We start from the raw sequence: 288,358 nt of genomic DNA, 5'->3' as shown, positions 1-288,358 counted from the left end.
GTTTATTGTTTTTACATAAAATGATAACCTAAAAGTATTTTCTTTTTACCTGGAATATGAAATACAACTCCCCTACTCTGCTTACATCTCTTTTTCCAAGAAGACGTTCTTTCCTCCCTCTCTCCTTCCTTGCTTCCCTCTAAACTTGAGGGAGTGATGCAGAGAGATGGGCCTTGCAGTAATGTTGGTCATCCTAAGGATGATTCGCTCATGATCATGAGCTTCACAGAAAAAAACAGCATTCCTGGCCCTGCTACCTTCATTGAAAAAGCGATTGTCACTTGCTGGGTGGGAATGAACAAGTCCTACAATAGCTGCGGTATTTATTAGTGACTGACTAGGCTCAGCTGTGAGGCAAAGGCTGCCTTCTAAGACATTCTTAGCAGGTTACTATTACAAAAGCAACTGACCACACCTTCCATATGGCTCTGTGACATCATTTTATTAGGTTGAAAACAGTTTCAACATGAAGACAAAGTGTTAGAAACTGCCAAAATCATTTCAAAGCTGGCCTTGAAATTGTTTAAGTATTGCCTTGTATACTCCTACTGTAGACTTTCCAAAAAGGAGAGATTCAGATCATTATGCTATTTTGGGGTAAGCATAAATTTTAGTGTAGCTGAATTTATTATTTTTTTCTTTATGATTTTTTCTTCTTAGGAAATCTTCGCCACATTATGTCATTGAACATAAAAACAAAGAGATGTTAATGGAAATTTTCAAAAGAAAGAAATGCTCCCTGACTCCAAGTCATTAAGACATCCTTCTCTATTGCTGCTAATAGTTTCACAATGTTGCCTTTCATATATAAATATTATCGCACCTAGAATCTGTTTTTATCATGTATGGGAGTAATCTTTTCCCCAGCATCATTTATTTAAACATCCATTCCTTCTTCACTTAAGTGGACAAAGTGGCTTCAGTTTTCACATATGTGCATGGTTTTCTTAGCTTTGCAAAGGTAGCATTATAAATCTTGATATCCAGTATTTTAGTAGAGTAAGTCCCAAAATTGGTGCTAGGTTAGGAATGGCTTCTCCATTCTTTTTTTTTATTTTTTATTTTTTGAGAGTGACAGACAGAGAGAAAGACAGATAGAGGGAGAGAGAGAGAATGGGAGAGCCAGGGCTTCCAGCCACTGCAAACGAACTCCAGACACGTGCGCCCCCTTGTGCAGCTGGCTACGTGGGACCTGGGGAACCGAGCCTCGAACCGGGGTCCTTAGGCTTCACAGGCAAGCGCTTAACCACTAAACCATCTCTCCAGCCCAGGAATGGCTTCTCCATTCTTGATCCTTTAGTTTTGACATGAATGTGAAATTGGGTCCTCGGGTTTAAACACGCAGTGGAGATTCTGACTAGAATTGCAATCTGAAGATCAGCTGGGATAAGTGAAGTCTTTATAATAATGTCTTCTAATCAATAATATGTCACATAGCTCTGTGTTAAGGATTGAGCTACTCATTCATTCACTCACTTATTTGTATGCACATGTATGCATGGTGTGCATGCACATATGTTTGTGTGTGTATGTGTGTGTGCATGCATGTGGGTACACATGCATATGTGTGTGCAGTCAGGGGGAAGGTAGAGGACAACCTTGGGTGTCAACCTCAGGTACATTTGTCCATTTCTTTTTGTTTTGTTTTGTTTTTTGAGGTAGGGTCTCACTCTAGCCCAGGCTGACCTAGAATTCATTATGTAGTCTGAGGCTGGCCTGGAACTCACAGCATTCCTCCTACCTCTGCCTTCCAAGTGCTGGGTTGCCCACTTCTTTTTGAGAATGGAACTCTCCAATAGGTTTGACTGGTTGGCCAACAAGCTCCCGAGATGCACCTTTCTGCTTTCTCAGTGCTGAGATTACAAGCATGTGCCTGATGCCTGGCATTTAAATGGGTACAAGGAGTCAACCTCAAGCCCTCATGCTTATGAGACAAGCACTTGAACATACTGAGCTATATATCCAGCCCTACTCATGTTTTCTTTAATTCTCTCAATAAGGTTTTGTAGGTTCTGCCATAGAATGCTTGGATAGTGCTTGCTAAGTTCCTCATTATTCAATATTTCTTCATGCCACTGTAAAGTTTATTACATCTTCTGTGCATATATGATCATATTTTATAGAAACACAATGACTTTCACTATATGAGTGCTACCTTCAATACTCTTGATAACCTTAAAGCTTTCTTGTTAATTCTCATAATTTGTCTGTTGACTAATTTCCCAGGTTTTATACTTTCCTTTTACTTGCCATACTGTAGTGGCTGGGACTGTCATAAGCATGCCAAAAGAAACAGTGACAACAATTTGTCTTCCTTCATTTCTGATCTTAAAGGAAACGCCCTCAACACTGTAGCATTGGGTTATGCTAATGCCTGAAGTGAACACTATAGAGAACTAAACTAGTTGTTCAAGATCAAAAGTTATCTAAATAGTAGACCTAGAATGAATGTTGATCGAAGACCTATGATGTGTTTTTGTTTTTTCTTAATATTTGTACTTATTTATTTGTGTGTGTGAGAGAGAGAAAGAGAGAACGATGTATACTCCAGGGCCTCTTGCCTCTGCAAACAAACTCCAGATACATTTACCACTTGGAGCACCTGGCTTTATGTGGGGACCGAGGAATGGGACCTGGGTCCAGCAGGCTGGACAGGCAAGTACCTTTAGCTGCTGGGCCATCTCTCCAGCCCCCACTCATGATTTAAAAAAAAATCAATTTGTGTGGCTGGGGAGATGGCTCAAAAGCTAGGAATGCTTCCCATTTAAGCATGAGGGCCTCTTTGACTGGAGATCACCAAATTTGACTCCTCAGAACCCACATTGTCAAAAAAAAAAAAAAAGGGTTGAGCATAGTCAGGCATGTATGTAACCCCAGTCCTTGGAGGGGGGCAGAGGCAGGAGAACAGCTGGGTTTAGTGACAGACTGCAGCTCTAGATTGAGGGAAAAACTCCTTTCTCAGTTAAATACACGGTGAGCAATAAAAGAAGGACACCTAGTGTTCTCCTCTGGTCATGGATATACATATCTGCAGGCACACATGTATATACCACACAGCACAGACATAATCTACATACACACAAAACAAATTGTATCAGCATACAGAAATAGCTAAATTAAGATGATATAGGACTGGAGAGATGACTCAGTGGTTGAGATGCTTGCAAAGCCGGACAGCCTGGGTTTGATTCCCCTGTACCCAAATAAAACCAGATGTGCAAAGTGGCACGTGCATCTGTGTTTGCAAGGACAGGAGGTCCTGGCATGCCTATGCTCATTCTCATTCTCTCTCTCTCTCTCTGTGTGTCTCTCTTTCTCCTTGCAAATAAATAAATACATATATTTTTAAATGATACATGATGTATATAGGCAGAGACAAGAGAATAAAATTAGATTTAAAATAATCTGACTCATAACAAATAAACGCCTTGGGCTATGGAGATGGCTAAAGGCACTTGCTTGCAAAGCCTGCCATCTTGGGTTCAATTCCCTAGTCCCCACATAGAGTCAGATGCACAAGATGGGAAATGCATGTGGAGTTTGCTTGCAGCAGCATGATGTACCAGCAAGGCAATCTATTCTCATTTTCTCTCTCTCTCATCTTTCTCCTTGGAAGTAAATAAATAAAAAATATTTAAAAATAAATACAAGCCTTGTGTTCTATTGCGTTCTATTCATAAAATCCTGGCACTCATTACAAAGAATGACATATAGATCTTACCATCATAGACAGGGAAAGGACTCCACAGGCCTTCCTTCTCCCTGAAAAGCTACTGGTAAGTTAATGGATGCTGAGGAAGTGGAAGTCGTTTTCTTCCGAGGTGTAGTCACTGGTAAGCTGCCTAACAACTGCCGGCTCTTGTAAGCAGCCCTAGACTCAGTGGATCCAAACAAATAAATAATAAATAAAATAATAAATAAAAATTAAAAAGACATGAAAGCAGAAGGGAGTCTTGGGAAGAAAGGGTCTGGTGGGAGCAGAAGAAGAACATGAGCGGGTAATAGGGAAGTACATAGTCAAAACATATTGTGCACGTATACGAAATTGTCAAAGAATAAAGAGAAGGAAATATAATACGTATTATAATGTATTAAAAGAGTTCACAAGGTGGCAAGCACTGAAGATACAATGGTGCAGGAAACAAAAAGTCCCTGCATTTGTCTAGGCTTTAGAGAAGAGGCAGACCTGCGAGAGCAAGGGATGGAGGGGAAAATAGTAGCATTATAATTGCCTTTCCATTTGCTTCAACTCGGTTTTTCATTCATAAAATGAGTTCATCATTTCAAAGTTCCCTATCTTACCTGTTCTTTTATTCGCTGGATGAGTCAGGGTTCTCCAGAGAAACAAAACCAATAGGATACAGAAAGGAAGAGGCTGGGAAAGGGAAAAGCGAGAGCAAGCTCACAGTACATGAACAGATCATGCTGCCAGCTTTACTGCAGCTAAGAAAAATGTCATAAAGCAAGAATTTCTTAGATGATAAACATGAACTTATTGGATCTTTAAAAAATTTATTTAAAGTACCTACATAGACTTTCTAAGCTAAAAGAATTTGGGTTTTAATTTAGGAGAATAGTAGGAAATTATTATTAAGTCCTATAAAATAAGAATCCATAAAAATATATTGAGTAAAAAATAAACAAGCACTTCTGGGGATAATGGAAGAAAATATGTGGAAGAGGAACACACAATTGAAAAAAAGATAAAACAAAAAACTGTAGCCTGCCTATAAAATCATATAAAAGTTTTATCAGGATGGACATAATTCTCAATAAGTACCCACAAAGAAATAACAATTGAAATGTTTACATCTTAGTTCAGCTAAATATTCCACTCTCCCAAGAGTTTACACTACCATCTAGTGGTTTGTTCAGGGAAAAGATATTTGTGCTCTTCAAAATGTTTCAACTAGACAAGCAATCCAGAAGACCCCTTTGTCCTGAGAGAAAACTGGCTAAGATCTATAAAACATGCTATACAGTAAGGCCATAGTGGGCATTCTATTGTATTAAACATTTGAGTTCTAGCTTTGATGTCTACAATTCATAGTTACATAGTTTCAGCTGAGCCAATTTCTCTCTCTAAGCTTTTTTGCCCATTTGTAGAGTGAAGTGATGGCACTAGATTAGTGCTGAAGCATCAACTCATATCTCAGAAGACACGGGCACACACACACTCACATAGACACACACTCACATACACACACACACACACCATGAGCCAGTGTACTTGGTTATAACATCCAGATTATTTGAAAATTTTAAATATAATAAAAAGCACTTTTACAAATTCTTACAAAGCTTTGGTTTCAGTAATATGTGTTTGTTTAATGAACATGTCTGTTCATATATGTGTTTGCTGGGGCACGATGTTAAAATGCATGTTTCTATGGGTTATATAGCAGAAAACCTCTAAAACTACTGCTGTCGGCTTTAAAATGTCAGGTTCCTGTAAATTGTGGCTGTCTGCCCTGCCTCAGTGTACTGACACAGAATTTATTCCTGCTTAACTGTGGGTACATGTGTGCTAGAACTGTGCTGATGACAGAAATGTCTTTTATTTCTCTCTTAGAATAACTCAAAAAGGCTTCAATCAAAACAAGTGGAAATATTTGCCTGTTTTCTTTCTGCAGAATCTACTGCCAGTCTTAAAAAAGCAAAGTTTCTCAAAACAGGGCCTAGCAACCAACTGCCTCATAATCTCCTGGGGTGCGTTGTAATCGTGGGCTACAAGATGGCCTACGCCTATTAAATTCTCTCTGAAATAATAATATGGTTATCCCATTTTACTGGTGCTGATTTCACTCTCCACTGGAGAAGTTGCTTCTCTTTTTCAGATGGACACAGATCCTGAGGAGAGAATTAGCCCATCGCACCTCACCAGGGCCCCAGCTGAAACCATAGAGGCATTGGGGAAATGAGCAAGAGTGCTGCTTTCTTGGTGAACCTGGTATCAGCACATGGGTGAAGGAGATAGACACAGAGAACACTCAACTCCTACCAAATCAGAGATCCAGAGTCTCCCAAGACCTCATCACTGAAGTAGACCTAAAACGAACCCATCATGGATCAGGGAAATTCATGGGAGAAGGGGCAGAAATATCGTTAGAGCCACAAATTGGGACATTATGCACAGAGACATTGCCTCTTCCCCATAACTGATGGCTACCCCCACAATGCACGACCCATATTCCCCAATGAGGAGGGTCCCTTCTGAAGGGCAAGGGCAGGGAGGAGGATAACGATGGTACCCGCATGGCTATATACATGCATAACTAATAAAAAAAATTGTGAAGGGAGGAGGGTACTTAATAGGTTGATATTGTATATATGTAAATACAGTGATTGAGATGGGGAGGTAATATGATGGAGAATGGAATTTCAAAGGGGAAAGTGTGGGGGTGGGAAGGAAGGGAATTACCATGGGATATTTTTTATAATCATGGAAAACGCTAATAAAATTTTTTTTTAAATTGTGAAAAAAAATCTTTTTAAGAGGTGGGAAGGGAAACTAAAATTTTGTTTGAAAATATCATAAAGAAACTTAATATCATAATCAAAGATAATCATTTTTAAAATATCATAAATAATACATTAATTTGCCTCCCTGATCCTACTCCCAGAATCCCCAAATCAGAATACAGTTCAGTGATCTGTACTGTCCTCAGGTACCTTTGGTAATCCCTATGAACCTTGTAGCTTGACAAATATTAAGCTGATATCCATTTAATGTTCAGTAAAACTTCTTTTGATAGCCTAGGATGGTCTCAAACTCACAATGTAGCCAACAATGACTTTGAATTCCTTTATCTTCCTACTTTCACCTCCCAAGTGCTCTGATTACAGTCACGCACCACCACACCTGGTGCATTTTTGAGAAAACGTTATAGTTGATCCATGACAACCTTACATCCTCTGTACAACCCCTGTCCTTGCCTTTTAGCTTGTAGCTCTTTCCAAAAGAGCATATCCCTACTCTTTCCCATCTCAGAGGAATAGATCTCTAATATCTGAAGAACATCGGGCCAACAGAAGTACCAGTAATGTCCAGGTCTAAGATGTCTAATATCTGAAACCAAATATGATTTTAATATAGTAAGCTGTGGTAAACAGACAATACACAGCATTGTTCTTTTGGACATAATCAGAGCTGGGTACTTGTAAACAAGGCCCTAATCCCTTTTTGTCTACTTTTTCAAATCAATGCTTCCAATTAGTTGTAGTCTATATCCTTGTGATTTATAATTTCAGTAACAACAGCATGAGCACTGGGTGGGAAGATGTTAGAAACAGATTCTTCCTAGGAACTAATGTAGGTAGTCAGTGGTTGCTGGGTTGGGGAACCATTCTCTTCAGTGGCATATTCATGGTAAGCGGTGGAGTGGTAAGAAGTAGAAAAGGTTCAGGGAGAGAGGAAGGGGGATAAGAAGGTAACAGGGGAGTCTAGATGATCAAGATTCTGTGTGTGTGTGTAACTGTCAAAGAACAAAGAAAAAATTAAAAAATCGATTTCTTGCCAGGTGTGGTGGAGTACTGTAATTCCAGTACTTGGATAGCGGAGTCATGGAAACTGGAGAATCATGAGTTTGAGGTCAGCTTGGGCTGCACAGCAAATTCTAGGCCTGAGATACACAGCAAGACCCTGCTTAAAAGATCAAGTGCTTGAGCCTGGCGTGGTGGTGCATACCTTTAATCTCAGCACTTGGGGGGACAGAGGCAGAAGGATCACCATGAGTTCAAGGCCACTCTGCGTCTACATAATGAATTACAAGTCAGCCTAAGACAGAGTGAGATCCTACCTCAAAAAAAAAAAAAAAAAAGATCAAGTGCTGATAATGCATCTTAGTGGCAAAGTGCTTGTAAGGCCCAGTGTTTGATTCTTACCACCATGAGAAGGATAAAGGGAAGAAAGGAAAGAGAAGAAGAAGAAGTGAGGGAAAGAGGAAGGGAAGGAGGGATTTCAAACTTTAAGAATCTGAATGATATACTGAAGACTATAAGATCAATTCTGCCAGTTTAACTGCATGAACTTAAAAGTTTAAGACACACTGTTCTGGGCTGAACAGATGGCTTAGAGATTAAGGTGCTTATGGACAAAGCCTAAGGACCCATGTTCAACTCTCCAGATCCCACATAAGCCAGATACACAAAGGTGAGGCAAGTGCAAGGTCTCACATACCCACTAGGTGGTGCAAACGTCTGGAGTTCAATTACAGTGGCTGAGGCCCTGACATGCCAATTCTCTCTCTCTCTCCCTCTGTTTCTCTGTATCTCTCTCTCAAATAAAAAAAATAAATAAAAATTTTTTCAAGAGAAGCACTGCTCTATAAGTTGTGGGAATGAAATAGTCAATCAGTGGCAAATGACTGCAGCCAAGATTTCCAATGGGTGTTGGGATGTAGACACCGAATGCCTTGTGTATCTTCCCAAAATTCATATACTGAAATCCTACCTGACAGTGTGATTGTTTTCAGAGGTAAATCCTTTAGGGAGTAAACCTGATGGCTTACATGAGGTGTTAAGGTCTGAATATGAAATGTCGCCAGCTGGTGGCACAATTTTAGGAGGTAGTAGGAACTTTAGGAGGTGGGGCACAGCTGGGGGAAGTGAGTTGCAAGCGGCATGCCTTTGAAGTGCACAGTTGGCCCTGACCCCTTCCTATTACTCCCCTCCTGTCTGTCTGGTGGTAAGCCACCTCCTCTTCCACCAGAGTTCCTACGGCCCTGCTGTTCTGCCTCGGGCAAAACACAAAGGATCTGAACACATGAGCCAAAATAAATCTTTCTTCCTTTTAATGTTTCTTCTCCTTGGCAGGGAATAGCCCTCCTAAAGTGACATCTCCTCCCCTGTTCCTACCAGCCCCTAAGACCTTAGCTCTCTGGCCTGTTTCGCTTCCCTACTTTGACCAAGCCTTTCTGTCAATGATCCAAATGTCAATAACACACTGATATTTATTAGATTTTCTACAGTTTTGTAAACCTAAAAAAAAAGGAAAGAAAAACCTCTTCGAGAATTTTCTGAAATGCACCAGGCTGAATCAGCTTTCCTCAGTGCTTAAGTGTGTCCACCCTCCCAGGATCTTTCTCCATTATCAGTCCTGGGAAATCCTCAGCCTCCTCTGTGTCACCTGCTTCATAGACCCTGTGTCTTCTGCTTCCTTGTTTTGCGTATCCTATGGTAAGTTCCTGAATCTGAAAGAATGCATAGTAGATAAATAGGAAACCTTGTGTGTTTTAAAATAGCTCTAGCCTAATTTTACATTATTTAATAATTTAGCTGTGTATAAAATTCTAGGTTAAATTTTGAAAATGGTGGTCCATTGTCTTCTAGATACAATATAAGTTTTGAAAACTCTTAAGACAAGTCTGATTCCAAGCCTTTTTATTTAAAATTTAACTTTGTCTTTCCCTCTCCAACCCTCCTTCCCTTTTTCCTCCCCTTCCTCTGTTTTTCATTTCCTTTCTTCATATCTCTCTTTCAACTTATTTTCTCAATGATGTATCTTATGAAATTAGATTTTATTCTGTCGGAATTAGGAAACTTCCTTTTTTCAGAGAAATAGTATCTTTCACTGAGGTTTTTATTTACCTTTTCTTTTGCCTTTTTAAAAAATGTATTTTATTTATTTATTTTAAAGAGAAAGGGAGAGAGAGAGAGAATGGGCACACCAGGGCCTCCATCCACTGCAAACAAACTTCAGAAGCATGTGCCCCCTTGTGCATCTGGCTTACATGGGTCCTAGAGAATTGAACCAGGATCTTTTGGCTTTGCAGGCAAATGCCCTAAATGCTAAGCCATCTCAGCCCCAGTTTTAACTTTTTATTGACAGCTTCCATAAGTATAGACAGTAAACTATGATAATTCCCTTCCATTGAATCTACTCTCCTTTCCAATTAGTCTTTCTTCTATATTGCATCATCTTTTCCTCCTATTGTGGAGGGCTTGTGTAGGTAGTGTCAGGCACTGTGGGGTCATGGATATCAAGGTCAGATTGTGTCTGGAAGATTGCAGTATAAGTAATTCTACCCTTATTTTGGTTCTTACATTCTTTCCATCACCTCTTCTACAATGGACCCTGAGCCTTGAAGGGTGTAATAGAGATGTCTCAGTACTGAACATGCCACTATCACTTCTTCTCAGCACTTTAGTGATTTTTGAAGTCATACCAGTGGTCACTTCCATCTTAAAAGAGAAGCTTCTGTAACCAAAAGTGAGGGCAGCATTAATATATGGGTATAAACATTTTTTAAAAATTGCCTAGAGGTCAGTTTGGTGGCCATAATGTTTGCATTTAGCCAAGCAACAGCAAGTGTTGGGCTCATCACCTACCCAGTCATAGGCTTTTGACTAAGTTTTCAGTACCAGGCATGTATTTCCTCCCATGGAGCAGGCCTTCAGTCCAATTAGAGAGCCATTGATTTCCCCCATATCAGACATGCCACTACTGCACCAGATGGCACATTTGGTGTGGCTGGCCAATCTTAAGGCTTGCAGAGTCCACTGATGTTTACCACTGTTGATGACTTCTTTATCCTAAAAGTCTGCATGCAGCATAGCTCTTTTCAGCTTTCTGACAGCTAGTCAACAGGGAAAAGGTTTCCAGCTTGATTTCTCAGTGATCTGAAACCTAATCATGTGGAGTATTCAGCAATAAGGTCTTATTGATCTGTTGGGCAACTAAGACCCTTGGCAATGGCCTATAATGTTTTGGGGGCATTAGCGACCTCCCTGGCCAACAATTCACTGGAATGGATCCCACCCCTGGCACTGATTTTTTTTCCAATAACAATCTATCCCTCCTGGATGCACCATTATCCATGTCCATCAGATACTTCTGCCCATATTCTCTCTCTCCCTCTCTGTGTGTTTTTTAAACATATGCATAATGGGCTAGCAAAGAGGCAGGTTTCCATATAGTTTATTAATAGTATCTTTAATTTTTTAAATATTTTATTTATTTATTTGAGAGAGAGAGAGAGAGAGAATGGGCATGCTAGGACCTATAGCCATTGCACACTCCAGATGCATGCACCACCTTGTGCATCTGGCCTAAGTGGGTACTGGGAAATCAAACCTGGGTCCTTAGGGTTTAGAGCCAAGTGCCTTAACTTCTTAATCACTACTCCAGCCCAAGATCTTTAATTTTGATTAACCCTCCCCCTACCCTTTCTTTACTCAATCCCTTCCCTTGATTCTCCTTAAGCCATTCCACCCCAAGTAATCTATTTACATGTCTACAATACTCTCCTTAGGACCTCCCCTTTCTTTCCCATCCTTACAGCTCCTTTCTAGCTTTCTGGCCTCTACTACTGACTTTTACTTCTATTTGCATACAAATCTTAATGTTTTTAACTAGGGTCCACATATGAGAGACAGCATTTGACTTTCTGGGCCTGGGTTACCTCACTTAGCATAATCCTTTCTAGATCAATTCATTTCCCTGTAATTTTCATTTTTCTTTACAGCTGAATAGAACTGCATTGTATAAATGCACCACATCTTCATTATTCATTCATTAGCAGAGGGATATCCAGCCTGGTTTTGTTTCCTAGCTATTGTATATAGAGCAGCAATAAACATGAATAACTAGAGAGGAATCTGCTTTGCAAGGTTATGATTTATTTCTTCCCTGAATTAAAAATATGGCTGATTTATCTCTTTGCTATATTCACAGTGTCGTTTGCTATACAAAAGCTTTTATTTTTAATTTTTATTTATTTGAGAGAGGGAGAAAGAGGGAGATAGGGAGGCAGAGAGAGAAAGAATGGGAATGCCAGGGTCTCTAGCCAGTGTAAACAAACTACAGATGCCTGTGCCACCTTGTGCATGTGGCTTATGTGGGTACTGGAGAACCAAACTGGGGTTTTTAGGCTTTACAGGTAAGTGCCTCAACCACTAAGCAATCTCTCCAGCCCTCCAAAAGTTAAAAAGTCTTTTGAAGTCCCAGTGGTTGATTAGTCATTTTACTTCCTGAGCAACTGGAGTTATATTTGGAAAGTCATTGCCTATGCCAGTATGTTGAAGTGTTTCCCTACTTTTTCTTCTTGCAGTTTCAGAGTTTTGGGTTTGATACTAAGGTTTTTGATTCATTTGGACTTGATTCTTGTGCATGCAGAGCGATAAGGATCTACTTTCTTCCTTCTACACATAGATATTCAGTTTTCCTACCCAATTTGCTTAAAAGCCTGTTTTTAATCCAGTGAATATTTTTGGCATCTTTGTCAAAAAACAGATGGTTGTAGCTGTCTGGGTTTACATCAAGATCTTCTATTCTCTTCTACTGATCTATATGTCTATTTTTGTGCCAGTACCATACTGTTTTTGTTACTATGGCTCTGTAATATATCCTTTAAAAAAAAATCAGGTATGGTGAGACTGCCAGCCTTATTTTTGTTGCTCAGAATTGCTTTGGCTATTTGAGGATTTTTTGTGCTTCCAAATGAATTATAAGATATTTTTTTCTACTTCCATGAAGAATACCACAAGAATTCTGATGGGGATGGCATTCAATGTATAAATAGCTTTAGTATGATTGACATTTTCACAATATTGATTCTTTTAATCCATAACATGGGATGTCTTTCCACTTCCTCGTGTCTTCTGCAATTTTTATCATCAATGTTTTAAATTTTTCATTAGAGTTCTTTCACTTCCTTGGTTAGGTTTATTCCAAGGTACTTTTTTTTTTTTTTTTTTGAGGCAATCATACATAGGAGTATGGTAGTTTGAATAGATAACCCCCAATGTATTCAGTGTTTTATTACAGTTTGTAATTTAGATCTGCAGCCACCTGAGCAGAGGTGGTGTCACTGGGCAGATTTAGGGCCCAGCCCTAAAAGTGCCTAGTTCCTGAAGTGTGTGTTTGGATCTGTGAAATAAGGGCCAGCTTCTTCTGCCATTATAAAACTTCCCCTGGATCTGTAAGCTTCAATAAAGCCCTTCCTCCATAACTGTGCCAGGTCTGGAAGTTCATCTTAGTGACCTGACGCTGTCTGCTACAGAAATTAGTACCAGGAGTGTGGTAGCACAATGAGATGAATCTGACCATGTGAATTTTAGTCTTTGGGAACTTTTCTTTTGGAGGAATGGGCATGGACTTGGTACTTACAACTGAAGACACATTCTGGAGCAGTAAGCCAAGTATTATAGACTATACTGCTGAGAGTTTAAGAATGCTAACTGCAGAGAGAATTGAACTTGTAGGCTTTGCTTATGAACTTTATAAGGGGAAGGAAAGACTGCAGAGGACTTTGTTGGAACTGGGCTACTGACACAAGGGCTTTCTGCATTCTGCTGCCCAGGCCCAGCGAGTTTGATCAAGGTTAAATTTGTAATGAACTGATATGCTTGGCTAAAAATATTGGGCTGAGATTTAAGAGTTTAAGTTGAAAAATATGAAGCAAATTAAAATTATAGACCTGTTAGTGAAGCTGCTACCTTCAAACACATTTGCAATCCTAAGGAACATGGCTCAACTGCTTTATATTAAAATGATGGGGAGGATGCCTGAGGAAAGACTGATAGAAATGCAAACTCTTTTGGAAAACAGTTGACTGGAAAAGAAGCTGCTTTCCAAGGTGATGATTTATTTTGTCCCTGAATTAAGAATATGGCTGTGTCCTGCACTGCACAGCTGGTATTGGTTTCTGAAGCATGAAAAATGCATGGAGTGGTCATGAATGCACACAGTTCCAGGAGCCACTGCTGAGATGTGGCATGAGGCAGAGCGTAATGACACTGATTGGGAAAGACTGTGGGGACCTTAGAAATCAGACTGAATACAATTTACAATATGAGAAAATTATGAATCTATTGGGAGCCAGAGGCGGAATGTAGTAGTTTGAATAGATAGCCACCAATATATTCAGTGTTTTATTATTATAGTTAATAATTTAGTTCTGAAGCCACCTAAATGGAGGTGGTGTCACTGGGCAGATTTTAGGCTCCATCCCTAAGGTGTGGTGGTGGACTTGAAATTCCAATCTAAAGCTATGCAAAGTGAATAGTTCCTCCTGGAGTTCCTGAAGTGTATACTTGGACCTGAAAGCAGGGACAGCTTCTTCTGCCATTATAGAACTTCCTCTGGATCTGTAAGCTTCAATAAATCCCTTCCTCCATTACTGTGCCTGGTCTAAAAGGTCATTTCAATGACCTGAAGCTATCTGCTACAGGGAGTGATTCCCTGATTTCATCCTCAGCATGTTTGTTGTTAGTATGTAGAGAGGTTACTGATTTCTGTGTGTCTATTTTGCATCCTGCTTCTTAGCTAAAAGTGTTTATCAACTCTAATAGTTTGCTGGTATTTAGGCTTCTTTATGTATAAAATCATATCATCTGCAAATAATGATAATATAACCTCTTCTTTTACAATTTGCATCCCTTTTACTTTTATCTCTTATCTTACTGCAAAAGCTAAGAGTTCCATTACTACAGTAAATAAAAGTGACAAAAGTGGGGCTGGAGAGATGGCTTAGTGGTTAAGCGCTTGCCTGTGAAGCCTAAGGACCCCGGTTCGAGGCTCGGTTCCCCAGGTCCCACGTTAGCCAGATGCACAAGGGGGCGCACGCGTCTGGAGTTCGTTTGCAGAGGCTGGAAGCCCTGGCGCACCCACTCTCTCTCTCTCCCTCTATCTGTCTTTCTCTCTGTGTCTGTCGCTCTCAAATAAATAAATAAATAAATAAATAAATAATTTTTAAAAAATCTGAAAAAGTGACAAAAGTGAACACCCTTGACTTGTTCCTGATTTTAGTGGAAATTCTTCATCTTTTTCTCCATTTAGTATAATGTTGGCTATAGATTTATTGTAAATAGCCTTTATTATGTTGAGATATGTTCCTTACATTTCCGGTTTCTTCAGAACTTTTATCATGAAGGTATGTTTGATTTTGCCATATGCCTTTTTTGCATCTGTTGAAATGATTATGTGATTTTTGTTTTACAGTCCATTTATACAATGTATGACATTTATTGATTTGCATATGCTAAATCATCCCTGAATCTCTAGTATACCTGGTCAGGATGAATGATCTTTTTAATATACAAATTATAGCCATTTTCCCCTTGCCAGTGTTTGGCACACTCTCCTATTGCTGTTAGCAATGCGAACCTGACTGCAACAGGTGCCTGCTTCACAATGATCTGAAGCAACTTGGTGACTCTTAGTTTGAAGTAGCTATCCATGTATCCCATTTTCTATGGGATATTTATATTTATTAATATTTATATGTATTATATTATATTTATTATATATTACACAATATATATTATATTTATTATATATTGTGTAATATATAATAAATATATGTTTATTATATTATTATAAATATAAATTATACTTATCCACCTAAGACAACCCAGTAAAATAATATTAATTCAGGACTTCCTATTAATAGATGGAAGGAAGACTAGTGTGATGGCATATGCCTTTAATCCCAGCACTCGGGATGCAGAGGTAGAAGGATTGCAGTGAGTTCAAGGCCACCCTAAGACTACATAGTGAATTCCAGGTCAGCCTGGGCTAGACCCTACCTCATGGGGAAAAATATAAGAAGATGGAAGGGTGAGCCTGATACATTTGTACTTTAGAGGCTGAGCTTCTCTAAAAACAACAACAAAAATGAGATGTTTAAGCATAAAAATTTAGCACATCTTCTAGTAAGATCACTAAAATGACAGTAAAATAACTTGCAGACTTTTAAAGCAAAAACTATAAGGACAAGAAATCAGGATAGAAGACAACCATCATGAAAAAGAGGAAGCTGGAAACAGATAGAAGACTAGTAACTTGAAGACCGAGAGATTTGAAACTTTAACTATGGATGGAGATTCAAGAGCCAAAGCAAACCACAGTGCACAATCATCACACCGCTGAGGAACTAGAAGTACGGGGTGACTGTCAAAGCAGACAATGTGAAGGTCAGTCTTATAACATGGACTGAGAATTTAAGTAACGAGTTAAAACACTCCTTCAACTGTCCCTCCATTGTAGTGAAGTAACCGCAGCAAAGATTATTGCAAAACATTAAGACAATCTTCTCAGAGGAGGAATTACAAAGGCTCTTCTATTAACTGAAGGAGGCAAGGAACAAACGAAAGCAGAAAGTTTATATGAAAATTTTGGGTTAATATAACACAACCAAATGAAAGATCTTTTATTTTTAAGTTCAATTAAAAGTCAAAAAACTGACGCTTGAGAGATGGCTTAGTAGTTAAGGTGTTTGCCTGTAAAGCCTAAGGACCCCAGTTTGATTCCCCAGGACAAGGTTTTGCAGGCATCTGGAGATCATTTGCAGTGGCTGGAGGCCCTGGCATGCCTGTTCTCTCTCTCTCTCTCTCTCTCTCTCTCTGGCTTTTTCTCTCTCAAATAAATAAATAACTGAAAAATTTTAAACAGTCAAAGAAATTTACAATAAAATAGCAAGATAGAGTTTTCTATTAAGTTGACAAAGACTGATGATAATCATTTTTAACTTTTACTTAGTTATTTATTTTATTCATTTATTTATTTGTTTATTCAAGAGGAGAGAGAGGGAGAGAGAGAATGGACACACCATGGCCTCCAGTCACTCAACTCCAAATACAATAGCCACTTTGTGCATCTGGTTTTATATGGGTAGTGGAGAATCAACTGTCAGGCTTTGTAACTGCTGAGCCATCTCTCCAGCTTGACAATAACTAGTTTTAATGAAGAAACAAGAAAACAGCTCTCCCCATTTGGCCGGTACATTGGGCGTTTTGTTTGCCTCTGCACCTTTAATCCGTGCTGCCCTTTGCTTTCTCCACTGCAGAACTTCATTACAGACCCCATCAAACATGTTCCCTTGCCTTGTAGTTTCAGGTTGGGTTTGATAGATGGACAGCATCAACAAAAGACGCATGACATGGTTAACCGTGGGAACTTAATTCTGCTCAGATATTTCCAGCATCCTTGCTGGGTGGATCTGGGGATCATCACATCCCTCAGGGCATTTCTCTAACCATTATTCCATGCACAGTCAGGCTATGGTTATAATGGTTTCCTTGTTCCTAGCCCTAGCTGCTGCGCCATTCCTTAAATCTTTGCAAAGTCCTTTTAATCACTTATTTTAAGTAAATCATTTATTTCCAGCTAGGCTCCTGACTATGTTGCCACTGGTTTCCAGGTTTCATTGCTATACTATGAAACACTGTGTGGATTTATCATGAATTAGTCAATACCCTGTTGAAGAATATTTAAATTGTTTCTAATCTTAGCACGAAGTTTTGACTTCAGGCCAAAAACCTGTGTGTGATCGTTCAGGTCTGACCCCAGACCATTACAGAACGCATGGGAAAAATCTTCCCTCCCACCCCGCACTAGGTGCGCGGCCAGCGCGCTGCATGGGCACGCCGGAGGTGTGGTCAAGGAGGGTCGCTGGGCTGTTAGGCTCTTGTGCACAAGGCCTTCGTCACCCAGCCCGTTGCCAGGGCTCCTCCACCAGCACAGACCTTTCCCAGCTACTTCTGCTGCTTGCGAGGGGCCGGACAAGGGGCTTGATGACGCCTCTCAACTCGGACCCCGCACCCAGGACTTCTCCAGTCTGAGTGCTTTCCTTTTGCCCTCTTTGGATCCAAAAAATTTAAGAAACTGTTGTTCAGGGTTCCACTGGTAGTTAGACAACTTGTCATCTGTGCCTACCCACTTGTCTCTCACCTGGTACTGCTAAGGGAAGATGGCAACAGCTGGGTGCCTGAGCTTTCTCTCGGTTAGTATCTCGTGTGTGTGTGTGTGTGTGTGTGTGTGTGTGTGTGTGTACTCAGCACTCTTCAGATCAATTTCACTCTTGACATTCTTTTGTTTGTTTATGTCAAATGCTGATGCAACACAAAATCCCGTCAAGAGCAGCTTCACGACATGGAAATAACAATGTTAAGGAAACTTATTTCAGTTGTGTGTAACTATGCAGTGGTAAGGCAGCAGGTGCCAGAGTAGAGACAGAGTCATGTGCTAAATTACATGGACTGGATTATTTAGTAACATTACCTTATTGTGGAGGAAGGGTTATAAAATAAAATTACTTTGAGACAGTTTCTTAGCTTTTTAATTAATGTTTCTTTCCCATGGTCTTTTAAATAATGTAGAAGCATTCCTTCTCTGATAATGTTAACTATTTAAATTTTAGGTGTCATGTGAAGCTTTTTAGAATGATTTTTCTCCAAATTTGAAGAGCTACTATCCAGGATTATATAGTGTAATAAGACATAGCATTTTTTTCTTTAAAGTGTGTGTATAGAGATTTTTTTTTTTTAAATCCTCTGGGGCTGGAGAGGTGGCTTAGCGGTTAAGGTGTTTGCCTGCGAAGCCAAAGAACCGAGGTTTGATTCCCCAGGACCCACATAAGCCAGATGCACAAAGGTTACATTCATCTAGAGTTCATATCAGTGGCTAGAGGCCCTGACATGCCCATTCTCTTTCTGTCTCTCTTCTCCCCCCACCCCTTGCCAATAAATTAAATTTAAAAAAAACCCTGAGGGCTAGGGAGATTAGGGAGGAGGTTCAGTGGGCAAAGTGCTTGTCACTCACAGGGACCTGATGGCAGATCCATAGAACCCAGATAAAATGCCAGGTACTGTGGCACCTGTGATCCCAGTGAGGACGAGCTGAGCAGGAGGTAGCACTTGGGGCTTTGGGGCTCTTTGGCTACTGTTCTAACCAAATCAGTATGCGCTAGGTTCAAGATACCCTGTCCCGGGCTGGAGAGATAGCTTAGCGGTTAAGCGCTTGCCTGTGAAGCCTAAGGACCCCGGTTGAGGCTCGGTTCCCCAGGACCCACATTAGCCAGATGCACAAGGGGGCGCATGCGTCTGGAGTTCGTTTGCAGAGGCTGGAAGCCCTGGCGCGCCCATTCTCTCTCTCTCCCTCTATCTGTCTTTCTCTCTGTGTCTGTCTCTCTCAAATAAATAAACAAATAATTAAAAAAAAAGATACCCTGTCCCAAAAACACAAATGGAAAGAGCTTGAGGAAGACACCCAAAGTCAACCTCTAGCCTCCATAAGCATATGCACACATGTGCACATACACCTGCACACACGTGCAACCACATACACATGAACATACACGAGCATGTTCATTGTACATGTAAAAGATCCAGAAACTGCTGTACAATTACTATTTAATATCTCTAACGGAAAGAAAAGACTGTATGTACATACTCTTATGTGTTGGAATATATGGTAAAATAAGTTCTAGAAGTATAATTATTCAACAAAGAATATGTGTGTGGTTTTAATAAGAATTACCTCATTTCTCTCCACAGTTTAGAGCAGTCTCCTCTCCTTCAGCATTGTATGAAGACTACCAGTGACAAGATAGAATGCCATTTCATTTTTCCAATTATATGAAAAAATGTTTTCTAGGTATAGCTATCATTTGTATCCACCTAATGGATGGAAAACAGGTATTTAATCACATATTTTTTTAAAAAACAAGGAAGCTCTTTAATGTGGATACAGAACAATCTCCAAGAAACTCTAAAAAAAGCAGAGGACAACAATTTTATGAAGCATGATAATATTTGTGCAGAACAAAGGGAAAATAACACATACCTTTTTACTTATATGTGCACAAAATAGCTTTTAAAGAACATACTGGACAGGGAAAGGTCTGGATATCTGGAGGGTTGGGTCCTATCACAGGAATAACTTTGTCATCTTGAGTTTTGTGTCTTATAGATGCTTTATCACTTCCTCACCACCAACATAAAAAGAGGACCTTTGTTCTTATTACATTAGTTTTGTTATTTAACAGAGTTTTGTTTGTTTGTTTGTTTATTGAGGTAGAATCTCACTCTAGTCCAGGCTGACCTGGAATTCACTATGTAGACTCAGGGCGCCCTCCAACTCATGGTGATCCTCCTACCTTGACCTCCCAAGTGTTGGGATTAAAGGCGTGCATCACTACACCTGGAAATTTAGCAGATATTTAATAAAAGCCCATTCTTTATCACCTTTTCTCTTAGATTGGAAAGAACAAAGATTCATTATAAATACCAGTAGAAGAATCAAGCAAGGCTATTAACATTTGTAGCTTACTGAAATACAACTATATTTCTTCAATTTTAAGATATACATTTTGTGGTATCTTAATGATCCTAAAATTAAGATTGCACCTGAAAATCAATGCGCAATGTAATATAGTTGGTTTTTCTTCTTTGAAAGCTCTTATTAAAATGAAGATGTGCCTTAAAATTGGTTTGCCTCAGAATTGAGGAAATCAGCAGGCATGACAGTCTTAAGACAAGAATAGTTAAGTTCTGAGGGGATATAGTCCAGGTCACAGGGTTTTGTTGTTGGTTTATTTACTTATTTATTTTTGTATTACACTGCAGTAAATCCATTACAATACTCATAACCTTTCAAGGGTTCTATTAATAACCTGGCTGATCTCTAGCCTCTCTAGCTTGTAGCTACACAAAGACATACTACCCCAGTTTGTTACCTCTACCCTTAATGCTGAGCCTGAGGACTTCAGCATACATGCACAGTAAGTGTTCCCACTCTTTTCTTCTTGAAGTCACCTATGATCTGGGTTAGCCCTTCCATGTTTCTTTGTGGATGCACACTCTGTGGCCTCTTGAGGGAAGGGCTCCTGCTCACACTCTTAACTGCCCTGTCAGAATCCTGCCTCCTGCAAATTTTCTTAGTTAAGAGTCATGCATACAGAAAAATGCCAAGAGTCCATTTAAGTAAGTTGAGTCTGCTGCAGACATTTCCTCAATATGGTCTATGCCTTGTTGGAAATGCATATAGTTCAGGATAAGTGTATGTTGGAGGTGGTAATGAGAAGCCACTAGCGACCTTAAATCATTTCACACCCTCCTTTTGCCTTTTAAGGCATCCTCCAAATGTCTAGATCATGACTAGAGAAACTGCATCAGGTTTATGGAGTTCAAGAAGAATCCTTAAATTACAAATATTTAGTTCATGTCTGTTTTTACCCAAAAAGGGGGGGGGTACACAAGGCTGAGAAAAATAATTTGTAAGCCATTACATTTTTATTCAGAAATATCAGGGAGACAAAGGAAAGGGAGGGTTCAAGAACTGAGGAAGGGAAAATGGGTACTCTCACGTGGTCTGAGAGCCTATGTGGAAAAAGACATGAAAAAAGGGGCTTTTCTAAAAAGGTGAGCACTTCTAAAGAAATCAAAAGGCCATAAAAATAGTAACAAAGAAATTTGGCACTGGGACTCAGGCATGGAGATGTCAACAGCCAAGAAGCCAGAAAGGAATTCCCTTCTGTGAGCCCAACTAAGACTATTTATTTGGATCAGGGAATTGTCTGTGGAAGAGGTTGGGACACCTGTGTAAGGTATGAATGCCAATTGGCCTGAGCTCAGAGATGGGGTCCATCCACATCTGGGTGGGGTGCACCCTTGAAAGAAAGATCTGATTGGGTGAAAGGAACAGAATTTGAATTCCATTCTGCCACCGAGGTAGGCAGGCAGGCAGCCTGACATAAGTTCCTCTTTTGTGAACCTTTCTTCGCTACCTGCTGGTACCAAAGCTACCTGACTAGTCCCTCTGAGAACATGTAATGCTCTTGGCTCTTTGGCATGGTGCAGATGACCTAAATCCTCCTGTGTGTAACTGACCAAATCTTTTCTCATTCATGAGCCAGTTTTGTCCACTTTCTTCTCTCTGTTGCCCTAAGACTGACTTATTTTCCAGGATGTTTTCTTTTCCAACATGTAAAGTAAAAATCATGGTCAAAACATCTGGAGAGAAAAGATGGGTTCCTCCTACTTCCCTATTCACATGGAAACAAAGCAAAACAAAGAATTTCTTTCGCTGTGCATCTCCTTCCTGGTGTGTGCTCATGGTCCCATGCCAAAGCTCCCAGGCTTCTTTGCTTTACATCGTATAAAGGGAAGTTTCTGGTTCAGAGTCTTGGGAAATCCCTGGCTTTAGAAGGTATTTCTGAAAGCAATGGAACAAAAGTCCATTTGTTGGAACCAAATGGCATTTAGGAAACTCTTGCTATCCTATGTAGGCCTCCATGTTTCCGATAAAAAGAATCCGCATATCATAATCCAACAACACCCTTTAATTATTTTCCTTTCCCTTGTATCCATCCATACCCCCATCATTGCTCTTCTAGTAACTTTAAGATCTGAGAGGAAACAATCCTCTTTGAAAGCCCCTTCCTCCCTTCCATACCAATTCATAAAAGTAAGCACTTTGAGTGAGGAGATACAGTTGGTTCTTCAGACATAAATGGACTCCAGAACTCGATATGATTCCCCCTGCAGCCTGTGCCAAAGCTGTACTATATGCCACCAAAAAAGAAAGTATAACATAGTAATAAACTCTAATGCTAACTTAATATACTAATAGTTATATGTGGATTTCAGAGAGAAAAATTCTATCTGTAATATTCTCAACAAGTTAATTAGGGACTGGAGGTATTGCTTAGTGATTAAGGCATTTGTCTGCAGAGCCAAAGGATCCCAGTTTGATTCTCCAGGACCCACATAAGCCAGATGCACAAGGAGGCACATGCATCTGGAGTTCATTTGCAGTGGATGGAAGCCCTGGCATGCCCATTCTCTCTCTCTCTCTCTCTAGTAAATAAATGAAATATATATATACATATATACATATATATATATGCTAATTAGTTCAAGTAAGAAAGCCACTAAAAGGAAATATCAACCTGGCTCTACAGGAAGATCAACTGACCACTGAGCTGTGAAGACTGGCAGTAGTAACTCTTGCAACAGTGAACTGCAGATAGCTTTCCTGTTCATGAGGAAGAATATCTGTGGGGAGGTAACTCACTGCATTCATTATTGATGGTATGAGGCTAAGCTGCAATACAGCAATAAAAATAGGTTGCAAGCTGAAATCAAACATAGTATTTTGGCTTTCCACCAAAAACGTACCCAATTACTTAATTTTGTCCCTTGGTCTTGAAACATTTTGGCTGGGTTAGGATTTCAACTACGTGCCTCATTTTCAAGTGTAATTAAATATTTCAACATTTTTCCTGTTATTCAGTTAAAATTAACAAAATGTTCATAGTAATACTTTTATAACATAAAACCTTAGAGAAATCATTATAGTTAAATCCAGCAAGGCAAATGACCAGGCTGCAGAGTGAGCTGACAGCTCTTTCGAAGCAATCTGAATTACCAATAAGATTACTGAATAAGTCAATGCAATCAGAAAGCTCCACATTTATCATTTATAATGAAAGAAATCAAATAGTTAGATCTGTTGGCCCTGGTGTAAGTACCTAATAATTTTAAACTTTTATTAGTCATGATAATCTCACATCTTTCATTTCCAAACAACCCAGACCTGGTGGAGGATATACAATGGATACAGGCATCTACACCTAAGAAGGCAAAACATCAGTAAAAAGTACCATTTATGGGGCAGGAGAGATTGCCCAGTGGTTAAAGGCACTTGATTGCAATTTCAGATGGCCTAGGTTCAGTTCCCTAGTACCCTCATAAAGCCAGATGCACAAAATGGCACATGCATCTGGAGTTCATTTGTAGTGACAAGAGGTCCAGGCATGCCTATTCTCTCCTCCCCTCTTCCTGTCAAATAAATAATTTAAAAAAATTTTAAATACCATTTATGGGGAACAATAGGAGAGGGTCAGAGAATGCTTGTGAGAGAAGATTATGATCAGATGATCAGTGATACACACATACCCATACCCACACACATATATATATATACCTATACCTATACCTATACCTATACCTATACCTATACCTATACATATACATATACATACACAGAGATTGTCAATAGAACTGTTTTTAAAACACTTCTTAATATGAGAGGAGAAAAAGAAGAGCTGGAGGCAGCAGGCCAATAGAACACATGTGACATGGAAGTGGAAGTGAGGAGGACTTCTGAGTAAGATGGCTGCATAGGAGACACACCAAACCAGCCTAGGGAGGGACTTAAGCAAAATGACAGAAAAATACACTTTTCTTCTGAACAGTGAAGGACCACAGTGGAGAAGCAGGAGAAATCACGATCTACCAGAAAGGAGAATCCAGAATCATACGGAGGCACTTGGAGCCTGCACAGATCTGTGCACCCACCCAACCCGGGGCCCATCTGCAGAAGCAAAGAACAAACAAGGGGATTTTCCAACCTCATCAAACCTGAAGGGGAGACAGCAGACATCAGCTAAGGAGCTGCTGAAAGGAATACAGGTGGGATCAGCTGAGCAGTTCCAGTACAATTCCAGGCTTCCTGCACTCTCCTATCCTCTAACCATCAGAGCCGTGAACCTCCAGAGAACATATTCAGCCCCCAGTGGCAGGGCATCCAGTACAGCTGATCAGAGCACCAGTTCCATAGCACAACATGGAGGGATTGAGGTGGGCACTCGGTATTGTTGAGATTGGAAGCCACCCCAAAAGGTAACGAGGCCACCTGACCAAAAAGCAGGTACATAGATCTGCACTGGAAGTACTAATGTCTCTTTCCATGTCAGGGCAGATTATGGGTTACATATTCGTGGTTGGCTTTACCATTTTCAGTTTGGGGGTTGACTACTGTTGCCTTTGATGCTTTCAGATTCATACAGCCTTTGTCTTTTTCTCCCATCATTACTGGGGGCAGGATCTGATTCAGACCCAGGCTGACCTGGAACCCATTTCAGAAAAAAATCTCAACCTCCCAACAGACAGAGTTAAGAGTACAGAGCAACATATAACCTTAGGGAATTTGGCTTTATAAGGTTATCCTTTTGTTTCAATCCCCACATTTGCATAAACTGTGCTTGTTTTTACTGAATGTGTATATTTATCAGTTCAATTTTAGAATTTTACCAGCAAATTGCTCCACCTAGCCTGCTAGAATACTTTAATAGCAGGCAATCTCAACACCTAGGATTACTTCTGTGGTTGTATTGCAGTACAAGAGCTACACTTGGCACCTTAAACTCCTACTCTTTGAAAGTACATAAAGTTGGATTTCCAAGTCTAAGAGTACTGCAGATAATTAGAAAACCCAAGCATCAAATCAATTCAGGATGCAAAAATTGCTACATTATACTACAAGAAACACAAGCAATCAAAGCAATACAACCCCACCAAAAATTATTAATCCATTAGAAATAACCCCCAATGAGTCTCTTCAACAAGTGGTGCTGGGAAAACTGGATGTCTATATGTAGAAAAATGAAAATCGATCCTTGTCTTTCTCCATGTACAATAATCAAGTTCAGATGGATCAGGGACCATAATACCAGACCTGAAATTCTGAAACTGATAGAGGAAAAAGTAGGGGAAAGCCTTCAATATATTGGCACAGGCAATGACTTTCTGAATATAACCCCAATTGCTCAGGAAGTAAAACCACTATTCAACCACTGGGATCTCATGAAATTACAGAGCTTTTGTACAGCAAAGGGCACTGTGTATAGAGCAAAGAGACACCCTACAGAATGGGAGAAAATCTGACAGAGGATTAATATCCAGAATATACAAAGAACTCAAAAAACAAAACAATAAGAAATCAAACAACCCAATTAAAAAAATGGGCTGTGGAACTAAATAGAGCATCCTCAAAAGAAGAAATACAGGTGGTATGTAAACATCTGAAAAAAGTGTTTTACAACCTTAGTCATTCAGGGAAATGCAAAGTAAAATGACTTTGTAGCCAGGCTTGGTGGCACATGCTTTTAATCCCAGCATTTGGGAGGCAGAGGTAGGAGGATTGCCATGAGTTCAAGGCCACCCTGAGACTACAAAGTGAATTCCAGGCCAGCCTGAGCTAGAGTGAGACCCTACCTCAAAAAACCAAAAAACAAAAAACAAAAAAAAAAAAAAAAGAGAGAGAGATGATAAATGTTGGCAAGGATGCAGAGAAAGGGAAGCCCTTCTACACTGTTGGTGGGAATGTAGTCTGGAACAGCCATTGTGGAAATCAGTGTAGAGGTTCTTGAGACAGCTAAAACTAGATTTACCATATGATCCAGATATAGCACTCCTAGGCATATATCCTAAGGACTCTTCTCACTACCTTAGAGATACTTGCACAACCATGTTTATTGCTGCTTTGTTCACAGTAGCTAGGAAATGGAACAAGCCTAGATGTCTCTCCACAGATGAATAGATAATAAAGATGTAGTACATTTACACAATGGAGTTCTACCCAGTGGTAAAGAAAAGTGAAATTATGAAATTTGCAGGGATGGACTAAGTGAGGTAACCCAGGCCCAGAAAGCCAAATGTTGCATGTTCTCTCTCATATGTGGATCCTAGCTACAAATGTGTAGACTTATGTGTGAGCTAGAACCAAAAATCGGTAGCAGGGGACAGTAAGCTAGAAAAAGGCTATAAGGGAGGGAGGCGAGGGAACGACTTAATGGGATGGTATTGTATATATGTAAGTAGAAGAACAGATTACAGGGAGTGGAATGGCCTAAGCAAAGCCAATGAAAGATATTGAGTAAAAGAAGAGTGGGGGAAGGGTCAATCAAAATTCAAGATATTCTGAATAAAACATATTAAAACCTACATTTTTGGATAATGGCACATTCAGAAGCCATAGATTGGTACTAGAAAATTTTCAGTGACAGGGATGGCATACCTTCCAGTGAGTTGCTGGCTATTTCCAAGGTCCTTAGTTTCCCATCAGAAACAGATAGTAAGACCCTATTACTGAAGACTTCACATGCCTAGGCAGAGTAAGGTCACTGAGAAATCAAGTGAGGCTGAGCTGAAAACCTCCTCCCTATAGACCAGCCAACTGAAAGCTGGAAAAGGCTGCATGTAATGCAGCCCTATGGGAGACAGAAGTCATCAGAGGTGAAGGCAGTGGACACTGGAAGCCTCAAGTTTGGCTAGACAGGCCAAATGACTGAATGGGTGCAATAGTGGCACGTCTGCTCAAGGGAAAACCAATTGCTCTCTAATTGGACTGGAGACCTGCTCTATGGGAAGGAATACATGCCTGATACTGAAAACCTATTCAAAAGCCTATGGCAGGGGAGGTCACGAGCCTTAGTGGTCTAAAGCCTGCTCTCATCTAGCTAAATGCATATATTATGCTCACCAAACAGCCCAGTAAGCACTACACTTAATGTTCATATTCACATATCAATGCTGCTCTCTTTTGGTTAGAGAAGCTTCTCTTTTCAGATGGTAGTGACCACTGGGATGACCCAAAAAGCAACATAGTACTAAGAAGAAGTGACAGAGGAATGTCCATCACTGAAACATCTCTATCACACCCTCCAAGGCTAAGGGTTCATTGCAGAAGAGGTGGCAGAAAGAATGTAAGATCCAAAGGAAGGGTATGACTCCTTACAATGCAACTGTCCAGAGAGAAATTGGCTTTGATATCCATGAACTCATAGTGCCTAGCAATACCTTCACAAGACCCTCATAATAGGAAAAAAAGACAATGACATCAAAATAAAAGAGAGGCTAACAGAGAAAGGGAGGGGATATAACGGACAGTGTAGTTATGAAGGGGAAAGCGGGGGAGGGGAGGAAATTATCATGGTTTATTGTCTGCAAGGGTAGAAGTTCTCAATAATAAAATTATACATTAAAAAAAGAAAGTGGAAATGAAGCTATTAGAGGTAGCGAGCATATGGGTTGTGGAACAGAGAGAAAAAAGGCAGAAGAATCAACATCAAAAATTTTGTTTGAGGCCTGGAGAGATGACTTTGCAGTTAAGGCATTTGCCTGCAAAGCCAAAGGACCTTGGTTCGATTCCCCAGGACCTACGTAAGCCAGATACACAAGGTAGCACATGTATCTGGAGTTCGTTTGCAGTGGCTGGAGGCCCTGGTGTGTCCATTCTCTCTCTCTTTCTCTCTCTCCCTCTCTCTCTCTCTGTCTCTCCCTCTCTCTGAAATAAATAATAAATAATTTTTAAAAAATTTGTTTGAAAATGCCATCATGTGGGCATGGGTGGTGGCTCACAGCTTTGATCCAAGCACTCACAATACTGAGGAGGGAGAATTGCTGTAAGTTTTAGGTCAGACTGGACTACAGAGTGTGTTCCAAGGTCAGCCTGGGCTAAAGTGCAAACCTGCCTCAAAAACACAAACAAAAATAATGAGTATGCCATGATGAAGCTGAACACTTCTTATGCTAACCAAAAGTTTAAAAATACAGATTATTTTTACTTTACAAAGTTTAAGTATAAATCCATCACCTTTACAAAAGTTTTTTCTTCACTTTGTTCTTCAAAACAGTAAACCACTATAAGATTACAAATAATTCTCAAGCTTTTTCTTCATAGGTTTCTGAATTGAATTTTTTTGGCTTGTTTTTAGTGGCCAAATAGCCTCAAAAAGCTTTCTGTTTCAGCTGAACAATTCTGTGTATTTTCATATCATATAGAATATTTCACTGTCTGATCTAGAGATGGGAAATTATAAAACTATGGAGTACATTTATGTTTTTTATTTGATGTTGGTTGTATACAATAATGGGATTATGACATTTTCATACATGTACATAATATATTTTGATCCTATCCACCTGTTACCCTCTAATCATTTGATTTTTTAAGAAATTTTATTTATTTATTTGACAGCAACAAACAGAGAAAGAGGCAGATAGAGAGAAATAGAGAGAATGAGTGTGCCAGGGCCTCCAGCTACTGCAAACAAACTCCAGACACATGTGCCCCCTTGTGCATCTGGCTAACGTGAGTCCTGAGGAAATGAGCCTGGATCCGGGGTCCTTAGGCTTCACAGACAAGCGCTTAATTGCTAAGCCATTTCTGCAGCCCTCAATTGATATTTTTATACTTTAAAAGGATAGCTTATAAAAACAATAAAAGTAAAAAAGTTTCATTTGACAGATCGGTATTTTCAAAATACAAATGTTTGAGGCATGGCTAAACATATGCCCAGTAATATATTTTGTTCCATTGTGCTACTCATTTACCTAGGTTTATTCAGGAAGTTTACAATGTCAACTAAAAGCCCTCTTTGAGACATCATGTCTTGATCTGGGATCTGGAAACCAAGTCTCTAAAATAGGCCCCACAGTTTTGCTATGAGAAAAGAACATTATCAAAAGGAATCAAAGTTTAACAAATTATTACTATTTTTCATTGAAGAGTAACAGAAAGGGAGATGGCCAAAACAACCCAGAGAAGGAAAATCATGTGCAACTACAGATTCAGTAATTTGGATTATCAATGTTGAATGAACAATGTATGTTCCATGTTATCTAACCTCATTCAGGGACTGTTCTTTTTAACCTTCTCAATTATGGAAGAAGAGTTTGGGGTCAGAGTCTGAAGATATTCCTGAAATGTGAGAAAAGCCTACTCCAGAATAAATTGGCTTCTAGAGAGGCCTTGCTGCTCATTTCAGGTCTTTAAGTACACACAACCAAATCCCCCACTGGGCTTCATATTTCCTGTAAGAATGCTTCTCATTTTTAAATCTAGGGATACACACCTTTAGGGTAAGACAATAAACACTAGTAGGCTGTGTGAAAGGATTGTTGAATATAAACTCAAGGGAGGGCTCAAGTTGGTTTGGATGTAGCCTGAGTCCAATAAACTGCTGAAATGTGTGAAGGACTTTATTATGTCCCACAAGGTTATGTTTGCAAAGATGACCAGAATAAACAACAAAATCACTAGGATCTAAATCTTACTCAAGGGTGTTCCCTGAGAATAGGCAAGCAGACACTGAGCTAAATGGTACCTGACATGCTTCTCAATCTAATTTCAAAGTCTGGATAAACTGGCGGAGACAATGGGTGGGTTGACACTCTGACAGACTCCATCCACCTTGTTCAACTTTACTGGGTAATCTACCCCCTACAATTGGTAACCATGAATGTGGGAAAACATACTTTTAGAAATATGAGTGCTGAGAGTTTCTCTGGGCACCTTCCAAAACTTGGGAAGGGAAGATGGAGAAGGGGGCAGGGCTAGGAGTTTTGAGCTGCCTGTCGTCTCATGAGGTACTTGTTTATTTTATGCACTGGGCTTTCTTTCAAATTTCTTGTCAACACCATGGCTCGATTGGTTTTCACGTGTTTGGAAACCCTGGTGTGGTTAAAAAGAAGCGCAAGATGATTTGGTCTGAACATGAGACTACATAGTGAAATTCCAGGTCAGCCTGGCCTACAGCAAGACAACTTCCTCAAAACACACACACAGGGCTGGAGAGGTGGCTTAGCGGTTAAGCGCTTGCCTGTGAAGCCTAAGGACCCCGGTTCGAGGCTCAATTCCCCAGGACCCACGTTATCCAGATGCACAAGGGGGCGCACGCGTCTGGAGTTCGTTTGCAGTGGCTGGAGGCCCTGGCGCGCCCATTCCCTCTCTCTCTCTCTCCCTCTCTGCCTCTTTCTCTCTGTCTGTCGCTCTAAAATAAATAAATAAAAATAAACAAAAAAAAATTTTAAACACACACACCTTTTTGTAACCTAGGCCCTGCCTTCTTCACAAGGTCCTGGCGATGCCCAGAGAGGCACAGCGCCCAGCCCTTCGTACCGGAAGTTCCGCCTCCCCTCCTCCGCCTCCTCCGCCTCTGCCCCAGCGCCCGGAAGTGGGCCGCTGCCCAGGCGTCCTCTCCTCTCGCTTGCTCGCAGACTCCCCGCCGGCTGAGGCATGAGTGCTGCTGGCCCAGATATGGCCCTGTCCGGCCCTGAGTCCCATCCCCCTGGCCAGGAGTCTGAGCCCGCGCCTCTAGATTTCTACTCTGCCGGCCATAGTTACTTCTCCGCAGGCCAAGAACTGGACTCTCCCTACCAAGAACTGGACCTGGACTCCCTAGATGAGGATCTTTACGCGGCCACGCCCGATGCTGTGATGGAGACCTCCTTGTGCATGCTGGAATCTTCGGAGCCACAAGATCCCACAGCGGCCGAGCAGGTGGAGCTCAGGTCGGAGCTCACTAAGTTGGAGGCAGAGATCTTAACTCTACGGGGTGTGCTGGCGGCCAAAGAGAGGCGCTGCGGGGAGCTCAAGAAGAAGCTGGGCCAGGTGGCCTCGGTGGGGCTGAGGCAGAATCTGTCCAAAAGCTGGCACGATGTTCAGGTCTCCAATGCCTACATGAAGCAGAAGACTTCAACTGCCCTGTCCACCGTGGGCACTGCCATCTGCAGGAAGTTCGAAGATATGAGGAAGTCGTCCACCTTCAGATCTTTTGAAGGTCTGATGGGGACGATCAAGTCAAGAGTTGGAGGTGGCAGAGAGTTCGACAGTGACTGCCTTCCTTCCCCGGGAAGGGGCAGTGACCCGTTCTCGGTTCCAGGCAGTGGGGACCATCCTGCACCACAGCTTGGAGACCAGCAGCTCTCTGTCCTGGAGCCATAGTAAGCCCTTTGCAAACCTTGCTTGGCCGCCAAACCAGCCCAGAAACCCCCTTCCTTTGGGACACTTGTAACTCTGCCCTACAAAAACAAGCAACCAAGCCACGATGTTAAAGCTGGTTCCAGAAATGGACATAGTCTATTTTTAAGAAAAATAATGCCCAGTTGTGTGTAGATATTTGCTGCTCTCAGATGAGAGAGAACCCAAAGTTTTGTACCTAGTTACTTTATACTAAAGTTAGTGCTTGAAATGGGTCTCTGTGCTAGCTTTTCTGAGGTTGTTTTTGATGGACAGGAGGGAAATGGTTCCAGAAGGGTCTTAGGCCAATGCTCAAACTCTTTTTGGAAAAGTACTCTGTTAAAAGGCCAAAGTAGATTTCAGGGTTAGGGAAAGGTATGAAACAATCCGGTTTTAAATTCTCTTCATTTGCTTGCTTTCCCAAATCTTAAAGGAAAATCACCTTGAAAGCCCTACATAAACTATAGATATTTTATTTTACTGCTTGAGAAGAAACTCAGAAACTCACATGTACTGTGCCAATCCTTTACTCCCAAGCTACATACCTGGCCCTATATATTTTGTTTTAAAAAGATGATTCAAGAAAACTTCCCATATTCTTTGAGCTTCCCAGGAAGGGGGAAAAATATTAGCAGTGACTGAATCTTGTTCTAATACTGTAAATTTTATAAAAATTTAGGTTATATTTTTTAGTGGCCAACTCGGCAAAGCAACTTAGCTTTAGTTTGGGAGATTACTCCTATTATGGACTCTAGTAGAAATTGCTAGTTGACATTATCTGTACTCTTAATCTCTTTATATTTTAAAGTAAAAGGTTAATAGCTTTAACTCGTGGCAGCATGTCTCTGCCACAGAACCATGCATCCTAAAGGGAAGAAAATTGCATCTGGTTCTGTAGCAATTTCCAGTTAGCAGTTACCTCCAGCTAAGGGGTAGGATGGAAACAGTGTAGCAAGGTTTCATAAAGATAAGTTTAGCATTTTAAAATGAATACCAGCCCCCTGTAATGATTATGCCTTTGCATGGACCTAACTGAATATTCATCACTACTGTGCTTGACACTACACCTGCCTTTGTTTTTAACTAACTCCAACTGAGAAGGAAGCAGAACCTAACCATCCTGAGGTATAAAGTCAGTGGGAACCTGTAAGAACTTGGTGTGAGTTTTTTCAAACTTCCATGGTGTTTTCGTTTTGGTTTTTTGTTTTTTTGTGGGGTTTATTTTTGTCTCTTGTTTCTTTGATTTTTCCATTTTCAAAATATCAGTACCTGGAAGCTTCTTTCTTTCCTCCAGTCACACTACCTGAGATAGATACTTGTGTGTCATTGGCTCTCAGCAGTCCCCTATTTACCTGGGTACATTTCAATAACCTCATAAGTATCCCCACTAGCCCCAACCATATGATCCTGTTTTACCTATTCTTGAATGCTCCTCTTTAAAACATCCCTTTGATTTTTCTACAAATGAAACTAAATACTGCTATCAATGCAAATGTACTCGGTAAACTATAAAGCAACTGATATATACCACCCCTCCACAGATTCCTGAAGACAAAAGTTTTACTTGGATTAAAACAAGATGAACAACTTTTTTGAATGTTTCTCTCTCTCTCTCTCTTTTTTTTGAGGCAAGCCCAACAGACTAGCCTTTTCTTTATGAGAGGCAGATAGAGAGGGAGGGAGAGAATTGGCACACCAAGGATTCCAGACACTGCAATTAAACTACAGACATGTGTGCCACCTTGTGTGTCTGGTTTACATGGGACCTAGAGAGTCAGACATGGATCTTTAGACTTCACAGGTAAGCACCTTAACCACTGTTGCACTCAGGTTTACATTGCTGGAAGAAATCACCCAACCAAGAGCACTTTGTGGGGGAAAAAAAAAGAATTTATTTTGGCTCACAGACTCAAGGGGAAGCTCCATGATGGCAGGGTAAAGCAATGGCATGAGCATAGGGTGGACATCACCCCCTGGCCAACATAAGGTGGACAATAGCAACAGGAGAGTATGCCAAACACTAACAAGAGAAAACTGGCTATAATATCCATAATCCCACCCCCAATAATACACTGCTTCCAGGAAACATTAATTCACAAATCTCCATCAGCTGGGAACCTAACATTCAAACCACCACATTCCACCCCTGGCCCCAATAAACTGATAACCATCCATGATGTAAAATAGAATGCATTTAGTCCAACTTTAAAAGTCCCCATGTTGGGGCTGGAGAGATGGCTTAGCGGTTAAGCGCTTGCCTGTGAAGCCTAAGGACCCTGGTTCGAGGCTCGGTTCCCCACGTCCCACGTTAGCCATATACACAAGGGGGCGCACGCGTCTGGAGTTTGTTTGCAGAGGCTGGAAGCCCTGGCATGCCCATTCTCTCTCCCTCTATCTGTCTTTCTCTCTGTGTCTGTCACTCTCAAATAAATAAATAAAAAATTTAAAAAAAAAAAAAAAAAAAAAAAAAAAAAAGTCCCCATGTTGCCGGGCGTGGTGGTACACGCCTTTAATCCCAGCACTTGGGAGGCAGAGGTAGGAGGATCACCGTGAGTTTGAGGCCAACCTGAGACTACATAGTGAATTCCAGGTCAGCCTGAGCCAGAGTGAGACCCTACCTCGAAAAACCAAAAAAAAAAAAAAAAAAAAGTCCCCATGTTTGTTTTTTTTTTTTAAATATTTTTATTTATTTATTTATTTGAGAGCGACAGACAGAGAGAGAAAGACAGGTAGAGGGAGAGAGAGAGAATGGGCGCGCCAGGGCTTCCAGCCACTGCAACCGAACTCCAGACGCGTGCGCCCCCTTGTGCATCTGGCTAACATGGGACCTGGGGAACCGAGCCTCGAACCGCGGTCCTTAGGCTTCACAGGCAAGCGCTTAACCGCTAAGCCATCTCTCCAGCCCAAGTCCCCATGTTTTTATCAATCCTAATGATGTTCAAATATTTCCATAGTCTAAGATCTTTCAACTGAGCCATAATACCAAAAGGTACACCAAAAAAAAAAAAAAACCAAGGCTGGAGAGATGGCTTAGCAGTTAAGCACTTGCCTGTCAAGCCTAAGGACCCCGATTCGAGGTTTGATTACCCAGGACCCACGTTAGCCAGACGCACAAGGGGCCCACATGTCTGGAGGTCCTTTGCAGTGGCTAGAGGTCCTGGCATGCCCATTCTCTTATCTATCTATTGGCCTCTTTCTCTCTCTGTCTGTCGCTCTCAAATAAATAAAATTTTAAAAAACCATAATGGCACAGAATAAACATTCACACTGCAAAAGATGGCGTTGGGCATAGCAAAGAAATATGCAACCAATACAAGATTTAAAACCAGGGCAAACACCAAACTCTAGCTCCAAGTCCAACAACTCTAGTCAGTGACAAATCTCCAAGTCTGAAATTCTAACCAGCAACACATCTCTGGAGTTCCAATTACACCCTTCCAGCTAGGCTGGAAAAGTTCATCTGGAGCTGGCAGCTTTCCTTAGCAGCCATCTCGTGGTCCCAGCATCTCCACTGTGTCTCCACTGCAAGCCACAGTTCATCCTCAGGGATCCATCAGGTTTCCAGTCAGGCATCTAGCAAACCTGCTTCACACTACCCGTGGCTATTTCCAAAGCACAAGATCATGTTGCAAATTCAATGACCCTCTTCTGCATTTCTTATACCTCATAATACCAGGTAGGGAGCTAATTTTTTAATCCAGAGGAGAATAAAGCAGACTCTGAGGAACAGGACACTCCTTGAGCATTCAGGCCTCTTCAGAAGAGTCTACATTCTTCCTGTTGTCCCAGTGCAGGTCAGCTGGCCCAATCTCAGTCGTTGTAATCTCTCAATTGCAGCTAAATGGGCAGTAGTTTCACCCAAAGATTTCATTTTTTTCTATGATTTATCCCTCTGTACACACCAGTCTGTTTCCATACAATGCAGCCCTGCACAACTTTTCAGGACACAGCCATAACAGCAAGCCTGTCACACAAACTTCTTCTAGCCCAGTCCAGGCAAAACTCTCACCCTCAAAAACCAGACCTCACAGTCTATACATTTTATTGCATTCAGGTCGTTCAATTCTGACCAGAATAGTCCATTAAGCTGTACTTAGAGCACTGCAAGGTGTCTCTTAGGTCAAAGTTTCAAATCCCTCCACATTCCTCTTGAAAATCAGCTCCAAAAAGCCAAATTTACGCAGTCATGTATCTAGCAGCAATGCCACTCTCAGTACCAACTTTACTGTTGCAGTCAGGTTCACATTTCTGGCAGAAATCAAGAGAATTGAGATCTAGAGAAGCTTGTGGGACAAAAAGGTTTATTTTGGCTTATAGACTCGAGAGGAAGCTCCATGATGACAGGGGGGAAATGATGGCATGAGCAGAAGGTAGACATCAACTCCTGGCCAACATCAGGTGGACAACAGCAACAGGATAGTGTGCCAAATACTGGTAAGGGGAAACTGGCTATAACACCAATAAGCCCACCCCCAACAATACACTGCCTCCAGGAGGCATTAATTCCCAAATCTCCATCAGCTGAGAACCTAGCATTCAGAACAACTAAGTTTGTGGGGGACACCTGAATCAAACCACCACAGCCACTAAGCCATCTTCCAGTCCTATTTCTCCTTTTAAAAATTTATGTATTTATTTATTTGAGAGAGGTGAAAAAGTGTGTGTGTGTGTATGTGTGTATGCACCAAGACCTGTTGCCACTGCAAACAACTGCAGAAACATGTACCCTTAGTGTGTCTGGCTTTGTGAGGGTACTAGGGAGTCAAACTTGGGCTGGCAAGTTTTGCAAGCAAGCACCCAAGCTAACATATTTATTTATTTATTTATTCTTTTGTCAACTAAAATGATATTCTGTGTTGGAGAATTGGCAAATCAGAAGCAAGTGAAAAGAGAAGGTAGCCCAAAGGACAAAGGCTTATATTTTAGAAAGGCTTGTGTTATAGATAATTTTACATTGATATAATGGACCAAACCTATAGTCTATTTTAATAACTCATAAAATATTATAATCCTTTTTTTTTATTTTTTGGGTTTTTGAGGTAAGGTTTCTCTCTAGCTCAGGCTGACCTTGATTTCACTGTGTAGTCTCATGCTGGCCTCAAACTCATGGTGATCATCCTACCTCTGCCTCCTGAGTGCTGGGATTAAAAGCATGTGTCACCATGCCCAGTTTATAATCATTTTCTTAATAAAAACTTTAAATGGGGGTGGGGGTCTCACTGTATAGTCCAACTGGTCTCAAAATCACCATCTACTTTCCTCACCTCCTAAGTACTGGGATTATTAGGAGTGCTCCACTGCATATGACATCTTCAATAAATTCTAAACCCCATGAGAGGAGTTAAGTATATTTCCAGCTTTGTTGATCAGTTATTATACTGCCATTCCTGGTTTAGAGTAAGTATTCAGTAAATTCTTGTTAAATCAGTGAAAGAATATCACGTACTTGAGCTGCTAAACCTTAGGTCCAAGATAATTATATTAACATGAATTCAAAACTCAAGACCTACTGAAATCCTATTATATGTCCTGAGTTATGCCAGACCACAAGAGCACAAGTTAAATAGACTGGATCCATGTTCTTTATAAACACTCAGATTTTCAAATCACTGTAAGTAAATTGTAATAGGTGCCAAAATAAGGCTGTGTGCCTCAAAGGAAGCCCTGAGGAACAGACCAACAGATCAACTCTACCTTAGAAGTTCAGTAAAGACTTCATAGAGGCAGCCAGTCATGGCAGCATCCACTTATAACCCAGTACTCAGCGGGGGATGGGGGGACTAGAGAGATGGCCCAGTGGATAAAGTACCTGTCCTCAGGCATGAGTACCTGAGTTCAGATCCCCAGCTCCCATGAAAAGCCATATACTATAGTACTAGAGTCTATAATCCCAGTGTAAGTCTAAGTAGAGTATGAAGGGAGACAGGAGAATCTTCCAGAAGCTCATGGGCCAGCTAGCCTGGGTAAACCAGCAGTGAACATAAGACACTGCCTCAAACGTGGAAAGTGAGGACCATTACCCAAAGTTGTCCTCTGACCTCCACGCCTGCCATGACACACACCCACACACACCAAAAAAGGAGTATAAGGTAGAAAAATTTAAGAGCTCAAGGCCAATCTTGAGCTATATAGTAAGATTTTTGTCTAATGAGAAAAAGTACTTAAATAAAGGCAGAAAGTCTTGGAGGACTAGTTTTCCAGGCAGCAGCCCAAAGAGCTGAACCATGAGGGAATGCATTACAAAGGCATATTCTAAAACACATTGGTCAATCATTGAAGGTAGAAAAAGAAGGGATGGTGGGGGATGAGTATGGTAAAAATAAGCAGGGGTAAAATTATCAGTAAATAGCCTTATTGCTGCCTTGGACATTTGTATTTAATCTTGTAGGAAGTGAGGAGGTTGAAGCACTTAAAAAAGTACTGTCATAGTTGTATTTTAAATAGATTACTCTGGTCACCATAGAAATAGCTGGAGAAATATTTAAGAGATAGAATCTCTCAGACTGAGGAACCAGAGACATGGAAGAACAGATGGGTAAATTTGCAAGACTGTAAGAATGTTTAACTAGGAAATAAGCCACACATTCATTTTCCTTTGGCTTTTCTATTAGATTTCAGCATATCTGATCATGGTGCCATTTAAAATGCCTTCACAAACATGGGTTTGGTCTGAAGGTTTCCTCTCACTTTTCTTTTTCCACCTGCTTCTCCACTTCCCATGTATTTGCTCTCAGTTTTCTACCCTATGGACCTTCATAGTTTGATCACTTTCTCTCAACAGGGCTTACTTGGATTTTGTAGCCTATCTTCAATCTATTTGGCCTGAACTTGATAACTTTAAGATGCAGTTTCCAATAGATCCTGGAATACGTGTTCACCCAAAGATGTTCTTTGCTAACTTGGCTCAAACTCTGGGAATTTGTACTGGTTGCAGATATCAAACAAAACTCCCCAAAGCGTTCAGTTTTTTTTTTGTTTTGTTTTGTTTTGTTTTTTTGGCAGGCTGCGGGGGGGGGGTAGCTTCTATCACAGAAGTGAGTGGAATGATTAGAATAGAAAGTAGAGACATGGATATGGCCTAAACAGTCATGTTCCCCAAGTGCATGTGTTGAGATCCCAACTGCCAAGTTGATGGTACTGGGAGATTGTGGCCTTTAGGGAGGAGCTGCCATGAATGGGATTAGCACCTCTATAAATAGGCCTAGGCTTGGTTATCCTTTCCACTGTGGAAAAACAAAGAAAAGGTACCACCTAAAAGTCAAGAAACAGGCCTTCATCGGACAGTGAATATTTTCATACCTTGATCTTAGACTTCTCAGTCTCCAAAATTCCTATTGTTTATAAGATATCCAGTTCATGGTATTTTACTATGTCAATTTAAACAGACTAAGATGTAAGGATTCTATTAGACATAGATAACACTCTCCATGGTGCTGGCAAGGATGGAAAATCATTACCAACCCTCATTTTAACATACATGCCACAGCATCACTTTCAGAAAAAATGCACCAAAAACTTATGTATGCCACTCTGCTTCTGCTTCTAGATTCATTAAAAATGCTAAATGCCACATTTGAGAGAAATGACAATTACAATGTACCAAGTTATCATAACTTCTGTGGACCACAGAGAAGTATGCAGTGACCACTGGACCAGAACTGTGCAGATTCCTGTTAGGTCATGTGTTTGATGGCTCACCCATCAAGGAGACAAGGATGCCATGTGTTGTTGCTGCTAATAAATGAGACCAACTACATGGAATTTTAAGATATTAATTATTATTAATCATTAATTTATTGAACTCAAATATAAGAAAACAGAGTGAGCATTATCAAAATGACTATGGAGAGAAAAACTGGAATAATGAAGTTGGAGAAAAGTATGGTCATGAAAAGCACAATGTATCTACTGACTTAAACAAATGATTTCACTGGAAGAATCAATCTAATATAACTATTTTGGAACTCTTAAAGTCTATCCAAAGGCTAGAGAGATTATCCAGTGGTTATGTGCTTGTCTGCAAAGCCTAACGACCCAGATTTGATTCCCAGTACCCACATAAAGCCAGATGCACAGGGTGACACATGCACCTGGAGTGCATTTGCAGTGGCTAGAGAACCTGGCATGCGCCCGCTCTCCCTCTCTCTCTCTCTCTCTCTCTCTCTCTCTCTCTCTCTCTCTCTCTCAAGTAAATAAATAAATAATAAAATATTTAAGACTTGCAACTTTTAGGGTAAGGCTTATACTATCAATTGTGGTTCACTTAAGTCATAATTCCTTGCACAGTAGTAGCTACCCAAACTAATGTATACATCCCTAATGTAATGGCTTATAGGATCCAGTGTTGGCAAAAAGAACCCTGTCCTCCAAATATCAGACATCTATACTTCAGGCACTGATTACTGCTTCTGGTCACAGGGCGCACTCTTAAGAGGTGGGCAGTGAATGTTGTTGGACTTTCTCTCATTGTTGCAAGGATCTTTTACTCTGGCAAAAGGATAGTAATTGCTGTTGCAGACATATTCTCAGGGCATCAAGCCTGATTCCTTGAACAACAGTCTAACAGAGGAAATGACACTCCACCCCTACATCACTCTATACCCTCTTGAACATTGCAGACATTTCTACTGAAAGAATAAAAGTGACTTAACCATTTTCAACCAATCACCAATGCTCAAATGTTCATGTCTCATCTCAGAAATGTAAGAAACTTGAAAAAGCAAGGCAGTATACCTCTTCCAAAAACTATTAATTTCACAGTTATGGACTCCAATGAGAATGAGTTGGAAGAAATTACAAAGAATTTTACAAACTGATTACATGTTGTTCAAAGAAATTAAAGAGGAGACAAACTCATGAATGAATTCCTAAAGGAAACCTTATAAAAATCCTAGTAAACTGATTCCTTGGTAAGTTTTCTTAGCTTCACATCTGTTCCTTTTTATTTTATTGCATTTTTACTTGACAGTATGATTTCAGATATCCTAATATTGATAGACTATGTTATACCTTAATCCAATCACTCACACTTCCTACCAGTGAGCCGCATTCCACAATGCCTTCAAGTTACACAATCTATTAGAACTAATGAAACTCAGGAAAGCACTATGGCTTCATAAGGGTTATAAATCAAGGCCAGTCAAATGGAGAGGCACATACAATGAGGTCTTCAAGAGTCCTAAACATAAATGTTTTCATGGTCTAAAATATGCATCACTATCTTAGAACATTAGTGTGTGATGACCAATGAGAAAATTTTCCCAAGCTTTAAGTATCCTGAGTTAACAAAGGAATTTCAGTATATGGGCATAATTGATTGAAGCATGGGCCACATGAACAGATTCATGCTCTACCACCACCATCCTATATGTTGGGATATATGATTGGTCTTTCCAGCAGGGACAACCTATTGTGAAACTACCTCTGTATCTACTACAAAATCACCTCAATATAAATCCATATGTGGCCCAAGGAGCCCACCATGAGTAAAAAAAAAAAAAAAAAAAAAACCACTCTTGCCGGGTGTGGTGGCATACACCTTTAATCCCAGCACTCAGGAGGCAGAGGTAGGAGAATCATTGTGGAATTCCAGGTCAGCCTGGGCTAGAGTGAGACACTCCCTTGAAAAACAACAACAACAACAACAACCCCCCCAAAAAAAACCCTTCTATCATTTGGATAACTCCAAAGATTTCTAAACTTCCTTCAAGGAATTAAGAATTTAAAAGGGCCAAGCATGGTGACTGTTGCAGTCAGATTCACATTGCTGGCAGAAATCACCTGACCAAGAGCAGCTTATGGGGGAAAAAAAGTTTATTTCAGACTTGAGAGGAAGCTCCACAATGGCAGGGGGAAAATGATGGCATGAGCAGAAGGTGGACATCACCCCCTGGCCAATATAAGGTAGACAATAGCAACAGGAGAGTGTGCCAAACACTGGCAAGGGGAAGCTGGCTATAGTACCTATAAGTCTACCCCCAACACTACACTGCCTCCAGAAGGCATTAATTCACAAATCTCCATCAGCTGGGAACCAAGCATTCAGAACACCTAAGTTTATGGGGGAACCCCTGAATCAAACTACCACAGTGACACATACCTTTAATACCAGCACACGGGATGCAGATGTAAGGAGGATCTCGGTGAGTTTGAGACCAGCCTGGGGCTACAGAGTGAATTCCAGATCAGCCTGGGCTAGAGTGACATCCTACCTTTAAAATAAATAAATTTTTTAAAAGATGGAGATATTGCTCAGTGGTTAAGGTGCTTGTCTGCAAAGCTTAACGATTGGGTTCAATTCCCCAGTACCACCCATGTAATGCCAGATGCACAAAGTGGCACATGCATCTGGAATTTGTAGTGGCGGTAAGCCCTGACATGCCCATTCTTTCTCTTTCTCTTTCTCTTTCTCTTTCTCTTTCTCTTTCTCTTTCTCTTTCTCTTTCTCTTTCTCTTTCTCTTTCTCTTTCTCTGTTTCTCTTTCTCTTTCTCTTTCCCTTTCCCTTTCCCTTTCTCCCTCCCTCCCTCCCTCCCTCCCTCCCTCCCTCTCTCTCTCTCTCTATCTATCTATCTCTCTCTCTCTCTCTCTCTCCAAATAAATAAATAAAATATTTTTTAAAGAATTTTTTAAAAACTAAATTCTTTCTCTGACAGTACCTGTTGTGGAATAGTGTCTTTCCCAAAATTGATATGTTGAAGCTTTATTGACTGGTATTCAAAGCAGTGTCTGCCATTAAGTGAGTGCTGAATAAACAAATAACCAAAAGGACAAAAAGTCCAGGCGCTGACTCCCTCCTAGGGCTTGAGAGTCCTAGAAAAAAAAAGCTGAGCCCCACCCCCACTCTCTGGATAGCAGTTGAAGGAATCTCTTCAGGGTGTGCTGGGCATCTTCTTTGGCTGAGCTTCCCCCACTGTCTATCTCCTTGCTTGGCACTTGAATTTCACCAATCTCCCTGATACCTTCCAATGGTGTCTTAGATGCTCTCACTCCTGGATGCTGACTCCTTGATGCTGTCTCTTGAATTACCTTGAGCACTTTCTAAGCAGCTAGACCCAGCATCTTGAATTCCTGCAGGAGGGTATTTAGGGCAAGTGATAGCCAGAAAGTCTATAGGTCCTTCCTTCTCCCAGCTACTGCCACAACTCACCTTCCTCACACAGGGGAGGCTATGGCACACAAACCTCATGGTCAAACTCTTTACCGCTAAGCCTCCATCAACCGCAACTCTTAAAGAAATGAGAAAGGTCAAAGGATTTGTCCAAGTCTTCACAGCTTATAAATGGTAGAGGGCACATTTGATCAATGTCTAATCTGATTCAGAGCCAAGCCAATACTATCATTATTAAGCATTAAATTAGCCTCTATTTCCAAAGATTGCACAGGACCATCTTCGGAGTGCATTAAAGGCAATACATGTTTCTCTGAAAGAAAAAAAAAAATCACTTGATAGAAGAAAGTATTCTGGAGTACATTTGTGGTGGCTAGAGGTCCTGGCATGCCCGTCCTCTCTGTCTCTCTCTGTGCCTCACTGTCTCTATCTGTCTCTCTCAATAAACAAAGAATCCACGAATAGAATTCTTTGAAGCTTCCTTTAAAAAAATGGGCTATGGGTGCTGGAGGGATGGCTTAGTGGTTAAGGCACTTTACTTGCAAAGCCAAAGGACACAGGTTCTAAAGGACCCAGGTTTGACTCCCCAGGACCCATGTAAGCCAGATACACAAGGTGGCACATGTGTCTGGAGTTTGTTTGCGATGGCTGGAGGCCCTGCCATGCTCTCTCTCTCTCTCTCTCTCTCTCTCTCTCTCTCTTACACTCTCTCTCTGTCAAATAAATAAATAAATAAAAATATTTTTAAAAAATAGTTTATGGAACTGAATAGACAGTTCTCAAAGAAAAATTACACATGGTCAATAGACATCTACAAACATAGTCTATATAATTAGCCATCAGGGAAATACAAATTTAAACTACTTTGTCAATTCATCTCACTCCTGTCAGAATGACTATCATCAAGAAAATAAGTGGCAATAAATTCTGACAAAGGTGGGGAAAAGAGGAACCCTTCTACACTGTTGGTGGGGATATAAACTGGTACAGTAATTGTGGAAATCAGTGTGGAAGTTCACGGGACAGCTAAAAATAGATTTATCATAGACTCAGCTATACCACTCCTTGTCATATGCCGTAAGGACTCTACTCATTACATTAGAGATGCTTGCTCATCCATGTTAATTGCCACTCTATTCACAATAACTAGGAAATGGAAGAACCATCTTAGCTGCCCTTCAACTGATGAATAGATAATGAAAATGTGGTCGGTTTATACAATGTAGTTCTAGTCAACAGTAACGAAAAATGAAATTTTCAGAAAAATGGGTGGATCTGGAAAGGATTACACTAAGTGTGGTAACCCAGGCCCAGACAGTCAAATACCACATGTTCTCTCTCTCATATGTGGCTCCTAGCTACAGATGTTTAGATTTGTATGTAGGTTGGAATAAAAGTCAGTAGTAGAGTCCAGGAAGCTAGAAAGGGGCTGTGAGGAAAGGATGGAGGGGAGGACTTAATCAGAGAGTGTTGTAGATATGTAAGTAGAGGGGCAGTTCCCTTGGGGTGGAATGGTCAGGGGAAGGAATAGAGTAAAAGAAGGGAGGGAGAAGGTTTGATCAAAATTCAAGATGTTGTGAATAAGCCATATGTAAACCTACTCTTTACTAGCCATATGTATATATATGAGACATATGTGCAGAAGTATCCTACGGACATGGCTAATGGTGTACCCTGAAGCCATGGATTGTTACTAGAACAACTTGAAGCATGGTATACTTTCCAGTGAGTTGCTCCCCAGGGAGGTCCCTAATGCTCCCATCACATTACAGGCCATTTCCAAGGCTCTTGGTTGTCCACCAGAACTAGATGGTTAGACTCATTGCTGAAGATTCCACATGTGGGTGACTGGAAAACCAAGCTGGTTCTGAGCTGGAAAACTCCTTCCTGTTGATTGGTTGTCAGAAAGCTGGAAAGAGTTATGCCGCATGCAGCCTTTTGGGAGAGATAAGTCACCAATGTTGTTAAACAGCAGTGGACTCTGCAATCCTTAAGACTGGCCAGCCATGCCAAATATGCAACTGGTACAATAGTGGCATGTCTGTTCTGGGGGATACCAACTGCTCTCTAATTGGACTAGAGGCCCATTCAGTGGGAGAGAATACATGCCTGGTACTGAAAACCTAGTCAAAAGCCAATGGCTAGGGAGGTCATGAGCCCCAGCAGAGTAGTGCTTGCTGTTGTCAGGCTAAATGCATATGTTATGCCCACCAAACTGCCTTCTAAGCACTTTTTAATGTTTATACTCATATATTAATGCTACTTTCACTTTTGGTTAAAGAAGATTCTATTTCCATGCAGTGATGACCACTGGGATGACTCAAAAGTCACCATGGTGCTGAGAAGTGACAATGGAGTGTTCAGCACTGAGACATCTCTATCACACCCTCCAAGACTCATCTCTTGAGGAAGAGATGGTGGAAAGAAGATGGTGGTAAAAGCCAAAGGAAGGTTAGGACTGCTTACAATGCATTCTTCCAGACACAAAATGGCCTTGATATCCATAATCTCACAGTGCCTGACACTACATACACAAGACCTCCATAAAAGGAGGAAAAGATAATAATCTCAAAATAGAAGGAGACTAATTAGAAAGAAGGGATTTAATGGAGGATGGATTTGAGAGGGGGAGAATGGGGCTAGAGGGGGAATTATCATGGTTTATTATATTATGGAAGCTGTCATTGAAAAGTTTTAAAGATTGTATTTTCACTTATTAAACTTACTACACTTTTTATGTTTATTTGTCTGAGATGCATATGCATGCGAAAAGGTCTCTTACTGCTGCAAACTAATGTCTATCTCGTTTTACATGGGTGACTTTCCAGGTGGGCTGGAATTGCTCTACATGGAACTCTGGTGAGCTGGAATTGCTTTATGTGGGTGGCTAAGGATTTGGACCTGGAATTGAACCTGGGAAGAGCAGATCACTTAGCAAATAAATGCCTTTAACTTCTGAGCCATCTCCTGAGTCCCTAAGCTCATGACACTTTTAAAAGGGAAGTGGATGTGAAATGTTCCCCACAAATACTCCTGTTTGAATAATTGGTTCCTAGCTGATGGCACTGTTTGGGGGAGATTGAAATATTTGGGGGCATAGGGCCTAGTTAGCAGATGAAGAGTCATATGGACAGGGTCTTGAGGGTTATGTGCCTGTTCCACTTGTAGCCCAAACTGTTTCCTGATCAGTAGAGGTGTAGGCAAGTCACCTTGGGCTCTCCCCACCATGAGAAGGAGCCACTCTCGCCATCATGTTTTCCCCAGAAGAAACTATAAGCCAAAACAAATCCTTCCTCATTTTTCTTGCTTCTTTTAGTGACCAGAAAAGTAGTTAATACAGTTAGAATATTTCCAGAGAGTATGCTTAAAAATCACTGCATTTGCCAGGGGTGATGTCACACACCTTTAATCTCAGCACTTGGGAGGCAGAGGTAGGAGGATTGCCATGAGTCCAAGGCCACCCTGAAACTACATAGTGAATTCCAGGTCAGCCTGGGCTAGAGTGAGACCCTACCTCAAAAAAAAAAAAAAAAAGAAAAAAAAATCACTGCATCTTGTAAAACTTGAAGGACAAGCAATTAACCAGGTTTTCCCCATATGTCACCCACTGGTACTAACTCTCTGGGGGTATTGCTTTGATTTTTCCTTGCTAATGGAGACTGCAAAAAAAAAAAAAAAAAATTATTAAATGAATCCTAAAGTGGCAAGTATGAGAGAGTAACTTGTGCTTCTGAGCAGAGAGCGACTGCCCACGAGCTCTGATGACTGTGCCAACTCACCATCGTCTTCCATGATCTGTCTGGTTTTTAGAGGAGCAGCGAGGTGAGTTGACAGGAATTGGGATGGGGATCTCTTCTATACATGGGGATAACCTCGATATTCACTCTGCCTACTGTGTGCATCCTTCAAGTCGGATCATCTTTCTAATTGCTATAATCCTTCCTTAACTGGGGTTGAGGGCAGACCTTAATCCATATAGTTCAGGATATTCATTTGATCAGTCTTATGTCTATTGCAATTGATACCTATTCCATTTACGTATTAAAAGATTAGAGAAATAACTTTACTACAAGCTGGCAGACTCATTGGTCCTACTATGAGGGTGAACTTACGATAAAACCTTATCTGTCACCTGGCTACCTTAACTCCCATTCTGACTTCAGGGCCAGGTTGGCATTTGGGGGTCTCCTAATACCAGTGACAACACAGATTTCAAATATAAGAGATTTTAAAAAGCATACAAATTTCTTCTTGCCCTGACATAACTGTTCTGGAAGATACCCAGAGTCCTTTCAAGGAAGGCTTAGTATAGTTACTTTGGAGGCATTGCCAAGTTCTTCCTCAAGGGGATTTGGTCTCAAACTCAGTCAATGGACTATGGTTATGGAAATCAATTTAGTTCCGGAGGGCGGTTTCCTCTTGCTGTGAGAACTTTGAACAGTCTGGGCTGCAATTGGAACTGGCATATAACCTTCAAGGCCCTGCCCTTATGCCTCTATAGCTGCCAATGAGGCCTCATGTCTTAAAAGTTCTGTTGTCAGCTTTCTACTTTCCAGATCTCAGTTCTCTTTTATCATACAAATCAAGTAATGTTCTGGTCAGTTTTCCATCAGTCTTGCCTCTAAAGCTACCACAAACCCATGTAGTGATCTCCAGTTTCCACTCTGACTTTGATGTCCATTAATGATTATATCCATCTGGCCCCTGAAAATTTGGTCCTGTCACTGGTCTCTGTCATTCTGGAATCTTATCATTGTTATCAGGCAGCCTAATTCCATGGACACATTTGTAAGCCTGGCCTGGAGAGAACAGGTATTCCTAGGCCTCCCACAGAGACTAATGCAGCCTATACTAGTGTAGTTTCTATTCCCTTAGAGATAAGAATGTCCCCTGGCTCCTTCCCAGGAAAATAGTAAACCATTCCAACATTCCTACTTGCCTGATCCAGGTGGCCTTTGCTCATTACAACACTAAGATGTATGGCAATTTCACCTCACATGCTCTACACTACTGTAATGTTCAGGTTCCAAGGAGCCAACTTACCTTTGGAGCAGCTCTTTGTCTATGAACATTGAATCCTTAATCGTAGGAGACTATCTTCTACCAGTGAGCGCTGCCCTTTCCAACTCTGTGTTCTCTAATCTGGTATCGTCACAATCCACTCCTACATATGTTCCTATTCCTGCTGATACACCATGGCCAGATTCTGTTATTTGCTTTATAGGTAAGCTATTTCTTTCCTAAGCAGGGACTGTTCCTTCCTTCTCAGGCTGTACTGAAATACAGTCCAGGGTACTGGCCTGGAAAGAGTTGGATAAGGTGCAGGTGGCTTTTGAGGAGCTGTAGTATCATTCTGTCAGGCACCTACTTTGGACGAGGTTCTCCCGGACCAGAGGCAAAGGGAAGCTGTTCCTCACTGGCCCAGAAATGTTCGAGGGAATTTTCAGTTCAGTGTTCTTGGTTTTATCCATTGAAATATCCCGGGTCCTCATTCCAGGCTCTTATGTCCTCTTTACCATCTGGATATTAGCTGTAAATTTAGCTTTTTTTTTTTGTTTTTTAATCTCTACTCTCCTTAGAATTTGGATTTCATTTTTAACCTTTTCTACTCTGAGACCTGACTGAAGAGCTTTAGTTTTCAGAAGATCTTCTTTTGTTTTGTTTTGTTTTTCAAGATAGGGTCTCACTCTAGCTCAGGCTGACCTGGAATTCACCATGTAGCCTCAAGGTGGCCTTGAAATCACAGCAATCCTTCTCCTATGTCTGCCTCCCAAGTGCTGGGATTAAAGGCATGTGCCACCACGCCCAGCTCCCATTTCATTGCTTTTTTTATTATTATTTCTAAATTTTCTTTTCTTTTTCTTTAGAGAGAGAGAGAATTGGCACGCCAGGGCTTCAGCCACTGAAATCACATTCCAGATACTTGTGTCACCTAGTGGGCATGTGTGACCTTGTGCTTGCCTCACCTTTATGAGTCTGGGTTACATAGTATTTAGAGTCAAATATGGGTCCTTAGACTTTGCAGTCAAGCGCCTTAACCACTGAGCCATCTCTCCAGCCCTAAATTTTCTTTTTTATGTACATATGTACATCTGTCTGTGTGTCCGTGTATGCATGTTTGTTGTACACAGGTTCACATGTGTATGCAGGCATGCATGCACTGTAAGACCCCCAGAACAAGGACCCCACGCTCCTCCCAGAAATGAAGACACCCCAAACCACTCATGAGAAATGGTCTTGATGCAAACAGCAAGAGGATTTTTATTCCAAGCGCGCTGGGGCCCACAGTCGTACACCACGCAGCGGTAGAGGACTGCAGAGCCCCAAATGCAGGAATGGGACAGCTTTTATATGATTTCTAACAAAGCCTGTGCATTAAAACCAATCATTTCTTAGCATCAGGAGCCCACGCAGTGCGGGCCAGTCAGTTTATGCCACTCCATAGTTTCTAAGCCAATCATTTTATTTTATTTATTTAATTTTTAAATTTTTAATTTTTTATTAACATTTTCCATGATTATAAAAAAAGTCCCATGGTAATTCCCTCCCTCCCCACCCCCACACTTTCCCCTTTGAAATTACATTCTCCATCATATTACCTTCCCATTACAATCATTGTACTTACATATATACAATATCAACCTATTAAGTATCCTCCTCCCTTCCTTTCTCTTCCCTTTATGTCTCCTTTTTAATTTACTGTAAGCCAATCATTTTAAATTACTCGAGCCCACGCTCCGTGGACCAATCAGTTTCCTATAACCTCAGCGGTCAGCATTTGTGCAGGCTCCTGGGTGGGGGTGACAAAGTGTGGTTAAGACAGGCTATTAGGGCTTATGGTGCGAGCAGTTTACAGAAGCCAGATAAGCAGTTTAATCCGTTACTCACTTTCCATCCTCAAGGGCCTGTCTTACGCCCTTTAGCCTAGTTTTATATCAAGGGCGGGCTCTAACACAATAAGAAGAGTGACATTTTACTTACTTTCTAGCAGAAGGTAGGGCCTGGAATTTGAGGTATGCAGGGCCCCGCTAAAGCTCCTTTTGGAGCGCGATAGAGCGCGATGGTATTTCTAGGCTCCTGGCTTCTTGGGCCTTTCAGCACGTGTATTCATACATATGTGTTCACGTATATGTGAAGGCCAGAAGACAACCTGTGTATCATCCTTAGGAATCCCAGGCACCTCCTCTCATTTGCCTGGAACTAACCAGTTAGGCTAAACTAACAGGCCAGCAAGCCCCAGTGAGCTTCCTGCTTCCACCCCATCCCTCCCAGTGCCAAGATTACAGGTGCATGTTACCATGGTGGAACTGCGGAGTGAACTCAGGCCCTGATGCTTACAAGACGAGAGCTTTACAAACTGAACTATCTCCCAGATCCATCCTTTTCTTTTCATAAGACTTACAGTGCTACTAAGAGCAGCCACCATCTCACAGCCCTAACAGTTATTACTTCTCATTTACTCTGATCTTTTGGAACCTTGTATCTCATCATCAATCAACTACAGGCAAAAGCTTCTTCCCCAGTTATAAGCTCACTACCGGGTATATGGCCTCACAATCAATGTTGAAGTCCTTATTACCTTTAGTGAAGTAGGATGTTTGCTTTTTAAAAATATATTTTTTATTTATTCGAAAGAGAAAGAGACAGACGGACAGACAGAGGCAGACAGAAGGAGAGTGAGTATAGGCACACCAGGGCCTCCAGCCACTGAACTCCAGATGCATGCACAACTTTGTGCATCTAGCTATACCTGGGTACTGGGAAAGTGAACCCAGGTCATGGGGCTTTGCAAGCAAGTGTCTTTTTTTCCTTTTTAAAAATATTTTATTCAGCTGGGCGTAGTGGCGCACGCCTTTAATCCCAGAACTTGGGAGGTAGAGGTATGAGGATCTTCGTGAGTTAAAGGACACCCTGAGACTACATAGTAAATTCCAGGTTAGCCTGAGCTAGAGTGACACCCTACCTTGAAAAACCAAAAAAAGAAAAAAAAAAAAAAAAAAAAACCAAAAAACAAAAAGCCTGGCATGATGGCATACGCCTTTAATCCCAGCACTTGGTAGGCAGAGGTAGGAGGATCGCCATGAGTTCAAGTATACCCTATGACTACACAGTGAATTCTAGGTCAGCCTGGGCTAGAGTGAGACCCTATCTTGAAAAACCAAATAATAATAATGATAATAATAATAAATAAAATATAAATAAATTTTTTAAATATTTTGTTTATTTGAGAGAGAGAGAAAGAGATAGAGAGAGAGAGCACACAGAGCCTCTTGCCACTGTAAACAAACTCCAGACACATTGCAACCTTGTGCATATGGCTTTATGTGGGAACTGGGGAATTGAACATGGGTCCTTAGGCTTCACAAGCAAGTGCCTTTAATTGCTGAGCTGTCTCTCCAGCCCTGGATGTTTGCTTTTTAGAGATAACCCCTGAATTGGTTGTTTTAGCTTTAAATCCTCCCCAACACAGAGCTGGTGGCAAATCATTTGAGCTAGTTTCAAGGAAGCAAGAGAGAGGAGGGAAATGAGGCACAGAAGGGAAGTAGGTATTGCTGACCACAAGTTTCAGACAGCTGCTCAGTGTCATAAACCTCTCTAGAAAGCCCACACGAGCCACTGTGATCTGAAATCATTGTCATTAAAAGGAAATGCACCTATTGATTTCTTCCTGGTTCCCACCTACCTTTCTTTAGTCATGTTTACTCCATATACCATAATGTTCTGTACTTTCTTATCCACTGGATCTGGATGGATCAGGCAAGGCCTAGATTTCCTACAAAAAAAGCAACCAAGAACCTTGAAATGCAAGCACTTGAATGGACAAAAGGTACAAAAACTAGGTCTGGTAGGACCATTAGAACAAATGGGATAGGGGAGTTGGGGAGATGGCTCAGGAGATAACAAACTTCCTGCTCAAAACTGAGTTCCTGAGTTCATATTCCCAGAACCACATAAAAATTTGGAAGCCACTGCAGATGTCTGCAGTCCCAGTACACCTATACAAGAAGGGAGGTGGAGACAGGAGAATCTGATAGAAACTCTTGGACCAGCCAATTTGGCAACAGTGCAGTGAACAAGAGATTGTGCCTCAAACAAGGTGGAAGGCAAGGACCAATACCCAAAAGTTGTTCTCTGAGCTCCACACATGGAGCATATAGCACATGCACACATGCACTTGCACACATGAACACATGCATTGTACACATGTACAAACAAAGCAGAACACAGTAGAAGAAAATGCTATCTCACTACCACAGTAATGTTAACCTCTAGGGCTGGTGTCATATGTCTGCAATTCCAGCACTCAGGAAACTGAGGTAGACAGTTCACAGAAGTTCAAGGCTAGTCTGGCCAACATAGTGTGACCCTGTCTTAAAAATTAGCTAACTGGGAAGTTACTGGCAGAAAACACTAGTAAGGAACTCTCCCCTCCCCCACAGAGCTGTAGGCTGAGGCAAACAGAAGTGGCAGTGCTATGGCTTAAATAGGGATCGTTGCCAAGTCATCAGTCTCTGAAGATCAGCAAGATCAGACAAAATGGTTCATCATGGGTGGCTTTTTAAACAATATCTTTATTTATTTATATTTATGAGAGAGTGCGTGTGCAGATGCGCCAGGCCCTCTTTTTAATATTTTATTTATTTAAGAAAGAAGGGGGAGAGAGTGGGAGAGAATGGGCACAGCAAGGCCTTTTACCCCTGCAAACAAACTCCAGACACATGCATCACCTTGGGCATCTGGCTTACATAGGGAATTGAACCTGGATCCTTGGGCTTTGTAGGCAAGCTACTTAACCACTAAACCATCTCTCCAGCCCATACCAAGCCCTCTTGCTGTTACAAATTAACTCTAGAATCATGCTCCACTTTGTGGTGTCTGACATGACATTGGTCTTTGGAATCAAACCCTGACCAGCAGTCTTTGCAAACAAGGCACCTTGTTAGCACTGAGGCATCTCTCCCAAGTAAATTGGCAACCTTACCAAAGCAATTGTTCCAGAATGCTGGAAGTAAGAAAGATACGACAAACTGGAGAGCATTTATTTTTATTTTTTATATTCTTATTTATTTGCAAGCAGAGAGAGATAGAATAGAGTCAGAGAAATAGAGAGAATGGGTGCACCAGGGCCTCCAAACAAACTCCAGATGCATGTGCCACTGTGCATATGACTTTGTGTAGGTACTGGGGAACTGAACCTGGATCATTAGGAGGAGACCCTCCAAAACATTACAGGCCATTGCTGAGGCTCTTGGTTTCCTACCAGGAATAGATGGTAAGACCCTATTGCTGAAGGCTCCACATACTTGGGCTTCAAGGTCATGAGAAATCCTGCTGGAGCTGAGCTGAAAACCTCCTCCATGTAGACCAGCTGACAGAAAGCTGGAAAAAACTATGCTGCATGCAGCTCCATGGGAGAGAGAGAAGTCAACAGAGGAGATAAACAACAATGGACACTGAAAGCCTTAAATTTGGTCAGCCAGGCCAAATGAGCTAACAGGTGCAATAGTGGCATGTCTGTTATGGGGGAAACCAACAGCTCTCTAATTGGACTGGAGGCCCACACCACAGGAGGGACTACATGCCTGATAACTAAAACCTATGATAGGGGTAGTCATGAGCCCTAGGGGTGTAATGTCTGCTTGTGTCTGGCTAACTGTATATACTTTGCTCTCCAAACTGCCTGGTAAGAGCTTCTCTTAATGTTCACATGCCACGCCACTGGAGGTTAAAGTGGGCCTGAGCTGTCAGGCGCAGCCCCAGGCTACAGGAGATCATTGCAGGCCTAGACCCTGATAACCTCAGCCCCGAGACCAGCAGCAGCGAGGCTGCTCCTTCCCCCCAGCCTGGGGCACCTGTTCGTCCTGATAAGACTTCAGTTTCACTTTCCCCATAGCCTTGTGACCTCTTACCACTTGCTGCACATCCCTATATGTTAATGCGGTATTATCCAACAGCCTTCACACAGCCAATCAATCCCCCTATGACCCAGGCCCCATACTTTTTCCCACCACTACTTATACCCTGTGGCCCTTTCCCACTCACCCATGATGGCACTACATGCTAATTAGGCATCAACAGGACCTTTGAACTAACCAATTCCCTTATGACCCGTACCCATCAGTACCTCTTCCCGCTCTTTACAAATGCTTATTAACCCATTCTCCTGGCAAATAAACGAGCTGTTCTCTGAAGCCGTCTCCTAGGTGTTTCTTCCCGTTGCACTCACATCTGCTTAAGACCCTGCTCCACAGTTGCCTGGATGCCCCTGGAAGACTGATGAGCAGCAGCTCCAGGGCTTCCAGGAACCACATTCATACCCATATGTTAATGGTGCTCTCACTTTTCGTTAGAGAAGCTTCTCTTTTCAGATGGTTGTGACCACTGGGATGACCCAGAAGATACCATAGTGCTGAGAAGTGACAGAGGAGCATTCAGCACTGAAACATCTCTTCTCTGTCACACCTTCCAAGGCTCACAGTCTATTGCAGAAGAGGTGGCAGAAAGAATATAAGAGCCAAAGGAAGGTTAGGCCTGCTTACAATGCACTCTTCCAGACACAAAATTGTCTGAATGGGGCTGGAGAGATGGCTTAGCGGTTAAGCGCTTGCCTGTGAAGCCTAAGGACCCCGGTTCGAGGCTCGGTTCCCCAGGTCCCACGTTAGCCAGATGCACAAGGGGGCGCATGCGTCTGGAGTTCGTTTACAGAGGCTGGAGGCCCTGGCGCGCCCATTCTCTCTCTTTCCTTCTATCGGTCTCTGTCTGTGTCTGTCGCTCTCAAATAAATAAAAATTAAAAAAAAAAATTGTCTGAATGTCTATGACCTCGCAGTGCCTGACACTGAGTATGGAAGACCATAATAATAGGAGGAAATGATGATGACATCAAAATAAAAGAGAGACTGATTGAGAGGGGAAGAGGTACGATGGAACATAGAATTGCAAAGGGGAAAGTGGTGAGGGGGAAATAACATGGGTTATTATCTATAATTATGGCAATTGTTAATTTAAAAAAATTTAACCCTTAAATTTCAAGTTTGGGACTTGAAAGGTTAGTAGAATTCAGGAGTGAATCCTTTGGAGAAGACTTAACACCAATCTTTCACAAGAGATTCCGTAAAATAGAAAGAGGAGTCCCAAACTCATTCTACAAGGCAAATATAACTCAAATACCAAACAAGATAAGGACAAACAAAAAAGAAAATTATGTAGAAGGCTGGAGAGATGGCTTAGCGGTTAAGCGCTTGCCTGTGAAGCCTAAGGACCCCGGTTCGAGGCTCGGTTCCCCAGGTCCCACGTTAGCCAGATGCACAAGGGAGCACACGCGTCTGGAGTTCGTTTGCAGTGGCTGGAAGCCCTGGCGCGCCCATTCTCTCTCTCTCCCTCTATCTGTCTTTCTCTCTATGTCTGTTGCTCTCAAATTTAAAAAAAAAAAAAAAGTATATAAAGAAAATTATGTAGACAAATTTCCCTGATGAACACAACTAAGCCATTTCTCCAGCCCCCTGTTTTGTTTTGTTTTTTTAATTTTGGTTTTTTGAGGTAGGGTCTTGTTCTACCCCAGGCTGACCTGGAATTCACTATGGAGTCTCAGGGTGGCCTTGAACTCACAGCAATCCTCCTACCTCTGCTTCCTGAGTGCTGGGATTAAAGGCATGTGCCAGCACACCCGGCTCCCTATTATTTTTTTGAAGCAGGGTCTCACTCTAGCCTGGGCCAATGTGAAACTTGGTCTGTCAGCTTCCTGAATGGTAGGATTAAAGGCATATACCACCACACCCAGCTCAGGTTTTTTTTTGTTTTTGCTTTTTGTTTGTTTGTTTGTTTTTGTTATTTTGTTTTTTGAGGTAGGTTCTCACTCCAGCCCAGGCTGACCTGGAATCCACTATGGTGTCTCAGGGTGGCCTCGAACTCATGGAGATCCTCGTACCTCTGCCTCCTGAGTGCTGGGATTAAAGGTGTGTGCCACCACGCCCAGCAGAAGATTTTTATTTTTAAATAAATTTTATTTATTTGCATATATTTATGTGTGCGCACATGCACAACAGGGTCTCTTGCTGCTTCAAATGAACACCACACATTCACACCACTTTTTGCATACAGCTTTACATGAGTGTCTGATGAAGTGAACCCTAGCTGGCAGGCTTTGAAAGCAAGTATCTTTAACTGCTGAGCCATCTCCCCAGCCTCCATGAGAAGAGTTTTAGATCTGATAAACCATGGGTGAATGGATAAAGCAAACATGGCATATATGGACAATGAAGTATTTTTCACCATTTGCAGGAAAATGACTGGAACTGGAAATCATCATGTTAAGCTAGATAAGCCAGAATCAGAAAGGTATATAGTACATTTTTCTCTCAAATGCAGAATCTAAACTTAAAATATATGTTCTAGGGCTGGAGAGATGGCTTAGTGTTTAAGTGCTTGCCTGTGAAGCCTAAGGACCCCGGTTTGAGGCTCAATTCCCAAGGACCTACGTTAGCCAGATGCACAAGGGAGCACACGCATCTGGAGTTCGTTTGCAGTGGCTGGAGGCCCTGGCGTGCTCATTCTCTCTCTCTCTCTCTCTGCCTCTTTCTCTCTCTGTCTGTCGCTCTCAAATAAATAAATAAATAAATACAAACAAAATTATATATATACTAAACCAAACATGGTGGTGCACGCTTTTAATCCCAGCACTTGAGAGAATTGCTGTGAGTTTGAGAACATCCTGGTACTACATACTGAATTCCAGGTCAGCCTGGTCTAGAGTGAAAGACTACCTCAAAAAACCAAATATATATATATATATATATGCATATATATGTACTAAAAATGGGAATAGATGGGAATTTATTTGGTCAGAAAAAGGATAGCAACAGGAGGGAGAAATGGGAATAAAGTAACATAACTGGGGAATGAATATGGTTGATGTGCATTATATAGATGCATGAAAATGTCATAAAAACATTTTGATGAATATATGCTAAGATATAAGAAAATAATAAATCAGACAAATCACCCAAGTGATTTTCTTGTAATCATAACCAAATTTTGTTAGAGAACTATCCACAGACAAAGGAGAAGTGCGGTACCATAACATCTAAAGTTAAATATCTTGGCTGACTGAGGCGCTGTGGTTGTAGTTGGACAAAATATGTAACAATGTGAAAATATGTATTGAACCTCAGACTTTTAGAAGTATAGTTTGTACTATACTAAAACTTTTTTCCCCCCAAAACTCAAGACTGTAAGTCACTTTATTTGAGTTCTACTTTAAGCTTCTTAATTTAGGCACTCTTCTAAATTGCTTTAAAAGCCTAGTCAAATATGTCTGAAAGATAGGTTTAGAAATACCATTTTTCCATGCTATAAAAATGTGACAAGAACACTGGATAAACAAACTAATGAAGGAACTGTACTTGAAAAGACAATTTGAAAAAATGTTATATTGAAATATTGAATTTTAAGAATGAGAATGTTTGAGTTCAAGAATAACATTCCCTATGACTGCTATCTTTTTCAACTGGACATTGAAAATGACATGGAAGTTGGTGTAATATAATGTATACTCATTCATAATTGGAACTGATTTTATTAATTTATTAACATTACAAATTTATCTTTCTCAAAAAAAACAAAAAAAAATCTTGGCTGATCATTGCTTATTGTGATTCTTGGGATTGATCTCAAACTAAGAGTCTATATTTTTAACAAGTTCTCTAGCTGATTCTCATGTACACTAAAGGTTGAGAACTAGAATAGAAGCATAAGAACACTCACACATGCTTCTAAAATAGCAAATTAGGGATGGGGAGATGGCTCAGCAGTTAAAGGCTCTTGCTTGCAAAGTCTGACAGCCTGGGGTTCAATTTCCTAATACCCACATAAAGCCAATTGCACAAAGTAGCATATGAGCCTTGATTTTGAACATTTGCAGTGGCAAGAGGCCCTGTGTGCCCATTAATTTTCTCTCTCTCTCTCTGTTTGCAAATGAATAAACTAAAATTTTAAAAATAAGTAAAAAACTAAATGGCAAATTAATACAACTTTTTTTTTTTTTTTTCTTGGAAGCTAATGTAGTAGAAACTCTCCCAAACTTCTGTGCATCAAGTCTCAGATAAATTGACAGTCTAAGCCGGGCATGGTGGCGCAGACCTTTAATCCCAGCACTCGGGAGGCAGAGGTAGGTGGATGACTGTGAGTTCAAGACCACCCTGAGACTACATAGTGAATTCCAGGTCAGCCTGGGCTAGAGTGAGACCCTACCTTAAAAAACAAAACAAAACAAAACAAAAATAATTGACAGTCTATTCCTTCTATATGTGTGGCCAGTGCCCACTCTGTCTTTGAAACCAGTAGGGAGCTCTTTAGTTTGTTCTGGCTATTTTGAATCATCTTCTTAACAAGTGTGTGTGTGTTTAAATTTTTAAAGCCAGGAGTGTTGACACATGCCTAGTATCCTACCACTAGGCTTAATGAGGCAGGAGAATCACAAACTTCAGAACAGTCTGAGATACAAAACAAAGCAAAGCAAAACAAAGCAAAGCAAAAACTTTTTTTTTTTAAATTTTTTATTTATTTATTTGAGAGTGACAGACACAGAGAGAAAGACAGATAGAGGGAGAGAGAGAGAATGGGCGCGCCAGGGCTTCCAGCCTCTGCAAACGAACTCCAGACGCGTGCGCCCCCTTGTGCATCTGGCTAACGTGGGACCTGGGGAACCGAGCCTCGAACCGGGGTCCTTAGGCTTCACAGGCAAGCACTTAACCGCTAAGCCATCTCTCCAGCCCAAAAGCAAAAACTTTAATACTGATTGTATTTATTTTGTAATTATGATATTTAAGCAGTAGTACAGAAAAGAAAACAAAAAAATTGTGTGGGTAAAAAGTAATTTGAATGCCTTGGAGAGATTTGAGAGGCCAGCCTCACATACACAACAGTGGTTAAAGTAAGAGTTAACAACTGGGAGAAGAATGAGTTTTGAATGTTCTGAATCTTCAGATGGCTTCAGAAATTTTTTGATTTCTTGCTACATCTTCAAAGAGGAGCCATGAGGCTAAAAAATTTAATTCATTGTAGATGTCACTTATCTGATAAGTATTTCATGAAACTTCACTGAGGGGTTCCATTGTCAGCAACAAATTTCTTGGGTCCCAAAAAGAAAATTTAAAAGGTCATTAAAGTTAATAAATGAATATGTATTTATGTTCTTTGTATGCAAGTGTATATATCTATGCATGTTCACGTGTATGCGTGTGTGTGTATGTGTGCACATGCCTGCATGTGTGTGTGTATTTGAAAGCCAGAGATCAACATTGGGTGTCATCTTTGAGATGAGACGCAATCTCTCATTGGTCTGGAGTTCATCAGTTAGGTTAGACTAGCTAGCCAGAAGACTTTAGAGATCTCCTGTCTCCACCTCCTCACTGCTGGGTTTATAAGCACTTGTCACCACATCTAGTGTTTTTATGTGGATACTGGGGATCAAACTCAGGTATTCATGCTTGAAAGGCAAGCACTTTATCAATCCTGCATTTGTACTAAATTTAAAATATTTACAAATTTTAAAATATTTTATTTATTTGAGGGGGGAGAATGGGTACACCAGGACCTCTTGCTACTGAAAACAAACTCCAGGTGCATGCTCAGTAGTTGAAGGTGCTTGTTTGCAAAGCCTGCCAACCCAGGCTTCCATTCACCAGCACAAAGTAGCATGTGCATCTGTAGTTTGCAGCAGCAAGTGGCCCTGGAGTCATTCATTCTCATTGTCTCTCATATCAAAAATATTTTTAAAAAAATGTTCTGAGGAGGCTGGAGGGATGGCTCAGCGGTTAAGCGCTTGCCTGTGAAGCCTAAGGACCCTGGTTCGAGGTTCGGTTCCCCAGGTCCCATGTTAGCCAGATGCACAAGGGGGCGCCCGCATCTGGAGTTCGTTTGCAGTGCCTGGAGGCCCTGGCGCGCCCATTCTCTCTATATGCCTCTTTTTTGCTCTCCATGTCTGTTGCTCTCAAATAAACAAACAAAAAAAATGTTTAGAGGTTCCAGGATGGTGAATTATCACCCACTCATTGTTCGCTTCACCAGGGAACAGAAGTAAAACAGGTGGAGAGCATTTACCTTTCAACGATGGAATTTGGAGAACAGACCAGAGAGAGAAAAAGTACTCCAGTACAGATGGGGAAGGACTGAGGTGAAAGAATGACTCTGACATCATAGGCAGATCCCATCACTGCAGAAGGGCATTGTAACCTGCCCGGAGAAAACTGGAACCTGAATGGCATACTGGCATTGGGAAAGTCCTCTCTTCTGCCTGGCCTCAGTCATGGCGCAATGTTGAGGAGCCCTCCTGAATGGGTCCTGTCTGTGATTGTGAATTCTGAAGTCCAAGGTCTCTGTGTTTTCCTGTTTCCAGGCACCTGTAACAAGATCTTAGCTGATTCAGAGAGTGATGGCGGGGAGGACTAGTCTAGCTGTAGGAGAAAGACAATTAGAGCCAGGGCCCCTGAAGTCTCCGCATGGCTGGCAGCTGATTTGAGACACAAAATGTTGCTGAGTTCACATGTGCTTGTGTAAGACCCCCAGAACAAGGACCCCACGCTCTGCCCGGATATGGCGACACCCCAAATCACTCACGAGAAACGGTCTTGATGCAAACTGCAAGAGGATTTTTATTCCAAGCACGCTGGGGCCCACAGTCGTACACCACACAGGGGTAGAGGACTGCAGAGCCCCGAATGCAGAACGGGACAGTTTTTACAGGGTTTCTAACAAAGCCTGTGTATTAGACCAATCATTTTTTTAACATCAGGAGCCCACGGGGTGCGAGCCAGTCAGTTTGTGCCACTCCATAGTTTCTAAGCCAATTAGTTTAATTTGTTCAAGCCCCTCGTGGACCAATCAGTCTCCTATGACCTTGGTGGTCAGCATTTGCGCAGGTCCTTGGGTGGGAGTAGCAGAGTGAGGTATCAGTCTCCTATGACCTTGGTGGTCTGAGGCAGGCTGCTATGGCTTATGGTGCAGGCTATTACAGAAACCAAATAAGTGGTTCACTTTATTATTCATTTCCCATCCTTGAGGGCTATCTCATGCCCTTTTTACCTAGTTTTATATTAGGAGCGGGCTTCCAACAGAGAGTAAAGCCTGGAGTTTGAGGTATGCAAGGGCCCGCCTAAGCTCCCTTTGGAGCGTGATAGTATTTCTGGGCTTCTGAATTCTTGGGCCTTTCACTTGAAGCCTTCCACTTGAGAAGCAAGCTGATGTTTATGGACGAGCAGAGAAGGAGCGGTTGCACACGGAAGCTAAATTGCAGAGGGCTGACCCATCGAGGTGAGAATGGAACCCGCATACATTGTGGAGCATGCGCACAATCTGCCGTAGCTTCCCTGGTCCGCTTCAGAGCGCCTCGCTGCAACCCATCCCCGTTCCAGGAAGTCACGGAGACTCCAGCAGCCTGCAGAAATTCGGTGTTTGGCTCCACCCTCTCTGCCAAGCAGGACAGCCCACAAATACAAAAGGTTCTGTTCTCAAATCATGCCCTCTGGTTGCTAGGCAAACAACACAAATGAAAAAGAAAAGGCAAACACAGCCTGGGCTCTCACCAAAAATCACCTAGACAAAGTACTCCCAGAAAGATGTATTCAGCATAGGCTGAAATCATTCACTTCCGCCTCCACAAGTGACCTCCTTGGACACTCACACACACTCTCTCTCTCTCTCTTTCTCTCTCTCTTCCTCCCTCTCTTTCTCTCTATTCCCTCCTTTTCTTTCTTTCTTTTTATTTTGCACTTTTTGTTTGCTTGTATATTTTGCTGAGACCTTTCTGTTCATATCTTATTGGTTTGAATTAAAGATGTATACAACATACATTTAAATTTTTTTATTGTCTCTTTTTCTCGCTTCTGTTTCTTTTCTCTTTCCCTATCATTTGTTTTCTCTTCCTTGTTTTGTCCTATTTGTTTTAGGTTTGAAGCTTGTTCTCCCACTGGGGCCCAGGCTTCTTTATCAGCTTTTCAAGTACTGAGATTGCAGATATGAGCTACCATGCCCAGTTTGTAACAGTTACTTACCATTTAATTTTCTTTCTTTTCCTTCCAGTCCTTCCTGCTGTCCTCCTTTTTTCCTTTTCTTTTTAAATTAGATCACTCTCTCTCTCGTCCACATTTTTCTCTCCCCTTAAAATTTTTTAAATTTGTGTTTTTGTTTAGTTTCCCTCCACCCCCCAGGTAGGGTCTCACTCTAGCCTAGGCTGACCTGGAACTCACTCTGTAGTCCCAGGGTGGCCTTGAACTCACATCGATCCTCCTACCTCTGTCTCTGAAGCAGTAACCCAGCTTGTTTTAGTTTTTAAAGACACAGTCTATTTAGGCTATGAAAGTAGATGGAGGACTAAATGCAAAAAGAAGGGCGCTAAAGGAAAAGATGAAAAGGGACAAGAGAGGGTAATGGGGGAGGACACTGCATATTTTTCTCTCATATGTAGAATATATTTTTTCTGCTTATGTTATATATATATATATATATATGCATATATGACAGAAAAGCAGAAGGAGGAAGACCAGTGGAAGGGGGAGGGCAAGGGAAAATAATGAGGAGGTTGAATATGTACAAAGTACAATGATATATATGCTTAATATATCATAACAAAACCATTATCTTGTAGGCTAACTTAATAATACAAGCCAGGCATGGTGATGCATGCCTTTTGTCCCAGCACTTAGGAGACAGAAGTAGGAGGATCATTGTGAAGTTCGAGGCCAGCCTATAGTGAATTCCAGGTCAGCCTGGGCTAGAGTGAGGCTCCACCTCAAAAAACCAAAATATTACTACTACTACTACTCTCTACTACTGAAGACAGGTTCTCCGTATATAGCCCAGACTGGCTTCTATCTAATGATCCTCCTACCTCAGTCTCCATTGCAAGGATTATAGCATATTTTACCACACACAGCTTTCATATCCCAACTTAAAACTGTTGTCAATTAAAGTTTGTAAAAGATCTCTCTATTGTTTATATATTTTTTTCTTTTCTGTTTTTTTGTTTCATTGTGTTTTGAAACAGTGTCGTGCAGCCCAGGTTGGCCTTGAACTAACTGGGGATTGAAAATAATTCTCTCTCGATTGCACACGCACTCGCTCTCTCTGTCTCTCTCCTCTTTCCTTGGTCTTCTCTCTGACAAGGTCTTATTCTGTAACTCAGGCTTGCCTGGAACTAAACATAGCCTAGGCTGGCCTCAAAGTTACAGTAATCTTGCCTCGGCCAACTAAGTGTTGGGATAACTGGTAAGGACTACCATGCTTGACTTAAACACTCTTAAAAGCAAAAGCATACTGGGAGGAAAACCACACACTTCTGTGGAGTTGGCTCCAGGCTTCTTTGCCAACTAAGCTGCCTGTCCTCAGAATACTTACTGTTCAAGTACACTTAACTTAGACAAATCAGTTTACCACCCTCAACTACACTGGACTCATCTTTAAAGTGAGCTGTGGTTTTTATGCATATAAAAGCAAAATTAGTGAGTAAAACATCAGAACTGGTAGAGAGTAAGTAGAGATATTACATGCAGGTGGTAGTTGATTTGGGCAGTATATATGCACAGAGCAAGCCATCTTAGAGGCCAAGGGGGAAGAGACGGATATGGGAGGAAGGAGAAAAGACAAAGAAAGATGAGGGGAAGGGTGAGGAAGAACAGGTCTGCTCTCTAGACAAGGTGCCAGCCTACAGCCCATTTCAGTTGCAGCCCAGCTCTTGGCATGGAGACCACTGAGCAGCCATGGTTGACTAGCAGTAAGGGTAGGTCACATTACTTCCAGGACTTTGATCACTGAGCTGGGGCAGCTTCTGGCCCTTAAAGATTTACGGGCTTTTCTGCACTATCTAGAGAGGTCCATATGTAGTTGTTTTTGTTCTCTGGAGTAACTTAGAGGGAAACTTTCACACATTTGGAGCCCTTGGTGTCCTGCAAATAAAAGAGAAGTATGTCATCAAATTCTTTACAGCAGGAATCCACTCAGGAAGCAATACTTTGATTTCTAGATGGAACAGTACATCTACAAAAGGAAAAGTAGGTGTCTACATCATAAATCTTGGAGAAGAGTCTGCTACCAGTTTGTGCCGATGTTGCCTTGAAAATGTGAGGGTCATCTCCTCTAGGAGTAAAGGCCAGTGGGTTGTACTGAAGTTAATCACTGCAAGTTGGGACTGGCACTAGCCTTCTGGAATCACTGACTTCTAGAGGTGAATGATCTCAAGGTCTCATCAGCCTCTCACAGAAGCATCTCACATCCACCTAGCTATCATTGTTCTGAGTAACTACTCACTTCTCTTCTGAGCTATGTGGACATCGCTGTCTCGAGCAATTAACAGTGGAGCTCACTCAGTGATTACATGAAGTGGATGCTGGCCTACGAAGTTCTCAAAGTTCTGCGTAAGCATGGCACCATCTCCAATGAACACTCATGAGAGATTATGCTTGATCTCTACGAAGATCCTAAAAAGACTGAGAAGGAAGATCAGGCCACTGCTGAAAAAGCTATGACCCTGGAGGAATTTTGCCAGTTTGTGAACTCGTTGCTGCTCAGCCTGAGGTGGCAGTTGGTCTGCAGATGAGCAGGTGCCCTCTGTGCCTGTCCAGCACTTCCTGACCAAGGACTGGAGACAGGAGGTTGCAGACTACAGCTCCCACTGCTCAAGCGACTGAGTGGGTAGGAAGAACCAAGTGAGTAGCTGAGTGGTCTCAAGCTATTGTTCTGCTTAAGCAAAATAGAAGCTTGATAGAAAATAAACACCAATTTCTTTTTTTAAAGGAGGAGCTGGGGACATGGCTCAGAGGTTTAAAGGCCCTTGCTTGCAAAGCTTGCCAGCCCACTTTCAATTCCCCAGTCGCCCATATAAAGTCAGATAGGCATCCATTCAGTGACAAGATACCCTGGCATGCACACACACATGCATGTGGACATGTACAAACACACCATTTTAGATTAAAAAAAAAAAAAAAAAGGATGGGGAGCTTTGATGGTGCTGGGTCTGGTGGGCTCACACTCTATCCTGGTGGTTTAGGCCCTGATTTTTATTTTGGTTTTTGAATATTTAACTGGATATTCTTCTATTCTTTGAGGCAGGGTATCACTCTAGCCTAGGCTGGCCTAGAACTCATAAACTCATGGAGGTATTCCTACCTCAACCTCCCCAGTGCTGTTATAAAAGGCTTGAACCAGCACATCTGGTTTTCCTGTCTTTCTTTCTCATTCTCTCTTCTATTTTTTCTTCTTGTACTTTTCCATAGTTTTAGTATTATTCTTTAGCATTATTTTTTTCTTTAAAAAAAGTTTTGTTCATTTTTATTTATTTATTTGAGAGTGACAGAGAGAGAGAAAAAAACAGGCAGATACAGAGACAGAGAATGGGCACACCAGGGCTTCCAGCCACTGCAAATGAACTCCAGATGTGTGCGCGCCCTGTGCATCTGGCTAACGTGGGTCCTGAGGAATCGGGCCTCGAACGGGAGTCCTCAGGCTTCACAGGCAAGCCCTTAACCATTAAGCCATCTCTCCAGCCCAGCATTATTTTTTCTATGTATATTACTTAATATATTTTTAGTTCATTCAGAATAATCTTTGGGCCTGGCATGGTGGCACATGCCTTTAATCCCAGCACTTGGGAGGCAAGGGTAAGGAGGATTCCCATGAGTTCAAGGCCATCCTGAGACTACATAGTGAATTTCAGGTCACCCTGGGCTACAGTGAGAGCCTACCTCAAAAAAACAAAAAACAAACAAAAAGAAAACATAATAGTCGATAGTCTTTGCTTTTTTTCCTCATTTGTTCTTTGTGGAGTTGTGGTCATTGTTTTTACATTGATTATTACAGTGATTCCATAGCTGGTTTCTTTATATGCTCTAGTTATGATAATAGTTAGTCTCTTCTGAGTGGTGCTGCGGATTGAGATCAGTGCCTTGAGCTTATTGGGTAGGTTTTTAGCTTCTGATTTACATTCTCAGCCTGGAGTCAGAAACCTTACCTCAATACTGCCATTATGTTATCTTGCTTAAATACTTAAACTGCAAGAATACTGATCACTCAAATTCAGATTCACAAATCTCAATATGGAAAACAGGAAATAGGAATAAACAAGGCAAGCAACAAGACTCTTCTAAAAGTGATCAAGTATACATTAACTGATCCCAATAATATCAAAGTAAATGAAATTCCAGAGATTTTATACTATGGGCAGAGGTTAATGCAGAGATGTGTATCTGGCCAAAGTGTAGAGAATAGTTGACTGTTGAATGTATAGTGCTAAGTAAGACATCTATCTACATCACTCCCTCCAAGGCTCAGGGAACCTTGTGAAAAAGGAGGTGGAAACAATGTAGCGGCGAGTGTACAGCAAGAAGTACTGTAGAATGCTGTCTTTTGGACATGACATGGCCTTTCCACCTACGAAATCCCAGCTGCTTGGGCTTCCCGTGCAAGATTGCGACATCAGCGTTCCATCGTGGATGGGAGAGGGGTTCATGAGGCCTCAGTCCTCAGAGAGGAGCTATTGGCAACTAATGCTTGCTGGAGGAGTGAGGACTAATGGTCTTCAGTGGTTTAGCCACTGCTAAGTTGGCCATGATCCAGTATGTAACTCGACACTGAACTCATATAAACAAATCTAATTAACTGAGTTACCAAAAAAAGGACTTAAGGGCATGAAAGTAGAAAGGGGACGAGTAGGGAACCAGAAGGGATTTAGTGGGAGCAGGATAAGAAAGGTTAATGTACCTTTTATTATATACATGCATGAATTTGTAAAAAAAAAATAAAATAAAATAAGCCTGACATGGTGGCTCATACTTATAATCCCAGCACTTGGGAGGCTGAGGTAGTAAGATTGTCATATGTTTGAGGCCAGCCAGGACTCCATAATGAATTCCAGGTCAGTCTGGGCTTACCTCAAAAAAAAAAAAAAAAAAAAAAAAAAAAAAAAAAAAAAAAGTTTCCCTCAAAAGAACGAAACGGTACTGGTCAGATTCACTGCTGAATTCCATCAGACACTTTAAGGAGAACTATACCACTTCTCCTCCAACTCTACCATCAAGCAGAAAGGGAGAGGCTGGGGAGATGTCTCAGTGGTTAAAGGTACTTGCAAAGCCTACTGGCTTATGTTCAATTTCCCAACCACTCATGTAAAGCCAAATGCAAAAAGTGGCACAAGCATCTGATGTTCATTTGCAGTGGCAAGAGCCCCTTGTGCACCAATATACACATCATTAATCAATCAATATTTTTTTAAATGGAAAAGGAAGAAACACTCGAAACATAGACATAAATGTCCTCAATAAAAAACTTAAAAACTGTGGGGGGGGGGTTAGAGAGATTGCTCAACAGTTAAAAACATTTGCTTGCAAACCCTGATGACCTGGGTTTGATTCCTCAGTGCCCACATAAAGCCAGATCCACAAAAGTGGCACATGCATCTGGAGTTCATCTGCAGTGGCATGAAGCCCTAGTATACCCATTCTCTCTCTCTCTCTCTCTCTCAAATAAGTAAATACAAGTATTTTTTAAAAACTGTTTAGCAGTACATAAAAGAGATGCAGACCATGATCAAGTTCGCTCATTCTAAGAAGGCAAGAATCATTAAACATACACAGGTGAATAAACTTGGTACAGCACATAAAATTGAATCAAAGACAAATAAACCACAAGCACTAAAGTAGATGCAGAAAAAAAAAAAAAAAAGACTTCTGACAAAACTTAACATTGCATCATGATAAAGGGATGAAAGAAATTAGGAAGAGAAAGAACATACCTCAACATAATAAAAGGCTAAATGCAATACAATAGTTCTGTAGCTAGGGTCACACAGAATGAGGAAAACTCAAAGCACTGTCTCAGTTGGGCCTGGTGGTACTCTCCTTTAATCCCAGCACTCAGAAAGCTGAGCTAGAAAAATCCTCATGAGTTTCAGGTCAGCCTGGGCTAGAGTGACACCCTGTCTCAAAAACAAACATAAAAACAAATAAAAGCATTTTCTCTAAATTCATGAAGGGAACTAGGTTGTACATACTTACCACCTCTTATTCCATATACTGCCTGAAGCCTTAGATACAGAAATAAAGCCAGTTTAAGAAATAAAAGAGACACAAATACAGAAAACAACAAAAAGGTCAAATAGGAAAGGAAGCAGTGAAATTCTCCTTACTTGGTGATGACATGATCCTATATTTGAAAGATTCTCCGGGCTAGAGAGATGGCTTAGCAGTTAAGGTGCTTGCCTGCAAAGTCCAATGGCCTGCGTTTGACTCTCCAGTACCCACACAAAGCCAGATGCACAAAGTGATGTGTACATCTGGAGTTCATTTACAACAGCTGGAGGTCTTGGTGTGCCCATTCTCTCTCTCTGTCTCTACCTCTCTGTTCACAAATAAATAAAAAACAAAAATTATTCTAGGTGGGCATGGTAGTGCACACCTTTAATAACAGCATTCAGGAGGCAGAGGTAGGAGGCTTGCCATGAGTTCAAGGCTACCCTGAGACTCTAGAATGAGACCCTACCTTGAAAAACAAAAAAAGGAGGGGTGGAGGCTGAAAATATGGCTTAGTGGTTAAATAGCTTGCCTGTGAAGCCGTAAGATCCAGGTTTGATTCCCCAGGGCCTACGTAAGCCAGCCTCGGAGGACCCAGAAACCTCTCCGGGCCACCGGAGAAAAACCACACTGAGTCGGGAGTCCTTTCAAGGCAGGAACTCAACTTTATTGTTACAGGCGGTGTTTATATAATGTTGAGAATGAAGGCGGAGACTTTAGGGTGGGGTGAGATGTAAGGTCCAATAGCACACTGCGACCTTTGAGATGATTGGTTGTAAGCGCGCATGAGCGGGAGACTCTAACTTCCTATGCGGAAGTGGCAGGCCAGAGGCCATTTGGCCCCCTGCTGAGTTCTAAGTGCCCACAGGCAGGAATTCTAATTTCCTGTGTGGAAATGGCAGGCCAGGGGCCAAGCCCCCTGCTGAGTCATAGCTGGGCAGAGGCAGTTAGGCTCAGGAAGTTCCATTAGGCCTCATGTCCGGGCCTCTCAAGGCCCAACATCTCCCCCTTTTGTTTTTGTAAGAGCATTAGTCACCATGGCCCCTGTCTTAGGTTGTCCCCCTCTGGGGATCTTACTTGTCATTGGTCACATGGAGGGCAGAGGAGGTGGCCGTGGGTCGTCTAAGGAACTTAATTCCTGAGTTGCCAGCCTGTGATAATGTATTTCGGCCTGATGAAGTTTTATTGTCTCCAGCCGCTGGTGAATAGATTGTGTAATTTTCTTAATTACATAAGGCCCGAGAGTGAGGATAAGGAGGAGAAAGAGAAGGAGGAGGAGAAGGAGGAGGAGGATGGGGAGAGGTCCAGGTAGCGGGAGGAGGTAGGGTAAGAAGTCCTGTAAGCAGCAGGTTGTCCTGGAGGTCCCGTCACCTCCTCTCCAAGTCTTCCTGGAGCTTCTTAATCTTGTCCTGGATGATTCCTGATTTATTGGCGTTAAAGTGGCATTTTTCCTGTAAAAAAAACATACGCCTCCCTTTTCGGCTGTTAGTAGGTCTAGTCCTCTCTGTTTTGTAGGACTACCTTAGCCAGGGAATCTAGCTTCCAGGAATGATATCCACATCTGGGATTAAGGTGGCTGGGGCACAAAGGCCCGTCCAATTGGTGGGCAGAAAGTCATAGGCCATCCCGCCTCCGCAAACAAGTCATTCCAGAAGGCAGGCAGCGTTGAACATTGGGCTCAGTTGTGAAGGAAGGATGAATGTATCCCGCATCTATACCAGAATTATTAAGGGAGGTGGGGCCCAAATGCCCAGAGGAAACATTGGGAAAAGCTGGACGGGGATGGGGAAGGTGGCTGAGCAGTTTTTTAAGGTCATATGGACAACTATACTGCAAGTAGCCAGAGAGGCCCAGATCAGAAGCAAAGCCAGCAATCCTCCACAAGGGAGGGAGTTATTCAAGTTAGCAGGGTAAAGGACCATTTTAGGAACAGTCCTCAGGGGCGGGACACTCCCTAGAGAAGTGATTGTCAGTGTCCCCTTGTTAGGACAAATATTTTAGGTCTCTCGCTGGTACCCAAATGGGTCTTTTTTCATCTTGAGGGAAGACACATCCAAACCCTCTCCCTGCTGTGAGGAGCAGATCAGGCCCTCTCCAGGCCCCAGTCATTGGGTCCCTCCATCTTACCCAGATAGAACTGTAGGTAACAGATGAGGACCAATGTTTTTGAAAAGGGGATAACTGTTTATTTTCTTTAGGGAAGTTTAAAATGTTTAGGGTAAATAATGCCTTTTTTAGATGGTCATGTGGGGGTAAGGATTCCCCCTTTTGTTTTTGTAATTGAGTCTTTAGAGTTTGATTATATCTTTTAACTATAGCTTGGCCCCTGGGGTTGTATGGGATGCCTGTGGAATGTGAGATTTTCCAGGTCTGGAGAAAGTCTATAAAGGCCTTGCTTATGAAGCAGGGGCCATTATCTGTTTTATTTTGATCAGGCAGCCCAAGAGTGGCAAAACATTGAAGCATATGACTAATGGCATGTTTAGATTTTCCCCCGGCATGTGCCGATGCCCAGCAGGCGCGGGAGAAGGTATCGACTGAAAGAAAGATATATTTAAGTTTTTCAAATGGAGAATAGTGTGTGACATCAATTTGCCAAAGATGATTAGGGCGGAGCCCTCAAGGATTGTTTCCTGTATTTTGAAGTGGGGGGTACTTGGAGGAAAGGCTGACAGGACTTACAAGTCCGGACAATTTTTTAAGGTTCTTGACTGGTACCTGTGGAAACCTGTGCTTGAGACCTCTCTAGTTGACATGGGTCAATAAGTGGAAGTGTGTAGCTTCTGTAATAGTATTGCATTGAGGCATAGAAGCCATTTTATCAGCCAAATTGTTTCCTTGAGAGAGAAATCTCAGTAAGTTTTGATGACCCTGAGATGTTAAAGAAAAATGGGATTGAGTCTGTTTGAGTAGGGAACGAGCTTGAATCATCAAAGGAGATATAGGGTTGGAGTCCAGTCTAATATGGGCCTCAACCAGGTTGGGTAATAAATTAACAACATAAAGGCTGTCAGAAAATAAGTTAAATGGCTCTTGAATAGTGTCCAAAGCTAGAACGACAGCAAATAGTTCTTTGAATTGTGCTGCCCCTCAACCTCGTGGGAGACTGAGTTTATGGGGATAGGCTCTTTTTTTCTGTTTTAAGGGAGGGTAAACAACTAGGGAAGCCCCCAGGCGCCCTCCATCGGTAAACACGGTAAGAAAGTCAGGGTTAGGTTGAGACAGGAAAAGCCTGGGGGGCTTCCATTCTAACCTGGAGAAAGAACTCATCCATTTGTGGGGGCCATAATGGCAATCAATTTTACCTAGAAACCCCTCGAGAGCCATAGCAACTCTGTTATTATTTGTCTGAAGCCAGGTGAAATCAGTTATCTTAAAGGGAGTGACAATAAGGTGAGGTTCTGTGCCAAACAACCGGACATAGGTGTCTCTGCCCTTGATAATGCAATCAGCAACCTGGTTGGTTATAGAATAAACTCGGGATCCCACCGATTGAGAGGTGGATCCATTGGATGGGCTTACCTTCCTGGGCCAACAGTGTGGCGCATGTTTCCCCAGGGAATATATAGAGTGAGATGGGCAAATTAGGATTGAACCTCTTTAAAGTCGCAGTATTTATAGCCTGTTGTACCTTATAAAAAATTTATTGATGACAAGGGGACAAAATTACCTGAGAGGAGAAGTTAAGATCCTTTAGGAGGTCAAACAAAGGGGACAGCTCTTCAGTAGTTATGGGTATCCAAGGCCTCATCCAGTTAATTTCTCCCAAGAGCTTCTGGAGTTGAGGCAAGGTGTAAGAATCCTGAATATAAAGTTGTGGTTTAACAGGTGAAACTGTATCTAGGGTAAGGGTCGAGCCCAAGATCTTAAAGGGAGGCACAGTTTGAACTTTCTCAGGAGTTACTTTAAAGCTGTGAGTATGAAGGATAGTTAGACATTGGTGGGTAAGGTCTTGGAGTGTGGAGGAATCTAGGCATCTAAGAATAATATCATCCATGTAGATATAAAACAGGGTATTGGGGAGATTGATAAGAGAAGAGAAAATGGATGACAGGTAATATTGACAAATGGGTGGGCTATCAGCCATGCCCTGAGGTAAGACAGTCCATTCAAATCTCCTATCTGGGCCACGAAAATTAACAGAGGGTACAGAGAATGCAAATTTTCCCATGTCTCCTGGATGGAAAGGGATAGAGAAGAAGCAATCTTTAATGTCAATGATAGTAATATGGTATATATTGGGAATAGCTGGGATCCATGGGAGTCCCCTCTGGAGGGTTCCAAAGGGGATCATGCGTTCATTGATCTTTCTTACTCATGTAAAAATCTCCAGGACCCATTAGGCTTTTTTATGACAAAGACAGGAGAGTTCCAGGGACTAATGGAGGGACGGATATGTCCGGCCTCCAATTGTTGATCAATAAGTATATGGAGTTGGTGTAACTTAGAAGAAGGGAGAGGCCACTGCTCAACCCATATAGGGTCCCCCGGTCTCCACTGGATTTTAAATGGGGGGGGACTGGATGGTGGCCCTTAGAATTGGGGGTGTTCATTGGAGTAATTGGGATGAAATTTCCTCCCTTCCTCAGACTGTTGTTGATATATATATTATTTTCATTTAACAAATCATTATAAAAGGCCTTATGGTCAGTAGTGATGAAAGCCTCGGCATCTCCAAGGATGTCTTGTCTTAGTAAGTTAGCAGTGAGCCCAGTCACCATGAGAGGGTGGACTTTTCCCTTGTCTCCACCTGGGTCAGTCCAAGGGAGCCACATGGCAGTCTCTCAGGAGGTGGATTGTCTGCCAACTCCCAGTAGGGGAGGGCCGGGCACAAGCTGCCAGGAGGGGGGCACTTTCTCCTTTTTCAGGACCGTTCTGTCCGCTCCAGTGTTGATGAGAAGTTTGAAATTTTAATTGCCAATATTTAAAATAATTTTGGGCCTAAGGCCGGGAACCAGGGGGACAGTCCAATGGGCTTTGATATTCTTTTCCCTTATTTAATGAGGCTGGGGGTAGCCCCAGGAGGAGTTTAAAGGCTTTCCCTGTATGTTAAACTTTGATTGGCAGTCCCTAGCCCAATGAAACCCCTTATTGCATTTAGGGCAGTGGGTGTGAGGGGCATTGGTCATCCCCCCAGAGGGCAGGGGAGGCTTTGTCTTGTTGGGGCACTCCTTTTTAAAGTGACCCACATGCCCACACCCGAAACATGTTGACTTTTTAGGACTTAACTGTAATGTGCAGGTCATATCAGTTAAATCTCCCTGTTTATTTTCCTGAAGGGCAGCAGCCATGGCCCTAGCCTGATGGGAGATCGTGCCAACATCCTTGGTGGCTACAATCTATCTACTCATGGAGTTGTCCTTGAGACCTGCACAGGCAAGGCGGTGATTGGCTGTCATCCCTTCCCAGACCAACATTTTAGTAAATTGATCTCGTAATGCCCCTGGGGGAAATTTTCTTTGGAGACTTTTTTCCACCCTAGCCATAAATGTGGCCAAGTCCTCAGATGGTTTTTGCGTAATACTCATAAGGGGGGTTTCAGAGAGTCCTTCATCAAGCTTTTTCCATGCCGCCAAGCCCAGTGCCCTGACCTGGTCCCTATATAGGCCAGGTATAGCTGCCTGTTGAATGCCTGTAGCATATTGATCAGAGATACCAGAGAACATCCCAAAAGTTACTGGCACAGGGGGCTGTTGATTTTGGTTTTGTTCTGCCTGTGTGTGCATGGCACTCATCTCTAAAATAGGCACACCACGTAAAGGGACCCGACAAGACAGCCCTGACTAGATTTTTCCAATCTTGGGTTGTACAGGGTTGATGGGCAAGTCCCTGTAATAGGGTCTCAGCCCAAGGAGAGTTGGGTCCATCCTCCGAGACTGTCTTTTTAAGCTCCTTAAGGTCCTGAGCTTCCCACGGATACCAAGCAGTAGGGCGATTGCCCCCAGGATTTAGATTGACAGGAAATAAAAAAGTAGTTTTATTTTCTGGTGGCTGGCAACTGAATATGAAGGAGGGGCCGAGGGGGTCCAGAAAGGGTTAGTCAATGGAGGAGGTCTCCCGGAAGGCCAGGGAGCACTCTCAAAGGGATCTAGTGAGGAGTATAAAGATGTATCCTCTTTCGGGGTTTTTATAGCTGTATGTCCAGGAAGAGTAGCCAGATCAACCTGTATATTATCTTTTCTTTCTGTCTTTTGTTTATGTTTGGTTAGTCTTGGAGGGAAGCAGTCCTTGAGGGCTGAGATCGTAGGGGGACCCCTGAGGGGAGTATTTGACCCTTCTCCACATGTGCCAGACAAACAAGGGCCTCTACCCTATCCCACGTGTCCCAATCAAAGAGATTTCCTTCTGGTAGCCATGGCGCCAGCTTGAAAAGGCAATCCCAGGTCTGTCGAGCCTGATTATCAGTCAAATTAAGCCCTCTGCTCTTTAGGAGTGCCCTGTGAGATTCTAAGGCAGGATTGGATTTAGAGGTAGACTGTCCCTTATTATAAAGTTAAAAGAGAGATGTCCATAAAACTAGGGCAATAGCAACCCACATACACACAAGTATAATACAACCACAAGGATACAAAAGATAGGTAAACATGTTGTACAAAAGCCGCAGATGCAGCTTGTCTGTGAAATGAAAGTGAAAGGAAAGAGAAAGAGAATGAAGAGATGTCGACAAGTAAGTACAGGTTGTAGAAGCAAAGTTTAGTGCAGTAAATATGAAGACTACCTCATAACTTATGAGGGTACGCTCACCCGCAAACACCGATTACCTCCTCAACGACTGCCTCTCAGGGGGTGCACTAGTCTGTCGGGGTCCCAGAGCCGCCCGTTGGGCGCCAGATGTTGGGCTCCTTCCCGCACAGGTAGTGCCTAGGGAAGAACCAGGCCTGCTGGTTCCTCCCTAGGGGTTGAGAGGATGATGAGCGTCGGAAGACCCAGAAACCTCTCCTGGCCACCAGAGAAAAACCACACTGAGTTAGGAGTCCTTTCCAGGCAGGAACTCAACTTTATTGTTACAGGCAGGTGTTTATATAATGTTGAGAAAGAAGGTGGAGACTTTAGGGTGGGGTGAGATGTAAGGGCCAATAGCACACTGCGACCTTTGAGATGATTGGTTGAAAGCCTGCGGCCAGAGGCCATTTGGCCCCCTGCTGAGTTCTAAGTGCCCATAGGCAGGAATTCTAATTTCCTATGTGGAAATGGCAGGCCAGGGGCCAAGCCCCCTGCTGAGTCATAGCTGGGCGGAGGCAGTTAGGCTCAGGAAGTTCCATTAGGCCTCATGTCCGGGCCTCTCAAGGCCCAACAACATGGCATCTGTCGATTGTAGTAGCTAGTGGCCCTAGTGCACCCATTCTCTCTTTCTTTCTCTGTCTCTCTCTTTCTCAAATAAATAAATAAATAATTTTAAAAAGCAACATATGCTCAATGGAATTCTACTTAGAAGAAAAATTACATAATGAAATTTGTAGGAAAATGGACAGACTTATAACAGATCATACTAAGTGAACTCACACAAGCACAGAAAGACAAACACTGCATGTTCTCCATGATTTGTGGTTCCTAAATTGGAACAGCTTGAGTTGCAGGCATATCTGACAAACAACTCCAAGGACAGACAAGAGGGATGGAAGGGTTTGTGGGGAGGGGAGCAGGAGAGCCAGGGAGATAGATATACACAAAACCAAATCCAAAATGAATTGGTACCATAGAAACCTTTCTCCTGGATAGCAGACAGATTAAAAGATTTATAACCCTCAATAGAAGCACGGAGGGATCTGGTAAGAAGGGCCTGGTGAGGATGGAATGAAGCCTAACCCTAAAATGTTTGGCTCTGGCTTGTAACCCAGTTCCAAAAACTGGTTACAATTCATGTTGAGCTGATCTCATGATGTGAGAGACCTAGGAGGTCTCCAAAACAAGACTGGCTTCTGTCAAAGCACTTGTCACTCACCTGAGGTAAAAAGTAAGAGCCTATTGCTGAAGAAAACACATGCTGCCAATGCAGAACATTGAGCGATCCAGCTGAATCTGGAAGGAAGCCAATTCCAAAACCGTCTACCTGTAATAGTGCTGAAAAATGCTACCTGAGCTTCTGGGGAAAAATGGCCAACAAAGTTGCTTTTAGCAATCTGAAGTTATACTTGCCCAAGGTAAAATTTAAATTCCTATGTAGTTTCAAGGAATTCTTTTTTTAATTTTTTAAATTTTTATTTATTTATTGAGAGTGACAGACAGAGGGAAAGAGGCAGATAGAGAGAGAAACAGAATGGGCACGCCAGGGCCTCCAGCCACTGTAAACGAACTCCAGACATGAGCGCCCCCTTGTGCATCTGGCTAATGTGGGTCCTGGGGAATAGAGTCTCGAACCGGGGTCCTTAGGCTTCACAGGCAAGCGCTTAACCACTAAGCCATCTCTCCAGCCCAGCCATCTCTCCAGCCCTCAAAGAATTCTTGATAGCAATTAATTCTTCATATTTTGATTCTTATATTTAGGAATATGTTATTATTATGTTAAAATATAATTAATTAATTTATTTATTTGAGAAAGAGCAGAGAAAGAGAAAGAGAGAGGGAGAGAACAGGTGCACCAGGCCCTCCAGCCACTGCAAATGAACTCTAGATGCATGTGCCACCTTGTGCATCTGGCTTACATGGGTCCCAGAGAATCAAACTGGGATCCTTTGGCTTTGCAGGCAAATGCCTTAACTGCTAAGCCATCTCTCCAGCCCTGATGTTGCTATTATTAAAGGAAAGTGATTGATGAGAGAATTTCCTTTCTTTTTCTTTTTCTTCTTCCTTTCTTTTTTTTTTTTTTTTTTGAGGTAGGGTCTTGCTCTAGCCCAGGCTAACCTGGAATTCACCTATGTTTTTCAGGGTGGTCTTGAACTCACAGCAATTCTACCTCTGCCTTCGGAGTGCTAGGATTAAAGGCATGCATCATTACTCTGAGCTAGAATTTCAAGTTCCTAAACACAGCAATAGCCCACAGACCTTCCCTGCTGCCTGGAGTACTTGCCTACAGGCATGAGCTATGGATTTGATCACCAGCACCCCTTAAAACTAGGCATGGTAACATGCTTTTAATTCCAGCACTCACAAAGATCAGAAGTTCAAAGTCATCCTTAGCTACATAGTGAGTTTGAAGCAAGGATGGTGTTCATGAGACCCTGTCTCAACAAAAAATTATTTTTGGAGCCGAGCGTGGTGGTGCACGCCTTTAATCCCAGCACTCAGGAGGCAGAGGTAGGAGGATTGCTGTGAGTTCGAGGTCACCCTGAGACTCCATAGTGAATTCCAGGTCAGCCTGGGCTAGAGTGAGACCCTATCTCGAAAAACCAAAAAAAAAAAAAAATTATTTTTGTACCTTGCTTCAATATGTTTATTCCCTAAATCTCATAGTTTCAGAAAGATAAATAAAAATAAGTTTTTGGTTATTTATTTTGGTTTTAAAAAATTATACATGAGATATTCTCAACACATGGAGAAAAAAAATTCCCTAGGTCTTATTCTTTCTCATCTTTTCATTCATATGTCCTATTAGGCTATTTATCAAAGTACCTAAAACACACTGTAAGACAAACTCACTCTTCCACTTTCTCCATCCTTTCCTCCCTTCAAAGGATTAATCCCTCTCTCCCATCTGCAGCTGCCCGTGCTGTGGCAGTCTGGTCACACAGCTCCTCACTGTCACTGTGTAAGGACGTTCATTTCACGTCACACCTGGTGACCTTGTGAATTGTATACTGTCACCATCTTTTCATTGCACACCATGTGGTTTCAAATACATTATTTCAAGGATGCGGACAGGTGGGTGAGGGTGCCCTGCTCTTTTCTGCCATGTTTTTCAATTCCACAACAACTAAGAAGGCTGCAGAATGAGTAATTCACTTTCCTGAAAACAAACAAACAAACAAAAAACAGGAGAAAAGCTACAGTGAATAAGAAAAAAAGTATTAGAAAAAGCATAAAGCTGGGTGTGCACGGTGGCTTACCCTTGTCATTGCAGTACTTGGAAGATGAGGCAGGAAAATAATTGAGAATTTGAGGCTAGTCAGAGCTACATAATGAATTTCAGGCCAGCCTGAGCTACAAAGTGATATCTTGCATATAAAAACAACAACAGGGGCTGGAAAGATGGCTTAGTGGTTAGGGTCTTGCCTGTGACGCCTAAGGATCCAGGTTAGATTCTCCAGGTCCCATGTAAGACAGATGCACAAGGTGGCACATGCATCTGGAGTTCGTTTGCAGTGCCTAGAGGCCTTGGTGTGCCCATTCTCTCTCTCTAATAAATAAATAAATAAAAATAAATCTTAAGCTGGGCATGGTGGCACACACCTTTAATACCAGCACTCAGGAGGCAGAGGTAGGAGGATCGCCTGAGTTCGAGGCCACCCTGAGACTACATAGTGAATTCCAGGTCAGCCTGAGCTAGAGTGAGGCCCTACCTTGAAAAACCAAAAACAAAATAAAACAAAACAAAATTTAAAAATATAAAATAAATCTTAAAAACAACTAAACAAACCAAAAAGCAAAAGCACACAACCAGGTGCTATGGATCCAAAGGAAGAGAAACGTCTCTAATAGGGATCCCTTATAGTTTCTAGACTTGCTTTTACATTCTTTTTTCAACGTTCACCATATTATAGGGAACCTTGTATAACTTCACAGTAAGATTATACATGACCACATTAGAAATACCTTCTTCTCTGATACAGAAATGATATGTTTGTTCTAGATTCTGGTCCACATGTCTCACCTTCCCCTAGAGCAAGCCATCTTTAGCAGCACATTTCCAAATCTTCATGTTGTATCTAAAGTGACAATACCCAGAAGCTTCAGTAGAATAGTTCAAGAATTTCGGGGACTGAAAGCCTGACTGTGCCATGAAACCTTCACTTATTTCCTTATGCTTTTGAAACCATACACATACATTCAGGCATGTGCACACATATGGATTATACACTACAACATGCTTATGCATGTACAAAAGCATGCATATACACTTCCATATCTTTTCAAACCTGGAATCAATCTTTTATCAATATCTTCAATTGCATAACCTGCAAATTTTGAATTTAGCTTTTCAAGCTGGGTGGGAAGATGCATGCCTGTGATGCAAGAACTTAGGAAGAGGCAAAGTAATTCCTTTAAAAAATTTTTTCATTTGCTAGATAGGCAGAGAGAAAGAGGCAGACAGAACAAGAGTGAGTACAGGCACATCAGGGCCTCCTGCCACTGCAAACAAACTGCAGACCATGCACCACTTTGTGCATATGACTTCATGTGGGTACTGGAGAACTGAACCTGAGCTATCAGTCTCTGCAAGCATCTTTAACCACGGAGCCACCTCTCCAGCCCCTTTAAGTCATTCACTACTACACAGTGGCCATCATGGGACACATGTGACCCTATCTCAAAAGCTTTTCTTTACCTTTGACCAGGTCAAATTCTTACATTATGCTTTCTTTCTAATTAATCTTTGCAAGAGGGAGGAGGAAGGAAGAGTCGAATGCATAGAGCTCTTTGTAATACCTGTATGGATCAACCCTAAGGCCAGAGACAGGATTGATATTTTCATTTATGGCCTTGATAGATAAAAAATAAAATCAATTTTTACTAAGAAGTTCATCTACATTATCACATGATTGTAGGCACATATAAAATTTAACATGTAATAATTGGTGCACAGTTCAATATATATCCACCTCCTCTGCCATGGCCACTGCCCAGAGGTCATAATATATAACATTTCCAGCACTCAGATCTTCTTATGCCTTTCCCAGCCAATGCTACCAATTCCTTCACTCAAACCACACTATATTCAGAAGGATAAATCTCCAAAGAAGGCAAGGGTCCTTTCTCAGAACTTTCCTACTTCTTTTCTTTAATATTTTGGATATGTATTTTGCAACAGCAGGCATCTCCATCTAAGTATATTTTGGATGTGTTTCAAATACAACAAGTCAAATGGAACTCACTGAGTCTTTCCAACATGATTCCTGTTCTAGTTAAGAGCACCATTTATCCCATCTATCCATTTAAGCTTTCTTGAGAATTACTGATGACATTTTCCTTGTCCTTCACATCTTACAGGCTTCAGAAGCTCAATTTTCTAGAACACTTTGGAATATATCATTTCCAGTCTTATCACTGCCACTAATTTGGCTACAAAAAAAAAAAAAAAAACAAAACAACAAAACAAAACAAAAAAACCTGGACACGATTTGCCTCTTGGCTAAATTTCAGACAATAATCTCTCCACCTCATTTTAGCACCACTTTTTCCCCAAGGCATCCTTCTACACTCCTTCAACTGTCCTTCTAAATGCTTAATCACAGCAATGCACTCCTTTAAAAGCCTGGGTTTCTCCCGGAGGCCTACACAAATTTGCTTTGAATGCTAATATTCACACATTGCCCTTCTTTATTTAGTCAACTTTCCTCTGATATGCAGTCTCTTGATCTGTGAGAATGCATACTTTCAGTGTTTTCCTAAGCATCCTGTTTTCTTTGGGTGGTTCCCTGCTTACGTAAGTCCTCTTGATAACAATAGCGCTAACATACTTGTGTTCTACTCGGGTCCAGCGCCAAGCCAAGATATTTACATTCATTAGGTGTTTGTAAGCACCAATTTACATTGAGGAAATTGGGGGAAGTAATTTGTCCAAGATCGTATTTTAACTGAACAGCAAAACTGAGATTTCAATTCTGGTTGTATCTCCATCCATGAACCAAACATTTACATGCTTTCTGATCAAACTAAGTCCATACTGTGCACGTATACATTGTCAGCTTGGAACTAAAAAAAAAAAAAAAAAATCTACAATTTCTCAAGAACATATCATAGTTTTATAATCACAGCTACTCCTTGGGGTAGGTCAGAAGTGTTCCGGTGTATCTATCGTGTTATTTACATATTATTATGAAAACTGAATGCGTGTCTTTAAATTTTGTATTTAATTCGGGAGCAGATAACACAAATTATATTTGTAGATTGAAGGTGAATGTGAAATTTTATGCAAGGACGGAGACCCCCCCTCCCCAAAATAAATGGCCATTCCATCTTTCTTTCCCGGGTTAGGCCATTCTTCTTATTTTCAATACTATTGGTCTTGACTTCAATTATTTTAGTTATTAAAAGGTGCTCCTCCAAATGGGAATAATGAGCACCAGACTAAATACTCATGTTACCATCTTTGCGACCGTAAGGTACAAGTTCGCTTTGCCTTTTCTCCCTTCGTACGAAGACAGAGTTTCGTGTTTAAGCAGGCCCCGTAAGGCGGTGCAGGCTCTCGGGCGTTCTTTCTCGGGAGGTGCGCAATTCTGCACGGTTCGCAACCGTGGTTGGCCAACCCAGGATCCCAGGCGGGGGTCAGGTCCCGGGAAGCGCGGAGGCCCGAGGCGCAGGAAGGCCACTGGGCCTGGGCCTGGGGACCGCCACCTTCCTGCCCGGCCACTAGGCCCCCGCGAAGGCGGTTTCCGCTGCGCCACGCGGGAAGCGAGTTAGCGCACGGCAGGCGCGTGGGGTCCCGGCCCGCTCCCATGAGGTCGCGAGGGCGCCGTGGAGCACGCTCACGTCCTCGTCCTCGTGGGCTCAGGAGCATGCAGGCGCGCATCAGGGCTGTTTGGGGGCGGGTGTCCTCGAGACCACGTACCCCAGGCCTGCTCCCCCGCCTCTGCGGCTCCGAAGCCAGAGCCCTCAAAGGACAGCTGGCATCGGCAGCCTATCACCGGGGCGCCGGGGGCCAAGGCGCAGGGGTGGCGCGAGTAACGGCTCTCGGAAGCCCCGCCCCTCCAGTTTTAGCCCCCGCGGGGTGTGTCACCCCCTCCGCCTCCGTCGCCGCTTCCTCTTTAAGGCGGATTCCCCCCCCCACCCTCGCGTGGATCTCGCGAGATCCGGGTTGGCGCCGTGACCTCCATGTGGGAGCCTCCGCTCTATAAGTAAACACTGCGCGCGCCCGGGACATGGCTTCTTCCTATTTGTGAGGCGGAGGCTGCTATAGCGCCCCGGGCAGCTTCGGGTTTCCTTCCTCCCCGCTTCCCCCCGCCGGGCCGGGCCTGCAGGCGCCGCAGCGGCGGCGGCGGAGGCGGCTCCGGCCCGAGTCTGCCGGGGTTTGTTCCGCGGCCGGGGCGCGTTGCGCTTACGGCTTGTTCGCCGACCCGCCTGGCAGAGCGGGGCCGCGGGCGCAGCGCCGGGCCGGGCGAGACAAAGGGGTTTGCCGGCCTCCCAAAATGTGGATCCAGGTTCGCACCATCGACGGCTCGCAGACGCGCACCATCGAGGACGTGTCGCGCAAAGCCACCATCGAGGAGCTACGCGAGCGGGTTTGGGCGCTGTTCGACGTGCGGCCCGAGTGCCAGCGCCTGTTCTACCGGGGCAAGCAGGTGAGGCGGGGAGCCCGGGCGGGCGGGCCGCGGCAGGCAGCAGCGGGTGCGGGGCCTGCGGGAGGCCGGGCGGGGTGCTGCCGGTCCCCCACTACAGGTGCATCTAGCGGGTTCAGGCCTGGGCGGCGGGTCGTGGACGCTTCGCCTTGTGTTTTGAGACTGGGGCAGCGGCCGCGGGCACCGGCGAGGAGGCCCCGTGAGTGTCTCTCTCTCTCTCTTTCTCTTCGCGCGCTCGGACGAGCCTGGGCCCGGGAGGCTGGGGAGGGCAGCCATGCCAACGGCACGGGAAGGAATAGGGGCACAGCTGGCATCTCTGGTGGCGCTGACACGGCTGAGGACCTGCGTTGCTTTCGTGTTCCTGGTTCTCAGATAGAAGATGGAAACTGAGGCACAAACACCTTAGACCTGGCCACCTCACTGTGGGAAGGGTTTGAGTCGAAGCGTCTCAGTGTTTGCTTCCTCTTCTTCGCTGCCTACCCTAGGTTTGGAAATCTAGCGGACGGTTCAGAGACCTGCGCTGAATGGGCGATGCATGTAACCCGGAGTCGGCATAGGACCAGGCTATTCCCAGAGGACTTCCTTCCCTCTCACTTTGGAATATTTCCTTCAGCAGAACTTTTTACTCAGCATTGCGGCCTAACCAGCAGTTAACTTGAAGGCAGAAAATGATTTTGATGGCTAAGGTGGTTGTGGGCATCTCTGTTAGTTGTAGATATGGCCATGATCTGGTCAGTCCATTTGCTGTTTCGAATCCCTCAAGGCTCTTGACATTCAGACCCCTCGTTTTTCTGGTCTTTGTATTGTTGTTAGTCTGCTAAAAAGTTGGCATCTTGTAGTTGATAGACCACAGTTTGGCTCCAATCCTGGGATTTGAAATGAATGCAGTCCTTTACAGTAGCTTTTAAGCTGCAAAGAGTCTGGAAGAAATACAGGCTTACTCTTTGGCTATCCAGAAATATCAGAGTAACAAATTGTACTATGTGAAAAAGAAAGCTGAGGTTTTGCCTCCCCATAAAGTTCTAATAGCACTTTCTATTTGTTTTATATTGATTTCTTAGTGTTTGATTTGTATGTGGAAATTTTTGTATCTATACTAAATACTTTGTAGCTTTTTATTGTTGGTGCTTCAAGGGAGTGATAACTTTTTATTTGGCCCCAGGTGAAAACCACGTAATGAAGTTTTTCGGCTTTGATTTCCTAGGTAGGTATAATAGTACATAAATGAACTCCCAGGATACTTCAGCACTAGGGATTGAAATGAAAGATGAGAACGTGTTACTAAGCAACATTCCAAAAGCGTAGTATCAAATATGCTAAAGTACGTTCCCCTGGTTGTTTTCAGGAGAAGGTAGAGATTGGGTGAGATTCAGGGTCTACAAAGTAGACTTTCAGTAAACCAGGAAGATGGTTCCAGGTTTTTGGGAAAAACTGTAGGGGATAGGAACCTTTGCCCTTCCCCATGTTCGTCAATAACATTGCTTTGCTTTGCTTTTTCTTCAGCTAATTGATAAACCAGTAGGGATGAGAAATAGAACTTTGGTGCCAAGCATTGACTTGGAGAGAGAAAAGAAAGGTATTGCTTCTGTATTTATTTCCTTATCAACAGAGAAGTGGCCACAGCAGCGATGTTCTCTGTTTGCCTTTGGAGCTCTATAGTCCAAGAAGAGCAAAGTGAGCATATAGTGGTACATGGGCTGTCCCTATCCTATAAAATGCTTTTATGCTCTTTAGACAAAAACTGCTTTCTCAAGATGCTTTACTGTCACTCACTGAGTGAAACATGTCATAAATAAAACAAATTTACACAAGCTGGGCACTATATTCTCAGTTGCTCTGATGTCTGAGGTAGGAGGATCCCTGGAGTCCAGGTATTTGAGGGGCCAGGGTAACACAGAGATTGTGTCTTAAGAAAGGGGGGTGATGGCTTAGTGGTGAAGTGCTTGCCACACAAGCATGAGGACCAGAGTTCAGATCCCTAGCATCCTTATAAAATGCTGGGCCTTGTGGTGTGTTTGTAATACTAGTGCTGGGTGGAGCTAGGAAGTCCCCAGTACTCATGGGTTGGCTAGTCAAGCCATTGGTTACCTCTAGGTTGTACAAGAGACCTTGTTTCAAAAAATATGGTGGAAATCATTAAAGAAGAGACATGTGTACATAGTTGGAGGAGAGAGTCTAATGAACCCCAGACTTAATGATTTTTGTTAAGGTGCTTGCCTGCAAAGCCTAAGAACCCATGTTCAACTCCCCAGATCACATGTAAGCCAGACACACAAGGTGATGCATACACAAGGTTACACATTGTGCAAAAGGTGGCGCATATGTCTGGAGTTCGATTGCAGTGGGTGGAGGCCCTGGTGTGCCTCTCTTGTCTCACAAAACAAGGCCAGACTCTTGGGCTTGCCCCAGCATACATGTTTATGTATGTACACACATACACACATGGCTGGGGAGATGGGTTAGTGCATAAAGGCATCTGCTTTCAAAGCCTAACAGCCTGAGTTCATTTTCTTGGAACCCTTGTAAAGACATGCACAAAGAAGCACATGTATCTGTAGTTGGTTTGCTGTGGCAAGAGGTCCTGGGGTGCCCATTCCTCCCTAACCCCCCCCCCACTTCTAAATAAAATATTAAAAAAATTTTTTTTTGTTATTTTTGTTTGTTTATTTGAGAGGGACAGAAAGAGGCAGATAGGGACAGGGAGAGAGAATGGGCATGCCAGGGCCTCCAGCCACTGCCAACGAACTCCAGACGCATGCACCCCCTTGTACATCTGGCTAACATGGGTCCTGGGGAGTCAAGCCTCGAACCGGGGTCCTTAGGTTTCACAGGCAAGTGCTTAACCGCTAAGCCATCTCTCCAGCCCTAAATAAAATATTTTTTAAAATTATATATTTCTTTTATTTATGTGTGTATGTATACTTGAGAGAGTGAGAAAGGGGAGGATGAATGTGCCAGGGCTTTCTGCCACTGCAGAAGAATTCCAGACATGTGCTACTTTGTACATTTCGCTTTATGTGGGTACTGGGGCAATCAAACTCAGGCTAGCAGGCTTTGCAAGCAAGCACCCTTAACTGGTGAGTCATTTCTCCAGTCCAAATTGTTGTTTTTTTTAAAAAATCAAACATTTTTATTTTATTTTTTAATTTATTTTGAGAGAGAGGCAGAGAGAATGGGTGCTCAAGACACATGGGTACTGGGAAATTGAAGTTGGGTCCTTAGGCTCTGTCAGCAAGCACCTTAATTGCTAAGCCATTTCTCCAGACCCTAAAGTTTTATTTATTTATTTATTTATTTATTTATTTATTTATTTGAGAGTGACACATAGAGCGAAAGAGGCAGAGAGAGAGAGAGAGAGAGAGAATGGACGCGCCAGGGCTTCCAGCCACTGCAAACGAACTCCAGACACGTGCGCCCCCTTGTGCATCTGACTAACGTGGGTCCTGGGGAATCGAGCCTGGAACCGAGGACCTCAGGCTTCACAGGCAAGCACTTAACCGCTAAGCCATCTCTCCAGCCCAAGACCCTAAAGTTTTTGAAGGGAATATTGAAAGCTTGTTAAGCATAATTAAATCATTATCTTTTTGGGGGTGGGGTCAACATCAAGTCTTTAATAGTGGTAGTGGCTGGAGGCCCTGGTGTGCCAGTTCTTTCCTTCTCTATCATTCACTCACTCTCACTCTAGCTCTTTTGCATAAAAAAGGGTCAGTCTGTTGTGCTTGCCTTAAAAAATAAAAAGATGTAAAAATGCTTTGCTTGGGAGTTCCACAAAGCATAGCCAGATGCAGCAGGGCAAGAGCACCTGGGGTTGCACATACCTGTCCAAGATAGCCACACATGTATGCAGGTTACAGTGGAATGAGTGCTCCCTGCCAGGATCAGGTACTCATTTCAGAGCTTCAGGAAATATCTTAAAGAAATTTCTGGAAGCCCAGGGGCGAAGTTGAGCTGGAGTCAGCTGCTCCTTATGAGCCACTGTATCTCAATGATGCTGATCCTGTCCTTGGACACAAGGGAGTATAATGGAGTGTTATGGGGTCCAGGAAAGTCCTTGAACCCCAAACCCTAGGTTCATTTCTAATTTTAACCAAAGAATAAAGAAGACTAAGAAGGATAATTATTATATTTGAGGGAAGTATAGAGCCAAGGAAAGGCACCCATGCAACTAGATATCCCACGTAAAGGGCCTGGGGGGAAAAAAAGCATGGAAAGAGAAGAGAAAAGAAAATTCAAGGTTTTCGTGCCATGTGGGGAGCTGCAGGGGATAAAGGAACCCTTGTGGAGAGTAAGAGTTAGGAGCCCCTCCTGGCTGGGCCTGGGCCAAGCCAACCCACAAAAAACTCATCCACAGCTGGAAGTTCCCAAGTGGTCAGAGAACCTGTCCTCCCCCCCCCTTTTTTTTAGTTATCAAAACTTTGTTTTATTTTCAATACAAGATAAATACCATGCTTGTTACTAGTGCAGTTTGTCCTCCCCTTTCTTATTACCTTTTAGTGGTGGGCTGTTTTCAGGCTCAAGTGAACCAGAGGGACAGCTGGTTGGTTAGGTCTAGGGGCTGTTTCAGGAAGCGGTTAGCCCTGGCACCAAGTTCCAGGGGCTGAACTTGACCAATCACAATGTTTAAATCCTGTGAAAGACCTCTCCCCCAGAAGGGGTCCTGGTGTGTGGAAAAACAGGTCTAGGGAAGTAGGCAAGAGATAAGAAGTCACATCATCTGATTTCTAGCAAGTGCAAACTTTTCTGCCTTTTTTACCTTCAGGGGTCCAGTCACTCTAACTGTACCCCCCCTCTCAGGAGTATTGAAGATTAAGGTGCTGATGACATTGGTAGAGATACCAGCTCTAGACAATGACCTGTGATCTGGAACTTGATTCCACATTTCCTTGAAGCCCAGGGACTGTTCTGTAGTGTGCTTCATCTTGTAGCTCCCCAGTGGACTGATCAGCAGAAAGTCACCGGAGAACATTTCCCACATTTCTGCGTCCATAATGATGGAAACACAACCCTCAATGAGGAAAAAGGTGGAGAACAGGATAGAGCTGGGTTCAGGATCACATGGAGATTCCTCCTTAGGGACATTGTGTGAGTAAGAAAGGATGTCAGTAAGGGTAGTGGTGATGGCAGGCAGCATCTCCATCTAGTGTGAGGACACAGGTTGTTCTGAGGGCTCTCCAAGTATGATGCTTTGTAGAGCTGGAGCCATGGTAGGTGCTGGGAAAGTCATTGCTGGTATCACCTCTGGGTAACTGGCACAGGTCCCTGCCAACTCTACAGTAAATGTGGAGGTGCATGGACAACACCAGCACATATCATATACGTGGTGCTCAGCCAGTGGTGCAGTGATTGAGCCAGCAATCTTGGTGGCCCCACCAATCACTCACCAGTTACTTAACCTCAGCCACTTGCAGGAACTTGCTTGGATGAAGCTTGCTTTCCTCATCCACCATGAGGAATTCTCTGGGGTCTCTGTCCTCCTAAAGAACTGTATGTGGAGCCAGACCCTGATGGCAATGTTCAGCCCCTGTACCTAGTGCTCTAGGATGAGCAGTTCCAATGCAGATCATGCCGTCCTAGCCCAGCTGCCTGCTTCACCTGGGCCAGAGATCCCAGTATGTGTATAAGAGCAAAGAATTTTGTATGTACAGTGGCATTGCAGTTCAAGACACACAGTAGTCAAATCTGAACTGTGGTGTTAAACATCAGGCACTGTTCATGGCAGCATGGGGTGTAGTGCAGAGTGCACAGTATATTTTCAGAACCAAGGTTGCAGTGAAGTCACACATTAGGAGTGCTGCCAGAAATATCTTGGGTTCATCATAAATTTAGTTTTGAATTAATTTTTTTGTCATTGTATATTCAGAAATGTTTTCTTACTGTCAAATTTTTGTGATCTGCTATGGTGGTTTGAATGTAAATGTCTCCCCGTAACCTCAAATATTTGTTTCAGCTTCTTACTTAGTCCCTAGCTGGTTAGTCTTTGTGGGGTGAAGGCTTACTAAAGGAAGAATGTCACTAGGGGTACACCTTGGGATTGATTAGTCCAGCCTACTGTGTGTGTGCTCAGAGCCAGCTTGTGCTTGCTGCTCTCATCCGGGGATGTGAGATGAAGTGAGCCCTCTCCCTCTGCCAAGATGAAGTTTCCCTGTGAAACTGTAAGCCTGAAATAAATCCTTTCCTGCTGTGAGCTGCTTCTGGTTGGCGTTTTGTCCTAGCAATGAAAAGGTAATTGCTACTCCTTCCAACATTCAGTTATAAGGGCCCCATAATGACAGATCACAGTAGGATGGGTTCTTAATATTTTATTCATTTTCAAGGAGAGAGAGAGCAGAGTCAGAAAATGAAAGAATGAATTGTGAATGAATGGGCACGCCAGAGTTTTCTTGCCCCTGCAGATGAACTCCAGATACATGTTCCACTAGTATCAGGCTTTATGTGGAGGGTGCTAGGAAATCAAATCATGGCCCACTCAGGCTGGCAGGCTTTGCAAGCAAGTGTCTTTAACTACTGAGCTACAGGGTGATTTCTGTATGTTAGTGCTGCTTTCTCTTGGTTAGAGAAGCTTCTCTTTTCAGATGGTGGTGGCTATTGATGAGACACAAAAACTCATCATTGTGCTGAGAATAAGTGACAGTTGAGTGGTTAGCACCAAATAAGTCATACCTATCACATCTCCCAGTGGCTTAGGGACTATAGTGGACAAGGTGGCAGTGCCAAAGAATAGGGAGGAGGGCTTTGAAATTCTGTCTTCTAGACACAAGGGGGTGGTTGCATTCATGACTTCACAAGTAGTAGTTGTTACCTGCACAATACTTGTATAATCAGCATGTCATGGGTGATGGAGGAGGGCAATATATACACATATAGCAAAATAGAAGAGGGACGAGTTGGAATGATGAAGATGTTCAGTGGAAGGAGATGGACAAAGCAATGGAAGGGAATTATGATCAAAATCATTATATATAAACATAAAAATTGCCTCTAAGAAAAGGGTTCTCGATGGTCTCATCCCTTTCTCCCCACTCAAGCCATATTTGAGTAACTTTGAATCGTTATTTCCGTTATTTAATAGTAGACCTAAAGTACTCTTCAGGTAAACCATTCAGCAGCATTGTGTGTGTGCATGTATGTGCACACTTACAGTCCTGTCTCTGCCTCCTGAGTGCTGGGATTAAAGATGTGTACCACCAATCACACATAACTGCAGTTTGTTTTTAAATATTGGCTATGATGTCTTCTTATTTTTTATTTATTTTCAGGTAGTGTCTCACTCTAGCCCAGGCTGACCTGGAATTCCCTGTGTAGTCTCAGGCTGGTCTCAAACACACAGTGATCCTCCTCCTTCTGTCTTCCAAGTGCTGGGGTCAAAGCCTGGCTGGTCATGTTGTCTTACATGTTTGTGTATGTGTACATGTTCATGTGAGTGCAGGCATGTGTGTATCATGGAGTACATGTATAGGTCAGAGGACCACTTTTGGGTCAGTCCTCATCTATCCACCTCATTTTAGAGGCAGGTTTTCTGGCTCTGGATTCTAGTTCTGCTGTTCTTTGCCGTGCTCACCATAAGTTCTGGGGAATTTTGACAGAGCCCGTCATGTCGTCTGTTTTTCTGTGTGTGGGATCTGGGGATGAGAGTCTTCAGAATGAACTGAGTTGCTCCAGCTTGAGTGATGAATGCTTTACCAGTGAGCCATCTCCCCTGTCCCCATTCCAGAATTCTAAATAGTTCTTCACAAAATATGAAAATTTGTTGAATAAAATAGGATCTTGGGCTGGAGAAATAGCTTAGTAGTTGAGGCACTTGCCCGTGAAGCCTGAGGACCCAGATTTGACTCTCCAGAACCCATGTAAGCTGGATGCACAAAGTGGCGCATGCTTTTGGCATTCATTTTCAGTATCTAGTGGTCTGAGTGTACCCATTCTCTCTCTCTCAAATAAATAATAAATTAAATGGGATCTTGCCCAGGCTTGGTGGTACACACCTTTAATTCCAGCACTCAGGAAGCAGAAGTAGGAGGACCACTCTGATGCTACATAATGAATTTCAGGTCAGCCTGGGTTAGAGAGAGAGAGAGAGAGAGAGAGAGAGAGAGGGGGAGGGAGGGAGGGAGGGAGGGAGGGAGGGAGGGGGACCCTACCTTGAAACCTGCAACAAATAAAGAAAAAGGGATCTTGCTATGCAATAGAGAATAGTGACCCTTTTAGAAAGGTCAGAATATGTATAAATTAGGATTGAGTTTATAATTTTGGGGAAAATATCCTGGCAAAGCCAGCATGAGGAAAGATGGTTATAATTATTAGTTTCATGCTTTTATACACTTACTGCTGCATACTTACTTGAGATACTATTTGCCTGTCAAAGTTTGGAGTACCACTTGAAGAATTGTATTTACTCTCGACAGTCATTTGGTACAGTCATTTGGTAGAAACTTGTGAGGGGCTGAGTATAGGAATGTCTCCAAGGTTCTTCTAACATGTAAGCTACAAACTTCAATAGAAAAATGTTATGGAAACATGTTCAATTTTTAATTCGTTTACCCTTTTTTTGAGAAAGGGTTTTGCTGTGTAACTTGGGCTGGCCTTCCACTTGGGATTCTCTCTTCAGCCTTCTGAGTGATAGGATTTGTTTATAGCCATTCACCACATACTCATGTTAACTTTGATGTTTTCACAGTTGTCTTCATTTTAGGGAATGACTTAACATAGTTAATTTGGATATTTCATGCTTTTTTAGAGTTTATTTCCTATTTTAACCTTAAACATTTTAAATAGCTGTCAGAAGGTTCATTAGTTTATATGTTTTATATATTTTCAATTCTCCTAGAATTAGGGTGTACCTGTTTTGTTTTTGGCTGTTTGAGAATGCCAGAATGAAGGTATAACTGTACAGTTTTTGCCTTTTTGTTTGTTTATTTGTTCTTTTGTTTTTTTTGGGGTAGGATTTCACTCTAGCCTAGGCTGATCTGGAATTCACTCTTTAGTCTCAGGGTGCCCTTGAACTCATGGCGATCCTCCTGCCTATGCCACTGCCTCCCAAGTGCTGGGATTATGCACCACCATACTCAGCAGTTTTTGCCTTTTTAATATTATTTTGTTTATTTTTATTTATTTGAGAGCAACAGGGGGGTGGGGGGGAATGGGCACGCCAGGGCTTCCAGCCACTGCAAACGAACTCTAGATGCGTGCATCCCCTTGTGCTAATGTGGGTCCTGGGGAATCGAGCCTTGAACCGGGGTCCTTAGGCTTCACAGGCAAGCACTAACTGCTAAGCCATCTCTCCAGCCCAGTTTTTGCCTTAAAAAACAAAACAAAACAAACAGACAAACAAAAAAACATTTATTTGAGAGAGGGGAGAGTGAGAATATGTGCATGCCAGGGACTCTAGCAACTGCAAATGAATTCCAGATGCATGCACCACCTTGTGTATCTAGCTTTACGTGGGTACTGGCGAATCAAACCTGAGTCCTTAGGCTTTGCAGGTAAGAGTTTTAACCATTAAGCCATCTCACCAGCCAAGTTTTGCATTTTGTGTGCCCCTGCATAGAGGGTTTAAGACTGGAGGAGTTCTTAATTAATATATGCTATGTTAAGATTCCTGTCTGTGTAAGGACTTACCTGGTTTCTGCCTTGGGATATTTCTCAGGCTTATGTAGGCTAAGTATGATATTTTTTTGTTTTTGTGTCTAAGGTGGGGTAGTGTGTCTGGCTGGCTGGGGACTGAACCCAGGTCTTGTGTGTGGTAGGCAAGCACTCTATTATTGTGGTCAAGTATAACTAACCTGTGAGATAGTACCTGGGAAATTCGTGAAACTCTTGATCTATCATTTTCATTTAGCAAATGTGAATACTTGTAACATGTGGAGTTAAGCTAGGTGTGTTTTGGGGTCATCTGAATAAAAATCACTCATCTAAGACATTAGGAAAGAAAAAAAATTAAATTTTGTTTATTTGAGAGAGGAAAGAGGCAGATAGGTAGAAAGAACGAACGGGCATGCTAGGGCCTTCCCCCACTGCAAACGAACTTCAGATGATTGTGCCACCTTGTGAATCTGGTTTACTTGGACCCTAGGGAATCTAACCTGGGTCCTTTGGCTTTGCAGGCAAGCACATTAACCACTAAGCCATTTCTTCAGCCCAACATTAGTAAATTTTTAATTAATGGATATATTTACTTACTCTCTTTGTTTGAATTCTTAAATACTGTTATTTTTGTTTGTAGTTCTTGTTTTGTTTTTTCGAGGTAGGGTGTCTCCCAAGTGCTGGGATTAAAGGTGTGCACCACCATGCCTGGGCTTGTTTGTAGTTCTTAGTGATGACTATTTGTGTACCTAGATACATATATGCATATACATACATACATACATACATACATACATACATACATACATAACAGGCAAACTACAAGGTAATAGTATTTTTAAAGAGTTACAGGTTTTTTTTATTGTAATAGTGTGAAATAGTCAACTGAAATTTATAAAGAAACAAAGAGTAGAAACTTAGTTTCATAGGATTAATGCAATAAAGTTCCAAAACTGGCTTAAAGTATTAGAAATTTGTATCAGTTGTAGAGGATAGAATTCATGGTATCAGTTAGTTATGGACTTGCTGTCTGGCTGTAGGGTAGTCCTTCCTGTAATAAACAGGAAATTCTTAATTATTAGCTGAATTTCTTTTTTAATTGATCAATTATTTATATGCAAGTGTGGGGGGGAAGAGCGCGCGATGCAAACACGGGCAAAGCATGCGAATGGGCGCACCAGGTCCTCTAGCCACTGCAGAGAACTACAGATGTGTGCACCACTTTGTGTATTTGGCTTTTTGTTGGTACCGGGTAATTGAACCCAGGTCATTAGGCTTTGCAGGCATGCACCTTAATTGCTGAACCACTTCTCCAGCTCCTATTTAATGAATTTATATTACTGTAGTCATATGGCCTCTTTTCTGCATCTTTATTTGGTCTTCCTGTTGTCAGTTTCCATCTTTCTTTTTCTAAAGAAAACTCACACAGAGGCTTACCTAATGACCTCATTTTAATTTTATTACCTCTTTTTAGAGACCCTGTCCACAAGGTCTGAGCATTGGTCTTCAGTATATAAATGTTCAGCGTACACAACCCAGTCTAAAACAATAGGTTTGCACTTTTCTCAAGTGTTTTTCTGGATTCCTCTAAAGAGCCTATATCCATATATGGTCAGATTCTGAATTTTTGTTTGTTTGTTTGATGCTGAGACTTGAACTTAGGCCTTGTGTAATAACTAGGTACTCTATCACTACTTTCAGCTCACCGTGGTACTTTGGAGTAAGAACTTCAGCACATCTTTTTGTTTGTGTTTTTGTGTGTGTGTGTAGGAATCTAGTTAATTCCATAACCCCACAAAATATGGGTGAGTTGCAGTATAGTACAGCTTATTTGAATTTATCCTATAAGACTTTATGATAAAACTTGATAATCTTTGCTGATAGACCGAATTAGAGAACTTTAGATGTGTGAAATATAGCATAAGCAAGAGTTGTAATTATTCCTGCTTTACTTAAATTATCAACAGTGTGTCAGAAAGGTAAAGTAATTGACCTAATGTCTTAATAAACATAAGGCTATAAAACAGCCAGTTTTCAGGCTGGAGAGATGGCTTAGCGGTTAAGTGCTTGCCTGTGAAGCCTAAGGACCCCGGTTCAAGGCTCGGTTCCCCAGGTCCCACGTTAGCCAGACGCACAAGGGGGCGCACGCGTCTGGAGTTCGTTTGCAGTGGCTGGAAGCTCTGGCACGCCCATTCTCTCTCTCCCTCTATCTGTCTTTCTCTCTGTGTCTGTCACTGTCAAATAAATAAATAATGGATAAAAAATATATATATATAAAACAGCCAGTTTTCAAAATTCACTTTTTTCTTCAGTAGAATCAAGGTACTTTTGATTAAAATAAGCAAGTTTTTTTTTTTTTTTTTTTTTTTTTGAGAAAGCTATGTGGTGCATACTTGTAATCCCAGCACTCAAGAGGCAAAGGCACCAAGATCATGAATTTAAGACTAATCAAAAGATTAGGACAGCCAGGTGTGTTGGCACACACCTTTTAATCCCAGCACTTGGGAGGCAGAGACAGGAAGATCACTGTGAGTTCAAGGCCAGCCTGAAACTATATAGCGAAATCCACATCAGCCTAGGCTAGATGGCAATCCCTCCCCTTCCCCAGCAAATAAAAAAGGATGAGGACACAAACAAAATTGGTGAGAGGTTAAATTAGCTTAGAGGTTTGTTTGTCTTGTTTTGGCTCAGTCTTAAGATCACAGCCGCTAGGATACAGATTTTTATTTTAATGGAAAGCAGTTTTCCCTGTGGTTCATCTGGAGAGATTCTTCTGATTTTATTAGGGTTCAGGAAAGGTGCTGACATTAGAGGCTGCAATATACTTGAGAATGATTTCATATCATTAAGTTGCAATGGTATGAGTTTAATAGTTGGGCTAGGATATTTAGATACCTAAAGTTGTAGAAATGGAGTTTTGAGATAAGCATTTCAGTATATATTTCTCTTTTTTTTTCTAGTTGGAAAATGGATATACTTTATTTGACTATGATGTTGGATTGAATGATATAATTCAGCTGCTTGTTCGTCCAGACTCTGATCTTCCTAGCACATCTAAACAGACTGATGTACAGGCTAAGCCCTGTTCTAATAGCCCGCCTAAAGTAAAGAAAACTGCAAGGGTGGGATCTTCCCGGCAGCCATCTGCATCAGCTCGTGCTTGTCTGGTTGATCCTGGCTTTGGATTGTATAAGGTATGGCCTTTTCACAATTCTTACTACTTTGTGAGAATGCAGATGTATGTTCTTTTTATTTAGGATGCGAATTTGTAAATATTAATTTGCATTTGAAAGTAAAGATTGAAGTGTTATTTTAACTGTTAAAAGTAGTTTTTAAATATTGCTGTGGCAGACAAATACACACACATACAGTTCAAAGAACAATAAAGCGAACATTGTGGAATTCCATTTATGTTAAGAAATAGAATGATGCCAATCTTTAAAAAATTTTCTATGTGACCCTACCAAACATAGCTCTTTCTTTTGTGAAGTAAGCTACTTTTATGATAATTTCCTTGTATTTCTTTAGTTTTACTCTTAAATTTTTACTTCTCTAAACAATCTGTTGTTTTGTGTACAGTTAAGTTTTTTTAAGATGGGATTCTACTGTTTCTCAACATCAGTTTTTCTCATGAATATAGCCATATTTTATTCCTTTATATTAGTACATTGTACTTTATTAACATACTACTATATTTAATAGATGTCTGGGCTGTGTTCCAACATCAGCTGTTTTTAATAGTGCTGTTTGTTTAGACATTTTTACTCAAAGATAGAAGTGCTGGTTTTTCATTCAGAGCATAATGTCAGACTTCTTTTTCATTGGACTGTCCGTGTAACTTATGCTAATGTTCTGTTTGTTTAACCATATTTCCATGCTGTTCTGAGTGCTGTAGCCTTACAGAGTTCGCTGTCTCCCTCTCATTTATGAAGTCTAGCTCCTTTTCAAGCATGTCTTGGTTTATGATTGTAAATACTTGAAATTAAAAATTGTTAGAAGTGGCTGTACAAAGCTCTACAAGCAACCTGCTTGGATTTCAGTGGGGGATCGCATTTAAAGATCAACTTTATTAACATTCGTTGTTAATTTAAATTCATTAACACAGTAGATCTCTCAGTTTAGATCTTTGACATCTTAGTGAGGGCTCTCTTCATCTTATTTGATTCATTTCTGGTAGTTTTATATTTTTGATGCTGTTTTATATCAGTTATCTTTTGGCTAGGGCTGGGTAGATGGCTCGTTTGATTAAGGTGTTTGCTTCAAAGTTGAATGTATCATTAGTGGCTTACTGACTGAGTTTTATTTATTTATTTGTAAATATTTTTACTTATTTGTAAGTTGGGGGTTAGGTTGAGAATGTGCACGTCAGGTTCTCTAGCCACTGCAAACAAACTTCACAGTGTGCATCTGGCTTTATATGGATACTGGAGAATGGAACCCGGGTTGGTAGGCTTTGTAGGCAAAAACTTACTGCTGAGCCATTTCTGCAGCCCCAGGTTGGTTTTGAATTTGTGATACTCCCACCCAAGAGCTGTAATTATAGGCTTGTACCACCATGCCTGGCCTTATTAATAGAATTTTTTAAAAGATTTATTCATTTATTAGAGACAAAGGGAGGGAGAGAGAGTGTGAGTGAGTGAGAATGGGCGCACCAGGGCCTCCAGCCATTGCAAACGAACTCCAGACATATGAACCACCATCTGCATCTGGCTTACTTGGGTCCTGGAGAATTGAACCTGGGTCCTTAGGCTTCGCAGGCAAGCATCTTAACCAATAAACTATTTCTCCAGCCCCACCTGCCTTTATTTAATGGTTACTGTATTTCATACAATTACATAGTATAGATGCTACAGATCTTCACTATGTTCCTATGTGTCTAGCAGTTGGAGAAAATTAAAGAAAAAAAAAAAGACTAAAGCTTTGTTATCAAACCTGGTTTCAAATTCCAGGTAAATTGTATCTTTCAATAATACTTGGAAGATAATTTACTCAATTTAGGAACACATTAGAACCCATCACTTAACTCTAAAAAGACTAATGTTACTTGTGTTGTTACACACATGTGCGCGCGCGCACACACACACACATTTCATATATAATATATATGGATAGGTGGAAAAATGGATGATGGATGGATAGTGTGGTGAGTGGTGTGTGTGCAGATACCTGTTTCCTTTTTTTTTTTTTTTTTTTTATCTTTTTGGTTTTTCAAGATAGGGTTTCGTTGTAGCCCAGGCTGACCTGAATTTGCTGTGTAGTCTCAAGGTGGCCTTGAACTCTCCGGCAGTCCACCTACCTCTGCTTCCCAAGTGCTGGGATTAAAGGAGTGTACCCCCACGCCCGGCTCAGATACATGTTTCCTAAGACCAGAGCGGAAAAACACTGGGTGCCTCACCTCTATCGTGCATCTGCATTTGAGGGAGTCTCCCACTGATTCCAGAGCTTGCTGTTTTCATGAGCTTCAGCTATGCTCTGGTCTCTGTTCCTTACAAGACTGGGATTACATGCATGGTTACCACATGCAGCTGGTTACCTAGGTGCTGGGGAATTGAGCTCAAGCTATCCCAGTTCCCCTCCGACCCTATGCTAGTTTAGGAAGCACACTGCTGAGCCATCTCTCCTGCCTCTGTACTTTTATTTATTTATTTGTTTATTTTGTTTTTCAAGGTAGGGTCTCACTCTAGCCCAGGCTGACCTGGAATTCACTATGGAGTCTCAGGGTGGCCTCGAACTCACAGCAATCCTCCTACTTTTATCTCCCGAGTGCTGAGATTAAAGGTGTGCGCCATCACGCCTGGTACTTTAATATTTTTTTATTTTTTTAATTTTTATTTATTTATTATTTATTTATTTATTTATTTGAGAGCGACAGACACAGAGAGAAAGACAGGTAGAGGGAGAGAGAGAGAATGGGCGCGCCAGGGCTTCCAGACTCTGCAAACGAACTCCAGACGCGTGCGCCCCCTTGTGCATCTGGCTAACGTGGGACCTGGGGAACCGAGCCTCGAACCGGGGTCCTTAGGCTTCACAGGCAAGCGCTTAACCGCTAAGCCATCTCTCCAGCCCCTTTTAATATTTTTAAAGCTACATTTAATCTTCCTTTTTGGTTGAAGAAGCTAACAGATTTGTTTGCTTTTTTGTGTTGATAAAGTTATTGTCATAAGTATTTGAAAGTTTGTGTAATGGGTTATTTTCAGTTAATTCCTCTTATGAACATTTGTATATATAGTATAGACTTGTACTTGGTATTAAAGGTAGATGACTAAACAAAGTGATATTGTCCCTGTGTTCTTGGAACTTCTATTAATCTAGCTGAACTGAAAACGGTTTAAAAGGAACTACTCTTGAATTGTTTTTGAGTTTCATTTTTTTAAATTGTGGAAGTTTTATTATCAATTATTTTGTTTTTTAGGTAAAAATTGGGAAATTTTTCCTTTATCTTGACTGCTTACTTATGTAATTTTGCTTTGTAAGCATTCTTTTTGGGGGGGAGGATAATGTTAAGAATTGAACCTGAGACCTTTTGTTTTTTTGTGGGTTTTTTCTTTTTAAATTTCTTTTTATTTTATTTATTTATTTGAGAGCAACAGACACAGAGAGAGAATGGGGGCACGAGGGCCTCCAGCCACTGCAAATGAACTCCAGATGCGTGTGCCCCCTTGTGCACCTGGATAATGTGGGTCCTGGGGAATTGAGCCTCAAATGGGGGTCCTTAGGCTTCGCTTAACCGCTAAGTCATCTCTCCAGGCCAACCTGTGGTCTTTTGCATACTAAGCACTTTATTTAGTACTGACCTATAACTTAGCTCCACATTTTCCTTTTATTTTGAATTCATTTACTTATTTTTGTTTTTTCGAGGTAGGGTCACATACTAGCCCATGCTGACCTGGAATTCACTATGTAGTCTCAGGGTGGCCTCGAACTCATGGTGATCCTATCTTTGCCTCCTGAGTGCTGGGATTAAAGGTGTGTGCCACTATGCCTGACTATTTTTGTTTTTTTGAGGTAGGGACTCACTCTAACTCAGGCTCACCTGGAATTCATTGTCTCAGGCTGGCCTCACAGTCACAGTGACCCTCCTACCTCTCCCTCCTCAGTGCTGGGATTAAAGGTGAGTGCCACCATACCTGGCCAGATTTTCCTTTTATAAATGAAGAGCTTGATAATTAAAATTACTTCCTGTGTAAACAAAGAATTTGTTTGTTTTCCTCTTCCCATTTAACTGAAATGCTATTCTTTGAACATCAAGATAAGTGGTGCATAAAGGTAAATTTTTAAAAATTTGGGCTGGAGAGATGGCATAACAGTTAAGGCACTTCTCTACTAAGCCTAAGGACTCAGGTTCAATTCCCCAGTACCCATGTGCACATGGTAGTGCCTGCATCTGAAGTTTGTTTGCAGTGGCCGAAGGCCCTTGCACATCCATTCTCCCTCCCTCCTTCCTTCTCTCCTTTCCTCTCTCTAATAAAAATTAAATAGAAAAACAGATAAAAATTTATTCATAATTTCTATAGAATAGCGTTCAAATAGTATATCAAGATGGCTAACTTTGAGCAGTATTGTTGCTGTTGAGAAAAACTACTCATCATTATTCACATTTGAAGAAGGTCTGTAGGAGATTAAACAGGGACTGGGTTCATCCATTCCAACTGGTCATTGAGCTTATGTTGAATTCCAGATGCATGTGCCACTTTGTACATATGGCTTTATATGGGGCATTGAACCTAGGCTATCAGGCTTTACATGCAAACACCTTTAACTACTGAGCCATCTCTTCAGCCCTAATTTTGGTTTTTGAATGTGGGAACTTTATATGTCTTAATTAAGGTCCTACTTTTGAAATGGTTGTCATCTAGCTAAAGTGATATGTTTTAGTGTTGTTTTTACATTTCAACAAGTGTGTGGCAGTTGAGCTTTTTGCATTTTTTTTTTTCATGCTTAATGGGAAACACAAGAAAAAGAGAAACTGATTAATAATCTGAGTAAAATTAGTGATATTTTATCATGTTCTATTAGGTCTTTTGTTCATAGTACAATTTGGAAAATGTAATGGACAACATCAAAAGAGCAGCTTAAAGAAGTACTGTCCAGAAAGACAAGAAAAAAAAAAAAAAGAAGAAGAAGAAGTATTGTCCATCAGTGTTTATAAACACCATCCAAATTAAGAAACAGGAGTCTGGCGTGGTGTGGTGGATCATGCCTATGGGCCCAACATTCAGGAGGTTGATGTAGGAGGATCACCATGAGTTGGAGGCCAACCTGGGCTACAGATTGAATTCCAGTCCAGCCTGTGCTAGAGTGAGCCCTGCCTTAAATAAACAAACAGTGACACTCTTACCAGCATCCTAGGAATTTCCCATGTACCTCTTTCTCATGTCTTCTTTCCTTGTAACTGCTACCCGAATTTCTATGCTTATCTTCTCTTTGTTCAAATAGCTTCTTAATAATATTTAACCTGCTTATGCAAACCTAATTTGGTCGTTTCTGAATTTGATATAAATGAGTGCATGTAACTTTTTTTTTTTTTTTTTGAGGTAGGGGCTTACTGCAGCCCAGGCTGACCTAGAACTCACTCTGTAGTCCCAGGCTAGCCTTGAATTCATAATGTTCCTGTATCTCTGCCTTCCCTGTGCTGAGATTAAAAGTGTGTGCGTTCTCTCTCTGTTTTTCTCTCCTCCTTTCTCTGTCAAATAAATAAATAAAAATAAAATATTTTTTAAAATGGTCTGGAGGGATGATTTAGCAGTTAAGGCAGTTGCCTGCAAAGCCAAAGGACCCAGGCTCAGTTCCCCAGGACCCATGTTAGCCAGGTGCACAAGGGGGCCTCAAGCATCTAGAGTTCATTTGTAGTGGACAGAAGCCCTGGTGCGCCCATTCTCTCTCTCTCTTTCTCTCTCTCTCTCTCTCTCTCTCTCTCCTTTCTCTGTTCAATAAATAAATGAATAAAAATAAAATACTTGAAAGTGTGTGCCACCATGCCTGGCCTAACTTTATTTTGTTTACGTGTAAATCCAATAAAATGGTGTGATAGATCGTAGGATATAGGTTATCTGCTCTGTTGGACCTATTTTACCTTTCTGTTGGGAGACACATTAAAGCTCTGGGCTGTGTTTTTTCCTAGTTTCTTTTGCCTCTTGACTAAACCTGGTGCTTTCCTGTGTGGCCTTGAGTGCCTTCTCTTAAATGTTCTTGGAAACATTTAAGGAAGTCTTCTTTTTAATAACATTAACTCTCTGCTAAATTAAAACTCTTGTGTATCTGATTGAAACACTTCCACTCATATATGCATTGTCTTCTTTTTTTTTTTTTTGCCATGTTGTCTTTTCATTTTATTTTTATTTATTAATTTTTTTTTGATACAGGGTCTCACTATGTAGTCCAGGCAGGCCTCAAACTCTTGTGATCCTTCTGTTTCAGGTTCCCAATATCTGGAATTGTATGTGCCCAGCTGTCTCTTAAATTTTGCTACTCCTTTCTAGCAAACTAAGAACCCAATTACCACTATTCCTTAGAAGGGCTAGGGCAGTATCATGTTTTCATGTTAATTATATTGGCTTAAGTATTTTTGTTCTGAACTCTCATCTAAATCCAGGCTTTATAAACAGCTTGTCTTTTAATGCGTTTTATTTATTTATTTATTTATATTTTTATTTTTTGGTTTTTCGAGGCAGGGTCTCACTCTGGCTCAGGCTGACCTGGAATTCACTATGTAGTCTCAGGGTGGCCTCGAACTCACAGCGGTCCTCCTACCTCTGCCTCCCGAGTGCTGGGATTAAAGGCGTGCGCCACCACGCCCAGCTTTTAATACATTTTAAATTTGGCCTTGGCATTTGTATTTGTGCATTGTATAAAATCTTTAGAATTTAAAAGCATCTCCACCCTAGTGTGTATATATGTTTAAAATGTTTTCCTGTGATAATAGTCAAATTTAGAGTTCTTATTTCTAGTTATAAGTGTAGATTTACTCATTCAAATAACTATGCCCTACCTTTGTGTATGTAAATATTGACAATATTTTTTAAAGTGCTTATTTATTTGATATAGAGACAAAGAGGCAGACAGATTCTATGGGTGCACCAGGGCCTCCTGCCACTGCTATATGAACTAAAGATGCATCTGGCTATTTTTGTGGGTACTGGGGTATCAAACTCAAGCTGTTAGGCTTTTCTAGAAAGCACCTTTAAAGCCCCATTAGCAATATTTTAGATCGATCCAAATGTACCTGCTAGTTCTTACATATGGTAGGTGAATTTCAACATTTCATTTGTACCACTTACTGATTCACTGTTAGGTTTGTATTCCTGTATCTTTATTTTTTTGGTTTTTCGAGGTAGGGTCTCACTCTGGTCCAGGCTGACCTGGAATTAACTCTGTCATCTCAGGGTGGCCTTGAACTCATGGCAATCCTCCTACCTCTGCCTCCCGAGTGCTGGGATTAAAGGCGTGCGCCACCACGCCCGGCTTTATCTTTTTGTTCTTTTTGAAATATATTCTGCCTCTGTAGCCTAGGCTGGCTTTGAACTTGTGACCTTCCAGCCTCAGCTTCTGGAGTGCTGGAAGTCTAGGTATATATCACTTTCAGGGCTTAAGGTATTTTCGTTGTTTTAGTATCAACTACATGTTGTATTCTGTCACAAGTTACAACAAAGGGCATAGTGCAATATATGTATATTTCCCCCTTGAACTCATGGTGATCCACTTACCTCAGCCACCCTAGTGCTGGAATTAAAGACGTGAGCAACTATGCTCAGCTGAAACCATATATTATGATTTGCTGTGAAAGAGTAGTAGCTTCCATTTATTTTCTAAAGGCTTTTAAACCTCAACATTGGATTTTATTTATTTATTTATTTATTTATTTATTTATTTATTTATTTATTTGAGAGTGACAGACAGAGAGAGAAAGAGGCAGATATAGATAGATAGAGAATGGGCACACCAGGACCTCCAGCCACTGCAAACTAACTCCAGATGTGTGCGCCCCCTTGTACATCTGGCTAACGTGGGTCCTGAGGAGTTGAACCTTGAACTGGCGTCCTTAGGCTTCATGGGCAAGTGCTTAACTGCTAAGCCATCTCTCCAGACCAACATTGATTATTTTTTGTTTCAGCTGTGTTGCCTGCAAGAAATTGTCTTTAAATCTGTCAGTGACTGCTACAGAAGAAATGAGCCTGTGTTCATTTCATATGTGAATTAGTTCATGTAGCATATATATAACATGTTCATTCTCTGATTCTTTTCTATGCCTGATCTGGTTGGAAATTACTTCTTTTTCTTCTCCTCTAGACTCTTCGTTCTGCTACATTCAACTGTGTCTTTCAAACTGTTTAATGGCTATGGTGTTCATAAAGTATGCAGCCTTTTGGTCAAATGCTGTGTCTCTTCTGGTAGTGAAAATTCATGTATTTGGGCTTGTCTGTACTTTGTTAGCTTAGTGATTTGAAATCTTTTATTTTTAATCTTTCTAAGTTGATCACTTATCTTTGAAGTTCATTTTTACATATCAACTATGTCAGGTTACTTTGTATGATGGCAAAAATGACCTCCAGACACGTGCCCCCCCTTTGTGCATCTGGCTAACATGGGTCCTGGGGAATTGAGCCTCAAACCGGGGTCCTTAGGCTTCACAGGCAAGCGCTTAACCACTAAGCCATCTCTCTAGCCCCCACTTTTTTTCTTTCTGTGTAGTATATGCATGTGTGCAGATGCACATGCTCCTTGCACACCTATATGGAAGCCAGAGGTGAACATTAGGTGTCCTCTGTTGCATGTTTCCATGAAATGAAGTCTCTCATGGAGCCTGGAATTGGCCTTTTACGTCAGACTGGCTGACCAGTTAGCCTCAGGGCTTCTCTAATCTCCAACTCCCCACAGGACTGGTTAACAGGCATGTGTGGCTATGACCTGCTGTTTACATGGATGCTAAGAAGTTGAACTCATTGCAAATCAGGTCCTTTCTTACCTACTGAGCCATCTCCACAGCCTGTCATCACATTGTAAGAGAGGTCTTTATTTTACCTGCCTCCATTTCCTTTTCTTTGTGTGTGTGTGTGTTACTCATGTGTGCATGCTTATGTATATATGGGTGCTCTTTTGGTTTTTCAAGGCAGGGTCTCGTTCTAGCCCAGGCTGACCTGGAATTTACTATGTAGTCTCAAGGTGGCCTTGAACTCATAGCAGTGTTCCTACCTCTGCCTCCTGAGTACTGGGATTCAAGGCATGCACCACCATGCCTGGCTATATGGGTGCTTTTTAATTTTTTTTAAACTTTTTATTTTTTTCAAGAGAGAGGCAGATAGAGAATGGGTGTGCCAGGTCCTTCAGCCACTGTAAATGAACTCCAGACACATGAGCCACCTTGTGTATCTGGCTTATGTGGGCCCTGGGGAATCAAACCTGGGTCCTTTGGCTTCACAGGCAAGTTCCTTAACGTATAAGCCATCTCTCCATCCCATGGGTGCTTTTAAAAAAAAATATATTTATTTATTTGAGAGAGAGAAAGAGATTCTGCATACCAAGGCCTCTAGCTATTGCAAACGAACTCCTGACTACGCACCACTTTATGTATCTGGTTCACATGGATACTGGGGAACTGAACCTGGGTCCTTAAGCTTCCCAGGCAAGTGCCTTAATCGCTAAGCCATGTCTCCAGCCCCTGTGAGTGCTTTCATGTGAGGCCAGAGGACAGCCTGTGAAGTTAGAAATGTCACCCACCTTGTTTAAGAATCTCATTGGTTTGAACATTGCCAACTGACTAGATGGCTACAGGAATCCTTCTGTCTCTGCTTCCCTAGCTTTGGAATTAAAGGCACACACCACAACACCTGTCATTTTTATGTGGGTACTAGGATTAAATTAAGATCTTTATGTTTGTGAGGCTATCTCCACAACTTCTTGTCTCTATTTCATAATTCTCAGATTTACCTAGGTTTTAGTACTAGTTATATGTCAGATAACTTGGTTCTGGATCATCAGTATGTATTTGGTGTCTTATGCTCTGTTACTCTTATCTTCGTTCTTTGAAGTGATAAATAAATGTATTTGCTTATGGAGTTGTTAACCCATGGCAAAACTTACCAGTGTGTATACCTGAGTGAAGTAGACTCTTGCCTTTGCTCTTGTAAACAGTTCTCTCATGTCAAGTTTTGTTTTGTACTTAATTCTTAAAACTCTTTTCTTGTGTAAGGACTGATAGTGTAAGTTATTTTAGAATTATGAAAAAATTAATGGAACAAATTGATGTCTTGATAGTTTGAATGATTTTTTTATATTAGTGACATTCTTATTGGATGATGTGCAAGAATGACTTGTACATAAGAATTTCAAAAGTGTAGTGTGGACATGGATATGAAGTAGGTAAAAACACCTGTGTCATTAGAGAAAGTTGGAAAATTAACTCATTTTTTAGTAAACACCAATTTTAAGATAGCATAGTATAATGTAGAAAGAATAGTTTTGACCAAATCTCTAATGACTTTATTTTTAAAGGTTTAAAAAATATTTTTATTTATTTATTTATGAGAGAGAGAGAGAGAGAGAGAGAAATAGACATAGAGAATGGATGGGCTAGGCCCTATAGCCACTGAAAATGAACTCCAGACACAAGCACCACATGTGCATCTGGCTCATGTAGGTTCTGGGGAATCAGACCTGGGTCCTGAGGCTTTGCAAGGAAGTGCCTTAACTGCTAAGCCATCTCTCAAGCCCTCTAATCACTTTAAACATGAGTAGCTGCAACTATTGCTTACCATAATATCTCTCAAACAAGTTGAGTAATAGTAAAGTTTTTGAAGCAATAGATGAAATTAAGCTTCATTAACTAATTTTAAACTCTTTTTAGGTAAATGAATTGGTGGATGCCAGAGATGTCGGCCTTGGTGCTTGGTTTGAAGCACATATACATAGTGTTACTAGAGCTTCTGATGGACATTCACGTGGCAAAACTCCACTGAAGAATGGCAATTCTTATAAAAGGACTAATGGAAATGTAAATCATAATTCCAAAGAGAACACAAATAAATTGGACACTGTTCCCTCTACGTCTAATTCAGACTCTGTTGCTGCTGATGAAGACGTTATTTATCAAATCGAGTATGATGAGTAAGTGCTCATGTTATTGAGGACTTCATTCATGTTTTGTGTATAGAAGCAAAACTTTACCTTTCAAGATTATTGAAAATAGTTTTTCTAAAGAAATTGTTTAGCGGTCATGCTCAATTTTAATTTCTTTTTGTTTTTGTTTGTTTAGTGATTGTTATCTAATAAGTAAGGGCCCCTGTCACTGTCAGTCATCTCTGGCTTTTAAGTATTTATTTTGTCATCCTAATATCTGACTTATTTTAGGATATTCACGTTTCTATTTGTCTATTACATTGTTTTCTGTTATGTATTAATTTTAAGAATTGTTTTGTAATCTGTAGTGTAATAGCCATTAGAACAAGGCAAAACTATTTTAAACTACTTTTTATATAGATTATTTATATACAATTTATCATGTGAAGGGTATAAGTCATTATTGGTTTTTTAACACAGTCACAGGATTGTGCATTACCACAAACTTAAGTTAGAGCTTTTTTGTCACCTCCCCCAAAAGAAATTCCATGCCTATTAATAATACCCTAGTTTGCTTTTTCCTCAGATAAAATATGTTCTGAAATACTAGGTGGATCTTGTTATTAAGATCATAGATTTTAAGCAGTGAATTTTCTTTATCCATTAAAAACATCATAGAGACGGGTGTGGTGGCACACACCTTTAATCCCAGCAGTCAGGTGGCTGAGATAGGAGGCTCGCTGTGAGTTTTAGGCCTACCTGAGACTAAATAATGACTTTCAGGTCAGCCTGAGCTAGAGTGAAACCCTACCTCAAAAAAACCAAAACCAAACAAAACAAAAATCCCAGCATCTCATTGTTAGAACAGATTTCATTATTATTATTGTTATTTTAATATTTTCATTTCATTTATTTATTTGAAGCAGAGAAAGAGGAGACACAGAGAGAATGGGGACACCAGGGCATTCAGCTACTGCAAATGAACTCCAGATGCATGTGCCACTGTGCACCTGGTTTTATTTGGGTCCTGGGGAATTGAAACTGAGTCCTTTGGCTTTGCAAGCACGTACCTTAACTGCTAAGCCATCTCTCCAGCCCCCAATTTAATTATTATTAACCACAAAAAGAGAACATACATTGTCACTCAAATGATATCTTAGAATGAATGAAAATATATTTCTAAATTCTTGCCAAGTCTAAGAGTTTAACATCTTTGATTGTTGAAGTTTTATAGCATAAGATGGTTATAAGACAACTTGTAGCATCTCATCCCTACTGGAAAGGGATCACAAGTAAAATCCTTTCAATCTTTATTTTTTTGATGCTTGTTTTAAATGAGCCATCATGCTACTTTTTATCATAGTAGACGTATGTTGAGTATGTATGTGAAGATAGGCTGCCCAAGACTGACATTGTTGATGAGTTGGGGTGAGAATGAAAAGGTGAAATCAGTGTATTGATAATAAGCAGATGTAATAAATGCCATAGCATGAGGCAAGTTATTATAATATTGGGAGGTGTGGTGGTTTGATTCAAGTGTACTCCATAAATTTAGGTGTTCTGAATGCTAGCTTACTAACTGTTGGATATTGGGAATTAATGCCTCCTGGAGGCAGTGTATTGTTGGGAGTGGGCTTAAGGGTATTATAGCTAGTTTTCCCTTGCCAGTGTTTAGCACACTCTCCTATTGCCTTTTCTACCTGAAGTTGGCCAGGGGGTGATGTCCACCCACTGCTCATGCCATCATTTTCACCTGCCATCATGGAGCTTCCCTTGTAGTCTCTAAGCGAAAATAAACCCTTTCTCCCATTAGCTGCTCTTGGTTGGGTGATTACTGCCAGCAGTGTGAACCTGACTACAACAGGTGGCTAGCTATTATCTGTATTCCTTGTTGCCACCAAATAGAGTATTTAAGTTTTGATTGAGTTTTTTCTCTGCTAAAGTGAAAAAATAGGAAAACTCCTTGGGTCTTCATTCCGGCCAATTTTAGAGTTATTTGGCAAAAATACTTGACCTGGGGTTGTTAAGAGCAGAGAAGAAATTTTCCTTTTTTTTTTTTTTTTTTGCTGCTATTGTTTATTTATATATTTATTTGTATAAATATACTTACAATACATATGCTTATATAAATTTTATGATACATTTTTATTTAAATACTTAAAAAATTATATTTTATAAATACATACATATTACAGAGAGGGAGAGAATGGGCACACTAGGGCCTCTAGTCACCACAGATGAACTCTGGATGCATGTGCCACCAAGTGCATCTGGCTTATGTGGGTATTGGGGAATCAAACCTGGGTCTTTAGGCTTTGCAGACAAGTGCCCTAACTGCTAAGCCATTTCTCTAGCCCTGCTTTTTCTTCTTTTGTAAATTATTTTTAAAATTTAATTTAATTTTTATTTATTAGAGAGAGAGAATGGGAACTCACCAGGGTCTCTAGCTACTGCAAATGAAGTCTGGACACATGTGCCACTTTGTGCATCATCTGCCTTATGTGAGTTCTGGGGAATTGAGCCTGGGTCCTTAGGTTTCACAGGCAAGTGCCTTAACTGCTAAGCCACTTCTCCAGCCCATTTTTTTTTTCTCCTGTTGTTAATGGAAAAATTTGTTTGGGTTAGAATGAATGTTATTAAAAAAGAGTCTTGGGAGGGAGGGAATTACCATGGGATATTTTTTATAATCATGGAAAATGTTAATAAAAAGTTTAAAATTAAAAAAAAAAGAGTCTTAAGTCCACCATGCATAAGAAGTCTAAAGGAATTGCTCATAATGGAATTAAACGTTTTATTGCTGGCAATTCAAGATTCAATAGCCCAACTTCCTTTGAGAAATAAAAGAAAGATAACAGAAGCTTAGTGGTGATTAATGTCTCTTAAATCTTTAAAAATGGAAAAAAGCACTCAGGAGGCAGAAGTGGGAGGATCACCAGAGTTTGAGGCCACTTTGAGGCTATTTAGTAAATTCCAGTCAGCCTGGGCAAGGGTGATTTCCCCCCCCCCCCCATGGGAAAAGAACTGCATAAAGTATAGAATAAAATGTATAAATACTTGAGAACCTGGATCAGCATTCTTGGTCGTAGGCTGGTATATACACGTAGAGTGGATCATTCTGATACAGCAGTGAATATGATGACAAATTCTGCCCAAGCTTTATGGTCACTACAAAAGTAAATTTAAAAATTTCATGAGTTTGGCAGGGCTGTAGCTCAGGAACGCACCTGCCTAACATGTCCAAGACCCTGGGTTTCATTTTCACCATTACTGGAAAATAAAATACAGTGATCAGTGACCATTCTGTTGGTTGTAGTAAGTCATTCAAGTAGTTCTTTAGATAGAGATTGCATTGAAGAACTTGGTGATAGTGATATACAGGTTTTGTATTGTTTTTTCTTCCTCTTTTTAATAATAATTAAAAAAAACTATTTACTTTTATGTATTTGAGAGAGGGATAGAAGCAGATATAGAGAGAACAGATGTTCCAGGGCCTGTAGCCACTGCAAAGGAATTCTGGATACATATGCCACCTTGTGTATCTGGCTTACGTGGGTACTGGAGAATTGCACCTAGCTCTTTAGGCTTTGCAGGCAAGTGCCTTAACCACTAAGCCATTTCTCCAGCCCATATATTGTTTTTTCTTTTGGGTCAGGCAGTCATGGTGGTATGTACCTGTAATACCAGCAGTGAGGAGGGGGAGGAAGGAACATTATGCATTTAAGGCGCAGAGTGAGACTGTCTTAAAAACAACAATAAAAAGAAAACACAAGATGAGATCATTCTTTTACTCCTAGGCTCAAGCATTCCTCTGTTTTAACCTCCAAGTAGTTGGAGCTACAGGTTTGTGCATTGTACCCCGCTGTTATAAATCGTTTTTGCAGAACAGAGAGATCCAAGGTAAGCCAGAATAATGTGGCCATCAAATAGGTGATGTTATAGTTGTGCTGGACTGGCTGTTGCTTACTTGAACCAAATGCTTGTTTAGAGTAGAACTTAAAATGTAAGGATGTGGGCTGAAGAGACCTCTCAGCAGTTAAAGGTGCGTGCTTATACAGCCTGATGGTCTGGGTTTGATTCCCCAGTGCCCATATAAGCCAGATACACAAAGTGGCTTATGTGCCAGGAATTCATTTGCAGTGTCAAGAATCTCTGGAGTGCTTATACTCTTTCTCATTTCCCTCTCCCTCTCTCTCTTTCTCTCTCTGCAAATAAATAAGTTATATTTATTTTTAAAAGATATAAGAGTATATAAAAGCATAATAAGGAGCAGTTGAGAGAACCAAATACTTAATCTGAAGGATCTGAGTCATGATAGTTCTCATTGTCAAAGCTTTGTCTGGAAGGAAGTTCTGTATAATACAGTGGTGAGTTTCAAGAATACCTGAAATTCTCCACTAGTCAAAAGCCTTAAGGAGAGTGGTTTGACTTGAAAAGTATACAGTAAATGAATATTAATCTTTAGCTGTAGACTGGACAACTTTGAAACATTGCAGAGAATCTCTATAGTCAGTGGTTGTACTAGATGACTTCAATATTCAATATAATTTTTATTTCTAAAACACTTTATAAAGTCTTTTTATGTTTCATATTTTAAGTAAAGACCAAAATAAATTTCTAAATTTAAATCTTGATAGTAAGTACTATGTATTTCCCTCAATGTACTAACTTTGTTTTTCCTACCCAAAATAAGTTGAAAAAAATCTACCTATTTGGCAAACCTGTGTATAGTCCTATCTAAACCTCTGAGTGGTGCAGTGTAGTGTGAACAAACTGTTAAGTAGAAAAAGTGAGGAAGATATACATATAGGATAAAGCATCTTGCTTTTGATGTTCTTAGAAGGTAAGCAATCGCCACTTTAAAGTGAAATTGTTTAAAATACATATATTTTTTGTGGCAGGGTCATTCTTGAGCCCAGGTTGACCTGGAACTCATGGTGATCCTCCTATCACAGCCTCTCAAGTGCTGCGATTAAAGGTGAGCATCTCAAAGCCTAACCAATAAATTTATTTAATTATATTGGTTTAAAATGGAGTCTTGTGTTGCCTAGGCAGGATTTTTGCTTGTTTGTTTTGAGGCAGAGTCTTATTTTAGCCCAGGCTGGCATGGGAACTTACTCTGTAGTAAGGCTGGCCTTGAACTCAAAATGATTCTCCTTCCCTAGCTTCTGAGTGCTGGGATTAAAGGCATGGACCACTGTGTATGGCAAGGCTGGTGTTATGTCATTGAACTCAGGTGATCTTTCAGCCTTAGTTTATGGAGTGCTGGGATTGTAGGTATATCATAGTGCCTAGATGAAAGGGCCTTTTTTCTTTTTTTTTATTTGTCCAGTGCTCGAGATGGAACCTGGGGTCTTAGTAAGATAGGCAGGTGCTTTTACAAAACTTAGTCCTTTGTAAAAAATGTTTCCAGTAGCTTCAAATATAAAATAGAATTGCTTATAGAATTAGGTATTGCAAACTTAGGATATTTTTTAGCTATATGGGTTATGCTGTGCTGTGATCCAATTCAGGACATTGTCCATGCTACATTACGTTAGCCCCCTAAACTCTTCTCTTAATGGCAGTTTGTGCAGAAAATAAAATGAAGAAAGATTAATGAGTAAGCAAATGTCAAGGGAATATAAACAAAATACAAATTGTTAAATGTTCAATAAAAAAAGATTCACTATCAATTTTGGCACATTTGTACACTTTTACTTTTATAACTTCTTCAATGTGAAAAGTTCTATTCAAATATTAAAATAGATATTAAAAGTTAAGACTGCTAGTGAGACCCTGCTCCCACACACACACATAAAAGGTTAAGCTTAACTCGTTTTTGTTTTGTTTTGTTTTTTCGAGGTAGAGTCTCATTCTAATCCAGGCTTACCTATATACCTCATTCTATAAGACCAAGGTAGCCTCAAACTCATGATGATGATCCTACCTCAGCCTCCTGAGTTCTGGGACTAAAGGTGTTTGCCACCACACCCAGCAAGATTAATATTTGCTTATTTAGAATTCAAATGCTATTGTTAGACAACCTGCATGGCTCCTCCATGTAAACTTACAAAACTGAATATAGTTATGGGGATAATAAAGGTTCTGAAACTATTGATGAAAAGTCTCTCTCTCTGACTAGCTAGCTGGAACTCATCATTAGAGAGGCTGATCTTGAACTTGCAGTGATGTACCTGCCTTTTCCTTCTATTGTTGATTTTAGAGGCATGTTCCTCCATGTCCAACTTGGCTCTGGGATGACTTCTTAAATGGACTCTCATACAACCTATAGCACAATAATGTCATATGAACTCAAAAGAGGAAACCAGGCTTCATGTAATTTTCCAAAGGTTGCATCCATGAAATTGACTCGTGAGCCCAAGAGTTAACCAGTATTGTTATATTGCTGTTCAACCCAAACAGGGTAGTTTGTGATTGGTAGTAGCCCGTACCTCTAATTTCTTTCAAAGATCAACAGTTATATATAAAATTGGGTGTGATGGTACAGTCCTAGAATCTGAACACCGAGGTGGTCGAGGGGGAGTGGGTGGGAGTTAAAGTAATACTCGACTACATGGTGAGCTTGAGCTCTTTAAAAAAAAAAAAAAAAAAAGCCCAGGCCCAGATGGATTCACTGCTGAATTTTACCAGACCTTTAAGAAAGAGCTAACACCATTGCTTCTTAAGCTTTTCCAGGAAATAGAAAAAGAAGGAATTCTACCAAACTCCTATGAGGCCAGCATCACCCTGATACCAAAACCAGGCAAAGATAGAACAAAAAAAGAAAATTACAGAGCAATCTCCCTCATGAATATAGATGCAAAAATTCTCAACAAAATATTGGCAAACAGAATACAAGAATATGTCAAAAAGATCATTTGCTCTGACCAAGTAGGCTTTATCCCAGAGATGCAGGGATGGTTCAATATATGCAAATCTATAAATCTAATACATTATATAAATGGGTTGAAGGACAAAAATCACATGATCATCTCATTAGATGCAGAGAAAGTGTTCGACAAAATCCAACATCCCTTCATGATAAAAGTCTTACAGAGACTGGGAATAGAAGGAACATATCTCAATATAATAAAAGCTATTTATGCCAAGCCTACAGCCAACATAGTAGTAAATGGGGAAAAACTGGAAGCTTTTCCACTTAAATCAGGAAAAAGACAAGTGTGTCCACTGTCCCCACTTTTATTTAATATAGTTTTGGATGTCTTAGCCACAGCAATAAGGCAAGAGACACACATAAAAGGGATACATGTTGGAAAGGAAGAGATCAAGTTATTATTTTCAGATGACATGATTCTATACATAAAGGATCCTAAAGACTCTACTAGCAAACTGTTAGAGCTGATCAAAACCTACAGCAATGTAGCAGGATACAAAATAAATACACAGAAATCAGTAGCCTTCATATATGCTAACAACAAACACACAGAGGATGAAATCAGAGAATCACTCCCATTCACAACTGCATCCAAAAAAATAAAGTACCTTTGAATAAGCCTAACCAAGGAAGTAAAGGATCTCTACAATGAGAACTTTAAAACACTCAAGCAAGAAATTGCAGAAGACACTAGAAAGTGGAGAAACATCCCTTGTTCCTGGATGGGAAGAATCAATATTGTGAAAATGGCCATCTTACCAAAAGCAATCTATACATCTAATGCAATCCCTACCAAAATTATAAAGGCATTCTTCATGGAAATAAAAAAAAATCCAAAAATTCATTTGGAATCACAAAAATACTCGAATATCTAAAATAATACTGAGCAACAAAAATAAGGCTGGTGGTATCACCATACCTGATATTAACCTATACTACAGAGCCATAGTAACAAAAACAGCGTGGTACTGGCACAAAAACAGACATATAGATCAGTGGAATAGAATAGAGAACCCAGATGTAAGCCCAAATAGCTATAGCCACCTGATATTCGATAAAAATGCCCAAAATACACATTGGAGAAAAGACAGCCTCTTCAGCAAATGGTGTTGGGAAAACTGGATATGTATCTGCAGAAGGATAAAAATAGATTCTTCTCTCTCTCCATGCACAAGAATTAAGTCCCAATGGATTAAAGACCTTAACATCAGACCTGAAACTCTGAAACTGCTAGAGGAAAAAGTAGGGGAAATTCTTCAACATATTGGTCTTGGCAAAGACTTTCTGAATACAACCCCAATTGCTCAGGCAATAAAACCACAGATTAATCGCTAGGACCTCATGAAATTACAAAGATTTTACACTGCTAAGGACACAGTGAAAAAAGCCACGAGGCAACCTACAGAATGGGAATAAATCTTCACCAGCTATATATCTGATAGAGGATTAATATCTAGGATATACAAAGAACTCAAAAAGTTAAATAATAAGGAATCAAATAAGCCAATCAGAAAATGGGCTATGGAGCTAAATAGAGCATTCTCAAAGGAAGAAATACAAATGGCATATAAGCATCTAAAAAAATGTTCTACATCACTAGTCATCAGGGAAATGCAGATTAAAACTACATTGAGATTCCATCTCACTCCTGTCAGATTGGCCACCATCATGAAAACAAATGATCATAAATGTTGGCGGGGATGTGGGAAAAGAGGAACCCTTCTACACTGCTGGTGGGAATGCAATCTGGTCCAGCCATGTGGAAATCAGTGTGGAGGTTCCTAAAACAGCTAAAGATTGATCTACCATATGACCCAGCTATAGCACTCCTAGGCATATATCCTAAGGACTCATCTCTTTTCCTTAGAAGTACGTGCTCAACCATGTTTATTGCTGCTCAATTTATAATAGCTGGGAAATGGAACCAGCCTAGATGTCCCTCAACTGATGAGTGGATAATGAAGATGTGGCACATTTATACAATGGAGTTCTACTCAGCGGTAAAGAAAAATGAAGTTATGAAATTTGCAGAAAAATGGATGGACCTGGAAAGGATTATATTAAGTGAGGTAACCCAGGCCCAGAAAGCCAAGCGTCACATGTTCTCTCATGTGTGGATCCTAGCTACAGATGACTGGGCTTCTGCGTGAGAAGGAAAATACTTAGTAGCAGAGGCCAGTAAGTTAAAAAGGAGACATAAAGGGAGGAGAAAGGAAGGGAGGAGGGCACTTAATAGATTGATATTGTATATATGTAAGTACAATGATTGTGATGGAGAGGTAATATGATGGAGAATGGAATTTCAAAGGGGAAAGTGTGTGTGTGGGGGGAGGGAATTAACATGGGATTTTTTTTTAATAATCATGGAAAATGCTAATAAAATAAAGTAAAAGAAAAAAAACTATAAAGACGGTTAAGCGCTTGCCTGTGAAGCCTGAGGACCCCGGTTTGAAGTTCAATTCCCCACATTAGCCAGATGCACAAAGGGGCTCACACGTTTGGAGTTCATTTGCAGTGGCTAGAGGCCCTTGCACACCCATCCTTTCTCTATCTGCCTCTTTTTCTCTGTCACTCTCAAATAAATAAATAAATAAATAAGATTTTAAGACTTGTTTTAGAATGTGGTGCCCCTGTAATTTCTTTTTGAGTTAAATTATAGATGTGTCAGTGATTGAGACTGCCCCATCAAATTCTACCTCCTCATTACTTGGCTGATTTATCAGCAGATAGATGCTAAAAGGTATGTTTGGTATTAAGAAACATCTGTTCTCATTAGATTTGGGTAGATTTTTTTCCCCTCCCCCAGGTAGGACTTTACTCCAACCCTGGCTGAACTGGAATTCACTGTGTAGCCTCAGGGTAGTCTCAAACTCAAGGTGATCCTCCCACCTCTGCCTCCTGAGTGCTGGGATTAAAGGCGTGTGCCACCACACCTGGCTCCTAGGGCAGATTCTTTTTTTTTTTTTTTCTTTTTTTATTTATTAATTTGAGAGTGACAGAGAGAGAGAGAGAGAAAGAGACAGAGAGAGAAAGAATGAGAACGGGCGCGCCAGGGCTTCCAGCCACTGCAAACGAACTCCAGATGCATGCGCCCCCTTGTGCATCTGGCTAACGTGGGTCCTGGGGAACCAAGCCTTGAACCGGGGTCCTTAGGCTTCACAGGCAAGTGCTTAACCGCTAAGCCATCTCTCCAGCCCCAGATTCTTTTTAATTAACTAGATTAATGGTTGCTGAATCTTCTGCTGTTTTCTAGAAAGTTATAAAAAATGTCATTGTCTCAGACTTACCTCATCAGAACTGTAGTTACAGGTCTGAGGGGTCCTATGTACCTTGGTGCTTTCTGAAGTTCTTTCCTCATAACTTGAATGTACAGTCATGGTTTGAGAACCACTGCATTAGACTGGTGGTTTTCAAAGTATGTTCATTGACTGTGAGTATCAGCATCATTTATTAAAAATGTAAATCCATTGGTTCTATACAGACATAAGGAATAAATCTCTACTTTTGGCCCATTTTATTTGTATATAGACAAAATTGCTGGAACTCCTAGAAAGGTTTTGTGAAAAGAGATATTTTATTCAGGCTAATTGATGTAGGAATAATTTTTAATGAGGGACCATTTCTCCATTGTGCAGTCATTATTCATAGTAACTTTGACAGATATAATAATATAATGTGTTTATGGGAATGTATTAATTTTTTGAGTAGGAAAAAAATACCCCAATAGCTGAATATTCTGAGATCTAGTTGTCTAGTTGTGTTTTCCCTCCTAAATGGGCTCTTCTCCCTACATCCTCCTGTGCCAAGCATTCAAATCTAGGGTTTGCAGCACTTCACCCATACCTAGAATCCCTTTAATTGAACTCATACGCCAGTTAATCCTTGTGAGACAAGCGTCCTGAAGTTAAGGTTTGAAGGAGATCTCAAATTCTCCTGGTTGTAAAATGCTTGTCTTTGAAATGTTGTTAATGGAAGAAGCAGGTCAACCTCTGTTCATTGCAATATAGTCAGCCAGTGAGTTTTCTACCCAAAATTTCTTTAAATTTTTTTTATTAACTTTAAAAAAAATATTTGGAATTGAACCCCAGAACTAACTTTGTGTGTGCTAAGCAAGAGCTATTATATTGAGCTATATTCCAGCCCATTTTTTGAGACAGAGTCTTATTGTCTCTGTGATCCTCCTGCCTCAGCTTCTTTTTTATTTGTTAATTTTTTAGAGAGAGAGAGTGAGGGAGAGAAGCCAGAGCCTGAGTCACTGCAGTCAAACTCCAGATGCTTGTGCCACCTAATGGATCTTGCGCTTGCCTCCCCTTTGTGCATTTGGCTTATGTGGGATCTGGAGAGTCCAACTGGGGTCCTTAGGCTTTGCAGGCAAGTGCCCTAACCATTAAGCCATATCTCCAGCCCCTCAGCCTCTTTGAAGCTAAAATCAAAGGCCTATTTCACTGGTTCTGTTTTTTTTTTTTTTTTTATCGACATCATTATGTAGCAAATAGATCTGCATACATAGTATTAAAAGTTGTTTTTTTGTACTTAATTTTCAGTTAAAATGTTTTTGCAGGACAGATTCTATAAGCCAGAGGTTCTTTACTTGCCTATAAATGCATCTTCACTTTCCTGTGGAAAAGACCCAGAATGTAATAGTAGTAAAAATCAGGAGTTTTTTTTTTTTTTTTCTTAAAACAAATATCTTGCACTGCTGTTTTCATTACGTGTCTGAGATTTGTCATGGGCTTGAGATCAAATGCAAATGTCATAGCATTACTTAAACTTTGGGGTTATCTTACACTAGGCTGTAATTAAGAATTCATCTGGTAAATGCTAGAGCAAGAAGGGGCTTTTCCAACCTTTCTTTTTTTTTTAAGGGGCAGGGAGAAATAGATTGAAATCACTTTAGTTTTTAACTAAATTTTTATGAGTCCCATCAACTACTAAGAATTTAGCTTAATTACAATATTTGATTGACTTAGTTATGACTCAGTGGGTAGAATGCCTTCCTAGCATGAAGCCCTGAGGTGATCCCTAGCATTGTGTAAAACTAGACTTTGTGGTACATGCCTGTAGTTCAGCACTAGGGGGTGGAACCAGAGGGATTGGAAATTCACAGTCATCCTTAGCTACATAGTGCATTGGCAGCCACCCTAGGACTGCATAAGCTAGTTATATAATGCTGTTATTTTTTTGTTACTTCTTGAATGATAATTTATTTAGGTAGAAATACTGTGAGTGGTCATGGTGATTGACCTGTTAGAGATAAGAGAATAAGTGTTTTGCAGATTATTAATATTTTTATAAATTTTATGTGAAGTATTGACAATGTGGTGGCATTAAAGTTTAAGTTAAATGTAATATTGTAGCAGTTAATATAATATGGATAGATTGAGGTATTACCGGTGGGTTATACTTGATAGCGAGTATTCATCCTAAAGAAGTGATTGATGAATATGCTAATATTTTTCATAATTGAGTGTGGTTAAGTACCCCTCAATTGTCTCCTAGGGGAGATAATATGACTAGAGTAAGGATTTATAATTGGGTTAATTTAATTAACGTGAGATTTGAAATAGAATTGATATGAGTTCTGATGTCGGTCATGTTAATAGGATTATTATTGATGTAAGTGCCATTCTGTGTTAATTCTAGCATTGGCAGTGAAATGGGGCTAGCACTGTTTTCATAAGCAATGCTAGATGCTTAAGCTGTGGTTCTTAATGCTAGCCCATTGACCTGAATAAAGCATATATGTAATAGCTGTTGTTGGCATCTTGAGTTTACAACTTCATCTAGTATGCAGACTCCTGCTATAGGAGGCATGTCACTGGGGCAGATCTTAAGAGCCTAGCCCTAAGTTCATTTTGAGGGTAGATCTGGATTCCATCCAACATGTGTTTGGAGAGCAGTTTGAATTCTAGCACTGTCCTTGCTTGTGGTGCTGGCTGTTTGATGTTCTCTTTTTCTTGGATCTGTAAAAGTGAGCCAGTTTCTTCCATCATTGATGGAGCTTCCCCTGAATCTGTAAACTTGAAATAAACCCATTTCCTTCCATACACTGGTTGGGTTTCAGCAGTGTGGATCTGACTGCAGCAGATAGATAGTATGGGAATGATGTAAACTGAGCATTACAATTATAGTTGTTGTAGGCTTAGTTCTTATAATTCTAGAAATAAAAAGAAGTTAGAAGCTTCTGTTAACTTATCAGACTTTTTAATGTGTGTGGATATAAAATATAAAATATGGGTATAAAATAATTTACATGCCTAAGGGCTTAGCCAACATTTTTTTCATAATGTATAAGGTGGTTGTACTGAATTTGTGATTCTCCTGCCTCTGCCTCTGCCTCTTCAGTAGTGTCCTATCTGCTTGCTCCACCACAAGCATTGTTGGTCATATTGAAATTGAGAATACTTGGGTTCATAGGAATGAAGCAGACAAACACTGTATAGCCTTTGTAATCCCATGCAGTCCTATAACTTGGAGATCCTTCTGCCTCAAATCCTGAGTGCTGTAATTAAAAACATGCACTGCCATACTCAGCACAAACAGGACCTTGGTAATAAGATTAGTATTAAAACTTTCTGGAATATGAAGATTATAAATGAATTTAAGAAAATGATTGTTGTCAAACAAAGCATTTATCATAGTAGTGTACTCTAATGAAGAATAAAGCCAGTGGACCTGTGGCTTCTTCAACCTTGAAGACCAAGATGAGTTCTGGTTCACCTAATGTCAAGTGAAAAGGAGCCTAGTTTCTGCTAATGGTGAAATAAATCGTATTATTGCTTGTGGTCATGGTATAAATAGTGTGGTATTTTAAAAAACTTTTTGTTTATGAGAGAGAGAGAAGAATGACAATGGGCTGCCAAAGCCTCCAGCCACTGTAAATGAACTTCAGATGCATGCACCACTTTGTGCATCTGGCTTATATGGGTCCTGGGGAATTGAACCTGCAGCCAACACCTTAAAACCACTAAGCCATCTCTCCAGTCCCCTCCCTTCCTCCCTTCCTTCCTTCCTTCCTTCCTTCCTTCCTTCCTTCCTTCCTTCCTTCCTCCCTCCCTCCCTCCCTCCCTCCCTTCCCTTCCTTCCCTTCCTTCCCTTCCTTCCCTTCCTTCCCTTCCTTTCCTTCCTTCCCTTCCTTTCCTTCCTTTCTTTCCTTTCTTTCTTTCTGGTAGGGTTTCACTTTTGCCACCATGACCGGCCCACTCTGTTCTTGAGTGGAGGCAAGTGTTGATAGGGAAGTGATCCATTTATTAGAATAATGGTTAGGGTAACTTCATATGAAATTATCTGTGCTATGGCCTGAAGTGGTCCCATCACTGCATATTTTGAATTTTAGTTTCATCTTGAACAGAGAATAGAGTAGACCACAAGGCTAGATATGGCTAAGATTAATAAAATTACTGTATTTATATGATTTAATAGTTGAGGTATTAGTAGTGGGATTCATTTAAAAAGGTGAACATATGGGCTGGAGAGATGGCTTAGCGGTTAAGTGCTTGCCTGTGAAGCCTAAGGACCCCGGTTCAAGGCTCGGTTCCCCAGGTCCCACGTTAGCCAAATGCACAAGGGGGTGCACGCGTCTGGAGTTCGTTTGCAGAGGCTGGAAGCCCTGGCGCGCCCATTCTCTCTCTCTTCCTCTATCTGTCTTTCTCTCTGTGTCTGTCGCTCTCAAATAAATAAATAAAAATTTAAAAAAAAAAAGGTGAACATAGGGGCTAAAGTCAATGTTATTGTGAAAGATGGATTAATTTGGTGGTTGTAGTGATTCTTTTCTTTCTTTCTTTTTCTTTCTTTCTCTCTCTCTCTCTCTCTCTCTTTCTTTCTTTCTTTCCTTGAGAAAAGGTCTTGCCATAGAGACACCCCCCCCCCCCCGGCCTAGAATTCAGTTCTCTTACTCCAGCTTCCCAAGTGTTAAAGCTTGCATGTACCTCCATGCCTAGCTTCATAGTAGTTCTTGGATGGATGGTTTTATTGAATTAGTGATGGGTTTTATGTGAGGACCAACCATATTTGGTCTTTTTCAAAGTTATATGTGTCTTAATATTTTTTCATTGTAAGTGCTGTGAGCAAGAAGGATTGAAAGAATTAGTAAGTAGAGGTTAATTATAACCATGTTAATAAAAGGAGCTGAACTAGTGCTTATCATTGCTTCCAGTGTTCTTTATAATTTGTGAGCTTATTCTGGGCCTAAGTAGTCTTAGTTATATCTGTTGCAAATAGATGTTAATGAGTTAGTTATGAATAAAATCAAGTTGTGCTTTTAGATGGAAACAACTTTGCTATAAAGTAGCAAGATTGGGCTGGGGAGATGGCTCAGCCAATAAAGTGTTAGCTTGCAGTGCCTCATTGCCCAGGCTCCATTCCCTAGTGCCCATGTAAAGCCAGATGCACAAAGTGGCACATGCATCTGGAGTTAATTTGCAGTAGCTAGGAGCCCTGGCATGCCCATTCTTCCTCCCTTCCTTCCTATTTTTCTCTCTGTTTGCAAATAAATAAATGAATTTAAAGTAGCAGAACTGATTTTCTTGAGAATACTTATGGCAGTGAACTCTTTAAAAAGGAACTCAGGAAGATTTTGAGCATTGTCAAATACTAACTTTTTGTTTTGATAGGAGGACAAGATTTTTCTTAAATGAAGTTATATTGTACTGATCTTTATGGAGCTAGAATGTAAATTTTATTTCAGAATCTGATATGGTAATCAGTCTGCTTTGTTGCTTTTGTGTTTTACTCATGCCTTTGTCAAAGACTGCAAGTCTTTTCTCCAGTGCTTAATCGCCCAAAGGGTTTTGAGTAGATGGTTACCAGGAGGATGGGAGCAGTGAGGCACACATGCAGCCCTCTTGTTCTTCTGTGTTTTACAAGATCCTTAAAAAATGGTTTTGTGCATATCAGTTGATTTTGACTTTTCAAATATGCATCATTCCATTGCATTAGTGGTTTTTTGTTGTTTTTTTTTTTTTGTCAGAAACACTGCATTTTACCTAGTTAAGGTGTTCAGAATGTAGATTCCTGATGGGGTTCCTTGTCCTTTATTAGGTAGGCCTTTGGTAGGGCTCAGCAATATGTTTTTCAAATAGGTACCCAAGAAGCCTGTTATACAGAACAGTTGCTCTCTTATAACCTATTAGGCACCATGTTGGAATTTGGTTTGAATTTCAGGTCTTCAGCTTATTGGTAAGATTTTGTTTTGTTTTAATCTGTCCGATTTAATTTCTTCCCATAAATATCTACTTGATGTATCTTTTTTCTTTTAACTTTGGAAAATACATAATAGATTTGGAGAGATCACTGTCTATAAAGTGCTTGCTTCACAAGCATGAGGACCTGAGTTTGATCTTTAGACCATATGGAAATGCCAGACATGGTGGCGTGAGAGGTGCTGCACACTAGGAATCCCAGCATTGGGGGAGGGGCAGTGATAGGATCCCTGGGCTTGCTGGCCAGCCAGTCACCCTAATTTGCAAGAGCTTCAGGCCAGTGAGAGACCCTGTCTCATAAAGAAAAAATATGGACAACCTTCCTGGGAAATGACAATTGAGTTTGTCCTCAGGAGCACCAACCACCTAGTTTTTTGGGTAGTGAGCTCCAGGGATCCACCTGTCTCTGCCTCTCCAGTGCTTTGATTTCAGGTATGTGCGTCCATGCCTGGCACTTAGAACTTTATTGACTTAACTGTCTCCCCTGCCTGCTCCCCTTTTTAGCTAAATGACAAAGGCAGGTTATTTTAGTTAGTATTCTTAAGTAATACTTGGAAGTATTTCATTTTTAGCACAGTTGATTTTTGGCATGTGCATAGCAGATGGTGTTGGTGTATGTCCACTGTGTGTGTGTGTGCGCGCGCGCGCGCGCTGATGTGGCATCCTGTGGGCTCACCTGCAGCAGCTCAGGAGAACATTGGGTGTCCCCCTTCATTACCCCCTGTGTAGGAGTCTTACTCATTCTAGAGCTTGCTGTTCATGAACCGCAGCGATTCTTCAGTCTCTGCTCCCCTACGAACATGGCCATGCCCAGCTGTTTACATAAGTTCTGGAGATTTGAAGTTGGGCCTTCTTAGGCCGTCGTGTTTGCACAGGAAGCTCATGTAACCACTGAGCCATCTCTTCAGCCCAGCATAGGTATTTTTAATGTATGTTTACACTTAATGAAAAGTTACCAGCCACTGCTAATGTGTTTTAAACTGCTATGTATTTGTATATAACTTTTTAAACCCCCAGGGTAAGTGATTTTAAGTAACCTATATTTGCTATTGAGTAGCTCTAAATTTAAGGTGTAAAACTTCATGATGTTACCTACTAGAATAAGAAATGCTTTCTTTTGCATGTGGTATAACATTAAAGATTTTAAGAAATTGGAACATGCCTGAGGTGAATTGTGTCCTCATTTAAACATCACCTTCAGAAAAGCTGTTTCGAAGAGCAAGGTTTCATTGGTTCTGCCTTGCATATTACAATTGGAGTCTTCTCAGAATTTTTAGCTTACAAGCCACTTATGAAAGTATAGTTTTATTGCCATATATAGACCTATTTTGAAAAAAGAATTTAATCCATTTCCCTAAAATTTAATTCTATGGGCCCTATTTTTTGCTGTTAGCAAAAAAAAAAAAAAAAAAATTGTTTTTAACTGTAAAAGATGGCATTTAGCTAAGGATAACCAAACGTATATTCTAAAGGGTAACTTAAGTGAATTTCGTACACTTGGAGCAATACGCATTTTATTGGGGACATCTGAGCTTTAGATATGCTCACTGCTTATTGGGACACTAGACTTTATTTCACCAAAGCAAGATAAACTCAAGGATGTACTTGTACCTGTAGTCAAAAGTACTTTGACTTCCATATTCTGAGAAGCAGGAAGTCATGCTTTCAAATTAAGAGAAAGGACTGAATTTTGCTTCCAGAGGTTGGCCTGTGGTACAGTAGTAAGTGTATGTAAAGTTGATCTTAATAGATTCCTGCTTGTCAGTGCTCATACCCTAAGCCTTGTTTCAGAAATCGTTCAAGTTTTCTCCTTCTCCCAGAATGTTTCATACAATCTATACAATTGGTGTTCCTCAGTGCAAGTGCTAAAAAATCAGCTACTTGACCCAATTTTCAGTAGCTTCAAGTGTCCCATAAGCTTCATAAGAAAGGGAATTTTATGTTAGTGACTGCCTACACTTGAATAGACTTCTTTTAAAGTATGGTATAATTAACTATTGGTAACTATAGTTGTGTTTTTGTTGTTGTTGTTCTTGTCTATAAGAGGACTAAAAAGATAACCTTATGTAAGCACATTTCTTATTACCTCTGGAATTCTGTTTCCACTTGTGTCTTGAATATGTTATCCAAGGATTCGTGTGCTGGAAACTTAAGTGCTCATTGTAACAGTGGAGGGCACTGTAAAGTCCTTAGATCACCAGTGGTGTGCCCTGGAATGGTGCTGGGGAAATCTAAATGTTCGTTGTGACAAAGGAGGGCGCTGTAAAGTCCATAGATCACTTGTGGTGTGTTCTGGAAAGGTGCTGTGGGATTGGATCCTTGAGCTTACATGTGCTGCCGTCATTGTATACACTATACAACAGATCACACCTGTAATTGTAGAACTGAGGCCGAGGTAGGCTGATTACTATGCAGTCAGAGGCCAGCCTGGTCTACATATTGAATTCAGGACAGCCTGGGTTACAGAGTGGGTTTTTCAAAACAACAAAAACAAAAATGCCACTACAACAAAAACCATTACCTCTTCCTTCTCTTCATAAAGTTGTCTATCCTCATCTGTTTTGTTTCAGTGATGCAAAACAGACCAATATACCAGTTATTTATGCAAAGTATTCTCAGGAAGAAGAGATACATCAGAACCAAGGGGATCTTTCTCAAAAGTGGTTACAGCTTACTATATTTGGTGAAGAGCTTTAATTATTAAGAACAGACATCTCTACTTTATGGGTTAGGCATGTTTTTAAACATTTGTATGTCTTACATATCCCAAACACCCTAAAGTCTAAACAGGGTACTCAGTCCTCAATGAAAAATGGCTTTTTTTTTGGGGGGGGGGTTTTCAAGGTAGGGTTTAACTTCATCCCAGGCTGACCTGGAACTCACTATGTAGTCTCAGGGTGGCCTTGAACTCATGCCAATTCTTCTGCCTGTGCCTCCCAAGTGCTGAGATTAAAGGTGTGTGCCACCACACCTGGCAAAAATTGCTATTTTTTACACTGTAAATTCTATGATAAAATTTTGTTTCTTGCCGGGTGTGGTGGCACATGCCTTTGATCCTAGCACTCAGGAGGTGGAGGTAGGAGGATCGTTTTAAGTTTGAGGCCAGCCTGAGACTCTGTAGTGAATTCCAGGTCAGCCTGAGCTAGAGTGAGACTCTACCTTGAAAAACCAAGAAAAAACAAAAAAACAAAAACATTCCTTTACCTTTGAGAGCTACAATGTCAAGGCCCTGTTTTTTTTTTAAATTTTTGTTGTTTATTTTTATTTTTTAATATTTTTTGTTCATTTTTTATTTATTTATTTGAGAGCGACAGACACAGAGAGAAAGACAGATTGAGGGAGAGGGAGAGAATGGGAGCGCCAGGGCTTCCAGCCTCTGCAAACGAACTTCAGACACGTGCGCCCCCTTGTGCATCTGGCTAATGTGGGACCTGGGGAACCGAGCCTCGAACCGGGGTTCTAAGGCTTCACAGGCAAGCGCTTAAGCGCTAAGCCATCTCTCCAGCCCTGTTGTTTATTTTTATTTAAGAGCGACAGACAGAGGAAGAGGCAGATAGAGAGAGAGAGAGAGAGATAGGGAGAGAATGGGTGCGCCAGGGCCTAAAGCCACTGCAAACGATCTCCAGATGCATGTGCCCCCTTGTGCATCTGGCTAACGTGGGTCTTGAGCCTCGAACCAGGGTCCTCAGGCTTCACAGGCAAGCGCTTAACCGCTAAGCCATCTCTCCAAGGCCCTGTTTTGTTCTGAAGAAAATCAGTGAATACAAAGGATAAAGAAGCAGGAACTAGAGGGTCAAGTAGGTGAGTATGACTAGAGAGGGTTTGTGATGAGAAATGAAAATAGAGATAAAGAAAAGTTACTAGGCATTGTGGGCCATTCCTGTAATTCTAGCACTTTGGAGTCTGTGGCAGGAGGATCATGAGTTTGGGACCAGCATGGACTACATAATGAGCTGCAGATCAGCCTGGGCTATGTTGCAATAAGTATTTCCAGTTAAACATAGAGAGTAGGTACACACTTGTTCTTATCTACACCTAGAAGGTAGTGTGTGGTTTTAATCAGGTAGACCCCATAAGTTCTTGTGTGCTGAATACTTGGTCCTTAGCTGATGGCAGGTTTGGAGGTGGAGGCTTGCTGGAGGAGGTGTGTTGTTGGAGGCAAACTTAGAGGTGTTATAGCCTGCTCCCCCTTGCTAGAATTCAGCTCACTCTTCTTCTTGCTATCTTCTGCCTGCTGTGGTTGAGGTAATGCCCAGCCCCTCTGCTCATGCCATTTCTTCTCCTGCCACCATGAAGCTACCCTTTGAGACTATCAACCAAATAAAAACCTTTCCTCCCATCAGCTGCTTTTGGTTAGGTGTTTTATCCTAGCAACGAGAAGGTAGTAAAAGAATAAATGCAAGGCTGGGAAGATGGTTTAGCAGTTACAGGCACTTGCTTGCACAGCCTGCTGGCCTAGGTTCAATTCCCAAGCCAGTAACCTAAAATGGGATGTATAAAATAGCATAAGCTCTGGTGTTTGTAGAGGTAAGAGGCCCTGGTGTGTCCATACACACATGTGCAAATAACTTATTTTTTTTTAAAAAAAGAATAAATACATAATCTCCACCAGTAGGGGAATAAGAACAGTTGTCAAAACATAAGTGAAAGCAACAAAATTTGGGGGCGGGTGTTGTTATTTATTTATTTATTTATTTATTTATTTATTTATTTATTGTAGAGTCTTGCCCTAACGTATACTGACCTGTAATTCACTATGTAGTCTCAGGGTAGCCTTGAATTCATGGTGATCCCCCTACCTCTGCCTTCCTGGTGCTGGGATTAAAGGCGTGTGCAACCATGCCCTATTTTGATTTATTTATTTATTTATTTTTGAGGCAGGGTTTTCTTCTAGCTCAGGCTGGCCTTGAACTCAAAAGCAATTCTACTTCTCAAGTGCTGTGATGAAAAGTGTTTGGCATTATGCTTGGGTGGAAAAAAAATTTTTTTGGAAGACAAAACCCATTTGGATGAATGAAATGTCCTTCTGTGTGGTTTTATTGGTGGTGTGGTAGGTTTACTACTTGGATTACCAAGAAAGAATTCTGTAGCTTCAAAAAGTTTACTTAACTGATAACTTTCCATCTGCTTTTAAGATCTAGCAGTGTTTGAACAGAGGTTATGCCCTTTCCTGGCATCCCTCAGCCAGTGATGAAGTATATAGCATGATTTCTAGGGATTCAGTTTCTCCCTGATGAATTTCCGTACCTGAGTTCAGTATTGGGTTGACAAAGACTTCTCTAGGTCTCTGAGACTTTTCCTGTTCTTTGCTCCTTCTGTCCTTTCCCATTGACCAGCATCACATAGTCTAAGGCCCTTAACATCTAGGTCTGGTCCTTTATCTTACAGGTGTCACCTTCATCCTAACATCTTCCCCAAACATTCAACTGACAAAATAGGTAAAATTATTCTTTTTAGAGTTTGTAGGAAATGACTGATATACATAATATCCTTAAAAATATCTGTTAATTGATTGATCTTTGGGTGGGAACTTAGATTTTTTAGGAGGCTTTTCAGTATAGCTTGTGCTGAACACTGGCTTCTGGGACTCTGGAATTTTGGTATGTTTTGTACTTTGAAAATACCTATGTGACTAGCTTCTAATAACTGTATTACTAGATAATATTTTGCATATGTTGTCACAGTTTGAGGTTGGAAGAAGCATGCCCTTTGTGGAACCGGACTTTCAGACCTGTCTAGTGTGTCTAGTTTTTGTGGTCACTTTGTACATTTTCCCTTTGTGTATTTAGTATCCTGTGCCCATAGTAAATCATAGCCACAAGGATGCTTTCTTCTGAGGAGTCCTCTGAGTTCTAGTGAGTCATGGAACCTAGAGATGGTTTTAGGAACCCTGGCATATAAATTATAATAGCAAAGCTTATATAACAATCTAATGATTTCTTAATATCACATAACTTGTTAGTGCTCAGAGTTCCTTAATTGTCTCTGTACAAATATGCCTAGAGGAGCCAAGGGTAGTGGCACATGCCTGGAATCTCTAGAGCCAAGTATTCAGGATTGTAAGTTGACGGCCAGTCTGGGCCACCTAGCAAGACCCTATCTCGGAAGCACAAGCCAACCAGGCAACAAGAAGAATTTTGCTTGGCTTCTCTATTTTGTTCAAAATGTTGACATTCTGTATATCTAATTTCTTCCATTTGAAAATATATGTTGGGGGGGGGGTCACTTTTTTTAAGGTAGCTTGCTCCAAGTTGATCAGGAACTCACTCCTTAGTCCAGGCTGGCCTTGCACTCATGGATGTCTTCCTACCTCAGCCTTCCTAGTACTAGAACTAAAGATATATATCACCAGCTTGAAACATGTTCACACTTAGATACTGACGTGTAGGTATCACAATACTGATAAGAGGCCAGCAAAAAATGTGTCCATTACTAGTATGTTGCAGTTTATTCTACTTTTTTTCCTCCGGTGATTAGCCCTGAAAATTACGTAGTTACTTTTGGTATACTCATAAGCATTGCTATGTGCTTTACTTTCCTCAGATATCCAGAAAGTGGCACACTAGAAATGAGTGTTAAGGATCTTCGACCACGAGCTAGAACCACTTTGAAATGGAATGAACTAAACGTTGGTGATGTGGTCATGGTTAATTACAATGTAGAAAATCCAGGAAAAAGAGGATTTTGGTATGATGCAGAAATTACTGCACTGAAGACAATCTCAAGGACCAAAAAGGAAGTTCGTGTGAAAATTTTCCTGGGGTAAGTTTCAGTGACCCTTGGTTACTGGACTAAGAAATGCAGTTCTTGGGTGTGAAGCATATGTCCCTAGTAAAGAAGATGTGAATAAGATAGAAATTTTCATACTATATAAGAGTGTTTCTACAAATTCAGGAGAATTTTTATTGAGACTGAATAAACCTTCAACTGTGAGGTTAAAGATACTATTTTTAAAACTCTTGAAGTAAACCTTACTAAAGGAATTCATACTTGTAGATAAAACAAAGTAACATAAGTGACAAAAAGTATTTAATATTTATATTAGTATAAGAACAAGATGACTGCCTAACCTCTGTCTGCTAGCCTTCTAATACTAGCTGAATTTTATTTAGTTTCTCCAATTTTCAGTATTTATCAAAAATTTCAAATCATGGATATAGATTAAGTTTCACCAAGTATATGTAAAGTCACCTGAAATGATGAATGTCTCAGAACATTCCCTCATTAATTCTTTAAATGATTCTCTCTCTCTCTTTTTTCCCTGAGTTAGGGTCTCACTCTAGTTCAGGCTGACCTGGAATTCACTATGTAGTGGCCTCAAACTCAGGGCAAACCTCCTACCTCTGCTTCCTGAGTGCTGGAATTAAAGGAATGTGCCACCACGCCTGGCACTTAAATGATACTGTTATTTTCTTCAGGTGATAAAGTAGTAGGCAATGTTTCACAGTTAGCTTTTGCACTTGAAAAATTATTACTACCACCTCTCTCTCTGCTTCTTTTAAATAGTTTGTTAGCTGAGTTGTTCTTTTTGCTTTTTTAAAAAAAGATAGGATCAAACTATTTCCAGGTTGATTACAAATAATGTTTAAATTCATTCACATTCATTTTTGTGAATTTCTTTTTTTTTTTTTATAATGAATTCCTAGTAAATCTGTTGTATTGAGCAATTGAGGACTGTAACAAGACACTGACAAATTTCTTTTGTTAAAGGAGTCAGTTAAATATACATTCTTGTAAATTCTATATAACTGGATTAGTGTCACTAGGTGACAAATCTGGAAGCACACATCTACTTAAAAACACAAAGTATAGGTGGAAAAACTGCAGTACACGAGCTGCTGTATTTATACATAAAGAGCAAAACCCAGTGATTAATGTATTACCTCTTTCTCTGCTTGCAAATAAATAATACTTTTAAACAATCAGAAAGGTCTTAAAGTAAACAGCTTAATGACCATAAGGCCTTGGAAAAACAAGAACCAAGTTCCAAAAACAATAGATAGATGAGAATAATTAAGATAAGGGCAAAATTAATGAAGTAGAAAATGAAAAAATATAATCAATGAAGCAAAGAGTTGGTTCTTTGGAAAAAAAATAACATTTACAAACCCTTAGCCAAGTTATCTAAAATAGAGGACACAAATTAATAAAATTAAAGATGAAAAGGAAGACTGATATTAAAAAATTCAGAAAATCACAGGGACATACTTTAAAAATCTACATTCGGGCTGGAGAGATGGCTTAGCGGTTAAGCGCTTGCCTGTGAAGCCTAAGGACCCCGGTTTGAGGCTTGGTTCCCTAGGTCCCACGTTAGCCAGATGCACAAGGGGCCACACGTGTCTAGAGTTCGTTTGCAGTGGCTGGAAGCCCTGGCGCGCCCATTCTCTCTCTCCCTCTATCTGTCTTTTTCTCTGTGTCTGTTGCTCTCAAATTTAAAAAAAAAAAAAAAATAAATAAAAAATCTGCATTCCACCAAAGTGGGTAATCTAAAGGAACTCAGTGAATTTCTAAGTATACGACCTAGCAGTAATTAAAAGGTTTCCAACAACAGAAACAAAAAAAGGTCCTGGTCCAGATAGATTCAATGAAGACTTCTACCAGGCTTTTAAGTAAGAACTAAAACCTTTACTTCTCCAGTTAGTCCATAAAATATAAACTCATCAAGCTCATTCAACAAAGCCACTATTACTCATACCAAAACCAGATAAAAACAACAACAAAAAATTGTATGCCAACCTCCTGATGAACACAGATGCAATGCTTATTTATTTATTTATTTTTGTGGAGATGCCTGTCCATTGGTGAGAGTGCGATATTAAAGTCACCCATTACTATTGCGTTGGGGTTAATCTCTGAGATTACATCTAGTAGATTTGTTTTTATGAAATTAGGTGTACCAGTTTGGTACATACATATTTAGAATTGTAGTGTCCTTTGATGGATTGCTCCCCTGATCAGTATGTAGTGGCCTTCCTTGTCTTTTCTGATTTATTTTAGTTTGAAATCTATTTTGTCATATATTAGAATAGTGACACCTGCTTGTTTTCTGGTTCTGTTTGCTTGGAATATCTTTTCTATCCTTTTTTTACCCTACAATAGTGTCTGTTTTTCATATTGAGGTAGGTTTCTTAGAGACAACAAATAACAAGGTATAAAGAGCAATATATATATATATATGGCTTCCCATATATATTGTGTTGGGGTTAATCTCTGACTTTATATCTAGTAGTTGTATTTTGTGAAATTAGGTATGGAGACAGCAAAAAAAACACAAAGTATAAGGACACACACACATATATACACATACATATCTATATATATATATATATATTCTATATATGGCTTCCCAGTTGAAAACTTTAATAAGAGGTCATGTTATTTTTTTTTTGCCAGAAACATATTGTTTGTTGGAAATATATCTTAATGTTTCATTTTAATTGGCAGGGTAGTATTAAAAGAGATACTTCTTACCAGATAATTTAAATAGTGAAGCCTCTGAATTTCTCTTTTTTCTCCTGTTACCTAAAGTTACAGTTAATTTTGATCACTAACTAAACACTCTTGGACTTTTTCTACTACTAGAAACAAGAGTTCAAATTAGAGAAACTATAACCTCAATTTGTAAGTAGGAAAAATTCAGTGTTTCCAAAGTGTCTTCTAGTTTTTACTATTATTTGCACATGGTTTTATATTTTTTAGGTTGAAATTAACCTTTCTTCCTTTTTTCAAACAGGGGTTCTGAAGGCACATTAAATGACTGCAGGGTAGTATTTGTAGATGAAATCTTCAAGATTGAGAAGCCTGGAGCCCATCCTCTTTCCTTTGCAGATGGAAAGTTTTTAAGTATGGATTTTTCTTTTGAACTTCTTAAACCCACTGTGTTGCACTTGATGGAAATTTAGTTTTATTGGCCATTGAATAACTTGGGAGAGTTGTCAAAGTCCACACTGTATACATTTGTTTTCAAGGTTACAGAAAAGGAAGAGTGACTACCTTCTAATAACTTTGCTGAGTGTTGTCGAGTGGCCCGTGAATGTATGTCCATGTGCACCTCACCAACAGTTGTGCCAGTTACTCATTCTTTTCTACTTTAACAGAACTAAAGGCCCAAGGACTTAACTTACCTCTTTGGATGAAATAAAAGATTTACCTAAGTATCTATGATATCCCAATAAGTTCTCCATTGCACATTTGGGGAACTCTTTGGATCAATAGGTCTGTATTACAATTTTTAAGGCAAAAATTAACATAATGATCTTCATGCTTAATGGTCATTGCATTTTTCACTGGCATACAATTAGGCCCTTTTCCTGAAATTCTAATTTTGTAAGTCTCAGACAAGGCTCAGGCATTTTTTTCTTTTTTCTTTTTTCTTTTTTTTTTTTTTGAGGTAGGGTTTCACTCTAGCCTAGGCTGACCTGGAATTTAATATATAGTCTCAGGGTGGCCTTGAACTCAAGGTGATACTCCTACCTCTGCCTCCTGAGTGCTGGGTTTAAAGGCATGGGCCACTGTGGTGGGATTAGTCATTTATTCTTAAACCTTGTATTAGTTATTCCATTTGGCACTTTTTCTTTGCACTGATGGTGGTGGGGAAGCTGTATGCTGTTTCCCTAGGTTTTCCTATTTGTCTCTTTTACATGTGTGTGCCTGGTGTGTGTGTGTTGTAAATGTGTGTATTGAGCACAAGCCAGGGAATATTAGTGTCCTCGCTATTGCTCTATGTGTTTCATTGAGACAGAGTCTTTCATTGAACCTGGAGCTACCGTTTTGTCATACTGGCTGACCAACAAGCCACAGCAGTTCTCTGGTCCCTGCCTCCACAGGACTGGGGTTGCAGACTTGCATAGCCAAACCCAGCTGTTTTTTTTTTTTTGTTGTTGTTGTTTTTGTTTTTTTGGTGGGTGCTGGGGAATCAAAGGAAGCAGGTCCTTTCAGGCCCTGTTACTTGTGTGGAAAGTGCTCTTACCCACTGAGCCATCTCCTCAGCTTGGATTTTCTTTATGATATTTGTAGATGTCAAAAGACAAATATTCCATATATATATATATTTTTTTTTTATTTATTTATTTTAGGGAAAAATGACCCTGAATGTGACCTGTGTGGTGGAGACCCAGATAAGAAATGCCACATGTGTTCCTGTCATAAGTGTGGAGAGAAGCGGGACCCTAACAAGCAACTTCTATGTGATGAATGTAATATGGCCTATCATATTTATTGCCTAAACCCACCTTTGGATAAAGTTCCAGAAGAGGAATACTGGTATGATCACTATAAGTTTCATGGTTTTGTTCTCCCTTGTTTTAATGGCATATATATTCCATTTTGTTTAAAATGCAAACCCATGTACATAGTGGGAGGGGTTTAACTTACTGTATTTAGTGCCTTTTCAGATAATAATCTCATGTTATTTACCTATTTCTCTAATGTAGTATGCTAAGATACCTTTAGATCAGAATTTTGTTGTTCTTATTTTATAAATATTAAATGTGAAATATATCTGAATCACCAAAAGTGGATTTCTGTTGATACATTGTGTGCATTAAAATGCTTAACCTTTAGCCAGGCATGGTGGCACACACCTTTAATTCCAGCATTTAAGAGGCAGAGATAGGAGGATCACCATGAATTTGAGGCCACGGTGAGACTACATAGTGAATTCCAGGTCAGCCTGGTCTAGAGCGAGACCCTGCCTTGAAAAAACAAAACAAAACAAAACAAAATACTGTAACAATTAAGAGCTGGGTTCTAACTCTTTTAAACCCTGTAATCATTATCCAGTATGGAGTGTATATTCATTCAAAAGTACAAGTTTGGTTGTTAGAAACTAAGTTGTCATTAAGGATACTTTTTAGTTGCATTTCTAACACTGTCATATTACTGCCCTCTTGTATTTCCTCAAATACTCTGCATTCTAGCTAGAATGAGTATCTTTCAGCTCTTTAAATAAGTCATGTTCTTTTCTGCATTTTCACACTTGCCTCATGATATTTTTAGCAGCATTTTCCCTAACTCCAAGATAATGGAGTGATAGTCATCTTTCAGTTTTTGTCTTAAATATATTTTCTTTCAATAAACCTTTATGATTGCTCACCTTTCCCAACTATGTTAGATATCTAGTTGTGTTCAATAGTATTTGATAATTATTAGGTATTCAACATTGACTAAGTACTGACAGTGCTTTCTTTGGATATTATACCTATTTATTAAGCCGCTAACTGAAATAAGACTCCAAGAGCAAATATGTTTTCCAGAGCCTAAACTTATGTATAGTAATAGTTGCAACCAAAACAAAACCAGTTAGAACAGGGACTGGGAAAAATGTACACCAAGTTACAGTAAACTTGTTGTTGTTGTTGTTTGTTGAGGTAGTTTCATGCTCGTTCGGCCTGACCTGAAATTCACTATGTAGATCTCAGGGTGGCCTTGAACTCATGGTGATCCACCTACCTCTGCCTCCCAAGTGAGTGCTGGGGTTAAAGGTGTGTGCCACCATGCGCAGCTTGTAATAAACTTTTTTAATGACAGGTTGGCAGGGGAGAGAGGTAGAGAAAGAGACAGAGAGTTGGCATGCCAGGGCTTTCCAGCCACAGTAAATCAAACTCCAGACGTGTGTGCCACATTGTGCGCATGTGCAACTTTGTATGTCTGGCTTATGTGGGACCTGGGGATTTGAGCACAGGTTCTTAGGCTTCACAGGCAAGTGCTTTAACTGCTAAGCCATCTCTCTAGCTCACAAAAACTTTTTAATAATCCTATAAAGGAGGTTTTTAAAAATATGGGCTATATTGCTACTATTCAAGGTTTTTATGTAAGGGGGTATGATAGTCAGAAATCCTGATGTCACAAGTGAGTAGCTGCTATCAGCAATGCTGTTATCCATTGCTTTGGTCTTTTCCTACCCTGTTGAAAAGGTGGTAGCTTTATTTCTACAGAAGCTGTAGAGGTGAGAGAAAAGGCAAAGGAATAATAACTCTCTGTCAGTCTTTTCGGATACCTTTCATGGTCATAATCAGAATTTTATTATCAGTAATAATGATGTTTTCCATTGGTTTCATTTTTGTCCATTCTTGTTTCAGTGTAGTTTAATTCCTATTCCTCTAAAAGGCAAATCCACCTACATGGTGGAAGGGATTTTAAATTTTGTATTTGGTGCCTTTTCAAATAAATTTTTAAATTAAACTGGGTATAGTTTTTTAATCCCAGCACTTGGGAGGCAGAGGTAGGAGGATTGCTGTGAATTTGAGGCCAGCCTGAGACTATGTAGTGAATTTCAGGCCAGCCTGGGCTAGAGTGAGACCCTACCTGGAAAAACCCAAACAATAAAAATAAAAAACATGACTTTGTTTGGGGCTGAAGAGTTGGTTCAACAGTTAGGGCTTTTGCCTGCAAAGCCTAAAGACCCAGGCTTGATTCTCTAGTACCCAAATGTATAAAGTATTTTTTTAATTATTTATTTATTTGAGTCAGAAAGAGAGAGAATGGGTGCACCACGGCTTCCAGCCACTGCAAACGAACTCCAGATGTGTGCGCCCCCTTGTGCATCTGGCTAACATGGGTCCCAGGGAAATGAACCTGGGTTCTTTGGCTTTGCAGGCAAGTGCCTTAACCACTAAGCCATTCCTCCAGCCCTAAAATATTTTTTTAAAGTTGAATTATTTGCATATTCTTCTGTAATGCCAAGTTAACTTCATAATTGGGATTGATTAATGGAGATAGATGTCTTCTCTCTGAACGTTATGTGGGATGTACATGAAATGGAAAATTTTGACAGATTGAAACTTAATCATGTGGTGGCCATTAGGTCTTTGTTGAAATATTCTTGGGTTTCCTGTTCTTGGTGACACAAGAGCCTTATCTCATTCCGTGGATGCATACTTTACTTTTTAGGTAACATTTAAGGTAGCTTATGAGAAGATAGACTAGTACAGAGCATTAAGATGGAGCTGGGAGAAAGCTGATATAAACAAACATCCTTGACGTCCCATATACTTATTCAAATAGATGACATTTTTGTTATTGTGCTGGTAATTGAACTCAGGGCTTTGTGTCCTGCTAGGGAAGCTCTCTAACACTGAGGTGCATCGTCAGCTAGACTACATTTTTTTTTTTTATTGTGATAATGCTCATAATCAAGATAGATAGGGAGATGTACCCATTGCACCATTCTGTGTTGCATCTAGAAGCATCCATCGGTTCTTTCTACTTTTGTTTTATTAAGTATTTCGTGATATTGATGTGCTGTCAGTTGTCTAAGAAAGCACCTTAATACGCTCATTGCTTCTAACTAATAATTTATGTTCTCAGAGTTGGTGATAAAGTTTGTAGTGCCACTTGTATTTTATCTGGCTTTTGAGCTAAATTTGAGGATCTATAATGCTAAAATCATTAAGGTCTGTAAAAGAATGACATGAGGGATAGAGAGATGTTCAGTAGTTAAGATCACTGCCTGTGCAAGTGTAAGGGCTTGAAGAAGCCAGAGAAACTGCTTGAGTTCAATCTCCAGGACCCATATAAACAGCTGGGTGGTTTGAGTGCATCTGTAATACTTGTCCTGTGGGGAGCAGACACTGGAGAATGTCCAGGCCTCATGAGAAAACTGCAAGCGCTGGAATCAGTAAGAGACCCCAGATTCAAGAAAGAACAGACAGAAGAGCAATGGAAGGGGATACCTAGTGTTCCCTCTGGACCCCTCATGGACACATACATGTTTGTGCACCACATGTACGCTTGCGTGAGCACGCATACACACGCAGAGGTATTTTAAAAAAATTTTAAAGACTTTAATGACAGTAGAAGCTCTATACTATAAACCCACTACATTTTAAAACTTGTCCTAATCTGTACAGGCCATTGTTCTGGTACTGTTAGTGGCCTTAATATGGTATTGTCAATTTTTTTTTGTTCTTTTTTTATTCCGTTAAAGGTATTGTCCTTGCTGTAAAACTGATTCCAGTGAGGTTGTAAAGGCTGGTGAAAAATTGAAGATGAGTAAAAAGAAAGCAAAGATGCCATCTGCTAGTACTGAAAGCCGGAGAGACTGGGGCAGGGTAAAAAAGAAATTCCTATTTTTTTTTTCTTAGTAGTTCTTAGTAGCAATTTATACCAATAATTCTTCAATATTAGTAGTAGAAGTGATATAAAAGATTAAGCAATATAATTGTCACTATCAGCAATACTTCTATCATTGTTAATTATATAGTTGCTTTCTATATTTTTATAAATATAGCTTGTTTTGTGACTTCTAGGGAATGGCTTGTGTTGGTCGTACAAAAGAATGCACTATTGTTCCTTCTAATCATTATGGACCTATTCCTGGAATTCCTGTTGGGTCAACATGGAGATTTAGAGTTCAGGTATGTTTTGAAATTGGCTTAGATGAAAGGATAAAATTTGGTCTAGTTAAAATTGAAGCAGTATTAACATCTGTTGGTTTAAATGGCCTCCACAAGTAGCACATGTCATTCTTTGCTAAAATGAAGGATTTTTTCTTGGGATAGGCATCTTCTTACTCAGAGATTAAGACAGAAAGAACAGCATACATGCAGAGTTAGGCATCACCTATCCTCTTTATCACTTTGTTACTTTTTCTTTCTTTTTTTCTTTCTTTTAAAGTGCATATGTATGCACGTTTGTTGCCATTTGTGTGGGTGCATGTGTTTTATGTATATGGAGGCCAGAGGCCCTCCTTGGATGCTTCTTAGCTTCTGTTCACCTTGGGTTTCTCACTGGCCTGAAACTTGCCAAGATGATTAAACTGACTGACCAGTGAGCCCTAGTAATACATCAGCCTCAGTCTTCCTAGTGCCCAGATGACAAGCAGATAACTCCATTCTTGGTTTTTATTTCCCCTCCCCTCTTAAAACAGGGTGTCATGTATCTCAGGCTGTCCTTGAAGTCATTATGTATCTGAGGATGGATGACCTTGAACTTCTGATCCTGAACTCCTCATGCTTCCACCTCCTGAGTGTATGCTTCCACCATGTCCAGTATATGGAGTACAGGGGATTGAATTTAGGGCTCTGTGAATGCAGGGCAAGCACTCTTACTTACTGAGATACATCCCCAGCCCCTTTCTGGCTTTTTTTCAAAACATGAGTTCTAGGGATCAAACTCAGGTCTTTATGCTTGTGACTGAGCTGTAAGCTCTTAGTTTTTCTTATAAAAAAATAATTCTTGAAATACTGAATTGGAAATCATGTGGTGAATTATTTAATGCATTGGGGAATGCCTTGCTCTGTTTATTCCTAATTTCTTTAGAAAGTTAACTTTCTTATAGAAAATTTAATATGGAAAAAAACCCCACTAAAATCTCTAGTGTAGAACAGTTTCTAATTAGTAATACCTTGGGTTCTGGACTTTAATTAAAGGAGATTTTACTTTGTATATTGAGTGGTACTGGTCCTATTTAGCATAATTTTAAAATTTAGATACACACATACACACACACATGCATACATACACACACGTACACACATAGCTTGAAAAAATAAGTAATAGTATATGACTTATATTTTAACTCTGTGTGTGTATTTTTTATATGCATGCATTGATGTGACGCCCCATCCACTCATCTGTGATGGTCAGGATAGAACATTAGCTGTCCCCTGATTTAGTCACCTGCCTGTTTTTTTTACCTTATTGGTCCCAGCGCTTGCTGTTCATGAGCTCCACTGAATGGTCTGTGCTCTCCACAGGACTGGGGTTATAGAAATACCTGGCCTCACCCAGCTCAGCTGTTTCCATGGGGTGGGTTCTGGGTCGATTGGTCTGAGGCTGTCATACTTGTTCAGGAAGTGCACTTAACCAGTGAGCCATCTCTCTATCTTGCTTTATATTTTGATGCCCAACCCGCTTTTTATCCCCGTTTCTAAGAGAGAATTTTAATTATTTCCTTTGAATTTACTTGTTTTAATTTTAAAATATTTTACTTTTTATTTTATTTGCATGTTGAGGGGGGCACATAGAGTGTGCCAGGGCCTCTAGCCACTGCAAATGAACTCCAGACACATGTGCGCCCTTGTGCATCTAGCTTACATGGGTACTGGGGGATTGAACCCAGTTCTTCAGGTTTTGCAGTTAAAACACCTTAACTGCTAAGCCATCTCTATAGCCCTGTTTAAAATTTAAATAACATATGTTCCTTCATTTTTTTTTTTTAGTTTTATAAACTTACATCTATAGCTTTCCTCCTATGAGCATCATAATTTTGGCTGAATTGATTTAAAAATTACCTTTTCAAATTATCTTTTTATTTTATTTTGCTAGGGAAAAAGAAGGCATAAAATCAAGAGTGTTTTTAAAACTATTTTCTTTTTACCTCTTTTTTTCTTTTTATTAAGTAGAAAATTTTTATGGATGCATCATGTGTCGGTACCATCATTTCCCTCCTCCCTGCCCCCACTCCACTGAGGGCCCTCCTCAGTGGGATTGTGAGAGCTGTGAGACTGGCAGTCTTCATAGTGGGACCAGGAATTCCTCTGGTATTCCTTCCCACCCTGTGGCTCTTATATTTGCCCCCCCTCTTCAAAATTCCCTGTTAATAAATTAGTGGGTGTGCTTTAAGTCTACTTTAGTTGAGCTCTCAGCAGCTTCTGGATTTTTGCATTGGTACATTTTGAGTACCCTCAGTGTCTGTCTCCATCATCCTAATGCAGGTTGTAAAGCTCAAGGTTGTGATCTAGGATCTATTTTTTTAAAAAAGAAAACCTGTAAATATTTTTAATGTATTTCATGATTTGTGTCACCAGTTACATTCCCAAACTAAAAAAAATTATTTATGTATGCATATGTGTGTGGGCATGCACAGTCCATGACGCCCATGTGCAGGTCTGGACAACTTTAAGTCCATCTTCTTCATGCCATCTCATTTGAGGCAAGGTTTCTCTGGATCTTGCTCTGCTGTTAGTTTTGCTATGCTTGGCAAGAGCTTCTGGGGAATTCTCCTGTTTCTGCCTCCCATACTGCAGTCAGCATGCTGGGATTATAGAAGCCTGCCATGGCGTCTGGCTTTTTACATGGTATCTGAGGACCAAATTCAGGTGTTCAAGCTTGAGTGGGTAAGTGCTTTATCCACTGAACCATTTCCTCAGCCTCTCATTCCCAAACTTTGAAAAGTTTCTTTATAAGGTCTAAGATAACTATGAGGTTTTCTTCCTGAGCAATGGATTTGTCATTGAGGAATGAAAAAAGGCAATAGAGAACATTTATTTTTGCCAGAGTTGGTGAAGTCGGAGAATCAGGTGGCTTAGTCTATTTCTAAAGTGACTGGAATTTCTAAGGCCCAAGACTTTCCCTGTTCTTTTCCTTTCATTAGCTTCTTTTCAGGTTCTCAAGGCTTTATATTGTCAAAGTCAGTGTTTTAGCATGAATTTTAGCTTTCTTTTAAAACAATTTATAGTAAACATAAATTAAGACATAAAAAGACAGGACAGTTTTTTCAGTGAATCAGAATTTAAGATAATGAAGAAAAGCAGTAGGCCATTGACGTAAAGTATCACTGAGCTTCACAGTGGATAGCATATATGGGGAACATTGAGTAGTGTTGGCTGGAACCTCAGCTGGCGAAAAAGCCCAGAAAATAGACATGAATAAAAGATACTGGGTGGATGCTTACTTTGGGTTTATTACCATGAGACACTTTAACAGTTCAACACAGAAATACTCTTTAAAAAAATATTCTGACGGTCTAGAGAGATGATGGCTCAGTGGTTAAAGGCACATGCTTGTAAAGCATGAAGAGCTGGGTTTGATTTCCCAGTACCCACACATAGCCAGATGTACAAAATGGCTCATGCATTTGGAGTTCATTTGCAGTAGCAGGAGATCCTCGCATGCTCATACACACACATATTCCCTTTCTCTTTCTCTCAAGTAAATAAATATATCATTCTGAGCTGAACATGATTCCTACAATCCTAGCACTTGGGATGCAGAGGTCTCTGCAGCTTTGAGGCCTAATTACATGAGGACTTGCAGACTAACTGGATGACATAGCGTAATCCAGTCTCAAAAGACAAAACCAGAATGACCATTCTGCTTATGATAGAATGGGTTTTAAAGAGCAAAGTAGTGCCTGGCAGTACATAGAGAGTCTATTGTAAGGATTCACGCCTGGAAGTGACATTGAGCAGCAGAAATAAAAGAAGATAGATTTCAAAGGGTTTGGGAGATGGAACCAAGATAAACCAGTCCTTGTGATCACATAGCTTTGAGGAATATTGTAGAAGCATGTGATTCAAGGATATCTACATACTGGACTTGACAAACTGGGTGGAGGACGACCATTAAACAATACAAGGAGTCGGGGGCTGGAGAGATGGCTTAGCTGTTAAGGCACTTGCCTATGAAGTCTAAGCACTCATGTTTGACTCTTCAGGTCCCACATAAGCCAGACACACAGTGATGCAAGCATGTAAGATTGCATATGAACACAAGAGGTCATATGCATCTGGAGTTCAGTTGCAGTGGCTGGGGGCTCTCGTGTGCTAATTCTCTTCTTTCTCTTTCTCTCTGAAATACACACAAACAAGGTCAGTCTGTTGAGCTGGCCTAAAAAATAAAAAATGTACAAAGGGGGCTGGAGAGATGGCATAGTGGTTAAGTTGCTTGCCTGCAAAGCATAAGGACCAAGTTTGATTCCCCAGTACCCATGTAAAGCCAGATGCACAAAGTGGTACATATATCTGGAATTCATTTGCAAGAAACCCTGACCTGCCCATACTCTCTTTCTGTCGTCTTCTCTCTCTCAAATAAATTAAATTAAAAAAAAATTTTTTTAAACAATACAAAGGGGGAGAAATCTGGACTGATGATACTTTTTTAGTAGATTTGAAGTGGAGCTTTCACTTACATAAGGTGATGATTATTTAGTAGTTGTGAAACCTAGAGTTTAGGCCTGGTCAGTTGTAGAGTTATCACTTCAGTTAGTTTTTGGGAGAAATAAAATGAATGAGCAAAAGATAAAACTCTGGGTTAAAAACAACTTTGGCTTTTTGGGTCCATTCATACATGTGAAAGCATTTTTTAGGTATAACTCAGTTGTTGTGAGAGATTCTTTTAATTATTTTATAGGTGAGCGAAGCAGGTGTTCATAGGCCTCATGTCGGTGGAATTCATGGTCGCAGTAACGATGGGGCTTACTCTCTTGTCCTGGCTGGTGGATTTGCAGATGAAGTTGTAAGTGATAATATGACCTTGTTTTTTGGAACCTGTCTTGATCATTCCATAAAATATGAAAGCTTTGTCTAAGATATGTCAGATGTTACTGTTTCATTTTGGCATAGTTTTTATGCTAAAGTGATTGGTTCTGTTTAAGTTATAAGATTTTACAGTGTCTAATCTTTTTTAAATTTATTTTTATTTGTTTGAGACAGAGTGGGAGGAAAGAAGGGATAGAGAGAGAATGGGTGTTCCAGGGCCTCTAGCCACTGCAAACTATAGCCACTGCAAATGAACTACACGCTACCTTGTGCATCTGGCTTATGTGGGTCCTGGGGAATAGAACTTGGGTCCTTAGGCTTTGCAGGCAGGCGCCTTAACAGCTAAGCCATCTCTCCAGCCCACAGTGTCTAGTCTTCATATTTACCAATTTAATGTATAAGTATATTTTGTAATTTTTAAGGAAAATAGGTTCTCTGTGAAACTTTTGTAATTAAACCCATTTGAAATAATTGTAGATTCATAAGTAATAGTTATAGCATTAGAAATAATAGATATGTGCCCCTTTTTTGTAAAATTTTTATAAAAGGTATCACAGCCAGGATCTTGGACATTTACAGAAGCAGGATCATGAACATTTCTTTTCTCGTGATTCTGTTATGTTACCTTTTATAGCTACACCCATCATACTGTATCACTTCAGAAATTTTTATACATAGATCCTGTAATTTGTAGTATTTAGGAATGGTTTTTGCTACTCAGCATGACTCTCTGAAATTAGTAGTTTATTCTTTAGTTTATTGAGGAGACCATCGTAATGTTTATGCCAATTTCTTGAGCCAGTTACCTGATGAAGAATATCTGGGTGATTTTCCATTTTTTTAAATTTTATTTATTTATTTATTTGAGAGTAACAGACTGAGGAAGAAAGAGGCATATAGAGAGAGAATGGGCGTGCCAGGGCCTCCAGCCACTGTAAATGAACTCCAGATGCGTACGCCTCCTTGTGTATCTGGCTAACATGGGTCCTGGGGATTCTATAGTGACTGTACCATTTTACATTTGTGTCAGCAGTGAATGAGTGATTCTGTTTCAGTGTCTCTCTCTAGCACTTACTGTTGTTGCTATTTCCTATTTTAGGTATGACAGGTCCATAGTAATATCTCACTGTAATCATCATTTATTTAATGGTTACTGGTATTGGACATTCATTTGTTTATCATTATATATTCTTTGTTTAGTGGGGCATGTGCTGGGGATGGAACTTAGGGCTGGGTACATTGGGCAGGGAACTTAGCACTGAGTCATGCCCTGAGTTCCTTGTGTTTGCTGTTTCATTTTTAACCCTTTATTGACAGTTTACATTCATCTACACAATGTACACTAATCATAATCCTCACCCACTACCTTTTATTCCCCCTCCACTGAACCCCGTTTTCCAACTTTGCATGATGTTAGCATGCTTTTGCCCTCCTGTTGTGCAGATCTTATGTAGATAGAATCAGTCACTGAAGTCATGAATACAGTGACCACATTATGTCTGAAGGAACTTTTTTCTCTTTCCTTTCCCTTTTCCCTTTCTTTTTTTTTTTTTTACCCTGAGGTAGGGTTTTGTTCTATTCCAGGCTGATTTGGAATTTAGTATGTAGTCTCATGGTAGCCTTGAACTAACAGCAGTCCTCCTACCTCTGTCTCCCAAGTGCTGGGACTAAAGGCATGTGCCATCATGCCTGGCTTGGAAGTTCTTTAAAGAACTCTGCTCCTCCTTCTTGTTCTTAAATTCTTTATGCCACCTCTTCACAATGGTCCCTGAGCCTTGGAGGGTATGATAGAGATTTCTTCCTTAGTGCTGAGCACTCCACTGCTACTTCTCAGCACTCTGAGTTTTAAGTCTCTCCAGTGGTCACCACCATCTGAAAACAGAAGCTTTTGTAGCCAAAGGTGAAAGTACAATTAATATATAGGTATAAATATAAATATTTAGAGGGCAGTTAGTTTGTTGGCCATAGTATATCTATTTAGCCAAACAATAGTAGCTTCCCCCCTAGGACTCATGACCTCCCTAGCCATAGTTTAGTACCAGGTATGAATATCCTCCCATGTGGTGGGCCTTAAGTCCCATCAGAGAGCAGTTGATTTCCCTCATAACAGACTTGCCACCATTGCATCAGTTGGCACATTGACCTGGGTGGTTAGCCATGTAGCTTGCAGAGTCTACTGCTGGTTAAGCAGTTGCTGACTTCTCTCCCCCAACAGGCTGCATAGTACTTTCCAGCACCATTACTGGCAAACAATAGGGAGAAAGCTTTCAGTTGGGTGTTGGTTTGACCTCCCTTTGCCCTGGAGCTCAAGCACTTGCTGTCTTCAGCAGTAGGGTCTTACCCTCTTGCTCTGTTAGGTAGCTGAGAGCCATGGCAATAGCTTGTATTGTTTGGAGGCCTCCCTGACCTGTAACTCACTAGAGGTTTTCTAATCCCTGGCATTTGAAAATGTCTTGTAACAATATGATTTCTGAGCGTCTTATCCACTCCTATGGGATACTTTTGCTCAAACTCTTAAAATATATAGATGTATGTATATGTTAATTAAGAAGTAAGTTTCCATATGGCTTATTCATAACATCTTTAATTTTGATTAACCCTCTTCCCATTCCCTCCCCTTTCCCAACCTCTCCTCTGACCCTACTTAGTGTGTTGGCATTTTCTGCTTTTTAACAGATAAGTATTTGCAGGTATTTTCTCATGGTCTGTTCTATTTACTTGCTTTCTAGGGATGATAAAAAGATGAATTGGAATAGATGTAGAGAGCACAATTGTGTGTTTTCAGACAAGAATTGAAAGTCTTAACCATTTTCTGGTAGGCAAATTTGACAGTATATTTGTATTAATATTGCAGAGGAAATTGAAAATGGAAATATTCATGGTTAATTCTTTGTGAAAGCCTTTAACACATATATTTTGAAACTGTATTTTAAAGTAAGAATTAAATAATGTTTATATAGTTACTTTGTTGGTTGATGTGAAAGCTGAATGACTTAATCATATGTAAAATGCCTAGCCAAACCCACATACTTAGTAAGTGCTAGGAAAGTGTTGCCGTAGTAGTGGTAGTAAGAATTGGTGAAATTATACTTGGGTTCTGGTATCTTGATGCAAAAATCTTTTCCTATAGGACCGAGGTGATGAATTCACATACACTGGAAGTGGTGGTAAAAATCTTGCTGGTAATAAAAGAATTGGTGCACCATCAGCTGATCAAACATTAACAAACATGAACAGGTACTATTAGTAAAGACTTTAGAATTTGGCTGTTACATAAACATTTGATTCTGTGGTTACAATTTATTATTTAGACTGTAGGAAAAATCTTAAATTAGGTGTTAAATATCTGAGGTTAAAATCCCATTGCTTCATTATTTCTTCATCCTATTAATTTTTAAATGGCATAATTCCCAATCTTACTTAATACATCTGCTATACATTTGAAATCATGTTGACACCTTTGAATGAAAGGAACTTGTATAATTTAATTGAAATTGAGGACAAGGTGGCATGTTACAACTCCATGAGTCAAACTGACGTGGTACCATACTCAACATAGATTTATCTTTCAAAGTCAAACTTTTTAAAAGAAGTAAATTACTAATTATTGGGAGCTACATGTACATATTGAAAAATCTGCACTCAGGTACTTTTAGGATTTGTGTTGGTAAGATGTCTTCTCAGTGTCACTAAAGAGAATGTCTAATTTATTAAGTAAAAAATTATATTTTAAACTAAATCCCCTTAAGGCATTGCAAAAGAGCCACCTTGTATTGACCTCTAATAATAGAAATATCCTAGGTACCATTGAATATAAAATTAATTTCAAATATTTTATAAATGTGTGCTAATGTTGATAATAGATAAATCTCCCAAGCTACCAGATAGCAAAAATCCCATTATAATTTGTCATAGTAAGATTTTTTATTAACCATATGAAAGTTAAAATTTTTGTCCTATTAAGAGCATTTTTATGCATTGAGTAAATTGAGTATTTTTTCACTTTGAGTCTAAGTCACTTAGTTTTAAGTAATGTCCCCTTAATTTCTGATTATCGTGTGAAATAATATTACCAGTATTATTTAAGACTTTATTGCATACTGAATTACAAAGAATCTGTTTTTATGTCTTGTATATTATTTCTGACAGTAGGATTATTTTACTGAACCAGCAGAGGAGACAGGTCAGATTTGCTGGGGAAACATTCCTGAGGTAGGAGTGCAGTCCCTAGTTCCTATCAAGAAGGCAGCTCTTTAGGAAGAATGTTCTTATAAGTAGTTAAAAATGACCTGATGAGTTTTTATCAATGAACGTACATCTTAAATTTTCAAAAGGACTCTTAGAAAGTTATCAGATCTGAAAATTACATGTTCTTGTTAATAATCATGGGCCGTTTTTCTTAAATGATATTGCTTTCATAACTACCCATACCTGTAATATACATGGTAGATTCCAGTTAAACTTGTAGGCAGTCCAATAAGTCTCCTTAGAAAATAATTGACAACCAGTAAAAATGCTTGTTTTTAAAAGGTTTGTTAAACTGAAATACTAACTGAAAACAGTCTGGAATTGACTTGTCATATAGATATTAACATCCAGTTGGTTACTTTAAACATCACAATGCGAGTATATCTAATAAGTCTTCTGAGACAAAGATACCTGTATGTTTTATGAACATGAAAGGTGAAGTGAGTAGCTTTCAGCTCTGTCCCCCAAAATAATCTTTTTCAAGTACTGTATGGTTTTAGTTTTGTTTCTCTGCTAAAAGAAAGTTTTAACACCTTGCTTCTGCAGTTTGCTCTATTTCTCCCTAGCTCTTTCACTTTAAGAAACTGAAGAGGCCACTGTCCTTTACCAAGACAATAGAGACAACAGATTGGTTGAGCTATAGATAGAGAAATGGAAAAGAGTTTTGTTACTGATTTACTTAGTTTAATTCTTCTGGGCTATTTTCATATTCTTGAATAGCCTATTTACTTATCTGAAGCCAAAGGTGGTACCAGTTATTGGTGCCAGTAATTAAGACTGAAGATACCTTTGAGTTTTAAAGCATGTCATTCAGTGACATGAAGATAATATTTATCATAACTCTTTAAGAAAATGAGTAATACATAACCTAATAAGTATTCCATGAAAGATACAATACTAAGTTGATGGCTACATTCTCTTACCTCCAAGAGTTTTAGTGTTTCCCCTTTAGATAAAAAAGATAACTTGGTAAGCTTCATTACTTGAACACTAAAATTATCATAAAAGTTATTTTTTAAAAATAAAATGTTTAAGGTTCCTACTTTTCTTTTAAAAAATTTTTTTGGTTTATTTTTATTTACTTGTTTGAGAGTGACAGACAGAGAAAGAGGCAGAGAGAGAGAGAATGGGCGCCAGGGCCTCCAGCCACTGCAGACGAATTTCAGATGCGTGCGCCCCCTTGTGCATCTGGCTAACGTGGTACCTGGGGAATCAAGCCTCGAACCAGGGTCCTTAGGCTTCACAGGCAAGCGCTTAACCGCTAAGCCATCTCTCCAGCCCCCTACTTTTCTTTTTTATTTACTTTAAAAAGTTAAATTTGATAAGGTGATTTTTTTTTTATAAGTAGGTTATAGTGGTCAGGCATATTTTAAATTTGAGCATGTACAAGAAGAACTACATCCTGAAAAAGGATTTTGTATCATATCTGATTTCACCAGAGTGGCTACCTTTCATGTATTCTGAGTTTCCCCTTCACATAAGTTAGGAAATGGGCACCTCAGAGGAACACACTAACATACTGTAGTATTTTCATTGGAACTAGATACTCTCCAGTAGTTCTTGTAACATCACATAAGCTTCACATACTAGGGAAACTTGAGCGAAATCATGTTATATTCCTCCTTGGCAGTCACTAATAAACTGTAGTGTTCTCAAGGAACCAAAATTTTTTATTGTCAAGATTTAGCAAAGAGACTTGGATGCTTCAGTCCTAATTAATCTTTTTATGGAAGCTTTTAGAGAGTATTCTCATATTGCACTTGTTCATAATAGTCTTTAAACTTTTGAGAATTTCTGCTATCTGGAATGTGGAAAGTAGACCTAGAAAAGTCATTTGTACCTGGCTGACAAATTTATTTTTCTGGATCTCTTTCTACATTGTTCCAGCAGTTTACTTTAATCCATTACCAAAAATTAACTATTAAAGCAATTACTTGCTTTAGTTTTCCAACGTTCTCCTTTTCCTCAACAAACATTATTTAAAGCAAATTCCATGTATTTCTAGTTGTTTTCTATTATACGTGGCACAGATGTTATTACTTTCAGAAGAACCCTACAGGCTATCTGAGAACCAATCCCCTGGCTTGGGGGTGACATCAGAAAACTGATTTGTCTTCTCTGCTGGTGGGGGAAAGCATAATCCTATTATCTGGAATAATATGGAAAGAATCATAGAATCTTAACTAACAGGTAAGGCATAATTCACCTTTTAATTGAGCTAATGACTCGATTATATACTTGAAAAAAATATTGCTTGGTATAAAGTCATTGTTTTATTTTTTAGGGCATTGGCCCTAAACTGTGATGCCCCATTGGATGATAAAATTGGAGCAGAGTCTCGGAATTGGAGAGCTGGTAAGCCGGTCAGAGTGATACGCAGTTTTAAAGGGAGGAAGATCAGCAAGTATGCTCCTGAAGAAGGCAACAGATACGATGGCATTTATAAGGTGCTCTATCTAGCATGACATCTCCTTAGTCATTCTTCTGGGCTTGAAAGACAGGGTTGCCCAAGGGAACTAGTGTGGGTGGGCTAGAGGAAAGAATAATCCACCTTACTTGATATTTCTGCTTTTTATGGACATACAAAAGATGTAAAAATCTTGACTTCCAGGTTTTCAAAAATAACTTCAAGCTTGCTAAAGCAGAGTTGTTACAATTTGGATTAAGACTTTCTGTTGTGTGTGTGTGGGCAGTTCTTATGGTTTAATCCAGGGTCATGCATATGGTAGGCTGACACTCTACTACTGAAATATGTGCCCAGCCTACAGATTGTTCACAATAAATGTTGTATATTCTGTGTGATAAACGCATTTGCAGATCTTGGCAGTTACAGATCTGATTTTAATATATTTTGTGATAGACACATTTGCAGACCTTGACCTTTCCAGTTCTGACTCATAGATATTTTCAGGATGCTATAATTGAGATGGTTTTAATGGATTTGTCATAGCAGAACACATTGTAACACTGAGAATGACTTTGTAGGCTAGAAAGATGGCTCAGTGGTTAAAGGCACTTGATTACAAAGCCTTATGGCCCAGGTTTGATTGCCATAAAACCAGATGCACAAAGTGGCCCATGAGTCTGGAGTTTGTGTTTGCAGCTGTGGGAGGCCCTGACTTGCCTACATTTCTCTCCTTCCCACCCTCTCAAGTAAATAAATATAAAAATATGAATTTGTATCTTTTGTCACAAAGTAAGGACATTAGTCTCATGGTAAATAACCTTCCACCCCTGATCATGTAAGCAACCCTGAAAAAAGGTAAGATGGAGATGATTAAGGAAGAAGTGTGATAATGGGAGGAGGAAGCAGATAAACAGCAATTGGAAGGAATAAGATCAGAACACATTATATACCTGTATGAAAATATCAAAATGGAAAAATAATATTTTAAGAATTGTTTTTAATATTTATTTGAGAGAGAAAGAGCAGGGCAGATAGAGAGAATGGGTATGCCGGGGTTCCAGCCACTGAAAATGAACTCCAGACGGATGTGCCACTGGCTTATGTGGGTCCTAGGGAATTGAACCTGGGTCCTTAGGCTTCTCAGGCAGGTACCTTAACTACTAAGCCATCTCTCCAGCCCTATATGTGTGTGTTTGTGTGTGTGTGTGTACTGAAAAAAATAAGGCATCAATTACCATCTTCTTTCTTTACCTAATTTGTACAATTCTGTTTATCAGCAGGATTTGTTACTATATTAAATTTATAGCACCATATCCATATCCTTACATGGGAACTACCGTAATAGGAAATATGATCAAAGCAATGACTTTGTGACCTTTCTTGATTTAAAATTCCTATAGCAAAGCAAGTAGGGTCTGAAGTTACACCTAATTCTGTCATATTTATTTAAATCACAAATATGATGACATTGTGAATTAGTCTGACTTGACAAGTCTCAGTGTAGTATTGACATATTATGATGTAGGTGGTGAAGTACTGGCCAGAGATTTCATCCAGCCATGGGTTCTTGGTCTGGCGCTATCTTTTAAGAAGAGATGATGTTGAACCTGCCCCTTGGACTTCAGAAGGAATAGAACGATCAAGGAGATTATGTCTGCGTTTGCAGGTTAGATTGCATTTGTCTACGCTGTTCCTATGTTTGTAAGGATGCATATCTCCATATGATGTTATACCTTATTTGTGGATATAATATGTATAGTACGTCAGTGGGCAATAAGAGGTGAAGGGTAAGAGTGTGCAAGTATGCTGAAGGAAAGCAGTAACAAGGTGGCTTCTTGGGTGTCACAGTACTGTCCAAGGATCAAGGGATATGCTTGGGAAAAGCTGCACTTGGTAGTGAACACAAACTACTACGAATTCGATTTGGAAAGTACTTGAAATTCAAGGAAAAGGATTCTTAGATTTTAGGTTTACAAGTCCTTGAGAAGGGAAATCTGTCCTAAAGGACATGAGGTATAATTTCTTGTAGGGAAGGGTGGGAAGGTGACTTACAGAAGTGGTCTGTTTCCCCCTTCTTACTTTTCCACACCCCTTTCTCTCTCCTCCACAAAGCTGGCTTCCCTGCCCTGCTCCCATTTGGGTGCTTTGTTTTTCTCCTCTTTGTCCCTGCTCTGCTATTCACGTGTAGAGGACTCTGTTGGCTCTGTATGTATACTAGCTGTTGTAGCTGTATTCTCTTCTGCTGCCTATATACTCTAGACTGTGTCCCTGACTCAGCCTTCAGTGTGTGTTTTGAGTTCATCCCGCATCATTTCCAGCCATTGTGCTTCCTGTAAAACATCCAACAGGGCCATTTTACCTGGCTCTGCCCACACTGCATGTGTAGGAGCTAAGCTACGGGCAGTGTCTGACTACCCGTGCACATGTGTATCATCTAGTGCAAAATTGTTTCTGTTTTTGTTGTCTTTTTTTTAACTACTGTAATTGTTTAAATGAGATCCACCAACTGTTGTGCTATTGTCAAACTAATTCTTTTTATGACTAAGTGTATTTTTAAACTTGCCAAATCCATTTTCAAAAGATGTTTTTCAGATCCTAGTATTCATTCAGAGCATTGTTCTTGACAGGTTAGATTTGGAACTGAGCAGAAGCATGCCAGCCTATCTCCTATGATGAGTTGAGGCTAGAAACATCTTGATCTTTTAAACATGAGTGTTACACAAAATCATGACCAGCCCCAAAGATAGCCATTAATACAGAAAGGTAATAGGTGGAGTGTATTTCTTTAAACTTAACCCCTAGGATATACAAAGTTTGTATTTTAGTTACATTCGATCTTCTAAAAGCTCCCCTATTTTAGTAGCTGGGAAATTGTCAGTGTCTTAGATATTCACTGCATAATTTACTGTAATACTGGCTGTTAGGTTCCATGGTTGATCCTCACATGTTTTCTTGTCCATATTCTCTTTTTCTTAAACCTTTCTAGCCACCACCGTAGCGCATGATAGTTTCTTTTCCTAGATCTGAAGCCAAGATCATTGTATTATAAAATATTGTGGCAGTCAAAGTTAACTGACTTTACATAGAATTTAGGATTTAGTAGTCTTTGAATTCTTTTAAAGTATATTTTTACTGTATGCAAATTTACTGTGGGAAAAGTAAAGATTCCTCTCCCCTACCCCCTTAATTTTTTTTAAATCAATATCTATATCCTCAAATTTCAATCTGTATTGTCCTTTTTCCATCCTTCCTCAGTATCCAGCAGGTTACCCTTCAGATAAAGAAGGGAAGAAAACTAAGGGACAGGCAAAGAAGCAGACAAGTGAAGCCACAAAGAGGCCAGCATCAGATGGTGCGTCATGTTGTAGAATATATATTCTAACAGCATACATTTTACTTATTTTTTTATTTGAGAGTGAGATAGAGAGGAATAGACAGATAGAAAGAAACAGAATGGGTACTGCAGGGCATCCAGCCACTGCAGAAGAATTCCAGATGCATGTGTCACCTTGTGCATCTGGCTTACATGGGTCCTGAGGAATCGAACCTGGGTCTTTAGGCTTCGCAGGCCAAGTGCCTTAACCACTAAATCATCGCTCCAGTCCAGCATACATTTTAATCAAGAGAAAAATTTGAGGGATACATAAGAAATTAAAAGCAAAGATTTTTTTTGTTAGTGAGTGGGGTGAGACATGCATTTCTTTGTGTTTTAATAATATCAGAACCACAATGTAAGTTAGCTAGACTTCATGAGAAGTTTTGTGCTGCTTCATTTGGATATCTTCCTGATAAACATATCTGGTATCAGGGAACTTTTTGTTACTTTGGTTCTATGCAGAACTGTGAAAGTCTGCTAACATTTTTTCAATAAACCTAGATGAGTGTCCAAGTGCCTCTAAAGTGTTGAAGGCATCAGATTCAACAGAGGCAGTGGAGGCTTTCCAACTTACCCCTCAACAGCAGCAACTAATCAGAGAAGACTCTCAGAACCAGAAGCTATGGGATGAAGTGCTTGCATCTCTTGTGGAAGGACCGGTATGTCAAAGTTTTCTTAAATAAGTAATAATACTCTTTTTTTTAAATTTTATTTATTTATTTATTTATTTATTTGAGAGCGACAGACACAGAGAGAAAGACAGATAGAGGGAGAGAGAGAGAATGGGTGCGCCAGGGCTTCCAGCCTCTGCAAACGAACTCCAGACGCATGCGCCCCCTTGTGCATCTGGCTAATGTGGGACCTGGGGAACCGAGCCTCGAACCGGGGTCCTTAGGCTTCACAGGCAAGCGCTTAACCGCTAAGCCATCTCTCCAGCCCAGTAATAATACTCCTAATACTAGCAATAATAAAAATTTATTTGCTGGGCGTGGTGGCGCACACGTTTAATCCTAGCATTCGGGAGGCAGAGGTAGGAGGATCACCGTGATTTCAAGGCCGCCCTGGGACTACATAGTGAATTCCAGGTCAGCCTGAGCTGCAGTGAAGCCCTACCTTGAAATCCACCCCCTCCACAAAGTTTTCATATGGAGAATGTTTGAAAGTCAATCTAAACATTCCTTGCTTTTCTCATCCATTTCTATCACCTTTCGGAAATAAATATTCTTAGGTATGCTTAGGTATTTGCTTTTAGCGCTGAATTAAATAATTTTCATTAAGGTGCTTCTTTGAACAATTTTCAGTTGTGACACCCAATTTATTGAGTTTTGGTTTTTTCGAGGTAGGGTCTCACTCTAGCTCACACTAACCTGTAATTCACTGTGTAGTCTCAGGGTGGCCTTGAACTCACGGCAATCCTCCTACCTCTGCCTCCTGAGTGCTGGGATTACCAAGGCTTTTTATGATTGACATCCACACATGGCTTTGTAGTTTCCTTGTGGTGCTCTTGTGTGCCCACTTTGGTTGCTGTGGTCTTTATGCTGCTTAGCACATTCAACTTTTCCTGATTTTAGAACTTGACACTATTTCACAGATCATAATTCTCTTCTGTTCATCTGCATGTGGCTCACTCCTTCATATCCTTTAAGTCTTCACAAATGTTGTACTCCTCAGAAAGGCCTTACCCAGTTACCCTTTTTTCCTTTTCATCTTTGTGTGTGTATGTGGGGTGGATGCCTGTGTGCCATGGTATACCTGTGCATATCAGAGGTTATTTTCTCCTTCCACCTTGTTTGAGGCAGGCTCACTTGTTTACTTCTACAAATGCCAGGTTGGCTGGCCCACAAGCTTCAGGGATTCTCCCTTCTCCACTTCCCATCTTGGTGCAGGAAGGCTGGGATTAAGCCATTCACTACTGGATCTGGCTTTAGAGATGAGTTTGGTCAGGTCATCACACTTACTCTTCAGCCCCTGAACAGTGCCCCCACCTTCCACCCAGCTACCTTTTTTTTTTTAATACAAAATATTCCTCTTGAATCAGTTTCTTTAGCTTGCTTTATTTTCACACTTGTTACTGTCTTTTTTGTTTACTGTAGAATATCAGCTCAATGAGAGCAAATACTTCCTTTTTATGAATGCATTATTACTAAGGTTAATTCAGCTTTCATGTCCAATTCTGCCTGTTAAAAATCACACAGTGTTCCTATCAAAATTACATTGTGAAGTACCAGGTCTCTTGTCACCACAAACCAACAAGGAGTTTGCCCGATGGCATATGGGTTCATTTCTCTAGTACCTCCATAAAGCAAGATGCACAAAGTGGTGCATGCATCTAGAGTTTGTTTGCAGTGACAAGAGGTCCTAGTGTGCCCATTCCCTCTCTCATTCTAATAAATCTTTAAAAAATAAATGGCATATATGTTATATTAATGCTTTGTTTATAATTCACTTGACTTCCATAATCCAAGTTAAAAAAATTACTTAGTATCAAGACACCTTTTAAAATGTGACATTTATTTAAGTGTTTTATACTCTAAATTTATTCTTATTGACAACTTCCATAATTGTAGATAATAAACCATAGTAATTCTCCCCCCCCATTTTCCTCTTTGAAATTCTACTCTCCATCATATCCTCTCTCCCTCTCAATCAGTCTCTCTTTAATTTTGATGTCATCATCTTTTTCTCCTATTATGATGGTCTTGTGTAGGTAGTGTCAGGCATTGTGATGTCATGGATATCCAGGCCATTTTGTGTCTGGAGGAGCATGTTGTAAGGAGTCCTACCCTTCCTTTGGCTCTTACATTCTTTCTGCCACCTCTTCTGCAATGAACCCTGAGCCTTGGAAGATGTGATACAGATATTTTGGTGCTGAGCACTCCTCTGTCACTTCTTCTCAGCACTATGGTGCCTTCTGAGTCATCCTGAGGTCACTGCCATTGGAGAAGAGAAGCTTCTCTAACCAAAAATGAGAGTAACATTAATACATGGATATGAACATTAAGAGAAGTGCTTACTGGGCTGTTTGGTGAGCATAGTATATACATTTAGCCAGACAGTAGCAGATGTTCCCTGCCATGGAGGGCCGTTGGTTTCCCTCATAACAGATATACAACTATTGCACTCGTTGGCTCATTTGGCCTGGCTGGCCAAGTATAAGGCTTACAGTGTTCACTGTTGAGTATCTCCACTGGTAATTTTTCTTTCCCATTAAACTGCATGCACTGTGGCTATTTCCAGCCTACTGTCAGCTAGCCTACATGGAAGAAGTTTTCAGCTCAGCTCCAGCAGGGTTTCTCAGTGACCTTGGAGCCCAAGTATGTGGAGTCTGTAGCAATAGGGTCTTTATTATTATTACCATCTATTCCTGGTGGGAAACCAAGGGCCTTGGCCTGTTATGTTTTGGGGGCATCAGGGACCTCCCTGACTCACTGGAATGTATCCTATCCCTCGGACTGAAAATTTTCTAGTAACAATCTATGGCTCCTGTGTGTTACATTGTCCAAAAAAGTATGTTTTCATATGACTTACTTATATTATCCTCTTAGAGTTTTGATTAGCCCTCCCTCTGCCTTTTCTTTACTCAGTCTCTTCCCCTGACCTTACTTAGGCCTTTTCACCCCCACTAATATGTTCTTCTACTTACATATATACAATACCATCCTATTAAGTTCCCATCCCTCCCTTTCTGTTCCCTTTGTTATACTGTTAAAAATCACAAATAAAACCCTTAAAGTATATTTCTTCACTGCTAAAAATAACCAAACTTTTTTTCTACTTTAAGACACAAACGGGGCTGGAGATATGGCCCAATGTTTAAAGGCACTTGATTGCAAAGCCTAACAGCCCAAGTTCAGCTCCCCACTACCTACATATAGCTAAATGCACAAAGTGACGCATGCATTCTTAAAGTGGCAAGAAATCCTGGCATGCCCATTCTTTCTTTCTCTTTCCCTTTCTCTCTCTCCTTTTGGTTTTTTGAGGTAGGGTGTCACTCTAGACCAGGCTGACCTGGAATTCACTATGTAGTCTCAAGATGGCCTTGAGCTCATGGCACTCCTCCTACCTCTGCTTCCCATGTGCTGGGATTAAAGGTGTGCACCACCACACCTAACTCCTTTCTCTCTCTCTCTCTCTCTCTCTCTCTCTCTCTCTCTCTCTCTCTCTCTCTCCTTTCTCTTTCCCTTTTGCCTTCCTCCCCTTGCAAATACAAACATGAAAATATTTTTAAAAAGACACAAATGGGCTGGGCGTGGTGGCACATGCCTTTAATTCCAGCACCTGGGAGGCAGAGGTAGAAGGATCACTGTAAATTCTAGACCAACCTGAGACCACAAAGTGATTCCAGGACAGCCTTGGCCAAAGCACTGTATTTTGAAAAAACAAACAAAAAAAGATACAAATGGGCTGGGGAAATGGCTAAGGACCTCGATTTGATTCCCCAGGACCCACATAAGCCAGATACACAAGGGGCACATTCATCTGGAGTTCATTTGTAGTGGCTAGAGGCTCTGGGGATGCCCATTCTATCTGCTTCTTCCTACCTTTCTCTCTCTCTCTCCCTCTCGCTCACTCATTTGCTCTCTCTTTCAAATAAATAAATATTAAAAAGACACAAACAGGGCTGGAGAGATGACTTAGTGGTTAAGGTGTTTGCCTGCAAAGCCAAAGGGCCTTGGTTTGATTCCCCAGGACCCACATAAGCCAGCTGAACAAGTTGGCACATGCACCTGGAGTTCGTTTGTGGTGACTCAAGGCCCTGGCAAACCCATTCTCTCTGCCTCTTTTTCTCTCTCAAATAAATAAAAGTAAAGTTTTAAAAAAAGAGACACAAACACCCAGAGTAAACTGAAATGAGTAACAGCTTTTAAATATATAGGGTATCCATTTGATACTCACTGCTGTAGGTTTCTCTACTCCCAGTTCTATTTTTTATAATTGTATTCTAGTTTTTCAATATTTTATTTACTTATTAGGGGGTCAATAGAGAATGGGCATGCCAGGGCCTCTAGCAAATGAACTCCAGACACAGGTGTCACCTTGTACATCTGGTGTTATATGGGTACTGGGGAATTGAACTGAGGTCCTTAGGCTTGACAGACAAGTGCCTTAACCACTGAGCCATCTCTCCAGCCCTAATTTTATCCGATTTTAAATAAGCATTAGCATAAAATTTCTAGAGTTTGGGATTTGAGGTAAAATATCACACAACATCTTAGGAAAATAGATTTATTGTGACATTAGATAATAATATTGCCTAGTTCTTTAGTTTCAAAAAACATTGAAGTTTTTAAAAAAGAGATTGGCTAGATAATGCATTTTATATACAGTGCAACTTAGAGGGAAAGGGGATGAATATTTAATAGCCTTGAGACAAGCTATGCATTTTTTTGTTTATTTTTATTTATTTATTTGAGAGCGACAGAGAAAGAGACAGAGAGGGCCTCTAGCCACTGCAAACGAACTCCAGATGCATGCGCCCCCTTGTGCATCTGGCTAACGTGGGTCCTGGGGAATCAAGCCTCAAACCGGGGTCCTTAGGCTTCATAGGCAAGCGCTTAACCGCTGAGCCATCTCTCCAGCCCTGTCTGTATTTTTTGTTTGTTTGGGATTGAACTCAGATCCTCATATATGTTGTGCCAAGTGCTCTACCACTGAGACACATACCACTAGCTTCCCTAATATTTTTTAAGTAAAAAATATTAATCATGGCAGAAACCATTAAAATACACACATGTACGCACACACACGGTGTGGGGAGAAGGTACAAAATAAAATAGTTTACCAGGAATATGAAGTTTAGGGCAACTTTGAAGATTCCTCCGTTTTTATTGCAGAAGTTTGCTTTTCTTAGGTAACTAGTCACTACTTGATTTTCTTAATAGAAAACTATTAAATGTGACTGATAAAATTTTCTCTTGTCATTTAGAATTTCATTGATATATTTATTATGAACTGCTCACTGTTTCTCCCTTCTATTGGGTATCATTGTAGAATTTTCTGAAAAAATTGGAACAATCTTTTATGTGTGTCTGCTGCCAGGAGCTAGTTTACCAGCCTGTGACAACAGAGTGCTTTCATAATGTTTGTAAAGTAAGTACAACTCCACTGTCATTTTCCCATGATTGGCCTAATGGCATAGTAAACTGCATCTGTCTTTAGTATGTGATCAACCTTTTTTCCACGAAGAATAATAATTATGGAACTTGTGGTAGTCATAAACATTTTAATTTTATCTTGGTGGTAAATGTGTATTTTAATTTCATAATAGAATTCTAATACATATCATTTAAGATAATATGCTGGAATTATTGAAGGGTTGAAATACAGACTAAAAACCTATGCTATCACCTCTTGTTTTATTTATCTAATAGCTGATAAATATTGTATAACAGGGCAAAGTAAGTTTTCTTGCATTTAGTAAAAAAATCTTTAAAAAGAGTCTTTCAGTAGGATGCTCAGATATTAATTTATTAATGTGTTATGAAAGGAAAATGTGAAATTTAGTCAAGCTAGATTGAAATCTTGCTGTACCAAGTAGTGACTTTGTGCCCTAACCTGACTTCAGAAATTTGTTTCCGTTTTACAAAGGAAACTAAACTACATATGTGTTTACACCTAGCCATCTGTCAGTGAGTTCTCTGTATTTAGCACAACTATCTCATGCATGTGTGTACACATACACACACACACACACACACACCTGTGTATCCAAAGCCAGCTGTGAACTAGCTATGTAGTTGAGGGTGACCTTGAGCCCCTGATCCTCATTCCCTAACCTCTTGAGTGTCGGGATTTTTTAGAGGCATGTGTCACCATTCTGATTTATGCAGTGCTTCATTAAGTTGGCCCCATCCAAAATTTTAAAGGAACCATTTTATATTCAGTGATTTAATACAATACTAACTTAGTTCTAAAGAAGAGAATCTTGAGTTCTTTTTCTTTAGGGCTCTCTCCAAAAGATTAAGCCATTAAGGAACATACATACATTCTAATGCTATTTTACTGGATGAGAAAATCTAAATACAAGCTAATTCAGTTATTTCCTTGAATTCTCAGTTTGTGGTAGTAAAGCCATGACTGTAGCCATTATTGTGCAGATTGGGCCTCACCCTGTGTTTTTCTTCTTAGGATTGTTTACAGCGTTCTTTTAAGGCCCAAGTTTTCTCCTGCCCTGCTTGTCGGCATGATCTTGGCCAGGATTACATGATGATTCCCAATGAGATTCTGCAACGTCTACTTGACCTTTTCTTCCCTGGTTATAGCAAAGGACGGTGATCTGTTTACTTCAGTGTTGCCCCTTGTGGCTTTTTGGACAATAAAGAATCTAAAATGGATGGGGAGGGCTGAAGCAGTGGTGGACCACATCTCTTTTTCTGAAGCAGCTGCTCCTCTTTCCCACGTAGCTGTCATCTCGTGTGTGTAGTCAGAGGCCCGTTCCTCAACTGTCTTTTCAATATGAACAGGTAGTTCCTCTCAGTAACAGCTAGTCTTAATGAATGAGAAGTCAAAGCCTCCGCTGTAGTTGATCCAAGTTATGATTTATTTTGCAACTACCTCAGGACAGAAAAGATTTATGGGGATTTTAAAAGTCATTGAATAATTAGTTAAATGAGATTTTAGCTACACACTGCCTCCCAAATATTAGTTGTGCCTGATTCTTGTAATTTGCTTTTCCAGGAAAGGAGATGACAAATGAGATTGTTGGAATGAGCACAGCTTCTGTAATATGTGTAACACTTTTTTAATGTCTCTTCTTCCATCACAGAATGTGTTTTGCAAGGACACGCTCACTTTTTAGCCCATTCGTGATCTCCATTGTGCTTTTTTTCTGGTGTTTTATGCAAGTTGACTACTAATGAGTAATGAGAACAATATGAATGCATTGTTGCTGCATTGGTGTAATGTGGTGTGGTTTTGCAATAAAAGAGGTTCTTCAGATGCTCTAGTTGTAAATGTTGATGAAAAGCCACTTCTGTGCTCGCCTTACTGCTTTGAGTAACTCTCACTAGTGGTTTCACAGCTACAGAGTACTGAGGGCTGGTGCAGACTTTCGGGAAGATTAAAATTGCTTCATATTGTCATCCAAAATTTTATATTCACTATATTCCTTAAAGTATACCTTAATAAATATTTTATGATCAGAAAACAGCTCATTTTGCTTTATTTTCTTATATTCTTGCTATTATATTTGTGGAGTGTTTTTGGAATCACTGCTTTGCATAATGTCTTTATTGGAACATGTTTTTACTGGTTTTATAGTAAGGGAAGCTAGAATGAAGTCTTACATATTTTTTAAAATTCTAAGTGAAAAAAATTTAAAATAAGAATGTAGTACCTATAACATATAACTGCTATCTTTATGTTCTTTTTTTAAAATTTTGAGTGCTATTTCAGATTTCAGTCATGAGAATATTTTAAAACATGGTTCCATTCTATTAAACTTTATAGCTATATTTTCCTCAAAGTTTTAATGTGATCAAGTTAGTCTTTCCACCCTAGATTCAGAACTATACATACACATTACCAACATTTATTACTATTATGTGTACTATTCACTTGAGCATTTTTTAAAAATTATTTTTATTTATTTATTTGAGAGCAACAGAGAGAGAAAGAGGCAGGTAGAGAGAGAGAGAATGAGCGAACCAGGTCCTCCAGGAACTCCAAATGCATCTGGCTTACATGGGGGAATCGAGCCTTGAACCGGGGTCCTTGGGCTTCACAGGCAAGCGCTTAACCGCTAAGCCATCTCTCCAGCCCCAACTTGAGCATTTTAATGTGTATTAATTTAATCTAAGAACTAAGAACCAGGTGTATTATTAAACTCATCTAGGGCTATGTGGCAAATCTGGGCAATCTGAGTCTAGAACTGGTGGTTTTTAGCTTCTATGCTGTGTAGGTTCTTACCCTTAGGGAAATGATAAACTAGTTTTTGTGTTTTGCTTTTGCTTCATTGAGTTTAATTCAAAACCAGGAGCTGGGGAACACTTAATAGCATCACAAATACTTTGTGACATGAATTCAGTATCTGTGTATCATGAAATCATTAAATTTGCCCCCCTCCCTGATGTTTTTGAAGCGGGGCCTTACTTCAGGGTGGCCTGGAACTCATTCTATAGCCCCAGGCTGGTCTCAGACTCATAGTGATCCTCCCACCTCAGCCTCCTGAGTGTTGGAACTAAATGTGTGTACCAGTGCGTATTAAAAAAAAATAAACAGTAACTTTATCTTTCTTTTCTTTTTAAAATTTGTATATTCATTTACTTATTTATTCATTTTATTTGTAAGCAGAGACAGATGGAAAATGGGTGGTGCCCTAAGTTGGCCCCTTGCCATTGCAAATAAATTCCAGATGCATGTGCCACTTTGTGCACCTGGCTTTACAAGGGTACAGGCAGGTTTTCTGTGCAAGTACCTTTAATGGCTGAGTCATCCATCTCCTTAGTTTTTTTTTTTTTTTTACTTTTTTACAATTTGTGTGTTGAAATTGAGTTCTGAAATTTTTCTGTTCATAGATATAAAATTACCTTATGTTGTAGCTTAAAATGTTTCTTTTTTTTTGTGAATTGATGGTAAAATTAAAGCATACCCAGCTTCAGATTTCTGTTTTTTATTACTTATTTACTTAGGCAAGATTTCATAAGTGGGGCTGGGGAGATGGCTCAGTAGTAAAGGCTTGCTTGCAAAGGTTATTGGCCCCAGGTTGATTCCCCACCACCAAAAGCCAGATGCACAAAATGGCACATGCATTTGGAGTTTGTAGTGGCAATAGCTCCTGATGTGCCTATTGTCATTCCCTCCCTCCATGCAATGGAAAAAAAAAAAAAAGCAACTTAGGGGGATGGAGAGATGGCTCAGTGCTGCCTGCAAAGCCAAAAAACCTGGGTTCAGTTCCTCAGTTCCCAGATGCACAAAGTAACACATGTATCCTGATGTTCATTTGCAGTGGCTAGGGTCCCTGGTATGTCTGTACTCAGCCTTCTCTTTTTCTTTCTGGTTGTATGTAAGTCTTAAGTTTGAATGATGAGGTTCTTTTCCTGTTTTGTTTTTTTGGAGTGACTCAGTCTAGCCCAGGCCAACTAGGAATTCACCCTGTAGCCCAGGCTGAACTTAGACTCTCAGTGATCCTTGTACTTCTGCTGGGATTAAAGGTGTGCACCACCATACCCAGCAGAACGAGGAGTCTTTTCATGAGGATAAATATCTAGTAGGTTACAGTGATTATTTACTAGTAGGCCTCAACCACTTTCAAATAGGTAGGATTTTTTCCCCTTCCTCTGTAGAGTAATCCATGCCTCTAATTTCAGAATACCACTTGAGGTTAATATAATTTATCAAATAAATATATGCATGCTAATATGTTACAGAGTATTAGGTAACCTAAGAGTTTGACGCTGGTGTCTAAACTCCTTTAGCTCTTTCACCACTTCTGTGACTGTAGCTGATGTATTCCACTGACAGTTTTGGGTTTCTTTACAAAATCTGTAAGAGCTGAGTAGAGAGCTGTTCTGACTTGCCTTTGTTTTCTGTTACCCTGTCAAGGACCAAACCTTACCTAACCCTTCTGCTTCAGGATAATCTTGATTTGAGAAAATAAATCTTACACTGAAACGTTACTGTCTGTCCTCTCTGCTGCTGGACCCCATGCCAGACTGTTAGCAATCTAAAGGAACTGATATCTTGTACCTGGCTTAATTGTCCTGTACTTGAAAAGCTTTTTTCTCATTGTCTTTTTAAAAAATTATATTTATTTGAGAGACAGAGAGAGAGCCAGAGGAAGGAAGGGAGGGAGGGAGAGGGGGAGAGAGAGAACAGATGTGCTTTTGCTACTGCAAACAAATGTCAAAGCATGTTGCACTTGGTGCATCTGGCTTTACTAGGATACTAGTAAATCGAACCCCAGGCCATCAGGCTTTGCAAGCAATTAATTACCTTTAACTGCTGAGCCACCTTCCCAGTCCCCTGTTGTCTTTCAAAACAGCTTCTTAACCAATTGAAACATCTAGGTTTTCTATTTTCATTCCATTTATTATTCATGTTGGATAGAGTATCTTAAACATAAGCAAGTTTTTTTCCCAATTCTTTATGCCAAACAAAATTTAAGGAAGATCGTGTGCATGTGGTTCTTTGGCTGCTTGGCCGTCCTGCTGCAAGCAGCAGCTTGGGTCAGGTCCTCCATGGCAGCACCACTGGAGCAGTGTGCATGTTTCAGATGACAGACCACACTCCTGGGTCTTTGCATCCCACCCTGTTTTCTGCGTGTTTATGACTTTGGCTGTTATATAAAGCACTTGAAACTCACCAAGATTTTGTTTTACAAAATGTTCTTCAGAAGCACTTTTGTAAGAAACTAAAACTCATGTCCAGAAGTATACAGATACTTTTATTAATAAAGTACTATGCAGCAAATTAAAACCACACTAAGGTTCTCTTGTATCAGGTGTAAAGGTCCTAGGCTTGTTATAGTACCCAGGAAATTACTTCCTTTCATGTTTTTCTATTTGAAAAATTGTTGTATTTTTTCAAACATTTTAGGTTCTACTTAATTTAAAAGGAGGTATAGGCAGTTTCAGTTTACTTGGTAGGTAGGTAGTTATTTGTGTTGCTAGATTGAACCCAGGGACTTATGCATGCCAGGAAAAAGTTCTACCCCTGACACACAGCCTCTACATACCGTGTTGCACTGTAGGAGTTAATTTGTAATAGGAATCAAAGCCATGATCACTGACTTGATATAAACTGAAAATGAAATGTTTTAAGAATTTGTAACTGTAAGAATACAGAGGACTATATGGAGGAAAGGAATGAATTACCATGGTGGCTCATCAAAGCCTATCAAACTAATTTAGAAGCACTCCTCTTATTTTCTTAATTTTCTTTTGAGAGAGTAAAAGAGGCAGAGAGAATGGGTGCACCAGAGCCTCCAGCCACTGCAAATGAACTCCAGATGCATGTACCACCTTAAGCATCTGGCTTACATGGGTTCTGGGGAATTGAACCTGGGTTCTTTGGCTTTGCAGGCAAGCGCCTTAAATGCTGAGTAGTCTCTCCATCCCAAAGCATTCCTTTTCTAAATTTTGCCTGTCCTTGGCACCAAATACCACATCCCAAACTGACTACATTTTCTGAACTAATCTTGGTTTGAGTAATTTGACAGCAGGACTTAATTTCTAAAATAATAGGGCTTTATTCCCATCCCCAGGGAAGTGTGTGTGTGTGAGGTAAGATGTGGGAAAGCTCCAGGAGACAGTAACCATGCTTCTGAGGGCTTCTGAGTTAGAGCTGAGACAGTGCTGATGAGGGACTAGGGTAATTGAGAGATTAAGCTCTCAGTGCAACAAGAACAAGAATTACATGCAGAATACATGGAGGAAGCAGCACCAGGCAGGGATCATACATTCACAACAGCAGACATCCGCTACATTAATGGTAAATCTCAAGGTACACTTCCACAACCTTAGCTGTCAGTGAGCAGGGGTTCTTCAGCACCTCCACCTGCCATCCTGATTATAGTGACAGTCCTGGGACCTGGCCACCAGCACTGCCACCAGAAGTGCTGCCCTGTGGATTTACTTTGCATGTATCCCCTGCCTCCTACCTCCCTACCCTTGACCTCAGATTTGGGCCCCTTCGTATGAGCTTAGTTCACCAATCTTTTTGCCTAGTTGTTAGTGGTGGAGTGGGGAGGGGCCGGGAAGCCTTCTTCTTGGTGCAGGCAGGATTGAGTCTAGCAGGTCAGTCACAGCAAAAATGTCAACTCCCAAACTGGGAGCAGCTATAGGATCCTTAGCAAAGACAAGTGTTTTTCTCAAAGTGGTGAAATTTGCAACAAAGGGCTGAGATTATCTCTGTACTGTTGCACTTGCCTGGCATGCACAAGGGTCATCAGCACTGTGTGTGTGTGTGTGTGTGGGGTATATTTGTCAAAGACCCATCCTTTAAAGAACTCAAGTTCTGGAAAGTTCTCTGAAATAAAGTTGAAAGGCAGTCTTCCAATGGTGAAGACTTCCAATTAAATGAGTTCCTCATACTGAAGGGTTACAGGATCTCTTGGTGCAAACGTGAAGCCACACACGATGGTAGTTGGAAAATGGAAATGTTAGTGCTTCTTAGGCCACGGACACAACTTTTTGGATTAGACTGGCTGGATCAGGGATGTTTCCTAAGGCTTCATGGTTTCCAGACAGCACGGGCCCATGTTTCTATACCCCACTGGGTTAGGGCTGTCCCCAGAGGGGCCTGGTCTGTTTTGATGGATGAGGCTGGAGCCCAGCACGTGAGGACAGAGAGGCTCACTCAATTCACAGGACATCAAAGATTCCTAGTCTAAAGCTGTTCGAAATGCATGTTATGCATAACCTTGTACTTAGTGATACTCTGTTGCATAGCTAAGAAGGGCTAAACTGCTAAACTTCAGGGTATATTAGGCTAAGCATTTTCAAATTATGTGTATTGTAATTTTTAGTTAAAGGCTCTATACAAAACCTATTCAGAGGCTGTCATCAGGGCTTGGTGTTGGCATTAACTTTGAAAGAACTGCTCTTAGCAGACATTGGAAATAATGAGTTTCCATGGCAGTATGCCTCCTTAAGATCAGGGATCATGCCTTTATTCTCTCAGCATGTTGTTTATTTAACACACGTTACATAGAAATCCATGATTTAGCACTGGGGATGACCAGTGCTAATCCATGTCCACAAGGTGTTCAGTCCATGAGGTGGAAATACAAAATTGAATAACTTAAAAAATAAGAATTACAATGGGAGGGAACAAACAGTGCCAATAGAGAAAAGACTGCCCATGTCACACCTTAGATGCTGAAACATGAACACACAAAGCAGCAAAGGCAGCCAGGGGCAGTGCTCTACACTGGAAGATCCCGACAGGCCAAAACCTGGAGCTGGGAGAAGAGTGCTCGAGCATTAGGTAAGCAGATGATTTCACAATGAAGGACTAGCGGATGTGGGCTGTCAATTACCTGCCTTACTTTCTTGAGCAGAACAGTGGAGGACCCGCCGTTGAAATGACTTTAGACTTCAACTGCAAGGTGGAAAGAAGCTGCTGTTTGTCCAGATTATTTCCACATACTCGTGCTTCCAGAAGAAGGGCTGTTAGGCCCCGAGGGCTATATTTTGAAAGAATGGTTTACAACTCCTGAATGGCAGATCCCAGTTCTTTGTTCCCATAGCAATGTGGATCCTGCTTGGCTGACTGGCACTGGAGCTGGTCATCTTCCATTCAAAGTCTGACACTCCCTCTTACAAGCTCTATGACCTCAGACATCTCTGCTTCCTCTGTGTGTCATAGTGGTATGTTGTGAGGATCAAGACACTCAAATAGTACAGTACTAATTATTAGCATAGATTTAGCAAAAAAAAAAAAAGGGGGGGGGGAGTCATCTCATAGGCTAAAATAAGTTCTACAAAGTGGACTACTTCCAGAGAATTCACTAGACATGCATACCTTTTGTCCAGGTCCCTAGCATAAAGCCATAGTGAACTGTTGCAGTGAGCTGTGTGCAAGGAACCAAATGTTCAGTGTCAGAGCAAGTGCTCAATGACTGTCAGGTAAAAATATTACAGGTGTTTGCTAATTCTGGGGGGAAGTTACTTGTGGTAGGCAAACCAGCTGTCTATCGAAGTCCATTCTCTAACAAACTGACTTAACAAAGCAGTATGCTCAAGTAGAATTGATATTCCCCTATAACTAGGAGCAAGGATCTAGCACATAAAATAAGCAGCAGTTCCCAGCTTCCAGATGGAACTACCTTTTGTCTATTGTAGTAGCTTTGAGATCATAAGGCAGAGGCTATATGCAAAGGACAGCTAAGAGCAAGACTGAAGAAATCCAGCCCTTGGTTCATTTTCTCTGGGCTTACTATGAAATGAGTCAAAGGAATTGCTATCTGCACCCGGGTAGTTGGGGTTAAGTTACATACAATCAGTACATAAAAAGGTTGTTTGTTGTTTTTTCCTTAGCTAGTTAAAGAAAAACTAATAATAGCCCAGAATGGTTGCACATCTTTAACAACAACACTTGGGAGGCTGAGGAAGGATGACCACAGTGAGTTCATGGCTGGCCTAGCTAGGTCAGGCCAGCCTTGACTAGAATTGAGACACTGACTCCAAACCCCAAAAAGTACTGGTGGCTACTGGGTTGGGTGTTCTCATTGCCCTGTGGTTGGTTCCCTTCAGATCTACAGCATCATAGGGGTAAAATTATAAAATGGGACAGCATTCTTCAAATTGAATTTTTATTAGAATACTAACAAATGCAGATAAAAAATGCACACAGTAAAAGGAAAACACTTAGAAATGCTACTACAGATTAGTCATGTTAGTCAGGAAAAAAATTCTTCAGTGTACACAAAATGTAAACATCTGCTGTGGGATTCCCCACAGGTGGGCACAGTCCACAAGGACTTATTTGGACCAAAAAATATGCCTTGAATTTCCAGCATAGGCTCTAACATCTGCAAACTTTTCACACTGGAATTTAAAGTTGCTAGTACATACAAAATTTTATATGCAGAAAACTAAACGGCTCCCAATCAAGGCAACTTGAACAGCAACCGGGACATGTGGGAACAGAATAAAGGAGCGAATCAGCTCCCAAAGAGCTGCCGCTGCTCAGTGTGCCGGCTGTACTGACATTTACCTGGGAAGATTACAAAAATAAACAGTCTGTGAAAACCCTTCCGCGCCACAGCCAGGAGAGGAAGAATTTCTTGTCAAGTGCTCTAGAAAGAGTTCAGTCCCTTGATCTCCTGGAGAGCAGACTAAGAAGAGGCCCTTTTCTGTTCAGAAAATGGGGACTCGTAAACCTCCATGGGTGGACAGGTGCAAACCAGGTGCTGATCTCCATAGATGTCATCAATCCGAGCGATGGCTGGCCAGAATTTGTTCTCTGCTTTCACGAAAGGCTGGGAAAGGACGAAAGAGGGAAATGCTATGGATGGGGACGGGGGCTCTGAGATTTTTCCTGGGGAAAGGAGGATGCAGTGGTATTCTTACAGCCCAAGACACCAGTAGCGCAACAAAAGCCAGTTTTAACAATTTTAACTCTGGAGCCTTGCCCCTATGCCTCTTGGAATGTGGGGTGCCTTCTTCATAGAACCAAAGGGGGCCACACTGCTCCGCCTGCAGAACTCTGTTCTTGCGAGTATCTAGACTGTGACTGGTTCTCTGACCTGAGAATAGATTCCCAAAGCCAACTTTGGCTCTGCTCCTCATCACAATTTACACTTCACAAGGCATCCCACACATGGTTTCTAGGAGGCTGCAGGAAGAGGAGCCCCTCAGGAGAGAGGCCTACCCACGTGAACACCACCCAAGTTGGCAAGTTTGTTGGAGAGGCGAACTTACAAGAGGAAAAGCTGCCACCTCTCTGGAGTATGGCCGATCCCAGTGGGAGGACGTGATGCAGGTCAGGGAGTGTGGAGACATCTGAGACAGAGACGGGTAGCAGAGGTCAGAGCAATGTGCTGTCTTCCACACTTCAACCACTGAGCCTCTGGTGGAAGCCCGCACAGAGGGAGCTACTGTTCCTTTTACATTTTGGCGACAGGAATTTTCACCATGGTGAAATATTTCAAATAGAAAAGTAAGGTAATGCTCTAATGAGTGTACTTGCTTTTAAAGCAAAACACTGCAGGTGATGCTGTCCATATGTCCCTTCTCTGTGTGTGTCTGCCCTTTGTTCTCTGTTCCAGTGATGACCAATATCCTCAATTCCTAGTTTCCTAGTCTTACTTTTTTTTTTTTTTCAAGGTAGGTTCTCTTGTTCTAGCCCAGGCTGACCTGGAATTCACTATGCAGTTTCAGGCTGGCCTCAAACTCACAGTGATCATCCTACCTTTGCCTCCGAGAGCTGGCATTAAAAGTGTGTGCCATAATGCCCAGCTGTATTTTTATATTATATACATACTAATGCATAGCATATTTGGGGTACACTTTGAAACCTATCATCACCCTATGAGGAATCTCCTCCACTAGACTCTGCATTCAAGCTAGGTGCTTGCCTTCTACTGTGTGCTGGCCCCTGAGGTGCACCTCTAGCCATGCAGTTCTGGAATCGTCTCAGCATCTTGTTTTCTGGCTTATAGCTGTCAAGACACAACCAGGGCTTCACATTATTCTCAACTATGCTCCTTCAGCATAAGAGACCTAACTAGAAACTTGGGACTCTTAACCAGATAGGAAAGTATCATGCTTTGTAAGAGGTGAGGGTAATGCCTGTCTTTTCTCCAATATGGGTCATAAACATCACAAAAACATTCAGGCTGAATCAAATTATCAGCCCAGTTGTTGTGAGGCCATGGTTCTAGTACAAGAACTTGTGTTTATATAGCTGTGGGGAATTCCACTGGTGCCATCATCTAAGTACAGCATATCACACAGGGAGAATGATGATCTTTGGCAACCAACTGCATAGAGAGGGAGTTTATAGCTTTCACGATCATAGTATACCTGATTAACCACTGTTGTGTCATTCAAGCTGATTTAGACTGCTGAAAAATAATCACAGCTTCTCAGAATTGTCTCATTCTAGACAAGAATTTTACTTTCTGATGAGAATATAGGAATGGCCAGCATACTGTCCAGGCATCACCTTCTATTCTATGGGATGTTTTGAATACACTACCAGTACCTCACCTTCAGTGGGTTGACCCTAGGGTCAATGCGGCCTTCCTCTATGTCAGCAATTTCCTGTCGGATGCTGATCATGGCGTCACAGAATCTATCCAGCTCTGCTTTATCTTCTGACTCAGTAGGCTCAATCATGAGAGTACCTGCCACAGGCCAGGACATGGTAGGGGCATGAAATCCTGCAAAGGGAATTAGAAGAACGTGCCTCACTGTCTTTGACCTCAAACTGGAAGGAAAGCCCCTCTTCAGTAATTTACCATAAGGAAAGCAGATAAATTTGCACACATATATACACACATAGATACACATATATGTATGACAGTACCACTTGCAGAAGAAAAGCTTAGACATAACCTGACATCCAACAGTGGGGGATCAGTTAAGCAAATTTTATAGAATAAACTTAAAATAAGTACGAACCATTCCAAAACTCAAATTTTAAGTTTGGTAAAAATTAAAAGATGAGAGCCAGGTGTGGTGGCACACACCTTTATTTTTACCACTCAGGAGGCAGATGTAGGAGGATTGCTGTGCGTTCAAGGCCACTCTGAGACTACATACTGAATTCCAGGTCGGCCTGGGCTACAGCAAGACCCTACCTTAAAAAAACCAAAAAAAAAAAAAAAAAAAAAAAATTCAAAAATGAGCAGTTAACGGAACATAATACCCATTTTGTAAATAAAACAAAGCAAATAAATATATATTTTTTGTTGTATTTATTTATTTGAGAGAAAGAAAGAAGCAGATAGAGAGAGTGAGGATGTAAGGGCCTCTAGCCCCTGCAAAGGAACTCCCGATTTATCCATCACCTTGGGCATCTGGCTTACATGGGTACTGAGGAACCAAACCTGGGTCCTTTGCTTTGCAAACAAGCACTTTAACCACTAAGCATTCTCTCCAGCTCATGCATGTATATTTTTATGAGGGAAAATACTTTGAAGAATATATAATTCAGTGTTAGCAGGTTATCATAATTAGAGTAGGATTTTCATTTTACTCTGTTTTAGAGTCTTGTAAGGGTCTAGTGAAGGTTTAGCCATTTGGTCTGCCTTTTAGGAAGTAGAATTTTATGGTACCATTGCCGTTTGGGTCCAGATTAGTGTTTCCCACCCCTTCGATGCCCTCCCCTCCCTCCCCATTCATCCTAGTGACTAGTCCATGAGGTGCTTGCTGGGTATGTAAGGTTATCTTGGGTAGATTCAGGTTAGGTGTTGTAGATGAGTAAGACTATGTGTCGATATTTTTTCTGTGATTGGGTAAGTTCACTGAGAATGATCTGTTCCAGGTTCAACCATTTTTCCTCAAATTTCTTTGTGTCATTTTTTCTTACTGCTATATGAAATTCCATTGTGTAGATATAGGTATAGGCCAGTGGTAATGAGACCACCCCAGCTCCTCAAAAAATAAATAAATAAATAAAATAAACCTTTCTGTACTGATCACGTTATTAAGAACCATCAAAATTTGATGAGGTGGCCGCAGATCTTACTGTCACATGAAGAAATGGGGACTTGGTCAGTATGGGAGGAACTTTTGCCTTTGTAGTGAACAGTGTAAACATACTTAAAGGTATTTCTGTGTTTTTGAAAGTTCATTTGTAAAACAAAAAACACAGGGTCAGGGGGATAGCACAATCAAGTGCTTGCCTTGTGCTGACTCTGAGGCCTGACTATCATCCCCAGAATGCGTGGAAAGCAATGCCTGTGTACTGGTGTGCACTTGTCGTGCCAGTGCTGGGGAGACAGGCAGGCAGGTTTCTGAGGCTCTCTGGCCAGCCAGTCTAGCCTAATTGGTGAGCTCTCAGCCAATGAGAGAGCCTGTCTCAAATAAATCAAAATGGAGCTCCTGAGGATGACTGAGGTTGTCCTTTGGCCTGCACATAACATGTGCGTACATACAAACATGCACACACACATCCACAAAAGCAAAGGGCACAATTTTTTCCCAGTTATTTTTTGTTTGTTCATCTGTTTCTCACTGGATGGCTGGGAACTTGTAATCTGCCTGCCTCTGCCTCCCTAGTGCTGATATTACAGGTGATCCACGGTAACTGGCAGGGAACGCAACTTCCCCCATTTCTTATGTTTCCTTGTGGTGCTTGTTTGCTTTTTGTAGTACTGGCAATTGAATCTAGGGCCTTGTACTTGCTAGTGCAGTTTTGTGCTGCCCTTTACCCCCATGCTCATTAGCTTCTAGGCATTTTAATTATAAAAACTTTCAAACATCTAGATAGACCAAAAGGACTAGCTAAGCAGTCATGTACCCTATTTATATTCCACAAATGGTAACTGCTTTATCATATCCATCCATTCATCTGACTTTTTTTTTGGTTTTTCAGGGTAGGGTCTCACTGTAGCCTGGGCTGACTTGGAATTTACTCTAGTCTCATTGTGGCCTTGAAGTCAGAGCAATCCTCCTTCCTCTGCCTCCCAAGTGCTGGGATTAAAGGCCTGAGCCACCACATCTGGCTCATCTGTCTATTTTTTTGTTTTGTTTTGTTTTTGTTTTTGTTTTTGGAGGTAGGGTCTCACTCTAGCCCAGGCTGACCTGGAATTCACTATGGAGTCTCAGGGTGGCCTTGAACTCATGGCAATCCTCCTACCTCTGCCTCCTGAGTGCTGGGATTAAAGGCGTGCACCACCATGCCCAGCTCATCTGTCATTTTTAATGTATCACCAAGTACACTGTAGTCATCAGAACACTAGAGTTCAGTGTTCACATATTTGTGCAATAAAACTTCCAGTTAAATGCATATTAACTATTTAAAGGGCTTCCCCCCCTTTTTTGTATATATTTCTATATTATGTGTGTGAGGGAGAAAGAGAATTATCATGCCAGGGCCTCCAGCCACTCCAATCAAACTCCATAAACATCACCTTATGCACGTGTGACCTTGTGTGCTTACACCACCTTATGCATCTGCCTTACGTGGGACCTGGAGAATTGAACCTGAGTCCTTAGGCTTTTCAGGCAAGCACCTTAACTGCTAAGCCTTCTCTACAGCCCTAAAATACCTGTGTCACCTAACCAGCAAGAGAGTTTTTAAAGAATTAACTGATTTTACTGCCCATTAAAATCCACCCTCACTGGGCATGGTGGTGTGGACCTTTATACCCAGCACTGGGGAGGCCGAGGTGGGAGGAGTGATGAGAGTTTGAGGCTACCCTGAGGCTACATAATGAATCCCAGGTGTGGTGGTTTGATGGAGATTTGGGAATTAACACCTCCTGGAGGGAGTGTATCACTGGGGGCAGGCTTGTGGGTATTATAGCCAGCTTCCCCTTGCCAGTGTTTGGCACAGTCTCCTGTTGCTATTGTCCACCTTATGTTGGCCAGGGGGTGATGTCCACCCTCTGCTCATGCCATTGTTTTTTCCTGCTGTCGTGGAGCTTTCCCTCGAGCCTGGAAGCCAAAATAAACCTCTTTTTCCTAGAAGCTGCTCTTGGTTGGGTGATTTCTACCAGCAATGCAAACCTGACTGCAACATCAGGTAAGCCTGGGCTAGAGCAAGACCCTGCCTCCAAAACCCAAAATAATAATATTTTTAAAAATCTTCCCTCAATTTATTATGTGAGCAAATTCAATACAACATATTTTGCTTTAGTGGCTCTATAACTGGGACCATCCAAGGAGCTGGTCTAGAAACAGATACCTAGATTTGGACCCTGACACAGGAAGCCCAGGGCCTGAGTCTTAAAAATGAAAAAAATTCCTGGAAGATATGGATAGTTTAGATGTCTGTCCTAACAGAGTCTACTTCAAAGTCTGAAAACACTCCTACATAGTGTTAACTATATAGGATTATACAGTTAACTGTACAGTTATAATTATATTGTTAACTATACAGATGACTAAGCCTTTTCCCTGAAGGTCGGGGTTCAATTAGTCTGGTTAAGACCCAAAACCTCTGTTATCAATTTCACTGTTCTGTGTATAATAGCTATTTGTGTAATCTTATTTATTAGCACATATGTGCTGATTGTCACTTATGCACCTGAATTATTCCAGGCTTTGGGCAAGTGTGGAAATCCTTCCAGCAAACACCAAAATAGTGCTGAGGTCAGGTGATAAGAATTTGACTTGGAAATGGGTGGTGACTTCAGTTATCATTCCCAGCCCTTCTTCTCTCTATAAATGGGTGACATTTAGGTGCATGATGGAATAAAGCACCTGATAACTGCAAGTCAAGACCTCAAAGGGCTGCTGTTACTCAGCCCCTGGCTGGGAGGTTAAGTGAAAAGAAAGGAAGGAGTTCTTCCTGCTAGAAGGAGACTGAGGACAGATAGTTAATTTCATTATGAACACTTTTCTCTGGCTTTCCCACTTATTGTATATAATTGCACAATAAGAACCTTCAAAGAGGAGTGAGTCACAAGTAGGAGTTCTATTATGATGCAGCAGTAACACTATAACATTAAAAGTTCACATTTTGCTTTCAAACAAGTCATAAAATTCACACTACCCCCACGTGTACTCACCTTAGCATATCTGAGATTTGAGGGATCCTTGACATTCTTCATAATGTCACCATTATTTTGATAATGGCTATGTTAAATTAGTCCTTTTGAGTATACAGACAAGGAGCTCATGCCTTTCAAAGGGCTACAGAGAATGGTGTATACTCCTTGTGCAAAACACACCTGTCACTTCATCTTTGGAGCAGCTGAAACAGCTACAGCATACCCAGGTTAGTGGCCATAAACCTCAGTGCCGCCTGTCATACTTACCCAGGTTGCTTGCTGTACTTCTCTACCTGTGGTAGTTTAAATAAATGGCCCCTAATACATTCAGGATGTTATTACAGTCTGTAATTTAGCCCTGCAGCCGCCTTGCTGGAGGAGGCGTCACTGGGAGGATAACAGGGTCCAGCTGTAAGGTGTGCGGGTGGATGTGGAATTCCAGTCTATAAAGATCCGCAGAGTTCTGCCTGGAGTCAAGTGTGTGCTTGCTTGTGGTGGCTTGTTGCTTTGGACTCTCGTTCTGCCTGGACCTTTCTTTCCCTCTATCTTCAATAAGCATCCCTTCCTCCATAACTGTGCCTGGTTTGGAAGTTCATCTCCGTGAACCTGAAGCTGTCTACAGCTCCATTCTACCAGCTTACTTTCCACAAAGGGTGTGGGAGGCACAGGAGCAGAGCAAGAACTGGTCAGAAACACAGGCAAAAACCAGCCGTGCTTTGCATTTGGGAGTTAAGATGTAAAGACTTCTTAACTACGATGGGCTATTCAGACAAGATGCATGCTTTGGCATCTTTTGAAGATCTAGTGTAATCATGAAAGAAAGCTTTTTATTTTCACTATAATTTTAAGGGTTATTAGTAAGCAAAGCTCCCCATTTATCCCATACATCAGCTGACCGTGGCACGTGTATACTCCTTTAGTGCTTGAAGGAGGTGGCCCAGGCCCACAGGAATAACTGCATGAATGTCAAAGGCCGCTTACCATAATCCTGGAGCCTCTTGGCGACATCCACGGCCTCAATATTTGCAGACTTTTTGAAGGGTCTTGTGTCCAAAATGAATTCATGAGCCACATAGCCTGTTCAGGAAAGTTGTTTCAGCGCCACATGAACATGAGCTTGTTTCACTGAACAAACAACTGAACAGTTCAGCTCCTTATGTATATCCTTATGGACCAAGAGGCTAAGAGCTCCTACTAAGGTTATAGCTAGCAATAAAGACTTCACTTATTCTCATTATACATGTGTCTGATATCAATCCACTGCACACCCGTGAGCCTGGCAATGGCTGTTAGAAGTTGGGAGGCATTACTGGAAAATTCAACAGGAGTTGTGTGTAGTTTAGATTATTTGTATTCTAAGAGCCTAAATTCTACTTGCAATAATTAAATATAATCCTCCCATACACATAATTTCTAGATCCACTGATGCATTTTGGCAACTTTGCTTTCAATATCTGGTCATCTGTGAATGTATGCTAAACATCCTTCCATCCACATGACACATAGACTCTTCAAAGGAACTTCTGAGGTTTTTGAAAAATTATTGTTTTTGAGAGAGAGAGAAGCAGAGGGGGTGGGGGAGGGACAGAGAGAGGAGAGAATGGGTGCATCAGGGTGGGAGATTCCCATAATCTGTGGTTTCCAACTGATGAGTTTCTTCTGGGCAAAGTTTCTACTAATAAGACATTCAGCCTCACACCTTTAGTGCCAGCACTTGGGAGGCAGAGGTAGAGGGATTGCCATGAATTCAAGGCCACCCTAAGACTACATAGTAAATTCCACGTCAGCCTGGGCCAGACACCCTACCTCAAAAAACTGAAAAAAAAAAAAAAGAAAAAGACATTCATGTATGGCTGGGGTGAGGAGATGGCTCTGTATGTAAAGTACTTGCTATACAAACATGAAAATCTGAGTTCAACCCTCAGCTCTCAAGAAGTGCTGAGGAGATGGTTCAGTAGATAAAGCACTTGCCACCCAAGTATGAGCGCCTCAGTTCAAAGCCCCAGAACCCATGTAAAAGCTGGAAGCTATGGTGGCTTCCATAATCCCAGCATGCCTATGGCCAGAAGGGAGGCAGAGAAGGAAAATTTCCAGAAACTTGTGAATCACTTAGCCTGGTGAATAGAGTGATTAACAAGAGATTTTTACCTAAATGAGGTAGGCAGCAACCTACATCCTAAAGTTGTCCTGTGATACAAACACAAACCACAGCATGCAAAGACCTCCTCTCCCATGCACACACACACACACACACGGTGGGTGTGGTGGTACACACTTGTAATTCTGGCACTGGGCAGGTGGAGGAAGATGGACCCTTGGAAGTTGGTAGCCAACCAGTTTCGCCTGTTTGGTGAATTCCAGGTCAGTAAGGGGCCATATATTGAAAAAGGTGGATAGCATCTGAAGTTTAACCCCTGGGATTGTTCTCTGGCCTCCACACACATCCATGTGCACCCCCATGAAGATGCATATACACACAGACATCAATGAACTCCTCCACAGCCTGCTTTTCTCTCAGACAACAGTGAACCCACTGACAGGGACAGCAGAAGTAACCTCTCGAGCTGGTAAAGAACAGCTCCCATTACAATGGCCCCTGAAGATATCTGCTAACTACTTCTCTTATGATGAATAAACAGGAATGGATTGCTTTTGTTTGAAACTAAAAGAGTCTGAGAATTGGGCTGGAGAGATGGCTTAGCGGTTAAGCGCTTGCCTGTGAAGCCTAAGGACCCTGGTTCGAGGCTTGGTTCCCCAGGTCCCACGTTAGCCAGATGCACAAGGGGGCGCACGCATCTGGAGTTCGTTTGCAGAGGCTGGAAGCCCTGGTGCACCCATTCTCTCTCTCTCCCTCTGTCTCTCTGTGTCAGTCGCTGTCAAATAAATAAATAATTTTAAAAAAATTAAAAAAAAAGAGTCTGAGAATTAAGATATGTTAAACCACCTTTTTTCTTTATTTTTTGAGGTAGGGTCTCACTCCAGCTTAGGCTGGCCTGGAATTCACTATGTAGTCTCAGGGTGGCCTCGAACTCAAGGCGATCCTCCTACCACTGCCTCCCAAGTGCTGGGATTAAATGAGTACATCACCACACCCAGGTAAACCACCTATTTTAAAATATGTTTAATTTTGCTTATATGATAAAAGATTGGCTAATCAAAATATAAAACAGAAAATGTAAAGTATACAGAACAAAACAGCCATAACCTTGAAAATATCTGTATGAGACAAAATACAATATAATAAAATTAATATTTTACTTTGAAAGAATAAAATATGCTCTCTGACAAGGATAGAGGAGTTGATTAAGAATATGATTCATATGAAGAAGCTTCTATTCATGGGCAGGTAAATTAAGGGGGAAAAGTGACAAAAGTAACCATTAGAAAATCGTAAGTGTGCTTGAGACCTTATCAACTAATAATTTCAGGATTCCTCTAGCGTCCAGTGTCAACCTCTGCCCTTTTCTCCTCTGAGCCTCTGGTCGCCACCCTGAGTATGTGACCATGACAGGAAAAAGACAGCTATGGAAGCTTATTGCTCTGAAGGGCATGCAGACAGCCAGGCGCAGATGAGGTGTATGCCAGCAGGAGAGGAGTTACTCATTGACGGGCCTAGAGAACTTTCCAAGCAGAGGCTCAGTGGTAACAGCTGAAACCTATCTAGCCACGTCCAGTCCAGCACTGCCAATACCAAGACTTCATCTGCAGGCGCCCCCACCACAGCCAGTGGCTAGGGAAGAGTTCCTCTTTACTTTCAGATGTTTTTTTATAAATCAATGGATACTGTCACATTCACATGCTAACTTGGGGGATTCCATCATCTCTCTCTCTCTCTCTCTCTCTCTCTCTCTCTATCTCACTTCTTGAGCCCCTGAAGGGATGAAATTTAAACTTGGTGGCTGTCAGAGGCCAGATTCCAAGATTCACATCTTATTTCCATCTTTCAGGAGAAAGCTGTTTAGGACCTGCTGTGGCATTTAGTAAACTGGGGCAATCTAAAGTGGAAGTTACATAAATTGATCAGTGCAGCTGTTTTCTCTGGGCCTGATCAGGATTATGGCCCAGCATGAAAAGATACTTAATCCAAGAAGCACAAGAGAGAAGAGTGATATAATGGAAAAGCAAAGTGTCCTGTCTCTAAGTTGGAACTACCTCCCACCATGTCTTCTGAGGATGGAAACACAGGGCTGTGCTGATGGCATCCTCCTCCAGAGCAGAGACTGCCGCTTTACCCAGCATGATCTCAGATGCTGAGCAGGAACACTAGACTGACTAAGGATTTTGTAAAGCTTGGGTAGGCAATAAAAACTCCTTCAAGCTCCTCTGTGGCAACCCAGGCACCATGACTAACAGAAAAAAAACTTCTGGCTGTTCCCCTGAGGATGAGCCCCTAGGTTCAGCAGGGCCATATGGGTATATGGGTCTTTCTTTGAGGCCACTGCCCACTCACAAAACAAGGGATACCTGGAAACCTCTTTAGGGACAGGAATTTGCAGCAGAGTTGGGTCTGCCTGAGAAACTAAGACATTAATAGAACACTGGTATACTGACAAAGTCCTGCTGATGTTCCCATTCACATCACATGGCCAACAGAGCTGCCTACAAGGTAAGACTCATGAAGTTTGAAAAATTCTTCCTTTAGGGCTGAAAAAGATGACTCAGTGGTTAAGATGCGTGCCTACAAAGCCCAACGGCCCAGGTTTGATTCCCTAGTACCCATGTAAGCCAAAGGCACTTGGTAGTGCATGCATCTGGAGTTTGTTTACAGAGGCTAGAGGCCCTGGCATGCCCATTTTCTCCCTTGCCCTCTCTCAAATATTTTTTTTTAATATAAAACTTCTTGCTTTAGTTGGGCATGGTGGTGCACACCTATAATCCCAGTACTCAGGAGGCAGAGGTAGGAGGATCACTATGATGAGTTCAAGGCCAGCGTGAGTAATAGTGAATTCTAGGTTAGCCTGGGCTAGAGTGAGACCCTACCTTGAAAAAAAATTGAGGGGATGGGGTGGTCTGGAGAGATGGCTCTTGCCAGCAAAGCCAGAGGACCCAAGTTTGATTCCCAGGTACCCACATAAAGCCAGGCACACAAGGTACCACATGCATCTGGAGTTCATTTGCAATGAAAAAGGCTCTGGCACACCTATTTACCACCTTATCTCTCTCTCTTTCTCTTAAAAAATAAAAATAAATGAATAAAATATTTTTTTAAATCTTCCTTTAAAAATATGTTATTTCAGGGGTCTGAAGAAATGGCTAAGTGGTTAAAGACACTTGCTTTCAAAGCCTGATGGCCCAGGTTCAATTCACCAGTACCCACATAAAGCCAGAGGCATGAAGTAGCACATGCATCTACAGTTTGTTTGCAGTGGCAGGAGGCCCCTGGTGTCCCTGTTCTCTCTTGCTGTATGTCACCCTCTATATCTCTGTCTCCTGCTCTCTCAAATAAGTAAAATAAGATAAATTTATCATTACAGGTCTGGAGAGATGGCTCAGTGGTGTAGAGTACTTCTTTGCAAGGATGAGGGCCTGTGGAGGCCTGAGAGACTGCTGGACTTTGATTCCCAGGGCTCACATAAACAGATGGATGTAGCTACAAACATCTGTAACCCCAGTTCTATAGGGAAACAGAGATCCAAGAATCACTGAAACTTGCCAAAAATAAAAAAGAAGAAGAAGAAGAGGAGGAGGAGGGAAGGCAAGTTCTGGGATCAGTAAGAGACTCTGGCTCAAACATGGTTAGGTAGAGGAGCAATGAAGGAGGACACCTACATTCTGCTCCAGCACTGTAGGCAAATACATGGTACACACATGGGCACATACATGTACATTGGCCACACACACCACACCATATCAGACACACACAAAAATATATAGTTTATATAAATACAGTATATACAATTATAGTTGGTTGAGAAGGCACATCCCTATAATCCCAGCACTGGGAAAGGCTAAGGCAGGCAGATCACAAGTTTGAGGCCAGCCTGAGTTATATACTGAAACCCTGTCTCAAAATCCCCAAACAACAAAAATAACCACCAACAAAAAAAATCATCTTACCTGAGAAAATTCCTTTCTTCCCTCATCCCAACAGAATGAATACTATTATTGTTTTCCTATCCAATTTTTCCCTGTCACTTTCTTGCTTTAGAAAACCATTACCAAGCTGGTGAGATGGCCTAGCAGTTAAGGCCTGCTCAAGCCAAAGGACCCAGGTTTGATTCCCCAGGACCCACATAAGCCAGATGCACAAGGAGCCACATACATCTGGAGTTTGTTTGCAGTGGCTGGAGGCCCTGGCACACCCATTCTCTATCTGCTTGTTTGAGTCTTTCCCTCTCTTTCTTTCTTTCTTTCCTTCCTTCCTTTTCTTTCTTTCTTCCTTCCTTTCTTTCTCTTTCTCTCCCTTTCATAAGTAAAAGTAAAATATTTAAAAAACCTTTGCCCTGAAAAGTTTAGTTGATACTTAAATCTCTCAAAGACAGAGCCCCCAAAGGCAGGCCTGGAGTTCATTAAAAGAATTGCTTCATAGGCATCCATAACTCCGAGGTTGGAATTAGAGCTGGTAACCATGATAAACATGAATCACAGTCTAACAGTGCTGTTGGACATTTGAAAATACAATGTGATGACTGGGAACAGTTCTATTTTGGGCCCTGAGGTACAACAGTGCTTGTTTGTCAGGGCCCAAAAATATGAAGTCGCAAATTGTATAATGAATGTGTTTATCAGACCAACATGAGACAATTTTTGGTTTCACTGACTTTGGGACTGAGTAATAAAGTCTACAACCACCAATCTAGTTTTGCTTAGGATGAAACATACTACTTGTTATTTATTTCTGGGTAAAATGTTAAAGCTAATGGAAATTTCATCCATCTTTTTTTTACTGTACATTCCCCAGGAGGGAGGCAGTACCTTCTTATGTGGAGGCCACCACAAAAATGCTATGTATATGGTAACTCTGAACTCTCCTGGGCTGCCTCTCCCCTCCCTGCACCCCACTCAATGCACATACACTATTCTTTTTAAAAAATTAAACTCTGCATTGCACAACTCTGAACAAATTAAAAATTACTGAATCACACATTTTAAATAGGTATATTGCGTAGTATGATGTATAAATTCTATCTCAATAAATCTGTCAAAAATTACATAAAGTTTAAAATATAAATCATCAAGGACTGTGGCTACAGCACAACTCCTAGACCATCACTGGAAAAGAAAAAGAATTAAATAAAAATTAAGCAATATTGAGATAATTTCTCTTCTATGACCAACCTAAGGAAATAATCAGAAATTTTTTTTGTGTGTGTTTTTTTAAGGTAGGGTCTCACTCTAGCCTAGGCTGACTTGGAATTCACTATGTGGTCTCAGGCTGTTTTGTTTTAAAGAAAAAAAAAAATCATCTGAGTGGACAGGCATAGCGGCTCCCATGGAAAATCCCAGCACTCAGGAGGCAGAGGTAGGAGGATCATTGTGAGTTCGAGGCCAGTCTATAACTACAGAGTGAGTTCCAGGTCAGCCTGGGCTAGAAGAGAGAGAGTGTAGCTTGGAAAAAAACAAACAAAAAAACCAACAACAACAAAAAGAAAGTTCAGAACAGCCCAGGCTATTAAGTGAGCCTTTACCTCAAAAATAAAATTGATAAAATATGTACTTTAAGTTAAAGATTCTCATTGCAGCATTGTTACAAATGCAAACAATGAAGAAGATTCTAGAATGATAGGACATCTATGTTGACAGGGAGTCAGTGTCAGTGTTAAAGAATGCTTAATAACATGAGAACATGCTCTTGAGATAAGAGACGAAAACTGCATTTGGCACATGATCTTAATTGTATAAAAGATGAGAAGGGAGCTGGGGAGATGGCTTAGCGGTTAAGATGCTTGCCTGAGAAGCCTAAGGACCCAGGTTCAATTCTCCAGGACCCACGTAAGCCAGATACACACAATAGTGCATGCATGTGGAGTTTGCAGTGGCTGGAGGCCCTGGTGCAACTATTCTATCTGCCTCTTTCTCTCTCCTCTCTCTCTCTCCAATAAATAAATAAAATATTTTTTAAAAAATAAGAAAAACATGGAAAGGAGTGGAGCAAAATGCAAATAGTTGGCTATGACACTTTTATCTATGCATTTATTATGCATACAGTGTGTGTGTGTGTGTGTGTGTGTGTGTGTGTGTGTGTGTGTATGCCAGAGGGCGATGTCAGGATGTCAAGGTGTCTTCCTCAACTGCTCTCCATCCTCTTTTTTTCAGACAGGTCTCTCACTGAACCCAGAGTTCACAGATTCGACTGGACTAGCTAGCCAGCAAGCCCCAGGAATTCTCCTGTCTCTGCCTCCCTGGTGCTGGGTAGCACTGGGCAGTCCCACACCAGCAGATTTTTATGCAGGTCCCGGTGTTGGGACGGCAGGTGTGGACTAATTTTTTTTTTTTTTTTTTGAGGTAAGGTCTCATTCTAGCTCAGGCTGACCTGTAATTCACTATGTAATCTCACAGTGGCCACAAACTCATGGCAATTCTTCTATGTCTGCCTCTCAAGTGCTGGGATTAAATATGTGCACCGCCACACCTGGCTTGGACTACATTTTATTATTGTGTGTACTGCGGCTCAAACTCATGCTTGGCAAAAAGCATTTTCTGACTGAGACATCTCCCTAGTTCCCTTTCTATTTTTCCAAATTTTCTTTTTTTAACTTTTTTAAAAGTTTATTTGACAGTGGCAGAGAAACAGGCAGATAGAGAGAATGAGAGAATGGGTGTGCCTGGGCCTCCAGCCATTGCGAGCGAACTCCAGACTCGTGCGGCCCCTTCTGCATCTGGCTAACGTGGGTCCTGGGGAATCGAGCCTCAAACTCTGGTCCTTAGACTTCACAGGCAAGCACTTAACCACTAAACCATCTTCTAGCCCTCAAGTTTTCTTTTTAAAAATATTTATTTGAGAAAGGGGGAGGGGGAGAGAGAATATGGGAGTGCCAGGACCTCCTTCCACCGTAAACAAACTCCATATGCATGCACCACATTGTGCGTTTGGGTTTATGTGGGTACAGGGGAATCAAACACAGGTCTTTAGGTTTTGCAAGCAAGCACCTTTGACCACTGAGTCATCTCTCCAACTTTGTTCCCAAAATTTCTGTTGAACACTATACATTTCTTATATAAACATACTAAACATTTAAGCCCATCTTTAAAGCAAATATGCAGCAAGATGGATTTCACAGCATGGGAACTATATTTGCATAATTAGTAATTCTAACATATTTTTATGCCAATTGCAGAAGCATTTCATTGCGTAGCTTGGAGACATACTCCCTACCACTTGCTTTTCTACTCTCTGGAGAGAATTCCTAACCAGGGCTTCTCATTATTTACTTCTTTTCTCTTTTTAAACTCCTTTGGGTCCATATTTATTAGGTCAGGGCAGCCTTTAAATGAGAGATCATAGGATGTAGATACAAAGTAAGCCTGGGCTGGAGGAGCCACGATCCCACGCAGAAGTTCCAGCACTCTGGTGACTGACTGCCCTCCCAGTGAGGCTCCTATCTCTTTGGAGGTCTCAGTCTGGCCCACAGCCAATGCTCCAGGAGGCCACCGGGCTTCCACTTCCACTTTTCCTGCTCAAGGTGACTGTTCCCCATCCACCTCTGTCTATTGTGGCTTCTCTCTCTTTCTTCATGGCCTAGATCTCAGAGGAGGGGGTGGGTCCTTACCATCAGGAAAGAAAAGGTTTCAGGGAGGAGGTAGAGAGTCAGAACAAAAACAGGAAGAACAAGCAGAGAGTTTTCCAGGAAGAGGCACTGTGATAAATGCCCAGGTACACAGTGCTGTCTCACCAAGTGCCCTGTGTGCCCTTTCATGGTCGCTGTCTGCTGGAAGTGTTTTGCTCTCATTGCTCGATTTTCATCTCTAAATATCTACCTGGTTCTTACTTCCATCATTTCCAGGGTGGCTTTGTTCTCCCAACCACCAGTCCTTCTATTATATAGGCCTAAAAGGCCTACCTGCAATTTCTCTTCACAGTGAACAGTAAGTATATCCAATTGGTTTTACCTGCAAGGGCATGTTCATCTCTTGCCACTGTCTCACAATGAATCCAGCTGTATCACTCCTCAGCTTGAAAACTTTTAATGGCTATGGTCTGGCTCAAGAGTTAAGGTCAGGGCTGGAGAGATGGCTTAGCGGTTAAGCGCTTGCCTGTGAAGCCTGAGGACCCCGGTTCGAAGCTCGATTCTCCAGGACCCACGTTAGCCAGATGCACAAGGGGGCGCACACATCTGGAGTGCGTTTACAGTGGCTGGAGGCCCTGGCGCGCCCATTCTCTCTATCTGCCTCTTTCTCTCTCTGTCGCTCTCAAATAAGTAAAATAAACAAACAAACAAAAAATTTAAAAAAAAAACACAGTTAAGTCCAAAGCCTTCTAAGACCTTCAAGATTTCAGGCTCACTTTCAACCTCATCTCATTGGCCCTTTCTCCTCTTTTCCCTCCTTTAACCCACCATTTTAGGCAAGCTCCTTCTGCCTGGCTTGTTCCCGTGTCTCTTCTCTGTTCAGGACAGCACCAGCTATTCCTTTAGTGCTTATCTGAAACAGCTGCCTCCAAAAGGCTCATTCCACTGTCCCACTCTGTCTCTCCCCAGTCTGAATTGCTCCATTCTTTTGGGCATCCCTACAGCACTCTAAGAGTAATCAGCTCATGGTGTTCACATATGCATTTCTCAATGGTGTGGCCCCTTGCTGAATTGAGTCTACACACACTGTGATAGTGACACTATTGAGGATATGGGAGCTGTTTTAGGAGCCCTGCACTATGGCATATGTGAAGACCTGGAATTCTACTCCTACCCCAACTACATAAAACCAGATCTACAACTTTCTTTGGCCAAAGACAGGAGGGAGGAAGGAAATATGAGTTGATACTTGCCTCTTGCACCCTTGAAAAGGACTCTGTAGTGTTTTTCTAATCGTTTAGCCATGTAGTTGGCATTTAAAATCGCAATTTCTGTGGCCTGTTTAAGGCCCTTGCTTCCCATCATCTGAAATACAAAGAAAGCGTCATCAGTCATTGACTAGGTGAGTCCAACAGTCCCCCACTGTGGACTAAACATGAATGGAACTGACACTGAACAGTGTCAGTCTCCACTAAGCCTGAAATAATTTTTGGTTTTCTCCTTTAAGTATTAATTTTCCATTTTTTAAAGTCATAAATACCAAAGCCTAAAACAGGGCAAAACTTAACTGCTGACTATTGTCTAAAGAGAAAAAGAACTTTTTTCTATTCTAAGTGTTTGCATGCTTAGTTTTTACTGTCAACTGGAGACTTCTAGGAGTCTGATGAGATCTTGGTTAGTATCGTCATTAAGTTTTTATCGTGTGTTTTCCTATTGTCCAGAGTGAAGGACATAAACATGCCTGTATTTATATTTAATATTTGCCAGGTTCAATCTTTTCTTATTCTGGTAATGAATAAGTCCTACCCTCATATAGGGGAAAAGTCACCAACAGCAAAAAAAGTTAAAATCAAGATTATATCAATTTTCCACTGGGGGTGGTGGCGCACGCCTTTAATCCCAGCACTCGGGAGGCTGAGGTAGAAGGATTACTGTGAGTTCAAGGCCACCCTGAGACTACATAGTGAATTCCAGGTCCACCTGAGCTAGAGTGACTCCCACCTCAAAAAAACAATGAAAAAAAATCAATTTTCATCACCAAGGGATGTCATATACAAGGGATGTTCAAAGCCCATCAAGTACATAACTAAATAAAACAGCAAATAAAACAATAGTGGTATCAAAATCCCAAGTAATTAGAGGACACATGTCTTCCAAGATAGAGTAAAATTTCAAACTTGACTGGAAACTTTTAAAAAATGGTGAAATGTGTATCTGTACATGAGAAGAATGGAAGCGCTCCAAGTGAGAAGAAAGACCACAGCCAAAGTGTAGTTGTCACCTGGGAGTCACTAAGTGCCACGTGGACTGTAACCTCATATTCTAAGCCCGAATTACTAGAACAGATGAGGACTTGGTTTAGCCACACGCTGCTTCTCAACCTACACATCAGTCACCAAGCATCTTTTTCAAAATGCTGATGGCTCGAAGCCCAAAGCCACATAATACTGGAGTTCATTCTCCGTGGGATGAGGCCAAGGCACATGATGGTGAGAACAAGCAATAAAGACAAGGGGAAGTGAGGAGGGACTTGTGGGATATAAGGGAGAAAATGTCCTAAGGGACTCCACGATGGGTCACAGAAAGAGAAGAGGCTTCAGCTAGAGTCCAGGGAAGAAGTAATCATTAACAGTCTGAAATAAAAGAAGGCTCACTTAAACACTAATTTGTTTTGCAGTAGGATCTCACTCTAGGCCAGGCTGACCTGGAACTCACTCTAGTCCTGGGCTGGCCTCAATCTCACAGTAATCCTCCACCCTCAGCCTCCTGAGTGCTGGAATGAAAGATGCACACCATCATGCCTGGCTAAAAACTATTCCTTTAGTTTTTAAACTTGGGCTGTCTGGTGTCCCAGGCATACAGCCAAAGCAGCCTGGAGGCATTTATTTTCTGTATGTGAGAATCATCTCTAGCCCAAATATGTCCACGTCAAAAAACCCTATTTACAAAGCCCATGAATCAGCCGGAGTATCATTTTAAACAGAAGCTTCGAGTCTCTGAGGAACAAAGTTGTTTTTCCACCTTCTAAGATAATTTTCAGTACGAATTATAAATGCAGTTGGGTGTATTGGTGCATGCCTGTAATCCCAGCAATTGGGAGGTAGAGGCAGGAAGATCAGGAATTCAAGGGTAACCTCATTTCAAGGCCAGCCTGGATTATATCACTCTCTCAAACAAACAAAAACAAACAAGCAAAAAACAGAAATTAAAAAAAAAAATCACAAATACCAGCAGGGTATGATGGCACATGCTTATAATTCTACACTTGGTATGCTGTTACAAGGGTATCACAAGTTCAAGGCAGCTTGGATGACATAACAAGACCCTATCTCAAAGTCAAGAAAAAGAGGTGGTTAGGGGAAAAAAAAAAATCACAAATGCCATGCTGTTCAGGAATAACAGCTCCAAAATGATCTGCATCGCTGTTTGTGGCCACCCTTCCTTTAACGAGGCCACAGATGAGCTGAAGCTTCTCTAATGAGCCGCTAAGTAAGCATTCCTATCCAGATTTGACACTCTAGGAGGTGGCCCAGTGGAATGTGAACGAGAGCTGTATGAAATTAACCTTTCCGCTAGTTGCTTTGTTGAGAAGGACAAAGCAAGGAAAGCCTAATGAGCCCTGCGGACGTGGCTCCCCAAGCTCTGAAGGGCTCAGAGCTTCTCGAAACCACCATGCGAGCAAATTTCCGCTACTTTTCATCTTGGCCTCCATGCTGCCAAGAGAAACAAAATGAAGTGGGATGTATTACGAAGATGTCTCCCACTCAACCGAGTGTCGCAATGAGCATACACACTGCTCTTCACTGGTGAGAGGCTGTCGGGATCCTACAGGAAACCAGTGGACGTGGCCAGAGCAATGCCATGGCTCAGGAAACTTGGCTGTGTCTGCCAAAGTGCATCTGGAGCATCAGCCTCTCTAATGTAAACCCGCTCTGAGAACACAGAGAAACATAAACAAGAGCTGAAGAGAAGGCTTCTTCCACTCAGGCCACAGGAATGTTCTCATAGCAAGTCATGAACTGGTTCACTTCCAACCCACCGAGGAAGTCTGTAGTCTCAGTGCCCTCCTACCCATCACCTCTCCCCCAGCAACATAAGTTTTCAGACCTCACCTTAATGTAAGCCCATGAAATAGGCAAGATGGAACTGGAGCCCCACGGGGCGGCGCTGACTGTCCCCAAAGGCCAGGCATCTTCATTCGGCTTGATTGAAATGATAGGATGATTTGGCAGAAAGGGGGCAAGATGTTTCTTCCTGTATTTTTAAGTGCACATTGATTGAGATGATATAAAAAGATACAGTCAATCAAACAGGGAAGTTCTAGGTGCTTGCAGGGTGTCCTGTTCCTAGCAGGGGAACTCTGAACATGGTGAGGATCTGAAACCTCTAAGAGGCCAACAACAAAGAAGGACTCAAGGAAGGGTTCCTCCCTTCCTCCCTTCCTCCCTTCTTCTCCACCGGTCATCCATGTCCAGCAGCTTAACCAAGATCTGTAGTGGTGGGTTTGACAGAGGCAGGCAGCTCCAGCCCCACTTTACCTCAGAGTCCCTGCAGCACCCCCATACCCTACCAAGCTATCTACCGAAGACAGAAAGATCCCCATGAGAAGGTACTCCTTGGGGGCTCCCCTTCCACTACTCCTTCCAGCTGAAGCACCAGGCGCCACTCGTTAACTACATATAATACTCATCCCAAGAGGAAAGCAGGGCCTTGAGAGGCAGCTCAGTTGTTAAAGGCACTTGCTACACATATTCCCAGGCACCCACAGAAAGCCAGACGCAAAGTGGCACATGCCCAAGAGTCCCTATGCACAGTGAGAGGCAGAACTAAGATAATCCCAAAGCTTGGGGACAGCTAGTTTGGCTTTCCCAGTGGCAAAAACAAAAAGGGAGACCTTGTCTCAAACAAGGTAGAAGGAAAGGACCAACACTATGACATTTTCCCCTGTATGTATAACATGGCACGTGTGTGCACGTGCAAATAATTTGATTTCTTAAAGAGGTGAAAGCGAGGTTTTCAGGAATCTTGAAAACCAGCCCCTCTGGCACTATTTTGGAAAACTGAAGAAGCTCTGGATAAGGCTGTTCTTACTCTAACACAAAGCCCTCGCCACTAGGAACCACTCTTTCACTTGTGCGGGGACGTTACCCAAGGACTTCTGGCAATAAGGCTTGTTTCTTCCTTACTTGTCTAGATGTAATGAAAATTAAGGCTGCAAGGTGTTCAGTGCTTTTCATCTCTTTCAGTGCAACTACCAGCTGATACTGTTTTTATAAAGAGAGGAGAGAAGAAACTAAAAGATTCTTAGAAATCGAGGTTCAAAACTGAACCCAGCCCAGGTACTAATATTCCACCTCTGACCCCTAAGAATCAAATAAAGTTCCCTACTCAGCACTCTATTAACAAAACTGTTCTACAACCCAACTGGAAGTGAGCTCAGTGAGGCCCTCTGAACACCATGGTCACTACACTCTAGCTTTTCTGTGGATATTCTCACATAGTATAAATAAATAAAATAGTATAAATGAAGATATCCTTAGCATTTGAAGACCATGATAGAAGGAACAGTGACTTTGGAGCCATTTTGCTTCCAAAGCCATCCTGAAACCAAGCCCAGAACTCTTACTCTGATGGGCCCCACACCAGGGCCACCTCCCTCATGGGGAATGAGCCCAGAACTCACACTCTGATGGGCCTCATGCCAGGGCCACCTCCCTCATGGGGAATGAGCCCAGAACTCACACTCTGATGGGCCTCATGCCAGGGCCACCTCCCTCATGGGGAATGAGCCCAGAACTCACACTCCGGTGGGCCCCATGCCAGGGCCACCTCCTCCATGGGGAATGAGCCCAGAACTCACACTCTGATGGGCCTCATGCCAGGGCCACCTCCCTCATGGGGAATAGCCCAGAACTCATACTCCAATGGGCCCCATGCCAGGACCACCTCCTCCATGGGGAATAGCCCAGAACTCACACTCCGATGGGCCCCATGCCAGGGCCACCTCCTCCATGGGGAATGCAGAAGGTCTTGTGAAGATTTAGGTGTGACACATCAGACCCGAAGTCTCCTGGACGACAAATTCCTACCTATGCCCAAGGGAAAGAGCCAAAAGTAAATGTCTGGGTAGACAGACCACCAAGGTGCTTAGTTCCATCTGTCCTGTTCCCTTAGAGGAAAAGCTGGCAGAGCCATATCCATGGTGTGCACAGCCAAGGCTTCCACACTGTTCTGCAATCAGAACCTGTCAATCCATAGAGTAGCTGTGGTTTCTACAGAAACAGCAGCTGACCATTTTTACATCCCGATTTGGATGTAAAAATATGCATCTGAACAGAGTCTATACTTGTAATTGCCCTCCCCAAGAGGGAGGAAAGGAAGGGTCACTAACTCCAAGGAGGTCAGTGCCTCCTTGCCATCAAACAGGCAGCTTTTATAGCAGCAGGGTCACCTTCCCTTGCACGCTCAGCTCTGGGCACTGTGCACACGGCTGATATCCCATTTGGCACATTGATGTGAGATGTAGATAACACTGGGCTGAGGGAGAGGCAGGGAGACTGCCAGCCTTCCAGAGATGACTCATATACCAGCTGCACATGCAACTGGCAACCCTGCCACTTTGGCTAATTTGGGGCTAATTGTGACTGTGGATGGGTGCATCTGCTTTAGGCTACTGAGGCAAAAGACAATTCCTGAACTACACCTGTGAAAGGAGTCAGATATGAGCAAGGAAAGAGAGGAGTGAGGGAAGCATTTTCCAGGAGGTTCACATTACAGACATTTTCAGACTGGTCAAGCGATCAGGATGGAACTCCTTGTCCCCCTGTTATTATAGCTGATAAAGCTAAACCCAGGTGAAGTGGCTTGTCCAGAGACATGGGAGCTCAACATCCACCAGCAGCAGGATCTGGGTCTATACTCCATAAGCCAGGCAATCAGGAGACCTTGTCTTGTCGAACCCTCAGAGGGATGGTACCATCTGACAATCTAAGAAAATCAATCTCACCCTGCTTTGTTCCACCCTTTTTACCTTGTTCTCAGAAACCCCCATCACCTCCTCTAAAATCTATAGCCCTAGTGACATTGGGGAGCCTTGTAGGGAACTGGCAGTCAAGAAAGTCAGCCTTAGGCTGCAGAGATGGCTTAGTGGTTAAGCGCTTGCCTGTGAAGCCTAAGGACCCGGGTTCAAGGCTCGATTCCCCAGGACCCATGTTAGCCAGATGCACAAGGGGGCACACGCATCTGGAGTTTATTTGCAGTGGCTGGAGGCCCTGGCACACCCATTCTCTCCCTCTTTATCTGCCTCTTTCTCTTTCTGTCACTCTCAAATAAATAAGTAAAAATAAACAAAAAAAAAAATTTAAAGAAAGTCAGCCTTGGGATTGGGATCTAGCTCAATGACAGAATGCTTGCTTAGCATGGGCAAAATCTTGGGTTTGATCCCCAGCATCAGAAAACAGAGCACAGAAAAGAAAGGACAGGAAAGGAAAAGTCTGTCTCAGTTCTGAACTTAGATTTTAAAAAAATCCTCAAGAAGCCAGAAGGGCATTTTTTTTTTCCTGTGCTGGAACTCAGAGCCTTGCAAAATGTTCATTTTCTAATTTATCCATTGTTCTCATGGGTGCTAAGAAAGCCCCTCTAAGGGTCCACACCTGAGCATTCATATTTGCCCCGTCCAGGTACACTTGTCCCCCATGTTGATGGATGAGGGCACACACATCACTGATGTTCTCTTCAAACACACCATTGGTAGATGGGTATGTGATCATGATAGCAGCCAGCTTCTCCTTGTATTTATCAACCTGTGGGGTACAGAAGGGATAAGGGAAGAAGTGTTTCTTACTTGGCCAAACCCTTGGCTTTAATTTTGAAAGATAAAACCTTAGTATTTGAATCACTGGCCCTGTTTAAATATATAGCAACAGCAGAAAGACTCACAGCCATTACTCCTTACAAATCATTTGGAAGGAATGGTGTGATCCTGTCAGGCCAAGAGACTGGGTTGGGGATGTAGTTCAGTTGGTAAAGTGCTTATCTAGCATGTATGAAAAACTGGGTTTGATCGCCAGCATAGAATAAAAAGCCAGGCATGATGGCACATGCCTGTAGTCTAACACCTGGGAGGTAGAGGCAGAAGATCAGAAGTTCAAGGTTATTCTTGGCTACACTGTCAGTATGAGGCCAGCCTGGGCTGCATAAGACTAAGTCTCAAAAAGCAAGCAAAAAAGAAGACCATGACTCTGTTGAGAAGGCTTTTGAGTATTTTGAGTCCCCTCACAAGCTATCCCAGAGTTCTGGGGCTCTATGCATGAGTTAATCTCTCTCTGCTCATTTTGTTTTCCCTCAGACTCTTATCCCCACAAAAGGTGTTACTGTTTTGATTTTAAAAAAAGATCTTCCTCACTCGTTTTGAGACAGGGTCTCATGTAGTCTAGGCTGGCTTTAAACTTGTCATATAGCTGAGGATGACCCTGAACTTCTGATTCTCCTGTCTCTGCCTTCAAGTGTTGGTCTTACAGGTATGTGCGCTTCCACACCTGGCGCCCTTGGTGCTTACGTCACCAGCCACCACTCCCCCACCCACGTGCCAGCAAGTCGGATGAGAACCATGTGGTAACAGCAAGAAACTAATGTCATACTCTATATTAGAGAGACTTAATTACTGGTTCAGAATATTTGTTGAAAAGAGAATGTGAGGAAGGAAGAGATGAACAGCATTGTATCCTTTCAGCTTGCGTTGAAGGCTGTTGCTTACATGAGGGTTCCCAGCCTCCATGCCTAATAGCCCCGACAAAAAAGCACATTGCTATTCCACTGATTTCCATCCCTCTTTAAGATGCAGCCTCCAGTCCACTGGTGGAAAACAGATACGGTTGCTAAGCAACCTCTTCCTGAAGGTTGGGAGGTTGGAAGTAGGGGGTGGTGATGGAGGAAACAGTCGAATGCTGTCTGGAATCCAGCACAGCATGGCTGAGATCACTGCAAACATTTGCAAAAATCTACATGTATACTTAATTCCTAACACACCGATTGAGTATAACGGTGACTGCCAATTTAATTACTAATAGGGGAAGATGAGGAAGGAGAAGGTGAGGTTGGGAAGCTGCTCACAGGCCCCACAGGACTCTTACTACAGCATGAATAATTCATCCAGCGCCTTACACAAGCAGAATGGAGTCAGGAGGTGGGGATCTCGGTGTAAGGGACCTTCTCTCTGTTGATGTTGGTGAAGGACAGGATACAGTAGACATGGTCATTTTTATTGGGGTCAAATAACATGACTGTTGCTTTTCATTTTTCTTTTTCTTACAGATTGTTAGGTTTTTAGATTTAACTCATTTTTCCTCAAGACTCACTCAGAGGAGGTCTTGTGATCTTTTCATTAGAATTCAAGAGAAGATGATGTTTACACGGTCCATCAGGCCCCTGCTCCCCCACCATCTATCTCTTCCCGGTCTGGCCCACCCCATCTGTGGAAGGGAGGGTGAGTACCATGGCCTTGAGGTGAGCAGTATCGATGTTCCCGAATCTGTCCACCTCCACGGGCTGAATCTGCATGCCTGCCATGTAGGCACTTGCTGGGTTAGTCCCATGTGCTGATTTCGGAATGAGGCAGACCTTGGAAATGGAAAGAAAGGAAGAAGTGGGGGGGGGGGGGGAATCAGAAGACTATTAGTTTATTACAGAAAAGTCTTACAACATGCTTGTAGCACAAATTAGGTACCACATGCTTTTATTTAAGCTAACCAATAATGCCTTAAAATCTGATATAATGATTGCTACCACAAAACAATGTCCAAAAGAGGAGCTTCCATTTGAATCCCCAAATATTTTTCCCTAAAGATGTCCAGAATGTCTTCCCCCTACCCCAGGGCATTAAAAATAGGCCTGTTCTTGTTCTACCTTTATCTTAGTTATAACATAAAGAAACAAGATTGGCAGTTGAACTTCAGGACTCACATGCCCACATCACAGCTTTGGTGCCTCTCTTAGCTTATTCAGAACAGACGAAGACGAAAGACATAACCACGGACCTTCTAGTGCCCACACGCCCAGCTATGCCCACATTTAGTGGGTGCTCTCTCTGCTATGAACGGTTGGTTGCAGATAAGTGATCAACCCCTGTCATGTGCTCACATGACTCATTGTTAACACTAGCACACACGCATGCACAAATGAATGCCTCCTGTCCAAGGTACAGTAGTAATTTGAAAAGGCTGGGATGTAGCCTCAAGCTGAACAAACCACAAGAAAGGTGTCTGGAGAGCCACAGCCTACACTGTGACTTAAAGAGGTGCTGGGTTTTCTTGTAGTTCTGTGATACTCGGCTTGAACCCAAAGCCTCCCACATGCTAGGCACGAGCTGTACCACAGCTACATCCCAGCACCGGCTGTTTATGGAAGGTGGTCAGTAGGGACAAGGCTACGGAAGTCCCATTGGCCTTTGTCCCTCCTTGACATCATCACATGGAAACACACTTGAGAAGATCTGGGGTACTACCACAGGAGAGGACAACACAACGCTTCCCCCCACAGAATGCAAGAGGGGAAAGAAGCAAACTGAGCCCAAAGTTGTCTTTTTTAAAACAAAACTAAGAACAGAATCAGTATTGCAACCCCTTTGAAAAGAATTATAAAAAAAAAAAATCAACTTATGAAGTGAAAACTTGGCTTCTAGTGCTTTCCTCCAAAACAGTAATGTAATCTACTTGAAAAAAAAAATCACATGTCCAAAATAGACCTAATGTAATGAAAGTTTTTTCTCAGCCTTCTACTGACAGATTTGTGCAACTTTTATTTATTTATTTTAGAGAGAAAGAGAGAAAGAATGGGCGTGCCAGGGCCTAAAGTCACTGCAACAAACTCCAGGTGCATGTGCCACCATGTGCATCTGGCTTACATGGGTCCTGAGGAATTGAACTGGGATCCTTTGGCTTTGCAGGCAAACTCCTTAACTGCTAAGCCATCCCTCCAGCCCTGATTTGTGCAACTTTTAGGAGCCACGTGTCAGTTATGTCATATTGTCTGAAAATCTTGTTTAAATGCTTCCCTTTTGTAGTTAGCTTTTTAAAAAATTTCTCAGGATCAAAGTTAAAGGCACATTCTCTCTCACAAATATTTTGACTAGACAAAAGAATCACTGGATTAAAAGAAATGCTTTGGGGTAGAATACTGATAAAGGAAGGAAAAGGAGAATGTTAAAAACAAATATGAAATGTTCCTAACAGGCCAACATGAGAATTCATACCAAGGAGGTTTTCTGAAACAAAACAAACAAGCTAAAAATGTCAACTATCCTGTGGTAGGCTGAGTACCAGCCCCAGAATACCCATTTCCTAATGCCTGGAATCTGTGGGTAGGACTTTGTCTGGCAGCAGAGGCTCTGAAGATATGATTAAGTTTAGGAAGGATCATGAGATGGGAAGATTATTCTGAATAGGTTTATAAATATACTCATGAGAGAACATATCAGTGAGGTAGGAATGAGATGATAGTATTTGTGACGGCAGTCATGGGAAACTAGGACACACCATGGTATGGGGGCAGTGAGAAGATGTTGTTTACTATGTAGACTTAATGAGCTTAACTTATTTTTAAAATGTTGCCAGATGTGGTGGTGCACACCTTTAATCCCAACACTTGGGAAGCAGAGGTAGGAGAATCACCATGAATTTGACGCCTGCTTGAGACTACATTGTGAATTCCAGGTCACCTTGGGCTAGAGCGACACCCTACCTTGAAAACCAAACAAAGTTAATTTTCCCTTACTTTAAAAATTACTGTGTTGGGCTGGGTGTGGTGGTGCACGCCTTTAATCCCAGCACTCAGGAGACAGAGTTAGGGGGATCACGGTGAATTCCAGGCCACCCTGAGACTACACAGTGAATTCCAGGTCAGCCTGGACTAGAGTGAGACCCTACCTCAAAAAAGCCAAAATAAGTAAGTAAGTAAGTAAATAAATAAATAAAATTACAATGTTGGCCTGAGGTGATGCTCAGCTGGTAAAGGTGCTTGCTTATAGAGCCTGATGACCTGGGTTTGATTCCCCAGTTCCCATGTAAAGCCAGATGCACAAAGTGGCACTTGTGTCTTGAGTTCATTTACAGTTACAAGAGACTCTTGTGCGCTCTCTCTCTCTCTCTCTCTCTGTCTCTCTTCTCCTCTTTCTCTCTCTCAAATAAATGAATACATATATATATATTTTTTTACATATATATTTTTAAAACACTGTTATAAAGGGACAGATTTGATACTTTGGTTTATCCAAATTGAGTCCAGTTTTTGCTGGATTTATAGCTACCTGGGTGGGTTCTGCTTTCCTAAATTCCAGGAAGCCTGGCATAGACAGCAGATACTGTCCTCTGAGACCTTCCTGAGTGAGTGAGGATCAAGGGTGGGGGCCTCTCTGTGCAAGTGAGGCCTGTTTTTCCACATGTGAAAATCCAATGACTCAAGGGTACTATTTGCTTCAGACAGTTCAGAAGAAAAGATTCTTGTTCACAATACACACACACACACACACACACACATACACACATACATACACATTATATATATATATATATATATATATATATATATATATATATATATACACACACACACACACACACACACACACACACATATACATATATACATATAGACATTAGATGTTTGTGCAGAGGTAAATGTTTTCCCTTTCTGTACCAAACTTGCTTTGTGGTTAGCAAACTCAAGTTAACATTTGACTAGCAAGGGAGATAGTGTTTGTAAAGTATTTAAGAACGTGTCTGACAAACAGTGACGGCTATATAAGTTCTTCTTAGATAAATTTGCCATTTTCCGAAATTAAACTGGTAAATCAAGAACTCAGGCATTCTATTTTAGGATTCTCTGACACTTAACCTAAAAGCAAATGTGAAAACAACTTCCAAAAAACAGCTTGAAGGGAGAAACCAGCAGGAACCCAGGCAGTTCTAAGCACATGATTTCCCCAACTTGTTTTCAAACGAGAAGGATACATTTTACTGAGTTCCATTAGCGCCTATTGTGTGGGAACAGCTGCCTCAGACATCACTTCCAGAACAGCCTCCCTGACTATTTGGATAACAGGTCATTTTCTTCTTCTTGAAAAAATTAAGATTTAATTAAAACCACTGGTCCAAAGAGACACCATTTCCAGGCATATGTGACTTGTATGTCTACAAGCTTAGTGGCTGGGTGGTTGTCCCTACCTCTCCCTTCTCCTCACTGTCCCCGAGGTGCAGAATCTTGCTTGTCTTTGCCCTTGGGAATGAAGGACCTCTCACAACACTGTGATAGCAGCGTGTACAACAGTTCCAGGACAGACATCATGCCAAAGCAGGCAGAGAGAGATGGGGCTTTGCAGTGAGGAATTCGGAAACTGTTTCACTTCCACCTTGAAAGAAGGAAGATTATCTCCTTCCTTGCCTATCCATCCATGTCTTCTTAAGTCTTTGTCTCACTCTGGTCCAGGCTGACCTGGAATTAACTCTGTCATCTCAGGGTGGCCTTGAACTCATGGCAATCCTCCTACTCAGAGGGTGAGAATGGGAGCCAACAACAGTTAGTATAGAAGACTGCTGCCCAGGCCAAATCAAATTTTCTCTAATTCACTTTGATTTCTCTGGCTTGGTCACTAATTCCTGGGTCTGCACAGTCTGGTGTCAGACTAGGAAGCTGGGAAAATATAACAGGCTGGGAAGCATCACAGAGTAGAAAGAACCTGGATTACAGCTGGCCCTTCCTCATTACTTAGTCCCAGACTTTCCACAAACAACATGGATCTTGGCGACCTGTCAGGCAGTGGCAGCACAATGTGGATGGTCACACAGGAAGACCTGTTCCCTTTCCTGGGTCCCAAGGATCACTGGACACCTATGGTAAGCAAGGCAATGACAAGTTTCAAGGCTGATAGTATTTGGAAACCCTGAAGGAACACCAAGAAAGAGTACTGAACATATATAGAACTCCAAAGTTCCTTTCTGATTCCAGGAAACTGATGAACCTCTAAGACCTCAAGAGCACTCAGAACTCCAAGTGACCCTTCTTTAAGAAATTTAAGAATTCAAAATCATGAGAAAATCTGAGTGAACAAGCGCATGTTAGAGTATTGGGTTCTGTATCTTTCTTTTCCATCACCAGATCTGTCTGGCTACAGCACACTCCCTGTGTGTGGCCAGGATTCAACAACTTACTGAATTCATTAGTGGCTTGTTTTCCAAAGATACTTTAAAAATCAATTCTAAGCCAGGCGTGGTGGTGCATGCCTTTATTCCCAGCACTCGGGAGGCTGAGGTAGGAGGATTGCCATGAGTTCAAGGCCACCCTGAGACGACAGAGTTAATTCCAGGTCAGCCTGGACCAGAGTGAGACAAAGACTTAAGAAGACATGGATGGATAGGCAAGGAAGGAGATAATCTTCCTTCTTTCAAGGTGGAAGTGAAACAGTTTCCGAATTCCTCACTGCAAAGCCCAGGTGACTATCCATAAACAATCATTCAGCTTTAATAAAGTCAGAAGTGACCTCAGATTCTTACTTGGGCAGCCCAGAATCACCAGGCAGCCTTTTCTGGAAATCTCCTGGGATGGCCAGGGTGTTTGGCCTTCTTTGGGCCTGGATTCTACCTTATGGAGGAAACCAATTGCTCTCTAATTGGAACGGAGACTTGCTCTATGCCTGATACTGAAAACCTAATCAAAAGCCTATGGTGAGGAAGGTCATGAGCATTAGGAGTGTAATGCCTGCTCTTGTCTGGCTCAATGCATATATTATGCTCACCAAACTGCCCTGTGAGCACTTTACTCAATGTTCATACTCATATATTAATGCTACTCTCACTTTTGGTTAGAGAAGCTTCTTTTCACATGATGTTGACAATTGGGATAACCCAAAAGGCACCATAGTGCTGAGAAGATGTGCCGGAGTAGTGTTCAGCACTGAAGCATCTCTATCACATCTTGTAAGGCTCACGGTCCATTGAGGAAGAGATGGAGCAAAGAATGTAAGAACTGAAGGACGGGGAGGGCTGCTTGCAATGCAATCATTCAGACACAAATTGGGCTCGATATCCATGACCTCACAGTGCCCAGCACTACCTTCACAAGACTCTCATAATAGAAGGAACAAATGATGACCTCAAAATACAAGAGAGACTAATGGACAGAAGGAGGGGATATGATGGAGAATGGATTTTTCAAGGGGAAAGTGGGGAGGGGAGGGAATTATCATGTTTTATTGTTTATAATTATAGAAGCTGTCAATTAAAAAAAAAAAAAAACGGACATAACAGTGACCACCAAAATGAAGGACACTGGAACACAGGCCTCCTTTCATCAAAACCTGAGACCTGTGTTAGATCATAAAGTTCCTTTTCTGGGAATTAATGGGAACCAAGTAACACCTGTTGGTCTCCAGAAAATTCCCCAAAGACAAAGTGGGTTCTGGGGACTTGATTCATGCCCAAATCAAACAAAGAAACAGAAACACTAAATTTGCTCCCATCGTCTTTGTTGTTAGGGCCGGGAATCATCTAATGGGGACTTCTTTATTTGATACATTATCTTCTGAGCAAACATATGACCAAATCCATGTTAGGCACAGCAGGAGTTACACCGAACCTCAGCCTTTCTTCCACGCCCAGGGCCAGGGCTAAGCCAGGATGGAGGCTGCAATGGCAACCCCTCCTCCCGCGGCTCCCTAGAGAGCATTTCCACCGCCAACTTGCTGACTCCTACATGCTGGTGTTTGTGCACAAGCCTTTCATCTCAGAATGTTTTCCTTCAAAATGGTTACACGTGATGTCTTGGAGACAAGCACCATAAGGTCAGCTCACAGATTTTTTTTTTGTTGTTGTGGTTGTTGTTTTTGAGGTAGGATCTCGCTCTAGCTCAGGCTGACCTGGAATTCACTGTGTAGTCTCAGGGCGGCCTTGAACTCACAATGATTTCCCTACCTCTGCCTCCTGAGTGCTGGGATTAAAGGTGTGTGCTATTACGCCTGGCTGAAATTTTTTTTTTATTACATGCTCCCCATCTACTTTAAGCAGGTTGGGAGTGAGGATCCCCCCAAAGCTGAGCCTGCTGCTGCCCTGTGGTGAGTACGCGACCCCCTTCCATCCTCACCGTTCTTTGCTTCTCTCCTTTCTGGTTTAAGTATGCTCGGATAGTGGCCAGTCCAGCATACTCCCCCTGGGCTCCGCTGCAAAGACAAGAAGAAAGCAATCAGGCCTCTGAGCTCTGGGCTTTCGTTGACTCATTTAGTGCTCACTGGGGCACTGACCACATGATCAACCGTGCGTGCAACATGGTCACTTACCCAATCATGGTCCCAGCTCATATAGGACTTCTGCACAAAGCAAAGCCAACATCCTGGCACTAATGCTCACTCACTCCTCCCCAAAGACCATCACCGAACAAACTTGATTCTCAAAGTCACACTTAAGCAGGGAGAACACCTAATGAACCATTGTGTACCTATCACCAGCTTTCTAAGGTTAGTCTGTGGTCCATCTCGCTTCTGAGCACGTCCCTCACTAACCCCCTGCATGCTCTACTAGATCATGATGAAACAAGCCCGAGGCATCATGTGTTATTAGTTCAAACCAACATGTGTCTTTCACTGCAACACAATTATTAGACCGAGAATAATTTCCCAATATTATCAAATACTGAGTCAAAGGCAGACTATCCCTAAGGGAACTTTGTTTGCTGAGCCTGGCACCATTCCCATCAGTCTTTGGTCAACTTTCCCAGGCCATACGTGGCTACTGGAGGTTCCTAGACTCTTCCCAGCCTCCCTCACAGGCATCACTTGAGAGCATTCTTAGTGACTACGGTTCCTGTGAGCAAATGTTGAGTCAACTGCAGATGAGTTAATGTCCTCAGTATCCCATCCAGGGAGGGAAGGGAAGTGAGGAAGAGGTCTTTTGGTGTCATTCACAATGATGTAACGTCTCCCCTCTTTTTTTCCCCCTCTCTTGAGATGTATGCTTTCACCTCTATTTAGCACATGAAGAGACTCAGGTCAGAGTGTGCCCGGCCAAAGCTGCTCCTTGGAGCACACGTGCTCGCCAAGGACTGAGAGTCATGAGAGCAAGGAGAGGCAGCTCAGAGCACAAGCATGTGTGCTGCATGTGTGCGTTCCTAGCTTTGATTATCAGTACCACATGTGAGACAGAGAGGGAAGGGAGGGGGTGCTAATTTTCCTTCACAGACCCTCACTGAACTGGGAGGTTTGGCTAAACGCAGAAAAACAAAACAAACCAACCCTCATGTCCCAGGAGAACATCAGCAGTTTATCTGCGCAGTGAGTCAGCCATGCCTCTCTCGGCTCCTTCGGGGGTCAGCGCAGGGGCTCTGCACTGCTCAAGGACGTCTGGAACCCAAGTGCTAGCACTTCATTGCCTTCTATTTCAAGACAGAAATCGAAAATGCCATGCCTCAGCAAACCACTAACAGCCCTAGTCACATGGAGCCTCGGCCACTGTGTCCTCATCTGTTCCGCGGAGCTGAGCAGTCCTCGGGCACATGTGAGGAGGGGTGAGGCACGGAGGGTACAGATCATCCAGGCTCTGCTCACTCTTCAGTACTTCCAACTCTGCAAAGCCTTCCCAAAGCCACCAGTCAGCTCTTTGCCAGGGACACATCGCCTGCAGTCCTATGGCCTTTCTAAACCTTTTACCATCTTCTGGCTGCCCAGGCCTTCCTTCTACCTTGAAACATGTCAAGCTCATTCCCTCAGTGGGGTTCTGCCCCAAGTTCCTTTTGCTGGACAGTTTCCTTAGGTTCTAGCATGTCTGACTTCTTTTCAGTATTGAAGCCTGCGACTCTCCCTGAAGGCAAAGATCTCACGCACTTTGTTCATAACTGTATTTTCTATGCTAAGAATACAGAGAATGTAAGTGGTATACCATGGTTTCTGGCTGATGGATAAATGCCCCTTGGCCTCTGCGACGTTCAGAGCATTCTACTCCGCATGCTTGGCTGACGAGACCAACCTGAGCATGTATTGAACAAGGAGAGCTATCACAAAGCTTACACCTGTGTGCCTGTCTCATCTCAAAGTGTAAGCCCTGAGCAGGATCTGTGACTGGATGGTCAGCAGATTTGTTCAAAATGGAATTTCACTTTTCAGTCCAGGCAATTAATATACAATGAATCCCTTTTCCTACAGTAAGGGACTTAAAACTATAAAATTTAGGGCTGGAGGGATGGCTTAGAGGTTAAGGCATTTGCCTGCAAAGCCAAAGGACCCAGGTTCAATTCCCCAGGATGCACATTAGCCAGCTGCACAAGGGGGCATACATGTCTGGAGTTCATTTGCAGTGGCTGGAGGCCCTGGCATGCCCATTCTCTCTCTCTCCCCCCTCTTTCTCTGTCAAATAAATAAAAACATTTTCTTAAAAAATGTAAAATTTACCTGGGTGTGGTGGCACATGCCTTTAATCCCAGCACTTGGGAGGCAGAGGTAGGAGATCGCCATGAATTCAGGGCCAACCTGAGACCACATAGTGAATTCCAGGTCAGCCTGAGCTAGACCCTGTCTTGAAAAGCCAAAAAAAAAGTAAAATTTAAATATTTATAGACATTTTAATAAAAAGTTATAAAATTTAATATTTAATAAAAATTTAAATATTCCATATTTACCCTAGAAGGTTGTTTTTAAATTTTTTGTTTACTTTATTTGAGAGCGACAGACAGAGAAAAGGCAGATAGATAGAGAATGGGTGCGCCAGGGCCTCCAGCCACTGCAAACAAACTCCAGATGTATGCTCCCCCTTGTGCATCTGGCTTACATGGGACCTGAGGAATCGAGCCTCTCCCCAGACCCTTAGAGTCCCCCCCACGCCCAAAATCTCTGTTTCTCTTGTTTTATTGAAGTGCCAGTCAAGGCACAGGCTAGGAATCAAACAGACTACTTGGACTTATGAGACACTAATCTGTGAGGAAGGCAAGATGCTGACGACTAGCAATGCTGGAAGGATTCTTCCATAGATACTGTTCCTACTCTTCACAATCAGGTATATTTAAAAAACGCAAGCATGGCAAATGCTACATGAGGCTTGCCACTAGGGAATTTTATTAAATAAGGAGAAATATTAGTGCCACCTGTTGGTAGAAAAGTAGTATAAAAACTGCTTATCCATACAAACCCAGAGGGAAGACCATCAGAAAACTACTACATGTGAGAGCAAAGGTAGTGTCGTTTTGTGGCATGTATTTGAAATGAAGTGGTGGCGATCTAGAGCTGCAGGGAGGCAACAGCATTTCAGAGCCCTGTGCCGGGGAGGCCAAGCTTAACTGTCTCAGAAAACAACTCCCTCCTGTGCTCGGCAGTCACCCGTGCTGAGACATGAACGGCTGTGCATTTTTCTACTGAATACAAAACGAGACAAAACGAGCAGACAACTTCCTCTAAAATCCAGACTTATTCTACAAAGAACACATGAGAAATCCAACAGGCGAGATGAAACGAGAACAAGTGGTCAAGAACCCACAGGGTGGAAGTGAGTTCTGTGGACAACTCTCACCCAGGCAATCCCAGGCTCCGTCTGTGGTTACAGGTGTGCTCGACAGCACAGCAGACAATGTGAGTTTAGGAAAAAAGATTCAAATTAAAACCATTTTAGATAGTATAGCAGAGATAGGGTGACAGTTTAAAAGAGCTAAACTGTCTTTTTCTTTTGACTTTTAAATTTAAAAACTGAACTACAGTAACCCCCCTCCCCTAACGTCTTAGGGCTGGGAAGATGCCTCCATGGGTTAGAGCGCTGACTGCATAAGCATCAGGACCTGAGTTCGAGTGCCAACACTCTCACAAGGGCTGGGCACCCATGCCTGTAACCCCAGTGCTGAGGAGGGTGAAGACAGGAGAATCATTGATGCTTACTGGTCAGATTTCGACTGAAAAACAAAAATTCTTTTTCCTAGGAATGGAATGAGAGCTTAAGGATGTAATGAACCTCAATGACTTAATAAAATATTTTACTTATTTAATTGAGAGAGAGAGAGAGAGAGAGAGAGAGAGAGAGAGGGAGGGAGAGAATGGGCACGCCAGGGCCTCTAGCCACTGCAAACAAACTCCAAACACACTTGTGCACCTGGTTTATGTGAGTACTGGGGAATGGAACCTGAGTCCTTAGGCTTCGCAGGCAAGCGCCTAAACCGCTAAGCCATCTCTCCAACCCCTTAATGACTTTTTAAAAAGTTAATTCCTCTTTGCCTACGCGAGGAAACACAGACAAAACCATTGAGATTCAGAAATAGCTGTGACATATTCAATTTAGTTTTATGTAGAAGGTTTTAAAGTTTTAGTTTTCAGAACAAATTTTTAGTGCAATATGACACAAGGAGCACATGGGACCTTCTATTACATTTTAAAAACGACTACAGACGCTATGTGTAATTGCCATGAAGAAAGGGCCTGGCCTGCTCTCTTATCAATGGTGGGTGCAGAAAAGGCTCACTAGGATTTACAAGAGAAAACATAGCACTTCCCAAGCAGAATAAAAAGATAAAATATGATTATAAAATTAATTGTATCTCATACAGAAGACATTTCTGAAGTTACCACATGCATTTGTGGGTGATGGTACACATAATCTTTGAGCAGTCATTAAAAAAAAAACACACACACTTGTGTATAAAGAAGATGTGGCTAATTTTACAGATATCATAGGAATTTCTCAGATGAGAGCTGGTATGGAATATTTGGATATGGGTTATTGTACTGTTCCTTTCATTTTTAAAAATATTTTTATTTATTCTTTATTTGCAAGCAGACAGAGGGAGAGAGTCAAAAGGGGGCTGTAGAGAGAGAAAAGATGGATGCACCAGGGCCTCTTGCCATTGCAAACAAACTCTAGATGCACACACCACTTTGTGCATTTGACTTTATGTGGCTACTGGGGAATCGAACCCAGGCTATCAGGCTTTGCAAGCAAGCACCTTTAACTGCTGGGCCATCTCTCTAGCCCCCATAGCTGATATTTTTTTTTTAATTTTTTTAAAAATTTATTTATTTATTTGAGAGCGACAGACACAGAGAGAAAGACAGATAGAGGGAGAGAGAGAGAATGGGCGTGCCAGGGCTTCCAGCCTCTGCAAACGAACTCCAGACGCGTGCGCCCCCTTGTGCATCTGGCTAAAGTGGGACCTGGGGAACCGAGCCTCGAACTGGGGTCCTTAGGCTTCACAGGCAAGCGCTTAACCGCTAAGCCATCTCTCCAGCCCATAGCTGATATTTTTAAAGAAGAAATAGTTCTATATGTTTCCTACATATACAAAATGTTACAGGAACTAGGGAGATTGTTCAGTGGTTGGAGGCACTTGATTGTGAAGTCTGTTGGTACAGGTTCAATTCTCCAACAACCACAGAAAAGTGGATGCTACACACATTAAATCTGTGATCCCAAAGTGTCTACGACAACGGGTGGGAGAAGCAGGAGAACCCGGAGGCATGGAGCAGCTACTCTAATGCTCGTCTGCAATCTGGTAGTGTGTTTGCAGTGACAAGAGACCACCTTGAGCTGTCCTCTGACTTCCACACATGTGCTGTGGCACACACACACACACACACGAATAAATAAAACAATACTGCGGATGGGAATGTCTATGTGGGGTCAAGGGAGGTGACTGGAGAAAAGGAGGGGTGAGAGGAGGGTTAATAAAAACTAAAGATGTGGGCTGAAGAGATAGCTTAGCGGTTAAGGCACTTGCTTGCAAAGCCTGATGGCCCAGGTTTGAATCTCCAGTAGCCACATAAAGCCAGATGCACAAGTGGTGCATGCATTTGGAGCACGTTTGCAGTGGCAAGAGGCCCTGGTGTGCCCATTTCCTCCCGCTCTGCTCACAAATAATAAATAAATTTAAAAAAAAAACCCTAAAAATGTTATGAATAAGCCATATGGAACCCTACTTCTTTGTTAGCTATTTTTTTTAAAAAAACATGTAAATTTTAGAAGAAAGAGTTTAGACAGAAGTACCTTTGGGGTAGGTATGTTGTGCCAGAAGTCGTAGGCTGTTAAACAAAAATCCCAGTGCCTGAGGTGAGATACTTTCTCAGTGAGTTGTTCATCAGGAAGGTCCCTGAATGCCTCCAAACAATACAGGCTATTGCCAAGGCTTTTGGATTGCCCGTCACAACTACATGTAAGACACTATTGCTGAAGACACCACATGCTTTGATTGCAGGATCCTGAGAAAGCAAGCTTCTCTTTTCAGGAGAAAAGTGACAATTGAGTGTTCAGCACTGAGATATCTCTGTCATACCCTCTATGGCTCAGGACCCACTGTGGAATGTTTAAGAGCCCAAGGATGGGGAAGAGTGCTTTGGAAAGCTGTCTTCCAGACACAGTGGCCAGTGCATTCACAATCTCACAACAGCTGTCTTTAACTGCACACGACCTGCATAATATTGGACTGATCAACTTGTGGTCATGGATGATGGAGAAGGGGAAGAAAAGACATCAAAACAGAAGAGGGGTTGGATGGAAAGAAAAGGGTTCAGTGGAAAGGGGGTAGGGGCAAAAGAAAGTAAGGGGAGAGGATTATGATCAAATACATTATGTATATGTATGAAAACTATTAATAAGTTTTTTTTAAAAAAAAAACATTGAACACAGGAGTGGAGGATATGCTATAAATAATAAACTGAAATTAACAGTCCCTCAAGCTCCCATGGAACCATATTATGGCTATACTAGGAAATAATCTCAAAGGGCTCTGCTTCCAGATCCTCTCCACTTATTGGTCTACTCCTCCATTCAGAGGCATTCAAGTTTCCACTTTCCCTCAAAACACATTAGCTTCCCCTGTCTTTCCTTGGCCTCCCAGCAGTACTTCATATCTACGTGCAAAAGGCCGTGCCTACCGGAACCAGGCTGCAGCAGGCATCATGCTGCTGCTCACCGCCCTTTATCTCACCCTGGAGTTCTCCTGGGATGGGTCTGATACTCAAGGAAAGTATCTACACTGAGGCATCCATGTCATGTGTTCCGCCTGAGGAGGGAAAGGTCACAAATACAGCGTACCAGGGAGTTAAGACTCCCACGATAATCCTCAGCCAGCTAAAGACAGAAGTTGGTAAATACTCCAGTTGGTTGCTTCTCATTAGGACAACCACGTAGCATGGTTCATCCAGGCTCTCATGGTGTCCCCAGTGGGACTGAACTCTAAAAACCCACAGGGACAGTGAAAACTTGCTTTATAAAGTGACACTTTCTGGCTTTGCTCACTGCTGAGTCACTTCCAAACTTCCTCTCTGTGCTTTCTGGGACCAAATGCCAAACAAACTTCTTATACTTAAGTATGTTTCCCTGTCTGCTTCTGGGAAAGTCCAAAGGACACAGCATGTTTAGGAACAAATGATAGTTTGACAATGGTTGCCAGCATGGGGCCAACTAGTATCTGGGCCAATAGCACCAAATTTCCAATACAAAGCCTCCCTTTCTGAACACCCAAGTCTCATGTTAGGGCAGATAACATGGAAGAAAATCAGTTGAGGGGCCAGGCATGGTGGTGCATGCCTTTAATCCCAGCACTTGGGAGGCAGAGATAGGAGGATCACTATGAGCTCGAGGCCACCCTGAGGCGACACAGTGAATTCCAGGTCAGCCTGGGCTAGAGTGAGACCCTATCTCAAAACACCAAAAAAAAAAAATAAATAAATAAAAAAAGACAGACAGACAGAAAGAAAATCAGTTGAAATTACACCATGGTAGATCACAATAACAGCAATGGATAAAAGACCATCCGTGTAGACAAAAACATAATGTTTACAGAGCAAGGCCATGGGTACATCATATCAGACAAGGTATACATTCTTTATGACATGAAGCAAAAGGTTTAGTATTGTGTGTCAAATGATACTATCAACAAAGTAAGGAAAATAATACATGGGCTAGCAGAAAATATTTGCCAAGCATATACCTAATAAGGGGTTAATATATACAATACACAAGTAATTCTTATAACTCCCAGCTACAACACCCTTCCAGACAACTCAGTTAAAAAATGGTCAAGGGCTGGAGAGACTATTCCAGGTCAGACTAGGCTAGAGTGTGACCCTATCTCAATAAAACAAAAACAACCCAACCAACCAACCTCAGGAGCATAGGCCAGTAAGCTAGAACAGGGCTATAAAGGAAGGAAGGGGGACTTATGGGGATGGCATTGTATATATGTAAGTAGAAGAACAGATTACTGGAGGGTGGAAAGGCCTAGGTGAGGTCAGAGGAAGACAATGAGTAAAGGAAAAGATTCGGGTGGGGGGGAGTTACTCAAAATCTAATAGGGTATGAATAAGTCATATGGAAACCTACATTTTTGGTAATGGCACACCCAGAAGCCATAGATTGTTACTTGAAAATTTTCAGTGCCAGATATGGGATACCTTCCAGTGAGTTATTGGCCAGGGAGGTCCCTAATGCCCCCCAAAACATTACAGGCCATTGCCAAGGTTCTTGGTTTTCCACCAGGAATATATGTAAGACCTTATTGCTGAAGATTTTACATACTTGGGCTGCAAAGCTGAGTTGAAAACCTACTCCATGTAGACCAGCTGACAGAAAGGTGGAAAAAACTATGCTGCATGCAGCTCCATGGGAGAGAGAGAGAGAGAAGTCAGCAGAGAATATAAACAACAGTGGACACTGCAAGCCTTAAATTTGGCCAGCCAGGCCAAATGGGCCAATGGGTGCAATAGTAGCATGTCTGGTATGGGGGAAACAAACCGTGCTCTAATTGGACTGGAGGCCCGGTTCATGGGAGGAAATATATGCCTGATACTGAAAACCTCTGACAGGGGAAACCCGTGAGCCCTAGGGAGGTAATGTCTGCTGATTTCTTGCTAAATGTATTTATTATGCTAACCAAACTGCACACTAAGCACTTCTCTTAATAATCACACCCATATGTCAATGCTTCTTTCACTTTTGGCTAGAAAAGCTTCTCTTTTCAGATGGTGGTGACCTTGGGATGGCTCAGAAGCCACCATGGTCCTGAGAAGTGACAAAGGAGTGCTCAGCACTGAAACATCTCTATCACACCTTCCAAGGCTCAGGGTCCATTGAGGAAGAGGTGGCAGAAAGAATGTAAGAGCCAAAGAAAGGGTAGAACTCTCTACAATGCACTCTTCCAGACACAAAATGGCCTCACAGTGCCTAACACTATCTACACAAGACCATCATAGTAGGAAAAGATGACAACATTAAAATAAAAGAGAGCCTGATTGGGAGGCGAAGGGGATATGATGGAGAGTAGAGTTGCAAAGGGGAAAGTGCGTGTGTGGGGATTACCATGGTTCATTGTCTATAATTATGGAAGTTGCCAATAATGAAAAAAAATAGGTCTGGAGAGATGGCTTAGCAGTTAAGGCACTTGCCTGAAAAGCCTAAGGACCCATGTTCAATTTCCTAGTACCCAGGTAAGCCAGATGCACAAGGGAGCACGTGCATCTGAGTTTGTTTGCAGTGGCTAGAGGCCCTAGCATGCTCATTCTCTCTCTGCCTCTTTGTCTCTCTAATAAATACATAAATAAAATTTAAAAAGAGAAAAGAATATAAACAGCATTTTAAAAAATTAGAATTGTTACATACAGCTAAAGCTACTTCCTAAAAATTATGCTCTTTCATGAGATAACAAAAAAAGGAAACACTAAGAGTCAAAACACAGTCACAGGTGTAAGAATATTAGGATCAAGCAAAGAGCATGAGGTACACTGGAGCTCAGGTTGTGGTTCTTGATCCTGGCTGAAAGCTGAAATCACCTGGGGAGACTTAAAAACACGCCAACCTGAGTCTCTTCCCTCTCCGAAGCCATTCCCCACTGAGAATATACTTCAGTCTATGACTGTGATCTGTGTCTCAGGCATGTTCCAGAGTCACCAGGTGACTAGCCTCCTACTGAGAAACACTGCTTTAATAGGAGATAAATGTCCTTTTCTGGGGTTAGACTTCTGGGATCTTGGCGGAGACTGAAACTCAAGGCCAGAGCTAATGACAGAATTAGAAGTCTTGAAAAATTATTTTCCCAAATGACACCGGTGGGATCATATTCCATCACTAGAGGGCGATATTTCTTCATTTTGAACATGTTATAAATACAATTTTTTAAAAAGCTGACTGATGAAGTTTTAACAAAGGTACATAAAGCCTGACTTTTATGATATTCATTCCTTCTTATTTATGGGATGAGTGTTTGGGAGGGCAGTAAAAGTACCGTCCTGTGATTTGCCGTCTTGCCTTACTTTAAAAAGGGTTTACAGGTGCTTGTTTTGCTGTGTGAGCTGTTACAAAGGAAGCAGGATCTGGCTATATATAATTAAGATGTCATTCCTCTGAGACAAAAATTATCATTTTTAAATTTTTAAAATGGGTTGATTCCATTACTTTGAAACAGGAATTCTGCATTATTAAACAGCACCCAGCAAGTACCATTGCTGAGCCTCCCTCCCAGAGACCCACACTGTGAGAGTCGGAGGTGAGAACCGGAGGGCAGAGCCCAGGCTCCTCTCCTGAAGACCCCGAGGTTGCCACCTCACACTCTGATCACGGTTGCCTCTTTCCTCTCTCTTTGCCTCTCTTCACCTCTCTCTGTGTCTGTTTCTGAATCGCGTGCTTGATATTTAAAATAAAGATTCTTCATCCAGCCCCTGGTGTGACAAAAACGGCCCAGGAGATTTTAACAATTATCCAGGGGATTTTGCTAGGAACCTTTGCTTTTGAAAAACACTTCCTCAAAGTTTTTTATATTACAGGTGAAGAAAATGAGGAGAAGCTAGGTATATATGGTAGTACAAATCTATAATCCCAGCACTGGAACAGGTGAGGTAGAAGGACTGCTACGAGTGTGAGCTATCCTGGACTATATATAGCGAGCTCTAGGCCAGCCTGGGCTACTGTATAAAACCTTGGAGGATGGGAAGGAGAGGGAGAAATTTAGGGCAAAAGAAAGGAAGGGACCTGTTAAAGTTGGTGACAGAACTGAAGTAGCACCCATCCACGTTGCTGTGGTTCTATTGGACCGAGAGCCTGCTTCTGGGAGTCAGTATGTGTGTGGCAGCCACCATCATCCTCATTCCTGTGTATTTGAGATAGGGCGTCACTATGTAGCCCAGGCTGGCCTCACACATTATCGTGCTGCCTAAAAGCGTGCTGGGTGCTGGCATTATAGATTAACCCTACCACACTTGGCTAGATTCTTATTCTTTTTTAAAATTTCTTTTTCTTAAAGATATATTTCTTTTTTGTTATTTATTTAATTTTCTGAGAGAAAGAGACACATATGTGTGTCCTGGGGAATAGAACCTGGGCCCTTTGGCTTTGGTCTTCCAAACCATTACTAACTTTCCAGCTATGTAGAGGCCACCTTGGACTTTGAGCTATACTGATGGAGACATGGAAGAAAGCTAACTTCTTTTAGATGATAGTTTTAGATAGGGACAGGAGCCCCAAAAGGGAACCAGAGAATGTCATCCCACCTCGGCAGGAATGGAAGTCCTGTGTGATCTGGTTTGATCCACAGTGGCTGCAGCACCCTCTCCTGTCCCCACAATCTAGCACACTACCTAGGTGGGCTAGCCTTTGGGTTGGTCTCCTGAACCTGTGAACCAATCAAGTCGTCCCCTTACACACCCAAGTCTGATGAAAGAATTATTTTTCAAAAAAAATATTTTATTTATTTGGGAGAGAAAGAGGCACAGAGAGAGAGAGAATGGGCATGCCAGGGTCTCAGCCACTACAAATGAACTCCAGACACATGTACCACCGTGTGCATCTGGCAATCAAACCTGGGTCCTTAGGCTTCACAGGTAAGTGCCTTAACTACTAAGCCATCTCTCCAGACCAAAAATTGATGTTTAATTGACTATAAAGGCTTGTCCATGCTGCTCTCTGCCCTCTCTCTGGCCTGTAACTGCATGGGGATACATGTAACCCTGGCTTTGCAGCCAGGCTGGGAAGGAGACAGCAGAGCACCGCTTCTTGGCCTCGGTAGCTTTCTGCTTGCCTTGTGCCTGCTTTATGACTTTCTCACTTTGATTACATGTATGACTGTCTCTAACTTCTGAGCCTATCACACGTGTATTTTCATTAAACTTACCATGTGGGTATGTCCTCTAAGGTGTGGGCCTGTTACCTGTGTAATCTCTCTCAACGTGGGGTAACCATGGTTGTAACTCTCTTAACTATCCATTTCTCATCCAAATTGCCCAGTCTCTACTTTGGTACCATCCCTCTGCTATTCTTCCTTAAGCCACCACCATTTAATCTCTTAACTTTCTTCCATGTAGAGGCTCAGGGCAGATACTGTCCCTCCCACATGAATGTGGGTTTCTTCTAAATCATTCTGCATGGGTCCCTAAATTCTGTCTTCCACATGTGTGAACTGCTCCATCCTTTTCCTAGATCCCAATTTTCCCTAGCCTCAATAATTCTTCATTTATCCTTCTTGAGTCCATTTTTATCAACTGTTAAAAAATAGGGGCTGGAGAGATGGCTTAGCATTTAAGGCTCTTGCATCTTAAGCCTATTCCTCAATACCCATGTAAGCCAGATACACAAGGTGGCTCAGGTGTCTGGAATTCATTAGCAGCAGCTGGAGGCCCTGGCATGCCCATTCTCTCTTTCTCAGATAGATAAATAAAAGTAAAAATAAGTTTAAAATAGGATAAGGACCTATTGGGATTCACAAGTCTGGGAGACCCCTTCCAAACCCTAAAGTCTTCCATCAATACCACCCAGTCGAGTGCACATGTCCAGTTACCTCCCTGAGTGACACAGAACAATAAACCCAATTTAACAAATGAAAGTACAAAATTACTGCTTGGGATGGGTGTCCCACACCGATAACAAACAAGATGGAAAGAAATCCCTTTACCTGTTAGGCTGGAAAGAGATTTGGTCATAACCTGTGAGTTCACACAAATCTTTCTCAAGCTCTTGGAAAAGCTGTTGGTACCCTTGAGCTTGGTCCAGGGGCACAAAAGGGTGGATGTTTGCAAATCTATTCCATGTGATGGGCTAAAGAACAGAAGGGGAGAGAAAGAATGCATGTGTATACATTAAAACCAATGACAACAACAAAGACAACAGTGACAATATCTAGGACCAAAGGTGCCTCCAATGCGCCAGGCACTCCTCACCAAGCTCATAAAGTGAGTACCATGACTGCACCAGAAGGACATAAAGGCTACAAAAAAAAAAAAAAAAAAAAAAAAAAAAAAAAAGAAAGAAAGAAAAAGACTGCTTTTTCAAGAACAAAACAGCACCAGAATAGAGCCATACCCATCATCCCTGTGGGTTTGTTCAAACTTTCACATGCATGGATATGAGTTTTTTCACAAATGCAAAAGAAAATAGGAAAAAACATTCCTAACAAAATATGAAATATGATTTGTTACCTCATATCAATCCTAAGAAGTAAAAAAGTACATTGACTTTGCTAAAAAGAACCCTGGCCTTAGGGAGCTGAGTCCAACACACTGCCTGGTTACATAAATCATCCGTTAAATCAAGGAATAAATTTAAACCTCAAATCCCTGCAATTGTGCCATGATGAATAAGATTCTAGAAAATAAGTGTGTTCTGTTGTTTTTCTGAAAGCCTTACTATGTAGCTAGTCTGTGAGGACCTCCCTTAGATTCCTTAGTGCTGGAATGGCTGGCATGAACTTGTCAAAATCGTGATTTAGCCCTTCTTTTTTTAAAAAAAATATATATTTGAGAGAAAATGGAGGGAGGGAGGGGTGGAGTGAGGGGAGAGAGAGGGAGGGGGGAGAGGGGGGAGGGGGGGGGAGAGAGGGAGAGAGAGAATGGGCATGCCAGGGCTACTAGCAACTGCAAATAAACTCCAGACACATGTGCCACCTTGTGCATATGGCTTGACTGGAGAATCAAAGCAGGGTCCTTAGGCTTTGCAGGCAAGCACCTTAACTACTGAGCCATCTCTCCAGCCTCTTAGCCCTTTTTCATTAAGTAGAAACTCTGTATGGAAACATTTTGTGTTGTTACCATGATTCCCCTCCTCTCTGCCCCCAGTCCACTGAGGGTCCTCCTTAGTGGGATTGCTGATATTCACAATGGGGTTGTGGGTTATGAGTTGTGACAGCAGCAATCAGTCAATGTTGGGGTAGGGCAATGCCTCTGGATATTCCCTCCTACCATGAAGTTTTTGACTGTAAAAGATCTAGGGCCTCATGAATATAAAGCAAATGCTCCACCACTGAGCAACCTTTCTTACCCTTGCTTAGGCGTCTGACTTCTACCTGTGAGCTTGACAACTGCATATTGATAAAGTGAGTATTCCATAAGCTTATATTTAAAAAAAAGAAAGGTAGAAAAGTTATAGATACTACTTGCCTAATTATTTTAATGTCAAAAACTAATTTTACATAGCCAGTCATAGTGGCACAAGCCCAACTACTGGGGGCTGAAGCAGGAAAGCTTAAACATGTGAGTTCAAAACTAGCCTGAGCAATGTAACAAGCCCTGATGATGATAATATTTATTTTTTCTTTTTATTCAAGGTAGGGTCTCACTCTAGACCAGGCTGACCTGGAATTCACTATGGAGTCTCAAGGTGGCCTCGAACTCATGGCAATCCTCCTATCTCTGCCTCCCGAGTGCTGGGATTAAAGGCGTGTGCCACCATGCCAGGCTTTGATGAAAAAATATTTTTACCCAGAAATGTAACTCATCAAGATATAAGGGAAAAAAAATCAAGATTTCTCCAAGATTAAAAGCTGGGATGGGATCTTCCTACTAAGCACCTTTGCATAGAAATGACCTACTTACTGTGAGTTCGGAGGAGCTATTGAGCTTCATGGTGCAGGATCCCTTCAAGAAGCACAGCGAAAACGCATTGCATTAGTGGTTTCCTACTGCCTGTCCACCCTCGTGTCTCCCCACACACCACCCTTTCTTCCCTCTTCAGTGTATTAGATGTGACCCAAAGGAGTCAGATTAAGGTCGAGAGAGACAAGAGAAGAAAGGTCTCTAGAAGCTACCAGTGGAATCATGCTGTGAACAAGGGAAATGTCCTTGTTTTCGAGCTTCTTCATGTACCGGACAATATTGGTTTCTGAGTGATAGCTGTGAACACAAAACACATGGTTAGAGCCAATTACATGAGAGCCATACTCATACTCATGGAAAATAAGCAATGAGTTCTACCTTCAAAACAGAACAATTTTGGCCATGGGAAACGTGTGAACTGTACATTATAGGGGAGGGACAGACACTGATGGAGCTCAGAGGATGCAAGATGTTGCCTGTAGACATGAGAAGAAGGCTTGGGAGAAGGATTTAGGGTTCCTGGGGATGAGCTTCAACTGACCAAATACACTTCTAAATTCCCCTCTCCCTGACAGTGATAGCATAGCCGGCTATGAGGAGATAAGGTGTGCTTGGCCCATATCAGGACCAGGGTCCCTAACGAGGCCCCATCATGGTCAACACAGCCCCCTAGCTTCCCAGCCACTACACAAGACACAGAGGCTACTGAGAGGCACACCAACCTGTTGAAGACCTGGTGTGTGAGGAATGGGCTAGTTCTCTTGAATTCAGACCCTGGAATACCCCTCCACTCCTCTCCCATGCTTTCAGCCACCAGCTCCTGCAAGAAAGACCACAGAGGCTAAAGGACAAGAGAGGTGCCTGGAGCATGCCTCAACATCCAAGCTCACTGTGGCTACACTACAAATCAGGCAGAATGAATACAGGATGTTCATTTAAAAAAAAACAAAACCAGAATTATTAAATTCCTAGAAGAAAATAAATATAAAGACAAATATACATGACCTTTCATTTGGCAGTGGTTTCTTAAATGTGAGCCCCAATGCATGAGCAGCAACAGAAAACAGTGCATTAAAATTATAAATTATTTTATTAAAATAAAAATAATTGAAATAAGAATATAGCTCAGGACTAGGCACCTACCTGACAGGCTCTGGGTTAAATCCAACACACACACACACACACACACACACACACACCCTCAAGAGGTGACAAGTGGGGGAATATACCTTGGTAGTAGAGCACTTGTCTACTATGTGTGAGGTCCTGGGTTCAACTGCTAGCATAACAAAAAATATATAAGCAAAAATAAAAATATTTGTTAATCAGTGATATCAAGAGAGCCAAGACAGCTCACAGAATGGAGAAAACTATTTACAAATCCTAAGGGCTTGCTATCTAGAATACAGGATTAAATACCTGGCCTGTTCCTCATTCCTACCCAAGCTATTAGTATGGCCATTGTGAGTCCTGTTTGGAAGGATCCAGAAACAACCCTAAAATGCAGAGGTCAGTACCTATGAGTAAACGGTGAAGTATTCTACAGGGAAGGAGTTTTACAATCCCACTCAGTTAAAAAAAATAAAGTTCAAAAGGGAGCATTGTGAAGCGTCTTGGTAATTGACAATTGGTATCTACTGCTGAATTCCTCTCTCAGAGTGCACACAACTAAGATGGCGCCACTCAACACTGTGGAGGGCATTCCCCTTCCGCATTAAATGCTTTCTTTCACTGACTCATCCAACAAACATTCCGAGTAATTCCCAGGCAGCGACAATGCAGACTGCTGTAACATCTTGCCACATGTCTAAGCAGCTGCTGACTGCTCCGTCTTTCACTTCCACCTCACAGATCACTAATCATGCTTGCTCCTCACTTACGCCTCACCTCATTATTCTAAAGTATCTTTATTTTATTATATTTATTTATTTTCAAGGAGAGAGAGAGAATGAGAATGGGTGCACCAGGGCCTTTAGCCACTGCAAACGAACTCCAGATGCATACACACTGTGCATGTGGCTTTACGTGGGGACGGAGGAATGGAACCTGAGTTGTCAGGCATTGCAGGCAAGTACCGTAACAGCTGAGCCATCTCTCCGGCCTTACTTCTTTATTTTAGGAACCAATTCCATCACACTTAACTGTCACATGGCATCTATCTTGTCCTGGCCTTGTGGCTTTTCCCCAGGGTATGAAGACTTCTAAACCCATCTTCCTCCTCTAGTGTGCCATTTGGGTCTAGGATAACTCGCCTATCGCAATACCTGGCATGTAGTAGGTCCTAATAATTACAGAACTGACCTACACATTAAGATATGTATTACAGAGAGTGTCAAGTAAACACATTAACAATCCTCCCAGTATGCCTGGCTAGGGCCCCATGATGGTGAACTTTTGGTGTCAGCAGTTACAGGAGCAAGAGACAGTAAGGAGCCTAACGTGACCAGAAGGCTGGCCAATGTCACTAGCACACTTGGGCCTTTTCTCCCTCACACTTAAGCCCACAAGAGGCAAAGCTACTTGAGTGTGTGTGTTTGTGCATACGTGCATATGCATGTGTACTATGAGTTGTGTGTATGTGTGTATCTCAGTGTTGGCATGTGTGAGCACATGTATGTAATGTATATATACTATGGTGTTTATGTGTGTATCTGAGTGTTCACGTGTGTGGGTATGTGTGTCTGTGCTTGTGTGTGTGTGCACATGTATGCATGTGTACTGTGAGTGGTGTTTATGTGTGTATCTGAGTGTTTTCATGGGTGGGCATGCATGTGTGTGTTTGCAAGCACATATGTGCACTATGAGTGGTGTTTATGTGTGTACCTGAGTGTTTACATGTGTGCACGTATGTGCATACATGTACTATGAGTGGTGTCTGTGTGTATCTGGGTGTTTGCTTACATGTGTGTGTGTATGTGTCACAGGTTGACCGTGAGTGTCTTCTTCGATCATATACTAACCTATTCAATTGAGAAAGGGTCTCTCACTTGAACCCAGAGCTTCAAGAGCAATTCAGCTAGTCCGGTTAGTCAGCTTGCTCTAGGATCCCTGTCTCTGCCTCCCAAGCACTGGGATTACAGGCTAGCTACCATGCCCGACCAGTATTTACGTGGGTACTAGAGATCCAAACTGAGGCATCTCCCCATCCCTGGCAAAGCCATCTTTGGCACAATCTCTAATAGTCATTGGGGGGAATGCATGTCATTATTGTACTTACTGCAGATGATTCACATCCAAAGATCCACAGTAAATCATCCAGGTCTTTTTCATTGACTGTTTCATCCAAGGAAATACCAAGCTGCAGAAAGGAAGACACAATGGAAAACATCAGCTCTGAACTCCAAGATCACTGGAGGAAATATTAAGAGATCATCCTGTATTCATTCTGCCTGATTTGTAGTGTAGCCACAGTGAGCTTGGATGTTGAGGCATGCTCCAGGCACCTCTCTTGTCCTTTAGCCTCTGTGGTCTTTCTTGCAGGAGAAGGTGTTGGTCAAAAATCTCAGTCATTCCAAAATATCAGGGTACCACTATGTCCAAGTGAGTCCTTTAGAGATTAATCAGTCCCATGTGTCACAAAGTTCGAAGTTTTGTAAATCACCTGTGAATGCTGATGGCTTCAGGACTCCTATTGGAACTAAGTATGTTTAGCTTTCTCTTTCCTTGATTCACTTTATCATACCACTTATCAGAGTCTTATCATGAACAGTGTGATGGTTTGTAGTGACTGTCGATCTGACAGGACCTAGAATCACCTGTGAGGCAGTATGTAAATTAGGTCAGTGTGGTGGTTGGATTCAGGTGTCCCCCATAAACTTAGGTGTTCTGAATGCTAGGTTCCCAGCTGATAGATATTTAGGAATTCATTCCTCCTCGAGGGAGTGTATTGTTGGGGGCGGGCTTATGGGCTTTATAGCCAGTTTCCCCATGCCAGTGTTTGGCACACCCTCCTGTTGCTATTGTCCACCTTATGTTAGCCAGGGGGTGATGTCCACCCTCTGCTCATGCCATCATCTTCCCCGCCATCGTGGAGCTTCCCCTTGAGTCTGTAAGCCAAAATAAATCTCTTTTTCCCAGTAGCTGCTCTTGGTAGGTGATTTCTACCAGCAATGTGAACTGGGCTGCAACAGTCAGCCTCTGTGCATGTGCGTGAAGGATTAGCCTATTAGTTTAATTAAGGGGAGTAGATGCACTTCAGGTGAGGGCGGCACCACTGTCTGAGCTGGGGTCCTACACGAAGTAACATGGCGAGCGGGCTAGGCAGCGCTGTTCATGGCTCTGCTTCCTCGCTGTGACCAGTGGCCTCCATGCCTTCCCAGCCGTGACAGAGAATAACTCTGAACCGCAAGCACAAATGAACCCTCCTTCCCTTAAGCTGATTTTTTTCCCAGGTATTCTGTCCCAGCAATGACACTATAACAATATAGTTTCATACATGAAACCATAAAGGCTTGAGGACAAAAAGGACAATTTATTTTTTACTTGAAAAAGTCATAGTATATAGCAAGATGGAAAGTAGGGTTGTTTATTTTTAAAAAGAATGTGCTCAATGTCTCAATGTTTTTTAAACAGTGATGAAAGCTTTTGTGAGAAAAATTCATGAAAACATAAATTGGGGAAAAAAGACCAAATATTTGACTCACCGTGTCATCCTCGAAGACCCGGAAGTTGATTTGCCTCTGAGCAGCCCTGCTCAAGACCTCCTTCACTGCGCAGCCACAGTGAACCTTCACGGTGTCAAAGAACAAGTCATGCTGGAGTTGGTGCCCTGCTCGCTTGAGACCTAGACAAGATAGGAAACTCACCAATCTCTGACCCTGACATCTATTCCACAGCCCTTTCTCTTCATCTCTGCTTATAAACAAGTAAATGATTGAAAGAAAAAAAAAAAAAAAAAGAAAAGACATGGGCTGGAGGGATGGCTTAGTGGTTAAGGCATTTGCCTGCAAAGCCAAAGGACCCAGGTTCAGTTCCCCAGGACCCACGTTAGCCAGATGCACAAAGGGGTGCACGCGTCTGGAGTTCATTTGCAGCGGCTGGAGACCCTGGTGTGCCCATTCTCTATCTCTCTGTCAAATAAATAAATAAACAATTTTTTAAAATAGATGTATTTCTAGAAGTCTTCATGGTCCTTACTCATGTGTATCAGTCTTGTTAGGCCAAACAGATAACCCACTCACCTTCAGACAAAATCAAAGTGGCATTATGCACCCTTGTAGCAATATGCTTCAGCCCGTGGGAACCATGGTAGACAGCAAACATGGCAGCCATGTTGGCTAACAAGGCCTACGATGACAAAGATCATTTAAACATGAGCCAATCATATGCAAGGCATATGCAAAGACAACTGGTGGCATGAAGAAATAACTGATTTAGGATACCAAAATGGAAAACTGAGATTAAGCCAAAATCATTCACTTCCCTGCACTCTCTCTGACAGCTGAGGACTATTTATAACCTGCTTGAGTACCTGAGGATAAACAGAACATCTAACACTATACTAAACCTTCAAATTTAGCCATTATAAAAGGTGTTCCTGGGCTGGAGAGATGGCTTAACAATTAAGGCATTTGCCTCCAAAGCCAAATAACCCAGGTTTCATTCCCCAGGATGCACGTAAGCCAGATGCACAAGGGACACAGGCATCTGGAGTTTGTTTGCAGTGGTTACAGGCCCTGGTGAGCCCATTCTCTCTCTCTCTGTCTCTCTTCTCTCTGTCACTCTCTACTTGAAAATAAATTAAAAAATTTTAAAAAGGTGTCGCCATGAGCAACATGATCATGACACCCATACAGGGAAAGCACAGGTGCCAACAAGCCACATTTGATGCTGGAAGGCGGTGGAGTGATCAAGACTGGGTGAGACCTGAACATTTTATGCTCAATAGTTCTTCAAGGATGAAAGCTGCGGCCAGGCATGATGGCACATGCCTTTAGTTCCAGCACTTGGGAGGCAGAGGTAGGAAGACTGCTGTGAATTCAAGGCCTACCCTGACACTACATAGTAAATTCCAGGTAACCCTGGGCTGGAGCAAGACCCTACCTCAAAAAATAATGAAAGCTATAAGAAGTTTTCAAACAATCAGAAGCTTAAAGAATATGATATTCCTAAGGTGTTCTTTAAATAACAAATTGAAGCTAAATTTCAGTTATCAAGAAAGGATGGAGACAGGTGGAGCTCAGTGGTAGAGTGCAGGTGGAGCAGACAAAAAGGCCTTGCATTCAATTCCCCAGCAGTGCAAAAAGAAACTGAATTAAATTTAAAAAGATAATGTAAAAAACTATAAACCTAAGCCGGGCATGGTAGAACACACCTTTAATCCTAGCACGTGGGAGGCAGAGATAGAAGTATCACCCATTATTTTGAGGCCAGCCTGGAACTATAGTGTGAGTTCTGGGTCAGCTTAGGCTAGAGTGAGACCCTACCTCGAAAAGAACAACAACAACAACAACAAAAAAAAAAAAAAAAAAAAAAAGGGAGGAGGATATTTAATAGGTTGATATTGTATACAAGTAAGTACAATGATTGTAATGGGGAGGTAATATGATGGAGAATGGAATTTCAAAGGGGAAAGTGTGGGGGTGGGGAAGGAGGGAATTACCATGGGATATTTTTTTATAATCATGGAAAATGTTAATAAAAATTAAAAAAAATAAAAATAATAAATAAATAAAAAATAAAAACAAACAAACAAAAAAACCCTCAAAACCTTAGAAAGTCATTCAGATATCAAAAGATTTGAATAAAAAGAAAATCCAAATTCCTCTGACAAGTCAGACAGACTGAGGAGGTGGTTCATCAGTTAAAGGTGCTTACATGCAAATCCTAGGCTCAATTCTCCAATAACCTAAGTAAACCAGATGCAAAAGGTAGCTTAAGTATCTGAATTTGTAGTGACAAGAGGGCCTAGTGTGCGTGCATGTGTGCGTGCGTGTGCGCTCACTCTCTCTCTAATAAATATATTAAAATACTGAGAAAATACAAGCTGGTGGAGTAGAAACCTGTAATCCCAGTACTTGAGAAGTCAAAGCCAGCAGCAACGGCAACTTCTGGAGACCTGGGGAAGAGAATTCAGCTACCCAGCACCCGGCACAGGCGAACAGGGCAGTGGACACCAGCCCAGCCAGCCTAGCCAAGCCCACAGTGCAACAAAGAGGGGTCCAGGCGGGCACACGGCATAGGTGAGGCCAAAACCATCCCAAGAGGTAACAGGGCCTACTTACCCTGGGTCAGTAGCTGCCCCAAAGCCTGGTATACAGACCTGTACTGGAGTACGAATCACACCTTCTATGTTAGGGCAGGTTATGTGTTAGATTTGATGGATGGTTGTCTTTGCCATTCTTAAATAAGCTGTATTTTGGGGTTGTCCTTTGTTGCTTTCTGATTTATAGCACCTTTGTCTTCCTTTTCTGTCATTCTTTGGGACAGGGTCTCACTTGGCCCCAGGCTGAACTGGAACCCTTTACAGACCAGAAATCTCAGCCTCCCAGTTGACAGGATTAAGGGTGTGGGACAACACACACCCTTAAGGACTTTGGCATTGTTAGATTATCTGTTTGTTTTGTTTTCATTTTTTGAGGTAGGGTCTTATTCTGGCCCAGGCTGACCTGGAATTCACTCTGTATTCTCATGGTGGCCTCGAACTCATGGCGATCCTCCCACCTCTGCCTCCCGAGTGCTGGGATTAAAGGAGTGCACCACCATGCCCGGCTTGTTTTAATATCTAATCTTCCAGAAATACTCCATACTGGTTTTCATTGAGTGTGCATATTGCTCAGTTGAATTTTAGAATTAGCTTATATTTTGCTCCACCCAGCCTACTAGAACACTTGCATAGTAGGAAAACTCAACACCTATTCTATTCCATCTCTACTGTTGCTCGGGATAATACAAGAGCCAAATCTGGCACCTTAAGCTCCTACCCTTAAGATATACAATGTTAGATTTGTATGTCTAAGAATACTGCAGATATTAAGAAAGCCTAAGCATCAAATTAACTCAAGATGCAAAAATGTCTACATTGCAACACAAGAAACACAAAAAAATCAAGACAATATAATTCTACCAAAATAATAAATCCATCAGAAATGACCTCCAAAGAGACTGATTTAAATTAAAAATTCGGGCTGGAGAGATGGCATAGCAGTTAAGCGCTTGCCTGTGAAGCCTAAGGACCCGGTTCGAGGCTCGGTTCCCCAGGTCCCACGTTAGCCAGATGCACAAGGGGGCACACGTGTCTGGAGTTCGTTTGCAGAGGCTGGAAGCCCTGGCGCGCCCATTCTCTCTCTCTCCCTCTACCTGTCTTTCTCTCTGTGTCTGTCGCTCTCAAATAAATAAATAAAAATTAATTAATTAATTAAAAATTCCTGAACAAAATTTCAAAAGAATGATAATAATTACATTCTAAGAAATCAAAGAAGAAAACAAACTCCTAAAGGAGAACACAGGAAACCAACTTAATGAAACAAGGGGGTCAACACAAGATAAGAGTAAGGAAATAGAAATACTGAAAAAAAAAAATCAGAAATACTAGAAAACAGTAAGCTAAATTAAAAACTCTGTAGAAAGTCTTACCAATAGAATGGATGAAGGAGAGAACAAAATACCTAAACTAGAAGACCATGTGGTAGATCTAATATAGCCTAACAAAGAAAAAGACAAATAGGAAGGAATTAATAAATTCGGGACAGTTTATTAAGAGATAAACCTTAAGAATTCAGGGTATAGTAAAAGAAGAAGAATTTCACTCCAAAGGTATAATAGGTGTTTGCAACAAAATCACAGAAGCAAATAGGGAAAGCAATGCTAATACAGATACAGGAAGTCTTTAGAACACAAAAAGATACCACCAGGAAATAACCCCTCCTTGCCATATTATAATTATACTACTAAACACACATAAAGGCAAGCCCATCAGGATTACAGCAGATTACTCATCACAAACTTTAAAAGCCAGAAGGGCTTGGAATGAGGTATTCTAAGTTCTGAATGATAACAACTGTCAACCAAGGTTATTTTATCCAGCAAAGCTATCTATCCAAACTCACAGAGAAATAAAGACATTTCACAACAAAAACAGGCTAAAGGAATATGTGACCACTAAGCCAGCTCTATAGAAAATACTTGAAGGCATCCTCCATGCTGAAGAGAAAGGAAAGCATACACATAAGGAAATGGGGGAAAAAACCATATTCAAATACAAGCATTCAGAGTGAAGTCAGTAAGTATTGGAAGTTCAAAGTTATCTTCAGCTACAAAGTGAGCTTGAGGCCAGCCAAGGACACAAGACTGTCTCTCAAAAAAGCAAACAAAGATAGAACACGCTGAGGATTTTTACATTCATAATACTTCAGGTTTATGGAAAGATTTAAATATGTAATCAAGTAAAAGACTTTCAGAGATTCTTAAAAAATATCTATCAGTGATACAAAAAGAAGTCCATTGTGAACTCCATAATGCCAAGAAGAAAAATGTGTGGTTGAGAAGAATATGGAGCAGGCTTTGTAAGAGGTAGAGGGCTAGAGTCAAACATGTACAGCACAAAAAAAAGCGGAACTCAATTGTAGCCATTGCCTTAAGAAAGGAACAACTCCATGCGTACAAAGAGAAAAATACAGGAATTATATGAATGACTGATTTACAGAACCAGCAATGACAAAGAACCATAAAATAAGATACACTATGAACTACTAGTTGACCACCAAAACAAAAAGATAAAAATGAGACAAGACACAGTAGGGCTACCCTCAGGACAAACACCCTATTTGTAACTGCTGAAAAACGCTACAAATAATGACATATGTGCTACACTGAGCTAGAATAAGCGAACTAACTTGTCCTTGCAGACAGCCCAAGCTCACCTGGAAAACAAAATCAAACCCTAACACAGAAAACTGAGGCCCTGAATGGATTTACAGTAAGACAGATACATTCTGGAAAGACATGGGCAGAAAGGTCAACACAGGAGCAGTCAGCTACAAAGGAAGGGGTAACTTCGCTCAAGCAGGGAAGTGAACAGAGGGAGGGCAGACCATAGAAAGGCAAGCGTCATATCAAGATCAGGTTGTAATAGGTCATGAGAAAAATCAGGTAGTATCCTTCCTATACCACTAGAAGGCTGGGTTTACATTACTTTCTGAGGCAAAAGCAGTACAAGAAAACCGAATGAGAAAATTTCTCTAAAGACCTGTGCCTGCAGGACCAACTATACAAAGATCTTACTAACCACCGCATCTCTGGAAAGAGGTAGGTTCCTGGAGCCGATACCCACAGAGACAACACTACACCTCCCACTGAATTGTTAAGAGTTTCACTTCCTCTGACTCTTACTCCATTGGTGTACCTAGAATGGGTTCTCTGCTAGAACTAGTTCCCCAACTCGTTCTAAGGGTTGGCTGCGTTTCCAAACCCTCAGAATGCAAGCTCTAAAATACTTCAGGGATGATCAGAGGCTCAAGAGATTATCTTCCTTTATCTCATCAATATTAGGGATGTTTTTCAAGTTCTAAGAGAGTGCCCACAACTACTAGTAACTGATCGTCTACAACTCCCCCCCACCAGTCCCCTCAACAGCCTCTGCCTTCCATGCCCATTCCTGGAGAGCTTTCGTCTTAGCCCTAAGAGAGGGTGCCCCAACCTCCAACCACGTAAACCACCCCACACCCATCACTGCTAAAGACCAACGTATTTACAAACACTAAAAATACCTGTAAATGAAAGTAAGGCATGCTCCCACCCCTTGGCTTTTCTCTTAGCTTAGTTACTTCAGGAGCTGAAGGTGCTATTTTAGGTAAAATTAAAACTAACAATTAATGAGCTTTGCCTTTTTATTGTTGTTTTGTTAGTGATGAAATGACCGTGCAGAAAGCGTCAAGAAGATCATCACAGTGCTGGTGCGTGCATGGCTCAGGATGTGGCGAAGAATAAGAACGTGGGTCACTGAATGAGTGCCTCGCTTCCGCGGACTTTCAAGCATTCAGTGGTCAGGTTGGCTATGTGGTTTACCTGAGCTGTGCAGATGTTGCTGGTGGCTTTGTCTCTCCTGATGTGCTGCTCCCTGGTTTGAAGGGCAAGACGATATACTTCCTTCCCGGTGGCATCCCTTGACCAAGACAACGCATCCAGTCAGCACGGACAAAGAGCACGGGGGAGACTTGAGATGAACTAGCTTCATTCTCAGCTGAAGTGAATTCAGCATGCTTACTTGGGTGCAAGTTCATAAAGAAACAATTTCCAGGGCTGGGGAGACGGCTTAATGGTTAAGGTGCTTTGCCTGCAAAGCCAAAGGCCCAGGTTCAATTCCCCAGTACCCACATAAAGCAGGATGCACAAAGTGGCACATGCATCTGCAGTTCGTTTGCAGTGGCTAGAGGCCCTGGCAGGCCCATTCTCTCTCTTTCTACCTGCCTCTCTCTCCATTTTCTCTCTGAAATAAAGTTGTTAGAAAAGGAGAAAGAAACAATTTCCAGATCTTTCTTTTCTACATAGGACTACTGGTTTTCAGTTTGGACTATGAGGCCTGAGACATACACAATATAACGGTAGGACTAGTGAACAGATATTACCGTGCCTGACTGATGGAATAATAGTGATAAGGAGTAAGTTTCGCTCTGAGCTTCTTGACTAAACACAAGGAAAAAGGAAATACCTGACAAAATGGGATTTTTGTACTAGAGGTACAAAGACACTAACTGGCTATGAACAACAACAACAAAAGAATGTTAAGTCTTACTTGTCTCTAAAACTTTTCCCTCTGTAATACAATGGAAAATTTTTGTGAAAGCTTCTTTTATCCCTTCCCACTCCCCCTTTTGTAACAATAGCATCTTACTCTGTAGCTCTGGATAGGCTAGTAGTTGCTATGTAGCTTAGGACAGCCTTCAACTCACATTGATCCTCCTGTCTCATCCTCACTAGATTCAGTCTTAATCTTTGTTTGTGAAGTCTACTTTTTAAAGACAATAAGAAGTTCAGGGCTGGAGAGATGGCTTAGTGGTTAAGCGCTTGCCTGTGAAGCTTAAGGACCCTGGTTCGAGGCTCAATTCCCCAGGACCCACGTTAATCAGATGCACAAGGGGGTGCATGTGTCTGGAGTTCATTTCCAGTGGCTGGAGGCCCTGGTGTGCCCATTCTCTCTCTCTTGCTCTTTCTCCCTCGATCTATCACTCTCAAATAAATAAATAAAAATAAACAACATTTAAAACTTTAAAAAAAGAAGTTCACAAAATCAGCCAAGAGTAATTAGCATGCTGAACTTTTTGAATGGGAAACCCTCCGCTTCCTCATCTCCTTAGTGAAGAGAATCACTAAAACAAGCCGTCGAGAGATTACTGGGCAAACTATTATTTTTACACTATAAAAAAGCTACTTTGAGCAGGGTGTGGTGGCACACGCCTTTAATCCCAGCACTGGGGAGGCAAAGGTAGAAGGATCACCATGAGTTCAAGGCCACCCTGACTACATAGTGAATTCCAGATCAGCCTGGGCTAGAGTGAGACCCTACCTCGAAAAAACAAAACAAAACAAAACAAACAAAAGCTACTATGTACTATGTCACAAATTTAGAGTTTCAAAACTTTATATGACCATTTGCCAGTAAAGATTATTGAGTTATGTTACTATTCCAAGTTTCAGCAAGAAAATTATGCTATATTTACCCTGTCACAATTCGGGTATTCCTCTAAATTCTCAATCTGAAAGCAGTAAAGAAAATGTATTTGGAAATCACTCAAAAGGCTGTGTGACATGAGCCTCTTAGTGTGTGTCATCTCTCACTGCACTGGTTTTAATAGAACTATCTGGCATGGTGATACTTTGGGGTAAAAAAAAAAAAAACTGATCAGACACAAAAATAAACTAAAATATCTCTCACAGTTTTCATCATCCAAAATAAATGATATTATATGACTATAAACTAGTACATTATAATGTATATACACACCTTTCAAATGTAAATATTTATGGTGCTTGAGAAGTATTAGTTTATACTTTAGGGGTATGATCTATGTGTGGTACATGCGTAGGCACATGCAGACACATGCATCTTGTATGCAGATGCCAGAGGTCCTCTTTTTTCTTTTACTTATCTGTGTGTTTCTTTGAGATGGAGTCTCTCATTCCTATTAATTGATCTCAGAGCTGCTATTTTTGGTCAAGCTCCAGCAATTCTCTAGTCTTCATTCTCCACAAGGCTGAAGTTACAGAGTTAGAGGAGTGGCCACACCCAGGTAATCATATGGTTGCTGGGGAATCAAACTCAGGGGGACTCATACCCTCTCAGGCATGCATATTTATGTGGCAAGTCCTTTTACCCAGTGAGTCATCTTCCTAACCCCAAGATTCTTTTTTTATTTTTATTTATTTATGGATGTATGAGAGACAGAGAGAGAGAAAGGGAGAGAATAAGTGTGCCAAGGCCTCTAGCCTCTGTAAACGAACTCTAGACACATGTGCAACCATATGCAATCTGGCTTACATGGGTTCTGGAGAATCAAACCTAGGTCCTTAGGCTTCTCAGGCAAACATGGGTTCTGGGGAATCGAACCTGGATCCTTAGGCTTCTCAGGCAAACACCTTAACTGTTAAACCACCTCTCCAAGATTTTTTACTTTGTACATATATTTAACTGATCTGACATGACCCAACTGAATTCAGTGTCTGTGATAAAGAAAATAAACCCGGAAGATCATGGTCACAATGAAGGAAGGGGAGGAGACCTGCTTACCTTGTTACCCCTACCATCCTGCCAGGCATCATCCTCACCAAGCTTTCTCTGACGGCAAAAAAGGCTGCGTGTGGTCCCCCATAGCCCATCGGCACCCCAAACCTTTGTGAGCTGCCTAGAGCAATGTCTACCCCAAACTCTCCAGGTGGCTTCAAGATACACAGAGCTAGAAGGTCAGTGGCACAGCAGGTCAGGCTCTGGAAAGGAAATGAGAGATGGGTCAGTTATTTTCATTCCCTGATAACAGAGAGAGCACACAGTGGATCTTCTCAATTCCAGACAGACTGGCAAAGGTGAATTTCCTTTGCTTGTTCATTTATTCAACAACTATCTGCTGAGTGCCTAGTGTGTGCTAGGAATTAATGAACCAAACAGATGAAGAGTAGAGAGTAAGGAAGAGAGGTTCACCATTTCTTGTGATCATTGTAAAGAAATTAACATATACCAAGAGACAGACAAAAGCCAGGACTCCCACAGGGGTGTACCTACCCCAGTCTGATGTGCTCTTTCCACAAGTTCTGTAAAGTCCTCCACCTTCCCCTCTGTGTCTGGGTACTGGAACAACACCCCACTAACATCTTTACCACTGAAGTCCATTTCATGGGGTAACTTCAGCTCAATGGTGATTCCCCTATATCTGGAAAGAACAGGGAAACTACAATTAATCACAGTTTTTGTTTTCAGTGAAGTACCGCTCACATTCTGTGCTCTCCCTCAGTGAGAGCTCCACCCCCATCCTCACCTTATCCAACACCTGACCCTTCTGTGGTACCTGGTCCACACCAACTCACACACACCCCAGCTTCTGCTCCTCTCTTCCGTCCTTACCACTTCCCCCTCCTACTCCCCAGAGAAGAGTAGAGCATGACTTCCTAAGGAAGCAGTGGCTGAGTCAATACCGCCATTACTACTTCCACCTCGGATCAGTTTTAGGTAAGCAGAAAAGCATTAGGAAGTCAGGGAAGGACTTTGGTGGATTCCTAAAACTCTCTAAAACTGATCCCATGTCAGACAACCTCTTCTGGAAGGGTGGTGGTGTGGGGTAGAGAAAGAATGTCCAACATTTCCAAATGAGAGGACAGACACAGTCATAGTTGAGCTGGACATCCTACTTAGCGTACTGAACACGTGTAAGACACTCCTGTCCACTCATGCTACCCTGGGTGCTGTATGGATTCCCTATAAACTGTGTTTGCAGGAGGAACACACGGATCTACAGCAGCTAGGTGTGAGCTGTTTTGCCAGATTTCCAAAAACATTGCTGAAGGAACTCTACTGATGTATTGATTCAGTTACTTATTTCAAGATAGGTTCTTACAATGTGGCCCAAGCTGGCCTGGGGCTTACAATCAAAGTATTTCAAGCTGAGTTTAGTATTATGGATTTCTTATATATTTATTTATTTAAGAGAGAGATAGGCAGATAGAAAGAGAGAACGGGCCACTACAAATGAACTCCAGACGCATGCACCACCTTGTGCATCTGGCTTACATGGGCACTGGGGAATTGAGCCTGGGTCCTTAGGCTTCAGGCAAGCGCCTTAACCACTAAGCCATCTCTCCAGCCCAGTATTCTAAATTTTATAAAAGGAAGACATGCTGGGTGTGGTGGTGCACACCTTTAATCTCAGCACTTGGGAGGCAGAAGTAGGAGGACTGCTGTGAGTTTGAGACCAGTGTGGGAACAAAGAGTGAGTGCCAGGTCAGCCTAGGCTACAGTGAGATCTTACCTCCAACAACAACAAAAAAGAAGAAAAGAAGAAGAAATAGGAGGAAGAGGAGGAGGAGGAAGAAGAAACAGAAGCCGAAAAGAAGAAGACAACCAAACAGCAAGGTAACTTACAAAGCAAAGACAACTAAATAAACCATGTATTTTCTCCCTCAATATTGGCAGAAAAAAGTGGGAGGAAAAATGTAGCTTAACAACCTCAATTGAAAGCCAGTTCTCCTTCTAATCAGATTGGAGGTAAGAAGGAAAGAAATAGTACAGTTGAACATAGTTTTACTCTGGGTTCAAAAAAAAAATTAAATCAATTACTTGGCTCGAGTCTGGACAACAGCTATTGTTTGCGGGTGGCAACGAGGGTCAACAAAAAATTTCTTCCTCTTGTTGTGTCTGTTGAAAAAGAAAAATACAAAAGAATCAAAAAAGGGAAACAAGAAAAGATACAATCAAATATGAACATTTCCAAGGCATTTCCAAAATCAGTTTCTGAAAGTGTAAGCAGACATGACAGTTAGGGCAAGTCTCAGCCTAGTTAAAAAAAAAAAAAACTGAGTCATAAAAAACTCTAATACTGAGTGACTGCCATTCCACTGAAATCAAAGTGTTATAACCTCACTTAACAAAATTACTCTTCAAATAGTTCAAATGTTTAAAACCTATACCATGACTAAAGAGGAAAGGGCAAATATTAGGTACAAGTGAAAAATTAAATAACTAATAAAAAATATTCTAAATCAATACATTCTATAGTTTCAAAGCACTGAGAAATTATTGCTAAGCCCAATGTCCTCGCTTAGCACAAGGGTAAAGGCCTCGCAACACGTATGGAACCAGAGAAGGCAGTGGGATGAAGTGGGCCAATTCTAGTTCTCGCCCATGTCTTGGTTTCAGGAAACACACTGATGTGGGTTTCTAACAATTCAGCTATCAAGATCATATCTGGATTTAAAATACAATGGTGTGGGAGGTGTTTGTACCTGTATATTGTGCTATACACTTAATTTCCTAGAGAGATAAAAAAGCAATGGCTTCCGTGGGAGACTTGAACTAGGAAATAGCAAGCCTTGCTTGCAATTAATTATATCCCACTCAATTTATTGGCTATTTTTTTTTTTTTTACTAGGTACACTTCTATAATAAACAAATTTGTTTTGTCTTTTTGAGTCGGGGTCTTAACTCTGCAGCCTCGAACTTGCCAGTAATCTTCATGCCTCAGCCTCTGCTTTCTAGGATTACAAGTATGCCCCATCATACCTGACCATAAACAAATTTAATGGTGGAATAAGACAAGTTGGGAAGATACACAAAAAGAAATTGCTCAACACACAGTGCTTTCCATAGTGTAAACGGAATAGATTTGGAGGAAAGAGCTATCAAAGCCAAAATGACCTGAGGTACAAACCAAATCCACACCATTTTACAGTGGTTTAGTAAAAGCATATACTTAAAGCTTGGGACTTTAATCTCAGCACTTGGGAGGCTGAGGTAAGAGAATTGCTATGAGTTCAAGACAAGCCTGGACTATAAAGTGAGTACCAGGTCAGCCTTGGCAGGAGTGAGACTCTTCCTCAAAAAAATCAAAACAAGTCAGGCGTGGTGGCGTACACTTTTATTCCCAGCACTTGGTAGGCAAAGGTAGGAGGATTGCCACGAGTTCAAGGCCACCCTGAGACTATGTAGAGAATTCCAGGCCAGCCTGGGCTACAGTGAGACCCTACCTTGAAAACAAAAACAAACAGCAACAACAAAAAAACCCCACCAAAACACACACGCACGCACATGTGCACACACACACTTCAACCCTTTAGGCTGCTTTACAGTAACTTTAGGGCTGAGGATGTGGCTCAATGGGTAGAATGCCTACCCAAGTATGCACAAAGTCCTAAATTTGATCCCCAGCACCATGTGAACCAGGTGTGGTGTTAAAGGCCTGTAATCTCAGTACTTAGGAGGTGGAGGCAGGAGGATCAGAAGTTCAAAGTCATTCTAACCTCAAACAAAAAAGAAACCTTTTAGTTTCTGCAAGTGTGAAGTAAACACTATCATTGAGAAAAAGAAGTGGGGGAGATGGTGAAAAGTAAGGAGAAAGCAGAATGAGTTAAAAATCAGTAAAAAGCTGAGAAGAGCAACCAGAAAGGTGTATAGACGGCATTCCTTTGTGCCTGCTGAGGAAGCAAGAGCCTCGGGGTGGAATCCACCACAAGGAGTTCGTCTCCCCACCCCCAAGTCCATGGGAGCTAAGAAATAGGCTGACATGGGAATTCAGGGCCAGAAGCACAGAACCTAGGCCAGCCACACCCTGAATGTGGGCAGATTTCCCAACCAGATGAAACCTGTGTGAGAATTCTACCAGGAAGATACGCTGCAACCTTCTCCCAAGTCAGAGGGCCGCAGAAGGGGAGGAACGGGAGAACCGCTGTTACCTATACCCAGTGGCCCAGTAACTTCTAGAAACAGATCTCAGGGAAGAATCAAAATTTCTAAGGCAGATTTATTATGTGGATGCACACAGTTAACAATAGATGTCAAGAGTAAACTAAATGTGAACTACAGGCACAGGTTACATGAATCATGGCGCTTCCATGCTTGTGCACGCTACATGGACGCAAGGGAAGTCTCATGTAGACGGCGGACTAGGGGTGAAGCTATGTTCACAATACAGTGCGAATACATCGCAAAGGCAGGAGCGCGGCGGAGGGGGAGGCAGGAGGAACATTAGCTAAAGCCAGCTACAGCTACGTAGCGGGTAAGCCTGGGAGCCGAGCCCTGGGAGCCAGCGTGGGGCTCTGCTGGCATGGTGCTTGCCCAGCGTGCGCTCGGTGTAGTGGTGCACACCTATAAGCCACCACCTGGGGAGGTAGGAAGCTAGAAGCCAGACTCACTTACATGGAATTCAAGGCAAGTCTAGGCTACATGAGACTCTGTCTCAAAAAAAAAGGGGGGGGGGGCCTGGGGAGATGGCTCAGAGGTCAAAGGCACTTGCTTGCAAAACCTGCTGGCCTGGATTCAATTCTCTAAGCACCCACATAAAGCCAGACAGGCATCTGAGTGCAGTGGCAAGAAACTCTGATGCACCCATACACAAGCACATGCGCATGCGTACACTCATGCAGATAAATAATTTAAAACAAAGAGCAGCACCAACAACAAACACACCCAGGAGCTAGCAATATAATTCAGCACTTGCTCAGCATGCACAGGCCCTGAGTTAGAATTGCAAAGGAAAAAAAAAAAAAAGAAGAAACGAAAGCAAGCTAAATATACCAAATATAACCCAAGAAGGTGACATTTATTCCCATTATCCACTCGTCTGCTACCCTAAGGATCCAGGCCACAGTGTGGAAGACTTGTTTCCCTCCGGCCACCCTCAGGCCATTGCCAATGCAATGTGAGTGAAAGCTGTTGAGTGGAGGCTTGAAACAACTCTTTAGAGAGGTTTACTTGGGTAGACATCCCCATAACACCTCATCTTTGCTTCCTCCTGAGGGTAGATGTCATGGTTCCAGCTGTCATCTACTGACCAGTCGCCACAGCACAGGACACGAGATAGAGAAGGGCACAGGGCCTAGATGGTACCACAGGGTTGTCATCATAAGTCACCACTGGACTTACGAAAGAGAAAACAAGATATGATGTCAAAAGACAGTGACTTTAAAAAAACTAGCATGAGATCTTTTTGTTAGTGTGGAGGTCAGAGGATGACCTTGGGGTGTCAGTTCTTGCTTTCCACTTTGTTTGAGACAGCATCTCTATTATTGTTTGTCACTACAAATGCCAGAATCGCTGGCCCATAAGCTTCAAGATTCTTCTAACTTCTAACTCTGCCTCCCATTGCTATGAGTGCGCTGGGATTACAGATGCAAATGTTACTCATGTGCAGCTTTATGTAAGTTTTCAGGACCTGAATTCCCGTCGTAAGGCTTGGAAGACAAACGCTTTGAACCACACAGCCATCTCCCCACCCCAAACAACTATTTTTTTTTTTAATGAAATTCGACAGCAATCTAAATAGCAATTTTTATTTTATTTTATTTTTTTGTCATTTTTTTTAAATAGCAATTTTTAAATCAAACATTTTAACACAGTACAATCCAAAAGATGCTAATTTGATAGATGCTGAGAATGATGGTAGGAAATAAAAAAAAATCTGTTTCCTACAGTAAAATCATTGTCTCTACACAAGTAGAAAACTTTCGAAGTAGAGTAAAAATATCACAAGTTATATATTTCAGTCCTGACTCTGGGTCAGGGTGTTTCAGGCAGTGTCGGTCAGCATTCACGGAGCAGGACACGTGTGTGGTGCGAGCCCGTCTGTGTGTGTTCAGAGCTGAGGCCGCAGTGAGACTGCGTGATGCAACACAGGAGAGCAAAGCTAGAAACACCTCAGGCTCATCCCACATTAAACTTGGTCGTTATGCATTCAGAAAACGTTTACTCTTGCCAAATACCGTTCTACCTCCACGTTTACGTATGCAATCCCATGCGGGTCGCGAGTCACCAGTGTAGGGAGTTAGGGACGAGAGGGTATTCTGCTCCCCGAGAGAGTCTCACCTGCAGCACAGCTGCATCGCCTCCGCAGCAGCAGTTGCCTCATCCAGCAAGGAGGCGTTGGCCATGTCCATGCCTGTGATGTCACACACCATGGTCTGGTAGTTGAGTAAACTCTCCAGCCTCCCCTGAGATACCTCTGGCTGATATGGAGTGTACTGGGTAATCCTGAAAGCAAAGCAAAACAGCCATGACCTAGCATCTCACTGTGAAGGAAGTTGCACAGAGGATTGACTGAGAGGGAAGATCTACCGAGTGTGGGCGCATGATTCCATAGGCTGGGGCCCAGATGGGATAAGAGGGAAGTTGTGCCTGCTTCCTGGTCAACACATGAGCTGTTCTCTTACCCCAAATTCTCCTCACCATGATGGACTGACTGACATCACTGAAACCATGAGCCAAAATAAACCCTTCCTACCTAAATTATTTATGTTGGGTAATTGGTCATAGCAATAGAAAGTGAAACTAAGGGGGCCAGAGAGATGGCTTAGCGGTTAAGCGCTTGCCTGTGAAGCCAAAGGACCCTGGTTCGAGGCTCGATTCCCCAGGACCCACGTTAGCCAGATGCACAAGGGGGCGCACGCGTCTGGAGTTCGTTTGCAGTGCTGGAGGCCCTGGCACACCCATTCTCTCTATCTGCCTCTTTCTCTCTCTGTCTGTCATTCTCAAATAAATAAATAAAAACATTAAAAGAAAAAAAGAAAGTGAAACTAATATAACTCCTTTTGGGCTTGTGTAGGGCAGATCAGAATTGTCATAACAAAAAGAAAAAAAGTTATCCTTTTTGTGTGTTATTTTCTTTCTTCTAGATAAAAAAAAAGTCCTTCATAAATACCACCATAAAGACATTCAAGAATCTAACACATGGGCTGAAGAGATGGCTCAGTAGTTAAAAGTGCTTGTTTTCAACACCTGATTGCCCGAGTTTAACTCCCCAGTACTCATGTAAAGCCAGATACATCAAGTTCATATGCAGAGGCAGGAGGCTGCCTTGTGCCCATACTCTCTCTCTCTCTTAAATAGAAAAATAAATTTGTAAAGAATGCAATATCCTATACTCAAATTTATTTAATCCTTGCCTTATATTCATTTGAAGTTTTACATGCTTCTAAGAAATTAACTAGTGTCTATTTAAGAATTCTCATTGTGGGGCTGGAGAGATGGCTTAGAGGTTAAGGTGTCTGCCTGCAAAGCCAGAGGATCCAGGTTCGACTGTCCAGGACCCACGTAAACCAGATGCACAAGGGAGCACATGAGTCTGGAGTTCATCTGCAGAGGCTGGAGGCCCTGGCACACCCATTCTCTCTCTCCCTCTCTCACTACCTCCTCATCTTTCTCTCTCAAATAAGTAAATAAATATATTTTAAAAAGAATTCTCATTCTCATTGTGTAATTGCTGTGAGTCTATTGAACTCTGATGGTATCAAAATTTAGAATGATATCAGATGGTATCAAAATATCAAAATGAGTAGAAGGCCATATAGACACTGATTCTAATTTTATGTCTTCTGGCTACTTGCCAAGACTGTAGATATGTAAATAAACTCATTACTTCATAACTCTTTCATTTCTTCATTCATTAACTCATTCTATAAATACCTACTTCACTTAGCATGGAACTATCATAGGCTTGTAAGCAAAATGGCTAATAGTCTCTGGTATGGAGAATATATTTTACTGAGAAAAAGGAGATAATAAACAAAATTATTTCAGAGTGATACTTTAAAGAAAACAGCATAAGGTCATAACATAGAGACTGAGGACTTGTGATAAATAAAACTCCTGCCTTTTCATCAAAAGCCATTGCTGGGCTGGAAATGGTTAACAGTTAAGGCATTTGCTTGAGAAGCCTAAGGACCCATGTTCAGCTCCCCAGATCCCACGTAAGACACACACAAGGTGGCAAGCACGTCTGGAGTTTGAGTGCAGTGGCTGGAAGCTCTGGCACACAAATTCTCTCTCTCTCTGTCTCATAAAAAAAAAAAAAGAAAAAAAAAGCGCCATTCAGCCAGGCGTGGTGGTGCACGCCTTTAATCCCAGCACTTGGGAGGCAGAGGTAGGAGGATCGCGGTGAGTTCGAGACCACCCTGAGAATACAGAGTGAATTCCAGGTCAGACTGGGCTAGAGTGAGATCCTACCTCGAAAAAAACAAAACCAAAAAGCCATTCACTTTAGCAGAAGCATGGTGAGGACCGCGGGGACTGATAGCAGTGTACATCTTCAGTGTTTTCATATTGAGCCAAAAACATTAGGAAAGGTTTTAGGTGATTTAGGGCTTTGGTTTTTCATATCCTTTTCTTTGTCTCTTTTTCTGGTAATTATATGCAGTATCTACTTTTTCTTTTCTTTTTTGAAGATATGAAATCATTAGCTTTGTTTTGTTTGAAATAGTTTAAATCTGAGGAGTGTGGAGAGAAGACTGCCTTAGCAAACAGCATAATGTCAAGGCTTTGAAATAGTTTCCTGACATTTTTATTGGTCCAAATAGGTGTATATACAGTAGAATAAATGTTTGCTTCGGTTAATTCCTTGAACAGCCTGGATTAGCAATAGTAAATTAGTTTGCCAAATTCTAAGTGGGTGGTGAGCTGGAATGAATGAGGCACACAATGCATTAATACATGGTGCAGGCCAGCAAAAAGGGACTGTGAGCAGAAATGAGGTCATACAAGAGGCACAGACAACAGGCAGCTGTGATCTCAATTCAGACAAGACCTTCACACTCGGCTTGCCACCAGAAAAACAGATGTGGGTCATTTTTGCAATATGCTTAGATCGCCTGCCTACCAGGAAACGTTTATTTTGTTCAGAGCCATTTTTTGATATGTAGACAGGCAGAAACATATATACATACTGTGGTGGTTTGATTCAGGTGTCCCCCATAAAGTTAGGTGTTCTGGATGCTAGATTCTCCAACTGATGGCAATTAGAAATTAAAGTCTCCTGGAGGTGGTGTATTGTTGGGGGCAGGCTTATGGGTATTAAAGCCAGCTCCCCCTTGCTAGTGTTTGGCACACTCTCCTATTGTCCACCTTATGTTGGCCAGGGGGTGATGTCCACCCTCTGCTCATGCCACTGTTTTCCCTGTCATCACGGAGCTTCCCCCTCAAGCCTTTAGGCCAAAATAAACCTTTTATCCCACAGGCTGCTCTTGGCTGGGTGATTTCTACCAGCAATGTGAACCTGACTGCAACAGTAATGTTCGTACCTAGAGTGGTGTTGCTGCTAGACACCTGAGCCTTTTGGAGCTGATTTTCAAGAGGAATATGGAAGGATTTGAAATCTTGGCCTAAGAGATGTCTTGCAGTGTTATAAGTACAGCTTGATGGGCTATTCTGGTCAAACTCAGACATGAATGCAGTAAGAACTATGGACTGTGAGGTTTGGCTTATGAGGGTGAGAAAGAGCTTTGCCTGGACTGGGCTAGTACTTTGTGTGGGAAGCTTGCTATTATGCCTGTCCCTGAGAAGTTGTGCAGGGTTGCTTTGTGTAGAAATGAACTGGTGTGAGCAAAGGGATATGGCACAGAAAAAACAAAATCTTTGGGTGAACTGCTGACCATCCAGCTGCAATTGAGAGATTACAACCTCAACAGGAAGAATGTAGACTCTTTTGAAGGCCCGAGTGCTCAAGGAATGTCCTGTTCTTCAAAGTTTGCTTTATTTCCCCCTGGATTAACAAACTGGCACCCTACCTGGTATCAAGGAGTAAAAAAATGCAGGAAAGAGAGGGTCATTAAGTTTGCAACACGGTCTTGTGTTTTGGAAATGGCCATGGGCATTGTGAAACAGGTTTGCTGGATGCCTACATGAAGAAGACCCCATGGGACCATGAGGATGAACCGTGGATTGCAGTGGAGACCCAGTGGAGATGCCAGGACCATGAAATAGCTGCTAAGGAGAGCTGCTGGCCCCAGATGAAGTTTACCAGGACTGTGAGTAGCCTAGCTGGAGGGAAGAACTGGAGCTCTAGAGACTTGTTGCTTGTTAGAAATATCAGACTTGGGCTGGAAAGATGGCTTAGCAGTTAAGGCATTTGTCTGTGAAGCCTAAGGATCCAGGTTCAATTCCCCAGATCCCATGTAAGCCAGCTTCACAAGGTAGCACATGTGTCTGGAGTTCATTTGCAGCAGCTGAAGGCCCTGGAGAGCCCATTTTCTCTCTCTGTATCTGCCTCTTTCTCTCTGTCTCTCAAATAAATAAATAAAATATTTTAAAAAAGAAATTATCAGACTTGGAGATTTGTCACTGACTACAGTTGTTGGACTTGGAGCTAGAGTTTGAAGTTTTCCCTGTTTAAGTTTTGTATTGGCTGAATAATTCTTTGCTATGCCCAATGCCATCTTTTGCAGTGTGTGTTTGTGCCAGTATGGCTTGCGGGGGAGGGGTGGTATTATGGCTCAGTTAAAAGACCTTGTATGATGGGGATGTTTAAACATCATTAGGATTGATAAAAAACTATGGGGACTTTTAAAGTTGGACTGAATGCATTGGGTTTTTGTTTGTTTGTTTTTGTTTTTCGAGGTAGGGTCTCACTCTGGTGCAGACTGACCTGGAATTAACTATGTAGTCTCAGGGTGGCCTCGAACTCTCGGTGATCTTCCTACCTCTGCCTCCCAAGTGCTGGGATTAAAGGCGTGTGCCACCATGCCCATCACATTATATTTTTTATCATGTTTGGATATCAGTTTATGGGGGACAGGGGCATAATGTGGTGGTTTGATTCAGGTGTCCCCTATAAACTTAGGTGTTTTAGATGCTAGGTTCTCTAGCTGATGGCAACTGCTTTTGGCTCTCACCTATAACTTGCAGTACCTGCAATAGGTGGTACCCATGTTGAGCTGTTGGTCAGAAAGACCAACAAGGACCCCCAAACAAAACAGGCTTTTGTCAAAGCTTGATTATCCACCTGAGATAAAAGGTAAGACCCTTTTTCTGAAGACATCGTATGCTGCTGACAGAACACAAAGAGACTTGGCTGGAATCTGGAAGACAGCCAGTCCCCAGACAACCTGTAGTTCTAGAAAGCGCTACATGAGCTAATGGGGGGAAGTCACCAACAACGGTGGGAGCAAGCAGGGCTCTAAGCTACTCAGAAAGAATCAGCCTGACACACCAGTGCAATGGTGGCACACAGCCTTGGTGGGTAACCAGTAGCTTTCTAACTGGCTAAGATATCTGCTCAGTGGAAAGGAACCCATATCTGGAACTGAAAACCAGGTCTGAATCCTATGGAGACAAAGATTATGCTCTCCAATGTCAATCCTCCACTAGTCTTTGGCTGAAAGTGGGGCTACATACATTGAACTCTCCCAAAAATTAATAATGTTTATCCAATTTAACCTATGCTGACTTTACTCTTTGTTGGAGAACCTGTTTTTTGAGACCCGAGGAGATAAATCACCCCTCGCATCTCAGTCAACACCCAGGAGCAACCATAGGGGACTTGGGGAGATGAGAAAGAGTGCTGCTTCCATGGTGAGCCTGACAAGCAGCACCAGGGTGAAGGAATCAGACGCTGAAGATACTCAATACATACCGAAGCAGACATCCAGAGGCTCTTAGAGCTCATTACTGAAGTACACTTAAAACACACTCACCAAGGTTCAGGGAATTTTGCAGATGAGGGGGCTGAAAGATTATAAGAGTCACAGGTTGGGATGTCAGCACTGCCTCCCTCCCTGACTGCTGCTCCTGTAACACATAATCCATAGCCCCATGGGGAATACCATCAGCCCCACTAAGGAAGGGGCCCTGAGGAATGGGGGCAGGGAGGAGGGAAAAGATGGTACCAACACATGATGTATCCATACAAAACATGTTCTTAATAATAATAAGTATTCCAGCTGGGCATGGTGGTGCACACCTTTAATCCCAGCACTGGGGAGTCAGAGGTGGGAGGAGCGCTGTGAGCTCGAGGCCACCCTGAGACTCCATAGTGAATTCCAGGTCAGCCTGGGCTAGAGTGAGACCCTACCTCGAAACCCCCCCGCCAAAAAACAAAAAAACAAAAAAACGATGGGGACGTCTAAAGTTGGACTGAAGGCATTGTATTTTAAATCATGTATAGTTATCAGTTTATGGGGGTCAAGGGTAAAATGTGGTCATTTGATTCAGGTGTTTCCCATAAACTTAGGTGTTCTGAATGCCAGCTGATGAAGATTTGGGAATTAATGTCTCCTGGAGGCAGTGTATTGTTGAGTGTGGGCTTATGGGTATTATAGCCAATTTCTCCTTGCCAGTGTTTGGCAGTCTCCTGTTGCTATCATCTATCTGATGTTGGCCAGGATGTGATGTCCACCCTCTGTTGCTCATGTCATCAGTTTCTCCTGCCATCACGGGGCTTCCTCTCAAATCTGTAAGTCAAAATAAACCTTTTTTCCCACAAGCTGTTCTTGGTCGGGTGAGTTCTGCCAGCAATGTGAACTTGATTGCAACACCACATAAGCCACATGCACAAGGTGACACATGATGCATCTAGACTTCTTTGTGTGGCTGGAGGCTCTGGTGCACCCATTCTCTTGCTCTTTTTCTCTCTCTGCCTCTTTCCCTGTCTCTCTCAAAAGAAAGAATGAATAAATAAATAAATGCTCTGAGCCTGATACAGTGATGCACACCTTTAGTTCCAACACTTTGGAGGCTAAAGTTGGAAGATTACTATGAGTTCAAGGCCAGCCTGGGGCTTCTCAATGAATTCCAGGTCAGCCTGGGCTACATGCCCTACCTCAACGAAACAAAAACTGATAAACAATATTCTGATATCTGTTACTTTTTAAATTTTTTACTTTATTTGAGAAAAAGAGGTACGTAGGTAGGTCAGTAGATAGTATGGGTGAGAGGGCCTTTGGCCACTTTGTGCAACTGGTTTTATGTGGGTACTGAGAACTGAATCCCAGCCATCAGGCTTTGTAAGCAAGTGCCTTTCACCACTCAGCCATTTCTCCACCACACTTTTTTTTTTTTTAACTTTAGCTTGGAAATTCACATGTGTCTGTACATGTTGTAAGAGTTGACATTCCAGAGCTGAGAACACAGCTCAGTTAGTAGTGTGTTTGCCTTGCCTGCACAAGGCCTTGGGTTCCACCCCCAGCACCACATCACCCTGACAAGGTAACACAAGTCAGTAACTTGAGTGCTTAAGAGGTGCAGGCAAGATTGAGGTAAGAGGATTGCTGTGAGTCTCAGGACAGCCTAGTCTAGAGAAGAGCCTGTCTCAGGGAAGAAAAAGAAAAAAAAAAGCAAGAAAACAAACAAACAAAAGGTAGTAGAAAAAAAGAAAAAAAAAAGGTAGTAGAAAGGAGGATCAAAAGTTTCATGAACCTCAGCTATACAGTTAAGTTTGAGATCTCATCTCAAAAAAAACATAAATCCAAACCAGCCTAAACACAAAATTTAGACCTAAAATAATGATCATTAAATATCAGATGGTATCTGTGTCTATGCACTCCTCCTTAAGGCTGCACTGGCCTGGCAAAGGCTTACAATAAGAAATTGCCTATACGTTGTGCAGGAGTTTATATTTGACTCCCTACTCCCATTCTTCTGGTGGCCCCCCACTACCCACGGGAAAAGACCACACATTTCCTGGTCACAGTAATCCATATCTGAAGACTGCATGCTGGTTCTGAGACCTCAGACAGTACGGTTTTAGTATTTCCCTATTTCGCTTCCTCTCCACGCATGCATGTGTGCGCGCGTGCACGCGGTGGGTGGGGGTATTTATTATGTGCGGAGGACTACCTCAGCTGTCATCGCTCAGGACAGCCATGCATCATTTTTGAAACAGGGTCTCTCGCCGGCCTGGAGCTTGATAACTAGGACAGACAGCAACTAGAAAATAGACCTGTGAGTATCTGCTTCCCCAGCAAGTGGGTAGCACCATGCCTGCATTTCCTTTACATGGGTTCTGGGACTTGAACTCAGGGCCCTCATGTATCAAGCACCTTACTGACTGAACTATCTCCTTGGCCCTCTTTCTAGTAACCAACTTTTCTAGAAAATCTTTTATATAAGTCCAAGGTTAGATTAATGTTAGTCACCATTACCACAAGGGGAGAGCAATGAAAGTTCTCTTTTGCAGAGATGACAAATCTGACTGTCACTCCTTTTAAAGTATTTTTGTAGTCTACAAATTTTTTTTAAGACCATGAAAATAAAACAGGCATAAATGCTTTTAGCAACAACCTATTTAAAGACTCAGATTTTGAGGTAATAAACAACCCTAATTTCAGATTTTAAAATGTTACCAAACACACACGACAACAATAAAAGCCAGACATGGCAGCTCCTATCTTTAATCCCAGCATCTTTAATCCCATAGGAGGCTATGGAAGGAAGATGGCTGTGAGTTCGAGGTCAACATGGCCTAGAGTGAGACCCTGCCTCAAGACAAACAGACAGATAAACTAACTAACTAATGCTACATCCCCATGTGATGGTGCATTCCTTTAATCCCACCACTTGGGAAGCAGAGGTAAGGAGGAACACTGTGACTTGAAGGCCAGCCTGGAGCTACAGAGTGAGTTCCAGGTCAGCCTGGATTAAAGTGAGACCCTATCTTGAAAAACAAATAAACAAGCAAAAAGTGCTACAAATAGGCCTATGACCATGCACGTAGAAGTTTGCCTCAATCAGGCAATGCAGTGGGCTGGAGAGATAGCTCAGTGGTTAAGGCGCTTGCCTGCCTAAGGACCCAGGTTCAATCCCCTAGTGCCTGTGTAAAGACAGATGCACAAGGCCATGCATGTACCTGGACTTCATTTGCAGTAGCTAGAGGCCCTGGCACACACCCATTTTCTCTCTAATAAATAAAATATTTTTAAAAATTTAGGGACTACAGATATATGCCTAGCATTAGCATATGTGAGGATCTTGGGTTCAATCTTAGGCATGGGGTTGAGATGGAGGGGAGAGAAAAGAATAAAAAATCTTTGTCATCTATGTTTCTGTCTCACATGACATTACCTTGTTACTGCTTCTGAATGTATTTTAATATACACATTTAAAAAGTATCCACACATCAAAATGGCCTGTAGCTCTGCTGAAATAGGATGTCTGCAAGGCATTCGATTAACGTTTATTCCAACATAACCAGAAATATCTGCCACTTTTCCATGACTTTCTTTTAGGATTGAGAAAGAGTAGGGATTTTCAAGTGGACAAACACTCATGAAATTCTCCGTGTTAATCTAAGTGCCAAAATCACACAAAACAGAAAGCCACGAGGAACACCTAAGCGTTCTCAGATCAGTTACTGATGTTATCAGCAGGGGAGGTTTGGGACTGTAGACCCTATGAATCAAATTCCAGAAGTGGTGTACATTTTCTTTCAAGTGCCCAAATGTTTGTATTCTTTCGAGGCTCTGTTGCCCATTTATTTTCCCCTCACGTCACCGGAATTTGTTGGTTCCATTGCTATGGAAACCATTCAGAAGGATGATAATGTGAAGCCTACCACCCACGTGTGCACAGCCCTCCCTATCAGCCAGTGGGTGCAGTATCTCTCCGGGGTTCAGACCAGCTTTCAGAGAATTCAAAGAAGCAATATTTAAAATGTACCCCCAAATAGAGAACAAAACCACAGAAGACTGACTTCCTCTCAAAAAACTGGCTGGCCCTCGAGTGAATTAACACACTCTCTCACAGTTAGGGGGAAATATGGTGAATATTCTGTATGGCCACCAAGAGCAAAGGCTGCGGGCCAGCAGCAGGATGCTACAGGCTATTAGCATTAGTGGGTATTTCAGGCTTTTTATAAATAACTGGGAAGACAGGCTGTTTGCTGTGAAAAATCAACATTAGAGTATACCATATAAACTTTTATCAACACCATGGTGACAAGCCCTCAGCGATGCAAGCAACATTCACCACTTTCAACGCAGAAATTCTGTTCTCTTAGTAACAGAGTGGAGCATACTGAAAGTAAAAGCTCCCAACGGAAGGCAGGCGTGAACATGCCCAGATCTGGCTCTCATGAAGATGGGGCACTGATCACTGCTGCATCTAGGATGAAGGACCCTCATCTGGGAAGATGACATCTGCACTTTCAGAAAATGGACATTTTCAGGTTGGCTGCTTGGGAGCATAAAGTCGTGTTATTTTTTAAATCTGGCGAGGCAATTCTAGGAATTTCCATTTAGGGAAGCCTACCTTCCTTTACCAATGTTAACTTTTATATAGCTGAACCTTCAGGATAAGCCCTGCATCTGGCCATAAGATGCAGAAGAAATGGCTTACTCTCATATCACAATGGTCCAACTAGAAACTGAAGTTACTTTTTACATAAACTGGGGAAACAAAACAACTAGGGGTCACCCCTCTCCCCTGTTAGTTTTGCTCTTCTGTTGGAAATAAGTGTGTACCTATGTTCCTAAATAAGACACTTTCCTTCTGAGACTACGGTATCATTTGAAATAAAGGTTCAGTTAAGATATTCAGGCATACAACACGCCATCAACCCAAGCAGAGAGAAAGCAAGCGCTTTCCTTCCTCCTCTGTGGTGAGACAATGGTTCCCAGTGGACCAAAGAAACAAACGGCCCAACCTTCCCTCAGTCACGGCTGCAGCCATAGCCCCTGCCTGTCAGGAGACATCCCAGGTATCATCTTGTTAGAAATGGGGTGTGATCCTCTATTTGGCTCTTTTTTACACAGCAAGGAAAACAACCAACAACCAAGCAGCAGGGAATCGTCCCCAAATGCAGAATTGCTCTGCTGTGTTCAATAGTGAGGGACAGGGTACACAGGGGACAGACATGTCCACACACACAGCTCTGAAGGAGTAGAGGTCACTTATCTGACTGAGATCAGAGCACACAGAACTCAGGCCCTTTTCCTATCTCTTCAGGAAAGCTGATCTATCCATAGACTATGAGTATCCACTTTCTCAATAAAGTGCTAGTAATAAAGCTGACATCATGACCTCCATTCATCTGACACTATTATCTCTGTTTTCAGAAATATAGAGGGGAAGAGGGACATGATTATCTGTCACCTTAAAATCCTGATAAAGGGCAAAGCACAGATTCCTCCCCATCCTGCAAAGTGACTCATTGAGGGAGCTCAGAAGCAGCCTTAAGGCTCCAAAGAGGAATGAAATCAAGGCTCTGCCTACTTGAAGGTTTGGCAAATTGCCCATGGGTGGGGTAGAAATTCAGCTTGGAGGGAGTAACAGATCAACAGACCCATAATTACACTTCTAGATTTTATGGAAATAAAAGTGGAAGAATCTATTTTCCTAATTCTTAAGCATGAAATTTCCCAACTAGAGAAGCCAGGTGGGTTCCTAGTGTTTAAAGAGCTATGGGGGATAGATGTCTGCACACAGGCTCTGCGACACAAAGATTCAAGTATTCCTTACTCTTCTTGAACTAGAGGATACATTACCATCCTGGATTCTCCAGTAAGTTCCGCAGAATGGCCTGTGGCACTGAGCAGTTATAATAACCCATGCCAATATATGATCTCCAGACCTGGTTTTTGCTTGAAATGGCACGCAGATTTGCAAGGATTTCATTTTCACCTAGGTGTGGGAAAAAGAGACATGTTACAGAGAGAAAATGTCCCAGAAGGGAGTTCTAATTATAGCTTAAAAGCCTCAAGTTTTTGAATATTCATTTTAGAAGAATAGCTTTATGGAAAATGTAATCAATCATCCAACCCACTAAGTTCTGTAATGTGGAAACCTGGGGGGGAAAAAATCCCCAAATAGCACCAAATTTCTCAAGATTGGCCCCTCATTCTGTATGCATGTATGTGCTTGTGTGTGTAATGTGGTGTGTGTGATGTGTAGGAGGTACACACATGCATGAGCCCACGTGGCAAAGCCTATGATGAGGTGCCCTCCCCTGTGGTGGCCAGAGGGAAACATAGGGTGTCCCGCTCCACTGCTCTTCTTTCGTTCTTATTTGAGCTAGTCTCTTACAGATCCTGGAGCTTGCCATTTTCTCACAAGCCCCTGTGATGCTCCAGGTCTTTGCTCTCCACAGGGGCTGCTGTTTATGTGTGTCCTGGAATCAAACTCTTGAATGTCTCTAAGGCCTCCTGACGCCCTGGTGCTTTCACAGGAAGTGTTCCTAACCATCTAGCTATCTCTCCAGTTGCCTCATATTATTTTTTATTTTTTTGAATTTATTTGCATGGTGAGAGGGCATACTAGGACCTCTTGCCACTGCACAGAATTCCAGAATTATGCAACATTTTTTACTTCTGGCTTTATGTAGGTACTGGAGAATTTAGCCGGGACTGGCATTCTTGACAAGCAAATACTGGTAACTACTAAGCCATCTCCCCAACCTCATACATCCATACGTACATATATATATATATATATACACACACACACACACATATATTTGGTTTTTTGAGGTAGGTCTCACTCTGGTCCAGGCTGACCTGGAATTCACTCTGTCATCTCAGGGTGGCCTTGAACTCATGGCGATCCTCCTACCTTCTGCCTCCTGAGTGCTGGGATTAAAGGAGTGTGCCACCACTCCTGGCCATATATATATATTTTTTACTCTTGTTTTTTGGCTCTCTCCTTGCCAGAATTACCTAATTTTAGCACTTGCCTCATCCCAGGTTTTTCTGTCCCCTTTTCTTTTCTGTTCTATTTCCTCTAAATAAACGTTTTTGTCTTCTCACCAAAAAAAAAAAAAAAAAAAAAAAAAAAAAAAAGGTAATGAAAGACTCAAATGTATTTGCAACCAGTATCCCATATCCCATTAAGGCACTTAATTAATAAAGAATTATAAAATCACTGGATGCAGGGCTGGGAAGACTGCTCAGTAGAAAGCACGTTCTGTGTGTGGATACCTGAGTTCAGACCCCCGGAGCCCATGTAAAGGCAGATGCTGTAGCACAGTGCCAGTGCTCCTATGATGAGAAGGAAGACCCAGGAACTGGTGGCATAGCTATCATGGTGGACGTCATGGTGAATGAGAGGTCCTGCCTTAAGCAGGGTGAAGGTGAGAAGCAACACCCAAGGTTGTCCTCTGAGCTCCACATGCGTCTGTGACACACGCATGCCCCACTCTTTCATATAAATATTAAATTTCATATATTTCATATAAATATTAAAAACAAAGTTCTCAGATCCAGAGACTCTGTTTGGGGTTTTTCACATTTAAAAAAATGTAGTAATAGCGTCCAGCATTGACTGAGCACTAATTCTGCCAGAAATTATACCAAATGCTTTTGGTACAGACTCAGAAATTGGGACTCAAACTTTCCTGGGTCACTAATCCAGTCTAACTCCAGATTACACACTTTAACCTATTGGGTAAGTGTGAGACCTGCTGCATGTAAGCTCTTGGGTGCTTTAATTTAATTTAAAAAAATTTATTATTTGTTTGAGAGCGACAGAGAGAGAAAGAGGCAGATAGAGAGAGAGAATGGGCATGCCAGGGCCTCCAACCACTGCAAACGAACTCCAGATGCATGAGCCCCCTTGTGCATCTGGCTAACGTGGGTCCTGGGGAATCGAGCCTCGAACCCCAGGGTCCTTTGGCTTCACAGGCAAGCACTTAACCGCTAAGCCATCTCTCCGACCCTTAATTTAATTTTTTATGAGACAGCGTGGGAGAGAATTGGTGCACCAGGGCCTTTAGCCACCGCAATCAAACTCCAGATGCAATTGCTACCTTGTGCAAATGGGCCACCTGTGCATCTGGCTTGCTTGGGTTCTAGGGAGTCAAATCTGGGTCTTTAGGCTTTGCAGGCAAGTGCCTTAACCACTAAGCCATCACTCCAGCCCCTTGGGGTACTTTTTAGATAGAAATTACATTTTATGGCTCTTTCTCTGTCTCTCTATGTAGTGACAAACCATGCCACTACAATTTAACTATGTAGGCAAATGTCTGGGTCTTTGAAGATCTTATTAGGGCCTTGGTCACTTATACCTTGAAACCAGTTGATTTTGCTATATCAGAGAAAAATCCAAGACAACAAACAAGCCATCTAAAAAATGCTCTGCAAAAGCTTGAACCATTCTGACCTCAATCTCAATATGGTGTTCATGGATACTTTTTTTTTTGAGACAGGGTTTTAGGCAGCCTAGACTGGTTCTGAACTTGCCATGCAGCCAAGACAGGTTGTGAATTTCTGATCTTCTTGTTGCCATCTCTAAGCACTGGGATTACACATATGTGCTACCATGCCTGGTATATCAATACTTCCTTGTTGTCAATGAAATTATTTTTACCCTCTACTGTATCTCTCTTTCTCTCTCACACACACACGCACAGGAAATAAATTCACAAGCAATCTGTCACTTCACCACAGTGGATAAAGAGAAGGCAGTATTGTTAAGTATCAGCTTCATATTCATAAGTAAAAATATTCCAACTGCCGTAAGAAAGTCTATCTCACTATTTCCAAGCAAGTTAAGGAAATAAATAAAAGTACAAAAAAAAAAAAAAAAACCTCTGAGGAGAAAGGCAAGGACAACATGCACAGAAAGAACCATGCAAGAAATCCAATCACTTCCAAACAGTCAGGAACAAAATGATTCGGAAGTGCAGCAGGAAGGAAGATTAATTAGCAGTGCCTGGCAGCCCAGGGCAGCTTTAATTAAGATCCTGGGCAAGATGGACAGGGCCCTGCTCCACAATGTAACACCACAATAAAAGGTTCACTCTCGAGTGAGAGCAGTCTGTGAGGGATTTGTCAAATCAAGACTCTAGGCTCTTGAAACCATAAGGTTTGTTCACACAGGAGGATATGATTCACAGGAAGATTATTCTACTGATGGTATGGAGAATTCACAAAGGTGAAACCTAGGACATAGGGAGACATGATCAGAATTCACCACAAGAGTCCAGGAGGGACATGGGGACATGGATAAAAAGAGTGTTGTAGCCGGACATGGTGGGACATACCTTTAATCCCAGCATTTGGGAGGCAGAGGTAGAAGGATTACCATGAGTTCGAGGCCAGCCCAAGACTACATATTCCAGATCAGTCTAGGCTAGGGCAAAACCTAACCTTGAAGAACAAACAACAACAAAAAAAGTATTGCAAATTGAACTGGTTCCCCCCAAATGACATGATAAAATTCCGATCCTTGGTAGCTGTGAATATAAACTTGCTTGGAAACTCAGACATTACTGATAAAAATTAAATTAAAATGTGATCATACTGGATTGGGGTTACCCTCAATCTAATGTCTGGTGTCATGAGACGGAACTGTGGAGGTGGGGAGATAGTTCAGAAGTTAAAGGCACTTGCTTGCAAAAGCTGCCTGGTCTGGATTCAGTTCCTCAGAGTCCATGTAAGATATTTGCCAGATGCAAGGTGGAGCACGTGACTGTGATCCCAATGAGTCTATGACAGTGTCGGGGGGAGAGGCAGGGAGGGGAGCCAGGAGAATCTGAAGCTCAGGGGCCATCTGTGGTCCATTATCACCCAAGCCCATCTTTCCTTATTTCCTCAAAAGAGGAATGACAACACAATGGGCCAGCTGGGAAGGCCCTGAAAGAGTCTGCCTTACTGCAGTCGTCTCCACATACAAATCAACTTCTCCTAAGTATCCACTTAAATTGTATTAACTTGAGAAAATAAAAAAAAAAACACCTGAACATTTTAAGCCAATTAACCTAATGAATAACAAAATATCCCAGATAAAACCCAGAAGCGCAAAAAAAAAAAAAAAAAAAGAAAGAAAATCCAAAGTGAGACATAGACTGTAGTCCTTACAAAAAAAAAAAAAAGCCGTTTATCAAGTTCGTAGTGATTTTGCACCTACCCAGCTTAGGGCCAAAATGTATTTTCTCCCATTAGAACTCCCTGTAGCCTTGTCTTTATACTAGCTTTCACTTTCTGCTGAGAACAAAGGGAGACAAAAGAATAAGCTGTCCCCTATGCACCAAAATAATAGACACTTGAGCCCTCAATAGTATGGCAGGTCTGGAGAGATGGCTCTGCTGCCAAAATGCTTGCTTGCAAAGCCTAACAGCCTAGGTGTGATTCCCCAGCACCCATGTAAAGCCTAACAGCCTAGGTGTGATTTCCCAGCACCCATGTAAAGCCTAACAGCCTAGGTGTGATTCCCCAGCACCCATGTAAAGCCAAGTCCATCAAGAATTGGTACGCGGTGGCAGGAGGCCCTGTCCCACCGATACTTATCTCATTCTCTCTCTCTCCTTGCAAATAGTTAAATATTTTTTAAAAAAAGTATGGTAAACTTTACTGAGAAGAGACAGTGGAGTGTTCAGCACTAAGTGAGACATCTTTATCATATCCTCCAAAGCTCAGGGGCCATTGCAGAACAGGTGGTGGAGAGACTGCAAGAGCTAAAGGAAGGGGAGGAGTGCTTTACAATACTGTGTTTCACACACAAGGTGGCTGTAGCACTCATGACCACACAGTGGCTGGTAATAGGAGGGGGGAAATGTTGGCATCAAAACAGAACAGGGACTAGTTGGAAATAAGGGATTTAGTGGACCAGGGGAAAGTGGGAAGGGGCACGGGGGGGGGGGATGAGTTATGATCATGGTATATTTTCTGTATGTGGAGGTTGCCAATAAAAGTTTAAAAATATTGGGCTGGACATAGTGGTGCACAACTTTAATTTCAATACTTGGAAGGCCAAGGTAGGAAGATTGCCATGAGTTCAAGGCCGCCCTGAAACTACAGAGTAAATTCCAGGTCAGCCTGGGCTAAAGTGAGACCCTACCTGGAAAAGCAAAAAATAAGTACGGTAAACTAGGTGTGGTGTGGCTTTATGTCCCAGCACTTAGGAGGCAGAGCCAGGAAGATTTTGAACTTGACGCCAGCTTGGGCTACAGAATGAGACTGTCCCAAAATAAATGAATAAACAAGTGCTGAGAATGTAGGTCAGTGGTAGAGTGCTTAGCCACTGATACACACAGCTCTGGTTTGGATCCCCAGCATAAGAAAAAAAGAAAAGAAGGGAAGGGAAGGGAAAGGAGGGGAAGGGAGGGGAGGGGAGGGAAAGTTAAGTAGCCTAAGTACCTGGTAATGCTTCCTAATGTGATGACTGATGTGAGAAGCCTTTCCCATTCACTCATCCATTGATTATCATGACTCCCCAACTAGAAACCAGGACATTATAGGACTTGATGAGCACAGAATTAACCAGTTTCTTATGATGATAAAAATCTAAGCCCTCAGGCTTCCCCACCTACACATAAGAAAAAGCATTCTTGGGATGACTCATAGAGATGACTCAGTGGTTAAACGTGGTGTTTGTATAACCTGCTGGTTTGGGGTTCAACTCATGTAAAGCCAAACAGGATTTGTTTGCAGTGGCAACAGATCCTGGTATGCATGCGTGCACACATGTAAATAAATAAATAAGAACTAAGAAATTTTAATTTTAAAAAGAAAGAAAGAAAGAAGGGAGAGAGAGAGAGAGAGAAAGAAAGAAAGAAAGAAAGAAAGAAAGAAAGAAAGACAGCGAAAGAAAAGAAAGAAAGAAAGACAGCGAAAGAAAGAAAGAAAGAAAGAAAGAAAGAAAGAAAGAAAGAAAGAAAGAAAGAAAGAAAGAAAAAGAAGGAAGGAAGGAAGGAGGCAGGCAAGCAAGCAAGCACACACTCACTCCCCAGGCACACAAAGATTGGTAAACAATAGTTTCAAATGTTGGCTCACTGGTTATCAACTGTCAGGCCCACTCACAAGATTTTACTTTGGGCAGATATATGGAAGAGAGAACCCAGTGTATCTAGGAGCTCAGTTAGTTACTGTCATAAATAATGCCAGGATAGCAAATTGATAGAAAGAAAATGGGAGAAGAAAGGTAAGACCATAGTCCAAAATCTACCTGCTGAGACCAGGTGAAACTGTTTTGGGACATGACCAAATATAAATAAAATTCCAACCTAAGAACAGAGTATGCACCACTATCCCTGGGGAAATAACTTTTTCTAGGGAAAACAGCAAAGTAGTAGCCTTTGTCCTTCACTTAGTAAAGAGGGGACTGGGTCTTTCAAACCCCAGAGAGCTCAGGGAAGAGGAACATAAGATAAGATTTAAAATAAGATAAGATAAGTCAAGTCCAGGGTGCACCTCAGGGCAGTGAATACTCCTCACACTTTTCCTTCCAACTTAACATGAACAGTGTGCTCTTGGGCACAGATCTATTTCATATAATTACCTTCTTGAATGTGTACTATATTAAAACTAACCAGAAGGGAATAAGATAGAATGGGGAAGGAGCCATTGCTAAGAACCAACTTGGTTGCCAGGTATGGTGGCTTATGCTGGTTCTGAACACCCAAGAGATGGAGGTAGTATGGCAGCCTTGATTCAAGGCCAGCCTGAGCTACACAGTGAGCTTGAGGCCCTGTCTCAAAAGACATAAAAGAACCCCATTTGGAGACAAACTCATTGTCAAATGCTGCCCTTTAGCAAGCCTGGGCAATCCTTTGGAACCTAAGCAGTAAACTTCTCTTGTGGAACAAACACCTGCTTCTGACCTTGTTTGTTCCTGTGCCTCGGGGCATTGCGTAAGCCCCTGGTCCTAATGTACCAGAACAGAGTCCAGTGCCCTCTGGGCTCGGCTTCCTGAGAAGCTGCAGGTGAGGACTCCCGGTGCACTCTGAATTCACAAAAATGCCTCCTTCCTCCTAGTGTAATTCTATATACAAAAGAGCCTTTCTACTAGCAAACCTTTTGCCCCTTGAGCCTAAAACATCAGCTTTATACTGAGGAGGCTAAGGCAGTAGGATCCCAAGTTCAAGGACTACCTGGGCAACAAAGTGAGTTTGGGGCCAGACTGGGCAATGTACTGAGACCCTGACTCAAAATAAGCACCCCTCCCCCCCAAAGGAGGCTGGATATAGCTCAGTGGCCAGGTGCTTGCCCAGCATGCACACAGTCCTGGGTTCAATACCCAGGACTGAAAAAAAAAAAAGCCAGAGTGAAGGAGTTGTACTCTGACCACTGATCTCTAGCATCCTATTTTCTCTGTTCTGTAGTGTCCTCATAGTATATCTGAAGGGTATGCTACTATATACACATACATAGTAACATGGGAAGGAACAAACATCAAATAAAGAGAAATGGCTAATGCATGCTTACCTGATTTAAAAAAAAAAAAAAAAAACCATCAGCTTTACAACTACCACTGCACTAAATAAATGGCTTTCTACAGGAATAAGTCAATGTTGGTTTTACATACTTGATGCACTGCTAGGGCTAGGTTTAGATTTTTCCTACATGTGAACTTGCACAAGAACTAGAAAAATACTCTTGAAATGGACAGGGAGGTTATGAGTCCAGATTCCTGCTACACCTACACAGACACACACACACACACACACACACACACACACACACACACATTCCCAAACTTGAGACAATACCCCAAACATATCCCTACTTGGGGTGGGAGGAGGAGCTTAATTGTATGGGAAAATATATCCATGCTTTGATTTTGCTTTTGTAACAATTACAACTGCAATGCTGGGGTAGAGAGATGGCTCAGCGGTTAGGTTAAGGTTAAGGTGCTTGCTTGCAAAGCCTGGTGGCCTAGGTTTGATTCCCCAGTACACACATAAAACCAGACGCACAATGTGGTAGATAAGTCTGAAGTTTGTAGCAGCAAAAGGCTCTGGCATGCCAACACACACACACACACACACACACACACACACACACACACACAATTTTCCCTCTCTCTTTCCCTCTCCCTCTCCCCTTTCAAATTATTACATTTATACAATTATTAAACTGCTATGACTGGTGCTATACGATGCTCATATTTTGCTGTTTTTTCTTTCCAGTGTTAGGGATCTAACTCATGGCTTTGTGCATCCTAAGCAAGCATCCTACAACTGAACTATATCCCAGTTCCTTATCATTTATATTGTTAAGTAATCTCCCAGAAAAATAAAAAAGTAATTCACATGCCTTTAATCCCAGCAATCTGGAGGCTGAGATAGGAGGATCACTGCTAGTTCAAAGCCAGCCTAGGCTACACAATGACTTCCACATTAGCCGGAGCTAGAATGAGTGACACTGTCTCAAAAAAACTGACAACAAAAAAGCCAGGTGTAGTGGCACATGTTTTTAACTCCAGCACTCAGGAGACTGAGGTAGGATGATCTCTGTGAGTTCAAGGCCAGCCTGAGACTACATAATGAATTCCAGATCAGCCCGGGCTAGAGTGAGACCCTACCTTTAGCCCCCCCGCCAAAAAAAAGGGAGGGCTGGTGAGATTGTTCAGTGGTTAAAAAGTCACTTGCTTAAAAAACCTGATGGTCCAGGTTTGATTCCTTAAGACCCATGGAAAGCCAGATGCACAAGGTGGTGCATATGAAAGGCCCAAGAATTCAGAAGCTCAGAAATACTATCACGCTCCAAGGGGAGCTTAAGCGGGCTCCCTGCATACCTCAAACTCCAGGCTTTACTCTCTGTTGGAAGCAAGTAAAGAATCCCTCTTCTCATTGTATCAGGGCCCACTCCTAATATAAAACTAGGTAAAAGGGCATGAGATAGCCCTCAAGGATGGGAAATGAGTAATGAAGTGAACCACTTATTTGGTTTCTGTAAATAGCCTGCACCATAAGCCTTAATAGCCCACACTGTAAGCCTTAGTAGCCTACACTGTAAGCCTTAGTAACTCGCACCATAGGCTGTAGCAGCCTGCCTCAGACCACCAAGGTCATAGGAGGCTGATACCATACTCTGTTACCCCCACCTAAGGAATTGCACAAGTGCTGACCTCCAAGGTCATAGGAGACTGGAACCACACTCTGCTACTCCCACCCAAGGACCTGCGCAAATGCTGACCACCAAGGTCACAAACTAATTGGCTTAGAAACTATGGGGTGGCACCAACTGACTGGCTAACACCCTGCGGGGCTCCTAATATTAGAAAATGATTGGTCTAAGGCACAGGCTTTGTTAGAAACCCTATAAAAACTGTCCTGTTCCTGCATTCAGGGCTCTGCAGTCCTCTACCCCTGTGCGGTGTACGACTGTGGGCCCCAGCGCGCTTGGAATAAAATCCTCTTGCAGTTTGCATCAAGACCGCTTCTCGTGAGTGAGTGATTTGGGGTGTCGCCTTATCCGGGCAGAGCGTGGGGACCCCCTGCGGGGGTTTTTTCCTACATTGGGGGCTCGCCCGGGATGTGAAGGCCCCCACACACACCCGAGAACCGACTTGGAGGTAAGGGGGCCCCTTCTGGAGTGAGTGTGTGCCGGCCGGTGTTTGTGTTCTGAGTATCTGGTTTCTGGGATGCGCGCTTTTGGCTTGGTTTGATTTGCAGCCGTCCTCTAGGGCCGTGAAGGACCAGAGGACCGTGATCAGCAGACGTGCTAGGAGGATCACAGGCTGCCACCCTGGGGGACGCCCTGGGAGGTGAGGAGAGCCAGGGACGCCTGGTGGTCTCCTAAACTGTCGGTGAGAAGACAGAGTTCTGTTGTTAGAGCAGAAGCTTCTCCTTTGCGGCCGTCCAATTCTTTTGCCTGCTTGTGGAAGATGTGGACGGGTCGCTGGTATCTGGATTTGTTGGTCTCAGTTGTGTGTGTTGTTGTTGTTGTTCTTTGTGTCTTTGTCTGTAGTTCTAAGATGGGACAGACGATGACGACGCCCCTTAGCTTGACTCTTGACCATTGGACTGAAGTTAAATCTAGGGCCCATAATTTGTCAGTTGAGGTTAGAAGGAGACCCTGACAAATGCTTTGTGCCTCTGAGTGGCCAACTTATGAGGTCGGATGGCCATCAGAAGGAACCTTTAATTCTGAGACTATTCTGGCTGTTAAAGATATTATTTTTCAGAATGGACCAGGCTCCTGTCCCAACCAAGAGGCTTATATCCTCACCTGGAAGGATTTGATGGACAACCCCCTGCCGTGGGTCAGGCCGTGGCTGAATAAACCCAGGAACTCAAGCTCCAGAGTCCTGAGTCTTGAGAATGCAAAATGAAAAAAAACCCTCTCCTCCCCCTCGCATCTACCCTGAGATCGAGGAACCTCATCTGGCTTGGCCGGAGACTCAGCCTGCCCCTCCCCGCCCTTATCTAGTCCCGGGAGCTGAGAGAGGGCCTCTCGCCCCTCCCGAAGCTCCACGCTCTGGCGTGACTGCTCCGCCCCTCGCCCCTCCCGAAGTTCCGCCCTCCACCCTTCCCACACCTCCGCCTCTTGCCCCTCCCATACCTCTGCCTCTCGCCCCTCCCGAAGCTCCATGCTCCGGCGTGACTGCTCCGCCCCTTGCCCCTCCTGAAACTCCGCCCTCCACCCTTCCCAAGCCTCCGCCCCCCTTCCTCCCAGAGCCTCCGCCCCCAAGCTTGTCCGGGCTTAGCCGGAGACTCAGCCTGCCCCTCCCGAGCTCCTAGAAATGGGAGGGCCAACTGCAAGGACGCAGAGCCGGAGAGATGCTACCCCAGAGGGAGCAAATGGAATTGTAACACTGCCGCTACACGAGGCAGATCCTCCCATGCCGGGGGGCCAACTACAACCCCTCCAATATTGGCCTTTTTCCTCTGCAGATCTTTATAACTGGAAAGCTAACCATCCCCCTTTTTTTCAGAGGAACCCCAACGCTTCACGAGGCTGATAGAATCTCTTATGTTTTCTCATCAGCCCACCTGGGATAATTGCCAACAGCTGTTGCAGACTCTCTTCACAACCGAGGAATGAGAGAAAATTTTAATAGAGGCCAAAAAAATGTCCCTGGGGCCAACGGGTGGCCCACGCAGCTGCAGCATGAGATAGACATGGGGTTCCCTCTGACTCGCCCTGTTTGGGACCACAATACGGCTGAAGGTAGGGAGAGCTTAAAAATCTATCGCCAGGCTCTGGTGGCGGGTCTCCGAGGTGCCTCCAGAAGGCCCACCAATTTGGCCAAGGTAAGAGAGGTGATGCAGGGGCCAACGGAGTCTCCCTCAATGTTTCTTGAGAGGCTCATGAAAGCATTTAGGAGGTTCACACCCTTTGACCCCACCTCTGAGATTCAAAAAGGCTCAGTAACATTAGCTTTCATAGGACAGTCAACTCCTGATATCAGAAGGAAACTTTAGAGATTGGAGGGATTACAGGAAGTTGAGCTACGTGATTTAGTAAAAGAGGCAGAAAAGGTATATTACAAAAGGGAGACAGAAGAGAAAAAGGAGCAAAGGAGAGAAAGAGAGAGAGAGAAGAACGTAAAGAGAGACATGAGAAAGAGAAAAAAGAAAGGATAGGCGCAATAGACGACAAAAGAAAAATCTGACCAGGATCCTGGCCACAGTGGTAGAGAGAAAGGAAAAAGGAAGAGAAATTTTCACAAGTTTAGAACAGGCCCTAGGCAGATAGGGAACCTGGGCAACAGGACCCAACTTGATAGAGATCAATGTGCCTATTGCAAGGAGAAAGGACACTGGGCAAGAGACTGCCCTAAGAAGAACAGCAAAAGACCTAGGGTCCTAACCCTTGGAGAAGATGAAATCTAGGGAGGACAGGGCTCGGAGCCCCTCCCCGAGCCCAGGGTAACTCTGAAGGTGGAGGGGAAGCCAGTCAGATTTCTCGTGGACACTGGCGCTGAACATTCAGTGCTTTTGGAACCAATGGGAGGGCTAAAAGATAAAAAATCCTGGGTTCTGGGTGCTACTGGACAACGGCAATATTCATGGACTACCCGAAGAACCGTTGACCTGGGAGTGGGACGGGTAACCCACTCATTCTTAGTCATTCCTGAATGTCCAGCGCCCCTCCTCGGAAGGGACTTATTAACCAAGATGGGTGTTCAAATTTCTTTCAAATCAGAAAAACCAGAAGTGTCTGCTGGAGGTCGACCCATCACCGTGTTGACCCTCCAGCTAGATGATGAGTATCGATTATACTCATCCCCGGTAGAGCCTGCTCCTCACCGACAGGATAACGTTTGCCTCTCCTGCCATCCTCAACCCCGCTACCCTTCTGCCTGAAGAAACTGATGAGACAGTGACTCATGACTGTCATCAACTGCTGATTGAGGAAACTGGGATCCGAAAGAATCTTACAGATGTCCCACTGACCAGAGGAACATTAACCTGGTTCACAGATGGAAACAATTACATTATAGAAGGTAAGAGGATGGCTGGGGCGGCGATAGTAGACGGAACACAAACAGTCTGGGCCAGCAGTCTGCCAGAAGGAACTTCAGCACAAAAAGCTGAGCTCATGGCCCTCACACAGGCCTTATGACTAGCTGAAGGAAAGTCTATGAACATCTACACGGACAGCAGGTATGCTTTTGCTACTGCACACATACACGGGGCCATCTACAAACAGAGAGGGCTACTTACCTCAGCAGGGAAAGAAATTAAAAACAAAGAAAAAATTCTAAGTTTGCTAGAAGCCCTACATCTACCCAAAAGACTGGCCATTATGCATTGCCCTGGCCACCAAAAAGCCAAAGATTTTATCTCAAAAGAAAAACAGATGGCTGACCAAGCGGCCAAGCAGGCTGCCCAGGGGGTCAACCTTCTGCCCATAATTGAAAAACCAAAGAACCAAAAAAGTGAGCAACGATATACCCCAAGTGACTGGCAAGAAGTCAGAAAGTTGGGCCAGTTCTCTGAAACTCCAGAGGGGGCCTGTTTTACCTCAGAGGGAAAAGAGATTCTACCTCAAGCAAAGGGACTACAGTACGTTCAACAAATACACCGCCTAACCCATCTGGGAGCCAAACATCTACAAAAACTGCTACAGACATCTCCTTACCATATTCTGAGGTTGCCAGAGATAGCTGGCTTAGTAGTCAAGCATTGTGTACCTTGCCAGATGGTCAATACTAATCCCTCAAGAATGCCTCCTGGGAAGAGGCTAAGGGGAGACAGCCCAGGTGCTCACTGGGAAGTGGACTTCACCGAGGTAAAACCGGCTAAGTATGATAATAAGTATTTACTAGTTTTTGTAGACACTTTTTCAGGATGGGTAGAGGCTTATCCTACCAAGAAAAAAAAAAACCTCAACCGTGATGGCTAAGAAAATACTGGAAGAAATTTTCCCAAGATTTGGGATACCCAAGGTAATAGGATCAGACAACGGTCCAGCCTTTGTTGCCCAGGTAAGTCAGGGACTGACCAAAGTATTGGGGATTGATTAGAAATTACATTGTGCATACAGACCCCAAAGCTCAGGACAGGTAGAAAGGATAAATAGAACCATTAAAGAGACCCTCACCAAATTGACCGCAGAGACTGGCGCTAATGATTGGATAGCTCTCCTACCCTTTGTGCTCTTTAGGGTTAGAAACACACCTGGACAATTTGGACTGACCCCCTATGAATTGCTATACAGGGGGCCTCCTCCACTGGTAGAAATAACCTCTATACATAGTCCTGATGTGCCACTTTCCCAGCCTCTGTTCTCTAGGCTCAAGGCGCTCGAGTGGGTGAGACAACGAGCGTGGAAGCGACTCCGGGAGGCTTACTCAGGAGAAGGAGACTTACAGGTCCCACATCGCTTCCAGGTGGGAGATTTGGTCTTTGTCAGACGTCACCGCGCAGGAAACCTTGAGACTCGGTGGAAGGGCCCCTACCTCGTCCTACTGACTACTCCAATGGCCATAAAAGTTGAAGGAATACCCGCCTGGATCCATACATCTCACGTCAAGCCTGCTCCGCCACCGGGCCCCAAATGACAAGCCGAGAGGACAGACAATCCCCTTAAACTCAGGCTTCTCCAGCTAGGTGATGCCTCCAATCCCCATGCCCCCCAAAAGTTGACTTAGCAAGTGCTTTCTCAAACGGGGGATATAATATGGACTACAACTAGGGAAGCGCCCCCCTGGACTTAATGGCCTGTCCTGACCCCAGACATCTGTGCCCTGGTAGCCGGGATAAAATTTTGGGATATCCCAGAGCTCACCCCAGAGGAGGTCTCTAGAGAAGTCCACTCTCATGTGACAAAGCAGGCACTCACACAAGGGGTCATCTCCCAAGGTCAATATATGGCAGACAACCGGGGTGCAGCTCTGGGCCAGCCCAACGTAAGATGCAGCATACCCCATTTTATGTCTGCCCCCGAACTTCTAAACGAAGTTATGGAGGGACAAAAGAGTTCTACTGTAAACATTGGGGTTATGAAACTACAGGTAATACCTACTGGCACCCAGCTTCCTCCTGGGACCTGATTACTATGCAGGAAGGATTATATGGGAAAAAAAGCAGTTCCTCTCAGCATCTCTTTCACCCCCCAAGGTCGAGAGTCCAGAGACTGGATAAAAGAAAAAACTTGGGGACTCAGGTTTTATATGACAGGATGGGATACGGGCCTAACCTTTACTATACAACTTAAGATAAAGCCTCCCACCCCAAGACCAGTAAGACCTAATAAAGTTCTAGTAAAACAGGGACCCCCTAAAATGACATTACCCAAGCTCCCACCCACAGTGGCAACTAAAACCCATCACATAATAACTGCTAGAACCCCTTTGACTAGCCCACTCTCGGAAGCCCCACATGGGACAGGACAGAGGCTCTTTAGCCTAATCCAAGGGGCCTTCCTCGCCATAAACGCCACCAACCCCAACATTACCTCTGCCTGCTGGCTTTGTTTATCCTCAGGACCACCCTACTATGAGGGGATGGCGAGTATGGGAGAGTTTAATATAACTAAAGAACATGATCGCCGGTGTTCATGGGGGACCAAAAACAAGTTGACTCTCCCCGAGGTCTCAGGAAGGGGGGCATGTATAGGAAAGGCCCCCCCATCCCACCAACACCTTTGTAATGTTACTCTGACCTATAGTCAGACTTCAGACAACCAATATCCAGTGCCAGGGTATAACAGGTGGTGGGCATATGATACTGGGCTGACTCCCTGTGTTTCTACTTCAGTTTTTAACCCATCCAAAAATTTCTATATTATGGTCCAGCTTGTCCCCCGGGTTTACTACCATCCTGAGGAAGTAGTCATCGATGAATATGACTACCATCCCACCCGATCCAAAAGGGAGCCTGTAACCCTTACCCTAGCTTTCATACTTGGCTTAGGGATAGCTGCCAATGTGGGGACGGGGACCACAGCCCTGGTCACGGGACCACAACAATTAGAAAGAGGGCTTGATGAACTACATGCTGTCATAAATGAGGATCTCCAAGCTTTAGAGAAATCTGTTAGTAATCTAGAGGAGTCCCTGACCTCCTTATCTGAAGTGGTCTTACAAAACTGGAGGGGATTAGACTTACTGTTCCTAAAAGAAGGCGGATTATGTGCAGCGTTAAAAAAAAAAAAAATATTACTTTTATGTAGATCACTCAGGAGCGATCAGAGACTCCATGAGCAAGCTCAGGGAAAGACTAAAAAAGCGTCAAAGGGAGAGGGAAACTAACCAAGGATGGTTTGAGGGATGGTTTAACAAGTCCTCCTGGATAACTACTCTGCTTTCCACCCTGATGGGACCCCTAATGGTTTTGCTCCTGATGCTTTCAGTTGGGCCTTACATACTTAATAAGATTTTTACTTTTGTTAGAGAACAAGTGAGTGCGGTCCAGATCATGGTACTTAGACAACAATATAAGGGCCTTCAAGGCAGCAGAGAGGAAGATTATGTCTAGTCTTTCTAAGTTCTAGGATTAGAACTATTGACAAGAGAAAAAGTGGGAAATGAAAGGCCCAAGAATTCAGAAGCTCAGAAATACTATCACGCTCCAAGGGGAGCTTAAGCGGGCTCCCTGCATACCTCAAACTCCAGGCTTTACTCTCTGTTGGAAGCAAGTAAAGAATCCCTCTTCTCATTGTATCAGAGCCCACTCCTAATATAAAACTAGGTAAAAGGGCATGAGATAGCCCTCAAGGATGGGAAATGAGTAATGAAGTGAACCACTTATTTGGTTTCTGTAAATAGCCTGCACCATAAGCCTTAATAGCCCACACTGTAAGCCTTAGTAGCCTACACTGTAAGCCTTAGTAACTCGCACCATAGGCTGTAGCAGCCTGCCTCAGACCACCAAGGTCATAGGAGGCTGATACCATACTCTGTTACCCCCACCTAAGGAATTGCACAAGTGCTGACCTCCAAGGTCATAGGAGACTGGAACCACACTCTGCTACTCCCACCCAAGGACCTGCGCAAATGCTGACCACCAAGGTCACAAACTAATTGGCTTAGAAACTATGGGGTGGCACCAACTGACTGGCTAACACCCTGCGGGGCTCCTAATATTAGAAAATGATTGGTCTAAGGCACAGGCTTTGTTAGAAACCCTATAAAAACTGTCCTGTTCCTGCATTCAGGGCTCTGCAGTCCTCTACCCCTGTGCGGTGTACGACTGTGGGCCCCAGCGCGCTTGGAATAAAATCCTCTTGCAGTTTGCATCAAGACCGCTTCTCGTGAGTGAGTGATTTGGGGTGTCGCCTTATCCGGGCAGAGCGTGGGGACCCCCTGCGGGGGTTTTTTCCTACACATACATCTGGAGTTCCTGTGCAGTTGCAAGAGGCTCTGGTGTGCCCATTCTCTCCCCACCTTTCTCTCTGCTTACAAATAAATAAAAATGTTTTAAAAAGAAATAAAGAATTTGTATAAGACAGTAGCGGCAGCACGTACCAGTAATTTTAGCATTCAGGAAGCTAAGCCAGGAGAATCATTATTCAAGTTCAAGTCCAGCCTGGGCTACAAAGTGAGTTCCAGCAATACCTACATTCATACATGCATGCATGCATACATACATACATACATACATGCTTATATTGAGCAGAAAATCTTGAAGATGATTCATGAGTTAGAGTTGGAACAGGTGTCTTGTTTTCCCTTATGATTTAGAGTTTTGGACATGTTGTCTGTCTATTTATATTTTTAATACAACATCCTTATGACATCATGCCTAGAAGGCAGTAATTCCGGGGAAGTAGCTGGGTGCAGAGCCCATCAGCCACTCTGCTTCTGGGTCACAGCAGCAGCAGCAGCATCAAGGCCTCCCTCCCACTTGCACTTGCAGGCCTTGGCAAGAGCCCGGGAAGCATTCCTACGAAAATCACCAGGCATCAAACAAGACAATGTCAACAGCTGGAGAAAGGCTCTTCTCTGCCAGAGGCCGAAAGGTAAAAAGGGCCAGAATGTGAGGACAAGAGACTGTCTTGGCAGATTTCTCTTGCCAACAAGAAAAGCTTGGTTTCAAAGCTGTGCAGGAAACCATAGGGTGGGGACCAGGTACCAGTCAAGATATGACAATGAATGGTAGTACATTAAGAACTGCTGATTGTTTTTCAGAAGCCATAATCTGAATACAAATTCCATTGAAATGATTAGCTTTTCTTCACATCACCTATATCATTTACAGCCTTTTCTTTCCTCTCCCTCCAACTCCTCTCCCCCCAACAACCACCTGATTTCAGCCCAATTACCCAGCCATATATCCTGCTGATGTCAAGTTTCCTTCCTGGACAGCAGACGGTTTCACAACCAAAGTTCAATAACAGAATTTGCTCATTCCGTGAAGCCAAACCAAACTATATGCTCTGCCTAATATAGAATGGAACCTGAAATGGAAGGGCCTTAGAGACTTGGCAGAAGGAGTGTGTGAGGATGTGGCCGGGGAGCAGGAGCACGACACCTCAGACTCCCACTCACTCCCCTACCCTAACCCTGCAAGGTTCTTCCTGCCTTCTTACCCAGCCACTTAACGCCCTGATGCGTTCTTCATGCCTCCTCTGAATACCTTCATCCCAAAGGAGCTGGTGCATGTCCTGTCTGTGCTTCCTAATGGCTCCTTGGTCTCTATGTGCACATGAGAGTTCTCTTTGTACATGAGAGAGAGAGAAAGAAAGAGCTCCTTGTTCACTGTGTACATGTAAGAGAGAGAGAGCTCCTTGTTCTCTGTGTACATGTGACAGAGAGAGCTCCTTGTTCTCTGTGTACATGTAACAGAGAGAGAGAGCTCCTTGTTCTCTGTGTACATGTAACACAGAGAGAGAGCTCCTTGTTCTGTGTACACATAACACAGAGAAAGAGAGCTCCTTGTTCTCTGTGTACATGTAACACAGAGAAAGAGAGCTCCTTGTTCTCTGTGTACATGTAACAGAAAGAGGGTTCCTTGTTTTCTGTGTACACTTAACAGAGAGAGTGAGCTCTTTGTTCTCTTTGTACACATGAGAGCAGTCCTTGAGGCTTGTCCTGCTCACCCAAAGACAGCCAGATTCAAATACTAGAGCAAAAATAATAATAAAATAAAAATAAATTAAAAAAAAAAAACCAAAAGAACAAGAGCAGCCACAATGGGTAAAAGAGGATGGATGCACCATGTCTGTTGTTTTGTTGTTTGGACTTGCATCATGGTCTTTTGTGGGGAAGGCCCCCTCCATGACCTCTCTCATTGAATGTATGAGTTGTTTAAAGGAAATGTATAGAGAAACACTGCATTTCATAATATCTATCCTGAACACCGGATGACCTATTATTTGAGCCAGATGCTTAGTTTGAAAGGAGAAGCCATGGTATATTTGTTTTCCCTCTCTCCTGCCCTGTGGGTCCACTGTGATATCCTGCTGAGCAAAAGCAAGACAAGGGTAACTCAAACAATGTACCCTGCTTGAGGGAAAGACAGTTTTTGTGGATCAAAGGCAAACCAATCTGGTTTAAGCCTAGTGTGGAGGCACATGCAGATAATACCAGCACTTAGGAAGCTGACATAGAAAGAGATTTGAGGAGAATTTGAGACCAGCCTGGGGCTATCAAGTGAGTTCCAGGTCAGCTTGGGCTACAGTGAGACCCTGCCTCCAGGAAAACAAAACAAATAAATAAATAAAATAAAAATCTGTAATCTCTTTGTAAACAGGGGGTATAGTGAGTTGCTAGGCACATAATACATAAAATATGGAATTGGTGTATTGCAGTGAAAAGTCACCCAAGGTCAAACATAATATTCTTAACAACTCAGCCATCACAGAATCCATAAGTTAATATACAAATTGTCCTCACATTTGGTTCATCTGCGTTCCTAACAGCAAAGGCTTCAGGGAAACATTTATAAATGGAAATGGTCATCCTAAGAAATTCTGTAAAATAACAGTGTCTACCAACATTTAAGATGTTCCTCGTTGTTTAATCAATCATGAAGTTGAACAAGAACTGAGAATCCTTACTAAAGTTCTCAATTTCCATTTTTATAAAAGGTTTCTGGGTTTAACAGACAAAACAAGCCTGAGCAGACAATGAATCCCCTTTTTTCTTCACTCATCATATAACACATAGATGAAAGCAAGACGCTGCACTTCTGGGTCAGGGGGATGAGGACATGCAGACACAGGTCTACTGTAGTGGGCCAACACTTGTCCCAAAGCTCAGACACCCAGCATCGGCATGTTGCTTAGGCTCCTAGTCTCCTGAGGGTAACTAGTCACTGAGTCTCTAGGATCCACATGGTGGGACTGCCTCACCTATCTCTGGACCCAGTTGACCTGAAATGACTAGCAGACCTCGACTATCTCAGCTTTTGGTGTGGTTAATCTTCAACCTCAGCTGAACTCAATCACATTACCTTGTTCTTGCTCCCAGATGACTAAATGATACCAGAGAGGAGCCCCTGACCCTAACAGAACTTAGGAATCCTTGGCATCCAACAGCAACATCCATTCTCTGTTGACCTCTACTCTCACCACCCAGACACACACACTGACTCTTCTGAGATGACACTTTCCCCAAATGCTCAGAGAGGACATTAGACAGGGCACTTCCCAATTCCTCCCACACCAGAGGGCCCTCAGGTCTCTATGTGGAAGTCCTTCTCTCTTGGACCTGAGAAAAGTCCAGACTACAACCCTGAGCCCACAACGCCCAGCTGAAAATGGGTTCCGGATCCCAATGGTGCTATCTCAGACTGCTTGAGGCCACCCTCCCTCCTCTTGCTCTATTTCCCAGCAGGCTGGCTTCTGCTTTCTCCCCCATCCCTGGGAAATATCACTCATTCCCATGAGTCCATTCCAAAGCCTCTATGTCTTCCACATCATTCTCATCTTGCGTTCGAGTTCTGTATTCTGCTTTCTAACTCTTGCTCCAACTTTTCCAAACCCATGCCCCATGAGCAATTCTATTTAAGCAGCATTTGATTTTTCCTTCCTTCAGAACCCTCTATATCTGGTCCTTCAGTTGGTAACATCTCCATCAATATACAGCTCCCTGCCTGGAAGCTGACTGACAGCTTTCTACTGCCCTTCTGGATAAACCACTACATTTGCATTAAAACCACACTTCCCAAAAGATGCCCTAAGGCCTCCACCATTGAATATGGCCACAAAGAACTAATAAAGAGGCATTCTTCTGAGGCAGGAGACTTCTCAGACAGGCAGCTTTAGTTCAAGGACTCCCTCTTGGCCTGGTTGAATCATTCTTAGATTTGTGTTTCAGTCTAAAAAGTCTTTCTATCCAACCTTCCTTCCATCTCTCTCCTCTTCTACCAGAGTCAGATTTGTGTTAAGTCTGAAGGTTCCTCTGCTGTGCCCTGCTCCCACCTCAGAAAAACTTCGGTGTGTTTAATATCTGACTTGGTGTCTGCTTCCTTGCGTAAGTGACTTATGCATTCAACATAACAAACCACAACTCTGCAGTGATTTCCCCAGTTAGTGTCCTGTTCTCTGATCTGCAAAAAACAGGAGGAATCCTATTACTGTATTCTGTGACAACTTAAAGGCAAGCATCACATGTTCTCTCTCATGTGTGGATCCTAACTACAGATGATTGGAATTCTGTGTGAGCAGGAAGAAAACTCAGTAGAAAAGGCCAGTAAGCTACAAAAGAGATATAAAGGGAAGAGAAAGGAAGGGAGGGGGTACTAAATAGGATGGTATTTTATATATATGTAAGTAGAAGAATAGATTAATGGGGGGTGAAAAGGCCCAAGTGAGGTCAGGGGAAGAGAATGAGTAAAATAAAGATGGAGGGGGGCTAATCAAAATCTAAGAGGATAAAATAACTCATATGGAAACCTACTTTTTTGGACAATGGAACACTCAGGAGCCATAGATTGTTGCTAGAAAATTTTCAGTGCCAGGAATGGGAATACCTTCCAGTGAGTTGTTGGCCATGGAGGTCCCTGATGCCCCCAAAACATTATAGGACATTGCTGAGACCCTTGGCTTCCCACCAGGAAGAGATTGCTAGACCCTACTGCTGAAGACTCCACATACTTGGGCTGCGAGGCCACTGAGAAATCCTGCTGGAACTGAGCTGATAAACTCCTCCATGTAGACCAGCTAAAAGAAAGCTGGAAGAAGCCATTCTGCATGCAGTTCAATGGGACAGAGAGAAATCACCAGTGAAGATACTCAACAGTGGACACTGCAAGCCTTATATTTGGCCAGCCAGGCCAAATGAGCCAATGGGTACAATAGTGGCACATCTGTCATGGTGGAAACCAAGTGCCCTCCAATTGGACTGGAGGCCAGCTCCATGGGAGGGAATACATCCCTGATACTGAAAACTTAAAACAGGGGTAGTCATGAGCCCTAGGGATGTAACATCTGCTGCTGCCTGGCTAAATGTATATACTATGCTTATCAAACTTCCCAGTAAGCACTTGTCTTAATATTCATACCCTTATTTTAATGCTACTCTCACTTTTGGTAGAGAATCTTCTCTTTTCAGATGGAAGTGATGTTGGAATGACTCAGAAGGCATCATGGTGCTGGAAAGAAGTGACAGGAATGCTCAGTACTGCAATATCTCTATCACACCTTCCAAGGCTCAGGGTTCATTGCAGAAGAGGTGGTGGATAGAATGTAAGAGCCAAAGGAAGGGTAGGACTCCCTACAACGTGTTCCTCCAGACACAAAATGGCCTGGATATCCATGACCTCACAGTGCCTGACACTACCTACACAAGACCATCAGAATAGGAGGAAAAGATCATGACATCAAAACAAAAGAGAGACTGATTGAGAGGGAGAGGCAATATAATGGAGAATGGAGTTTCAAAGGGGAAAGCGAGGGGAGGGAGGGCATTTCCATGCGACATTTTTTATAATCATTGAAGTTGTTAATAAAAAAAATTGAAAAAAAATTTATTTATTATGAGAGAGAGAGAGCAAGAGTGAGTGAAAGAGAGAACTGCATACCAGGGCCTTCAGCCAGTGCAACTGAACTCCAGACATATGCACCATCTTGTGCAGATGTGCGACCGGGTACACTTGTGTCACCTTGTATGTCTGGCTTACATGGGATCTGGAGAGTCAAACATGCGTCCTTATGCTTCACAGGCAAGCACCTTAATCTCTAAGCCATCTCTCCAGCCTTATGACAACTTTTTAAGTCTCTCCATTACTTCGTGAGCAAAAATCTTTATTTGGGCTGGGGAGATGACTTAGGAGTTAAAGGCCCTTGCTTGGAAATCATGCTGGCCCAGGTTTGATCCTCTAGAACCCACATAAAGCCAGATACACAACGTGGTGCATGCTTACAGAGTTCATTTGCAAGAGGCCCTGGTATACCCATTCTCTCTTGAAAATATATATTTTTTAAATCTTTTATGCCTCTCGGCCTTCTTATTTGTCGTCCCAATCCTTGTTTTCCACACCTCTCCGTAACTTAGCATTCTACTCATGTGATCTATCCACCATGCCTCAACTGGTCATGTGTTTCCACACTTCCACTTCTGTTGATACCATAACCTCAGCCAAGTACCCATATCCATCCTAGTTGCAGAATCATGAAATTATTCGATATTTGTTGTATACTGATTTCCTCAGGAATGAAACCTTTCCTGGATGTAGACTCACTGAAACTAATCATGAAGTAAAGGAAAACTTGCAGGGGTCAGGAAGCAAACAACTCCTAGGCAGGCCTCAGGAGGCTCCTGAAACACACAAGTTTCTCAAAGCCCTTTCCCAAGGTTTTGTGTTGCTAGGGAAGACAGCCTCTAGGGTGTCACTTTTGTGAGTTGTTACCTATGCCAAGAAAGGCTTTTTTGTTGTTTTGAGTTAGGGTATCACTCAAGCCCAGGCTGACCTGAACTCTGTAGGCCCAGGCTGGCCTTGAACTGACAGCAATTCTCCTATCTCTGCCTCTTGAGTTCTAGGATTACAGGCGTGAGCTTTTTGACAATGCAGATGCCTTTGAGGCAAAGGGTAAAAAGTAATACAGAATCTCTAACTATAAATTACACCTGATGTCCTATCTCCCTGATAAATATAGCATGACTTTCCTGGAGAGATTTGTCTATTCACCCCACACAGGGCACCAAGGACAGGTGAAAGAAATATGTCACCTAAGTTTAGTTTAGTGGGCCAGTAAGTTTTTAGGGTTACTTTCATATCTATCAAGATTCACTTCCACATTTATCTGAATACCCATAATGACTGGCAGCATTTCTGTAAGGTTGCAGCAGAGCTGGCAATGTTGGCCATGCAACAGTACCCAAGCACCTCCCCCGGACCCCTCACATGCTGCCATTTCTTTTTGTTCGGTGAAGAGGGATACTGCCTTTCTTTGAGGTTTTTTTCCTTCTTGTTACATGAACAGTCAATTCAAAAATATCATTTGTTTCTAACAAAAGATATTCTTCAACTGCTAACTGTTTTAGAAATCTAGGTTCTATTAAACTATGTCTAAGCACTTATCTATAGATCTTACAGTGCCTACAACTAAAATGTTCTGACCTAATTTTTATTAAGAAGGCAAGATAGAGCTGGGTGTGGTGGCACACACATTTAATCCCAGCACTTGGGAGGCTGAGGTAGGAGAATTGCTATGAGTTTGATGCCAGCCTGGTCAGACTGGGATACCAACAAGCTAACAAAAGAAAAGAGAAAAACAGGCAAAACAAGAGCTAGGGTTGAGGCTCAGTGATAGAGCACTTACATGGGAGGCTCTGGATTCAGTTCCCAGTACTCCCTCTGTCCCCACCAAAAAGCAGCTGATGGAGGTGATGGGTTATCTTTTAGGATATTGCCTATGTATTTATTCAATGACTCACAATAATAGCTTGTCAATAAACATTGCTCAGGTATTATTCCTAACAGCAAGTGTCTGAATGATAAAGCGTAAGAAGACAGACTTTGTGTGGGATTGAATATCCAAATGCACCCCACTCTCTGCAAATGATCCTGGGAATGCTAGAGGATATAGAAAGTAAAAGGTCAACTGACACAGAGACTCCGAGCTGCACTCAATGAGCTTGCCATCCATGATGAGGTGGGACTTTGTGACAATGCCCCTGCCTTTGAGTCACCCATACTCCTGTAATAAACCCCTCGCTCATACTCTGTAAGTAATCCCAATAAACTAATCGGTACATACACACACACACACACACACACACACGAACTCCCCCACAATGTGTCCAATAAACAATCCAGGAAACCAAATTCCTCTAAATTACATTGACCAAAGGCAGATTGCTATCCCTAGTGATCATGCACAAAATTAACACCTGGTAGGTTCCCAAATTTTTGTTCCACTCCCAACCGCGGACCAACCACAGCCACGCACGCACGCCTCACCACTCCCATGGGACACTGGACTTCTACTCTGCCCTTCTCCAGCGCCCTGAGCCCGCAGCCTCCAATCCAAGCACTCCTGAAGCCTTCCTCCCAGCCCCACAGCTCTCCTCACTTTGCCAAAACCCATTTGATTACAGCCATAGCAAGTTCAGAATAAATAATTTTTGGCATTTGGTTAGTCTTCATTTATGTCCACAGTTGGCAGATTTAAAAAACCACTTAAATCATCCTACTTATATATATAATAATTTTGTAAATGGGAAGGACAAAGAAAGAGAGCTTGCATGGAAGGGGGGCCCTACTAAGACTTGATGGGGAACAACTGCCAATCCTGTGTCCTAGAGGTCAGTGCAGGGAGTGCCTAAGCTAGCTGGGGTGGTAAGGCATCACCTGCAGCTGCAAGACACAAAGCCCTCTCTCTGATCACTGCCCTCCATTGAGCATTTATTTAAAACCTTGCTCTAATGACTTGCTTTAGAACATTCAGTTCTCACAAGCCCATCAGGAGTCTCATTCTGACAGCTCAGCTTCTCAACTCTAGCTGAATAATGAACATTAGAGGGTTTAGTTTCCCCTCTCTTCTAGAGCATGCCCAGGATAAGCAATGTGCAGCTCTGTGTAAACTTTAATCCTTGCAGCTTTTGAGGTTACTTCAAGCTAGTTCAGTCTGGCTAGTTTTGAGATTACTTCACTGAAAAGACTACATAGCTAAGCATAGCGCAGCTAAGGTGATTGGCTTCATTCCTAAAGTCCTTATTTTTTGTTTACTTGAGAGATAGAGAGATAAAGACAGAGAGACAAAGAGGGAGGGGGATGGAAGGAGAAAGAAAATGGGTTTGCCAGACACATGTGCCACTTTGTGCATCTGGCTTTACATGGGTGTCTGGGAATTAAACCCAGGTGGTCAGGCTTTGTTAAGCAAGCACCTTTAACCACGGAGCCATCTCTCCAGCCATACTAAAGTCCTTTTTAATTAATTATGATATTAAGACACAGTCCTTCAGAAAATACAAAATAACTAAAAGATAGCCAAAATCACCCATAATGGTACCATTCAGAGAAACCAATGTTCCATTAAAATATATTTCTTGGGCTGGGAAAACATCTCAGCAGGTAAGAGCACTTGCTGCACAAGCATGAGAGCCTGAGTTTGATCCTCAGCATGCTGGGCATGTCCATGCACGCCTGTGACCCCAGTTCAGGGAATCATTGGAGCTCAGCGGTCAGCCACTGTGCCTGAGAACAGCAGCTCCAGGTTCAGCGAGGGACGGTCTCGAGGAAATACACTGTAAAAGAAACCGAGGAGCACACCTGATGTTCTCCTCTGACCTACCCATTTGTGTGCACGGGGCATGTGCATCTGCATACACATGTGCATATACTACACATACACAACACACATACTACATATTTGTTTTCTGTGGAGGGCTTGTGGGGATATTCACCTAATAGGATTAAACTGATAGGATTTTATACTGAATGCCCTTGCTTGTTTTTTTGAATAATGGCTTACTGAGAGGCCAACTGACAAGCTGCTGTTTTTTGAAGACACTTTCTGAAGTGTCAGAGAGGAGGACGCTCTTTCCTGACTGATGGAACTGGAACCACCTGAGCTTGCTGGTCCCTCTGCCTACAGAACATCCCCTAGGCTTGTCAGTGAAAGGGGACTCCTCACCCTTGCCAGTACTCAGGCTCAGTACTGCACTGCCCGCACCCTGGTGGAGGCCTGCGTGTGCCCATACTTGTGTCCTCAGCACAGTGTCTCACGGTGCCCACTAGGGCAGTGGGCATATGCCAGTGATTCCAGTGACTTGCTTTGTGCACTCTGTAGAATGGGAACTTCAGAAGAGTCAGGGCAAGAGATCTCTACTTTGCCTGGGACTTGGAGTTTGGGCAGGTGAGCTAGACAGTGTGGATCTGTATCCTGCCCCCCCCCAAAGATCACTGGCTGTGACCTTGGCAAATCTCATGTCCCATACATGTCATGGCTTCTTCCTGTTTAGAAGAGGATGACAACACAGCAACTGCGCAAGTTTGTAGTCCTAGCTACCTGGGAAGCTGAGACGGTAGAATTAGTTGAGTCAATGACTTTGAGACAAGGGGAAGAGGAGAGAGAAAAAAAGAGAGAGGAAAAGAGAATAAATTTACCGTGTAGAGTTTTAATAAGGATTAAATTTAAACATAAAGAGCACCTTTCAAAAGTGTACATGGTGATTTGGACTTCAGTGTGAGCAGGAAGAAAACTCAGTAGCAAAGGCCAGCAAGCTAGAAAAGAGATATACAGGGAAGAGAAAGGAAGGGATGGGGGTACTTAATAGGATGGTATTGTATATATGTAAGTAGAAGAAGAGATTAATGGGGGTGAAATGGTTCAAGTGAGGACAGGGGAAAAGACTGAGTAAAGGAAAGGTGGAGGGAGGGCTAATTAAAATCTAAGAGGATATAAACAAATCATATGGAAACCTACGTTTTTGGACAATGGAACACTCAGGAGCCATAGATTGTTGCTAGAAAATTTTCAGTGCCAGGGATGGGATACCTTCCAGGGAGTTATTGGCCACGGAGGTCCTGAATGTCCCCAAAACATTATAGGCCACTGCTGAGGTTCTTGGTTTCCCACCAGAATAGATGGCAAGATCCTATTGCTGAAGACTCCACATACTTGGGCTGCAAGGCCACTGAGAAATCCTGCTGGAACTGAGCTGATAAACTCCTCCATGTAGACCAGCTGAAAGAAAGCTGGAAGAAGCCATTCTGCATGCAGTTCAATGGGACAGAGAGAAATCACCAGTGAAGATACTCAACAGTTGACACTCCAAGCCTTATATTTGGCCAGCCAGGCCAAATGAGCCAACAGGTGCAATAGTGGCACGTCTGTCATGGTGGAAACCAAGTGCCCTCTAATTGGACTGGAGGATAGCTCCATGGGAGGGGATACATCCCTGATACTGAAAACTTAAAACAGGGGTAGTCATGAGCCCTAGGGGTGTAATGTCTGCTGCTGCCTGGCTAAATGTATAACTATGCTTATTAAACTGTCCAGTAAGCACTTCTCTTAATGTTCATACTCTTATGGGACTCTCATTTTTGGTAGAGAATCTTCTCTTTTCAGATGGCAGTGACCTTGGGATGACTCAGAAGGCATCATGGTGCTGGAAAGAAGTGTTAGCAGTACTCAGTACTGCAATATCTCTATCACACCTTCCAAGGCTCAGGGTCTAATGCGGAAGAGGTGGCAAAAGAATGTAAGAGCCAAAGGAAGGGTGGGACTCTTTACAACGTGCTCCCCCCAGACAGAAAATGGCCTGGATATCCATGACCTCACACTACCTACACAAGACCATCATAATAAGAGGAAAAGATCATTACATGAAAATAAAAGAGAGACTAATTGAGGTGGGGGATATGATGAAGAATGGAGTTTCAAAGGGGAAAATGGGGGGAGGGCATTACCTGGGATATTTTTTATAATCACGGAAGCTGTTAATAAAAAAAATTGAGGCCGGGCATGGTGGTGCACGCCTTTAATCCCAGCACTCGGGAGGCAGAGGTAGGAGGATCGCTGTGAGTTTGAAGCCACCCTGAGACTCCATAGTGAATTCCAGGTCAGCCTGAGCCAGAGTGAGACCCTACCTCGAAAAACAAAAAAACAACAACAACAAAAAAAAAAATTGAAAAGAAAAAAGCTTGCATGGTAAGCATGGCATACATGTTTAACAAAATGAACCTTTCATAATTTTTTTAGATTTATTTATTTAATTTTTATTAGCATTTTCCATGATTATAAAAAAATATCCCATGGTAATTCCCTCCTCCCCGCCCCCACTTTCCCATTTGAAATTCCATTCTCCATCATATTACCTCCCCATCACAATCATTGTACTTACATATATACAATATCAATCTATTAAGTACCCTCCTCCCTTCCTTTCTCTTCCCTTTATGTCTCCTTTTTACCTTACTGGCCTCTGCTACTTCATAATTTTTTTTAGAAAAGGAAAGAACCAATCCAAGAGCTTTGGAGATAGCTCAGTGGATAATGAGCTTGCCAAGCAAACATGAAGACCCAAGGCCAGATCTCCATCATCCATGTAAGAGGCAGGGCATGGTAGCATGCACCTTTACTCCCAGGGCTGAGGAGGCAGAGACAATAGGCTCCCTAGCTAGCCTAGTCAAACTGGTAAAACTCTAGTTTGGTTTAGTGAAAGTCTGCCTTAAAAAAATAAGAGCCGGGTGTGGTGGTGCATGCCTTTAATCCCAGCACTCTGGAGGCAGAGGTAGGAGGATTGCTGTTGAGTTCGAGGCCACCCTGAGACTCCATAGTGAATCCCAGGTCAACCTGGGCTACAGTGAGACCCTACCTCAAAAAAACGAAAAAAAAAAAAAATAAAATAGAGACTAAGGAAGACACCAACCATCAATCTCTTTCCCCCACATATACTCATGGATCCACAGACATAAGCATGCCTATACACATGCAGACCACACAAACACACACACACAAAAGGAAACTAGCTCGAATATCTCCACACAATTCTGAAAATCCTAGTAGTTATCAAGTAATCAAGTATTCAAGACTGCCACATGTTCCTTACAGTACCATAGCAAACAAATCCTTGGTGCAGAATTCCCAACCACACTAAAACACAAGCTGTCACATGTTTGGGTAAGATGGCTCCCCTACTAAATGGAAAAGCTCCTGCCTGCGGATGCATGGAGCAATCTGCTCTCCTTGCAGAAAGATCACTCATTACCCATGACCAGTGCACACAGCACAGTCAAACACTGATGTCTTGCAAACACATCATCTCCAACCTTAAATCACCCCCGCACCCCCCCCCCGCCCCAGCTTACTATTCCAAGAAGCAAGCTTGTCCATTTCAGGACAAGGTGGAATGGGGTGAGAACGATGACTCCTGACTATGCAATTATTTTCTGTGAATCACTTCAGACTAACCAGACAGAATGAACCCAAAAAATCTCACAGAAGCTGCTAAATTTGAAGCTTATAGTCTAGCTGCAAATGACAGCAGGAATCTACTTCAAAGAATGGGGGAGAGGGGAGGCGTCTCCTGATGGCCAATTTACTCATCTGAACTGAAAAGGATAGACCATCAGGTGGGTGTGGTGGCACATACCTGACATCTCAGCACTTGGGAGGCAGAGGCAGAAAGGTCAGAATTTCAAGGCCATCTGCAGCTCCATAGCCTTGGCTATGAGAGACCCTGTCTCAAAAAAAAAAGGAAGGGAGGGAGGGAAGGAGGGAGGAAGAACTTTGATGTATTTCCCAGGCAACAGTGCTTTTAAAAGAACATCTTACTTTAGAGTGTATTGTAGAAAGCGCTAACCTAAACATTCTAACTTTGAGAGTCTCAGAAAGGTATTCACTTTTCCAAATATTCACCAAAAACTTACTTTAAAAATATTCAAAGGAGGGCTGAGGAGATAACTCAGTTGGCAAAGTGCTTGCTGTGCAAGTTTGAGGACCTAAATTTGATCCCTAGAACCCATGTAAAAAATACTGGGCTTGGGCTGGAGGGATGGCTTTAGTGGTTAAGGCATTTGTCTGCAAAGCCAAAGGACCAGGGTTCAATTCCCCAGGACCCACGTTAGCCAGATGCACAAGAGGGCGCATGCATCCAGAGTTCGTTTGTAGTGGCTGGAGACCCTGGCACACCCATTCTCTGTCTCTCTCCCTCTCCCTCTTTCTGTTAGGTAAATAAATAAATAACATATTTTTAAAAAAATACTAGGCTTGGTGAGAGTTGCCTGTAATCCCAGCATTGCAGAAATGGGGCCCCCTGGCCAGCTGTGTGTTAAGGCCAATGAGAGACCCTATCTCAAAAAAGGTGGCCAACCCCTGAAGTATAGAACCTGATGCTGAACACACAGGAACATGCACATAGATACACACACACATACGTGCACTTTAAAAGTTAAAATAATAAAGTTGTAGAACTGCTTAATATTGTAATACGCACCTATAATCCCAGTACTCAATAGAAAAAGGCAGTGGGGGTTGCAAGTTTTAGGCCAGCTTGGTTTATGCTGCATGCAAGACCCTGTCTCACAAAAGAACTTTTATTTCTCACGTTCACTGAATCAGAATTCTAATTTCCTAAAACTGAGCTATATGTGGCTTCTCTCTGTCTCTAGGTCTCAATCAATTCAGTGTACTCAGCATAGCTTGAGGCACTACATGAGCCAACTCCACAGGCTCCACACCTCAGGTCATCCTTTAAACAAAATACACTTTGCAACTATACTTACTGTAGAAACCACAACCAACCACAGCAAACAAAGAAAAACACAGAAACAGCTACTCTTGCTTCACTTTTCTCTAGACGTTTTAAAGAGACAAATACCTTTCTCCCAGGTATGAATAACCAGGTGAAGGGGGTTGGGCTGTCCCGGGTGTGTGTGTGTGTGTGTGTGTGTGTGTGTGTGTGTGTGTGTATGTTCTTTGTATTTTCTTCTTAAAGAGCCCTTCAGTTCTGCCTGTGCCTTTGACTTGTAGATTCTTCCTCCACCCCATGGAAGTCAATTACCCACATAAAAATACTCTAAAAGCCATCTTTAGACTATTTAAAACAGTTCTACTAAGAAAGACAATGAATAATTGATCTTTCTTAACCAAGAGCAAATCACATGTGTTTCTCTAGAAAAAAAATTAATTTGGAAATGAAAAGTACTGCTACCTTCCAGTAGGTATGTTAACAAAGAGAGAAGGCTGAAGTGATGGCTTAGCGGTTAAGACGTTTGCCTGCAAAGCCAAAGGACCAGGTTTGATTCCCCAGGACCCACGTAAGACAGATGCACAAGGGGGCGCATGTGTCTGGAATTTGTTTACAGTGACTGGAGGCCCTGTAGCGCCCGTTCTCTCTCTCTGTCAAATAAAAAAATAATTAAAAAAAATATTTTTTTTGAAGAGAGAGAGAGAGGTGAGACAGAGTAACTTAAAGCTATTGTGGTAGGAATAACTTCCGGCTATAGAGGCCAAGAGTCTTGATCTCATCCCGTCTGGTCTCTTTTTCTAGCTGCATTGCCTTAGGCAAGTCCTTTCCCTTTCTAAGTCTATGTGGATCTGTAGAGGCAAAGACATCTCTGGGCCCAAAGGATGGAAAAACCCTGTGGGGCGAGGGTATTTATTTATTTATTGTAAAGCATGCAACTGTAGAATAAAGAGGCTACATCGACGTTCTCGGAGAAGAAAATACTCTACCCTCTTCCCGCACATATGGATTGTTGCTGTTTCATTTTCATCAACACATTTTCAGTTTTGAGAAACCCCAGCCCAAACTTTGGGCTATCATAGATGACAGAAGGGAAGCAGGCCAGAGCAAGGCCAATGCAAGCGAGTCCTCCCGGACACTTACAGACAGGGTCTTCCATCTTCAAGGGTCTTTTCAAGCGAATGCTGTTAGGGACGGTCTTGTCGATCAGCTCATCGATGCTCTAGAATCAAAACGCAAGCTGGTGAACATTATAAAGGAGGAGGAAAACGCCTCCGAGTTAGTTTAAAGAGGCACTTCTGTGTGCTGCATCTACAAAGGCTTGTGGGGATCTCATCCAAATCGTATAATCAGGGTTTTGTTTGTTTGTTTGTTTTTGAAAGGAGAACTAAGCAAACCTGAAATCCTTTGGAGAAGGGAAAATGATGAAGCGAAGCGGTTAGTCACTTTGGATTGGATTTTAGTCTGCAACTGGAGCTAACCGGATAAACGCACTCTGCTAATCAGAGGGTCTTTTCTCCTCTTCCTGCAAAGTTTAGGGGTTGTCTTCAAGACTGCTGGAGTTGTGGGCGATTTTCAAAGGTCCAGCTTGGAGGCGCGAAAAGCGCGTAGAGAAGAGTAAGGTGGAGAGAGGAGGCGCGCAGACACAGCGCGAGCGAGCTCTCACGCGGGCCCGGGACCCACTCGCGGGGCGGGACGGGGCCGTGAGGTCGGGGCTGGAGCCCGGAGGCCTCGCGGGCAGCACCCGGGGCAGGACGGAGCGTGAGCCCCGGGAGGGCCGGGTGGATGGGTGGCCCGATGAGGGGAGCCTTACCGCCAGCCCCAGAGCCTGCAGCATCTCCCTCTGGTCTTTGTCCCCGGGGCCGATGTGTCTCCGAGCGAAGTCGTCGTGTCGGGGCAGGAGGCGCTCGAGGAGGCGCGAGGCCGCGGCCGCACCGCGCTCCTCATCACCACCACCGCCGCCGCCGCCGCCGCTGCTGTCCCGGCCCCGCAGCGCCCAACTCCAGCCCGCGCCCCGCGCCGGGCGGCGGCCGCCCCCGACTCCACGGCCCAGGCGCAGACCCCACACCCCGGCGCACAGCTGCATGGACGCGGCGGCCGTCACCTCCCCTGCCCGCGAGGGTCAGCGGCGCTCTCGGCCCCTCCTCTGGCCTCGGTTCTCCCCCCCACCCTGCGCGGCCGGACCGGATCCCTTCCCCGCTGACCGCCGGCGGGATGGGAGGATGGACGCTGGGAGGTGATGAATGAATGCGGCGGAGCCGGAGCGACTCCAGCAAAGTTGGTGCTCCAGCCCCAGGCACCTGCTCCGCACACTTTAAAGCGTCTCCCAGAAGGCGGGCGGTGGGATGGGGCCAGGAAGCCCTCGGCCAATGGCAGTGGACGGCGGGGGGGCGGCGGGGACAGGACGGCCCCGCCCTCCCCCGGCGCGTGGGTGGAGTCTCGCGCCTCCCGGCCCGGATCGTGCCGTCCCTAAGTCACGCTTCTGCCACCGCCGGCTCACACGCGGCCCTGGATGCTGGGGGTGCCTCCTGGCAGGGTGCGCCGCCCGCACTGGAGCGGGATCAGGAAGAACAGCCCTGACACCCAGGGTGAAGCTCCTAGGCCAATCGCTGAGATGCAAGATGATTCTCACAGGGAGGTTGGTCAGCCTCCATCCAGTAAATTCAGGGTGTCTTTCCCTGCCATACGTTATGGAAACCATTATGGGCAAAGTGGAAAGGGAATTCTCTCTCTTTCCTTCTTTCTCTCTTCTTTCTCCCTTTTCCTTTCCTTGCCCTCCCTCCCTTCCTCCCTTCCTTCTTTCCTTTTTTTTTCTTTTGAGGCAGGGTCTTACTGACTTGAAACTTACTCTGTATCCCACGCTGGCCTGGAATTTACCGTAATCCCCCTACCTCAACCTCCTGAATGCTAAGATTAAAGGTGTGCTTCACCTTGCCCTGCTCAAATGGAGTTTGAGAGTTCTGGCATTGTGAGCAAATCATTCAATCTCTGAGCTTCGGTTTTCTCATCTCATTGAGCTCAGTGGTGCTGTTTAGCAGTGGCACTAGCAGAGTTGCTGACTCGCTTTGTGATATGTACTTAAAAAAATCCTCAAGCCTAGGACATACTAAGCAAGACCTCTACCACTGAGCACACACCCCAGCTCCTCTCTTTAGATAAATGGATTTCTCTCTCTCTCTCCCTCTCTCTCTTTGTCTCACTCTTTTTCCTTCCCTCCCTCACCCAGTACCTGGAATTCAATCCTCCTTTACTTGAAATAATTGAATATACTGATAACATATTGAGCATGTTTTGTTTGTTTTCCTGAACAAACCCAAACAGAGATTGTAACAAGCCAAAAGTGTCTTCAGGGCCAGGCGTGGTGGTGCACACCTTTAATCCCAGAACTCAGGAGGCAGAGGTAGGAGGATCACCGTGAATTCAAGGCCACCCTGAGACTCCATAGTGAATTCCAGGTCAGCCTTGGCTAGTGAGACCCTACCTCGGGGGGGAAAAAAAGTGTCTTCATAAAGTGGAACTCCAAAGACAGAAGTCTGGAATTAGCTATTCTTTGTACTTAAAGTCAATGATGACCTTATCGTTAGAGGAAAATGAGAAAATGCCATTGATGGTCTGTGGTAGTTTGAATGATGACCCCCAATATAATGAAGAGCTTATTTAAGTTGGTATTTTAGATCTGCAGCCACCTGGCTGGAGGAGGTGTCACTGGGAAGGTATTAGAGTCCAGCCCGAAGGTGTGGTTGTGGATTTGGAATTCCAGTCTAAAGATGTACAAAGTGCCCAAGTTCTGCCTGATGTTCCATAAGTATGTTTGCCTGTGCTGGTGTTGTGGCTTTTAGGTGGTGTCTTGTGGCTTTTTTCTCTCTGCTTAGACCTGTGAAAACAGGCCAGCTTCTTCTGCCACTATGGAACTTCCCCTGGATCTATAAGCATCAATAAATCCTTTCCTCCATAACTGTGCCTGGTCTGAAGTTCATCTCAGCTGTCTGCTACATGGTCTTAGGCAAGAAGTGGGGAACAGTTACTTAACTGCCAGTGGTGGTTAAAGTGTCCATTGCAAGCAGGTCTTTGCTAGACCAAGTATTATCTAAGTGAGGCCCTTCCAGTGGGAAAGATACCTAAAAGGTCAGGCAAGAGGGCTAAGTGCTTCTGAATACTCTGAAGAATTTATGAGCTGGAAGGACAAGCAGGACAACTAGAAGATTTCAGTGATGTAAATCTTTTACTTTCTGTGGCTATAGGAGGTCTGCATTTAACAATAGGTTTGTTTGTCATGTGTAACACAATCTTCAACACTTTCAGTCTATCCTTCAGGAGTAACCAAAAGACAGTCTTTTCACCAAAGTGTTAAGTCCATTGGTGCAAGGAGCATCAGCATTTTTGAAAAGCTTTGTCCTCAGCATGTTTGAAAAGTTGCTGTCCTCCAGGTGTGAGATGATGGTATAAGATGGCATTGAGTGCTGAGAATAATAAGTGACAGGTTGGTGCTCAGCCCTAAACAGGACATCTATCTACTGCCCCCCTCCAAGGCTCAGGGAACATCAGGGAAGAGGGGATGAGAAAAAACATAAGAGGAAGACAGGAACAAGTGCTGTCTTCTGATCATGGCATGGTTGTATTTGTAACACTCATCAACTCCCAGTAGCTGTGGTTTCCTGTATAAGACTGAGCCCATCCACATTCCATCATGAGTGGGGAAAGGGTCCACAAGACTCCACTCCTCCCAGAGTAGCTATTGGCAATGAATGGTTTTGGAAGTGGTGGTATTATAGTCTTCACTGGTGTAGCCACTGTAGTAAACAACCCCTAACCCAGTCTCATGCAAACAATGCTAATTTACCTCAGTGGGTCACAAAAAAAGAAGAAAGAAAGAAAAAAGAAGAAAGGGAGAAAAAGAAAGTAGAAAAGGAACTACATGGGATGAAGAAGCTCAGTAGGATGAGACAGAAGAGGGTAACAGTGGTGGATGTAATCAGAATACTTTGTATGTGTGTATGAAATTATCCCCTCCCCACCAAGAGCACTGACTAAACAGGCTCCAGTAGTAATAATGGAATACCAGAGTAGTAGAAGCCAATAAGGTCAACAGAAAAAGGCAGGCAACATGGCCTGGTAGGCTGTGAGCCAGATGATCTACAGGAATACACAGCCTACTAGACGCTACCTGATCTGATGAGCCAAAGTTTGTTATGTCACCAAAATGGAGAGACCTGGCCTCTCAGTCAATTCCCTGATTTGAACCAGTTTATGGACCCAGAGCCTCGTATACAAAGGGGAACTTACTTGACAAAGGATACTGCTACAGATGTATGCTGAACATATTGTCACCAATCTCCCTCCAGGATACGTGTGGCAATTTACCCAGGAAAGGAAAATATTCAGACTGTAGACAGATAACTGTAACCTGGTTCTAAGATAAACCCTGCAAATCTGAGAGAGACCCCCTGAGCCACCATTGACAGTGAGATGTTAGGAAAATCAGCTTATCAGGGAAGATTAGAGACTTCAGTTTCAGTATGTCATCACTCCTCTACTTTCAATAAGAAAAAAACGGAACAAGCTAAACATGAATTACTTTTCTTGGAGACATCAGAACACTGAAATTACAGAGCAGAATACTACCTCAGATTCTGGAGCAATAAGATTAGTACAAAGAAATACAGCCAAGATCTACTTGCCCTAAGTAGATGTTGGACTTATAAACAAGTAATAATATATAAAAGGCTTTATAGATGGATGGATAGATAGATAGATAGATAGATAGATAGATAGATAGATAGATAGATAGATTGATTGCTGGTCTGATCTGAGGGAAAGAACCCCTATATGTCCCCCATACATTTGTTTGGGTTTTTTTTTTTTGGTAATTAGTTATAGAGAAATCTTTTATTATTTCACAACTGAATATTCAGTGTTTTTATTTTTTAAATTTATTTTCATTTATTTATTTGAGAGAGAGAGAGTGAGTAAGAGACAGAGAGAGAAAGATGCAGATAGAGAGAAAATGGGCATGCTATGGCCTCCAGCCCCTGCAAATGAACTCCAGATTCACACGCTACCTTGTATATCAGGCTTATGTGGGCCTGGAGGAGTTGAACCCAGGTCCTTTGGCTTTGCAGGCAAGTGCCTTAAATGCTAAGCCATCTCTCCAGCCCCCCCCCCCACCCCACACACACTTTTTTTTTTTTTGGTTCTTCAAGGTAGGATCTCACTCTAGCTCAGGCTGGAATTTATTATGTAGTTGCAGGGTGGCCTCAAACTCACGATAATCCACCTACTTCTGCCTTCTGAGAGCTGGAATAAATGTGTGCAGAACTACACCTGGCTTCCATCCTTTTTAAAAAAATAAAATTTATTACTGACAACTTCCATAACTATAGACAATAAACCATGATAATTCCCCCCCCCACTTTCCCCTTCACAACTCTATTTTCCATCATATCCTTTCTCCATCAGTCTCCTTTATATTTTGATGTCATCATCTTTTCCTCCTATGATTTATGGTGTTCTGTAGGTAGTACCAGGTACTGGGAGGTCATGGATATCTGGGACATTTTGTGTCTAGAAGAGGGCATTGAAAGGAGTCCTACCCTTCCTTTGGCTCTTACATCCTTTCTGTCACCTCTTCCACAATGGATCCTGAGTCTTGGAAGGTGTGATAGATATGATTTAGTGCTGAGCACTCCTCTGTCGTTTCTTTTCAGCACTGTGCTGCCTTCTGAGTCATCCCAGAGGTCACCACCACCTTAAAAGGGAAGCTTTTCTAATGAAAAGTGAGAGTAGTGTTAATACATGGGTATGAACATTATGAGAAGTGCTTACTAGGTAGTTTGGTGAGCATAATATATGCAGTTAGGCAGACATCAGCAGGCATTTTACCCCTAGAGCCCATGATCTTTCCCCTTCATAGGTTTTTCAATATCAGGCATGTATTTCCTCCCCTGGAGTGGGCCTCCAGTCAAATTAGAAAGTGGTTGGTTTCCCCCATAATCAAATGCTGCTACTGCACCTGTTGGCTTATTTGGCCTGACTGGCCAAATTTAAGGTTTTCAGTGTCCATTGTTCATCTCCACTGAGGACTTCTCTCTTTCCCATGAAACTGCATGCAGCATAGCTTTTTTCAGTTTTCTGTCAGCTGGTCTACACGGAGGAAGTTATCAGCTAAGCACCAGCAAGAGTTCTCAGTGACCTTGCGGCCCAAGCATGTGGAATCTTCAGCAATTTGGTCTTACCATCTATTACTGGCGGGAAACCAAGACCTTCAGCAATGGCCTATAATGTTTTGGGGATATCAACTCTTTGGAAGGTACTCCATCCCTGGCACTGAAAAATTTCTAATAACAATCCATGGCTTCTGGGTGCACCATTGTCCAAAAAAGTAGGTTTCCATATGATTTATTCATACCCACCCTTTCTTTACTCAATCTCTTCCCCTGACCTCACTTAGGCCTTTCCATCTCCAGTAATCTGTTCTTCTATTTACATATAAGCAATGCCATCCCCTTAAGTCCTCCCCTCTCCTCCCTCCCTTATAGCCCCTTTCTAGCTTACTGGCCTCTGTTGCCAAATTGTATTCCAACTCACATACAAGTCCAAAACAAGACAAAGATAGAACGAAAAATGGAAATTACATACCAAACTCCCTCACAAACATAGATTCAAAATTTCTAAATGAAAATATTGGCAAACAGAATATATGAATATATCAAAAAGATTATTCACCCCAACCAAGTAGGCTTTATCCCAGAGATTCAGAGATGGTTCACCATACACAAATCAATAAATGATTTTCCACTAAAATCAGGAACAAGACAAGGGTATCCACTGTTCCCACATTTCTTTAATATTATTGGAAGTCTTACCTATATCAATAAGGCAAAAGACACACATAAAAGGTACACAAACTTGAAAGGAAGATATCAAATTATCATTATCTATAGGTGATATGATTCTTTATATAAAAGACCCTAAAGACTGTATTAGGAAACTGTTGGAGTTGATAAACACTTTTATCAATGTAGAAGAATACAAAATAAACACACAGAAATCAGTAGCCTTCCTATATACTAACAACAAACATGCTAAGAATGAAATCAGGGAATCATTATCATTTAGAGTTACCTCAAAAAAAAAAAAAAAAAAGTACCTTGGAATAAACCTAATCAAGGAAGTGAAGGATCTCTACAATGAGAACTTTAAAATGCTCAAGCAAGAAATTGCAGAAGACATTAAGAAATGGAAAAACACTCTATGTTCTTGGATTGGAAGAACCAATATTGTGAAAATGTCAATCTTACCAAAAGCAATCTACATATTTAATGCAATCTCCATCAAAATGCCAATGGCATTCTTCACAGAAATAGAAAAAAAAAGGCAATTTAAAATGATGCTGGCTTCATAGAAAAAGTTTGGTAGAATTCCTTCCTTTTATATTTTATGGACAAGTTTGAGAAGCCTTGATGTTAGTTCTTCCATGAAGGTCTGGTAAAATTCACCAGTGAATCCATCTGGGCCTGGACTTTTTTTTACTTGGGATATTTTTTATAACTGCTTGGAGCTCCATGATTGTTATTTAAGTGGTTAATCTCATCTTGATTTAATTTTGGTAGGTCATATAAATCAAGAAAATTATCCATTTCTTTCAGATTTCCAAACTTAGTGGAGTATATGTTTTTCAAGTATGTCCTTATGACTTTCTGAATTTCTTTGGTATATGTTGTAATGGTGCCTGTTTCATCTCTAATTTTATTGATTTGTGTCTCTTTCTTTTGGTCAGATTTGCTAAGAGTTGATCAATCTTGCTTTTCCTTTCAAAGAACCAACTCTTTGTTTCATTGATTCTTTGTATTTTTTATGTTTCTATTTCATTAATTTATGCCCTAATATTATTCTTTCTTCCGTGTACTGATTTTTGGTGTTTCTTTTGCCAAGGCCTTAAGGTGCAGCATTAAGTTGTTTACTTCCAAACTTTCTAATTTTGTTTTATTTTATTTTATTTTTTTTAGTTTTTGGAGGTATGGTCTCACTTTAGCTCAGGCTGACCTGGAATTCACTATGTAGCCTCAGGGTGGCCTTGAACTCACAGTGATCCTCCTACCTCTGCCTCCCAAGTGCTAGAATTAAAGGCATGCGCCACCACAACCAGCTTTCTAATTTCTTTTTTTTTTTATTTTTTATTAGCATTTTCCATGATTATAAAAAATATCCCCTTGGGCTGGAGAGATGGCTTAGTGGTTAAGCGCTTGCCTGTGAAGCCTAAGGACCCCGGTTCGAGGCTCAGTTCCCCAGGTCCCACGTTAGCCAGATGCACAAGGGGGCGCACGCGTCTGGAGTTCGTTTGCAGTGGCTGGAAGCCCTGGCTCGCCCATTCTCTCTCTTTCCCTCTATGTGTCTTTCTCTCTATGTCTGTCGCTCTCAAATAAATAAATAAAAAATGAACCTAAAAAAAGAGTATAACCATCTTTAAAAAAAAAAAAAATCCCATGGTAATTCCTTCCCTCCCCCCACCACTTTCCACTTTGAAATTTCTAATTTCTTAATATAGGCATTTAAAGCAATAAATTTCTCTTTTAGAACTGCCTTCATATGTTCCAAAGGTTTTGTGGTGTTGTGTTCTCATTATCATTTGATTCTATGAATTTTTTATTTCCTTCTTGATTTCTTCACTGACCCATTCATCATCATTTAGTAGTGTATTGCCTATTTTCCATGATTTTGTATATGGTCTATAGTTGGTTTTTTTTTGTTGTTTATTTGTTTTTTTTGGTACTTCTAGGTAGGGTTTCACTCTAGCTCAGGCTGATCTGGAATTCACTATGTAGTCTCAGGGTGGCCTCAAACTCATGGTGATCCTCCTACCTCTGCCTCTCAAGTGCTGAGATTAAAGGTGTGTGCCACCACACCTGGCTACAGTTTTTTGCTGTTGATTTGTGGTATAATCCCATTGCAATCAGATAGAATACAGGGAATTGTTTCTAGTTTCCTGTGTTTGTTAAGGTTTACTTGCATCCTAATATATGATCTATTTTAGAGAATGTTCCATGTGCTGCTGAATAGAATGTATATTTTGCAGCATTTGGATGAAATGTCCTGTAGGTATCTGTTAGGTCCATTTATTCCATGATCTCATTTAATCCAGATGCTTCTCTGTTTATTTTTTGCTGGGATGAACTGTCAATTGATAAGAGTGGGATATTGAAGTCACCCACCGTAACTGTTTGGTGTTATCCATGAACTTCATTCTAATATTCTTTGTTTGATGAAATTGGGAGCCCCAATGTTAAGTGCATATATGTTTAGGATTGTAATGTCCTCCTGTTGGAGTGTCCCTCAAATCAATGTAAAATGGCCTTCTTTATCTTTATTAACTAATGTTGGTTTGAAATCTTTCCTGTCAGATATTAGGATAGTGACACCTGCTTGTTTTCTAGGCTCATTTGCTTGAAATGGCATTTTCCATCCTTTCACCTTAAGATAGTGTCCATATTTTATGGAAAAGTGAGTCTCTTGTAGGCAACAAATAGAAGGATCCTACATTTTTAAAATATATTTTATTTATTTAAGAGAGAAAAAGAGGCAGAAAGAGAGAGAGAGAGAATGGGCACACCAGGGCCTCCAGCCACTTCAAACAAAGTCTAGATGCATGTGCCCCTTTGTGCATCTGGGTTACGTGCATCCTGGAGTATCAAACTGGGATGCTTTGGCTTTGTAGGCAAATGCCTTAATCACTAAGTCATCTTGCCAGCCCAGGAGATCCTACCCAGTCTTCAAATCTGTGTCTTTTAGTTGGGGCATTGAGACCATTGATATTAAGAGTTATTATTGAAAGGTGTATATTCATTCTTGCCATTCTTCTTGTTTTACAGTTCTGGTTTTTCCTTTATTCTCTTGAATTAAGTATTATTTGAGTATAGTTTATTTTTTCCTGTTTGCTTTATGTGTGTACTTTTCTTGCCCTTCAGTATGAAGGATCCTTTCAAGTATTTTCTGTAAACCTGGTCTAGTGTTCATATATTCCTTTAGCCTGTTTTTGTTGTGGAATGTCCTTATTTCTCTGTCAGTTTGGATGGATAGCTTTCCTTGATAAAGTAATCTTGGTTGACAGTTGTTATCTTTCAGAATTTCAAAGACATCATTCCAAGCCCTTCTTGCTCTTAAAGTTTGTGTTGAGTAATCTGCTGTGATACCGATAGACTTGTCTTTATGTGACTTCATTTTTCTCTCTAACTGTTGGGAGCCTCAGCTACTGTTTGACCTTGGGAGCTAAGGGTGTTCTCTTATCTCTTAATACAAAGGAGATCTCGGGATCTGCAGCTGCTCTTTGACCTTGGGAGCTGAGAGTGATCTCTAATCCTGTAATCTCTTAATACAAAGGCCTTATTGATAAGGTGCCTGATACTAAGGCATTGTTTAGTATACAGCCTAGGTG

At 41.9% G+C, this 288,358-nt stretch overlaps 3 protein-coding genes across 3 annotated transcripts; 2 read left to right on the top strand and 1 right to left on the bottom strand.

Moving 5' to 3' along the window:
- Positions 1-30,604: 30,604 nt before the first annotated feature.
- Tpd52l3 (TPD52 like 3) lies at positions 30,605-31,331 on the top strand. Its single transcript, XM_004652999.3, has one exon. The coding sequence runs from the start codon at positions 30,605-30,607 to the stop codon at positions 31,289-31,291; it is 687 nt and encodes a 228-aa protein (XP_004653056.3). The 3' UTR covers positions 31,292-31,331.
- A 50,281-nt stretch (positions 31,332-81,612) lies between these two features.
- On the top strand, positions 81,613-159,922 carry Uhrf2 (ubiquitin like with PHD and ring finger domains 2). The gene is made up of 16 exons (XM_004653185.2): positions 81,613-81,843; positions 94,377-94,610; positions 105,257-105,516; positions 128,086-128,304; positions 131,276-131,385; positions 132,618-132,804; positions 136,469-136,592; positions 136,791-136,898; positions 141,616-141,720; positions 144,874-144,980; positions 148,276-148,438; positions 149,924-150,064; positions 151,654-151,750; positions 152,276-152,433; positions 157,766-157,864; positions 158,903-159,922. The coding sequence occupies exons 1-16, from the start codon at positions 81,691-81,693 to the stop codon at positions 159,047-159,049; spliced, it is 2,412 nt and encodes an 803-aa protein (XP_004653242.1). The 5' UTR covers positions 81,613-81,690; the 3' UTR covers positions 159,050-159,922.
- Positions 159,923-167,013: 7,091 nt separating this feature from the next.
- Gldc (glycine decarboxylase) lies at positions 167,014-279,016 on the bottom strand. The gene is made up of 25 exons (XM_045144434.1): positions 278,744-279,016; positions 278,074-278,152; positions 245,727-245,862; positions 234,346-234,510; positions 230,107-230,184; positions 228,559-228,706; positions 228,070-228,266; positions 225,351-225,447; positions 219,527-219,632; positions 218,990-219,129; positions 217,564-217,644; positions 215,069-215,166; positions 214,559-214,643; positions 214,347-214,388; positions 212,432-212,574; positions 199,679-199,754; positions 193,043-193,168; positions 191,203-191,352; positions 189,527-189,639; positions 187,663-187,804; positions 184,804-184,915; positions 174,864-174,959; positions 169,429-169,601; positions 168,139-168,219; positions 167,014-167,696 (listed from the first exon to the last, which is right to left on the bottom strand). Exons 1-25 carry the CDS (start codon positions 279,014-279,016, stop codon positions 167,553-167,555), a joined length of 3,081 nt encoding a protein of 1,026 aa, XP_045000369.1. The 3' UTR covers positions 167,014-167,552.
- Positions 279,017-288,358: the final 9,342 nt, after the last annotated feature.

The sequence above is a fragment of the Jaculus jaculus genome, chromosome 1 (assembly GCF_020740685.1).
Source record: "Jaculus jaculus isolate mJacJac1 chromosome 1, mJacJac1.mat.Y.cur, whole genome shotgun sequence".
Classification (NCBI taxonomy): Eukaryota; Metazoa; Chordata; class Mammalia; order Rodentia; family Dipodidae; genus Jaculus; species Jaculus jaculus.
This window is presented reverse-complemented; position numbering and strand designations above follow the sequence as displayed.

Coding starts and splice junctions, on each gene's coding strand:
- Tpd52l3 (XM_004652999.3), top strand. CDS start 30,605: ATGGCCCTGTCCGGCCCTGAGTCCCATCCCCCTGGCCAGGAGTCTGAG.
- Uhrf2 (XM_004653185.2), top strand. CDS start 81,691: ATGTGGATCCAGGTTCGCACCATCGACGGCTCGCAGACGCGCACCATC. Junction 128,305..131,275: donor CGTGTGAAAATTTTCCTGGG/GTAAGTTTCAGT, acceptor TTTTTCAAACAG/GGGTTCTGAAGGCACATTAA. Junction 148,439..149,923: donor GATACGATGGCATTTATAAG/GTGCTCTATCTA, acceptor ATTATGATGTAG/GTGGTGAAGTACTGGCCAGA.
- Gldc (XM_045144434.1), bottom strand. CDS start 279,016: ATGCAGCTGTGCGCCGGGGTGTGGGGTCTGCGCCTGGGCCGTGGAGTC. Junction 217,645..218,989: donor GGGTCTTCGAGGATGACACG/GTGAGTCAAATA, acceptor TCCTTTCTGCAG/CTTGGTATTTCCTTGGATGA. Junction 189,640..191,202: donor GGGCAAATATGAATGCTCAG/GTGTGGACCCTT, acceptor CCTTGGGCATAG/GTAGGAATTTGTCGTCCAGG.